The sequence below is a fragment of the Malaya genurostris genome, chromosome 3 (assembly GCF_030247185.1).
Source record: "Malaya genurostris strain Urasoe2022 chromosome 3, Malgen_1.1, whole genome shotgun sequence".
Taxonomy (NCBI): domain Eukaryota; kingdom Metazoa; phylum Arthropoda; class Insecta; order Diptera; family Culicidae; genus Malaya; species Malaya genurostris.
In genome coordinates, this window is record NC_080572.1 from 162,301,738 (window position 1) to 162,563,062 (window position 261,325).

Sequence of the window (261,325 nt, forward strand, 5' to 3'; positions counted from 1 at the left end):
TATGTGCTATAGTACTCACAGCATAAAATTCGTACCATTATAAAAACCTGCTTGGGAAAAGAACGGAGATTGAAATAGAAAGGCTTCACGACAGAACAATACAAATTAATTTTTTATTGAGAGATTTTCAAAAATCATTATATACTTTATTTATTTATTTATTTATTTGTTGAATCTTCGGAAAGTACCGTACAGATATTTCTTAACGTAATGTATAAATAACTAAACGGATTAAAAGTGTCTTATCGCTAACTTATAACTAGATTTAGTTAAATTAAAATCAAAAAGATGGAAAGTCTCATTAAATTTTCTACAGCATCTATCCACCGGGTTGTTTTGTCCATATACTGTACGATGTCTAGGTATCATCAAAAAATTGCGGGTTCTCATAACACGAGCAGGAACATATACATTGATGCTGGCTAAGATATCAGTGCAGTCAATGTTATTCGATAGCATGTCATAGATAAACATTCTTTGTAAAAAAAGTACGACGGGATTCCAATGTTGGTAGGTCTAGTAGTTTGCATCCATCGATGTACGGTGGCAGATTGAATTGGTCGTTCCATTGTAGTTTCCTTAGTGCGAAACGAACAAAGCATAGATTTTTAGCTTTAATTATGCAATTATTAGAAACATTTATTGCTATATTGATGTCAGCAAAAATTTCTTGATTCACATTATTTTCAATGTGAGATCTGTATGCTAACCAATTAGCTTTAAAGACTGTCCCAGAAAGTATGGACGCACTTTGATTTCGCTGTAAATAATTCACAATTGTTAGATATTCAAATTTTATTCGATATACTGATAATATTAGACTACAACAAAAGAATATTATTCTCAACATTTGCTACTTAGCCATTGTAGACTAGCTGGCGCATCTTCTTGCGAACGTTCCTCATTAAATTCCGTACAGACTTCTTGGCGACAAGTTTTGACACTTTTTCCCAATCTTTTTCGAACTATTGAATGGTTTCGGCTGCTGAGACATGTTTCCTAAGATGTGCCTTCGTTAATGCCCAAAATTCCTCAATTGGTCGAAGTTGTGGGCAATTTGGTGGATTCATGTCTTTTGGGACGAAAGTGACATTTTTGGTAGTATATCATTCTGTATATTCTTCATGAAGGGTTTCGAAATCTTACCGCAGCTACAAATTGCTTGCCAGACCATAGCTTTCTTATCAAATTTTTCGACTTCAATCGATGTCTCGGACTGGTTTAACACTTGCCCTTCTAGCACCGTATAATATTGTGATCCCGGCAAGGATTTGTAATCGAGTTTCACGTAGGTTTTGTCGTCCATGATTATGCAGTTCAATTTTCCAGCAAGAATCGTATTGTACAGCTTTCGAACCCTCGGCCTGATCGATGCTTCATGTTTCGGACTACGTTTTAGTTGTTTCTGCTTCTTCTAGGTTCGAAGATTCAAACGTTCTTTAGTTCGAAGAACATTTGTCTTCGAAGTGCCCACTTTTTTGGCCACATCCCGAACTGAAACCTCCTTCTTTTGCTCGAACGCCTTCAGTATACGTTTATCCAACTGAGGGTTAGAAGGACCTTTTATTCGACCCGTTTTCGGGTTATCCTCAAAGGTGTTTTCCTCATCGAACTTCCTGATTGCATTTCGCACGGCTTTTTCACTTACTCTTTCCATTTTTGCTATCTTTCTCAGTGACAGTCCGCGTTCTGTGCACCATTTGTACACAATTTTTCGACGTTGTTCTGCTGAAAGTCCACGCATTTCGAAACTAACTAATGAAAACGAATGAATAACTGCACAAGTGCTTAGATAAGAGTGTAAACAACAGGACGCAGCCAAAAAAATTGACAGATTCTCAACCATTGCGAAATAGCAGCGGTTTTTGGTTGCGTCCATACTTTCTGGGACAGTCTTTATGTACTCTATTTACCTACTTTTTGTAATTTTGCATTGGAAAAACCGCTTCTTAATCCTTCTAGTGACGTGATAATGATATTCTCTTATCATTCAAACAGTCTTATTATAACATTCTTTTTCATTAAAAAAATTTAGGGTAAATAATTTCTAAAAAAAATCATTTAAATGGATTCGGTTAGTTTACAAAAGATAATGTTGGTGCTTACGTCGCATATCCGACAACATTTTCGAGACCAAAAGTATCCGCAAAAAAAAAACATTTGAACTTGCTCGTTGGTAACTTTTTGATGAAACGATCGAATAGAAAAATACGTGATTAGTCGGTTACGTCACTAATACGATTATGTCACCAGAAGCGGCAGCAGATTCATCTTCGGGCTTAATTCACAACCCAGAAGTACCTTTCAAACAAGTAAAGGGTGATTTTTCAAGAGGTATAGGATTTGGTTCTCAAAAATAACACAAAAAATTTGAAAAAGTTGATGAAATGATTATTTGAATCGTTAGAATTATCAATATAACTTAATGTTTGAAGATGATTTCATACAAATGTTGGCCTCGGTTCCGCTCTAGATGGCCCGTGTTCAAGATCCAAATTTGGCACACTCTCTCCAACATATCGACCGGTATTTTACGAATAATGCCACCGGCCCATAATCCACAACAACGAGTGACTTTTTTAGAATGATTTGGTAGATCTTGCAAAGCTTTTAGCTGGTCTTCACTTCAGATGCGCAATTTTGCTTGTTGACGTATCCATTCAATCAGAAATAAGCTTCGTCGCTAAACACAAGACACAAGACACGATTTACGCGTGATATGTCAAAAACAGTGTTGCCAAAAAGATACCAGCAAAAAATTCATCCTTTATAAGCTTTTAGAAAACGGATTCTCCCTCTTCGAAACAATTGAACGAAAAGAGAAAAATTGTGTTTTGTAAGGTGCATCTCTTATACCATTATTTCTTCGGGACCGGAAGTAATAGTGAGTGCAGCTTTGAACTAGACCAATAGTCCAGTAATAGCTCTCAAACTTGCGAACAATTGGATTTAGGATTTCAATTATAATTAGAGCATGATAATAAATCAATAGTTTCATTTATTGATCAGGAGTCCTTTGGATGCAAATTACCACATTTGAAACAGCGTATGTCATATTATTTTATTTTATGGCCGATGTCTTGCCAACGTCGATTAGCTCGATATATATTTCTTTGGTTACATGATCTCGAAACAGCTGATTAGTTAGTTAGTTAAAAATTGTTAATGTTTAAAGTAGTTATGAGAAATAATGTTAGAAGTTCTAACGTAGAACCGAAGATTATCTAGAAGCCAAAAGTTATTCGAATGACTGATCAACGCCGACTAAGATAATCGAGTTATCATACCTACAAGCAATTCTTGTGAGAACACGTGAGTGATAGAGTGACTTCAATCAGTGGATGCCTGTGAAATATTTAGTAACTCTTATTCAAACCATCGTGAAACGTTTAAAATCCTTTAAGTTGATGTTCTTCGCAAAAATCAATTGTTCATCGACGGTGCTTGACTCACATTATCGCCTTCTTAGCGTGGAAATGCTTTATTTACTAAACCACACTGATATATAAGAAAAAACGTTCCAGAAAGTAGCTCTATTAAGTAGCACTGAATACTTACATGATACTTTGTACAGATTGTAGGCTCGAGTCCCAGAACTGGGAAATATTTTTTCGTCTTGATTCATATTTTCATTAGTTTAGTTGGAAGTGCATCTCCACGGTAAGCAGAAGGTTGTAGGGTCGAGTCCTACATACTTTGTTGTACATTTTTGTTTTTTACTTTTTCAATCATTTATCTTTTCCCTTGGTCTGTTTCTATCAGATACTACGAATTTTTAACGAACTGAGATCAAAGAAAACATCAATTTATGCTGATCACTGACTTGCAACGATACTTTTTTATGACAGCCTTATCGTTTACAACACTACTTTGCATGCACACATGTAACACAAACTACTGTCACTCGAATCCGATGTAATTAGAATGTTTGTTCCTATCCTTCCTGGTTAAAACGAAAAAAAAGAACGAGAATACATTTGGAAAGAATTTATTATTATTGTCAGTTGGAAATTTTGAAGGTAATTGTGTTTGTCAATAAAGCGACTATCAGATAACATTATTTAACATCACGAACGGACTAAGTACGATAACATCTTTTATTTGACAAACTCTAACATAGTTTTTTTTAATAATCACAACTGAACGAATTTTTGTATGTTGTTAGAATAACATTTCGATAACTATCAAAAAATTAAAAATATATTCGATTATGAATTTAGAACACCATCTTAAAAAGGCATAAAAATTTCATATCTGTTGAGTAAATATCAAGTTTAGTTGCAACAAACTGTTTAGAGTTATTTTGCTGTTCAAAGACATGGCATTTAAAGCGTTAGTAAAAGTGCAGAATGTTGAAATCATACCTGTAAAATGTTTTCATAATACTATTTCATTTCATATTTAAAAGGCCTAATGAAGTATCTTTGAATGCAAAAACCGAAAACAGAAAAACTGTAAAAATCGTTCAAAGCATACTTTATATAATAACTGGATAAAAACTTCGATTGTTAAAACCGAATAACCGGTTCTTCCTAACAAATGGTTTATTTGGTTTTTGTCATTCATTTGCAATTTTTAATTTTTAAACGTGACTCCTAAATGTATACTACAAGGAAGCCCCTAAAGTTATATCCACAATTGTTATCTGCGTTAAACTTCGATTCTGGCAAAAATAATTAAATAGTTCATGATCCGAGAACTGTCGATCATGGTGTATAATCATAAGATGAAAATACACTCTTTTTCTGAAATCGTGACTCATTTTTCTGATTTGTTGAATCGGAAATCTGCCCGTGTGGTTTCATATTTCATTCTTACCTATCAGCCAAACGAGAGAATGAATTTGGCTTCTATTGTTTTCCAATAATACTCAATTTCTCTAGATTGCTCAATTTTGCGAAGAATTACAGCCTGCGGCAGATACTAACATCGTTAACAAGCTAAAGGGACATGAATATAGGAGACATGTTGGTACTTCACATCTAGATCCGCATGCATCCAGTTCAATCACGTCGTTAAACGTGGTGTACTTTTTTCCACTATGAATATTGAGACCTGCTTCCCGTCCGCCTCCGTAAAATCGTTCCCTTCTGTATGATGCCTGTCGTTCCAAAAGAACCGAACGGATGTTGATATGATGCGAATGCGATGTTCAAAAATGTTGCACCCGTGTTTCGAGCTCCCAATCCCAACATCCATAGTCTGGGTCGGGGTGCAGCTTGTTGTGCTTGTATGTTACTATGTATGTATGTATGTACGTATGTATGTATGTATGTGTATGCAGAAAAGATGACGAGGATCAACCTTCGACGGATGAAGGCGAAATGTATCTAGCTTTTTGATGGTAACACATTTCTAGCCGCGGGGCCACTCTCATTTCCGCGCAACAGTCTCTGATATTCAGAATCCGACGGGTGGCTTTGGGGAGGAAAATTTTGTTCAACTCAAGTACATAGATAGACAACAAGCATAACATACGCCAGCTGCTACCAACGTAGCTGCTACATCAACCGATCGGTAGAATTGTGGAGGTGGATGTGAAAAAGTCGTTTCACAAGAGCACGGAAAAACGCAACAGAAATATATCCGCCTGGAAGCAAAGTTGAAAGGGGGCTGCAGTACAAGACGGAATCTACCCGGCGATATCGATTTTTTCCTTCCCGTAATTTTTCTTTATTCGCTCGTTGATTCTTTTCTTTTTTTTGCATTTTCAACATCATCTGCGTCGCTATACTGTTTTCCGTTTTATTTGATTAAAGGGGATGACAGCAGAGTGGCGACAGTGCGAGACAACCAACAAACGCAGAGATGTACTAAAAGACGACCACTTCGCATGCTAAATGAAAAATGATACTTTGTATGACAAACAGTGCAATGATTGTTTTCATGCTGTTCGTGTTATTCGTATTGGAAGCTTGTCAATAGAGCCGATTTTTGCCAACAGGAAAAACTATCAGACGGTGACTATTGGTGAACTCAAAAAGGGAATAATTTATCGGAATGGATTTTAAATTTTACTCATATTTTCAGTTAGTTTAAGTAACTTCTCTAAGTTAATAGATAGTTATTTTTACTCCGCAGTATTTCAAATTAAAAATATTTCTACCCTAGAAAAAAAGTACTTCTTTTTGTCAAAACAGTGTCTTGCCCACAGCAAGTTCAAAGTGGTTTTTATCGATAATTTTTCAAGAAAACGCATTATTTGGTGGAGCATAGGTAATTGCGGAGCAAAAGCCAAAATTTCGTGACCCTTCAGAACAATTTATTCCAAAATGTGCAAGCGGGAGCACCTGAAAAAAAGTATTCAAGGTCAAGACATTTCTGAATTGGGTGGAAATAGAGAAGAGCCAATATTCGAACCAAACAACCTTCGAACATTGGCTCTCAATTCCACCAAATTCAGAAATATTCGGCAATCGTCAAACAGAAGTTGAAGAGGAGTGCAAATTTTAAACAAATAATAAATTTTATTTCATGGTCGCATCGTTTGCTTAGAGTTAATACCAGACCTTATACCCAACTACTAACTCCGTGAAACCTATGGAAGAGAGTGATGAATAATCGTCCTCTCGATTTATGTCCATCTTTTACTTTTTGGTAATTCACCGGATATTGAAAGCTCTTAAGATTCCATACAAACTGTATGATTCCTATTTAGATTGAGCTTTGGACTTCGAAAACACAAAGTGATCAGCGTAAAAGTTTAAATCTCAATAGTGTTTCGGTCTTTTTCAAAATTTTACTAATCAAATTGAACTATCAGTACTGTTAATGCGACAAACATGAAAAAACTATTAACTTCAGAGACCATACACATCAATAAACAACTCGAGAGTATTGGCACGAACCCGGATTTTCCATTATCTGCTCATTAGATATCTAATGAATTAGCCTTCTCATAAGGTATGTAATGAACGAAACGCTGTGATGAAATCAAACATTGCTCGAATCTTCCACAATAATGTATCCAAGCCGTATTACAAGTCCAATCCATCAAACCGAACACCGAAAAGAAAAGAGGTCACCCAAAAGAACAAAATTTATCGCACCAAAATTTGTCATGTTGCGTTATGTCATTGCTCTAGGAGGGGATAAGGGAAACGAAAGGGTGTCTACTGTGTGACTAGTGTAACAAGCCACCAGTCCTTTGGAAGGAGTACCGACCATCAGTAGTATAGCGTGTATTTAAATTGCCATGTACACGAGAATGTACTGTAACCGAAATGATTTCCCTTCTGTCAAAGGACAGGCGGTCTCTACCAGGACCAGTTTCCGCTCTAAATTTCACACCAAAACAGGAGATAGCTGTTTTCGTCCCGCAAGATTCGGTTGTCCTGGCCATAAATCCTTGTGATGGTTATGTTCCTTCCGGAGTTGGGTCCAGGATCTCCAACAGCTGCCACGCGGGTGAAGACAAGAAGCAGCTCGAGCCAACCTGGAAGCTGTAGTTTTCGATGCGGGTATTTAAGTGGAACTACAGTACAAGAAATTTTAAAATTTGACACTCCACATTTCAACACTGGGCGCCATGGGTGTGGTAAGGACACACTAAGTAAATAGCGTTACAACGTGTCTCACTTCGATTATAAAAGTGAAATAAGAACGAAAATGTAACAATTTAAATTGACAAAATTTGTCTATGTTTTTAATATAATAAGGCAATAAATAAAAGAATGAATAAAAGAATAAAAGAATGAAAGCTGTTTCTATAAACTCCGAATAGACTAGAGATTTACATAATCAAAGAACCATCTTTTCGAAGAAGTGTTTCTGAAATTGTATTTGTAATAAATATTACGAATCACAAGCTAAAACTCTCAGTAGGATAAAATTGTCGTTAAATGTATGTTTTTCATAAAGCAACTGATTCCTAGTGAACAAAAAAAGGTTTTATGAAACATCACGCATAATATGTTGACGGCATTCTACTTCTGACATAAACGGACCATCAGAGAATGAAGGCACGGTCCTCGCGTCGCCACAAGTCATCTAACATTGTCATTCTAAAATTCGGTAGAGTCTTCCTTGCTATTTCCGTGTAAAGGTGACTCCTATAGAGACACAGTTTAAGGATCGTCTTTTCGACACCAAATGCTGCAATTTCTGCCATCGAGCATGAAATAGTTTACTTCGGGTGTTTGGTGTTTTGCTACGTCCCATGTAGCACGCAGATTCGAACAAAGGAGCTAATGTAGCCGAGACTGGTGAACAGAGAACTTTTGTGTACCGACATCGTTTTGAATCTGTACGCTTTTGCCACCTTGGTTTCGGACGAAGTGGGTTTGCTAATATCACACCCCCAGCACCAAAAAAGGTCCCGCTTTGCTACAGAGAAGACAAGCATCCTCCTGCTAGGAACGGTGAGAGCCATAGATTCGAACGCATACGATGTGGGGAATTGCTTTATAATGAAGTCTTTGAGATTATTTTATGTTTCACACAATTATTTCCTAGAGATGCTACTCCACACATTTTACCATCTGATGACAATAGCGGCGTGTGAGCGGAGGTTGGATCTTTGCAAAAAGGCTCTTGTCGCTTGTTAGAAGGCGAAAGCATAGCATGTTTTCAACGACTTTGACTTTGCCTTTTAGAAGGTACCCTGCCGTGTGTCTGTTTCAGATAGTCGAGCTTTCAGTTTTTGGGCGAGCGACGATATGTTACGATAAGACCGTAAATGTCGCCAACCCTCGCCGTTGAATAGAGTAGAGTGCTCATACGAACGTGTCACGGAGTGGGTGTGAAATTAACAATTTGTTAAATTAGTGTGGCACAAGTGGAGCTTTATTGGATAACGTCACTTAACGCGAACATTAGTTGCAAGTTGTTTAGCAAAACTCTTCACTTTGATTGTTTACCGAAGAGCTGCTGGAGAATATTTTTTTTATAAATTGAAAATTACACACGTTGTTAATTAATTTATTTGTTTATTTATTTGTCGTCAATCAGAGTAGACCATAGGATTAATTACAATAATCGTCTTAAATTAGTAAACTATTCTAAATAGATCACTAAATAATGTATAATTTAGTATTGGTTAGATGATAACAATTAGCTTAAAGAAATATTGTTTCAGTTTGTTTTTTGCCATTGTATATCAAAACATGCCGTCTTTTCTGCTCAAATTCAGTTAAATTTTATGACATTACATAAATTCACATTTTCTGTTTTGTAAATTTTGATCGATTGCGACACTCCTTTTATGCCAATTTATCGTGAGTTAATTTTAGCATTCTTCTACAAGCAAGCAGGATCTGGTTCATGTACACAATGAAACATGAAAGATTACGAAAAAATAATAAAAAAGATTGAAAAATGCATTTATAATATGCTTCTTCGTAATTGGTTAAAAAACAACTATGAGCTTTATCATAGCTTAATTATCACAGTCTAATAATGACCATGATGTGTTAAAACTGGCAAAAAGGTTATTTTTCAGAATTTGTCAAATAACATCGCCATGAGCTTTAAATTTATAAATTTGTATAGCCACTTTTAGCAGAAAACACAGTTGATTTTCGATAAGGCATATTGTCAATGCAATTCTCAATCTCTAATAATAATCACAGGGACTGTACTTAACTAAAAGACCCATAGTTCTTAGTATGAATCAGTTCGATCGAAAAAACAGGAGCAAACAAATTAGTAGCGATCGATAGACTGGTATTGAATTGCCGTTTTCTAAATACATTATTTTTCTCCCGGTAGCCTAGTAGTTATTCAAAATATGAAATAGCTTTTCTTGCCATCGCGGGTTAATGTTCAATTCGTTTCAAATCTTGTTTGACTATCGTGTTAAAAATTTGAATGCGCATTGCACCGAAATAGATATATCACATAGTATGGTTGTTGTCTTCATTTAAGTATGTCGTAAGCGGGTTGAGTCAGAAGGTTATACCTATCAAGACATATTCTCGCCAAAGAACCAATCACTAAACGTTAGATGCACATCTCCTTCGAATTGGACTGTCCGAGACTAATAATTGTGATTGTGGCGAAGATTATCGCGACATTGATCATTTCGTTTGGACATGCGAGGAGTATCGTGATGTCAGATCTTAACTAATAAATTCCTTACGTACCCAAGGTAGACTATCCAATGTTCCAATTCGCGACATTCCATCCATTGTCCGTTGGAGTTCCAATTTAAATTCTATTTTATGTTAGACCCATTTCTCTTCCATGAGTTCAACCAATAGTGAGCTATATTATATATTGCCTATGAAATAAACTTATTTATGAAAAAAAGACATATGTTAACCTGATTTTTCTCACCTGTGTTGATGTATAGATTTCCTACATCACTAGTAGTAACAAGTGTTGAATTAATATTGCATAGCTTTCTACAATGACCTGAATTATTATGTACCTTATCGATCGAATCATGATCTTAATTAGCTTAAGTTGCTCGTTGAGAATGATCTACAACTCCCAAGTATCATGTTGTTCATACAATACACAATTTCATCTGATTCTTAATCTATCACGAGAATCTTTCGGGCGCTCAACAATTCATTCATCGAATCTAAACCGCTTTACCATCAAGATGGCAAAAAGTAGTAGATAACGATGGATAGTACTTTGATTAAGGAGTGTATCGAAAAGTAGTTAACAACATTGATTATTGAATAAAAAAGCGAAAAAAAAACATATTTTGACATCAGTTTTCGATATATTGTAGAAAAATTACATTTTTATGCATTTCACTGATTATATTGAAGATAATCCTAGTTTTTGTGAAACGCTCGCACTTTGGACTTGACATTCTTCATTAAATTCTGCACAGTTACTTTTGTGACTTTTCTGGTGGCAGCTGTCCCGTTTTTTTTAACTCCTGCATGTTTTGGGACACTGTACCTTCCTTCAGAAAGTGCCGCTTGACAATTGTCCAATACCTTTCAATTGGCCGAAGATCCGGGCAATTCGGTGGGTTGATGTCCTTTTCCACGAATTGTACATTATTTTTGACAACCACTGTAGATCGGAGTTGGCGTAGTGGGCTGAAGCCAAATCCGGCCAGAAGAGAGGAGGAGCCTTATGCTTTCTGTACAGTGGCAGCATTCTCTTCTTCAAACATTCTTCCTCGTACACCTTGGCGTTAATTGTGCCCTTCGTGAAGAAAATCAACGACCGCAAACCACAGGTACAAATTGCTTGCCAGACCAACACCTTATGCCCAAACTTTTCCATCGCCACCGTGGTGTCAGCGTCGTCCATGTTCTGGTACACCGATATCGTATTATATTGCGGTCCGGGCAGCGCTAGAAAGTAGGTTCCTTGGCGTAGGTTTCGTCGTCGATCAGGATGCATCTGTCTTTATGCTGTAGAATCCGCTTATACAGTTTTCACGCTCTTGTTTTGGCCTGAACTTGCTGTACCAGGGACTTTTTCGGACCTTTTGTTTCTTATACGTTTTCAGGGAGTTCCGAACTTTGATCCGTTGAATCATCTAGATGCTAGTGTTGAACTGCTTGGCCAAATCCCGCGTCGACGCCGATGGGTTTTTCCTGATGTACTCAACCACTTTTAAGTCCCGGCCGGGCTGTCTGGGACCCGTTTCCCTACCGGATCAGAGCAAATCCTTCATGGAAAGGGTCTTACCGAACTTCTCGATAATATTTTTGACACTGGTGTGGTGCACTTTCGTTGCAATTTCGTTGTATGTGACACCACTTTCTGAGCACCAAGTGCGCAGAATTTTCTTTCGCGTTTCCGGATCAATTCGTCTCATCATTGAAACGATAAACCGTACCGAAACCAATCGATTGCGCAGCTGTTATTGACATGTAAACAAACATGTCACCGCAAAATACGCAGCAAAAAATTAAGCCATTTCAGAGTAATAACTGTTTGAATGTTGCTAACTACTTATCGATACACTCCTTAACGCTACTGAAATGATACTCTAATAATAAATCACGAAGCTTTGCACAAAAAACACTGTAAATTAATTCTAATATCTGATGGGAAGCAAATTTTTATTGATTGATTGATCAATGGTTCATTCTTTGATATAAAATTAATTACTGAACGACAACACTTCCGACAGCCGGCTGTTCGGAGGTTAAGGATTTTCTGCAATCTACCTTCTCGTGTTATCACCAAGGATTACATATTAATATACTACTTGATAAAACTATTATTATATATATTATTTGATAAAACTATTCTCGATAATCGGCTACCCAAAGCAAAAAAAAACGTAATACTACCATTAGAATATTTACCAACAAATTATGGCTTCCTTTCAATGCACGTGAGGGTACAGAGGACTTCTGAATTTCTCATAACTGCATGCATCGAACTAACATTTCGTTCTTTCTCTAATCTGAATTCCGGTGTTATTTCCAGAATATTTTCCAATCTCAACTAATCTTTATCAATAACGGAATAATAACACACGAGCGGTTTTCAATGCCAATCCTTTCATAGAAGATAAAATATGTTTTGATAAGTGCACGGAAAAATACGAAACCGTCAGCAGAATTAAAACAATCTCGAAGAATATCATTTCGTATACTTATCAAATCATGTGTATTATTCATGATTTTATGTACAAAATTATATGAAAGAAATAAAAGAAGCATTTTTATTCCTAAGAAAATTTCTTGGAATGATTCTAAATTACATGGCGGCAGTATTTTATACAAAACTCTTAACTCTCATTTTCTTCACAGATTACACTCTGAACATTACTATTATTATTATAAATATTTTTTATATTAATATTATGATTATTATTATTATTATTATTATTATTATTATTATTATTATTATTATTATTATTATTATTATTATTATTATTATTATTATTATTATTATCATTATTATTATTATTATTATTATTATTATTATTATTATTATTATTAAAGTCCCTAGACATTAGCACAACCTGTAGACAGATTGAATGATGCTGTAACGGTTCCAGGACTTGTCTGTATCCTTACTCAATGGAGAAGGATGCACACAAATAGTGGCATGGGTGATGCCTGACCAAAAAGGCAACAGTTCACAGAAGGAGAACATTAAAATGAATATGTTCGTTATTCTGAATAAGCCGAACTTGTCAGACATTGTCAATGCTAGAACAAATACTACGATTGGATCTATGCATGAAAGGCGATCTACTAATCAATTTTTTATCTCTTCTGCGGTCCTAATCATACCCTCTTTGTTGCCTTTGGGAGCGGCAAACGTCATGGACAACATCGTCCGAAATATGCACACCTAGTAGTTTAGTTGCATGTGAAATGTAGCTCTCTCTATTGCTATTGTAGATTGCTTTTTAGAATGCTTGGTACTTTCTCAGACATTCGTTACTTTCATTCAGTTCTATGCTAATGTTCCACTCACTCACCAATCATCATTCATACTCTACTATGCAAATTCAAAAAAAAAATACTTTTATTTCCACTTTCAAGATTGTATGTTTATGCATTTTCTGATATATTCTCAAGCGCAACATAGACAAAATTGGAACCAACTAGAGCAGATCAGAAAAGTTATTGTTAGTAGACCAACCACAGACTGGTGACCGGGTGAAGCACATTTCCTGCCCAAGTGTAAAATTCTCTGGTGAACTTGCACTAGAAGATACTCGTATCTTTTGTTGCTAATTGGATACCGTAAAGGAATCTGTGGCTTGGGTTACAAGCTATCCTATCAATTTTATAAAAGGGAACCTATCATTTCGATGATTCCTATAGTTTGAGTAAATCAATCTACCCATCCTGACCAGGAAGAATTTTTAGTATCCGTAAGATTGTAGCACTAGTTATGTTATTATCTTATGCAATTGTGGATCAGCTACGAAATACAACACTCGCTAAAATTCCAAAGCTTAGAATCAAATTTCCATTTTACCTTTATATAACAAAACAAGATTGACCTGAAAATATTTATATGGTGGTCAGAGCATTCTGATTGATAAATTATTGGAATAAATGCGAAAAATAACTATAACTCGAAACATCACAAATTAGCGTACAGAGAAACAAAAACAAGAACGAAGTTTGCTAAACGAGGTTGAGCTTTGACGGGTTGATATCCAGCGAACGCTTTGTGTTTACGTTGTTGTCCGTCTTCCGCGCCTCAGCCAACTCTTAGACAATAGTTTTCAACAAATTTGTCCTCTCCTCATCGTTATTCCAGTTGTCCGCACTCCACTTTCCTCCCAACATCTGAGTGTTGATTGATGCGATGAAAAACAGTTTGCTACTGGGCTTGTGCTACATTCGCTCAGGGACAGAAACGGTACCACAAAAGATCAGAAAACGGAAAATGCAAAAGAAGTGTACTTTTTTTTTTCTCAAACGTCATGTTCGAAATGATTTTCATTTATTAATTAATTAAAATTGATGCTGCAGTGGATGGTTTCCTTCTCTGTACACCGTTTGTTGAACGTTTTTGCTTCTCATTCCACTTCAGCTCGTCTCGGCCATTCCCAGCTGCTACTGCGCTTCACATCAGTTACTAGGTATTATAAACTCGGAGATATTTACTGATACTTGAGGAGGACCAGTGATACTTCTCATTCATCGGAAGCCGTTGGTTGTTCAAAGAAGGCCAGAGGAAGAAGGGTGGATGTAAACTCTGTTGATGTTCCTCCCCCGCAACTTGAAGGTCTGTTGACGGCTGAATGCAAGAGCACACATTTCTACATGTTAATTTAGTCCAATTGTTTCATAAACAATTTTTATTCAAAATGAATGTTCGTATCTACATTGTTTTATAGTCTCTTAGAGATTGAAAAAGTTTATTTTTAGTAGAGCTGCTTTTCGTGCTATTGTTAAGTGCCACCGCATTTATTTTTATTCATGCTTCTGTGGGTTGAGAGTTTCTATATTTTGTATAATTTTTTTTCCTAAATGAAATCATATGCTGTCAGGCGGAAGCCTGCCTCACGAGTGAGGATGAGAGAGTTTTTAATTAATTTTATTGTGATGACGATGTTTTTATGAATGTTGAAATGCTGATATGATGGAATAAGCTGATTATATGTCATCTCGCTTGTCTGCGAGTGGTTTGCTGCTCTTTTCCAGACGTGTGCTAGTCTCAGGGCCAGAAATGGAACGGTTTTACATGCCTTTTAGGCTTGCGAAAGTTTGTAGTCGAAATTAGACAACCCACGCGATCCGGAGATGAACGGGGTGCGATAAATTCATTTCATACGAGGTGAACGCAGTGTATCTTTAGTCTCAGGTGGATTGTCAAACAGTTTCAGTTATTTTATTGTCAATGCTGACGCTTGAACTGTGATTTCTGAGAACCGAAGGGGGAAAAACGGTTACTACTTCTTGATCATTGAAGGGCAAATTAATTCACAGGAAAAATAGCTCGTAAGTGATTCTTATGAGCGGGCTTAATGTCTAAGTGTTATACGTCAAAGACAATAAGAGAACAAAACCAATGTGAAAAGAAAAATGTGCGATAAAATATTTGTCTCGAATGACATTAAAACCCATATAGTTCAATATATTCCCGGGTGCCGGTTCATTGCTCCGTTCCAGACAATGAAAGAACCGATATTTTAGCCAAATGTGGTGCTATTGAGGGTGAAATTTATGAGCGACCGATTGCGTTCTAGCGCGTCTCGTCAAAGAACACTTGCCAGCTGGCAAGCTTCTTGGGATTTGAGATGATCTGGGTAGGTGGTTAATTATTTCTAAAATATCGACAAAAGCATAGTTCAGGGGACTAGATGTGAGTAGGGATTTCATTCGTGTGATGTCCAGACTCGTGTCCAATCACTATACGTTAGACGCACATCTACTTTGAATTGATCTTTCCGAGACTAATTCATGTGCTTGTGGCGATTGTTATCGGGAAATTGACCATGTCGTTTGTACATGCGTGGAGTATCGTGATGTCAGGTCTCAACTAATAAATTCCTTGCATGTCCAAGGTGGACTATCAAATGTCCCAGTTCGAAACATTATTGTTTGTCGTGACCTTCCATACATTAAACTTCTTTATCGTTTCATAAAGACAGTTGGAGTTTCAATTTAATAAATAATTGAACCTTTTGAGACTTAGTTCTGACTCCAACTGCGTCCATTAGTTCAACTAATAACTAAATTTGAATAGAAATGATGTACTGATACAAAGCAAAGTCTTGGCATTATATTCCTTTTGTGGAATTTGGCCTTTCTGTTTCAAAAGACTTCGCAGCTGATTCTTAGTGTACAGAATCATTGCATTGCTAGTACTATGGATCCTACTGACACTAAGAATCTTTCCAGGTCGGGGCTTGAGAACATACGACAACTGGCTTGTAAGACCAGCGTCCTATGCATTGAACTACCAACCCGGGTCAATGTACTGATGTACTGATACAAACAAACTCGAAATAGTTTATAAAATTATCAACAAAATGTATAAAAGTGACAGCCTATTTTATAATTTATAGCGGGTCATCGTTTGATTCAAATAATATTCTTGAGTAGATTTAATAATTAATAACAAAATACCCAATAGGATATATAAAAAAACAAATTACATTCGTTGTGACTATATTTGAATCATATTAGAAAAAGAATTCTATGTAAAAGTGATGCTACGGCGAAGATAAACTTATGTAAACTGCCTTAAGAAATAAACGTATTTATGGAAAAATATCGAAAGCTACGACATAAAAATCGAAGATTTTACAGTTCAATGTTGGAGGAATTTTTGCCTTTCTATATAGAAACTCCGCTCACTTTTCTTGCGGATGATGATATTTTGCAATTTACTCGACTTTCAATCAACGAATTGTGATAACATCGCATACAATATCTTCACTTCGAACCTAAGAAGCAATACCTTGGAAAATAATTGTGCAATACTATCTCCACATACACAATGATTCCGCGATGGAAAAGTACATCTAACCTGTGATAATTGGGCATAAGTTTGGACATCACACGAATGACATCCCTACTCGCATCCAAATCTCTGAGCTATGCTTTTGTCGATATTTTAGAAATAATTGAATTATTGAATTGCTCGTTCATAAAATTCACCCTCAGGCGCAACACACTTGGCTAAATTGTCAGTTCTTAAATTTTCTGGAATAGTGGACAAGAGTCTCAGCACATGGCTCAAATTATTGTGATTTGATAATTATTTCCCAATAAGTCGTTCTATCCTAGTAAAAATTGTTAACTCTTATCAATTCTGTTTGATTTGTCGATGATATATCAATGACACTCCAGTTATAATAAACTGGTGCTAACTATGCTAACTATTTTTTATTTAAATAACTTTTTTATTACCCTCAAATTTACATCTAAGGAATTCGAATTGAATATTTTTGTGCCTTGGCTAGTTTTCATAGCATTTGATGGAGCATCCGGTTTAAGTACGAAATAGAAAGATCATTCGCAAAAAATTTTTGAGAGCCAAACAGCCAAAAAAACCATAGTGAAGTTGAATAATTATTTTGCGGCTGGTGCTTCTACATATCACAACGCAGCGGCGAGCTCTCTGATTCTGTTACACTGGACAACCTAAAAAATACACGAAATGGTGTTGGCAGACCAGAATTTGAAGGCGCGAGCGTACAGACCTACGAATAAATTACTTTTTGCGTGACCAAAACGATAGAAAATTGCTAAAACGAATATGAATAAAATAAGAGCCATTTCAATCATCCTTAAAAAGGTTACTTTCAACCCAACTCGGTATCATAAATATTCGAATTGATTCAATCGATTAGCAATTGGGATGATATTTTTCTTCCAAATACAAATATTTTCTATGCTACTAATTCTGCACACAGTCTCTGTTTTACATAAATCTCAAATCATGCAAAACAAAAAGTGTTCTGTAAGTAGCAGAAACTTTACGTTTGCTTAGCGGCTCAAATTGAACTGCCGAGTTTAGCACTAAGCAGCTCAATTTGAACTGCTCTGCACTGATGAGTCAGAGACGAAACATAAAAATAATCAAATCATTAGCTTTATAGCACCCAAGAATTCAACCACCTAGTTGCAAAAGAAAGCTAATGCTAATGCTAATCTCTAAACAACACACTGATCACATTGCTGACATTGATCAAATATTCAGATCTTGACACTAGCTATCATAAGAGTTTTAAAATATGTATTCAAATTAGAAAAACGCTTCGCACTATAGATTAATTTATCGTTTTTATTCTATCTTGTACGCTGACTACAAGAGCTCGTTCATACTCAATGAATTCAATTCAAATGATGTCAACGGAATGTTGCATCTACTTCCTTCCTCTTGCGACGAACCACACATAAATGAATAGTTCAATCTTCGATCACTAGAAATTGGGGTCGCTTTCAGCGTTAGAAAGACATCCGACATCCGTCGTTATTTTTTTTTGTATTTTTACCAAGTATTTAATTAATATACTTACTATTTCCACCACCACCACTGCAAACGGACTTCAACCGGAAGAGCGAATGAGATAGCAACTTCCGACAGCAAAAAATAATAAAAAGAAACTTCCGTTGAAGGGGAAATACGCGAGGATTCCCCATCCTAATACGAATTGCGCGATGGGACCCAATGTTGCTGAATGAACAATGAGCGAAAACTTTCGCTCCAGATTTTCTTTTATCGATGTGTGAGTGGAAAGCAGAAAGCTCCGACAAAAGCGAAGTTGATGCATCGAAACAACACGCGACTTGGCTTTGAACTGCTTTGGTTCAAATGAAATGGGAAAGAGGTGCGAACCCGATCGGATAAAAACCTCCCGTTGCGATAGTAACGCACCCACCGAGCGGTTTTGTGAATGAATAGCTTTTGGCTCGCATTGAACGAAAAAGGCGTGCAACCGAAAAATGCCTTGGCGTCGGCAGGAGGCAGGGCAGATTCATGGACCCGATGACGGTTACTTCCCGGTGGCAGTGATACTATGGCAACGTGTTTGCTGCTGGCTCGCCATGAATTGAAAAGCATTTGATGTGGTCGACTACGATTCACAATGTTTTGGCATGCTTTTGTCGGTGCGGTTTGACATACACACACACACATAAAAACACACAATGGGATTAAATTTATTGATTTTCATATTCATTGATTTTTGCAAGTCAGAAAAAACGCGTGATGTTTAAAGTTCATTTGGATTTCGGACATCCTAGTGTTTAAGCTCTAAACCTATCACGAAGTATTATTAAAATAATAAATTAAATCAAATAATAATGAGTCCAGTTCTGAGAAATATATGCAAGTTCTATTTTGACCTTTAATTACGATGCATACGGAACCGGAAATTGAGAACCGGCATAATCGAAGTGAATTTTATTGGAAGTAATTGAAATAATTTTGAGATCTATTTTAGAATTTCTACTCTTTTACCTCATCATTTCTACTGCGGCTTAAAATATTCAACTCTCTTCACATATAATTCCGGAACTGAAAGTCTGTTTAAAATAAAATTCAGTAGCATTCAATGAGAAAAGGAAAAAGCTTATAGATTGCATCGAAAACATTGGAAAACTTGGTTTAGTATTTGCAGTCGTCCGATGCACGACGCGTTTGTGCAGATTTTCCCATGTGAATGTCAATTTGATTAACGGTAATTTAAGCTATGCATAGAATAAATTTGACAATTTTAAGAGAAAGATTATCCATCTTGAATTGAGATTTTCAATACTGATTATTCATAATAACATATTGAAAAACACAAATTCATTATATTCATCTATTGATATTAAAAGCATATCTCGTGCTATTCAAAAATTCTCACCACACACAGCATCAAGTATCGGACATTTGATTTTCGAGCCTAATCAATAACCCAACAATAGCTTTAAAACGAACCTTGCTGGAATCAATTCATCCATCTCCGGAAATATGAAACGAATAGAAATAAGCGGTTTGTCTTTTACGTTGCCTATACCAGTATGTCTTTGGAACTGGAAGTGTCAACCATTTGATTTTCGAACTGGATCAATGTCTTAATAGTAACATTAAAACGAAACAAAGGTGAGTTTTACCGTTTCGTTAGGGGCCCTCTGATAAAAAAATAATGTTACTGGAGATTTATTATGCACATAATTTCCGGTGCGCCTTTTACCGGTGTTTTTAAACTTTGTACTTTTCCACTGAAACTATCATTATTGAGTATTTAAATAATATTTGGGATTGTGACCGAGAGAAGATTATTGTATTACATTTCTTAACGTTTACTGTCATGCCATTTCATTCGCACATGTCCAAGACCTTCAAAATGTCCATTTCTAGAGCACAAAAATCCACAGGATTTGTGATAGATCCGAGATAGCCCCCTTACTTCAATTCGTGGAGAACGGAAACATCTTCTAAATTTGTAGGTCATAATAGTTGATGTTTCACAAACTTACACGGATAGGAATCTATTGCCGGTACCATGATTTTTTAATCATGAATGAAATTTCATGAGCAAAATGTTTGATGTAATGAAAATTTTCATGGAAAATGTGTTATTGTTCATGATATCAATCATTTTTCTCATGAAATTATGACTTATTATTCATGATAGACATTATTCATTATTTTATGATTTTTAATCATGGTACTGGCAATGGATTTTTATCCGTGTACTTTGACTGTATAGGTTTCGGTATCAGCTTCCGGAAGTAGCGGTCTAAAACTCCAAAACGAAACGTACATCGATTTCTCAGTTATTGGAACCCTAAACCGTTGATTTTAACTATGTGATATAGTATACTCTCTTCCAGGCACTCTTGCCGCTTCGAAGAACGATTTCAGTCCATTGTCGGGTAATCAATTTTTACCTCTGATCCAGATAAACACGAAGTGCACTTGCGTTCGTCTTTTTAGAACTAAATAAGTATGTGCGGGATCCAGCAGCAGGATATCTTTCTCATTTACAAGTTTTTGCCCAACTATGGTAAACTAGAGCACTTTCTCATTTCGGTCATCCTGTGAAATTTAGTATATTATGTGACTATAATCGTTTATTTTGGCCCGGATTTAACCTTCATTTAATTTAGTTTTGACACTGTTCGCTTCGTGTCAAACTTTTTTTTCTGTTACTGATTTCGGAAGGGGCCAGATACCCTCGGGTCCCATCTCTGGATACGTGCCTACTTAGGGGTACGTACCTCATCTATCCCTATTGTTTTTATATTATATTGTATATAAAATTATTTCACCTCGGTTTTAACCATTAAGTCTTTCGCAGAGGGCGTCTCAAATTTTGCTCATTTCACTTTCAATAAAGTCATCTATTCAAAAATAAAAATACAAAACATTATAGATGGAATTGGGAGTTTTTCACACGCTTATATATTATTGCTGAATCCTGGCAAAAAAGTGCCGAGATTAGCGCAGTCGTCTGCTCGATTATTATTTCGGCAAAATATGTAATTACTGAGAATCTCGGCAGTTCTGAATTTAGTAACAGTCCGATTTTGCCGAACTTGACAGCAGTAATTTTGCTGTAAACTAGGCTAAAGGCAATTGATTGAACCATGAATTGCGATTAATTAGTAATGGAACGTAGAAGGGTTTTTTTTTATTGTATGAAATATTTATAACAAAAGGTAAGGTTGGAGATAGAGGGTGTTTTATTAATGCTCATTCTGATTCAAAATAAAAAAAAATAAAACCAAAGCCCAAGAGAAAACATCACGGCTAAAAACATTTGCTTCAAGTGCTCATCAACTCCTTTACCTGGAAGATGGCAAATATTTTTAAGTGTGTATGAAAAGTAGACAGTTCTCGATTACACGTATCTTTTCACGAAATACCGAAATCTTTTTCATTTACCCAATTTACATATTTTCCAGTACCATGAGAATTAGCAACTCTGTGTTTCGACAAATCGCCGAGTGACATTACATGACAAGTACCTTGCATGCATGTGCATCTTTCGAACAATTTGTTTGCCGCTCAATTTCCTCAAAGATGCCTGAACCGATTTTAACAAGCTAAAGTTCATTTGAAAGCGACTATTGAGACATTGATCAAGCTTGAAGAATAGATAGCTAAAACTTATGGCTCGGGATATACAATGATATAAGTGACGTAACCGACAAACCCCACTTTATTTCATACCGCTCAGACAGTCTATTTTCGAAAAAAGAAAAGGTATTAAGTTTGATGCAAATTACAAAGAAATTGACATCACATTTTTCAAAAGTTGAAGAAATCTTTAAATTCGAGTTGGTGTTAACGACTTGAAACAGGCAAACGATATTGTAACCTGTAAATTATTTGCTGTTGAATATAAAGTTTACATTCCATCGAAGGAGGTGGAAATTGACGGTGTTGTGACTCAAGCAAGTCTGACAGCCGATGATTTACTTAAAAATAGAGTTGGTCGTTTTATAAACTCCATGCTTGAGGGAGTTAAGATACTCGAGTGCAAGCAATTGTACTCAGCATCCATTGTCGATGGAATTAAGTCTTATCATCCCTCAGATTCGTTTCGAGTAACATTTGCCGGATCTACGTTGCCTAGCCATGTCTATATCGATAAAATTTGTCTTCCTGTTCGGCTTTTCGTACCGCATGTTATGAATTGCACGAAATGTAAGAAATTCGGACATACAGCGACTTATTGTAGTAATAAATCTAAATGTATATGTATGTCAAGGCCCTCATAAGGATAATCTTTGCGATAAAGATATTGAAAAATGTGTTTATCGTGGGGAGAGTCCTCATGATCTTTCAGTATGCGCTGCATTTAAGTTGCGTAAAGACAAAATGAAGCTTTCTTTAAAATCGTGGTCTAAGCGCACATATACAGAAATGCTTAGAACGATCATTGATGTCCCACCTTTGAAAACCGAAAACGGTTTGGAACCAGAGGAATCTGACTCTGACGGAACTAGTGAAGATACCTCGTTTGTCACTCCTCGAGGTTCTGTTAAGAGGACGAAGTCCTCCTCCAAATTACCAAAAAAGACACCTAAAATTACACCTTAAAAAAGATTCCCGTGTTAAATCTAAAAAGACAAATTTAAAAGCAAAAGCTGTGCCTCTTGGTAAGTCAAATTCACAAACCAATCCAGGAGCTAGAACAAGAAAAGACAATAATCCAACAGGATTACTGGTTTTCGGAAATTGTAGAATGGATTTTAGCAGCATTCAATATTTCTGTACCTTTAAAGACCATCATAACGGCATTCCTTCCAATAGCCACAACTTTTTTGAAACAGTTATCAGCTCAATGGCCAGTTCTTTCAGGTTTTGTATCATTTGATGGATAATGTATCAACCGCCGCAAATGATTCAATCACTGTCCTGCAGTGGAATTGTCGAAGCATCATGCCAAAACTTGATTCATTTAAAGTTTTATTGCATAGTCAAAAATGTGATGTATTTGCTTTGTGCGAAACTTGGCTTACATCAAACATAACCTTGAATTTTAATGACTTCAACATTATACATCTCGATAGAGACTCCCGTATGGTGGAGTGCTTTTAGGAATTAAGAAATGTTATGCCTTTTATAGATTAAACATTCCTTCGGCTTCTAGTATAGAAGTTGTTGCTTGTCAAATAAACATTAAAGGAAAGGACATTTTCATTGATTCGATATATATTCCTCCAAGAGCTCAAGTTGGACAACGACAGCTTAATAAAATGGTCGAACCCCTCCCTGCTCCACGATTGATTCTGGGAGATTTCAATTCGCACGGAATGATGTGGGGCTCTGTTCACAATGATAGCAGATCATCTTTAATATATAATATTTGCGACAATTTTAGCATGACGGTATTAAATATGGGTAGCATGACACGGGTTCCAAGACCTCCTGCACGTCCAAGTGCATTAGATTTATCTCTTTGCTCGACTTATATTCGACTAGATTGCACCTGGAAAGTATTTCCTGATTTACACGGTAGCGATCATTTACCAATCATCAGCTCAATTAGCAGTAACAAAGGCATTGCTAATTCAGTTAATATTCCACAGGATTTGACAAAAAATATTGACTGGATTAAATTCCAAAGTCATCATAAATTCAATGGAAGAGAAGTAGAATATGAATATGACATTCTCGTTTGTTCGATTCTGGAGGCCGCACCAGTCCAAACCAAACGATCAGACAGAAGGCTCTAAACCCTGGGTGGGACAAAGAGTGCTCAGATGCTAAACACGCGAAACAAAATGCTTTCAAGACGTTTTTAAAACGAGGAGGAGGAACTTTAGGAACCATGTATAAGAGCATACTTCGGGCCAAGAAATGTAGCTATTGGAGACATTTTGACGAAGGTTTCTCAAGAGAAACCTCAATGAGCACTCTTTGGAATACGGCCAGACGAATGAGAGTGATGAATACTCGAATCGATGGATATTTGATTTTGCGAGGAAATTTTGTCCAGATTCTGTTCCTACGCATAGCATTATTAGGGAGTCTTCTCCAAATGATGATTCCATTGATAGCCCCTTTTCAATGATGAATTTTCCATAGCACTCATGTCTTGTAACAATAACGCTCCTGGGTTGGACAGAATTATATTCAACTTGGTGAAGAATCTGCCCGACCTCGCAAAAAGACGTTTGTTGGAATTATTCAACTAGTTTCTTGTGCAAAATATTGTCCCAACTGACTGGAGGCAAGTGAAAGTTATCGCCATTCAAAAACCGGGGAAACCAGCTTCCAATTACAACTTATATAGACCCATGGCCTGCATCAGAAAATTATTCGAAAAAATTGTTCTTCGACGTCTCGACACTCGGGTCGAGACGAACGGTTTGTTGTCAGATACTCAGTTTGGCTTGCGTAGACATAAAGGGTCGAATGATTGCCTTGCATTACTTTCGTCTGACATCCAAATTGCCTTCGCTCGAAAACAACAAATGGCATCTGTACTTTTAGACATTGAAGCTTTTGATTCAGTTTCCATTGATTTCAGACAAGCTCCACCAACATTTTGCATTTCATTTTGTATTTTTCACATGGCGATTTGGCAACAATCAGAATTAGCTACATGAATCTCCCGCAAGGCTCATGCCTCAGTCCGCTTCTGTATAATTTCTATGTAAACGACATTGACAGCTGTCTAGTAACCCCATGTACACTAAGGCAATTGGCAAATGATGGCGTGGTTTCAGTTACTGGAGCCAAAGATATTGATCTGCAAAAACCATTGCAAGATACCTTAGATAACTTGTCCGTTTGGGCTGCTCATCTGGGTATCGAATTCTCTGCGGAGAAAACAGAACTGGTCGTCTTTTCAAGAAAGCATGACTCCGCGCAGCTTCAGCTTCATATGATAGGAAGACTGATCCAACAGGTTTTGACTTTCAAATACCTCGGGATGTGGTTTGATTAAAAATGCACGTGCGGAGGACACATTAGGTATCTGATAACAGATTGCTTTCAACGAATTCTATAGCGCGTCCCGTCAAAGAACACTTGCCAGCTGGCAAGCTCCTTGGGATAAAGATGATCTGGGTCGGCGGAGGCACTCAATTATTCCTAAAATATCGACAAAGGCATGGTTCCTGTGACTGGATGTGAGTAGGGACTTCATTCGTGTGATGTCTAGACTCATGTCCAATCACTACACGTTAGATGCATATCTCCTTCGAATTGGACTTTCCGAGACTAATCATTGTGCTTGTGGCGAAGGTTATCACGATATTGATCATGTCGTTTGGACATGCGTGGAGTATCGTGATGTCAGATCTCAACTAATAAATTCCTTGCGTACCCAAAGTAGACTATTCAATGTTCCAGTTCGCGATATTCCATCCATTGTCCATTGGTGTTCCAATTTAAATTTTATTTTATGTTATACTCCTTTCTCTTCCATGAGTTCAACCAATAGCCAGCTAAATTATATTGAATAGAAGTGATGAACTGATACAAACAAACTTGAAATAGTTGTACAATGTACAAAATGAATGTATTTTATTTGATGTAATTTATAATAGCAAATCGCGTGATAAAAACAGTGTTTAGATGATTGTGGATGCCACGGCGAAGAAAAACTTATGTATATTGCCTATGAAATAAACATATTTATGGAAAAAAATTATTTCAGAAAGTGATCTATGATCAAGATGTAAGCGAATATGTGATGTAAGCTCTGAAGCATGTTTGTTGTGAACTACCTTAATCAATCTGAACAAATTTGTTTCAAAAATGATCTCAAATAGGTGTCAGCAATTAGTTTAACTAAAAGGCAAGAAATGTTTCAATTCTTTTTAATGTATGTTAAAATAAAGGAAAATATTTCAATGATCTACGCAAATAAAGTAAAATATGAAATGTTTTTAATTTCTTAATTTATATTTTGGGTGTAAATTAGCAGTACATCATACGCGAAATGACCAATCATTCTGAAATCAACCCTTTTGATTTTACAATAACGACCTTCAAGTAAACCCAAAAATTTGGGTCTTACATGTCTTTTTAATTTTGTGTTTTATGTGTATCAAATCTCTCACGATTAAAGTTGTTTGAGTCTTTCTATATTTTTCAGTCCTTCAAATTATTAAAAGTGAAGAAAAACTTTCTAATCTTTTTAATCTTATTAATCTTATCGTCATGTCAGAAATCTTCAACAGTTTTATTAGTTTGAAAAATTCAACACTGTGGATATATTAAGTTATTTGCTTTTCAAATTCCTAAAGTTGATGTTTTATATTCCTTTAGAATCATTTCAAAATGTTCACCTACTTTCTACTTTTGCTGTTCTCATCAAGTTGACTCATTCGTGACCAAATTTTTGTTGTGATTCTATAGTCTTGAATTAATGAGAAAGATAAACCGAAAACTGATGCTGTCGAATTCCAGTATTCAACATGAGCATCGCACTTAATAAAACGGACACGCTTCATGTCCTTTGGTTTCGATCGGCTGAATGATTGAAGAAGCATTTTATTAGCTCGTTCAATCAGAACTACGAGATGCAGGTACACCGAAATCACATCACAGCATCGGAGAGTTCAATTTATCTTGTCCGGCTCTAATCTCCGGTCGTTCTACTTTGGTGGAACCCTTTTTCCTCTCCGATACTTCCTCCACCTCTCCGCAGACCAGTCGGTGAGGGATGAAATTCTTTTTCGGTTCTGCTCGTCTTTGTGGCGTCGATAAATGAAGTCCTGTGTTAATGATTTATTTGCTTGAACAGAGTCGGAAAAAATCGTTAATACCTTTTATCGTCGTACATCTCGGTTCGGAAAGGAATGATGGGAATAATCGCTGTCAAACGAGAATGTTGAAAACAGGTAGCAGGGAGACGACACTTCAATCATGCGAGCCCGAGTTAAGTCTCACCGCATTCGTTCAACGTTCCTAGATTTCCTGAGTTGGATTGGGAAGTAATTTCATCAAACGTAAACTGATTCACACCGAATAACGTTAACTATTTGCATGCAAGTTAGTTTGTTTCGCATGCAGCAATTTATCTCGTTTGCGCAAACTGTTCAATATGCGCCAAATCCGAAGACTATACATTAATCATAGCCGCTGTTTTGTTATTGTTTGGATCATACGAACAGTTCAACTTCGAATTTCGGACGATCGCAACATTTTATTAGAAAAATTATCATGTCATTACGAATGAGCCATTTCCCAAATCTGGTTCTACAAAATTTTGTAAACAAATGACAATATTGCTCTTCTTAATCGCATGAAACTCGATCTGGCCGGATATTGATGCAACACGGTACTATCGCGAAACATCAGCCGCGTTTCGTAACGAAAGGAATCGCATTGAAGAACGTGTTGCCTTTCTAGAGCTTAACCAAATGTGCCACATTCGAACACTTTGCCCTGTAAATCTTCTTTGCGCAAACAAACAAAAAATAAAGCGAACTGCGTGTACAACGGAAACCACTTTATGTGTCGAAAAGGAGAGAGAAGAAGGCATCAACTCTTCACAGTTAGTGCTATTCTGAGAAATTGGTTCCGCGTTCGTATCTTTCCGGCAACCTGGTTACAGTCAGTTCCACCAACTCGAGCTGAATGGACTTTACGAGGCTCGTTTCACCCCGGTATCTTTCAATTGTAGGACGGAACGAACGAAACGACTCTACAGGTGTTTCCCCGGTGAGCAGAATATAAGTCATACGAACGATTGTGATCAGTTGCGTGTTATACAGTCTTTGAACCAACTCAGCCTGCTTCCCATCTCTTGACTCTTTTGACTAATGGATGCACAGGAAATTTATAGTTGTAAGATAAGTTTGTAATGAATAAAGCAGACATGGGAATGGAATGAAGCTAATTTTTATCGATTTTTTGTGACCGTTCCAAGTACACGAGTTTTATTATTCCACGAGCTAAGTCTTACAAAGTAGAGATAGGTTTATTATTCGAAGGGTAAATTCGAAAATCGATTATGAAACTGTGCTCTGATATAATTCAGCTAAAATGATTTATCGAATTATTGAATATTACAAAACATCCAACAACAGCCTGGAACGATAGTTCATACTGTTTAGAGCAAAAGATCCCTTTTTCAAAAATTACTTTAGAACCTCGTTGCCAAGTTACCTTCAACATTCTATCTTTATTTATTTCATTTGATTTGAGATACTTATTATTTCACGCTTTTGCAATTGGTAGAATTAGCCAATTGAACATTATTTGTCATAAAAAATCAACAAAATAAAAACGCAAAGAATCCAATAACAATTCATACAAGTAAAATCTTTAACTAACAACACTTGAACACTATATTGAAAGTTTCTACAATCTCCAACAATCTCTGTGATAACTGTTTCAAATACAAGGGGTCAGATTCGCAAAAAGTTTGTACTGATCACCAAAAATTTGTTTTGGGTCAGATATTTTTGAAATTCTCAGAGAATGAACAAACACATATTAGCTATCTTTTTGCAAAGTTGGTTTATTCAACCTCTTTTTCTTTCTTCCTAGATTCGCACACCTCGAAATCAACGCTATCCGTCAAATCTTGCGCAACACCTGCGCCATCTTTCTTACACGCCCTTTATCCACATCCTTGGAACCGGAGGAAGAAAAACAGGCACTTTTTGAGGCATTCTTATTTATATATTTGGCCGTTATTGATACCGGTGGTTTCTAATAGCTTGCTGAATTTTACCGCACCCACAGATCGCCTGCTGATCCAAGCACTTCTTGGCAAACTTGTTGACCATTTTCCTCCAAAACTTCTCGTGAAAATTCAGGAGGAACTTTCTGACGAAAAACTAAGGATAGCATTCGCTTCATTGTACGGTTCGTCGTCCATTACGATGTATTTCGACTGCATTAACCACTCGTAGTACATTTCCCTGGCGGCGAAATTTGACCACCAAATTCAGTTTATCGGTTCGGTTAGGCACCTTCCTTACCTTGACGAACGACTTTTTATTGTCTGCTGAGTAGACCAGATTTAAGAATTTACCTTGCGTCCACGGGACCGCGTTTCTTCGCTTTTGGTTCGCTGGCTCGACTGGAACTCCTTGAATGATTTTATCACATTTCCAATTGTTTTGCAATCTACTTGTCGAATGGGTCTGGGTTCTCCACGGCCGCCCATAATTTTAAGTCGAAGCACTACTTGCATGCAAGTTATTTCGATAACAACTTGACAGATTCTGACGATATTTTGCAAATGTAAACATTAGGGGAGACAATGGCTAGTAGGCCGATTGTCTCTTATGAAAAGGCTATTATGCGCAATGACGACATCTATAGTAGTTTTATTTTTGTAAGTCGTAATTGTTCTCGAAACCATTGATTGGGGAGATTATACTTTTTTGAACGAAACGAAATTGAATGTCATCAAAACTTCCAGCATTTAGAGTTTCTGACAAGATTTGTCACAGACTGACCCAATCCATCCCGAAGAAAACTCGGTCATCCGTATAGAATCTGCTGCAGAGGTAGGCCTCTCCAAGGCCAGTGTACTGAACTGATTCGAAGAAGCGTCAAGGTCGTAAACGCCAATTGGACCGAATTTTTATCGAGCATTGGAGGAGGAAAAAATGAAAACAAAAATAAACGTACACTGGCGGAAGAAAAGAAAGCAGCGAGAGCTGTAAAAATGTCCACTAAAACTTTCAAAACAATGTATAACAATATATAAAAGACTAAAAAATAAAGAGTGGAGCCCAGGTTGGCCAATTCTTTACTCCGAGTTTGAATGTCAATATTTTTTTCTGATTTTGCTTCAGAAATGAAAAAAATGGGTGGCTGGATAATGTCCGAAAAATAACTGGATGACGTGAATACGAATAACACTCACACGTTTCTTCAGACTTATGAATATTCAAAATCATTCTCATTGGTTGAAATATTGTGTGAATAAGCCAAGGTCTCATTTCCTTACTTCCAGAGTTGTAACGGTGCACGTATACTAAAGTACGACGAATTCACAACACATTAATTTTAACAAACAAATTAATAGGGACAGGGCAAAAGAGAGTAAAAATTGTTCGCTTGCAGAAGTACACACGGTACGAATTAAATTAATTTCAATGGAATAAAATATTAAAAAACTTCTAAACTAACCACAACGAGTCATTTGTCAGTATGTGCCGAGTGTTCAATCACTGTTCAAGTCAGTTCGACTTTCATCTAACTCGTGATACTATCAGGAAATTGTTTTATCGAACACTATCTCTTTTGAAGTTTATCGTTAGTTCTAAGTACTTAGCTAGGTAGGGGAGAGTTGGCATCACTGGAAATGCGATGCGGTGTCCTGGTGCCGCTCTCAAAAAAGTATAATTTCAATGTGTTTTTTGATACGTATAGTTAAACATTTGGTTTAAATAGTTGTTTTGAGTGACAGTGCTGGTGTGACAAGTGTGTGTTTAGTAGTGAGAGTGCTATTTATTGAATAATATTGATCCGCGAAACTAAAGATGCTCAAGCGGTAGAAACTGAGAATTTACCGCCCCAAAATTCTACGATGTTAACCTGTTAACCGATCGAAGCGCCGTCTGCATGTCATTGTTGTCGGATTTATATGAAATATGTGAAAGTTCACAAGTCGATCGTGTCATTCAGACTAAAGGTCTAGGGTTGGACTTCAGCGGACCCATGCGCGAGTGTTTTTATTTTATTCTTTCAGTGTTCGTGTTTCTGGAGAAAAGGGATACTGGCGAGACGTTCCTTGGAGATGTTTTATATTTTTCTTACTTATATTTCTCCTGACTATCGAAAATCAGGTTTTGTTGAGATCATATTGTTTACCAAAACATATCCGGATCTCTTTCCCTCCCTACTAACAAATCTCCCGTGATGCTAGTGGAGATACAGTGGTACCCGCGGTCTCTAGAAACAGCGAGTATCGGACTAACATTCCTTCCTTTCCCTCAGTAGCACAGCCTTTGGTCGTAGCCAGCGTCGTTATTGATCATTTAATAAAAAGTTAGGAGTGAGTGGGTATGTACAGTGAAAATGATTTGCTTCTCCCAAGCTTCATTTTCTTGGTTCATTGTACATTTCCACTCATTCGGTCAATCACGAAGTGCAACTACGGGCGATCTACTTCAGCTCAGCTCAGCTCAGCTCAGCTCAGTTCTAAGTACTTAGCTAGGTAGTTATATTAGTAATGATATGCAATATGTTATAATAGTTAATAATATGAAATGTATCATTTGGATATTCTGTAATCTGTTGGTACAAAAGATGAGGAGGTTTTATGCCTACTGGAGACATAGTGATAGATTGATAATAACTTATCTCCTGTGGGCTTTTCCCTGCTCCAGAAATAAAATAAAAATTAAAATTAAATAAAATTCACTGATATTAAAGGTCATCAGCGCAGATTAGAATCAATGAAACGTGTTTCATCCCTAGCCAGTTGGTGACGCGAGAATGCAATGTCGCTCTCTGCATCAAAACCGTCGTCCGGACATGAGAAAGACAAACAAGGGTCGTGAGTTTTTCTCTTTAGTACTCGTGGATACCAAAAGTTTTAGAAAACTATAATTTTGAGTTATTTGTAGTTGTATCAACATGATAAATTTTGAAAAGTAAAGTAAGTCGTATTCATGACAAAAAATCTAAAACTAACTAATCAGAATGAGCACAAAATTCCGAAAGCAAAACTCGGCCAACTAGCCCTGGTCTTCCTTACATTTCAAACTGATTTTACCCAGATATTTACGTATTATGATCGCCTTTGTACGAGGAAGAACTGTTCGCCTCGCGATGCATTATGGACTCGGAGCTATTTTTTTTTTGTTTCGATTATAAAGGTGTTAACCTGAAGGTCATACTCCTTTTTTATATCATTTATTTTACCCCGGCTCATACTTCTTATCCTAGATTACCAAGGATTTACAAGGATATATTTCTGACAACACCACGGAAGAAAGAATACCCTTCTCAGGGGAGCGGCCCGTTTGGCATAAAGTCATTTGGCATAATACCGTTTGGCATAACGCCGTTTGGTATAATGGTTATTTGAAATCGAACTGTCTTGATATGTCTTGTAACTTAGTTTACGAAAACTTGAAGTAAAGCTCAAAATTACGAACTTACAATGCATCGTGTGAGGTTGAATGTGGGGTAAAAACTATCAAAAACGCGACTTAGCTCAATATTTTTTTAACAAATCTAAGCAAATATTTTCAAAGTTAGTATTACTTATGCAAAATTTACCGTAGAATCGATGATGATAGATAGAAGATCCACAAAATTCACTATCATGCCCGTTTTGCTCCAATTTCTCTTTTATCTGACTTCACTTCGAAGACTAACTATGAAACTCTGAAAAAAAAATAATTCGACTAATCGGAAAGTACTCCTGACAAGAGCTTAAAATTGTCACGCATTCTCAATGAATGAAGTCTCATTTTCAATGTTTTACTGTCTCATTTGTAAATGACCGACACCAGAACAAACGAAGCGAGACGAAGCATTTTCGTTTCTCATAGAAAAAATGAGACAGTATAATTGCCAACGTCACTCTTTCCTCAATGGCAAGACGAAACCAAACTAACGTCTTCAGGGAGCATCAGCAGAATTTCAATTCTCATTCTTTCATCGACGTATTGAAAATCTGTGAAGCTTGGTTATAAAAAGTGACTAAAATATGGCAAATTGAAGTAATTACATCCCAGAATTTCTTTAGAAACCAAAACTACTACAAATTCGAACACCAACAGGTAAACGTTATTGTGAAAACTTTTTCGGTCATTTTCAATTCTCACAGCTTCGGTTGAATATCGACACTGCATACTATGGGATTTTCACTGAAAACTGCAAATGACTGAAAGGGCAAATGAAAGAAAAAACACTATTTTGAAACTACTGTCCCGCTTAGGTCATTGACTGGACATGGATTTCGTTCTCATAGTTTGCAAGCGAAGATGAGAGTGACAGTAGATTCTTGTCATTTTCGTCTATTTTTCAGACAATGAAAATGACTTTTATTATTATTTTTACGTTTCGTCTTTGACTCATCAGTGCAGAGCAGTTCAAATTGAACTGCTTAGTGCTAAACTCGGCAGTTCAATTTTAACCGCTAAGCAGACGTAAAGTTTCTGCTACTTACAGAACACTTTTTGTTTTGCAACGGAGTGCAATGTCTTTTCTGACGTGCCGAACGAAAACGTGTTTTCGACTATTTCTGGCCGATGCAGGTATGGTCATTTAGGGGTTAGCCAAATTTTGTGCTAGGGCACATAACCGTTTTTATTATTTTTACGTTTCGTCTTTGACTCATCAGTGCAGAGCAGTTCAAATTGAACTGCTTAGTGCTAAACTCGGCAGTTCAATTTGAACCGCTAAGCAGACGTAAAGTTTCTGCTACTTACAGAACACTTTTTGTTTTGCAACGGAGTGCAATGTCTTTTCTGACGTGCCGAACGAAAACGTGTTTTCGACTATTTCTGGCCGATGCAGGTATGGTCATTCAGGGGTTAGCCAAATTTTGTGCTAGGGCACATAACCGTTTTTATTATTTTTACGTTTCGTCTTTGACTCATCAGTGCAGAGCAGTTCAAATTGAACTGCTTAGTGCTAAACTCGGCGAAACGTAAAAATAATAAAAACGGTTATGTGCCCTAGCACAAAATTTGGCTAACCCCTAAATGACTTTTATTAGCTCTGCTCCTGACATGTTCATAAGTTCGATAAATGGATTGTTTTAATAAGATCGACCTCAAATAACTAGAATCTGTTTTACCCCAAATCATCTTCTTCCCTGAATTTCCAGAATAAAAATTCTACTGATCATTGTTTGGATCAATTATGGTTAAACAAAACAGTTATATACTTCGCATATAACCTCAAAAAATAGTTAACAGATAGATTCCATGATCGCATTAATCGTGCTACATCGTATTACCCCAGATTTCCCACGAACATAATTTTATGTTGAATTCAGATTTACAATTCCGAAGCAGATCCAATATAACCTATCAATATTGGTTTATACTACGTAGAAAACTTCAGTGATCCAAGCACACATAATGGGAATGACAGTACTAACGCGTTTAACCCTGTTTACCCCAATTTATTTTATAGTTGTATTGTAGTTGTAGGTGTACTTTCTTTCACATACCGAAAGGAGGCTGAATACGGTTCATTATAATCGATTGATATTACGAAAAAAGCTCTAAAAAGTAGAGTACAAATAGGTTCAAAGACCGCACGAATCATGTTAACGGTATAACCAATTTATTTCATAATTTATTTTTTTTTAAGATTCAAAGTTTTTCTTCAAACCTGTAGTGATTGGGTACACTACAGCAGAAAGTAAAAAGTAGAAATGTTTAGGGATTAATGATATTCTGATGGTAATTTAAAAAATTAATCAACTTATTAAATTATACATATTTTACGGCGATATATCCAAGCTCCAATCTGCTTCGAACTAAGATATTCGATACTTGAAAACTAGAATCATTTCATTCGTTAATTTATATTGAATGATAGCAATTAGCTTCCTTTCTCCCATATATCCTATTCTAATATGGAGAATTTATGAAATATTTCCTGGCGCACAAAGCCACATTCAAAACACGAGCACCCAAATTGAGACGATTAACGCACAAAAGTAACACGTAGCATGTTCAATAAATTTATAACGATTGCGACGATAAAATAATAATCATAAATCTATACGTGGGCGCCAACCTGGCCCGGTGACGGTGGTGTCCAGATTTCTCTATCCCTTTCACTCCCACTCTCTCAGTCAGTTTCGACGGTGCAAGCTGACCGCGGCTCAAGTGCGAATGAAAGAAGGGCATGTTTTCGAAAGTGCTAGCCAATAACAAAAAGCCGAATTATTATTGCCATTCAACCGATTCAGTCGTCTGTTCCACTGTTTCCTTCTCATGTCGAATTGATTCTGGCACAGAGGAGACCCAATACGAACAATCCTCCGCTAGTATCGACTGCCGACTCGATACATAAATCATGAATGACGGCGTGGCTTGAAAGAGATTTTCCAACATGTGCCCTTTCCGTTCTTTTTTTTTGTTTGTTTGCTTGATATGTATTTCCACAAACCATCATCGCCGCAATTGAATTATTATTCAACGAGATTGAGGCACGATTTGATGCAAAGAAAAAAGCTTCTATGTACGAAGACGTTCCGAGTTTTTACTGCTTTGGTGGTCTGCTGCGTATATCTAAATGCATGTTGCAACAATTGTTTCAGCTGAAAATACCCATAAGAAGCACTATTCAAAGAACTTATCACGACATCGACAGTTTGTATGTAATCTAACAGTGCATCCGGTTGGTAGCTCAATTACCCTATGGCGTTAGCACTTCCTCGAGATCGGTTATTAAATATTCTACTAGTGTTAGCTGAATGCACCGGCGAGCAAACGACCGAACGTATGGCACGAGTTTCGTGTTTATTTTTTTGTATTTTCAAATAAAATTTGTCTTTTAATACCTTTTGAAATGAAAACACAAAAGACGGAAACGTCACGAGTCAAGCAACACGGCAGGTGGGCTCGAACGTTGATACGATTCCATCGCTTAAATTTTCAGAAACACTGTTCAAAGATAATTGGTAGAGAAACATCGACCCGGGCGAAAACATTTCAACGGCAAACGCCAAAATGTATACTACATGTAATACTTTCGCCAGTTTAGTAAAGAAATCATGCGCGCGGGCGATTTCTTCTTCATATATGATTGCATGAAGCATTAGAGCTGTTCGATGTTTACAGCGCTCATTCATGTGTTCATTACAGTAGAGTTGCTTTAGTTAAGAAGCGAAAAGAATAAAACTTTTAAATAAAACTCTCATATAGTATAAAAACAGTCGCTGTAATATGATTTTTTCGATCGAAACTAAAATAAGAAGAACAGTAAGAATTTGGCTTCTCATCATGTAAATTTATATTAAATTTTCATGACGACTAACAGAACAATCACAATTTTGTACAGGTTTGCGTGTCTGAGAAATACGATGCAAACGAAGTAGAAATGACCAAATTTGTACTGTTTTCTAGTATGTGCTGTTTTACGATTACATAATAAAGTTCGATTACATTTTCAAGTACCTACGTTGATTTTCTTCTTTCGTCATTTCCAAGCTTAAAACCCTCTTCTTAATCCACATAGTGGTGTGAGAATGCCTTTCTTTTGACATTAATTTTTCTTTAGTTCAAAAACGCCTGACGCATATTCGACAGTATTCTGGAAATCAAAAGTATGAACATTATATATATATATATATATATATATATATATATATATATATATATATATATATATATATATATATATATATATATATATATATATATATATATATATATATATATATATATATATATATATATATATATATATATATATATATATATGAACTCCAATTCCTCATATTGAAAATGGTTTTTCCAGCAGTTTTATTACATTTTCCTAGAGAACGATAAAAAGTTATCCTTTTCACTGATAAGTCATATACTTTGAAACTTAACAGATCGAAATCAAGCGATGAACAAGCTTTTTATTTCGTTTTATTCTTTTGTCTCAAACTTTACAAAATGTCCTTCGAAATTCTTCATATATAGGAGAAAAAAACAAAACATATTGCACGGAAATTACATTTACTTTTATTTTTATTCCAATTGGTTGAAATCTGGTACACAAATTAATTCTTGATTTATGTTTTCCAACCAAACAGCTGAACTCTCCGTGTACGACAATTCAATCAACAATCAACTGGGTTGAAACAACTGAAGTAGACGTCGATTATAAGTTTCAGTTGTTTCAACCAAACTATTCCATTGAGTAAATTCAAATCCTTAAATAAATTAAGGAAATTCAAATTAACCTTTCATTTACCACGCTTTTGCGATGAGCGAGATAATTTAAAAGTAATAACTGACGAATATTAACATTAAAACATCAATGGACTTGGTCAAGAACATTAAAACATTGTAGCTCTTTAATTGTTACTTATTTCTTTATTGAATCGTTGTTAATATTCTGAAATGAATTGAAAAATATTTATGGTTTTAAAAAATGCTTCAGTGCGTTGATAAAATGGTATTATTAAAATATTATAGTAATATTACACATTATGGAAAATTTAAGAAATCAGCACAAAAATACATCAACTGACAAATTGTATCGTCTTCTTTGCTTATTTATTTAGTTACTTATTAATTTATTTAATTTTTTTTATTTATTTATTGATTTATTTATTTATTTATTTATTTACTTATTCGTTTATTTTTTTATTTATTTATTCATCTATTTATTTATTGATTTATTTATTAGTAATTCATTTATTTATTTATTTATTCATTTATTTATTAGCTTGGCTTAGCTTAGTATAATGCTTTTGGCAGCACGGGTCAGTAAAATTCTTTACAATTTCCGTTATGAAAACCAATGACAATTAGCTAGCGATCAAGATCACTGATCAGGTCAGCTCTTCGGAGGATCGTTCCATTATTGTTGTACTCAAACATAATTGGCTTCTTGACACGATGAAACGACACAACTATACATTTCAAAACACTGACAGTTAGCTTATTTCGATAACAGCAATCGACAAAGAGGTCCAAAGTAGACTGAAGACGAAAGCAACCTTCGGTGGTACGAACGACAAAATACAGTTACGAATCATCGGTGTATGCGATCCTACAACCAGGCTCCAGTAGTAGCATCACATCGTTGAAATACAAGACAAATAACAATGGGCTTAGGTTGCCACCTTGAGGCATACCAGATGAGTTCGTAAAATCCAAGACGTTATTGAGTCGAGATTAACACGGAGGGTCCTATCCGTTAAGTGAGATTGCAGTCAATTGGTAAATCGTTCAAATATCCCAAGCTTGAATAGCTTGACTAGGAAAATTTTGTGGTTGATCGAATCAAAAGCTGTTTTTAGATTAGTATATATTGTGTCGATCTGGGATCCTAGTACCAAATGTTCAAAACAAGTAGAAGTGAAACTTAATAGATTGGTGACCAATCAGTCTCATTGATCATATGGTTTTTTGATCGATTCCAAAAGTCCCAAAAGTAACACCACTAACTGAAGTAGTAGTCAAAACTTTCAGAAATCGAACTAATCGAAAATAGACTTTTTATTTAACTTAGATTGAAATAACCTTGTCTTATTATCTTATTGTTCAACTTCATCCGAATCTGGCTACCGGTTCCGAAGCTACGACAAGATATGCTTGGATTAACGAAAATGTTTTTAACCATCTTGCCCTGTCACGGTGCCTCTCTTTGAGGCGTATATATTATAGTGGAATTCTTCAAAATGCATATCCGTTTCTCTTGAATAAAAATCAAAAATGTTTGTTTGACATACAAGCTGAACTAAAATAGAGACCACTTTTGAAGAATTCGTGCGCTCTTCTGAGTCATCACTTTGAATGACAGTTTGGACTTTTATACACTTATCCCGTTGTATTTCGGACAGTCAGATATGACAATGAGAGCTTTCATTTGAATATATGTTTCCAAAACGGAACTCACATCGATTTATTAAAGGTGTTTTAATCCTTCCGATATCATAATGTGAGTTTGGAAAATTACAAGTCGTCGCTTAAAGTCAATAAACAAACAAAAACGAAACACTTCGAAAATTCAGTTGTTGGTATATCAAGAAGTATAATCTACGCAATGAAACAGTTTTGTGATCGGTTGAACCATCTCGGAGAAAAGGAAGTGAATTCCAAGATTGCAGGTACTTTCGGAACCGGAATCCGAAAACCAGTATAATGGAGATCGGTTCGTATGGTCATCAACTAACAAAACCTACAAATTCTATAACTTTTTATTCAAATTTTGAAGATTTTATATGATTTTGGTATCGTATATTGAAGACGCTTAGAAATTTTGTACACTTATCATCGTGTAATCTCGGAACCGGAAGTCGTTGTACGGAACTACAAGACCTTTATTTGAAGATTAATTTGTAAAAATCGGTTCAGCCATCTATGCGAAACATGAGGCACTGTAAATCAGCAGAACCTTTCCATATGAGAAAGGCCAAACATAACAGTATCATTACACCATCAATGGAATTCAAATAGGTTTTTAACGTTTCTCTATAGAATGGTAATAGAATTGCTGAAAACCAACTTTCGAACGAAGTCTTGGAGTAGTTGATATGATGGTTTAAGTTTAAGTGACGTAACCAACAAAACGTATTGTTTTCTTCGCACTCAATTTTCTCAAAAATGGCTGAACCGACTTCATCAAACTTCGGCTCGTTTGAGAGCTACTATTGATCGAGTTCGAAGATCAAATCGCTAAATAACTTAATAAAAGATAAAAAACTATTTTAATGAGATTGTTTCGATGAAAGAGCAAGGCATTATCACTCCACTAAGTGGATTAGGAATGGGTTTCGCCTTTATCATATGGCTATGTAATCGCTGTGAAAACTTCGTCGAGATCACAAAATGTCTCTGTGTGTATTTATGTATGCTGCCTGTATTCGACAAGTAATGTCACTCAATTTTCTCAGAGATGACTGGGCCGATTTTCACAAACTCTGATTCAAATGAAAGTTCTTATGGTCCTATAGACTGTCATTAAATTTTATCCCGATCCCACTCCCGGTCCCGGAATTACAGGGCGCTATGCACCAAAATAAGGGGAAGAAATAGTCACACACGTTTCTCAGAGATGATTTTCACTGAACTGAAACTTAGATTCAAATAAAATGTCTTATGGTCCAATACAAAGTTCCTGAATTTCATTTAGTAGCGACTTCCGGTTCAGGAATTACTAGGAAATATGTGCAAATCTATGAAAAAATGCACACTCAGTTTTCTCGGAAATTTTTTAACCGATTTTTACAAACTAAGATGCAAGTAGAAGGTTTTGAAATTCTTTGAAAAGTTTCCGAAAAGTTGATCCAGTTATGACTTTCGATTCCAGTATTACAGTGCGATTAGTGAAAACTTTCAATTTCATGAGTATTTTTTCACAGGCGATGGCGAAACGAGGTGCATATTTTTAATAAAACTTAATGCTAAATTCATCTAGGTAGAAGATCTTTTCAGTAAGTGAAAGTATAAAAAATTTACTAGTGAAAATTGGCCCAGAGGGCTAAGTGTTCTATACCATACCGACACAGTTCATCGAGCTGAGCAATGGATGTGTCAAATAATGTCACTCATTAATTAAAAAATACTATAGTTCCATAGGTTGCTATTGAATTTCATCATGCTTTCATAAGGAAAGGATTAAAATTGCAGACCGTCATTTAAAGCGAAGATGCAAAAAAGGCTAAAATTCTTATAGATTTGACTCAAAACTGATTTAATTTGAAGACTATATTAGTTACTTACTAAACGAATCGACTTCGGCTATACTGGTTCCCAGTTCTCGGTTCCAGAAGTACCGGAAATAATGGTCAAAAACTCTAAAACGAGACTCACTCGATTTTCTCAGAGATGATTTGATCGATTTCCACAAACTCGAATGAAAGTTCCTATAGTCTCATAGGTTGTTGTTTAATTTCAGACTGGTCCGACTTCCGATTCCAGAACTATTTTAAAAAGTTTTTAATATTTTTCATCTTTGTTACAATCTTCTGGTGATATTTTTAAAAATATGAGTAATATGAAAAAGGCATCATTACACCACTAGCTGGGTTAAAAAAGGTTTTAATTAATATATTTTTTGCTCCGACTGCTGTGCTATTGAAGGTATGGCTCTGAAATCAAAACTCATAATGATTTATTATCAACATAGATATATACAGTTATGAAGCAAAGTATTAATCTTATGGTTCTGGTACTATCAATTGCCTAGTGAAGCCAAACCCTTTAATTCAAAGAATGAAAAATATTACCCAAGAACCAACGTTTCCAACTTTGAAAGTTTTGTAAATCATCTCCAGTACAAGAAATTGTTCGGAAGTGTACCAAAGCTCAAAAGCATTTCGGAAAAAAATTCTTATATTCAAGATACAATATATTTATCCCCTTCATACCACAATGCATCGAAGCAACGACAAAATAAGCTCCAGGAAACCTAATGAAAACATATCGATGGGCATGTTCACGCTAATGTATTACAGTAATTCGCTGGGATGAGAAAAGGTCATCCTTCTTATCGCTTCGCTACAAAAAAGTGATTCCCTGGGCATTTTCCCATGCCTTGATTCTGATTTTGGTTGCCAAATGTTGGATCAGTCGAGGACTCCAGACAAAAAGCAAGAAAGGATAAATCTCCGGTGATTTCCATGTTGTTGATACTGCTCTCTTTACCCATTCTGAAAATGATATCCATTCCAGGTAGGAATAAACAAGAACCATACACGACTAGGCGCCACGGGATATTTCCGTTCGAGCATGAGCCGGCTGGACATGGGCTAGTCTGATGGCAGGATGTACACGAAACATAAATGTTCATGTGAAGGAAAAGGTTTTTGTACCGAAGGGTTTTTTGCACTTTTTAATCTCTTTTGGGACACGGTAATTGATATATTAATGAGACTCACTGTTTGCTTTTACTACCAAATACACTTAAAGTTTGACAAAATACTTTGAGACAGAAGAGGTACAACGTTTCCATGTTCATTATATTATAGGCCATTTTCGGTCAATTTCAAATTCATTGATGTAACTATGATCCATAATTTAACACATACTCCAATCGGAGAGCTTTGCACGAGTTCCTCAACCAAAGATTCATGCGAAAGAAAACGCTCCTTTAGTGCAACATAGTAGCAAACAAACGTTCATTTTGTTCACAAATTGTGGTTTGGTTTGATTGTACTTGGTTCGTAGAAAACTAAAAAGGATCTCAGGCTTTATGAGGGCATAAAAATGTAGATTTGCGTTTGGATTAGCGTCGATGTGACTTGGCTTCCAGTAGTGACCAATAAATCACAGCAATCTTTCAACACGTATCATCGATATGGTATGGTTTGAATAGATATTCAACTACATACGAACAAACTAAAACTATTTTACAACAACCCAACACTCCTCCTCTTGCAAATAAGAATGACTCCTTTAACCACCAATTCCGATGCTTCCAGAATATTGAAGCGAATCATTTCGGAAAATGGAATTCAGGTCTGTTTCCAATAGTCAAACCTTGAAAATCAAATCGACTTAGAGAATAATTATTAACAACACACTGACTAATATTATTTCTAGAACGTCCAAAATCGAGATCGAATACTAGTACAACGGGTGGCAACTAAAATTTTGGAATTTCTTTCTCAAGCTGTAAAAATAGACAAACATATTTGAAGAAGATCTGATTTATTGACATTGAAGATACATTGTCTATTTTGAAAAAAAATAGTGAACATTTAAACGGTCCGTAATCGGATGTTCGGCGAAGCTTCCGTTCGATGTCGGAACAGGAGCGTTGTACGGCCTTCATGTCAACTTTGCGACTGCATCTCTTGATTCTACCAATCAACTGTTAGCAATTCGTGGCTCTCCAGTTATTTTTTTACATCAAGGAGCTCAAAACCCCGAAGAAATTTTCGATTGGGCGACATTGAGGCAGATTTGTCGTGTTGTGGTTGTTGGGTACAAATGGGATCGAATGGGTATTCAGGAACGATTGTGTTTTTTTGGCGTAATGCGATGACGTTTTATCCGGCCAAAACACGTATTGTCCATCAGCATGATGTTTTTGAAGAAACGGGATCAAAATTTTCTTCAAACATTCGTTCTGGTACACATCTTGATTGATTGCAAACCATAGGGTTTGAACCATGGCTTAGAAATACCTTTCTCGGAAATGGCAATATACAACATCACCATCTGTTCGAATTTCTGTTTAAACTTATATTTTAAGTTCGGAGGTGCAATAGAACTATAAATTGAATAGTATCGATCAGTTCCAGGATTCTACGTCTTCGAAAGAGAGAAATAACTTTCGTCGTCCAAAACAAAACCTTTTCCGGAATAATTTTTGATCAACCAGCGGCACTGGGACTGCAGCGTTGAAATCTGTGCGTCAGTATATTCCGGGGCTCGTGTCTTCTTTCGGCACTTTATTTCGACTCTTTTCAATGTTTTGCAGATGTACTGATGAGAACAGTTGAACTTTCTTGAGGCATTCCGTTGCCTCAGTGAATCCCTGTTGTTGAAGGCACGAGAAAGAGAACGAAGTCCTTTTGCGTCCATAATTTTGGCTGGTCTTCCACTAACTTTCTTGCGAGCAGTTGTTGGGCAGAGAATATTAAAACTTACATTTAAATGTTAGTTTGTGTGAATCGGCCAAACCAGTTATCATCTTTTGCACATTTTTAATCTGTAATTCCGAAACCAGAGGTCGTATCCGGATAAAATTTAATGACGGGGTGTTGGAACTGTTGGATTTTTCATTCGAATCTAATTGTGAACATTTGTTAAGCCATCTACTAAAAATTCGAAGGCATGTTTTGTTATTTAACAAACATAGAGACAGATTGTTGTGATCTAGGTAAACTGAGTTGAATGATATATTACATCATACACGTTTCGGTTCAAAAGTCGGGTTTCACAGGGATTACATAGGTTTTTTTTATGAAAAACAAAGAAATATTAAACCTCCATACCATACGCTTCTGAAAATATAAATATAAATAATACAATAAAAATAGTTGACCTTAATATACTCCAGTGTCCCGACACAAGATTATAATGCTTGTCGACAGCTGTGCTTTTCTTTAGACGCAAAAGCATATAATTTTTATTGTTATTGTGAATATTATAGCTATGCTTACCTTTTCCATAAAAGTCTATGCGAAGAAAGTGAAAATGTACATTCAAACCTTCCATCTGAATCTATTCGTCGACATCGCAAATCGTTGCTTCGTATGTGTGTGACAAATAATGCCACTCAATTTCCCTATAAATTGTTGAATCGGTTTTTACAAACTTGGATTCATATGATCTGATCTCATACATGTTATGTATGAATGTGTTAAAAAAATGAAATTAATATAGCTTACTTTTCTCAAAGATGCCATAGAAAATTCATGTATTTCATTCATTTTCAGCTTCCGTATCGACTTCAATCTATTGCTGGAATATCAATCTGTTCTCTATCGACCCTATAAGAAAACAACGTCTAAAGAAGTCCTCCGTTGGTCAAATACAGTCCGATGAATGTCCAATAATGCGTTCAACGGGAGACAAATTCAGGAATTTCGTTTATTGATTTTGAAACAGACCATTGAAAGAAAAAAAGGTCCCAAGGATTGGTTTGCCATCCCCTGAAGCGTTGCGCCCGGGGCGAATGCCCCCTTCGCCCACCCCCTCCTTGATACGCCATTGGTTGTGCCATTTCCAATATGAGCAGTTTTTGAAGTTTCTAACTACCTATTTTTTTTAAATAAACACAACATACATGTAGAATACTTCTACTGCGCGTAGAATGAAGAAAACACTAAATTTTCACACTATTTTCGTAGTAAAAACCCTGTTCTATTCCACCTAGTGGTGTAATGATGCCTTTCTCATATATAATACTGTGGTATTCTATTCAAAATGCTCGATTTTTGTAAGAAACCAAGGGATTGTTTTTGTATTAACTAGTATAACATAGAGAATGAAACATTTCTCTGATCGGTTGGGCCATCCATTAGAGAGCGAAGTGGGTTCACTATTATATGAACTTTCAACACCGGAACCCGAGAACCGGTATAATGGAAGTCGGTTCGTACAGCCACCAACTAACATGACGTACAAACTCTACTAGTTTTTATTCAAATTTTGAAGATTTTATACTATTTGGCCATCGTACTCTAAACGGCGATTTAAAATTTTGTTGTATCCGAAAATATGCCGTAATTTTTGGCAGGAACATAAGACCTTTCATTTGACCCTAAGATTGGGAATAACGGTTTTGAGTCCAGTTTAGAACTGCTTAGTTTGATATATTTAACTTTAATGTTTCGGCTTCATTTAGGCTTCAAGAACCTGCGTCTAGTTTATATGGTTTATATAAACCATTATTTTCTCTTCACAGATAGTCTGAGTGCAATTGAAGCCATTCGCTCAAACGTTGCTGGCAAAAATGAACCGTTTTTCTTGGGTAAAATATAACAACACCTGAACGACATTTTGAATAATAATTATCTAGTCACTATAGTCTGGGTCCCGGCTCATTGCTTTGTTCCAGGCAATGAGAGATATTTTAGCCAAACGTGGTGCTATTGAGGGTGAAATTTATGAGAGACCGATTGCATTAAACGAATTTTATAGCGCGTCTCGCCAAATAACACTTACCAGCTGGTAAGCTTATAGGGATAGAGATTATCTGGGTAGGTGGATGCACTCAATTATTCCTAAAATATCGACAAAGGCATTGTTTCAGGGGACTGGATGTGAGTAGGGACTTCATTCGTGTGATCACTAAACGTTAAATGCACATCTTCTTCGAGTTGGACTATCCGAGACAAATAATTGTGATTGTGGCGAAGGTTTTCGCGATATTGATCATGTCGTTTGGACATGCGTGGAGTATCGTGATGTCAGATCTCAACTAATAAATTCCTTGCGCACCCAAGGTAGACTATCCAATGTTCCAGTTCGCGACATTCCATCCATTGTTCAATGGAGTTCCAAGTTAAATTTTATTTTATGTTATACTCCTTTTTCTTCCATGAGTTCAACCAATAGCCAGCTATCTTATATTGAATAAAAGTGGTGAACTGATACAAACAAACTTGAAATAGTTATAAGATCATGTACAAAATGAATGTATTTTATTTAATGTAATTTATAATAGCAAATCGCTTGATAAAAACAGTGTTTAGATTAACTAATGAATACCAACATAATGTATAAGGTTTAAAGTACTATGTATTGTGGATGTCACTACGAAGTATATTGCCTATGAAATAAACGTATTTATGAAAAAATAGCCTATCATCATTGTGTTCGACTATTTAGATGTAACAAAACAATCAATGAAAGTGTCTGATTTTGGGAGGGACCAGGGAAAGCCTGTTCCTTTTAGGGATTTGCCCTGCGGAAGCGGGTTATTTCATCGAATGCCGTTTTCCTATACTGTGTACGAATTTGGGTTGACAAAACCGGTTTAAACATTAATTCTTTAAGTTTTCTATATTTGTATTCAATTTCAACACAACTATAAGACAATTGAGTAATTCATCGAAGCAGTTTTCAAGGAAATGGTGTTCAGTGAAACGGCTTTCGGCCTTATTATTCCAGTGTATGTAATTAGATTACCATAGCATGTGATCTAAAAATTTGTCTTTAAACTTTACAAAAAACAGACTTCAGTGTATTTCAAAAATTAATAATCATTTTATTTTTATTTCGATTCCATGGATTCCTTATGTAATTACTGATTTTCGTCTCCACCTGATTAAAATTGTATGAAATGCGTACCCAGTGATTTCTTATGTATTTAGGATGCCTCGTTAATCGTCTCTAGTATTAAAGTTTCAAACACATGCAATCATTTTAGAGGCGATTTGATATCCACAACATGTTTGCGAACACTTCCGAGCTATTCAACTATACATAAATCACGGTTCATAATTTCTTATGACTGTACTTTCAATCGTTATAAATTTCGTTACTTATTTTACATGGTAGATCTTGAATACATTAAAATTAAATTTTGCGCCTTAATTACACCTCGGTGTTTTAGTTATATTGTGAATGTAATGTAATATAAATATAGCATTGTGTTGTTGTATGAAACATAGGAATACCTAACAGATTCATGCCATTGTAAAAACATCAGCCAAACGTTCCCATCATTACATCTTCAGAAATGATACATCAGTGGCAATACATAATTAATCAATTCTCTGCCAAGCCATCTCGAGACGAAGCCAACAGAAATCACTTTTAATGGGCAAAGCTTGTCGAAATTAACCAAACGTTAAAGCGGTCCATCATTTGGAGAACGAGTTGTCACACCATACGACACGGATTCGGATTTACTCCCTTCGTTTTCTTCAACCGTCGAAAATCCATGCAGAAGCAGCATCTTTCGTGCATTCAGTTCTCTCAGGTTTCGAAGCTCGACCAAGTGGTAAACGATGCTGTAAAAGGAAGCGGATTTGTCCACATCACCATCATCATACTATAACACTTTGATAGGTTTCATTCAGTGGAACAAAAAAAAAAGCACCATACGCCCACTCAATAAGAGGTCGTTTACTTTTTTGGTACTTGATGAATTACATACATAGTTTTAAGTGCAACTGCCAGGATAATGAATAATTCCGACCGTTTCTGTCTAATTTCTTCAGCGGAAAAGTTGCAAACGAAACCACTATTTGGAACATACGTACAGAGTACTGGATCAACGCACCGCAACCACTTTATTTATATATATATATATATATATATATATATATATATATATATATATATATATATATATATATATATATATATATATATATATATATATATATATATATATATATATATATATATATATATATATATATATATATATATATATATATATATATATATATATATATATATATTGTTTAAGGACAACGACTAGACGGAACAGAACATTGTCGCTTCCAATTTCTAGGCATATGCTTGATAGAAAAAACTGTTGTCTCGCATTTCTCCGAAAACCTTTCCATCGTAACTAATCAAAACGAGCGTGCATAACCGGAGGAGGAATGGACCTTGTCCGACACACTCACTGAATCTGAAACCGGGTTGTAAATCAGTTTATTGTTATTGCATAACAAGGATCAGAGCAGGACCAGGCGATGTGAAACATGAAAAAAAATGTGAAAGCGATAAATTTAATCAAATCTAGTCTAGACGCGTTTATCTCCAGTTGACGACAGAATTCTGCGTCTGTTCGTTCCTACCAGTGCGTTAGCAACATTGTTTTGGGGTTAACCTTTAAAAAAACAATCATGTGTTTGCTTTCTCTATTCTTCTCATAATCACATTTCAGTTGTTTTCATCCTTCAAAGCTGATTGAGTTTGTTTTGCTTGTAAAACGATTTGTATGCTTGCGTTGTTGTGAAACTGACAAAACTGTTGTAGTTTATAAGACATCCACTTGTTCGTTATTCTGTGATCATGAAGCCATGTCAGGTTATATATTCTCTTATACCAGCTGTGATTATTACTTTTCTATGCATTTGCAGAGCCACCACATTGTTATTAATATCTATTACAATTTGCAGTGTTTTGTTTAATAGGTATATTGAAACATACATGTGTACTATATATACTTGAACACTAGTGTTTCGCCGGTATGTGAAACAGTTTAAAGTAATGATGAATTGCCTTTGATTCTTGTATGGAAACACAAAGAAATTATTAATATGAAATCGTGATACTGAGCCCCATATTAATTTATTCTTAGCTGGAGACTGTTGAGCTGCAGCATACATTGGAAAATAAGTTTATTCAAATAGTTTATTTTTTCCTTGCATACTCAAGGTAGACTATCCAATGTCCCAGTTCGCGACATTCTTGCTTGTAGTGATCTTACATATATGAAACTTCTTTATCATTTCATTAAGTCCATTGGAGCTCCAATTTAAATTTTATTTTATGTTAGACCCCTTTCTCTTCCATGAGTTCAACCAATAGCCAGCTATATTATATGAATAGAAGTGATGAACTGATACAAACAAACCTGAAGTAGTGATAAGATCATGTACAAAATAAATGTATTTTATTTACTGTAATTTATAATAGCCAATCGCTTGATAAAAACAGTGTTTAGATTAACTAATATATACCAACATACTAATATGATATTCGAAATGTATAAGGTTCAAAGTACTATGTATTGTGGATGCCACGGCGAAGAAAAACTTATGTATATTGCTTATGAAATAAACGTATTTATGGAAAAAATTTTTTGTTGAAATAGTTCATTTCTGTCGTTTGTTTATTTGTTAAAATCTTCAACTGCACGAACTGAAAGGTACAGCTACCGGCGTGATGTGTTAAGGTTTATTCACACATATCCGGTCCGGTTCAGTGCCGCCACGACACCGTGCACGGATACTGATATTATTTCATTCGTTTTCTATGCGCGCATTTACACCTATCCGGCACCGTGCCGTTTCAGTGCAGCTCGCCGTCAGTGTAGCGTCCGTCCGGCAAACTCAAATTCGTCGTCACCCATATTTTTTATTTTCACTGAAGTCGGTATGTTATTGCATTGGCTGTGCCGGAACGGAAACAGTACGGAAACGGAACGGAAGGGTTCCGATAAAAAAAGAACACTGACGGCGCAATGAAGGCACTTTCACTGAACCGTCACGGAACTGAAATGTGTGAATAGTCCTTTAGTCGATGCCTTTCACGCAGTCTACCTGGGTTCGATCCCCAACCCCGCACGTAGGGTCAAAAAGCTTTTCTGGCCCGAAGAGGCGAATGACCTTAAGGTTGAAGCCTCTATAATTGAAAAAAGCCACAGGTACCGTGTATAGCAATCTGTATCCAACGCCAAGTAGTAAAGTAGAACAGTCGAAGAACAGCACAAACGGAAATGGGCCAACATTACTACCCTGAAGAACACCTGATTTATTCGTGAACGGAGAAGGAGTACAAGAGCCAAACTGAACACGTAGTACTCTGTCGCATAGATAAGATCGTTTGAGATGATACGGCAGTGCTAACTACTAACTCGAATAGTTTCGACGCTGCTGGCAAAGTAGTTATACCACGGTAGCTTCGTACATTCAGGCGATCGCCTCTTTTAAAAACTGAAAACAGGTCATGTGATCAAAATTTACGAACGCTCTGTAATCAATTCAATTACCGAACGCTCAGCTGTTGCAAATTCGATGAAAAACTGCCGAATTCGGCGAAATTTTCTCAGTGTGTGGTAAACACTTTTGAAGATGTTTCGTTTTTTGTTCATAAGTGAATTTTCAAGCTTATCATATTAATCATTACATAACTTCGGAAACGGGAATCGGATAAAAATCAATATCAGACAGTTCTAATGTGAGAATCATTTTAAAATGTTTTGAACACTACTTCCGGGGCTTTTAGACCTAGCAAAAGTGGACTGATTTATCCAAAACATTGATCTGTGTAATTCACTTACCTCCTGATCGTGTGAATGACATCTCGTTAATTATGCAGCATTTGAACTCGCTCGTATGAATATCCGCTCTGATGACTCTCAGCGATAAAATTGTAATTCTCGGAGATTTTAATCTCAGTGGTATTACTTGGATTCACAACAACACGCCATACCGACTCATTTCATTCCACAATGAGTATGTGTTGTTAAACTGGATTGGACGCTTGGATCTTTGCTTTGGAAGCCAAGAGCTTTCGGACAAACTCGGTGTTTTTTTTCGAACACCAGCTCCTTTGGTTAAATCATGCGGACACCATCCCGCTCTGCATGTTGTTCTTAAAAAATATAAACCATGCAATCAATATCGACATTCGTCTCAGAAACCTTCGCTCATATAACTTTTTTCGCTTTCCTACATCTTGTACAAATTATGGTAAAAATGAACCCTTATGTAGAATGTGCAGAGTTTTCAATAAATGCCATAACTGCTTCGATTTCAACTTATCTCGATTGGTTCTAATAAAATTTTTCTCGAGCGCCCTCTCCCGTCTAGAAAAAGCCAAATTTAAACACTTGATAATCTTGTTTCATACTACATGTTTATAAGCGTCTCGAGTAAGTTATGTTAGTTATTAAGTGTGAATTGTATCATTTGTTTTTGTGAACTGTTGGTACTTCTAAAAAAGGGGTTCTATGTCTAAGGAAGACAGCGTTAATGTAAATTCACTCCCGCGGGTTTTTCTTTCAGATAAATAAATAAATTAATTAATAAATAAATTAATACATAACTAAATAAATCAATAAATATATAAATAAATAAATGATTAAATGTTCTTGGATCAAGATCTATTTGGATCGATTTCGCTGAATTATAACTCAAGGCTTACTTTTGTTTATTTGCAGAATAAGGCAAATGTTGTATCAAAATATGAAAAGTTTTCTAATGAGCATGTAAAGTAATAGTATGACCAGTGTATTTTTGTACGAGTAATCCCACTATTTATGGATTTTTTAACTTCAACAAAAGCTATTTCTTTTAATGGCCAAATAGTGAATAGCAAATAGCAATTTTTTTCTATAGATCAATTTGAATCCAATTCATCTAATTCCTTATTTATAATCTTGAAAAGGCGTTTTTGTAGAACGACACCCAAAATAACGTGTTCTTCAAACAGTTTTGTGCTCATCACCGTTGAAACAAATTTAATATTCATATCACAAATTTTTTTTGTTATTAACCACGTCATTATTTTCATCTATTTTGTGGTTTGTGTTGGGACATAAAGCAGTTTTGTACTCAATTTCTACACATCACTACAAATGAGTAAGACTGTCACTGTCTGTTGTTGATTATAAGTTAAAACCAACACAGTTTGTTATATTTGTAATCATTGCTTGGGAAAGCAATCTATCACCGTCTGCTTCTAATGCAGACCAGAGGCGGCTCATTATATACATGAACAAAACTGATGTGTAACAGCAAGACACATAACAAAAAATGTAAAAAAAATCAAAGCAATTTTTATGACTTTCATTAGATTATTATTATTTATTAAATGAACTTCACTCAGAATCAAGTAAATAATTTGAGTATTGCTCTTATTCCAATGTTTGCTTTCCGCCTTTGCATTAATCTATTAAACAATCCATAGCATTATCACTTGATTCAAATATTTAAAAGTGATATCCGAAAAAAAATTGGAGTTACGTGTTTTGAATGAAATACATTCTTCAAGTAATGCATTTTCCGACCATGATAAATTTTCTTGAGATAAGAGTTGTTGCTCATGATTTGGATCGTTTTGATAATAAAATCATGAATAATTTCTATGACATTTCATGAAAATACAAAAAGAATTGCTCAATGATGAACAATGAAACATGACAACGGTAACGGATTACTTTCCATGTAGTACCAGCCAAACATTGGTTCTTCTGTACGCTAAGAATCGGCTGCGAAGTCTGTAAGTCTGTAGGAATGTAATACCAAGGGTTTGTTTTCTTTATACGAGAGTTTCATCGAATTTTATTTTCTAATTTTTTTAAATATTTATTTTTTGAATCTGTATCCAAACTTTACTGAAAAGATGATAAAAAGTGGTGGATAACGATGGCCAATACCTTGAATAACGCTACGGTAATGATTTTCTCATAACAATTCATGAAACTTTGCAAAAAAACTACGAATTAATTATAATACCTAATATTTGAAGGCGGCTTTGTCAGTTACACTACATTATATAGAAGCATTACTCTCCGAATTCTCTCGCCATCAATTCTCTCGAGATGTATTTAGAGATACTCTTTCTTTTCTGCATCTGAGGAGTGAACTTATTAAAAATGAAAATGCTGTAAGTTTCCTAAATAGATCTAATGTGAATAAACAAATAGAACAAAAATGGAAAGATAACTCAGCAGTTATTATTGCACAAACATGAAACCATAAATGTACACAGTTGAAATTAATGACCAGAGCATGAAACATTCAAAAGGAACTGTCCAAAGTCGTTAGACTAGAATATCACTACAAGTCACAAAACATTTGAGTCATATCGTGGGAACCTTCGAGAACAGATGTATCTCTGTCTACAATATAAAATACGCTTAGATATGGGAATGAAAAATACACAGTAAAATATACCAGAGAAAATGTTTCATATTTTCTTCAAAACCCAAAAAATTAAAAATCTGAGTATCATTCTACGCGATGAACTACTAGTTCAAATTGAGCTAAAACGAGTTTAACCATAAACAATATTTTCAAAATGAATTTTCGAGTGTACCTGACCACCAGATCAAACGGACACCCACAGGTGTTAAAAATGAACTGAGATAAGGTAAACCTATAGAGGCCCCCAAATGCCATTCCCGTGGTCGAATCGAACGACTGTCGGGTGAAAAAAGTTACTACCAAGATATGACACAAAATTGCTCATTCGCTGTTTGCTTCTTCGGAGCTTTTTTCTGTTGATACGGTCGAAAGTGGCTCCATTTGCTAGATTTGGATGCCGTGACGGTCAGCCGAAGCACCGGTTCTGAATGTGTGCATTATTTTGTTCAACAAGGTGTCCGGACTCTCTGCGGAGATTTGCTAAGGGATTGCCGTCCCGGGCACCATGGATGATAAAATAAAATATTTAATTAATTGGATTTGCGATAACATTATTTGTCGAATTCACATTTTACGATCGTTTTGTTCCAACTCGGGATAAAAATTTGACCAACAAGAAACGAAAAATTATGTAAAACTCAGTGATGTGCGCTATTATTCAAATGATAAAGTTGGACACCTCATTGAAAACTTGGAACTTATTATAAGCTCAACCTATTAAGTGACAACTTTTGAGATACATTTCTGTAAGCTGGATGACGACAGTCACTCAGTAGCAACGTGAATTTGCTTCCGATCAATATTACTGATAGTTGGGTGAAACATAGCTATGACTAACTAAAATAAGATAAATTTATATTCCATATTATATCGTGAACGCCTTCCTGTCAACTGCATCTTTATTTTCACTCCCTGGAACCGAAATCATTATTCTTCTATGGTGTCTATTTTACATAAATAGATCCTGCAGCAGCAAACAGAGATACCGGAAGGCTTCCTCCAATTCGTCTCATCACTTCAGCTGCACATGTCGCGCTCAGTACAACGGCTGAGGAAAATGATTTTTATAAATTTCCTCGTAATTACCGGTTTCATAAACATCCATACCCTATACATATCACAACCGAGTCACAAGAGTTGGGCTGAACTTAATGCCTTAATGTCAAACTGGAATGACAAAGGGATGAGACACGCTAAAGTTTATGCTCGTTAACCCACTCGGCGTACAACGGCTGCAGGGTTTTTTTTTACATATTTTCGATGTAATTAGAATGTAATTTATCATTTTACATGCAAAAATTTGCTGACACTTTGCATACGATTCCTGTTGGCTGCATATGAGGGTTATAAAATAGCAACCGTCGATTGATGATCGATTCTTCTTCTGTTGCATTAACTATTTATTAAAGGGTATTTCACAGCTAGTCTACCGATGGGCAGAATATAAAAAAAGAATTGAGTAAAATACGTTCTGCATCTATGGGGGTTGTTTAGAAGAAGGTGTTACCAAAGTCCCGATTTGATGAATTCGAATTTCTGGTGCAAATCCCACAAAGGAATTCTTATACGTGTAAACCTCTCTTTCAACTTAAACTTTCCATGGAGTTGTGCGTAGTCTATCCGATGATAGCGTAGTAGATGTTTTGGAATTAAGGCGGATAAGGACCCAACTTTATTTCTAATGAAAAGCAATTGATTTTGTTAGTGGATTCAAACTCTTCTTGAATCACAAACTCGTCGTGAATGCAACAATCAGTGAAGCGGGTCGACCAAGTATACCCACTATACGGGTATGAAGTGAGCGTTAAGTTACAAATGTTTCGATAAAGAACATTTGATGTGAACGAGCCTTACTATTTTTTGATTGTTTGTTATGGCATCTGTCAAACATATTAAATATACATCAAGTCATATAACAAACAACATCATATTTTATCATCGTTAAAAAAGGGTAGAATTTTTTACCAAAAGGCGATGATTTGAGAAAAGTATTATTTTTTGGTTTTCATTTGAAGAAAATGCTGCTTAGTAGCATAGAACGGTGTTCATGCTCTATCAGAAGCAACATGCAAAAGATCGTTTAAACGGTTCAGAGATAGTTATTTTGATATGAGAAATGGAGAATGTAGAAGACCATCAAAGCAGTTTGAAGATGACGAAATGCAATTTTGGATGAAGATGATATTTCTACTCTAAATCGAATGGTAGAAATGTTAAATGTTGCACAAACAAACAATTTCTTACCGTTTAAAACCTTTGAGAAAAGTCCAAAAGTGTGGAAAATGGGTGCCACATTAATTGAATGAAAAACAGAGGGAAAATCGAAAAAACATTTGTGAAATTTTGTACAAAAGAAAATCGGGTTTGCATCGACTTGTCACTGACGATGAAAACTTTTTTTTTGTTCCGATTATAGAGATTTTAACCTTAAGGTCTTCGACACTTCGGGCCAGAAAAACTTTCTTCCCTATGCGCGGACTTGGGAATCGAACCCTGGCGGGCTTCAATCGACTTACTCATCACGCAATACCCGTCCCCTAAAAAAACTTAACTCATTTTTACCTTACGGAAAAAACATGGCTTAATCCGGGACAACCATCAACATCGATTGCAGAACGACTTCAACAAGAAGACAATGCGATGTGTTGGGTGGGATCAGAAAGGTGTGGTGTATCACGAGCTTCTTAAACCTTGTAAAACTCAACTCTTTATGTTTCGTCTTCGACTCGTCTGTTCTGAGCAGTTCAAATTGAACTGCTTAGTGCGAACTTCCATTCCATTTGAACCGCTAAGCAATGTAAAGTTTACGCTATTTGCGAAACACTTTCATTTATGTGCACATAGCACAAAAACAGGTTTTAGCCAAACCCAAAAATAACCTTATAAAACTGTTAATACTAATCGCCACAGACAACAAATTATTAATTGATCCGTGATCGTCGGTGTTGAACAGTCGTTCGCACCGCACGCGTATAGCTCTTGGCTCCTGAAAAATTGTTCTGGCTACCTAGAGTTTCATTGATTCAAGGCTTCAGTCTTTTTCAAGGCTACCTGAATCACTAACAGTCTTTTTAAAGACTAACAATTAGTTAGCCTTTCTCAAGGCTATACAAAGAGTGATATTAGAGTGACTAAGTGATAAAAAGAGAGATATTAGAGTGACTAAGTGATACAAAGAGTGATATTAGAGTGACTAAGAAATTATTCAGCCTTTTTTAAGGCTAGCTATTCAAAGAACTATTCTTCGAACTAATCAGTCTTTATCAAGACTTTTTCAAACTAGGAGTCTAATCGAAGACTAATTTAGCCTAGTTAATTTAATTTAAAACTTCATTCATTTCAAAAATGCCTGCGTCCAACCGGAAAGGCAACAAGCCTAAGGCTAAAAATAATTCAATACGGAATAAATCACAATCCGTTATTCAACATTTTTCTAATAACATTCACGATCTTATAGAATCTGAATGTAAAAATAAAAGACAACGGAGGGAAATCCCTTCCGTCGTTCTGGGAAGAAACATCAATCTATGCCACCAGTGACGGTGATGATTTCCGAGCTTTCTACTTTTCTCCCGGAAGTAAAAGTCTCATTTCAAATCGGACGAAGAGGAGAATGTCGAGTCTTGGTTGATGGATTGGAAGATTACGAACGTCTTATTCGATATTTGTCCGAGAAACTTCATAAATTTTATTCATATGATATAAAATCAGACAGACCCTTCAAGGCTGTCTTGAAAGGCTTATCAAATGATCAAAGTACTGATGAAATTAAAAATGAACTAAAAGAATTGCTTGGTTTTGCCCCTTCCCAAGTAATACTTATAAAAAGAGCGAATGGTACTTCTAAACCACGCTCTGGAATTTCCCATGAACTTTACCTAATACACTTCAATCGAAGTGATGTAAACAATTTGAAAACTTTAGAAAAAGTACGTTTCATTTCCCACATATAAATTCATTGGGAATATTATAAACAGCATAATCGTCTTGCAAACTTAACGCAATGTCGTCGTTGCCAAGGAACCAAAAATTGTCATATGGATATACGGTGTTTGAATTGTGGTAAATCGCATTCGAAAGACGTTTGTCCAATGAATGAAACCACTGATAAATTTTCATGTTCAAATTGCGATGGAAATCATAAATCCAATTATTTGAAATGTCCTGTCAGGGAAAACATTTTAAACGCTCGTTCGCTTAGACAAGTCAAATCAACGGTCTTAAATTTACAGAACATACCTGAAAATCAAAAAACCGTTACAAATGCCACGCCTAATTCTTCTAAGGCACTTATTTCTTCGAATTTAAAACAAAAGCAGGTACGCCTGCCAATTCATCTTCTAACGAAAACAATTTATTGACAGGTAAATCGACCTCGTCATCATCTTCTTCTAATGTCAGTTATGCCAGTATAACAGGTAGAAATCTACCACTTAATTCTTCTAATGTAAATAATTAAAACACAGGACCGTCTTGCAGTTCATCTTCTAACGAAAACAATTTATTAATAGGTAGATCGGCCATATCATCTTCTTCTAATGGCAGTCTACCTACAAATATTCCTTCAATGCCATTCGCTTCTTTAAATGAAGTTGATTTAGGCGATATAACTGAAAATAAAATGATCTATCTACAAGATCAACTTTTTCAAATGATCATCCGAATGAATTCGACTTCATCACTTTTTGAAGCATTTCAAATCGGATGGCAATTCGCAAATAATATTATAATGAATTTAAAATTTAACAGTCATGTTAAATAATTATTTGAATAATTTAAATTAGAATGCTCGATCTTTGAAATCGAGTGAAGATGAATTTTCTCAAAGTTCACAAAATTCATATTACCATTGTGAAAGAAACTTTTCTTAAACCAAATGTCAAATTGAAAAGTAATCCACATTATGTGGTTCATCAATATGACAGGCATACTGGAATGGGTGGTGGAGTTGCCATTCTTGTCCAATGGCAAATTAAACATCGAATTTTACCTTCTTTCAATACTAAAGTTATTGAAAGCTTGGGAATCGAAGTTGAAACCATTCATGGAATTTATTTCATCGCTGGAGCATATTTGCCATTCCAATGCACCGGCGAACAATTAAATTTCTTTAAAGGCGATTTGCAAAAACTCACAAGATATCGATCGAAATTTTTCGTAATAGGGGACTAAAATGCTAAGCATGTCCAGTAGGTAAAATAACAGTAATGGTAAAATACTTCATAATCAACTCTCAGCTGGTTACTTCACAGTTCTTCATCCCAGTAATCCGACTTGTTTCTCTTCCGTGAAAAACCCGTCTACAATTGATCTGGTTCTTACAGATCAAAGTCACATTTGTAGTGAACCGATTACACATGCTGACTTTGACTCAGATCATCTTCCTGTAACATTCAGACTTTCCAACGAAGCTATAATTAATCCTATTAGTTCTATATTCAACTATCATAGAGCTAACTGGTTGGATTACAGATCTCACATTGAAAATCATGTGGATCATGAAACTATTTTAGAAAATTTTGCGGACATGGACACAGCAATTGATAATTTGAATCATTATATGATCGAAGCTAGAAATCTTTCAGTTCCCAAAGCTCAAACTAAATTAAATTCTCCTATCATCGATGACAATCTTCAACTGCTCATTCGGTTGAAGAATGTTCGTCGACGACAATATCAACGTTCTCGTGATCCTGCTATGAAAAACATAGTTAAGGATTTACGAAAAGAAATTAAACATAGATTTACTCTTTTGCGAAATGAAAATTTCACCAAAGAAGTTGAACAAATTAAACCATATTCTAAACCTTTCTGGAAACTTTCTAAGGTTCTTAAGAAACCTCAGAAACCAATTCCTGCTCTCAAGGAAGGAAATAAAATACTTCTTACAAATGGCGAAAAAGCTCAAAAACTTGCTCAGCAGTCTTTCTATGCAAAAACTTACTCAGCAGTATCTTTCCTCATAAGCCAAGAGCTTCTTTTCTTAAATCAAACAATAATTACATTCTCAAATTGAATGGCTTTGAATTGACATTGTCTGATCAAGCTGAACACTTAGGTTTAACGTATGACAAAAAACTCACTTTCAAGGATCACATTGAAGGAATCCAAGCAAAGTGTAATAAATATATTAAATGTTTATATCCTCTTATAAACAGAAATTCTAATCTCTGTCTCAAAAACAAATTGTTAATTTATAAACAAATTTTCAGACCAGCCATGCTTTATGCAGTACCAATTTGGTCAAGTTGTTGTTCCCCAAGGAAGAAAACGCTTCAAAGGATTCAGAATAAAATTCTGAAAATGATTTTGAAGCGTGCTCCCTGGTTTTGTACAAATGAGTTACACAGACTCACAAATATAGAACCATTAGATGTAATGTCACATAATATTATAAGCAAATTCCGACAAAAATCGATGCAATCTACAATTGAATCGATTCGCTCTCTGTATTAGTTAGTAAGTTAGTATATAAGTTCCTTTTCCCCATTACACAATACCAGTAGGTTTAGAATTTTCCCTACACAAAGATCTTAGAATTGCGGAAGCAAATGATGTCCTCATGGTATCAACCAAATCATATATATATATATATATATATATATATATATATATATATATATATATATATATATATATATATATATATATATATATATATATATATATATATATATATATATATATATATATATATATATATATATATATATATATATATATATATATATATATATATATATATATATATATATATATATATATATATATATATATATATATATATATATATAATAGGGCTGAAAAGTCACCACTTGTGGCTGAACACCCAATTTAAATCTTAATAATTTAACTTTAACTCATATTCCAATAAATAATTATTTAAAAAAAACAGCGGCGCACACGAACGATGCACACAGTATGCGGGGTTTGATTTCGTACACACAATAAAAAAAAGCGAAACCCATCACCGAAGGTCGGGTTTGAAAGTACAACTGAGTCCATGAGTACGAGTTTTCAACCATGTTGAAGAAACCAGAACCACTATGGCGGTACGAACGTCTGTTACCGGTGCTCGATTTTGGTTGAACACGGTGCCATGATTAAAAAAATGCATAAACACTTTACAGGTAGTGTGAGCGCAAGAATAATAAAATTTCAATGGATTGGAGTCTATTCCAAAAGATATACATAGGAATTTTATGCTTCGCGATGTGTATGAATTTTCGCAGCCGGTTGTCGACAATGAGAACAGTAAACAATATTATGCAGGCTGTGATTAATAATAATTATTATGATAATATTAAATATCTAATGATAGCAACAACGCTGCGACTACTAAATCAAATTCATCACTAATAGCATTTTTGCTGTTAATCTAGATAGGGTTATTGTTCCAACAAATATCTCATCAGTAGAGTCCCCAAGTTTTTTTTGCGGACTATTTTTACTTTCAATCAATGAATTGTTATGAAATCTAGTACAATTTCTTTATTTCGGCTCTAAGAATTCTACTCCTCCTAGTGGTGTAATAATGCCCATCTAAAATTTCTCATACTCTCGAACTGAACTGAAATATTTTGCCTATAAACTTAAAGTGACTACAAAAAAGATGGCTAGTTCACAGGATTTCGTTTGTTTTTACATCGTATTGTATAGAAAAAACTACAAGGATTAGCCCCATGTGGTTGTTCGAGCCATTGATGTGGAACAAGGCAATCAAAATTTCTAATGATCTGCAATCAATCAGTTCAATCAATCGTCACACTTTTGAATCACTTTTGAGAATATCCCAATATCCCAAATATATGCAATTATATCTTTGTACATACTTGCGATACGGATTTTAAAGCTTCTCTTCGTCAAGATTGTGTTCAAGTTTTGTATGCAAGCAATGATTTTTAAAGCGTTAAGTTTCTCTACCATTCTGCGATTTCGGTTGAAGCAATAAACTTCTTCTCATTATCAATCGAGTTCATCTTATATAATTTAGAAATTAATCTTAATAACTCAACATTTACCCTGGGGTAGTGGTCAATTTCTCAGGCGAAACATAACTTGAAATTTCATCCGACCTTGCATGACACAAGATCAGAGCATACCAATTAAAGCTTCAAATTGTTTTATGACACTTTTTGTCTTGCTGTCTAGCAACAACCTACCTCTAGCATGCTACGCGTAGGACTGAAACGTTAGCTATAATTTTGCTTCTATTTATAGATTCGCGTGCTTCCAAAAGCTTCGCTTTTGCATCGATTGACTAATCAGAGCGATGCTTTCCCTTTGATATATCGCTTACCGCTTCAAAACCGTCGTCTATGGCAGAGAAATCCGATATGCCGGAGATTTTTAGCAGACAAAACAGGACACTGCTCGCTACTAATCAAAATTTCAATCATTTATAATTGAAAAAACGTGACTTGATACATTCAAATCGAATTTAAGAAATATTTCCAATCAAATGATGAAATAATATTAATAATTGATACAAAATATACTGAGCTGTCATTGTTTAAAACCTGACCACATTTCTACGTGTATTTTTCCTTGAGTTTCTAATTTGCACCCCTATATAGAAAATAAAGATGTGTTCCACATCAAAATACTCTTTAAATTGAAATTTCTACGCTTACCCGCGGTAATCTCGAAATTAAAAGTCATTTTGTAAAAACCGTCATTTAGAGCGACGATGCAAAAAAAATCTAAATTTTGCTCAAACCTGTTTCAATTCGTGGACTATGTTAGTTGATTGCTAAATTTACCAACTTCAGCTATATCGGTTCCCAGTTCCCGATTCCGGATGACTTAGACTTAAATGACAGACCTTATAGCGCAATAGATTGCTATTGATTGAAGTGTGTTTAAAATGTATAAAATTCCAATTCGTCGCTTAGCGAACCTGCATAAAACGGGAAAATTGTTCTTAATTTGACATAACAGTTTACAAATTCAAAATGTTATGTTAGTTTAGACCCAAATAAACTTTCTGATTTTTTATTCAAGTTTGCAGTAAAATTTTTTGACAGAATCCTCTAGTGATATTTATGAAAACATAAGTGATATGAGAAAGACATCATTACACCACCCACCATAAACTTGAAGCGGAGAACAACAGTAATGCTATTAATACCTATAATAATATAATAATAATAACAATAATAATATTAATAATATTTTTGTAATCGTTCAAAAATTTCAATTCGTATTTGAATAACATTTCCATTAGAATTGAGGAATACTTCAAAATAATGGGTCACTCCCCGATACACAAAATAACCCATCTGGAATTAGCACGTTTCACCGGCTCTGCCACTGACGCCACATAGTTGCATAAGAATTTCTTTGTTGATCGACACACTGAAGAATTTACTGCATCAAACGTAAAGCATTTAAACACAGTTCCCTATCTAAAATAGCCAATCAAAACTTTATTCCCTGAAAAATGAGGGATTCAACATTACGAGACAAAGACTTTGAATGTAAAAAAATGCAGTCTGTTTACGTGACCTGTTTGGCATTCTCCAATAATCAACCCGCAGTTTTTTGACTAATATCTCTAAGTGCATTATTTTGTGCCAGAATCATCAGCGAGTGATATTTTATTTTTAAAACTATTGAAAAGAAAATGTGAATAATTTCAAGCCATATAAAAAAGGTAAAAAAATTATAAATAAGATAAACTAGAGAACAAATCATTTTACTATAATTCGTGTCCAATGTTGAACCAGTTTGAGAGGTAATTGTAAAGTAATTAGCAAAATTACTTTTAGCCCGTGCGAGAAAATTTTACACGAGAACGGATATTGCGGAACCGGAAAAACGATCGCCATTCTTACAGCCTACTTTTGCTCAAATTCCAATCCCTTCAAAAAGTTTTCTAATCGAATCTTACACTCTCGCTTTAGATGTACTCAAGCCATCCTTTTCTATTGGTGTAGAAGCAGTATGAACAATCAAAACGCTCTAGAACGAATATAAAAAATGACAAGTACCACTAGTCTGGTCGTGCCAAAAATTTACAATTTCCCCAATTATTGTCAAAACAGTACTTCAATAATTTATTATGTGAAACCAGATTCCAAACCTTACAAAAGTAAATGTGACTACCACCACGATCTATAAAAAGGAATTTACTTGTTTTATTATTACTTCTATTTGCCTAGTGATTTTCGTTTAAATATATATAATTTATAATGTTTTCTGGTTTTCTGTATGTATTACTTCACTATATAAGTTTTGTTTGTTTTGTTCAGTGATAATAATAATAATAATAATTATAATAATAATAATATTAACTATCATTATAGATGTACGTTCCTCTTATTTCATTTAGTATTTTCCTTTTATGATAGCAGATAGAAGTGTACATTCAAGTGGCTTGATTCTTTTACCATTATGATTTAAATAGTGATTTGTTTACTAATTGATGAATTTTCTGCTGTGTTATTTGCGCTTCTGTTAGTGTATGTATGAAAACTATGGGAAACCGAGCAGACTTGACAAGCCTCAGCATGAACGAATTTCTGTTTACATTTGCGTGAAATTGTTGAGGGGTGTAGGTGATTTAACGACTATTTACCGGTTCATTTGCTATATAATGTTTGATGCTTGAAATAACAGAAAATGCTATTAAAAGTTTGGTTCTAGACCGCAAACCAGGATTAGCAAATGGTCACATCACTTTTCAGTTCAACACTTGTTGGATTTTTATGAAATTGGCTTGTATAGGTCACTATTTACAAAAGTTTTTTCGTTACCCTTTCAAAAACTTGCGTTCAATGTTTACTAAATGTTTCCGTTGGATTTCGCTTCTAGCAAAAAATAATATTTGAAACGATGTATTTACATATCTGCGAGATTTTTTCAACGAAAAGACTACAAACGATATCAAGAATGTTACAAAGTAGGGTATGTGTCGATCACTATTTAGTAATCCATTTCGCACTTGCTCAGCTTGGTTTACCATATTCCAAACAACCCACACTTCAACCTCTCATCGTCTTAGACCCATTACATTTATACAAAACATCAACGAATTTAATTGTTAAAATTGATTGCAACTGTTTTTAGTGGTTTCATTTTCTGATATGAGACTGCCATTCCCATTGTAAGAGCAATTGTAAACGAAGTGAAACGCGGAGAAGATTTGCTTTTACTAAAATAAAAAGGATTTCAGCGTGCCTTAAGTTAGTGTTAAATATGTTCAATATTTTTATATACTTTTTCGTTATCACAGATTACAAATGCGTTTCTCGACATTTTTTCGATTTTGCTTTATTGTGAAATATTTTACAAGGCCGAAATATTAAAACAATCGATTGGTTTTTGTTTTTCTTAGAGAAGAAGTTTACGATTACAGTGCAATACACTGGAATTAGGTAATAAAGATAGGAAAAAGAATTGCACGTATCTTTACAGTAGGAAAGGATCCATTGGCAATAAAATCATTCTTGTGATCAACGCTTTTCGATAAAATTAGGCTACAGACAAAATAGTTTGACGCTGTCAAAACAAATATTCTCCATTCTATACATATTTTTGTTTGCACATAGCCCTGTTTCTACTTGGAAAATGTAAAATATCTACTCGATCTGCTTTAGGCTTTTTTGTTTCGAATCCTCGTAGTTCAACCTTCAATCTCGTATACAACAAAATTTGGTTTCTCCTATCATTCGGGTCAGTATTTCGTTTGTTCGTATTGGTAGTGGTAATAGTAATAGTGCTAGTTTTTGCGCTAATCAGTGTAGTGTTGCAGGCATCAAGCCAGGGAAGATTTTGCGCGTATGGTGAGAATCAGAGACAAAAACAGTCGCGCGATAAGAAAATTGTTGCATCCAGTTTGTGTTGACCGGGAGACCGGCTGCACTCTCTAGCCGTCATTAGTTACCGCGGGTTGCTGCTACTAGGCGGATAGCGATTTTTTCATCGGCTTGTCCAATCAAATACGTCTGTTGATGGATATCTTGCGCTCATGTTTTCAATTCGATACATTGTAAAAGCCTAAAAATATAAAATCGGTTAATGTACGGAAATTGATTTGAATATAGGTTTAAAAGAAAACAGTCAAGCGTTGGGTTGGGTCCTTGGTGTTTTTTTTTCGATTCATTTCGAAATACGAAAGTTTAGTGGTCTATTCAGAAAAATAATCTAAAATTACATATCACTCTCATTTTTAACAACTGTATTGAACTATATTTCAACTTCGGGACGTCAGGAAAGAAAAGTGCTTCTAAAATAGTCAACTTTACGCGTTCTCAACGGTTCTAATTGAACTGTTTAAGTTTGCACTAAATAGTTCAAACGTAAAAAATAGCGCATTGAACTATTTTGAATCTAGATACGATTTCAAAACTTTGTTTTTATAGTTAGTTTCTCGATTGGCAAATAGATTAAATCAAATCAAAATAGCGTTCACAAACAAAACTCAAATTGTCGTGCCTGATTTTGGCCTACTAAAAAGCCAGGGATAATTCGTTTATTCGTACACACTTTGAGTTGTCTGTTTGATATAAAGCATCCATAAATATTTAACCCCTAAATTCGCCAAACCTCGGCTGGTATAATTTAGTCGTCGTCGGTAACATTCCTTACATAAATCACCCACAGCTTTCTGCGTTCATGTGTTTTAGGGTAGGTTTAGAGTTGATGGTGTTGCTTGGTGAATCACCCCTGGCTGTCTTTTGAATTAGGCGCAAAGTGTGAAATTTCCTTTAGACACACATAATCTTTCCTTTGGTGGGAATATTAAAGGGAGTAATCTTCACTAGTCGCTTCATTATTTTTAGAGATTTGCTGCCAGTTATGGAATAAATAAATTATCTAGTGATTTCCAGATACATTTGTCTGTTTCGTTTTCAGTATTCCGCCTCACAACATAATGTGGAATCCAACGTCCAGTGAGTGCAGGTTTAATATACCTCATATTACTTTCCCATAGAATCCCAGTTCCTGCGGGCTGTCAACTTTGATCTTCATCTCACTGGCAAGAAAAATCCGGTGATATATTTCCTAATTTATAGACGGTTGAAAAAAAAATTCTTGATCGCTTGCATATTAAAAGCCGCTCCCAAAATAAAAACAAAGGTAACAAACAAAACCAAGAACCAGCCGAACTGTCTCGCCCGTTTCGAATTCTCTACCCGCGAAGATCGTTTGAAAGGCAAATTCGACCGTACGGAGCTCTCAAACCGCGTGGGTTTTATTTATTCATCCGAGAGTTGGAACCGAAGAGAAATGTCCCCGAACCGATATGAGCTTTTGTTTTAGCGTTTCGCGATCGAGCCTAGCCTGCGTGGCTTTATCATCATTTAATGAGACGGTATCGTTTGGGTAGATCCGTCCATCTTCGATTCTGGAGTCAAAATATTTCCTGATCAGCGAAGAGAAATTGATAATTCATTCATAATGATTCAAACTAATTCCAAACGAATACGCATTGAGGGCGGTTCGGTGTGCCAGTAAACGATTCTCGCTATCTGAATCTAAACACAAGAACGGATGCGAGGACGAGTGAAGAGAAAGAACGGATGAAAAGTTACCTTTCAGAAACCGTGGGCCTTTTGACGGAGACCTTCTCAGCCGCCAAGATTAATGTATGACGATCGAACAATACCATAAATCTCTGGAAAAACTTGATTTTTTCAGCGTCTTCTTTTGAACTGTTTCGCTTCAGAGATCGAATAAGGGAAACAGATACAATGTATGGAAAACTCTATGCTAATTGGAAGGCATAATAATGTGTGAAATTCATAGACAACCTGTCTGACGTGGGCACACAATATTCAACGGAAGACGTAGTCTAATCATCCCAAGGTCTGTATTATCGTGAGTGCAATGAATAATAACCTCAAAAAACATAGGGGGCCAAGTGTATTTGACCATCGGCACGCTTCAAAAAGTAAACAAATGCAAAATGCCATAGATGGCTTTGACTTTTCCACCCCAAGGCAATTCCCAACAGATCACGAAAGTCGTGTGTGTGCCACACAAAGTCCTGACTTTTGCCACACACACACACACACACACACAAACACGCACCGAGAGTGTTGCTGCAAAATGACTTTCATAAAACCATGTACATAAACCAACTGCGCTAATCCCAGGCGAAAAGTTTGAAACATTAATTTTGTCGCGTGGATGAGCGATGGCCTTATCTAAACATTTATATAAAAGAAACGTCGTCGTCGGCCGTCGTCACCGTCAAAAACCGAACGAACCGTAGCGTGGGATGAGAGATGACGGGACTTAGTTTTTGCTCGAGAATACCATTTATCAAATTCGCATCGTACCGTCTATAATGTCAAGTGCGTTGCTGCTTGTCCTGCTCACGTGGTAAGGATGGGAAAAGGGCTATTCATACTTCATACGATGTTTTGCTGAATAATTCACGAGAATTCAAAATTACCTAAAAATTCTCTCACTTGTAGCGATTGGCCGAGATGAAAATAGGAAAAGAATGGTCAAACTGGGGTCCAAATTCAGCTCGCATCATCAGCTTCAACAGTAATCATTTAGATTGTGTACGCGCAACTAAGCCGAGCTTTAGACCGGTGATACGAAACCGTTGCCGACCTGCGGTGTGCTAAAACGAATGAAAATTGATTGTTAATAAATTATTCATCTATTGAATGGATAACCACTTACTTTTTGTAGAATGGCTTGAAGCCATCTTGTTGATGAAGCATGTGCTGCGAGTAGTCTTGCTGGGATTTCTGCGGGGAATTTGATTGCATTCGATAGTAACTATTTTGCGACTGCCCTTGCTGATTGCCGGATTGTCCCATTGATTCCGGTGACGACGCATAGCCATTCGTCTGGTTTAGGTTGTTATTGTTTGAGGTGAGGTTATTATTATTATTTGTATTGCCGTTACTGCCGTTATTGGTACCATTATAACAGGTAGCGGTCGTAGGGGTTGTTGAGGCTGTAAGAAGGTTCCCCGCTACGCTGGGTAACTTCATATTCGGAGGGGTTTGAGGTGGGGTGTCGGTCTGAACCTCTGGAAACCCCATCGGCTGGGAATTGTTGCTGGTGTTCATAGGTTGCTGGGATTGTTGCAGTGGCTGCTGTTGTTGGTGCATTCCTTGCTGAAGATGCAGCGGCTGCTGCTGCTGCTGCTGCTGTAAAGTGGGAGTTGTAGCACCCGTCACTTGACCCGTAGTCGTATTGCTGTTGATATTGTTGTTGGTGTTGCTGCTGCTGCTGTTGTTGTTGTTGTTGTTGTTGTTGTTGTGGGTAGTATTGTAATGTTGAGTTCCGGTTAGAAACCCCCCATAACGGGAATAAGGGGTACTCGCGAAATTGTTCATCATACCACTGCCCATAGTCCCCATACCTGGGTTGTGGGGGGTATTTACCATATTCATATTCATAGGGGAATTTCCGTCTCCCATCATCATCCCACTGCCCGGGTGCTGCTGTTGGTGCAGATGTTGCTGCTGTTGTTGGAGGTGCTGTTGCTGTAGATGGTGTTGCTGTTGCTGCTGCTGTTGATGCTGTTGCTGATGATGCTGTCCTGGGTGATAGCCGCCGGTCATCCAAGAACTGTGTAGTGCCTGTGGTGGTGGGGTTTTGCAAGCGGCTGTGTCTGCTAGACTCCAGATTTTCGGCTTTGAGGCTGGAATCGGCACTCCACAGTCGCTGCCCGTTTGGTTTTTTGGATGATCCAATTCTGATTTGAGTCCTGAATGGTGGTGGTGTCCCCCGAGCATCGTATGGTGGTAGTACGGATGGTGCTGCCCCAAATGTCCCGGATGCCCCATTAAGTTTTCCGGCTTCCGTTCGTCATCGGTGAGATCATCGTCATCCTCATCCTTCTCGTGTTCGGCTTTCACATGATGATGCATATCTACAAGTAAAAAGCTATTGTTAATTGTAACATTATATCAAGAGCTATTGGTCACGAAACAAGCAGTGGTGACTGGAATATTTCGTAATATTTCGGATAAAAATCACAATCATTCGCCAAAACCTAGTTCGCATCTAGCTTACAGAAATGCATTGTCGAAAGTCGTTCACGAGAAACTTGCACATTCAAAGTGCTTTCACTAACCCCCTCTAACAAAAAAGAAGATCGATCGATATGGAAAACCGATTTGTCAGTCAGTTTGTGGTGGAAGGTACGGGCACCGTTTGTTAGCCTGAATTTAATGGATTCCTTTTGCTTCTCTCCGCTGATGCAAACGCCACCGTTGCTGCGACAAGAAGAGACCGCTTCCATACCTTGAGTCAATTCATTCATCCATCCATCCATCCATCCATCCATCCATCCATCGATCCATCTATCCATCCATCCGTCTCCATTAGCGCCACTCTGAGGTACGCCAGCCGCACGGTGGTCATGTGGTGGTGTGGTCGCACATTAACCCTTTCCCTGTCGCCAAACCACCAGGTTATGCGCAGACGGAACGCGGGAAATATTTCAATCCAAAAGTGGCTTTCATCGAAGGTCGTTTTTACCATCCAGGCCGATTTGGCGAAAAAGGGCCTGCGGCAGAACAGAAAAAATACAACGTTGCTTCGCGTTGATTGACTGAACACTGCAGCACTGAGGACTGGTAGCTGATTGCACTTTCGATTCTCGTGTGATTCCATTTTCTCAATTGATTTGATGGATTGATTTCTGTCTGGTCCGATTTGCCGAACCATGCATAGTTTATCAGCGTTCCATGCGCGTGCATTCGAATGCGACACCGTCTTTGGCATGTACTACCGCTTTTCACACAATTGAGGAAGATTGATTCTGGTCTCCCAACATGTGTTGGGTACTGCACAAAGTTCAATCAAATTGAGCTTGTAAGCGCACACACACAATCTTCATAACAGCGACTGATGAGAAAACGTCATGATGGTAGGAAAGTATTTATGGGTGTACCAAGTATAAATTTGTATCATTTTCCTTCTTTCTTTGACACGGTATGAAGAATGTCCTTGTAGTACAGACACTGTCATAAACAAGTGTCTCTATAATGGGTTATAGCTGTGTGGTTTTCGTCAGACAGCCATTGTAGCGAGAAAGGATTAAATATTATATCACTTGTAAATATATTGTGGGGCATCAAGGAACCAACCTTCTTCGATGCTAGCCTTCGTATATTTGTTTGTGTTGGTTGCTCTGTGTCTTTGTAGGCGTAGAAGTAAACATACAAATCATTATGGGTGGTGCAGACCTCATATTGTTTTCTTGTGATACTTGAGGCTCGGTCGGTATTGTCACAGTGTCATTGCAAATTGTTCGACTTTTTACTGTTACAGTGTTTTGATAATATTAATACCAAATCAACCACAACAAGCAAAAGATACAAATATTTGAGGTTTGCTCAAGTGTTCCCAGACCCGAATCACGATTCCATAGCTCTATTTTCCGGCAGATACTCGTGTAATCAAATTTAGACACCCGACCAAAAATATGCTTCCATTAAATCTAATAAAAATCATCGACCCTGAATAAACTTATTTCAACAATTTGATATGGTGAATTAAATCTAATAACAGTAAACACACGCAGCCTCCCAAACAACGCCGTGCTGGGGTCGGTGTTCGTTTGGCTTTGAAATCGAGAACCACCACTTAGGGCTCACCCTCGTAACTGTTTCGTACTGTTGTTGACGCCACGGTTGAAGCGCACCACCCTCGTTTTCGCCTTGAGTTCAATGAGAACGACAGACGTACGGAACAGAATAGCACGTGAAACTGGCTCGTTATGCTCCGACGCTGTCCGCATCGAAAACATCAGCCACAGCCAGCAGGACGACTGCCACAGCCAAAGTGGTTTCATCATCCCTTTGCCTTTGCGTCCTGTTCGTCTGCTATGCTATCAACCTCCCGGACTAGCCTTTTTCCGGCCAATACATTTCCACAACTAAAGGGGAGGGTGAGAAAATGAATTGAGTCTTAATAAGTGATATTATGTGATTTTCATTCAATTGAAAACATAGCACTTTCTACCCTCCAAACGCTACGTTTTTGCGTGCAGTCCTCAGTGGTAATCGACCCGTGCCCAAACTCAGCGGGAGTTGCTCTTTTTCGGTGATTTCGTTGCGTGGTTTCTGAGGGAAACTGTACTGCTACGGCACGGTTGTGATGGAAAAGAGGGTGGACAAGAAACATTTTTTAAGGTTTCTGGCAGTGAAAAATGTTTTAAATTGAGGGTAAAAAATACGAATTTGGTAAAGTGCCCGATTTTTACCGAGAGATATAGTATTCGTCATTGATTAGGGAGTCGAGACTCATCACCTCAAAATACAAAACGGTGCCGACATCGCGAACAGTGTAAGAATAAGATTTCAATGAACCAGTAATACTAACTTTTATAATAGTTGAACCAAGTAGTAATATTTTTGACACGATTCAGTTACATAGATTTGAAATAGTTGTTGAAACCAATAGGATATGCTCCATGAACACTTCTGTGCTCGCTTCATCCCGTTTGCTATTGAAAGCAAGCACACAGCTGGATTCACCATTGGAAATAAGAAAGATTTTCTTCTGATCCACACACTTTTCCCCTAGCTTTATCACATAGTTTCGAAACTTGATGACTGTGCGTGATAATAAATCCATTATCCGATTACGTTAAGTGAAAATGCCACTTGTTATTTAGACATTCATGGCTTCGGTACTAGACGGAGGGGTTGCGATTCTCGCGCCAAAGCTGTAAACCTGATAAAGAGGCTTTCATAAGCCCGTAGGGAATCTGTGCATTTACTGTCACGTCTATTTGGTTCTCCTCTAGTCCCAAAACACAGCATGCCAAGCCGAAGAGTCAGTCAAGTTTTCGACTGCAAAGCAGTCTGCTGGCGTTATTTTTCACAAGTTCTCACCCCTCGTTAGGCACAGTGAGGAAAAACGGTTCTGCCACTTTGGACAATGTCACCATCAAACCAACTACGCACAGGCAATCGGGAAAGGAAAAACGAACAGATGATACAGATATCCTAATTCCCTCCTCTTAGCTCTCAAGCTGTAGCTCTATTATCGCATTTATATATTTATACGTTGCCTAATGATTTAATTTCAACGGACGCCTCAAAATGGTCCATTTCCCAAGTTGGTAAAAACCGAGTTGTCAGGAAATTTTAATTTTGCCGCTTCCCCTATCAACACGGTACGAACCAAACAAAATGTCAGGATGAGTGAAACGTTTTGACACCTCAGGGGAGGTATAGTTTTCGCTTTCAATTTGCTAGATTTCCATCAGTACCGCATGAACTCGGGATTGACATTTTTGACAGACAGGTCCCTCCGTTCCTCTTCAACCATGCCATCGGAGGATTAGTCTCGCTATTAGCAGCTGTTTCCTTTAAAATTCAATCTCAACGAAGTTATTCCACTCAGCTACCCTCGGAGGGTCGAAGTGAACATCAAACCTCTTCATCGCGTGTCTTTATGAGTAGCGAAGCATTCATCTCAATTTGAAACTCATCACTAATTAAAATCAGACCGATTTCATCAATTAATTAAATATTCCTGATGGTCGGTTTCTCTGTCACCGACCAAACATCAACGGTTCTCTCAAAAATGTGCGGCCTATGGATAAACGGGTTCAAGCGATTCCTTTATCATTCAAATTAAATTAAGGACACATGGAGAAGCATTATAACGTGAGAGGAACAATTGAATGGAAAATCAAACTTTATTATAACTTCAACCGAATGAATCTGAATTCCGTATTCCTTTCTTACCTACCCAGTTGATAGAGGAATATAAAAAAGGACATTCTAAAATGCAATCAACCCAGTGAAGCGACGAACCGTTAAAGGGGCGGATGCTGACTAAACATCTTTGATAAATTGCCTATAGATTCAATCGGGAAACGGTTGCCAAAACAGCCTAGACCTGCTCTTCCGGAAAAGGGGAAATCGATAGCAAATCAATCTTACCGTAAACGAGAAGAAGATTACACAAAACCGCTTTATCTTCTTCAAAGTTGGTCGTTTCCTCCGTTGTCCGGAAGGAAACGTGTGAAGACGCAGCTTACTAGGATGTGTCTTGCTCTCACATAGCAACCCTCCTACTGAGAAAAGGAATGCGAACGAGAGTGTTTACACGTGGAAACTCACCATAGTAGACCGGAAAAAGGCCAAAATGGGTCTCGACCGCGAGGAAGAAAAATGACCCTTCAATTTTGGTAGGTATTCTCCCCCATTTCCATCCACCATATGCCCTGAAAACTCCATGCGCTACCTACGTCGAGAGCGAAAGTGATAAAGTCGATATATTAAGTGAGACGTCGTCGGTTGTCTTTTTTATCCACTTCAGTATGCAATTCTGAATCTGGCGGTGGGAGGAGAATCGGTACGGGACGTGACTGCGTCAGCTGATATAGCGTCGCGAGAGCAACACCACGTGACGTCACGAGCGGCAGGTTCAGATGAAGGCGAAATAAAGAGCCAGAAGAAGCAACAGTCTTCCATAAAGTTATTATATTTACAGTATTACATTGAAATCACTTACGTTCGATCACTGAAATTATGCAAAATTTGTATATGCTCCGATTGCAAACAGCTCTCATACTTTTTTTGCTTTCAGTGGAGACGCAGGGTATGCTATTCCTGGACAAATTGTCAAACACCGTGTTTGCAATGTGTCAAAACAGATCACCTCCAATGATTGTAATAAATGACTCTAGGATTAGAAACGTATGCTTGGGAAGCCCGTAAATTACAACCCCCGAAAAGAAGTATTAACCTCCGACTTATGGGAAACAGAATCCATAACTTGTGCATGAGTGTGCAGTTTCATTCTCAGAGTAAACAAGCCGGAACGATGAAACGACAACGATGCGACACAGGGGATGATTGTATGATGCTTGATCTCGCCACATCAAGGGAAAGGAGCAAAAGAAAAGTCAGAAGGGATCATTCGACCCAACATCATGCCGATGCTGATGATAAGGATGCTCATGATTATTGCAATCATTTCACGGCTCTGTGCCATTGATACAATTTAACAGGGGATAACAGAGTGCCTTGACTTACCGAAGACCATCTGGGAAGGAAGGAAATGTCGTCTATAAGAAGAAATGTAAACATAGCAAGCAATGCCACGCGAGTGGTTAGAGTGGTGAGGGTGGTTCGGAGTTTTCCCATGAGAAAAAAATAATTTTTGTTATTGATCAAGTGACTAGGACACGTTAGATGGCGGATTGCAGTTTTTGCATTCGTGGATGGTCGGCGCAGTTGGATACCGGCACAAGTTTAGAATGGATTTTTATGAAAGTTGATCGTCTTACCTTTATGATCACGACTCTTGTCCGGATCCATGTCGTCCTTATCCTTTTCGTCGTCTGACACCATTGCATCGTCATCGTCGTCTGTTTTGTTCTTGGGCTCCCACGTCATCTTGTTCTCTTTTTTCAGCCGCCGGCGTGCGTTCGCGAACCAGGTGGACACCTGTGTCAGTGTCATCTTGGTAATGATCGCCAGCATAATTTTCTCGCCCTTAGTTGGATACGGGTTCTTTTTGTGCTCGTTGAGCCACGCCTTCAGCGTTGCGGTGGACTCGCGGGTTGCATTCTTTCTGCGGGCCGCTAAATCATAACCAGCGCCATACCTGGAAGAAGACACGAGAAGTGTAAATATCATTAAAATGACAAATTGTCCCTGTTTACTAAGAGGCTGCCTTTCTCTATGGCGAAAGGAATAAGTGCTTTATATTCTTCTTACTGAGCTTTTTTTAATATTCGTTGTAATAAATCATAAGAGTAATATGTCTCTTCTCCGCTTGTAGCCTAAGCGCGAGCCTCCGGAGATCGTCTCAGTCGAACATGGGGTAAAACTTTCGGGAGTTGGGGCGACACAGGAGGACTCCATAAATAACAACAACAATAATTATTTATTTGTTTGCTCTCCTCGCGACGGGCACTGTTTTGCCTCTTGATACACACGAATGCCTTTATAGTTGCCTTTTTTTTGCTGCCTCGAATGAATTATAACCAGAACTGAATAATTTATTCTATTTGAAATATTTCTTTTAGGTCAACTCGTGACTAATAAATTCATCATCATTTAACAAATGATTACAATATTTCTCTCTCCTTCATTTCTCTCCTGGCGGCATGCTCTTCTACTACTTTGCAGCAGTACGCTCGAGACTGCTGCTACCAACGATCGTAGTGACCTATGAATCCGAGGTTCTAACTGGACCAGTTCTTCATCCAAAATACCGCAATATTCATGAATCTAGACACAAGAGATCCTCCAGATTACTCGATCGTAATTTGTTTTAGCGAAATCCCTTTTGTAATCGTTCAGTAGCTATTTCACCAGCAGGTATTCTGTTTCGGGTAAAGTGGAAGACAAATGAAGCAATCCTCTTTTTTCTGTACCAGAACGGACACAAAGTCCAGTAGCTGGCCATAACGGCCTGAGATTTGAAAGTGAAAATTCGCTCCTTCAGTAACGGTGGCGTTCAGTTGGACCACCATGGGAGACTTACCTCTCTCTGGCTTTTGGGCTTACCTCACGCTGCGCTTTCAGTTGGATCTGTGGTATTATGTTCATATGATTAACTAAATGAGTATCAATTCATGACTAAATACAGATGTTATCTCAATTGTATTCATGAGATCTCGTTGCTTTTCTTTGTTGTGGATGGCTTCACAGACTCCACGGTAGCTTCATCTGAGATAAGGACAACTTTACAGAAAAGTGGTGCCCAGGACAACTGCCTCATGAACCACTTTGAAACCAAAGAGCTGGGGAACAGACAACAGAGGCATGTCGACATCGACGAAGACGACGCCAATTTTACCCACCGCGGAGCAGACTCATGGCAGTAGCCGCTCAATTCGTGTGTCGATTATACAAAAACGAGATTAATAACAATAATGAAGTGTAATTAATTAAACCCATATCTGAAGTAGCTACTTGGCTTTTCGTTGGCTCGCTCATTCTTGTTTTGTAACCAAAAAAAAAACCTGACTACCGTCCGGTAAAAGTAATCCAATTTTTCGGTATGTTACGGATTATGATAGCTTGCCTTGTAGTTACGATCGGAATGAGCTGTCTCGCATTCGACTGGACACGGTAGAGGAATGAAAATCCACTTTAGGTGTATTTCAGTCATAGTTACACCAGATACTAGATTATCCTGAGTAGCAATTTTTGTGCAATTAAGTTGATTAAAAATTAATTTACCACTAATGCACTTTCCGCTAGTTGCTGCTAAAAGTGATTTGATCATCAACCAATTTTATGAATATTGACTGTGGTTGAATGAAAGAGATAGGAACAGCAAAGTACATTGCATTTGTCATACCCAGCTGTTGTAAAGTGGGAACAATTATCAGGCAGCTATGTGTGACGATAAACAGAGAAAAAACACATGTAATCATAATAATGTATAATCAAACGCACGGCAAAATGTGTTGTTTACTTTCATGTGAGTGTGTACATGTACCCTTACAATAATTCTTTAACACTTACATCCTCTGAGACCGACATATATTTGTGTCATATATGACATTATGATATTTTTTCATTTTGTTAAAAACTCAAATGTCGGGTAGGATTCAGACATTATTGTAAAATGCAGTCTTTTAACGAGTTGATTGCGTCAGATACAGACAATTCCAGAAGTTAACAGATAAAATGCTTGCTCCGATTTGTACGAAAATTTGTGAACCTCTTCAGTATGGCAAACCATTAGTCAGGAAGTACACACTTAGAAAAAACTCTGAGACTGACATGTGGTAGCGTGAAAAGTGACACATTTTTACAGTTGATTTAACATTTATTTCATACATTCTAATTAAAAAAACCCTGTGATTTAACATCTTATTAGATGCACATAAATGGAGCGTCGCAGCTCACGCAAATGTACGTGGAAGAACATTTGATATTGTGTCTAAAACTCCATACATGAAATTCAATGAAATAAAAAATACCTATTTTAATCCACCTAGTGGTGTAATGATGCCTTTCTCATGTCAATCATACTATAATATATAATACTGTGGTATTCTTCAAACTAATTTTTTTCGATTCTTAAAAGAATAACTGAAATCTGTTTGTTTGACCGTTGATAAAAACTATCAATTGGAGACGTTTTGAGGTCGATTTAGAATTTTTTTACGGTTTTTCGCCCTTTTCAGCGATGGTATAAAATTTTAACATCACAGGACCTTTCATTTGATTCTAAGTTTGTGGAAATCGGTCAAACCATCGCTGAGAAAAGTGAGTGAGATCCATTTTGGCATATATGACCACTATTTCTGGTATTTCCGTAACCGGATATCGGGAACCAGGATAGCCGGAATCGGTTTATTTAGTTGCCTACTGATAATGACTATCAATTTGTTTAGTTTTGAGACCAGTTTAGAAGTTTTTTTTACGTTTTTTTGAAATTCAGGAATTCCGTATGATACCGGAAGATTGCATTTGAATCTAAGTTTGTCAAAATCGGTTCAGCTATTTCCGAGAAAACCTAGTGAGATTATTTGACACATACACACATACACATGCATACACACACAGACATTGCTCAGCTCGATGAGAAAGCAAAAACAAGAATACTGAGAGCAACCGTCGCGACTTGAACCGAGAATCGACCGAGCCACAGAAGCATGCATCTGCTTGACTGGTAAAAGGTGCATTTAAATTCATACAGTCGCACCTGCTAGCAGAACGCAAGTTACAGTCGAAACCAGTAAAATCCAAGCTCATTTAACATTAAGTCATTACAAATGAAATTTTCCGTCATTTGACAACTTAGGTCTTTATGAATTACATGAGGGATTAAGTCACCTGTAAAATTCAAATTATTTTGGTGTGCAGTTTTCATCTAACACTTGCAGTGCTGTAAATGTCTTTAAGTTTATTTAATTATAATAAATATAAAGAATTAAAGTAGCGATATTTTTTAGTTTTATTTTCGGTTAATTATCTAGTTTTAGAAAAAAAAATTAGTGTATTCAGCTTTTAGAGTGTTCAATGGATTTCCTAAAACTTCTTTCGGAAAATCCTTTTTTTCTTTTTTTTTGCATTTCAGCTACAGAAATTCGGAAAAATAACTTTAAAAAAAATCAATCTAGAGTCGAATTGGTCGTTACATTCGTGCCCAATAAATGGGTTATCATTCTGGAAACGTGTAAAAATCTTCATCCAGAACAAACCATGTGAGATCTAATAATTTGCAACCCATTTCTGGTATTGGTCAGATGTGTATGTCACCAGTAAAACTCACAATTGTTTGCTGTATGTGTAGAAACTATACACTGTAAAAAACTTACTGATTTCAAAATTTAGTTGACTTCTTTTTTTGTGAATTGAGAGTTTCTTAATCTTAATTTATTTACATATACAAAACAATCCAGCATGCTTCAGGGAATTTAATATTGAGAAATATACATTCATGAATTGTTTAGTTTCAAAGAATCTAAATTAGATCGTGGGCATTCAAGAATTATTTGGAAAGCAGATAATGTACATAATCACTTTTATATGACTTTTGAGTGCGGTAGAGATGGCGCTCGTAGTAAACCAGTAACCACGTCTTTCTAGAGTACTAACCTTTGCTTGAAACGGGTCAAAATTTTAAGTCGATCCGACCAGAAACAGCTGAGTTATCGAGGTTGGAGTAAAGTCGTTTTGTAGTTTGTTTAAAAAATGGAAAAACCCGAGTTTCGTGTTTTGATAAAACATTGTTTTTTAATAGGTAAAAACACCGTGCAAGCGAAACAATGGATTGAAAAATGTTATCCGGACTCTTGTCCATCAAAAGCAACGATTTGTCGGTGGTTCGCCGAGTTTAAACGTGGTCGTACCGACACAAATGACGCGGAACGCTCGGGTAGACCTGTGGAAGCCGTTACACCGGAAAATGTGAGTGAAGTGACAAAAATTATAATGAAATATCGTAAAGTGAAGCTCCATGAGATTGCTGAGATGACACAGATATCATATGAAAGTGTTTTTACTATCCTTCGTGAAAAATTGAGCATGAAAAAGGTTTTTTACAAGTGGGTGCCGCGATTGCTTTCGATGGAACCAAATGCACCTTGCCACAAGTCGATGAAAACAATGGCGAAATTGAACGAATTGGGCTTTGATCTGCCCCCACCCCCCATACTCGCCAGATTTAGCCCCCAGTGACTACTGGCTCTTTGCTAATCTTAAAAAAATGCTCCAGGGAAAAAGATTTGGCTCAAATGAGAAGATTATCGCTGAAACTGAATTGTATAAACATGGTATTGAAAAATTGGAAAAACTTTCGAACCATTGTATCACCCTAAAAGGTGATTATGTTGATGAATAAAAAAAAATTTGCAAAAAAAATGTTGTTTCCATTGTTAGTCTCGGGACTTATTGATCCATGTGTTACTCGTAGTACTATTCACAGAAAATTGACATACTGTGATAAGATCTGTAGTAAAACTTGCACATCCAAAACCTCCTCGAAAAGGCCTTGAGGTCTACCAACGTAACCGATGATCCATCCAAAAACTACCTGAAGTTCAGGCCTCAAGATCTACCAGTGTAACAAAATGCATTAACGAACTTATCGTTCTCGTGATGCCACATGCGATCAATAAGACAATTGTGATTACTCTAGGCCATCAGAAAACTACCTGGAATTGTAGTTCTACGACTATGAACAGCATTGAAAAATTATGCATAAGCTACTGAATGTTCGTGTAGATCTTTTCACTGAAGCTCTTGGACGACTGGGAATGTTTCGAGAAAAGATCAAAATACACAAGTAAGCAGTATGTAGCTCTACGACTATGAGCAACTTTGAAGAACTACACATAGACTGCTGAATGCTCGAGTAGATCTTAAGACCTGTTGTCACCGAAGTCTCAGAACATACTCAGAGGGTCCTCAGACGCTAAAGTATCGTACGTAGAAGGATTGTTCATGTTATTTACACTAAAACCAAATGAAATTTGAAAAACCTTTTTCTGCGCGATAAAACTTGAAAAAAACGCCTCTAGATGACAATAATAACCGGCCCCTTATTTACTTCCCTAATACCGTGAATAATTAAATATTTCACTTTTGATAGATTTAAATGCTAAGCTTTACTGAAAATTACTATAATTTTCGCAGTCAACTTTTGACTGCATTAGTTTACAAACAGCGTTGCACTGCAGGCAATACACCTAGGTTACATGTCTAAACAATTGATACCAAAAATTGATACAATTAAATTGATCATCCTAATAACTAAAATACACTGTAAGGTAAGCTATGTCACGTCCAAGGTGTGTCGAATTAATGCTCACAATTAAAATAACTTGTTTATATCATTAATCATGTCAATAAATATGATGCATGGCTTGTAGTGCAACTAGTTACAGTTTTACAGTCATGATAGTTGCACGTATCTATTCGAGAATTCGACAAACAAGTCATAGATTGAATTAGCAGTCACTTAGGTGCTGACTCCAGCAAACATTTGTTATCTAAAATTATACAATTATCATAATTACCAATTAACGACGCTAGTAATAACAATACTACTTGATAGTGATTGTCACCATGCTACGAATGGCATTGGCGCCTGCTTGGTGAAAAAAAAAACAACATGAAGAGGAAATGTCTAGCGCAGCAGGTAATTTGTGTTATTAGAGAGATAATGCACTTTTTGCATTCATGCGCTCAAGACTGGAATTGACACCGGTAGATACAGGTTCATGAAGCCTTCTGAAACACATTACGCGCACACAACGCTAACATGCACGCAAATAACTGAAAGCATAAATGAATATCATTTGTGTCTGTTGAGAGGATTAGTAGCGCTCATGGTTCACTTTATCTGATTTGAAACATTTTTCAGGAATCACATAAACCTTACTGTAGCTCTTAATATTTTCCTCTATATCGATAACCATCCACATATTTTGGCAACTGCATCAACAGTAGAAAATATTCTCCAGAGACTACCTACCATCGGGCTAAGGCAGCACATAGATTTCATCAAGGTTGTGATTCAGTTTCACCAACATCGTCCATCTCACCATCACTGGCCCATGCACACATGCCCAACGAAGGACATCAGCTGCTGTAGACTGACAGCCATAAATCATTGTAATTAATGCGATATGAATAGTTTTATGGCATAAAAATTACCTATTGAGGTGAATTATTTTCGTGCAAAGCGATAAATATTTAAGAATTTAATTGGTCGAAACAGGCATACTGAAAACCAATATATTCTAGTGTCAGATCTAGTCATCTCCGCATAAATTACCCACAAAGTTTTTGAGCAATTCACGCCAACCGTATCACGAAATAGATGCAAATCACACCAAACTACTTTCAGAAAATATGTACAGCAAATCAGAAACAAGTACGCCCTGGAAAACTTTCCCCAACAGTTGTCAAAGTTCGACTTTAATACAAACACTACGCTACGCTCGTTCCACTGCTTAATGCTATTGATTATTATTCCAGTTATTCAAGCAAACAGACAGCAGCTGTAAGAAAGAGACAACAAGCTAACAAAGAAAACAAGAATTTCATCTAAAAGTTTCGTACTGAACCGATTTTCCCTACAGACAGAACTAAAATTCCTCCCAGTGCAGCCTCCCTGCGCACAGAGCAGTACCATCAAACCACCAAATGGGTGTTCTCGCATACAACATCAGTTCCTCGTGCGAGAGGTGGCAAAAGAAGGGAAGAAACATTTTAAAACAAGAACGAAGCGAACGTGAAACTAAATTCATTTTCCGGTGGAGTGAAAGTTTTCCTTTCGCACAGGAAAAGTCACTGCTTGTCTTCACCTCTTCATGCTACCCCAGCAGCATCAACTTTCCTTAATAAATTCCGTCTTCGCTTCACTTCCGATGTTCAAAACCTGAAGCGAGCCGGGACATACTCACGGGCCATAAAAATGAATGTGAAACAATAGATTTAATAGTGGTTCTACAGCTACTACTACAAGAAAAACTTTCTCCATCGTCCTTGGCGAGCTACGCGACGACGCCGACTAGAACGACAACGACGGAAAGCTTTTGACATTTTCTATAAATTTCAATTAAGCTCAACACATGTATCATCCCTGCATGATTGTATAGCATCTCCATCCCGTTCTTCCCGACGGAACACGGCACAGAGTCTGCCTGGAGTTCGCACGCGCGCACTTCAAATTCCAACATGGCTCGTATCACACATCGGTTCCCGTGTTAAACAACTCCACCAGGACCAGTAAAAAATCAGCATGCCATCACAGCAAACTGTTCAACGATCATCATTGGCACGGCATACCGCGACGGACAACGGATGGGATTTTATTTTCGAGCAATCGGGAAAAGCAATTCACTTGCTGCGTCCCCATCCGCCGCAATTCTGCTCGGTTTAATTTTAGATAAAACTATGTCATGCATTTTTTCACCCGACTGTTCTATTCAGACGACAAATTGTGGAAAATCAGGGGACAATTGAACGAAAATCTGCCACTGACAGCTTGGTGGCACCGATAAAATCTCATCGAATTACAATCGAATGATGCGTCGTTTTGGTTACTATTCTAAACATGCTAAAATGTTTACCTCTACAGGCATCATAGCGGTTAACAACAGGGAAAAGTCAACGGTTGCTTGTTTGGCAAAGCTGATAATCACATTATTGGCAGCTGTTCGGGCAGGGTTGAAAAGTGACCAAATTCCACGATCTTCTTGTGAAGGACCGACAAGTTGCAATTCCACTCTAAAATTAATCGGAACCTTGATTAAATAAGATAACTTATGCAATAAAATAGACTATTTATCTCCTTAATTTTTTTCTCAACAACAAATTGTGTCATCTCGTTAGTAGTGTGGCAATATTTTTTTGCTGATTACTCGATTTTCAATCAACAAATTATAATAAAAATTGATATAATGTCTTTGCTTCGGATCTAAGAGGCAATGCCACAGACAAAAATAGTTTGAAAATTGTTCAATACTGTATTTTAAGCATATACTATATGCTTAGACTTTAAGCATATACTATGTACTTAGACAAAGTTCATGAAAATCCTTATCGCAAAATAAACATACCTTGTGAATTTTGAGGTCAAGTACTTTACTGGGATAAGATTATCTTTGACTGTTTTTGATGATGGCCCCACCGAATTATCTAGCAAAGGTGAGACTAGAATATTGAAGCACAAATCTAAACCAATAACCAAGAAATAAACGAAACATACGATCTAGTTAATCCAATACGTAATGATTTTTTTCAAATAAAATCAAGTGAAAACAAGTAAACATTCAAATATTTCTGATTCACCGTACAGGGTTAGTCAAGAGAATTTTCTACCCGGGAAGATCCTCTATAGCACCATTTAATATACACTTCCGTGGTGCTCGATTATTTATATGATTTATAACGCATTATTTATACGAATATCAAGAGATATTTTTTCTGTCAATAACTAAACGAAAAAAATGCTTCCCGGAATGACCCGCACTTCCGACGGGAAATTGTAAGCTAACGACCGCATTCAACCAACGATATGTTTTCTTTTATCTAATATTTGTTTCCATATTTTGGAATTCGATAGGTTAGAGATGAAAAATATAATCATTTAATGATACCATCATACTAGAATGATTTCAATATGATAGTATTGCCTTTTACCAATTAAAAAAATAAGAATAAACTATGAAACTATGAACACATTAATTATTAGAATGAATCAATTCGGTAACACTTAATTCAAACTAAATGTTTGCATTGACATTTTTGATTGCCAGCTGATCACCGCTACAAAATGTGATAACGTTAAAAAAATTATGTAATGTCGATTGAAAATAGACAATTCCAACCATTTCAAGATTACTGCAAAATCAAATCATTTTAATATTGTACAGACAGAAAAACAATAATTGGTGTGTTCAAAATGATTGCAATAAGTATCATATAAAAAAAACATACACAATTATACTTCATAGAGTTGATAAACATTATAATTATAATATATTATAAAATGGAGACTAACAATGGAATTTATAGATAAAAAATATAAACATGAACAATCAGTTTCAGAACGATTCAATCGCACGATCACTATTCTACATGTTTCACCATAACAGGAAAAGCCCTAAGAACAACCGACTAATCCGAGATAACCAATTCTAGAATTCAAACTGAAAAAAAAATCGGCCTGTTCAACAGTGGGGGCAAATGATATCAGTGTTTTCGAGCAATATAGTTTTATCTGTCCCATTTTCCGTTGCTAACAATGATGTTTATCTCGTTTACACTCCTTGCTTATTCTTTTCCAGCGTCGCTTTTTTTGTCGTATGTCGTCTTTTGCCCCCCCCTCGATTCACCATGTCTGTATAAATATGTGTTTTCAACGCACTGCCGTGCAGACACTGTCGTTGTCGTTCGAAACTGTTTACCGGCCAACATGCCTCGAAAGCTCCTAGCATATTGTCGTGTTCCGGCCATACGAAGGACAATCTGCCGACCGGATGAAGGAGTGAGTGACAAGGTACTTTCTCTGTCCAATTGGCCGCCGGGGACTAAACGAAATTGTGGAAACGTGTGAGTAAACGAGATAGTGATATCGTAGAATTTGTTGTAGAATAGTCATGCGCATTTATGGAGGTATTGTGATTCAGAATTGCGAGCAGACCATCGTGTCAAGCGACAAGTTAGGGCTCTCGCTCTCTGTCGATCGGAACAAACAGTTTGGAGATGATACGAAAGTGCACGAGGTTTCAGGAGAGTTAGTAAAGTGTACTACAAAACCGAAAAGCATATCGTAAGACGTGATAAAACATGGAAAATTTAAATTTTTCCTTTGCTAAATTTCCACCCGCTTCCAGACTGTCGTGAGTTACCCATTCCCATTCTCGGTCTCTATGCATGACGATGGAATTTCTACCGCTGCTTTCAGTGTGCTTGGGCCGCTTGGTTAACACGTGAGTGTGTGTGTGTGTGTGTGTGGATTTTGCATGTCCCTTACTCACATTGATATTGCTTCAATATGGGGGGAATGATACATCTACAGTACACAACACATTAAAGCACTGCACATGAAACATTTTCATCGAAGCAATTTTATCTCATGGCCTATGCTGTTCTCTCGTCTGATCCATGGCCTGCTGTGCAATGCAACTGCCTATGGTCGTCCATTCTGTCGCTTCGATCCGTCTGGTATCACTTTAAATTTATTCAATTTATGCATGTGAAACAAAATGGCGGCGCCTAATCGATTAAATTTAATGATAATACTGAATTACATTATGCTCACTTACGCGCTGAAAGGAAAATGATAAATGCGTGGTTGACTCGGAAATAAGCAAGAAAAGTGGAAAGGGAAAATCCGGTAACATACTCGTGAAGACGGTCCTAGTTTTGGCCGGTGTCGCCATCGATGTCGTTATCGGTATCGACGGCGCGTCGAACTGGTCGTTCCTTCGTATGATCATCAGGAATAAATTATTGGCGATGGGAATGGAAGACTAATATTCGGGCAAAGCTCGTTGGAGAAAAGAACGGGAATGCTGATGGAACGAAAACTTATCGAATAATCGCAAATACGACGGGCTCATGCAATGCCACAGTTGATTTTCCGGTACTTCTTCATTGAACAAGCAAAAACCGACGAGCGAACTTGTTCTGCTGTGTGGGGTGAAAACGTAATCACACCAGATTAATCTATGAACACGACCCCAGACCTGACAGAAGTAAAAACGAAAAGTTTTTTTTACATAAATTTGTTTTACCTGGCAGAGTTAAGCACAAATCAAAAATCAATTAATCTTGTTTAAGAGCTGCGTTTTGGCGCGTTTCGAGAAAGTTAAAGATTGGCGCGACAGTGGCAACCGCTGATTTGTTGCGTTTCATTGAGCGCGAAAATAAACTCAAGCATCAAGTTGACGACCCGTAGCAATGTAATATATTTCGATGTATGGAGGCGCCAACCAACTTTGAAGTGAACAGTATTTTTCATTATTCCAGGGGTTTTGTATGCTTACTTTCTTGCGTTTCGTCTTCAATTTAGCGGTGCATTAACATTTTGAGTCTAAGTGCTAAGTAGCACTAGCAGCTCAAATATAAACTACTCTCATACTGATGGGTTGTAATTAAACGTAAAAAGTGAAGCGAATGTTCATAATTGTTCAACTATTTGGTGAACATGTAGAAAATTCTCACAAGTCATTTAACACCACGAAATCTAAAAACAATATTTCTTTTGGGATTAATAGCCCTTCTGAAACACTCCCCATAATCACGCACCTCAGATGGCATTTGCATTGATTGGCTTTTCTTTTCCTGTGTTTGACCCTCGCTCGATATATATTCCCCAATCTTACGCCGGTTCAGGTAGATCCATACTTTTCACATAGAAAATCATATGGAAAATCGGATTCATGCTCAATGATTTATTGAATTGTTAGTGCTAAAATATTCATATCATGTATCTAACAATAAACCACTGTTTTTCCGCCAATAAAACTTTACTGCTGCATGATTTGTGGTAGCGATTTCCGCCGCCATCGCGTTGTTCCGAAAACAGAAGCGTCGCTGTAATTGATAGTAATGCATCACGGGCGTTTGCATGTCAACTAGATAGAACGAGCGCGTGGAAAAGATTGTGTTGACACAACTACAGCACCTGGCATTGCGCTAGCGCCAAACGTAGAGAATGTCACACATTTAGGATTATTTTCGTTAGACTGGTTCAACCAGATTGCCATTAAATTGAGTAAATGACACTCGAAACTTTACTTTTCCATTTACACATCACACTTGGAATGGTGATAACAATACCGGCATTGTTCACGAGCGATTAGATATATCGCAGTTAAGAAAGCTGCTCGAATCCAGCGCGTTAAAAAATTGGAATTTCATGCAGCGTTGAAAACATAAAGCAAACTAACAATTAAATAAGGTTGAGTAGAAGTGAATTTCAGGGTTGTAATTTAATTCGGAATTCGTTCAAAAATGCAACGATACAGTAAAAATTAAATGAAAATTCATCATCCATAAATATATTATGGAAAATGTTTTACATTTCACTACAACCCTGCTGTTTGATTGTTTTGTGTCGTAGTCGAACCGAAAGACTCACATTTGCTCACACTTGAAAGTAACCGAGAGCAAGCACTGCCTTCGCGTATTGTTGATAGAGAGCAAAACGCAGATCATCATCATATAATTAAACACTAAAACTACATACATACAATTAGCTCTATTGCCATTCTGCTCTGTCGTCACTTGGTTCGATGATCACTCGGTAAGCTGCATTTTATATACATAATTCTGCTGATTATGGCTCCCTGTCTTTGCTTCCGAATGCTGGTTGCCAATATTGCTATTCATGAGGATGAGAATGACGATAGCGACGACGCATCGACCCGAGGCACAGTAAACGGAATGTTTGTATTTATATGCTAATAATCGAAACATGAGATATTCATGTTCACGCAGTGCAGTTTATAATAATGTTTAATTATATGTCTGTTTTAATCTTTTTTTACCTTTTTTTATATATATAAAAAATAGGTATAGAATTCGCTCAAACTTTCGAAAATTTTTCCGAGGCCCGGAGGGCCGAATGACATATACCAATCGATTCAGCTCGACGAACTGAGCAAATGTCTGTGTGTGTGTGTGTATGTGTGTGTGTCTGTATGTGTGTTGTCAACTAAGAGGTCGAGGTCTCAGAGATGGCTGGACCGATTTTGATCAAACTAGTCGCAAATGAAAGGTCTCCCCGTCACCCAAAACGCTATTGAATGGTTTTGAGATCGGATGTTTACTTTTTGAGTTATTCGAAGTTTTATGTCAAAATTTTCAGTTTTTTGACAGTATCTGTCACAATTGACCTTGAAAACAGAATATGTTTTCAAACTTAGATTCCGCTCGATAATACCTATTCAACAAGCCATAGATTGTTAAAATCCGTCCATTTTTAACGGAGATATCGAAATTTTTGTGTAAGCGACTTTTCCCCCTATTCCAGCAGTAGGAGTTTTGAGCGCTGTATGACAAAGCAATGCTTGGGAGCAATGGAAAACACGATTTTTTATTCTGTTACATACAATTCTTTCTAAGTACCAAAAAGACTGTGTACAGCATCCTTTTTCATGATAATTTGCCTCGGACCGATTTTAGCACGGCTCGTTTTTGGCAACATAATCGTTCGAATATGACATATATGAACCACATGATGGCAGATTTTTTTAATTATATTGTTTTAAACTACTTACAGCAATAAATGCTGGAAGAACATAACATCCATATACCATTCGAATCAGTTCGTCGAGATCAGCAAATGCGTGTGTGACAAATAATTTCACTCAATTTTCTCTGAAAATTTCTTTTCTACAAATTCAGATTCATACGAAAATTCGTATGCTCCTAAACAAAGTTCCTGAATTATGTTTGGTTCCGACCTCTTCCTGAATTATGTTTGGTTCCGACCTTCCGAACTACAGGATGATATATGAAACGAAATCAAAATTGTGTAACTCATTCTTCTCGTAGATGGCTGAACCGATCTAAGATTCAAATGAAATCTAAGAATCATCTAAGATGCAAATGAAAAGTTTCAAGATTCTATAAAACATCTTGCTCTTCAGTCAGATCCAACTTCCGGTTTCGGGGATACAGGGTGATTGGTATAAATATGTCTATTCCACATAAATTAATCAGGTTTATCGGTTTAGCAGATTTGGATAGTCGATAAAAAAATAACTTTTTTCAGTTTTAGTGGTATTCAGTTGTCGATTCAGAAGGCACCTAAAAATTTAATTCGTGCTATGATTTCTCAAAGATGTCTTCATTGATTTTCAAATATTTTGAAACAAATGTAAACTATACAGCTATTCAGGTGAATTTATCTGACTTCGGCCATACCGATTTTAGAATTCCGGTTCCAGTATAAAATCGTTTCTCAAAGCTCAATCGTTTTCTCAAAAAAGCCTAATCAAATTTCAGAAACAAAAATTCAAATTGAATTAAACTTATATACAAAATTAATTAGTTTTATACATACACACAAAAATTAATGAATTTTATCCAATTAAGCTTCAAAGTTGTACTCAAAACTCTAATTTATTCGTCATATGGCCTTACGAATCGGTTTGGGTTATGCTGGTTCCTGAATATCGGCTCTGGAAGTACCTTAAATTACCGTAAACTCTAAAGTGGAACTTACATATCATGGCATGTTTAATCGATTATCACACTTCAAATTCGATCCTATTTGCAGTTTCGACATTAAAGAGTAATCAGTGATTACAATCTCAAATTGTCGCTTAAAACGACGGTCATTAAAATAATGTAATGAAAACTTAAACACCGAAGAATATTCATGCAAAAAACACATGCGGATTGATAAAAAAAGGTATCATCTCACTGCTAGGTGGATTAATCACGTTTTTTACTTCCACCTCACACATCCTCAATTGTTGTTTGATTTTTTTTCTGTTGTATTCAAGTGTAGTGCCTAATGCACAACATGCCGAGGAAATCCGCCAAACTGATTCAGTAAGAACATTTTTACTTGCATTTTCTGAGGAGAGTTTATTCCAATAGCAGATTATGTTTCATTTTTTAAGTATAAAGCGCCCTATTCTTATTTACAGAAGGGGGTAAATTTTCGTTGCCAAACTTAAATAAGCGTTTTTCTTTCGAAGTCATTTATTATTATTTTTATAATTTTTAATCATCTAGCATTCAAAAGATTCCAATAAGTTCGAGTTAATTTGAAAATTTGTTGGATAAAATCCTAAAATTGGTGTAAAATCTCCATCATCATCTGTTTATAATCAATAATACAGGAGACTCAAACTCCGAACTCAAAACAAAGTGGATAAGTCGAAGCGCATGGCAATTAATCGAACTAACCATGCTACTGTATGCTGATGGAGGCGTGGTGCAGGAGTGGTTTGATCTTTTTCACTCCGTTGAGCATAATATGTTTCACACATTGATTCAATTCAGCCCGGTTAGCTAATTATTGTGCGATAATTTATATCTCATAGAATTAATAGCTGGTAAATGTTTTAACGATTCATTAAACTTGGAGTTTCGTGCTCGATGGTCCAAACTGTTTGATCCGCATAGGCTAAATAGTCTTCTTCGATGTTGCTTTTGTTGCAAATATTTATATTGTTTTTTTTTTCACGGTATGCAACCGACAAACATTGAGGTATTGTTTTGTAGGATACTTCAGACGTAGACTTTCACAATACAATAACTTACTTCGCAAGTACAATAACATTGCCACTTTACAATGAAACTGCAACTTGTTGAAAGCACCAGGGTTACACACAAGGTTCACTCCAAAGCGGCGAAAAATGTGTAGGAAAACATGCGATTTGCGTGCGTGATCGACCAAATTTGACAGCATTGCTAGTGGTAGAGACGCAGAAAACGATATTCTCATCAAACTGCCCATTCCCAGACAAGCGTGAAATTGTGATACCTGCGAACTAAACCAGCCATGAAACTGGCTCTGTGAACGATTGATCGGATGTTTTGACGGGGATGGTCTGAAGGTAACGGTTGAATGCGCTAATGGAAAACCGATTGAAGTTCGTTTGTTTCTATTATGATCAATATGAATAAACACCAAACTATATGGGATCGTTTTCCAAAATTGGAAAATTTTTGTAAAGGAATTCGATTATCCCTCCGCGCCGTACACAGAAGACAATTTTACCGAATGAACAGATTCGTTCATGTCATCGAAATAAATAATTTCCCTAAAATTTTAATTTAGATATGTATGATCCATATTAACAGCAGTCCTTTCGAGCAATTTTCAGTAATGAATACTGAATGACTTTTGTCATTAAGAAATCTTAAAACGGCTAGACTAGATTTTGATGTATATATTCTTGGCATTAAAAATTCTTACTTTCTACTATACGGGGCCGAGCGTCAACTAAAAATATCAAAAAAAATTCTGTCATAATTTCGAACAAATAAAACTTCTTAATATGTTGATGGATTTATTTGTTTCAACCTCCCATCCATTCAAAAGCTCTTAACTTAAATTTGCATAATAAAAGTGGAAATGTTTTCCAATAGTACACTATTGTAAAATCAGATTGAATAGACCCATGTTTTCACGAGCCAATCAGAACACGTTATCAGGACAACCAAAAAGCTGCGCGCAATTCGAAACTATAAGTTGAAATTTTTCCGTCATTCTTTATAGAGAAGTTCTCGTAGCACTTCCACTTCATTCTTTCTGGATCTATTATTACAGTAGGTCAGGTACCTGGAAAATATCACGGCACTAAAAGACACGCAACGATCAGTAGAAATCGCTCTGCATGACAGCAGCGGTTTTTTTTCCCTGAGTTCATTTACGGATTTCGTTTAACAAGATGGTTTGGAGTACCGATATGAACGCTTTTATTTACAATTGTGATAAAAGGCGAACTATCTCAGCTCTTTTAAGGGCTACCGTAACGAATTAAATAAAGAATTAATTCGATAGTCTCATAATTGAATCATTTGGTTATGTAAAACCGAATTTTATTTAGAGCAGGCAGCGTCATAATTCAAAGTTCAAAATTCAAGTTCATATGGGTGCCATAATAATAATAGAAATAATAATAATAATAATAATAATAATAATAATAATAATGATAATAATAATAATAATAATAATAATAATAATAATAATAATAATAACAATAATAATAATAATAATAATAATAATAATAATAATAATAATAATAATAATAATAATAATAATAACAGTTATGAGTTGTTTTTTCACATTTCATACAATTATGAAGCTGGAAGCATTGCAATATTTTATTATCAGAAAGTCAAGCTTTGCCATTTTGATTCTAGTTTTACTTTTAAGAAGGGCCTATGCAAACATTTTTCGAACTAAACATATAGCGAAAACGGCTCTTTCGATTTATTTTGAGTATTTGCGAATGTTTGGAAATTATTTAAGCTACATGAAAAAATTTACGCTGAATCCCCTGTTTTTTTATTCCGTAAAAGGAATGTGAAAAAAGTTTTCGCAAAAAAATAATTGTGATTTTTTTATATGTTGTAGCTGATATCTGATAAAGTTTGTGGCACTTTAATTCGAACTGGAAATAATGAACAGAGCAGCTACACTCTTTCAAATTAGGATAGATTTTTTTAAATGTTGGAACTACTTCTTCTAGAATTTAAATAAAGTTCACTGAAAATTTCGGCAAGGATTACCTTTCACACGTAATACCAAATTACAATTCCCAGTGTGGGACAAAGTGTTGGAAAGTTTTTCTGAACCGAAATACGCAAAACGTCAGACAAATTTTTTTATTCAAAGCTGAAAAAATAGAACCGACTAACAAAACCAAAAACTGTGAAATCCAACCATTTGAAACCTTGGAAAGTTATAACTGTACGCCGTTTACTAAAGTCGAAAAATATAAAACTGATTTATCGCCCTAAAGACGTACTTTTACCAACCCCACAAATCGATTTCTATTCTTATTAACTTAACCCACTACGATTTGATTGACTCCCCGCAAATAACAACGAAGCGAGAAGGCAAGTTTCCCTCTTTGCGGAATGACGAAAAAAGAACCAAGCAAAATAAACAAGCGTACATTTGCCAGCATATTTCACGTACTAAATCACGGAACGATGACTACGCTTAGCCAGGAATATATGTGGGAATCAAAGTCAGCCAAACATTGGGGGGAGCATCATCAATTTCGTTTCCAATCACCGTCGTAGGAGACTGTGAATGTGGAAAACGATGCTATCGTTCCTTTTTTTTCACAACAGGTCCCACGTGACTTGGCCACGGAGGAAATGTGAAATTTATCAACTTTTATGTGGGTATTTTGCGTGCCATCAACACAACAATTCACATAAATTTTTCGCTTTTGCAGTAGCTTCCTGCCATCTGTCGGATTCTCAATTCATCATCCTTTGGAGTATTCATAATTTGTCAGAAGTTTCATTCTTCAGAATAAGATTTTGCAAATTCCGTATCCACCTGATTGCTACCTGAATATTTCTCTTCTTTGGCATAAAAATCAGCTACCATATTGTGAGACAGTTTTAGGGGAAGCAGAAAAAATCCACCTAGTTGCACTTGACTGAAAATCCATTTTCCTGGATACCGAAAAACCCCGTTCCGTTTTATTTTTCGGTAAGGTTTTATTTTCTACGTTAGTTGAAGCGTACGCGCTGCGCTATCTACACGACCTCACATTTCTCGGCACTAGGCTCCACTTTCAACGAGCGGAAGGTGTTTCAGCAAAGCAATATTGATACGATCGGTTCCCTTTTTATCGAATCGGATGCCGTTCCACTTCCTATATGAAACATTTCCCGGAATACCCAAGAGAATGGCACTGGTTGCTGTGATTGTCGTTCCCTTTACCACAAGCGATTTTCACCGTAGAAGAAAGGTTGACAAAACGATAGATTCTTAACGGCGAGAAGCGTCGGTACATCAACCGTACCAAGGTGGATGTGGAAGTTTTCTGAAATTTTCAAGTTTCCCGAATCGTTTTCGTATGACAACACGTGTATAGGCCAAAACGAATTTGGTTTCTATTGCGGAGTTTGACTGCATTGCCGACGATGTTGAGTAATAAGCGAAGTTTTTGAAAGCATTCAATTTAGATATTTAGACTTCATTGGAGTCGCCGTCACTACATCGGAGGCAGACGTCGAGGTCAGACTCTATTTGAATCTTTTCATGTTCTCTTTGTTCGGTTTTATCAATCACCGAAAACAATGTCCAACAATTCATATTTGTAACCCACAATTTGGCATGATTATTGGTCACAGAGAGGCACCAATAGTGCAATAATTACGATACCTCATGCAACAGCTATTTATTTGCCTTCACTCCCATACAAAATCTTCTGAACGTCGCTCTTCTCGTCGCTGCCGTGGCTGCATGGGAATAAACCCGCATAGAATGTGAACGGAAACGGTTCAACCACCACCACAAAAACTTACTTTTTTATGAATTATGGGCCAAAGATTTTTTCCTCCCTTGTGTGGCCCCAGAATAACGACATCAATGTCCGACGAAGGATAGGCACTTTTTGGCCACTCGCAATAAAACGCGATAAAAATATAAAAGGGAAGAGCAACGATAATAGTAATAAAGAATAGGAAGGAAGTAACTACTTCGCAGTATGTTTCGAGGCCAATTTTCGAGGGTTATTCAATTGAAGAGATGGGCTCGGATGTGGGAGTATTTCGGCAAATCCGGAACGGCGTGACTTTCCGCACTTTTGAGGTCGAGCCATATCCGGCGGTGTATAGAAGGGTGTGAATGTTGCTTACCCATAGGCGGCCAGCGTCGGATCGTACGGGTAGTATCCGGTCGTTGGTTGTAGACCTGCCGATGTCCATGCGCTCATATCACTAGTTGGTCCACTTTCTTTTAAAGCATACGGGTTGCTCTGCAAATATTGAATGAAAGGAAAAGAAAAAAATCTATTTAATTGAAATCGAAACCGGAGAATGAAACATTCTCATCTTGATAGCATTAGTGTGTAGCATTGTGTTTACGAATTACTTTGAACAAAACAAAACAATTAACACTTTTTATTTTTTTATTGTTTCCCCTGTCATGATAGTGTCTGTTTTGCCAGTTGCCATTACCTGAGTTCAGTTCGTAGCATTGTGTCTGTCTTTCGCTCCCACTCAAGACATCTGTCTGACCTGAGTGATTTTCTCGAGCCTGTGTCCAACTATTGCATTTCAATTCACCATGAGCTGTTGTTTTAACCACTCTTTTACTTATTTTCCCGCTCAATGCACTTGAGCAATATACACTTTTTATGATTAACAAATACTTCTGGTGTTTATTTTTCCGCCTGACGTCGCTCATCCCAGAGGTACATCACGCGCCGGAGCGCCATTGTCATTCGTCGGCTAGCAGAATAATTTTTCTGTGATAGTGCATGGGACGAGACGAGACGAGACATTTTTCTTAGCATTGATATGTATATGCAATTTCAACGAGAACAACGACTTCAAACGTCCGCTTCATCTGAATTTTCAGAATAGAAAGAAGTTTCGAATTGGGTACAATAAAATAAGCGACTTTTTAATCATTTCCTATACTATTTTTTTTACTCTATGAAAAGTAAATAAAGTAGTCTCGTAGGAAATAGTATTCAACGAGAAGTTTAATTGAAACAATTTCCTATAAAGTAATAGCGAATTCATACCACTATCCAGGCTAAAATTTTTTTTTTGATTTTTTCCCTCCTCTCCAAACCAATGACCTCTTTCGCGGCCATTTTAATAGCTGAAATTATGTATCGCAATGGAAAATAACTGCTTGAGAACGATACACAATAATACGCCCAACAAACGGTGTTGATGATGACGGGGAAACGCCAAACAAGAAAAAAGAGATACCTTCTACAAAATGTATTTTAATGTGCACATAAAGATAAAAATACAACACTTAATTATAACATTTTATTTAACAAAATATGTTTCTCGCATAAAATTATATTACTGAACGGGCAACAAGGTTCGTTGGTCAGCATAGACGACTTCTTTCCTGGAGGGGGGAAAGGGTAAAACACTTGTTTCTTTTGTAAATTTAAATTTTGTGGAAATTTTTACATTATTGCTTCCCGATATACCTCCTGCATGAGCAAATGAAACCAAAGCATGCTACACGCTCATTGCTAAGCTATGACTTAGTAATTTTAACCCAGTGTACGTTTGAACAACATGCCGGGAAAGCCGAATGGTCCGGTTCGTCCCATTGATCGAAAGGGTACCCAACAAAACAACACAAACGATAATACTATCTCGTCAGCCATTATCATGCTAATGCTGCTGGTGCTGTGAACTGTGACACTTGTCGTCATTTGACAGCCCAGTACCTTTTGGAATGTAAAAACGTACGCTTACAAATTTCTAATCAGCATTCAATTAGACGCTCTGCGTGTGAAATGGTACTGGCGTTTACTCTGCGGCTACCGGTCGGTTGCTGTTTTACGTTTCAATTAAGGCACACCAGGTAACGAGCTGATAGAGGTATCCTGTAACAAGCTATAAAAGCGATTTGTAATAAAATGGCACTAAAAAGAAAGGCGTCACAGAGCGCAGAACTCGTCACCTGTGGACGGTATCAAAGCCTGAAACGGGATCTCGTGCTAAGGAAACTGGCTTCACATTTATTTCCTTTTTTTATTATTTATCACACATTATTATGATTACTAACAATACATTTATATCTCCGCCCGAACGGTCGGTAGCAAAAGGCAATCCATTTATCTCTGGTGAGTAGCAAAACGTGAGAGATATAAATTACCATTCTTAAGCTGATGAGAACAGCGCACATCTGCGCCACCAGTCGTGGCCACCAGGCTGCGTTCGTGGGCACTCTTGTTCCGTTTCGCATCATGTTTCGTTATTATTGTACTTTAGCTCTGGGGCGACCCACGAGAATGCAACAGTCAGTGACACAAAGTTAATATATTCACGATATGGGGAAACCGTGGCTCTCACACTGTGTCCGGATGTACCTTGAAATAGGAGAAAAAACGCGCCACAAGCGAGAAACCCGTTCTACCAAGCGAGCCTGAGAAGAATGACCATGCGCCCCATCAGCTGCTCCAAATGTGTGATAGTCACTTCGGTTGCTGGGCAGCAGTCCTTATCAAGCAGGCGTTGAGAAACGAATAAAGAAATGTATCTCACAACATGGCAAAACAAGAATAGTACCGGTTTACTGTCGGCTAAAGACATTTCCACCTTAATAAATTTATCGTTTATGAAATTTAATAAATGAAAAGAAAAATCGTTAATAAGCAAAAGGTAATGTTGCGTAAGGAATTTCATCGATAAGAATTAAGTTATTATTTCTCGCGTCCGCCATCAGCCGGCCACTTAAAGAGGAAACCAAAAGCAGCAGAAATGTTAAAATTCGTATAAAAAGAAAAAAAAATGTGCACATACGGCATGTAAGTCAGCCTGGCGTTGAACTATTTTTTCAACTTTGTTTATGCTTGCAAGTGCGCGAGAGCGCGCAGGTGTTAATAGTCAGAGTGAACTGAGGCGTTTCAAACGCCATGGGAAAGACAGAACGGCAGAGGGTTGTGAATCGGGCACTCGAATTCTGTCAGCCTGCACGTCCTCCCTTTACCTCTTACCGTTAATGAGTTGGAGGATTTTATCCATTCTAAATCTATTGTTATACCCGCATCAATTACACTTTTGTATCCACATCGAACAGATATAGCTTGACCATGGGTCGTCTATTTAACCAGCAGAAAAAAAAACAAACCGCTCTTGGTTACCATTTGTTTCGAACAAATTGATACATCGGCGAGAAGATACAACTGTTCAGACACAGTGTCGAACACGGATGAAAAATTGTAATGAAGTAAGGAACACAAATGACTCGTGTTGTCGTATATCCGGCTGGTGTGTATCAAAAGACAAGTGTATGAAAAGAAAAAGGGTTGTAGAACGACAACCGAACACACTCATACACACATATTCAAGCCGTGTCCTACAAAAGCCGGTTATCCTTATCAACTAATTGCATTCCCGATATATTTATGCTTCTGGTCATGTTCGGTAGCAGCTGACGAGATCTGGTGGTTCGACTGGTGCATGAAAAATAGCTTAGCAGCAGACCGGTGGAACAGAACTGGCTCAAATAAATTCCCGTAGTACTGGCTTGTTGCCCATGTCCGGTTCGACGGAGTACCATGCCTTTGTTTTCAGTTCGGTAGGGTACTAGTTAAATAGAACACATAGTTGCTGGAGTCCACTGATGCAGGTTGGACAGAGCTACTTTGTAGGACGTTAGCTGATCGACAATAGTTTAGTGAAGCTGATTTGAACTTGCTCTAAGAAACAACTATACATGCTAAATACGAAATGTCAAATATACCTTATTGATCTAAAAATATATATCTTTTTCTTCCCATTAGTTGTATATGGTTTAAAATCACCATTAAATATTGCAATTGATAAACCTTCACCGTCTCGATATAAAAATAAATATCATATGAAAGTTAAAAAAAAATCTTCATCACTTGACATTCAATAACATTATTGTGTTCTAAAATTAAATGTTAGGAAACTATCAAAAACTTGGACAATTTTTTTAATCGATTCAACGAGCAGAGTAACGGTAAAACCGTTCTGGGAGTCTCTTGCGGCATGAATTGTAACATGTGCTGTTTAAAAATTGGTTTTGTTTATGACATTGGAAGATGCACTCTTATCTCGTTTTATCAGGTTCACGAAAAGCAAAGATAATGCAAAAAATAATAGTTTCACGGTATGCCAAACGACAAATACAAAACAAAAAATATTCCTGATAATTATGGGTTAATTAGAAAAATTTTCACGACTTCTAATCAGCTTTTCTTCTGTACAATATTATCCATTAAGAACAACCGATAATTCAAGGAAACTAGTTGTAATACGTGTTATTAAATACTAACCATTGTCACTATATTCGAAATATGTTAGGTTTAAATTACTATATATGGTGAATGCTACGACAAAAAATACTAATGTATATTACCTTTAGAAATAAACGTATTTATGAAAAAAAAAAACAACCGATACCGAAATATTTAGGGATATGTTTGAAACACACTGTTTCAAAATTCCAGTTTCAGGTGACAAACTTCCACGGGTACGGAAAATAATGTGTCCAACATTTTCTGTATTTCCCTTATTTATTTGGTTCAAATTAAGCAAATTCATATACGTCTTTTTGATTCATGTTTTTGATAACTCTTCATTGGAAGACCACTCGATTGTTTTTATGTTGATATGTATTTTAACATGTTTTGAAGCAAACGATGCAACCGACCTGAAGCATTTATATACGTTGTCGCATTTTGTTTTCAGTCTAAAAGAAAAATGTACTAATTCAAAAATTGCTTACTTATGATGCACCACGTTATCGCTAGAAAGTATAGGGTATCAACAACAAGACAGAAGTTTGGAAAAATTCTTCCAAAACTTAAAACCTTTGGATCAATAGAAGATGAACATTAAAATAGGTCCTAAGGACTGTCTCAGAAAGTATGGACGCAACCGAAAACCGCTGCCATTTCGCAATGGTTCAGAATCTGTCAATTTTTATGGCTGCGTCCTGTTGTTTATACTCTTCTCTAACCACTTGTGCAGTTGTTTATTCGTTTTCATTAGTTTGTTTCGAAATGCGTGGACTTTCAGCAGAACTACGTCGAAAAATTGTGTACAAATGGTGCACAGAACGCGGACTGTCACTGAGAAAGATAGCAAAAATGGAAGGAGTGAGTGAAAAAGCCTTGCGAAATGCAATCAGGAAGTTCGGTGAGGATAACACCTTTGCGGTTAAACCGAAAACGGGTCGTTTTTATGTTGATAAGTAAAAGGTCCTGCTAACCCTCAGTTGGATAAACATATACTAAAGGCGTTCGAGCAAAAGTAGGAGGTTTCAGTTCGGGATGTGGCCAAAAAAGTGGGCACTTCGAAGTCAAATGTTTTTCGTGCTAAAGAACGTTTGAATCTTCGAACCTATAAGAAGCAAAAACAACCAAAACGTAGTCCGAAACAAAAAGCATCGATCAGGCCGAGGGTTCGAAAGCTGTACAATACGATTCTTGCTGGAAATTTGAACTGCATAATCATGGACGACGAATCCTTCGTGAAACTGGATTACAAATCCTTGCCGGGATCACAATATTATACGGTGCGAGAAGGGCAAGTGTTAAACCAGTCCGAGACATCGATTGAAGTCGAAAAAATTGGTAAGAAAGCTATGGTCAGGCAAGCAATTTGTAGCTGCGGTAAGATTTCGAAACCCTTCATCACCACTGCTTCAATGAACAGCGAAATATACATCAAGGAATGTTTACAAAAACGACTTCTACCCATGATTCGAAGCCACAAGTTGTCTTCTGGCAAGATCTTGCTTCTTGCCACTACTCGAAATCATTGGTAGAATGGTATACTAGAAAAAATGTCACTTTCGTCCCAAAAGACATGAATCCACCAAATTGCACACAACTTCGACCAATTGAGGAATTTTGGGCATTAACGAAGGCACATCTTAGGAAACATGTCTCGGCAGTCGAAACCATTCAACAGTTCGAAAAATATTGGAAAAAAAGTGTCAAAACTTGTCATCAAGAAGTCTGTACGAAACTTAATGAAGAACGTTCGCAAGAAGGTGCGCCAGCTAGTCTACAATGACTAAATAGCAAATGATGAGAATAATATTCTATTGTTGTAGTCTAATATTATCAGTATATCGAATAAAATTTGAATATCTAACACTTGTGAATTATTTACAGCGAAATCAAAGTGCATCCATCTTTCTGGGACAGTCTTTAGGTGCAAATGACAGTTTGATTTCTCTTTCGATTATTACGGCACAATCGGTAATCCTTACTTTTATCTATTCGCATAGACTAATGACTATAACCATCAACTTTCAATCCATATTGAAGAAATCTTTGACAAAAACAGTAATATGCTAAATTAGTTAGAAAAAAAGAGCCTACTGATGTGATGGTGCCTTGCTCGTTACCATTTCATCACGAGAAATCGATGCAAGTTACTGAACATTTTGAGTAACTGTTTCCGGAACCGGAATCGGAGACGGTCACAGTTGCAGTACATTTTTAGGACCCTACAACAAACAGTTCAAATAGTTTTACAATCAGCTTCGAAAATTTCGTATGAAAGTTAGATGTTATTTTTTGATCCTTCAATCTTACTCAAATGGATAATAAGACATTTATTCGAAACAAAGTGCGACCGGTTCAGTCAGCGTCAGTTTGTTTGGTTATGCCAGAAGAATTTACTAACTAGTTTCATTTTCAATACCTACTAACAATAAATTCAACGAAAAAATGATTTCATTCGGATTATAGAGACAAAGTATTTGTTTTAATTTCAGTTTTTTCTTCCGAACCAGCGCATGTACGTGAAATTTAGGAGTTATGTATGGAATTATAAGACCTTTCATTTCAACCTAAATTTGTACCCTTCTTCATACAACATAACAGTTTCGATCCATTTTGGTTGCTTTTGGCATCTTGCTATGCCGCAAACAACATCTAGGTGGTACCCAAGAACATAAACCTTTACAATTCGCCATAGCTTCACCATAGCTACTTTAAAATGTAACCTTTGAAACTTAATTCGTAATAGTTGATGGTACGGCATGATTCCGTTTTGCTCCTCAGTTCTTACCAAACCAAATGTATGTATTAGGTATACTTTATTTACGAGCTCCTTCAAGTAGTACACGTTATTACACTTCAATGACTGTAACCTATATGATACAAATTCATAAAATAAGTTGAAGACATCGATAACATGATAACTGCTGTAACCTGAAAAGCGTAAGAGGCACAACTAGTTACAATTTGTTGATGTTTTTTCATTATGACCAAATATTGGCATCCGATGATCAACATATAAATTAATAGAATTCAGGATTGTGTAAACTCATTATATCTACTCAAAATGTATGTGCTATTCGATATTTATGAAGAAGTTGATCATTGTTTTCATCTTGTTTCATCGATCAAAGGTAAAACAGGTTACCAAATTTAATCATGTCGTAAGATTATAAAAAAGTTATGTCAGAACTTTTAGTATGATGAGTTGTGAATTCGTAAAATTATTTTGACTCCATTGTCACCATCATAATCCGACTTCTTCATTGTGTCTATCATGCAACCATTATGCAGCATAGGAATCATTTCCGTTTTTTTATGAATAAGTTACCGGTGATACTTGGGTCTAGCTCTGCTTGTTGGGACTTTTTTAAAATATTTCTCGCATCTCTTCACTCTTGAGCTTAAATTTGCTAAGATAAACTACATGAGAAAAAAATGTTTCGAGAAAAGACAAAAATTGAGCATCATTTGATAGAATAACAAGACGATTGCTGTGAACAAACTACCAAGACAACAACTTTTCAATACAATACGGTACTTCGTAGTTGTTTGACTGATTGTTTTCTAAAGCTTTTCAGGAATATTTGAAATGTGTTCAGACCAATATTTAACACCTACACCAGACGAATTGAAGAAATCACCTTAATTTTTTCTTTTATATGATACTATCAAAGTTTTTACGGGCTCTTGATTTTTAGTTCGAATACTGAATAATTTGAGATGTTATCGTGGAAACCTGGAAATTAAGGGTTTTTTTTAAACAGTGATATGGTAGTAGAGCACAAAAGAATACTATTTTTTATTCTTTTTTCTTCGAAACTCATTAGTTTTTTTCTATCACACCTCAATATGTCTTTCTGATTTGCTTCTCCTAGGATAATAGGTTAATAATAAATAAATGAACACTAAATATAAAAATGGCAGGCTTAACCTCGTTGAGTTTTCAGAAACTCAATACAAACCCGTTGCCAACAAGCTAAAAATCGTAAAAAATACGATAATCGCTCCCAAAAAAACTTCTAGGCAGTTCGGCTAGTTAATTTTTCCCGTGGTACACAACTTTATTCATAAATCAGTTATGAAGCGCAACTGTACATATCGTGTTAAATCCTTTTAATATTACCTTTATAATCCTACTCTACATTCATTGAATTGCATATTTTATAGCATAACACCTCGGTACTCTGGGGTTGAATCGCTTGTTGTGCACAGTGAAGCGAGTTCATAGTCGTCGAGTTTCGGACATAAGATAAACTGGCGCCGCACCGCAAGATACGGTGGAAAGCTGAATGCACAATTGGAAAAATGAAAAACAGTGAGCCCAAACCTTGGGCAACAGAAAACTCAGCGTGCACCCTGAAAACGGTCAGTATCCACTGCTAGGAAAAGGTAGAAGAGGAGATAAATCGCACAGCATTGAAAAATTCTAGTTAGGTGAGGCGATAAAAAAATACTCCGCGGACAGTTGTTTTTACGAGGCGAGAAAAAGTAGGCAATACGAGTTATTATAACAATAACGGAATTTATGTACTGGTAATGACAATATTAAAGTGTATTGAAGGAGGGAGAATTATTTACTTTTTTATTTATTTTCTTCTGCCAAAAGTTTACAGCACAGTTCGTGGCGAGCCGAAAAAAACGAGAAAAACGCAATATAAAAATTAATGAGCTTCGATACTTATATCTAAAAACAACAGGGATAATTGTTGTTGAATATGTTGTTGGGTGGTCAGCCATCGAACTTATTTGAAAAGTGAGCAATTTTCAAAAGGGTGACGATCTGACGGGAAATTTTACAAGTTATCATCTGCGACTTTAACAATTATGTAACTTTCCATAATTACACCTTTTGAGGTCTCAATAGCTTTCTAAGACTATAGCGAACACCGCAGGCTGTGCCGTGTCTCAAGTATCAGAGATCTGCCTTGAAAAAGAAAATAAAGAATGTAAACACCAGTAGCCCAAAATAAAAGCCCCATAATGAATACTTTGTGCTAATTAAATTCACCCTCTTTTGGCATATTCTGCGTGGTGCAAATTCTTGTATACTCCAGAACTGAAAACGCTACGCGCATAACTAAAAGCGCGCAAAAATGACGCAAGCGATGAGAGGATTGACATTAGGCTACACTGGTCTGCTCTGCAGATACACACATGCTCAGACAGACCGGACTTGAGTTGATAACCATGTCGAGACACAGGTGACTAGGATGGGAAACGAGTAGGAAAAAATGAATATACCCTTTAGAGTTTCTAGCCGGTCTCGAACGTTTGACATAACATTACATAATATTTCAGCGTTACTATTGAATGAACATGATATTATACGTATTTAGCTACTATTGATTAAGGCTGATTTAGCGAATCCGATTTAATAAATTTCAAAATTTGACGGTTCAGTTCTCTGTTTGCAAGTGTTTCCAGAATGCACATTGGTTTTTGATCATCATGGGCAACATCGTCCGAAAATATTACGGTCAGAGCACACTACTCACGTCGCTGAAACAATTTTACTAAATTAAAAAACAAATTTTCCATTACGTTTTATTCTTTGCGAGAGAGTTAATTGTTTGTTCGTCTCTCTTGTTTTCCCGCAGTACCTGCAGCACAATGTATATTACAAATTATCGAAAGTTTCAATCAACATCTTTTTGTTTTGTTTCTGAACGGTTGCTTTTGTTATCCTTGGCTAGCTACTGCTGTCTGCGATCTTATCGCAAGGGATCGAAGCAAATGACCCGCTGCGCTGACTATTCGAGTAGCGTTGGGTTTAACATACTCTAATAATGATTATTAAGTACCATGTAAAGGTTGACTGACCTACAGCAGACAGAATATGACACCATGTTAAGAGCCACCCTAGAAGCAGGCTCCTTCACACTGCATTTATCTCATCGCCAAGACTGATAGCGTTGATCATTGACATTTTATTATCGTTTAATTTTTATTGCGCAATTTACGAGCCAGGAGAGACGTCTCATTCATTGTTTCGAAGCCCTAAGGAAAAGCACAATTTGCACTGATTGCTGCGATCTAATCTCATCAGCCGAGTGCCAGAGAGTTTCTTTTGGTATCGTTCCCCTCATCCACCCGCACACCTGTTGAAGGGTTTCGTGAACGTCGACGGACATCTTCGCCTGCTATGCACTCGATCCCGACGTTGCGTTCCTTTCAGCCACAGCCACTCGTGAGTTTATGTGAGTTGTAAAGTGCGAATAAAAAGAAGCCAAAAACACATTCTCTTAATTATCCTTGGACCACCAAACCGTGTTCGTTTGAGAGTAGAAGAGTTATAAGGATCAGCGGGTCGGGAAAAAGGTCATCAAAGGATCTTTTAACGCTTCGCTGCAGCAACTGAAAACGAGCGCAGAAAAAAACGGATGTGGACTCCAAAGCAAAATTTATTTGCTGAGAATAAAATTAATTGACAGTTTCATTTTATCTAATTTCGAGTTTACTTACGACCTGCGGAGGCACCGAATGTTGCCTTAGACTTCGAGTTACCTTTCGGAAAGGAATATGCCTCATTTAAATTCTGCCGCACATTCGCTCGTTGTGGTGTTTGTTTTTCTTGTTCGTTACTGGCTGTCAGCACCTTCTTTTTAGTTGGACCGTTTTTGGGCCGTAACACTGCCAGAAGTATTTCCGGATATTTATAGAATCTGAACAGTTGGAGGTTTGACTGCAAAAGATGGTTCATCTAAAGTGCTGTTTCTTTGAAGAAATCGCCCACAACCGCACGAGACACCCAGCGAAGTGAACGAGAGGAGTCAATGGAAAAGAAATCATTAAAGAATTTTATAGAATGTCAACCAAAAGAAACAGTCGAGAAACAAAGCTTGGCGTCCCAATCGGAGGGGGGATGAAACATGTATGCTCTTCAGCAAACGGAAGAGAAAGATAATAAAAAGGTGTAATAATGATTTAAAAATTTAATTTCCAAATTTAAATGTGCCACCCAACGCTTCCGAAGTTCGCTTTACCTACCGCGTCTTCCTGCACATGGACGCGCACGCGTGCATGGATTCCCAATTAAACGTCAAATAACAGCAACGTTTCGAGAGCCATTTTATCACCAAGAATGTAGACTCAAGGCCTAAAGTGAAGGACTACCGCCGTCGATTTTGGCCACCCACACTGCCATTTGTTGGTTAGTTGGTACATTCCGTTAAATAAAAAAGCAAACTTTGTTTCGAAAGAAACAAGATAATTAATTGATTTCGGCGTCGCGTGAATTGTAAAAGACAAGTCAGTTACTCCTGGAAACAGTGGATACACTGTGGACATAACATACTGCTCTGATCATTGGACCAATGAACTGCTACTATTCGCAGTTTCTCGCAAGGTAAACTGTTTCCACTTACTACATACAGACTAATACTACCATAACTGAAATATCCCATAATGCTTCGGTACTTTCGTGAACTTTTCATTAGTTTCACCCTTTCGCGCTTCGCTCCATTTCCGTCTCTGAAATTTCTAAAATTGAACCCAAATGGTTCATAAATTAGACTGTATTTTTCGAACACTTCTAATTTACAAATTGGCTTACTTCATTTCGTATTCATCCCGCGCAGACAATCATCTCAACCAAACAAAACAATCTAACAAGAGAACCAAACAACCAACTCTTTTGCGGGAGTGACCACGAAAAAAGGAAATTATTCCACTCGATTTCATTTCCCAGAATTCAACCGAAATTTCCTAGATATTGGCCATTGTTTCGTGCTCACGACTGTTCCGACATTCCGGGGTCTGCATACTTTTCAACAGAGAGGCTCTCCCACCTCTCTGTCGACACCAAGCGATTAAATTGCCAATCGACCGCACCGCAGTCCAGATAGTTCACACCGATTGTGTGAATCCGGCAATAATGTGTATAAATCGCATCGGTAATCTCGTGTCTCGACAGCGGAACTGACGACTTTTCCCTCAATAGGATTGTTCTGAGTAAACGATCTAACCCCGCCCCCTCTCATTGGTAACCAAAGGCACGTTACCTTAAACACACACACGGTAACGGCGTAATCCAATCCTTCAGGATCTTCTATAAAGATACAAGAGAAAAAAAAGCAATCCAAGGCAAACACCAGCAAAAAAGTTGAAAGAAAAAGTGAGAAGAAATTAAATTTGAATATTTTATGAAAAACAATCGTACCACCTAAATCGGGTCCCCCAGAAGAGTTGTAGAGAACAAAGGAATGAAATTTATCAGAGCAGATACCATAGGCAAACGCGCAACGTAAGACGGAAAAACGACGTGGGGCGAAGTTTCTTCGTTTTGCACTTTTCGTTTTACAGTCTCCGGTGAGTTCCTCGGAAGGTGATCCGGCGGATTACTATGGAGATCAAGAATAAGACGTCGGTTTTCGACGTTTTTCACAGTTGTTCTTTTGTGCTGGACCCCTAAATATAACCTAGGGTGGCTCTGTTTGACTTGAATACCACATTCAGCATTTTGCTCGATCCACGACCAGTAATATTATCATTGAAGAGTGAAAAACATAAGCGCTCCATTCCCGTTCGTACACGTTTGGGTACAATTGAAATCAGTGTCGAATCTTATTTATGAATGGAGTGGTCATTGATTCTTCTCGTGTCTGGTTGAAGCTACTCACGTTGCCAGGTTTTCGGTGGAGTGCTTGTTAGCAGAAAATTGAAACAGAAATGGGCAACGATTTTCCCGTAGTGATAAAGCCAAGGCTTTTTTTTGTTTCGTTCGGACCAACCGCGGAATGATGATGATGGAAGTGAATCGACCATCATCCGTCGGTAACGGCGTCGTCGTTCGTTGAAAATCAGAAAGGGGGAAAACGAAATGGATCGTGCCCAGGTGCTTTAGAGGCTTCCTCTTGCAAGTATTTATCTACTGAAGATGCGTGAAATCAGACGACAATAAATTACCATTCCATGACTCCGTCGAGGAAACCGGTCATGTTTGGAGCACTATATGGCAATCGGATTGAGGATTTTCACAGAGCAGATCTGTGGCTGCCATCAGATGATTAAAAATGAATAAATTAACTTTGGAAGAGGATTGTGGGTCGTCAGAATGGTGCAGTTTGCAATTGTAGCCAGTTTACGCGAGGATGTCCTAAAAAGCTATAAATCCATAAATTCTGCTTCTCGTGAATCTAACCTTCTCTATGAACTGCCAGAATCTTTATGCAATCAGTAATTTACCGTTTTCCGATTGGTCGATGTTAATACTCGCGTATCGATGCTATGGAAAGTCTAAATGTTTGAAAGTGTCACTTATTAACCTTGGTATAAATGCATACCAAACAGAAAGTATACTTTGATTCTTTTCTCATTAATTGTGCTTGTCACCTGTCGAAAATTTAGCTCACTATCGTTAGTTTCCCCTACTGACACTATTCGTCTATATTCAATATAGATAAGGAACGTTGACTCCCAAAAAAATAGAAACGTGAAATGAAGCAAATCAAAGCAAGCGACACGGCAAATTGATTGCTTTCCTCTGTTCTGAACTGAAGCATGTTTGAAAAAAAAACGACCGACCTACCAATGCCGCCAAACGGCCCTAATAGAGTTTGGTGTCACAGCAAGGTAAGGTCTCGCGACGATTGTAAACAATTGATAAGAAGTCACAACGACACACCGATACTATCTCTGTGGAGCATGTCCTAATATTATTATAATAAGCGGTAATTGGATTCTAACGGAACCACAGGCCAGAACTCGTAGTAATCTAATTGCGTGGGTCGTATTGGGCTAAGATTGACGTCTACCCGGAACTGGTGACAGTCAGATATAATTAGCTAATGGCTTATCTGCTCTCTTCAGTATACAAAGCATGTTCACGTTGATCAATCATGGCATTTTCCTACTGCACCAATTTAGAGCATCTGTCGATCATATTTCCACGAATATAATCACTGCACAGATGATACTTTGTGATAATATTCTAAATTGTTTGCGCTTAGCGTTACGAAAATGCTTAGCGGAATACTTGAATAGTGTAAGCGCAATTGGAAGAAACTTGAATAGCTCTAAGAATACTGAAAAGCTTAGCGATCTCTGGTGTCCTGGACGATCATGATTTTTCAACAGCCGAATGGAATAATGTGCTCAGTGGTGGTTTCACTAATTGTTTTTACAATGAATACGAACGAAACAAATACATCGATTATTTGTATTATTGGTTAGGAGATTAACCCTTTCAGTTTTGTTCCCTATACAACACTGTTCGTTGAAATTTGTGTTAAAAGTTGAGCCGGCTCTGGCTAGTACATAAGTTGCCTGTAACTCAACACTTATAATGAGCTTACTGTGACTTTTTTTTCGTCTGCAGTATGGCCAACTAAAATCGATGCGACCGAAACAAGCCAAAACATAACTACAAGAAAATTATAAGATAGATTACATCGATCTAGATTCGGTGTCCTCAAACCGCTTACACATGACTGGCAGTCTGCCGAGCACCAGCTCGAGGAAGCCAAAGCAGCAGTCCGAATAATGGGTAATTTCGTATTTATAGAAAGGGTTTAATTTACATCTTGTTATACACTTATTTTAACTACACGATCCAGCCGTTGGTTGGCTCGTTGGTGGCATGGTGTATGACGACGTTGAGCTCACTACATGCTAAGGACTCGGGGACTTTGACAATGACAACGCGCACCGAGGAGCAATTCTACGCCGTTGACCGGCTCGTCTAGGGCAGGGTAAAAGATCGGAATCGCGACTAAACGTAGACGACATTGGAACAAAAAAAGTAAACTACTGAAGCATGTGGAAAAGCGCCGTTGATATTGCTATCACACATTTTACAAATGCATTTTTTTGCATTTCTACTTACACGAGTAATCCTTTAGTGCTTACTCCCTTTTTTTCGAATCCGAGAACCCCCACAACCGCCTCAAACAGGATCGAATAACGTTCTGTTTTGTTTTCACTTGTTCTCTGGTTTGACATTGATGGCCGCCCCAGTCAGTTCCGGAACGATATGCAGCATGAAAAACGCAATGTATTGTCGCGTTTACATCTGATATTACTGACACTGATCGGGCATACAAATCGGTTCAACAGTGTCAGTCGATTCAGTCGGTGTTGAACAGTCGTTCGCACCGCACGCGTATAGCTCTTGGCTCCTGGAATTTTTTTCTGGCTACCTAGAGTTTCATTGATTCAAGGCTTCAGTCTTTTTCAAGGCTACCGAATCACTAACTAAGTGATACAAAGAGTGATATTAGAGTGACTAAGTGATACAAAGAGTGATATTAGAGTGACTAAGAAATTAATCAGCCTTTTTTAAGGCTAGCTAGGAGTCTAATCGAAGACTAATTTAGCCTAGTTAATTTAATTTAAAATTTCATTAATTTCAAAAATGCCTGCGTCCAACCGGAAAGGCAACAAGCCTAAGGCTAAAAATAATTCAATACGGAATAAATCACAATCCGTTATTCAACATTTTTCTAATAACATTCACGATCTTATAGAATCTGAATGTAAAAATAAAAGACAACGGACGGATTTCCCTTCCGTTGATCCTATGCCGTCTAACAATATTTACGAGATTCTTCCTGAATCCGATTGTAGCGACATAGAAGAAAATTCTTCAAAAATTCCCAAAATGGACGCTTGTCGTTCTGGGAAGAAACATCAATCTATGCCACCAGTGACGGTGATTATTTCCGACTTCAAAGCATTCCGTACTGAGCTTTCTACTTTTCTCCCGGAAGTAAAAGTCTCATTTCAAATCGGACGAAGAGGAGAATGTCGAGTCTTGGTGGATGGATTGGAAGATTACGAACGTCTTATTCGATATTTGTCCGAAAAACTTCATAAATTTTATTCATATGATATAAAATCAGACAGACCCTTCAAGGCTGTCTTGAAAGGATTATCAAATGATCAAAGTATTGATGAAATTAAAAATGAACTAAAAGAATTGCTTGGTTTTGCCCCTTCCCAAGTAATACTTATGAAAAAAAGAGCGAATAGTACTTCTAAACCACGCTCTGGAATTTCCCATGAACTTTACCTAATACACTTCAATCGAAGTGATGTAAACAATTTGAAAACTTTAGAAAAAGTGCGTTTCATTTCCCACATTAAAATTCATTGGGAACATTATAAACGGCATAATCGTATTGCAAACTTAACGCAATGTCGTCGTTGCCAAGGCTTCGGTCATGGAACCAAAAATTGTCATATGGATATACGGTGTTTGAATTGTGGTAAATCGCATTCGAAAGACGTTTGTCCAATGAATGAAACCACTGATAAATTTTCATGTTCAAATTGCAATGGAAATCATAAATCCAATTATTTGAAATGTCCTGTCAGGGAAAAAAATTTAAACGCTCGTTCGCTTAGACAACAAGTCAAATCAACGACCTTAAATTTACAGAACATACCTGAAAATTCTTCTAAGGCACCTGCCAATTCGTCTTCTAACGAAAACAATTTATTGACAGGTAGATCGACCTCGTCATCATCTTCTTCTAATGTCAGTTATGCTGGTATATTAGGTAGAAATCTATCTCCTATTTCTTCTAATGTAAATAATCAAAACACAGGACCGACTTGCAGTTCTTCTTCTAACGAAAACAATTTATTAATAGGTAGACCGGCCAAATCATCTTCTTCTAATGGCAGTCTACCTACAAATATTCCTTCAATGCCATTCGCTTCTTTAAATGAAGTCGATTTAGGCGATATAACTAAAAATAAAATGATCTACCTACAAGATCAACTTTTTCAAATGATCATCCAAATGAATTCGACTTCATCACTTTTTGAAGCATTTCAAATCGGATGGAAATTTGCAAATAATATTATAATGAATTTAAAATTTAACAGTCATGTTAAATAATTATTTGAATATTTTAAATTGGAATGCTCGATCTTTGAAATCGAGTGAAGATGAATTTTATAATTTTCTCAAAGTTCACAAAATTCATATTGCCATTGTGACAGAAACTTTTCTTAAACCAAATGTAAAATTGAAAAGTAATCCACATTATGTGGTTCATCGATTTGACAGGTTTACTGGAATTGGTGGAGGAGTTGCCATTTTTGTCCAACGGCAAATTAAACATCGAATTTTACCTTCTTTCAATACTAAAGTTATTGAAAGCTTGGGAATCGAAGTTGAAACCATTCATGGAATTTATTTCATCGCTGGAGCATATTTGCCATTCCAATGCACCGGCGAACAATTAAATTTCTTTAAAGGCGATTTGCAAAAACTTACAAGATATCGATCGAAATTTTTCGTAATAGGGGACTTAAATGCTAAGCATGTCCAGTGGAATTGTAGGCAAAATAACAGTAATGGTAAAATACTTCATAATCAACTCTCAGCTGGTTACTTTACAGTTCTTCATCCCAGTAATCCTACTTGTTTCTCTTCCGTGAAAAACCCGTCTACAATTGATCTGGTTCTAACAGATCAAAGTCACATTTGTAGTGAACCGATTACTCATGCTGATTTTGACTCAGATCATCTTCCTGTAACATTCAGACTTTCCAACGAAGCTATAATTAATCCAATTAGTTCTATTTTCAACTATCATAGAGCTAATTGGTTGGATTACAGATCTCACATTGAAAATCATGTGGATCATGAAACTATTTTAGAAAATTCTGCGGATATCGACACAGCAATTGATAATTTGAATCATTATATTATCGAAGCTAGAAATCTTTCAGTTCCCAAAGCTCAAACTAAATTAAATTCTCCTATCATCGATGACAATCTTCAACTGCTCATTCGGTTGAAAAATGTTCGTCGACGACAATATCAACGTTCTCGTGATCCTGCTATGAAAAACATAGTTAAGGATTTACAAAAAGAAATTAAACATAGATTTACTCTTTTGCGAAATGAAAATTTCGCTAAAGAAGTTGAACAAATTAAACCATATTCTAAACCTTTCTGGAAACTTTCTAAGGTTCTTAAGAAACCTCAGAAACCAATTCCTGCTCTCAAGGAAGGAAATCAAATACTTCTTACAAATGGTGAAAAAGCTCAAAAGCTAGCTCAGCAGTTCGAGAGTGTCCACAATTTTAATTTAAACGTTGTGAGTCCTATTGAAAATGAAGTCTCACTGAAGTATGATCATATTTCAACCCAAGTGTTATCACACGATGACATTATTGAGACGAATTTTGATGAAATTAAATCAATTATTAGGAAACTCAAAAACATGAAGGCTCCTGGTAATGATGGAATTTTTAATATTCTTATTAAAAATCTTCCCGATGTTGCCTTGAGACTCCTGGTTAAAATTTTCAACAAGTGTTTTTCATTAGCTTACTTCCCAAAAAGATGGAAAAACGCTAAAGTAATTCCTATCCTAAAACCTGATAAAAACCCAGCAGAAACATCAAGTTATCGCCCAATTAGCTTACTTTCTTCTATCAGTAAACTTTTTGAAAAAATTATCTTGTTGAGAATGATGACTCATATAAATGAGAATTCAATTTTTTTACCAGAGCAGTTTGGATTTCGTCATGAACATTCAACTACTCATCAACTTGTCAGAGTAACGAACATGATAAAATCAAATAAATCTTCTGGGTTATCCACTGGAGTTGCTCTTCTAGACATAGAAAAAGCATTCGACAGTGTTTGGCACAAATGTCTGATTTCCAGTTTCCTATTTATTTGATCAAAATGATTCAAAATTATTTAACTGATCGTACTCTTCAGGTTAGCTATCAGAATTGTAAATCTGAATTGCTACCCGTACGAGCCGGTGTTCCGCAGGGTTCGAGTGTAGCTCCAATCTTGTATAATATTTTCACTTCTGATCTTCCAAATCTACCCGTTGGTTGTCAGAAATCGCTATTCTGTGACGACACAAGTCTGTTAGCCACAGGTAGAAATCTAAGAGTGATCTGCAGTCGCCTACAAAGAAGTTTAAATATTTTCAGTGATTATCTGTCAAAATGGAAAATTAAACCAAATGCAGCAAAAACGCAATTAATTATCTTTCCTCACAAGCCAAGAGCTTCTTTTCTTAAACCAAACAATAATCACATTCTCAAATTGAATGGCTTGGAATTGACATGGTCTGATCAAGCTAAATACTTAGGTTTAACGTATGACAAAAAACTCACTTTCAAGGATCACATTGAAGGAATCCAGGCAAAGTGTAATAAATATATTAAATGTTTATATCCTCTTATAAACAGAAATTCTAAGCTCTGTCTAAAAAACAAATTGTTAATTTATAAACAAATTTTCAGACCAGCCATGCTTTATGCGGTACCAATTTGGTCAAGCTGTTGTTCCACCAGGAAGAAAACGCTTCAAAGGATTCAGAATAAAATTCTGAAAATGATTCTGAAGCGTCCTCCCTGGTTTAGTACAAATGAGTTACACAGACTCACAAATATAGAACCATTAGATGTAATGTCACATAATATTATAAGCAAATTCCGACAAAAATCGATGCAATCTTCAATTGAATCGATTCGCTCTCTGTATTAGTTAGTAAGTTAGTAAGTTAGTATATAAGTTCCTTTTCCCCATTACACAATACAAGTAGGTTTAGAATTTTCCCTACTCAAAAATCTCAGAATTGCGGAAGCAAATGATGTCTTCATGGTAATAACCAAATCATATATATATAACAGGGCTGAAAAGTCACCACTTGTGGCTGAACACCCAATTTAAATCTTAATAATTTAATTTTAACTCATATTCCAATAAATAGTTATTTAAAAAAAAAAAAAAAAAAAAGTGTCAGTCGATTGAAGAAAAAAATGCGCTTGGTACTAATGTGTGCCTGCACAAGTTCCGGAAAATGTCAACTATTAGTGCAGTAGTTTGCCGAAAACCATGTACGAATCTTTTCCATTTAGCTGCTCATTTTCAATTGATTAGAAATAGTCAAGCTAATCACAGTGCTTTAGAACAAACCTAGATCACGTTTCCAATTGAAAATTGTTTTGCTACTAACGTTTGGTAAATTACTTTTGCAAATCGCATCAAATTCTAATAGAAAATCGTTATATTATCTTAATTCAGCTATTTTAGATCATGTCAGATTTATTATCTATAGTATTGTTCCGTAATGTTTGTGAATCCTACCGTTAGTTGTCACAAATAGTAGTAATACTACTACTTCTACTCACAATTTGTTGAATGAACGAGCAGCGGTGGGAATGTGAGAAAGGTAAGCAAACGTGATAACACATGGATCAATAAGTCCCGAGACTAACAATGGAAAAAACATTTTTTTTTGCAACATTTTTTTTATTCATCAACATAATCACCTTTTAGGGTGATAGAATGGTTCCTCCTCATTTGAGCCAAATCTTTTTCCCTGGAGCATTTTTTTAGGATCAGCAAAGAGCCAGTAGTCACTGGGGGCTAAATCTGGCGAGTATGGGGGGTGGGAAGCAGATCAAAGCCCAATTCGTTTAATTTCGCCATTGTTTTCATCGACTTGTGGCAGGGTGCATTGTCTTGATGAAAAAGGATTTTTTTCTCTGCATGTGCGGTCGTTTTTTTTTGCGATTTCCTCCTTCAAACGCACCAGTAAGTCAATATAATAATCACTGTTGATCGATTTACCTTTTTCGAGGTAGTCAATGAAAATCACGCCATGCGTATCCCAAAAAACTGACGCCATGGCTTTGCCAGCTGACTGCTCCGTTTTCGGACGCTTCAGACGGCTTTCGCCAGCTGTTCGCCACTCAGATGACTGCCGCTTCGACTCTGGAGTGTAGTGATGTATCCATGTTTCGTCCATGGTCACTAAACGACGCAAGAAATCTTTTTTGTTGCGAGTAAATAGCGATAAACTGCTTTCTGAATCATCGACTCGTTGCTGTTTTTGTTCCATCGAAAGCAATCGCGGCACCCACTTGGAAAAAACCTTTTTCATGCTTAATTTTTCATGAAGGATAGTAAATACACTTCCATATGATATCTGTGTCATCTCAGCAATCTCACGGAGCTTCACTTTACGATCTTTCATTATAATTTTGTCACTTCACTCACATTTTCCGGTGTAACGGCTTCCACAGGTCTACCCCCGAGCGTTCCGCGTCATTTGTGTTGGTACGACCACGTTTAAACTCGGCGAACCACCGACAAATTGTTTCGCTTGCACGGTGTTTTTACCCATTAAAAAACAATATTTTATCAAAACACGAAACTCGGTTTTTTCCATTTTTTAAACAAACTACAAAACGACTTTACTCTAACCTCGATAACTCAGCTGTTTCTGGTCGGATCGACTTAAAATTTTGACCCGTTTCAAGCAAAGGTTAGTACTCTAGAAAGACGTGATAATGAAAGATAAAAATAGTTGAAGACACAAAGAAGTATGAAATTTTCAAAGCAGATTGTAAAACTGTTCGAACTTGTAGGCCTGGCCTTTTAATAATCCTAAAAACTTACTGCAACTGTGAAAGTCTCCCGATTCCGGTTCCGGAAACAGTTATTTAAAATTACCAGTATGAAACTTGCATCGATTTCTCGTGAAATGGTAATAGAAATGTCACTATCACACCACTAGGTGCATTAAAACAGGTTTTTATATCACGCTTGGTTCTCCAAAAACCAAGTGCGTACCCCGAATGATTCACGATGATGCTATGATAAATTAATGTTGAAGTGGAACGAGCGGTTTAATACACTTTCTTTTATGTTTCATCACGTTTATCGTGTGGCTAATGAAAGTGGCAAGAGGCACTCAGAATGGCAAACAGCTTTCCGCTTGCTCGGTAGCGGAAACGGTATGACGAAGGAATTAACTGGCCCAGTCACTTCTATTTCCATCATCAGTACCTATTGCTAAACCTGCGATAAAAGGAGAGTGGATCTGGGCAATCTCTCCCGCCTATTCCGTATTACAAATCCGTGCACTGAATACTAAATGTAAGTCTCGTGAACACTCAGTTAACCGACCGGAATGAGAAATCCGAAAAGTTGTGGTTCAACAAGAAAATAATGGTGGTCCCGTCAGTTTTGCTGCCTCTACCGAACCACTGGAATAGTCAACCTGCACATTTTGGCGCGAAGGATAAACCAACCTAAATAAAATCCATGCATGTTAGGAGCCATACTTTGAGCTTTTCTTACACAATAGCAACAGCGAGACATGATTGCAGATAGAAGGTGGAGACATGTTTTAGTCCAAACTGACAGCACGAAGGATCCGTGGTTATAAATTTCACTCTGTGTTATGTAGTAAATGTACCACTTCACAAATACATTACCTTCACCATGGTATAAATTTCACAGTAAAAAGTTTGTTACGGCGAAATATAAAAAAAATAATGATCTCCACGAGGAACGGAGGAAAATTAAAAATCATGATGACATTTCGAATTTTAAAACGTGTCTGTTCGACAAATTCATTAAATCAACTAACAGTCCAGTAGTAGTGCAATCAATCGAGTGTCGAAAATTAACGACTAAAGGCTTTTTTCTGCTCCCACTCGTTGCGTTAGATAAACACCGGCATCTTGTGCAGTTAGTACGATTGACTTCCTTAGAAGTGATAATGGTTTATTTTTAGAAATTATATTTATTCAGACCAAATATATAGTCGCTTCTAAGATTGAGATTTTAAAACTTGAAGCTATTTTCCGTAGAGTGAACATGAAAATTCGGTGTGAAAACGCACACTGGCGTGCCTAGGATAATTAGCGCCCGGGGCGAAATATGATTTGCCGTACCCCGTAGATGGGAATCGGTTTAACGAGCAAAAAAAAAAGATCCTTTGTTACGTTGAAGATTGTTTTACCATAATTTAAATTATAGTGTCACAAAAACTGCTAAATTTGCACTGGTATTTTCAAGTGATCAGGGCCGTTTTCTTATAGATGGCGTAACTTGATTTTTGATCCAGTGATTTACCTTTTCTAATATACGTTGGAAAGCTTATTTCAATATGAAACAACAGTCGCCGAAAGTCATCGTATTTCAGTGGAAACGTATGGTAAGCATGCTCTAGCTGAGCGATTGTGCCATATCATAAAGTTTTTCATTTAACTGATAATATCGTTCAGACCATAAATATCGGTTGATAAAATCGCTTGATTTAACAGATTGAAGTTCCACATAAATGATACAGAGCAAAAAAAATTGCAGCCTGCAGGGGCACAAGTGACGCAAGTGCCTTCGGAAGTAGCGATGTCTTTTACACAAATATAAAACCGTCTGATTTGCTTGTTCCACTCGAAGTAGAGTTTCTATCCCTTGATTATATCTGAAAGAGTGACAGCGAGGTGGGACAGCAAACAAATCAAAATTTGCTTGCACTCGGTTAACGGGAAAGTTCCATTGATAGTTGCGCAGTTGATTCATCATTATAGTTTCCTAGCCGATCGATAATTCACCTGTTAAATCAAACAGACACACGGAAAGACCGAAATCAGCATTTTGGCGAAAAAATTAGTTGATTTTCTGATTTTAGTTAGTTATTTTTTGAGACAACTAAAAAAATCTTACTCTTCCTAATTTAGATTTTTTAATTCTAATTCTCTTAATAATAATAAAATATTTGTTGAAATGGCTATTTTTTTAGTTGAATTCACCAATTAAACGTGCTGTCATTTCTTAGCTAAGGCACACTTCATTACCATTCAACTAATTTTTTAGTTAAATTAGAGAAATAAAACGTTGTTTTCAACCAACATAAATAGTTGAATTGGTTTCTGCAATTTGCAGCTATATGGCGCTCTGTCACCGAAAAAACGTTAACACCGTAATGACTACTAGCCACTAGATGGCACACTACTTTCGAAAAAAATTCCAGTCGCGGTTGTCTTTTCTTTATTGGCAGGTATAAATACGATGTTGTATTGAAGAAAAAGACATAAACAAAACATCAACTTCTTTTCGAAAATTTTTCTTCTAAGTCGCTGTTTTCTTCATTCGACTTCGCGAAATCGACTCTCTCACTGAAAACTTTAAGCACTCGGAAAACATAAACCGAATACATACACAATTAGAGTGTAACATTCGAAACTCACTTCACTGTTCCGCGTAAAAACCTTATTACTCACAACCGCTTCAAATGCGCACAAATTCTTTATAAATACACTTTCCACTAAGAGTTTATGTCATTTTTACATATTGGTTTAGAAATTTATATATGGATATATCGTAACACATTCGAAAAACATCTAAACAATTTGCAAGCAGTTTCAACAAGACTGTCCTTTTAAGCCTTTTAATGAGTTTTTGGCTAATAAACTTGTTAATAAGACCAATTTCATTTTGTTTTCTTTGTGCTGTCCTTCAGTAATGATGGTGATAGATAAATAGAAACAAATTTTCTGAATTTAATAACGAAATTAGTTGTCAATGAGAATTTCGTGTTGGATTGAAATATTGCTGGTTTATGTCCAGGATGTTCGCCAACTGAACACATTCTCTAAAAATAAGAGTTTTTTCAGCAAAGTAAATTCTCAATTTTAACTAATTTTTTAGTTATTTTGGCAATTCTGTTGTTAAAATTAACTAATTAAAAAACAGTAATATGAATTAGGCACAGAACTAATTTCGGTCGTTCCGTGCAAAATTTCAGATCCAATATTTTGGATTAAAAACGTATTTGAATGACAAGGTCCTTGACTGGGTGCTATCGAATACTACGTTAGTAATAGAATGAGAGGGCGAGTATTGGTTTATGTACTAGAGCCCGTTAGAAATTGAGGTAAAAGTTCTTAAAACAGGCCAATTGAAAGTAAAAGAAGCACAAATTTTAAATAGTATGTTCTTATTTAATTTTCAACGAATTCATCATCTGAAAAAACTACAAATTACATCCTAAGAGTAAGAGTGTCTGTTTGGGTAAAAATGTTATTATTATTATTATTTTATTAGATGATCTAGAGGAAAGATATTCAGAAGTGTATATCGACTATGTATTGCTTGCCAACCGCAAGAGATTCAAAGTATCTTTTTAATGTTTGAATCCATTTGATTGCATTACTGCATTAAGGCGAAGAAGGTTGATGGAGCAATGACCTCGGAACGCGATTTGCTCTGTATACGAAATAGGTAATCGGAATTTAATGGGGCTAATATCTAACTGTGTATGTTTAGAGTTATTGCAGTTATTTGTGTGTATGAACGAAACTCATGAAAACATTTCTTTTATAACCCGCTACCAGACGGTAAAACACAGACAACACAACGAAAATATCTTATATCTCTCGTTTTTAACACTATTTTGAGAAAGTTATACAGTTCGGCGAGTTTCAAAATAATAACTGAATTGCATGTCGGACATTGCGATTGTATACATATGATTGGTGATTCTATCGTTAAGATACTTACAAGAGGTGAATAAAATGCTGAACTATCTACTCCGATGCTAGGATACGGATTTTGCTCAGTTGACGGGTAAGGTGTGCCATAAACTCCAACACTTCCGGTCGGTATTCGGGAGTAGCTGGACAAGGCTAACCGGGCTGAGTCATACTGGCAGGAGCATACGGTTTGTCCTGATACAGGATCGGTCATAATGGGCCTGCCATTCTCACAGCAGGAGGTTGCCGGTGGCGCATTGTTTGAGGTTTGTGAGACAGCCCCGGGGCTTAAGGCACCTGATGGCGCGCCTGTTGCCGATCCACCCGGGCTCAATGATGGAGCATTCGTGGCCGAGATTGGTGACTGTGAACTGGCTGTTGTCGTCTGTCCACCACCAACCAACAACTGTAACAAACGAGAGAGAGAGAAAATGCAATGAATAAACCATTCCAAAACCTACCCAAAATCACGAACTTAGGCTAATTGCTCCACCGCAAAACCACAACATTTTGAATAAAAATCATGTATTGTCCATCCTTGCGTTATTCTATTCTATTCTGTTCGCACGCTTTCGCGATCCCGCCCGCCAAATACACTCCGACTCATTGAGCCGTAATAATCGCTTCAAGTGTTAATTTATCCTCAAATATTGTCTTTTCATCTTTCAACACCACCACCGTAATAGTCTTCATCATCATCGCCAGCACCAAAATCTTGTCTCCACTCATCCAAATTATCCATCGATCCACTCTATTTCCCAAATCATTGACCGAGAGGAAGAGTGAGGGAGAGCAAAACAAAGAAACAACAACAACAAAAAAAGAAACTGACAACCGACGCAACAAGCTAAATAAATAATGAATCTAATGGCCGGTTTTTTTTTTGAAGAGTCAAACGGAATTGCTGGGTTTGACCTTCCCAAAGCGTCTCCCAGCAAACCAGCACACATCCCTCGTACCGGTAAGGAAGGAAGATATACGGTGTTGATTATTTACGTTTGTTGTACTATCCCTGGAAAATGAAGGAAAGGAAAAAGCGGTTGGATTCAATCGGGAGACACGAGGGGACAGAACCCTGAAATTTGGGACCATCAGCTAGTGCGTGAGCGGAACAGCACGACTTTTTGGAAGGCTATGACAGTCTACCGACAGCCATGAGACAGCCAAAGCGGCTCGATCCCTCTTCTCGGCAAAGTTGACAGCGTACAAACATATCAAGTTACGCGATGATAGAATGTATAGTCAATTTGATTTTAATATTTGTCATATAATATGTTAATTTACAGTAAAATGAGATTAAAGGATTTTCGTTTCGAGGCGATTAATGGGGTAAATTCGAGATGAGTTGACCTGAGCTGTATGGCATGCTTCGTTTGAAAAACCGCACGTTTAACGTCAAAACAACAGCACTCCCAACTGCACGTAAGAGGAACTGTCGAGAATGTGTGCTATTTTACCCCACATCTTTCTCGCAAATGATAAAGCAATGTTTCGCGTATATTGAAAACATAAACAACAAGCTTCTTATTACGCTTTGTCATTCTTTCACTCTGCAGATCCAGTTAGCCAGGGAAAGGGAAGCAACGAACGATAGGATTAGTATTTAATTCTATTCTTGTTCGTGTCACATGAGATGCTTTATAGCTTTTAATTATGTTTGAAAATGTCGCCTTTAATAAGCACACATACACACACACATTAGCTTTAGTCAGGGAAAGAGGTATTTATAATAACTTGACTAGTCATCCTTAAAGAACATTGAGTGGAGGATTATTAAATTCAGTGGCACCAACAAGGTGATTGGACGAAGGTTAGCATCAAGTTGCCTATTCAGTAAAAGAAGGAAATAAAAGGATTAAAGTAGGATAAGACCCCGAAAACGAGGCCTACTACATCGCACGATGGTTACTGAGATTCACCGTGTCTAGACAAATTAAGCCACACAACAGGTAGGCGTGATGGACTTGAGCACTTTGTCTTTATCTTCAACGAATGCACGGAATTCTGAAATACATTTTATACCTTGTAAGCAAATCATCAAGTGCCGTACCGCTACACAAAAACCCACTTAGAAAATGTAAAAATGCACACCGATCTGTTCATACCAATGCATCGAACGGGTAAAAAGGGTACGTAATTATGCTTCACCTTTGGCCATATTTGTATTACTTTGTGAGGTATTCTGAGGAGAGTCAATTTGCAGAGCTGGGCTACTAATGAAATGTCGACCTAAAGAACTGAACCTGAATCCGCACCTGACAAAGCTATACGACGAGATAAAGCGGTTCGCCTGTGCCTTATTATGCAATAAATTAACGCCATTAGAACAGCAAATAATTGTTACTTATTTTAGTGCTAATTAAGCCCGATTCCATTCCCACTTAAGTCTCGCTCTAAACCGTAAAACTATTGCGGAAAACCGGTCGAAAGTGAGAGGAGCATGATCCCTGTGCGCGATTATTGAAAATGGAATAGTTATGTTTACCTACATTTGCAACCTATCGCATTGCCTCTTAGCTCCTTCATTTAGTGGCATTAAAGCATATGCAGTCAGCACGATTTAGCGCGCTACTGTTGCGATACTAGCCGGCGAAGTACTATTTCAGAGATCTTTAAGGTATTTGTTCCGAATGGCAACTAATTTGGAAAACAAAAAATAAATAACTAAATACACTGACTCTTATTATTGTTGTTACTTCAACTGGAAAACGCGATGCTTCTGTACTTTGGGACCGTTCTTCCCGTGGGCGATAGCGGCAAATCACGCAGAACAAACCAACAAAGCAGGCCACCGTCGCGAAATCGTCACGCTTCATAAAACAGGCGAAAAAAGTGCTAATTAAAATGCAAATCAATTTGACATGGCGGAACACACCGAGCGCAACCGCGGCTGTGGTGCGACACAATTAGCAGATATTTGTAATTAGAATTTAGCCAAACAAACAAAATTAAAACGGCCGGAACGAAACAACCCTCCCAGGAGGTAGCGCTGTTTTGTTTTTCGACATTTTATGGTGTGACATTGGACCACACTCTATCGAAAGAACAACCCTGGGGTTCCATTTTATGTCCACCTTTATCCTTCAGATCTGTTTTTGCCGACTTTCACCACGATTTTTTTTATTACTGGACGCAACTAATCTCAGTTGATTAACACTGGCAATAACAACACTATCAATAAACAAGAAAAACTGAGATTACAAACAATTGCGAAGGAATGGACGTGATTGACATGGTAAAAAATACCTAATTAGTTCATCGATTTGGTTTGAAAAGTCCAAGAACACATAGAGTTTACGTAGAGGTGTGAACAACACGCTTCGATATTTATTCTATTAATATCTAGAACAGAATTAATTTCTTGATTTATCTTACTACTGTTCTCATGTTTTTCTCAGCCTCTATAATCACTTTCGTAATCCACTTTAGAAAAAGTGTAGGTCCTATTAGAATTTCATTGACTGTGTTCGCTGAGATGTACAGCATCAACCAGCGTAAGTAATCCGGGCAACAGAGAATCCTTTTTCTCAATAATTATACCAGTTGGAAGCATGAAATGACTTTTTTCAAAGAAGGGGACCCAGACATATTTACAGACCGAAGAAAACACCATAACTAACGCCAGTCTCGTAAAAAGATTATTTTTTGGCCCTTTCAAGTTACGATCTCCGGTAAGCCATAAATTATCACCCGAAAATTATCCCATTGTTTACTTTCTACAGGCTTTCGGCTGTTATTTGCATTTAATATCTCTATTTGGGTAAATTAAATAAACCGAACACAAATATTTGCTCTTCCCTCATCACCGGTGATGATTACGACCATTGTTATGGTTGTGTTTAATGAACCTCAGCTTTAGTGCGTTTATATGACTGCGTTTTATGATTTATTGCGGACAAGGCTGAAACAAACAAAAGGATCCAAATGCTAGTTTCAGTTACACATTGCAACTATTTAGTTCGTTTATTGCCTTATCATCTAGGACGTACAAATACCGGTAGCATTCAAGATTCCCCTTATTACCATTGCCAAATGATACCATTGCCAAATGATAATTGTCGAATTCGGAATAATGATTATTGCTGTCATCTAATAATTCATTCAGAAAACATTGCTCTGGTTGTTACGCTTATTGACATATTCTTTAATTGACTCTTTCTTCTATGTTTACTCCGGTCTACGACAGAATTACCACCGCAGTATATTGCACCTATTCAGCTTTTAGAAGGTTAACAGTTGACTTCCAACACTGAACTGAAGAGCTTAACAAATACGGTAAATCAAAGCAAGAACTGTTCCGGTATAGATCATTCCACCCAACACTCGAAACGCCTTCCGTCATAAATAATTAAGACAGTCGCACCCAACTTCCGTACTCGCCAGCCGTCATCGTAATCCCAGCAGGCGGACTTCTATTTCACACCCCACAGTTTTGGGGGTAATTAGTTTTGAGAGCGATCGAAGAAAGTTGGAAACAAGCGCTAAATACCGCACGTCTTGGTGACAACGTGTCAAAAACACCCCCTTGGTAACTTTTTTTTCCACGAAAAACCCCTGTCTTTCTGCGGAAACCTACTCTCAGGCCCCTTAAGAGCAATACACAATCAATCATAGACGTTAGCATGCCAGACCTGGTTTATTATTGTTATTATTTTTTTGACATCAGCATTCGAGCGATTGAAAGTAAAAAAATACGTTGAAGAAAACGATAGTTAACCTAAAAATTTCAACCTGTTTAAATCTATAATTTGTTTTTTTTTTTTCAGTAACATGCAAATATGAAAATCACATCTTGTCCGAAAATCATAATCCTCAGCATAAAATTGCCGGTAATTTGCATCGCAAATTTTCACCTCGCTCTGTCCCACCAAACAGTGCATTAAAATCGCAAAAATAACAGTAATCGTCTGCAGCTAAAGAGTTTTATAATATCATCATAAACATAACGATAATGGTAATACTCAAAGCATACATCTTCCGCCCTAGGGCTTCTTCTGGGCACCACCCCGTAACACTGGCTGGAAACATGAGATCGTTCATCCGAGAAAACAAAAACTTTTATTACCCACCGAAAAAAAATGAGATGCATCTTAATTCAAGTAGCCACAAAATTTCCACTGCAAACCAGTTGCATTCGCATGATCCGAGCGACTTGAACTATAGGCTTATTAAATTAGGGTGAAGAAAACTTTCGGGCTGAGGTGGTAAAGAATGTTGCTCCCTTACCGAAGGCGGTTAACGTTTCATTGTGTTTTTTTTTCGCTTGATACGCCACATCATGCTAAAAACTCTTCGATTTTATCGGACATTGTCGAAGTTGTCCTCAAGAGTAGTTGAGTTGGACCAAGTTGGAAAAAAATGTTTCAATACTTGCTCGAGGCCTTTTCCCTTCCGACCCTATTGAGCCCAGTAAGAAACCAGTAGTAGTCAGCAAGAAATCACTTTTATGAATAAAAATGCACTTTCATACACGCTGAAATGTTATCAGCTCATATCTTCATAAGACGTGGAAAAACGGCAGTTATACGTTCTCACAAAGATGACTAGAACACACATCATTTTCTGGTTCAGTTTTCCGATACTTTATTTTTTTTGTTTCAACATGCTACTGGGTCTGCGTTGAATTGCGATCGATGCGAGAGCGTATCACTTCGGTTCATCAGGTGGCCATTGATGGCGCACAGTGCAAACTGAGTACCGTGGACAACTTCACGGTTCGCACTGCCCTCGGGTGGTGAGAGAAAAAAAAACGCAACCAGAGGAACTGCGAAGAAACAAACCAGAACGACTTCGTCTCTGTCATACATTATAAATGTAAGATAAATTTGTTGAGATAAATCGTTTTATTGACAATTTATTGAAATATTTTGATAACATTCAATGATAATGATATCATTTTTTGATGTGATGAAAGTTTTATAAGTATTTCTCATCTTCAACTCCTCATTGGAACGATACTGAAGTTTACCTTCCACCTAAGATTTATGTTTATAAACGCACTGCGACGTTATGCTCCGCTTTTGCAGACAGGTTTTCGAGGACATGGGAATGATTTATCGTTCGCTTTATATCCTCTGTTGTTTCTCCTTCTTTCTCTTTATCCCAGACTCCTCTCTTTTTCTATGTCGGTGTCATGCTATTCTTGACTTTATGAAAATTATTCTTCCGATACCAAACTCTTTCCTTTCGCTTTATAAAAAAAAAGTGTTCAGAATTTTAGTGAGGAACCCAACGAATTTTCGGACCGATAACGACCACGAAAAGAATTTCTTCGGGGTATTAAGATCGCATCTCAATATTATTTACATCGCCAAAGGCGCTTGTCTTTAGCATTTGCAATTTCAGCTGTCCTCTTCCATCAAATCCCATTTGTCAGAGCTAAAATATTCCTTCATTAATCGATTCCAACTAAATGTGTCTCATTTAGGTCATATTTAGAGCACGACTGAAACTCCAAAACATATATCATCCTGGTCTTCCGATCTAATCGATCAGCGCATCGAAAACGGTTCACAGTTTAAAAAAAAACGTCGCTTCACCGTAACATGTGCTACGGCCACTACAAAATTTAAATATTATTTCCATAAATATTTACATAATTTCTCATTGCCGTCGCTGTTTATAATAATGCTTTTTTGGACTGAAACCATATATAATAGCAACAATAAATTTCGGCGAATATTGTTATTACTACCATCGCACCCGACGGCGATTTTCGCTCGCCGTCGACGCTTTTCAAAACCCTTTCGCGGAGGCCAGCCAACTAACTGCGTCTGAATTTATGAGCTTCGATCAGAGCCTCAGCCCCGAGGCTAGTTTCGATCAATCTGCTCGTTTCCGACTAGAAGTAAAGTTACCCACTAACCAGGCCAGTATCCTTATCCGAACAGGCCCCGTCAGATGTTTTCTCACTTTACGGCATGCTCGTCTTTCTCGACGCCTTCTACAGTACTCTCTTGGATTCCGCACACGGAGCGGATAAATCATAATAAATAATAAATTACATTAATTGAGATATAAATATTACTATCGACAAATGGATAATTCATCATTTCGCATACGCTGTCTCATTCATCCTTTCGCGTGAATGGATTTCTTCGAGCGTGTGTGGTTCATATCAAAATGTTTTCAATTAAAGGCGCTTCGTTTTCAGTAAGGATGAAAAGCACGTTTACCGCCCAACACTTTGATCAGTACTACGCACATCCGGTGTATATAGGTAATCCTGAATCAGCTTCGGAACAATTTGAATTACCTAAACAAAAATCTTAAGTGTGGTAACCAAATGGATTATGTAACGGGAAGTAATGCCAATGCTTTTTAAGCACTTCCACAACACATCAATAAATTACCCACAATATGTTCGTTCCTTTTTCCCATTGACAAAAACCAAAAACCTGACCGCAGTTCCGGAGTACACAACAAACTTAATAGAAATGCCATTACTTTCCACAAACTCAATTTCATTCTGTCAATTTACGTCTTTATGCCACTCCAAACGCCTATAACGGTTGGCACATTTCCCCATTTCCGAACTGGGAACAGTCATAACGTTCTTAGCCCGTGACTACCCACTTCACCGCACGTATGACCCTTCTCTTTTACCTAGGAAAACATAAACAATCGCACACATCATTGGTCACCAGGGGAGGAAAATCCGTAGGCGAAATCAATTTCCAAACTAAAAAGAAAAATTCGCGTGAAGACCTTGCGCACGGCGATACGGTCAGCGTTAAATTAATAAAAAATTTGCATAAATTACTCAGAAAATAAAAAAATATCATGTACCAGAAAGCATAAAATGTGAATTAGATCAACTGTAAAAATAAATCGTTTTTGACGCTCGAAAATGTGTCGGTGTCAGAAGTGTCAGAATTTGAGTGCACATAACGTCACAATAATTACCATTTTGGTTATGTTAAATTTTTACACATTCTTTTATGACAACTAAGACATATTTTGCAAGTCTGTTGCTAGATGGATACATAAAATTATTAAGTTATCCGACGTTTCAAAGTTCCTTCGCATCGAAATCAACATCTCAGGAACGAGAAAAATCTTACGTTATGAATTATTGACATCCACATCAAATTTTTATAACATTAAAAATTACTAATTCATGAGACGGGTTCATATTTGTTTTATTCATATTTTCCAGTTCGTCTCATTCTCGCAATTTGTTATCATCTTCGGCAATCGTCTCTGTTCTGTTGTTCCTTTGGACACTTATGCTCAATAACCTTCGATTTTGCAAAGATTCATAAAGATCCTCTCGTCCAGTCCCGTTCTACTGATTCCACATTCCATTCCTTTCCCACTCACTGGCTTCTATCGAGTTGAGCACTTTTAATAGGGTTGTAAAAATGTTCAACGACGCTTCGTGATTTGGAATTATGAATTTTTAATATCTTTCCAAATCCAGACAACCCTTAATAAGAGGTTTCACCAATTTCAGCTACTTTTTATAGCGTTCCTGGAAGGCGTGATGTTTAGCCCTATTCGACAGTGCAGTGCCAACAACGCGATTGCATAGACTGGTTGCCTGAGTCACAGTGCCATCTATCTTGTCCCAAGCACAGAAGAAGAAAACAAACAAAAACTTGGCATAGCTTGCATTCTGAAACCGGACTGCCCGCCTGGTTTCGAAATTTATGTACTTCTTGAAAACCGTTTGAGACAACTTGCTGCCACTTATTCAATAATGCATTCGAGGGGAATCCCGAAATGCCTGGAGGGGGAAGCTTGCGGTGTATTTCCAATGAAAACAGTCAGTGCGCCCTGGGAGCGGGCCTCACGGTGATAATATTGATGATGAGTCCCGAAAAATATGAATTTGTGATAACAAGAAGACAGGCGGCAGTTGGGAAAAGCGTCGTTTTTGCACTCTGCTCCTGCTGAAAGGCTCCAACTTGATCTAACGAATATTCTCGAGAAGGGCGAAGTGGCGGCGGTGTAAACAGAAACATAATAAATCATTTCGGAAATTTCAACTTCTTACTCGCGGGAATTATGATTTCAAACAGGGAAAGATTCATTTGAGTGAAAAGCGAAGTTTAAGAGTCTTCATTTTGTTTCTTTTTCCTGTCGAAGCATTAGAAGCGGACAGTATTTATTGTTCACCCGAAGAACTTTTCCAGCAGTCGATCGGATAATTTAAGACTTTTTTTATCAGTTTTTCGCCATTCGTTCGAATACCAATTAGCGAATATGCTTTCTGCTTGCTACACATATAAACCATTTGGGTTTTCATTGAGTCTTTAGTCTTTAGTCTTTAGTCTTTAGTCTTTAGTCTTTAGTCTTTAGTCTTTAGTCTTTAGTCTTTAGTCTTTAGTCTTTAGTCTTTAGTCTTTAGTCTTTAGTCTTTAGTCTTTAGTCTTTAGTCTTTAGTCTTTAGTCTTTAGTCTTTAGTCTTTAGTCTTTAGTCTTTAGTCTTTAGTCTTTAGTCTTTAGTCTTTAGTCTTTAGTCTTTAGTCTTTAGTCTTTAGTCTTTAGTCTTTAGTCTTTAGTCTTTAGTCTTTAGTCTTTAGTCTTTAGTCTTTAGTCTTTAGTCTTTAGTCTTTAGTCTTTAGTCTTTAGTCTTTAGTCTTTAGTCTTCAGTCTTTAGTCTTTAGTCTTTAGTCTTTAGACTTTAGTCTTTAGTCTTTAGTCTTTAGTCTTTAGTCTTTAGTCTTTAGTCTTTAGTCTTTAGTCTTTAGTCTTTAGTCTTTAGTCTTTAGTCTTTAGTCTTTAGTCTTTAGTCTTTAGTCTTTAGTCTTTAGTCTTTAGTCTTTAGTCTTTAGTCTTTAGTCTTTAGTCTTTAGTCTTTAGTCTTTAGTCTTTAGTCTTTAGTCTTTAGTCTTTAGTCTTTAGTCTTTAGTCTTTAGTCTTTAGTCTTTAGTCTTTAGTCTTTAGTCTTTAGTCTTTAGTCTTTAGTCTTTAGTCTTTAGTCTTTAGTCTTTAGTCTTTAGTCTTTAGTCTTTAGTCTTTAGTCTTTAGTCTTTAGTCTTTAGTCTTTAGTCTTTAGTCTTTAGTCTTTAGTCTTTAGTCTTTAGTCTTTAGTCTTTAGTCTTTAGTCTTTAGTCTTTAGTCTTTAGTCTTTAGTCTTTAGTCTTTAGTCTTTAGTCTTTAGTCTTTAGTCTTTAGTCTTTAGTCTTTAGTCTTTAGTCTTTAGTCTTTAGTCTTTAGTCTTTAGTCTTTAGTCTTTAGTCTTTAGTCTTTAGTCTTTAGTCTTTAGTCTTTAGTCTTTAGTCTTTAGTCTTTAGTCTTTAGTCTTTAGTCTTTAGTCTTTAGTCTTTAGTCTTTAGTCTTTAGTCTTTAGTCTTTAGTCTTTAGTCTTTAGTCTTTAGTCTTTAGTCTTTAGTCTTTAGTCTTTAGTCTTTAGTCTTTAGTCTTTAGTCTTTAGTCTTTAGTCTTTAGTCTTTAGTCTTTAGTCTTTAGTCTTTAGTCTTTAGTCTTTAGTCTTTAGTCTTTAGTCTTTAGTCTTTAGTCTTTAGTCTTTAGTCTTTAGTCTTTAGTCTTTAGTCTTTAGTCTTTAGTCTTTAGTCTTTAGTCTTTAGTCTTTAGTCTTTAGTCTTTAGTCTTTAGTCTTTAGTCTTTAGTCTTTAGTCTTTAGTCTTTAGTCTTTAGTCTTTAGTCTTTAGTCTTTAGTCTTTAGTCTTTAGTCTTTAGTCTTTAGTCTTTAGTCTTTAGTCTTTAGTCTTTAGTCTTTAGTCTTTAGTCTTTAGTCTTTAGTCTTTAGTCTTTAGTCTTTAGTCTTTAGTCTTTAGTCTTTAGTCTTTAGTCTTTAGTCTTTAGTCTTTAGTCTTTAGTCTTTAGTCTTTAGTCTTTAGTCTTTAGTCTTTAGTCTTTAGTCTTTAGTCTTTATTCTTTATCGCACAGATTCATAGTAAATATATCCCAAAATCTTACCGTTTCTCGATTCTCACTCAGTGCTGTTATTTTCAAACAACCAATGCGCAATGCTCGTACCAGTAACCCACTGCGTCAAAGACCGTTTCCCGGGGGAACGTTCGCTCACCTTGCCAGTTCCGTTATACCCATTCCAAATCCTTCATCGAAACTCCGGTTCAATTTCGGCAGCTTGTTTGTCTAATTCCCACATCACCTTCGTTTACCTTCTGTCATGGGGCTTCTCACCAGAAATTGTCCGCATCCTACTCGAGGGTATCCGTAGATGGTAGCATCTACCGACAAACAGTAACTGGCTTGGACGAAACGAAAAAAAAAGACCAGGCTGTCTTGAAACTGTGAAATTATTCGCGTCACACATCTTTGCACCCAATTTCTGACTTACTTAGGCGATGATGACAACCATGAACGACTCGTCAAGCCGGGAATCTTGGCGCGTAACATCATCATCATCAGGCCCATTGCAAGTGGCAAGACCAACATCATTGTATCATATGTGGCCATTCTTCCCTTACAGTACAACACGGCATAGCACAAACAGACACGGTAATGCGTACCATTTTCGAATGTGTTGTCGCCCATTCTATCTGGGTGCGGTGGTGGTGGAACCAACAGGCGAGAAACAAAAAATCTCATTAATTAATTATAATTTAAGATGAAATGAGCCATGCGAACTGAGTGGAAGGCGCAAACTCGAGATCCGTCAGCATCCACAGACCAGGCCCGGGGAATAAAGATGCTCTCTCAGTGCACCGCGGAGAATTAAAAATGTGACATATCAGAAATATGTTCTAATTGAATTTACTTCGAGCTTTTTACTGCTGTACATCAACTCGGTGGAGCCGAAATCCCATCTGACGTCGAGGTTTGATGTGGTGTAGAAGGATATAGCAGATGCTTACAGCACAAGGGACTGTCTGATGAATTCCAAGACAACTCGCCCGCCCGGAAATCTGTTAGCTGTACCTGACGAACGATACCGGTATTTCAATTTGCAAAGAAAAAAAACTGTGAAATGAGTTTGGCGAAGATACTCTTCAAAACCCATACCGTGTGTGGTAAGTCCATTGATCCAGTTACAAATAATAGTACACCCAAAACAATAAGCTCGAACAATTTAAGTTCGAAATTCACTGGAACTTTTGCTCTTGACATATTTTTTGAATTGTCTTTTACGATTTGACACAACCCTATATTTAATTGATAATGTTTTACAACGCCATAACACAGAATTTTCTTACGTTTTCGGTGCTGTTATTTTTTTTAGAATTACATGTGTTTTTGCAATGTACTTGGACAAAACCAAATCACGGATGAAAATATTCTACTGGTCTTTATCGCTTTTACCAGTCCAGAATTTAAGCATTCGGTCAGGATTTTGATTGAATAATACAAAAGGGGATACCGGGGCGAAAATGGTCATGGGATAAAAAATGTTTCTAAACGTATCTAAACAAATTTGGGCTCAGCAGCACAAAGATGTGCAAAGATTCCGAACCATCGAATGATTTGGACGAGTTCTACGTTTATTGGTACAAAATACTCAATAATCAGCGCTACAAAGTTTGCATTGAATGCTCCAACAGAGCTAACGTAGATTGTGCGCTAAAACGACAGCATTTTCACATGCGTGAATTGCTTCCCTGAGCTAGACAGTGGATCAGATTGTGGGTAAAATGTTTTTTGTTCATTTAAATTTTGGTCTTACTCAAAAAACAATTGACATTTATTTAACATATAATTTTGTCGTGAATACGACTTACTTTACTATGGGGTGCCTTTTCAAAATTTACCCTCTGAGAGAGTGATAAGTTTTCGATCGTGAATGTCTCTTGTTGTATCTAACGAATCAACATAATTTTTGCTACATGCCATCGGAAATATGATCACAATTTTATGATAAAATTTTCAGTTGTGTGACATAATCTCAAATAGTTCAATATTAAACTTTTCTGAAATGTTTCCTATAAACGAGTATCAAAGAGGATAATTCATAAGGCGCGTTTGCTTTTCTCGTATTTTTAAAGCTCATAGCTCAGTGATCTGTGAAAGGATTAATATAATCTAACTACCAATAGAATCAAAATTTTTCAACTTAAACGTGTATAGCAAAAGCATTGAAGTATTTGAATAGTACACTATTGAAAAACCTGTCTCATTTGAACCATGTCAACACCAGCCAATCAGAACGCGTTCTGAGGAAGAGAACAAAATATCTGCTGCTGTACAGCAAATCGTTCGCCAAAAAATGTTCCTAACAGTGTTTAATATCGTAGTGAGTTCCACAATTTGGTCCTTCTGAAAGGCAGGAATGAATCCTTCTTTCAATGAAATGCTAATCCGAAATGAAATAATCGTCATTAAAATACTGTATGCGGCTATTTTTATAGCCGTTAGGACCGCCCAATAGTAAAAAACCTTCAAACGAAATCACATAAAAAGAAACCTCTTAACAAAAATTGGATCCGTTTGGATTCTATCGCCACTGCTAGCAGATTTATTGTGTGTCGTTTGCAAAGCTAACAGTTGCTTGCATTGATGAAAAAACAACGAAAAGAGGACAACGATGGAGAGCATCACACAAAATCAGCCGTTCTAATGGCTCTAAAAGTTTTCTAAAGAACTATTAGGATTTCTTGCTCGCAAATCGAAGGTAAATATCCTCAGTTTAGTGCAAATCTAGAACAGTTTGATTAGATTTGTGCAGTTTTCGCTGTGTGAAATTCACAGTAATCGAGATCAAGTGAAGACTTCTTTGTTTTTGCGAAAAATGTGAAAAAGGCTTGCATAATTCATACAATTGATCAACTAATTGATATTCGGAAGTGTTAAGGAACATGTCAGTTGTTTTCGTATTCACTACATCCAGTTATGTCTCTGACACTACCCACCTGCCTTTTTTCTCATCATTTTCAATATTTATTTACTGAAATCAGTAATTTCAAGATAAATTTATATTGCACACAATATTTTGTCATTTCTGATTGCTTCCTGCGTCAAAATGTGAAGATATGTACCGCAAACCAAATGCGTTTTGTAACTGAAGGTTGTATCATACGAACAGTATATAACATTCCGAGTGAAAATATTATTTTTCGCACTATATTTTGCGCAAAACTAAAAGTAAAGAAAAGTGATTTTCGCCCCAGTCTCCCCTACATGTTAGAATATGTGAACAATTTTAAATAATTTGAGCGTTTCTGCACTATTGTTACATTCTCAGGAAATCAAATCGATGCTCAATCGAAGCTACTAACCTCCTACTAAATGTACCGCAATTATTTTTTTCCTCACGGGAAAATTGTATTCAATATTATCCCGATCAACAAGGGATAACACAATTGTATCTGGGGTTGTTTCGTTTTTTCTATCTAAATTAGTCACAATCTTGGCCTCGTTAATAGTTAAAATAACAAAAATTATAACTCAGTTTAACCTAGGTGATACCAAATTGTTACAAACCTTGATATGTAAATATCAATATTATATCTAAATTTGTTAAAAATTTAGCACGACTTTTCAGCTGTTATTACCCATTTTTTGAGGGGAAAGGCTTTTTCGTGCAAATCTAAAAATAGATTTCACGAAGTAAGATGAAATTGCATACCTTTAGGCGATTTGATTTGCGATAAAAAAAACATGAACAGTTAAGCGACTGGTTTCGAACCGGGAAGGTTTGAGTTGCCAACATACGCTACGATTGCATCGGGGCATGAGAACCAACTGAGGTTGGGAGGATACATTGGCATCATATAATAACTAGTGTAAGGCCATATTGCTACAAAAATAATCTATCGCTCTCCACCTCTTTCGTCGTTTCCTTCAAACCGGCATAGAAATGACAAAGGGGCTATTTTAGAACTATGAGCAAGCTTTTTTCTGGTACTGAAGAATAGTAGTAAATGAACGGAAATGATTAAATTCAGTGAAACAGAACTATCTTATAGAATCTGAGTAAATTAACTAATGAATGATAGTTTTTCAGTTTTTTCTTCTTTGTACCAAGAGGGCCGACATTCAATTCGAATCAGTTCGCTCGTTCAATTGAAGTAGTGAATTGTCTGTACGTGTATGTATGTCGATTGGCGGGTATATTTGTTCAAAATGTGCACTTAATTTTCCCGGAGATGGCTGAATCGATTTTCGTAAATTTGGATTAGAATAAAAATTCGTTTGAAAGTCAGTGAAAAATCAGAAGTGTATATTACATCGATTCGAATAGCAAGTTTTTATGATTGATGATCAACCCACTGCCTATTAGTCATATTAGTTTGCGATATCTGCAGCCAGAAGACTCGACAGTAATGTCAAAATTGAACTTTTATTCCAGTTTGATTGTTTGATATCTACCTAGATTGACTCACAGAAAAATGATTCTAATGGAAAGTCTCATAATGCGGGTCGGTCGCTTTAAACTCTACATTCAAATTTCGAATTCCAGCTGATGGTTCCGGATTGGAAGTAATCAATATACTACGAAATACGACTATCATAAATTTATCAGATATGGATAGATTGAACTTTTCAAATCGAAGTTATTATGGTGCATTAAATCATTTTTGTCTGATTCATGAATGAAAAATGTTCATGCAATGATATAGATGACAACGGGCAAAATTCGATATCTGCAAATCGTAGATCATATTAATTGATGACCTAACCAAGTCGTTTCGATTTTACTGATTTTTAATCCAAAGTGAAAAAAGTTATTCGATATTACTTTAGTTTGCTTTAGGCCATGATGGTATCATCAGCACCACTAAAGAACATTTTTCAATGTAGTATTAACAAAGTTTTTTATTTAGAACTACGTAAAAAATCATCAGATCAACATAACAGATCGGCTGAAAAGTTCGTATCGTTTCTATGAGAGGGCGCCACTAGAATTAAATCCATACCATTTTCAGTTAGTACCAACCTTCAAAAGATACGTGTATAAATTTGACAGCTGTCTGATTATTAGTTTGTGAGATATTGCATTTTGAGTGAAGCTACTTTTGTTATTGTGAAAAAAATGGAAAAAAAGGAATTTCGTGTGTTGATGAAACACTACTTTTTGATGAAAAAAAGTGCCGCCGATACCAAAAAATGGGTTGATGAGTGTTATCCAGACTCTGCACCGGGCGAAGTAACAATTCGTAAGTGGTTTTCAAAATTTCGTAATGGTCATATGAGCACCGAAGACGATGAACGCAGTGGACGTCCAAAAGAGGAAAAAAACGAATTTTGGCAAAAAAATGTGTGTTTCTATTTAACGATACGAACTTTTCAGCCGAACTGTTAGTATAAAGTACAGCAAGAACTAAACATAAATGTATACGAACTTTTCGAGATTTTTTTCTCTATTTTCAGTACATTCGGAATCCGTTAAACTTAAGTCGCTATTTTCAATCTGCAACTAAAAGACCTATAAATCGAGAAAGTTTTGAGCTGAGTTTAGATTTTGTTTCTGAGCCCAGTTTAGATTTTGTTTTCCGTTTATTGTAGCATCACTTTTCGGAAACAAAAATCCGCAACCGATAAAATTGAAGAATTTAAGCATTTATTTTACTCCAAGTTTGTGAAAATCATCTCTTAGGAAACATAGCATATTCAATTAACTGAGTCGTACGCTATATCCCTATTTTAAATATGTTTTAGTCGAGTTTAAAAGCGCAAAATCATCTTGAAAAATATTTATTTAATAGTTTAAAATTAATATTTGAATAAAAACTTTACACGATTTAAGCAGGAATTATTTAGGAACGTTCTCAAATTTAAAATTTAGGCTGTCATTTCAAAATCAAATATCAAATTATTGTTTTCAAAAGCATCTTCAGGTATGTGAAACTGGAAAAAATGTTTGTTACTGCTCTTTATTTAAGCATATCATTTTTCCGGTTGAAAGTCAAAAACATGATCGACAAAAGTGTTTGAACTCTTTTTTTTTTAATTCTCTAGTATAGTTTTACCAGAAATATAACGGCCCTTAATATAATATCTGGACTTGCTATAATCTTAATAAAATCTGAATGTTTGCTTCTGATGTGGAATAAAATTTATAACATAATGAGATATAAATATTAGGATCACCAATAATTTTGATAGAATCCTGTTATGCTTTGTTGATCGGGATGCCTTAACGATAAACATGCCCATATTTAGTATCTTATACACCATTTATCATCCAATCACTACCATCGCATCTTCTGGTTGACGACATCGGGACAGATTTCTCAGTGGCATTTGATAGAATACACCATCAAATCACAATTACTTAATTTTATAAACTTGACCGTAGTATTCTCAGTGAAATGTTGCTAACTATGATTTACTGATGACTTCAATAGAATATTTCATCAGATAAGGAAACAAGAAGATGCATATTTTTTATCAGTACTGTTGGACTTATTTGTCAAATGGTGTCACACCAACAGCATGGAACGAATCGACTCTTAATATTCCGTTTTATCTTTCTCTCGCAGACATCTCATAATCAGATATGACTTTATCTATCGCAAAATGATTCTGAACGAGAATACTCTTTGACGGACTTAGGAGTTATTCTTGAGTAAAAACTTGATTTCAAGAATTCAAACTTTTAGGCTTCACTTTTCGGATCACTAAATATTTCAAAAAAGCAAAGTCTTGGCATTACATTCCTTTCGTGGAATTTGGCCTTTCTGTTTCAACAGACTTCGCAGCCGATTCTTAGTGTACAGAATCATTGCATAGCTAGTACTATGGATCCTACTGACACTAAAAATCCTTCCAGGACGGGACTCGAACATATGACATGTAAGACCAGCGTCCTATGCATTGAACCGCCAATCCGGGACACTAAATATTTCAACAACATACATTTCTGGTAGATTCGAATACGCCGCTTTCGTTCGGTCAGCTTACAAGGATCAATGGCAACTCATTGATCGGGAATCGCTGTCTGTTTTGCGGGAAATTAGCGTGACGTTTCACAAAAACGTTAGAACAAAAAAAGTGATTTTTCAGGAGCCATCCAATTATTACTCGAGAAAATTGATGTAACTCGATCAAATGAAAAGCAGCAAAGCTGCTCAAAATAAAGTTTCTCACAACTTTATTGTACAACAAAATCATTTTTCAGTTCAATTAAGAAAGTTAGATTTCAAATTTCAATCTAAATGAGGACCACCCTAGCAACATTTTTCATCAAAAGGAGCGCCATTTGATTACAAACAACTTTTGTGAAGACACCAACTACAAAAAACTATTATTTAATAGTGAAAATATTTTTGTCACGCTAATTTCCTGTTTCGGACCACTGTGCATTGCTAGAGCCAACTAAGGATACAAAGAACCTCTTTCCTTCTCCTTTCCGAGATTCCTTATCATTTGAGTTATAGGAATATTTTTTTTTTTTTTTTTGTTAAACAGGTACAGCCAGGCCTGTACCCAAGACTTCATTTCTGGAGGGACCAGTTGACTTCACCAGTTCCGGAATCACCAGAAAAAGTAGTCAAAAACAACGGAATGGAACTCACACGAATTTCTCATATATTTCTTGGCTTAATATCCGTGTTATAATACCGTATAACACTTAATTCAATCGAGATTCAATCCAGAGTCCAGAAATACAGGGACAAAAATTCTAATCTACATTAGAAGTAACGATGCAATAAAAACAGAAAATTCTTCTTCACTTGGTTTACAACTGTTTCAATTTCAAGGTCTTGTTAGTTGGTTTTATACCAACTTGACATTATCGGTTTCCGGCTTTCCGGTTCCGGAAGTAACGACCAAAAAATCCAAAACAGAACGCACATAAATTTACCTAAGATGGTTTGGCCAACTTTCACAAATGATGAAAAGGATTCAAATAAAAGGTTTCATCAGAATCCGGCTTCTGGTTCCAGAAATACAGAATTTTGACTGCTAAAAATCTCAAACAAATATACAAGTTTATGATTCTTCGTTGACTTCTAATAGAGTTGAAGGAGTACTCGCCTTTTTGCAGGTTTCGATTGGTTGATGAGAGCACAGTGATACTCGTAACGTGGCAATTGAAGACGATTCAGCCAAGGCCGATGTGAACATGAGCTCAAACTGTAACTTTGTATTCAAGAATACTGCTTACTAGTGCAGGCAAAGCTAGCCATCGAGATTGATGCTCACGTTTTTAATAGTGAGAATTTTTCAGCCGGAAGTGTCATTATTGAGTATTTAAATAAAATTAGTATTACATTTCTTAACGTCCGTTTGTAGAGTACAATAACGCACAAGACTTGATGATTTTGCGATAGTTTTCAAGAGGTGGTCCAAGAAAGTTCCCTTACTCCGATTCGTGGAGCACGAAAAACATCTTATAAATATGTAGGTCATATTAGTTGATGGCCATACGAACTTCCTTTGGTTATTTTGGTTTCGGTTTCAGGTTTCGGAAATAGTGGTCTAAAATTCCACAATGAAATTCACATCAATTTCTCAGAGATGATTTGAGGTTTGGTATCAGGTGAGCAAGGATCTTTTCTACCCACTGAGCCAGGGGTGGAAATAAGCAAATTTTTTGATTCACAGTAAATAAAAATAGTCAGTATTATCTTTTCATATCACATATTATTTGAAGATATTATAATGAGTTTTGAAATGAATGAGTTTTGATAAGATATATTTTGGTTATTTTCAGAATTTTAAAAGGTCTTCAATTTCATTTCCCACAATTTAAAACATAATCTCAATTTTAGTTCTGTTACCCATTTTTTAATTCACGGTGTTCGAATTTTTGATTCACAATCGGAAATTTTGATTAACATTTTCATGCGCAAAATGGGCTAATTCCCACCTCTACATTGAGCCTTCGACTTCACTCCATTGTCAGGTAATCATTCTTTCCTCCGATGTATAATAATGGATTTAGCCAAACATGTATTCGAAGAGCGCTTGCGTTCGTCTTTTTTATTCCTAAATGGGTATGTGCGAGATCCACTGGCAGAATATCTTTCTCATCTGTAGAATCTTTCCGATCATCCAGTATAATTTAATGTATCATAATAATTGTCATTTATTTTACCCGCTGTTAACCTCTATTTTATGTAGTTTTGACACTATCAGCGGCAGTGGAAACGAAAACGAAACTCTTAAAACCACTATCTCACAGTGTAATCTTCAGGATCAACAGCCCTATAATATTTCATCAAACTTGTTTTTGTTTCCGTTATCAATTTCAGTAGGTGCCTGTGTACAGAAATATCTCAGGTTTTCATACCAAATTGTGTAAATTTACATCTTTTTAGAGCGACATAATGGAACATCAAAAATACTCATTGTTACATTTGATTTAACACATACATTACCTATCACAAGTTTGGGTCCGCTAATCAGTGGATTTTGTCAAGCAAGAGCGTCTTGCTACTAGCCAGTGATAAGGAGAGTGTAAAGTCGAGAGGTCACCCTTGCAAGACGCGTGGATCATAAGCATAAATATGTACTGAATTGTTGCATTCTATCGATGCGTTTAGTATCTATTACGTGTTACTCCCTTGTGTTTCAAAAACTCACTTCAAGATGACAAAATCAATTTCGAAAAACTTACAGTCCTTTAAAAGCTTTGAGAAGCTCAAAATACTAATGGCCGAGAATAAAATCCTATAAATGTTTTATTGAGACTATTTGAAGGATAAAAGGAAGGCTTTATCAAAACACTAGGTGGATTGAGAAGTACAAAAAGAGTATAATTAGTAAAATTTAATTAATAAAGATTCATTATCATACAGCACCACTTTTACGTATTCATGGGCCTGGGCAAGATTTATTTGTGTGCGATGACCCCTAACTAACTGAGTGACGTTTTGTTCTTTTGCTCGCTGGGTCTCATGAAGTGCTTTCAAGACCGAGGGCATATGGTTATTGTTATCGAGTAAAAATAGTGTCAATGCGTGTATTTCCTTCATACCCAAACCTACTCAACTTATTATTTTCTTCAAATCAAGTGTAAAAAAACTGGGAGCAACTAAGGACTATTGAGGTGGTGACTTAGGACTACTATTTTCAAGGATACAAAAACTCTACTGTTTTTATATATGCAGCTAAGCGACCGGAAATCCACTCCGAATGATCTAGAGTCATAGTCAAAAGTTTTTCCATGGTGATTTAACTCCAAAAATTAAAAAATAAACTGTTTATTATTATTTCGAATGTATTATCCTTACTATGGCGGTTTAAGACCACTCTTCTTTATAAGTATTTCAGACATCATTTGGATATTATGAATCGGTTGGTATGAAAGACGGTGAGATTTTATATCTTTTTGAGAAAGATATTAGAAAAGATCGACTCCAGAAGGCTTTTCCTGCTTTAAATAAAGATATAAAGAACACCTCAAGACTAAGTAAGATAAAGTAACATATTTCGAAGCCGAGGAAAAATAAACGTTCTAGAAAAACACATTTTAATTTAATCCAATTAACCGCTATAATACAAATGTACCTGTAAAATATCAATTCGCATAGTAAATTTTATATATCACAACAATAATTGAGACAATCGCATAAGTTGATTTGGAAAAATCATGTAGCTGCAGATTTAGGTTATTTTTAAAATATTCATTGTCCATTAACTTGTTTCTCACAATTTTCGTATGGAGCTCAAGATGCAATTGAACTTAAATTAAATGTTAGGAATATTGACCATCTCACCACAAGCCTGTCAACTGAGTTGCACATTTACATTGTAAAATGTTGGTCCTTGAAAAAGTCGATGTTTCATCATCTCCGAGTTACAGATGAATTTTAGTTCAACATTTGTGGCTCATAAAAAAAGAAAATGATTTCCATCAGTCCTAAACATATAAAATTTCATTCCGATGTATTGAGGTGACGGTCTCTCTTTCATCTCAGCTCCAGTAGTCATCTGCTGTATAGGTTCGATACATTGACTTTAAGAGTAAGATGAAAATAAGTGCATTCACTTCGTGTTTTCGCGTAGCTAAAATAGCAGTATAGCACAATTGTCGAAATATTTTTTCTGAGGCATGACTTCTTGGAGCCGAAGCGAAGTCGTATTCAATTTTATCACAATTTGTTGGCTGAAAGTGGAGTAATCCGCAAGCTCTATATACTAATTTAATTTCATTTATGAAGTTAGGTAAAAATTTACAAAAAAATATGTGTTGCTCTTTAGGAACAGTAATATTTTGCAAAAAAAGTTAAAAGTTAAAAGGCTCCCGACCCTGCTCTAATAAATATTTCTCAAAATCATCAAACTATAGGGTAACGGAATAATCATCTCATATACGAAAACCATTAGTTGTAGTGAAATCTGCTGTCTCTGTTCGATAGATTGGCCTAAAAGGTGAGATGAATATGGCGATTCTGATTCCTGAAGAGCAATATTGAACAATTTTCGAACTATTTTTTCAGCGGTATTGCTTCTTAGAGCCCAAGCAAAGATTTTGTATCAGATTTTATCACTATTCCTTGAATGAAAGTCGAGTGATCGGCAAAATAATATGGCGACTCTACTAATGAGATGCCTAATGGTACAATAGCCCTAATATGAATGCAAAATCGGGGTATTGCATTCCATTAGCGAAATTTTGACATTATGTTTCAACAGACTTCATAGCCAAATCTTAGCGTGCAGGACGATTGCACGGCAAGTGCTACGACCCTACTGTCGTTAAGAAAATACTACAAATATCTTGTAAAACCAGCGCCCTACGCATTGAATTATCAAGCCATTTTTATTAATCAAATTGCAATCTGACTTTTTTATATATTAATTTCTGAACTACACTTGCTCCCAAAAACTTTTCCGCAGATCTCTTGAATCGTAATGAGAAGTACACGCTTCATTGTACTAATTCTAAAATGAAAACACTACAGGATTAATCAAAGACTCATTCAAATCACGTATATATCAATACAATTAATTTACAATTAATTTATCAATACTGAAATTGATAAATATTTATATTAAACGAAACGCAACGGCACCTAAAGTCGCAAAGCACTGCGGGAGTTGGCAGACGCGACAGCTTGAACCGGAATGTTCGTAACGTGACTGCGAACACGATGGAAAGACACGAAGGAGTTTTTCAGTGAGCTTCATCGTACCGATTCGCACCCAACAATTTCGAAAAGCGACTACATAGTGCCTAATCAAATCATAATAAATAATCCCAATAATGACGAAAAACGGGAGCAGACTCAGAACGCATTCATGAGTGTCTCATACTTGAAAAATTTCTGGACTCGAAAAATTGTTGCATGTGTGAGAAGCCTGCAACGAGAGCGAAGGCGACGGGATGAGTAACATGATGCGAAAAATATGTGCGACCAACAGACGACGACCGTGTGCAGAGTGTAGAAATAGTCTGGCGACGGAGTTTGGGTGTCCTCAAGCGACGGGGTGCCTTGGACCACTCGCGTATGGTAGATGTAAGAAAAAGAGAGATAGATTGAGATGGCGTGAGATATATTGGAACTTGAAGCAACAGACCGTCGAAACACGAAAAATGATCTACAAAAAAGGAACAACCGAAAATCTCTAGCTGTGAATTGCTTTTTTTTATCGGGTATCTGTCCTCTTCCTATTTCCCTTACACTTGGGCAAACCTAATAGCCATAGCAAATACCGCACGATGACATAAGATAGGATCCTTTTTTTTTCTGCCAGTTCAAGTCTGTTGTTCATTGAGTATAAATTGGTTCATCCGTTACCTGATGCCAGCCGTCCACTCAGTCCGGGGCCCATGATGTCATCGCAGAACACGGATTCCATAAATGGCGCACGTTGCCCAACTTCCAGAGCCCTTAAATAAATATGTTAAATGTGTTTTGCTACTTCTGTTGATCTCGCCTGCCGGGGAGGCGAGCGAAAAAGTGTGACTTTCCATCTTCAAATTATTTACTTGCTTGCCTCCTTTTCGCCATGCTTCAGACAATAAAGGTATTTTTTTTGGGAATCGCATCAACCCGGCCAAGCCGCGGTTGCAATTGCAATTCAATATTGACAGTTCGGTGGTTAGCCAGCTGTATTTTTTTCTCTGTTCCGTCGTTGTCCCGTGGTATGTTGAAAGGTTTCGCAGAATGGCTATTCACTTAATGACAATTTCGATTCTTGGCAAATTCAATGGTTGAAATAGGGTAAATGAATGTATATTGAACTTCTATATTCAATTCATAATGGGAGATCAATGGGTAGAGTATGGTTTACTCTTACATCAACTGTATGGAATCAAGTGATAGTATCAAAAATGATTAATTGCATACGATATTGTTCTATAAAGTTCACATTAATTTAGCACAGTGTAATTATAGGCTGAACAACCAATTATACATCGTAATATCTCGACTCACGAATATAAATAAAATAAGGCTTACTTTTTATACAGGGATAACATGCATTTCGTTGTAATTTCGTGAAACTAGAAACCAAAAGTAAGCTCAAAAAACCCTATTTTCGAAAAGCTTCATTGCGTACTATTCGTGTAAATAAACCGAGAAAAATAGTTTAAAAAAAAATCACAAACATTAGAAAAATGTCACGGTTTGTGAGCTTCAACTGGACACATTTTCGGATTTTATATCACAAGCTTTGAAAGGTAAAACAAGCTACTGTGTCTGTTTTGATGTTTAATTTAGAATACTTACTGTGAAATCAACAACAATAAATAATTTAACATTCTCTTGCAGGATAATTTGAGTGAATAATAAGATGCTCATAAATGAAACGTCGTATTTTATGCAAATCTATATTCGAGAGCATGTAAAATTGTGTGATTCGAAAATTAGATGATTTGAAATCGAATCAAACAAAAGGCAGAAGATCGATAGCAGCAGCGCGATTTGTACCGAGAACCATCAGATCACGAAGCATGTCAGTTAATCGACTGAACCACAGAAGCCCATACCTACTTGATGAATAATTGATACAAATAAATCCTTGCAGCGGCACATGGTAGCCGAATGTAAATTACACTCGCAGCCTGTAAAATTCTGTACGAGTGGAATATTGCGTTCATTGAAAAGTCAAGTAGTTATAAATTGTATCATTTGTAGAACTATGTCACCTACAAAATTCATATTTTTGTCGTTTTTGCTTGATGCCAAACCTAACCCAATTTCCACCATAACTGCGTTCAATAAACTGAGATTCGAATTAGTTTAAAACCTAGTTCTTCAATCGGTTTTTCTCACACTCCCGTTGCTGAGTACGAACACAACACAACTTCATGAAAAGTGTTTGTTAGATGAAACTACCTTGGTTCAAGCGAAAACGACATTGAATTATAAAAACACTCATATAGGTGCTGACATATTGAAATCGTTTTTCTATCATTCATTATCGACCAGCGGATAAAACTAGTGATGAGCCATATGTCGTACCTATTTGGTTTCATTAATCCTTTTTGTAATTTATATGATGTTAGAATTCTTATGTATAAAGTAAATTATATTAGATATACCATAAAGTTTTGTGTTTAATTACATTTTTGATATGAATTTAAAGCAGTCGTATTCAATACGACTGCTTTAAATTCATATTAAAAATGCACTTCTTATTTTTGATATTGAAGTTAGTTAATTAATATTTACTTGAAAATTAAGCCTACATATTTATTAAGGAATAGAGTTGGAGGAAAAAATTTAAGACAGAATTAAATGGTAATTTTCGTGAAAGTTAAAATGTTATGATGTTAACAATATTCTAGAAAAACTCCAGCCTGAAACTCGTCGTAGCGGAGTTACATTTTCATCCATTCAATTTAATTTAGTTTCAAACGGATGGAATTTTCCAATCATATGTTCGACTTGAATAATCCATATTTCCACCATCAATAATGTACGTGTCGTTTGAAAAATGCTCCGCTTCATTTGAAACTTTACCAGTGTAATCACTGTAATCACTCAGAAAACAACATTTTGAACCAAAAACCGAAAGGACGAGTTTCATATATCATTCGACTGAATTTGTCGAGATCAGAAAATATCTGGCTGTATGTGTGTGTATGTGTCAAAATGTGTACTTAGCTTTCTTAGAAATGGCTTAATTGACTTTCACGAACTTAGATTCAAATGAAAGGTCGCATGATCCCATAATTCATTGTTGAATTTTATCCAAATTCGACTTCCGGGTTCCGAATGACAAGGGTAAAAAATTACAACAATGTGGACGATTTTTGCCAGATACACTAAGGCTTAAAAAAAACCCTGTTATTTTACATCTTATTAGATGCACAGATGCACATAAATAGAGCGTCGCAGTTCACGCAAATTTACGTCGAAGAACATTTAATATTGTGTCTAAAACTCCATGCATGAAATTCGTTGAAATAAAAAAGAATACTGATAGCAACCGCCGCGACTTGAACCAAGAATCATTGGATCGCAAAGTACGTCTGTTAATCGACTGAGCCACAGAAGAATGCATCTGCTTGACTGGTAAAAGGAGCATTTAAATTCATACAGTCGCACCTGCTAGCAGAATACAAGTTACAGTCGAAACCAGTAAAATTCAAGCTATTCTAACATTAAGTCATTACAAATAAAATTTTCCGTCATTTGACAACTTAGGTCTTTATGAATTACATCGTATGAGGAATTAAGTCACCTGTAAAATTCAAATTTTTTTAGAGTGCAGTTTTCACAAGCTTGGATTTAAAGTATTGAGTGGATTGAGTATCCAGACTCATGAAACAAAGAACCTAAATCGAGACGGTTTCTTACTAAATTACATCTTTACTTGAATTGAATTTCGGAGTCTTCCGAACACTGTTTCCGGTGTTTCCGGAATTAAAAATCGGCGATTGATGTAGTCAAAGAGAAATTCACCACCAACTAACAAGTTTTTAAAAATGCGTACAATTTTCAGACCAGTTTTGAAGATTTCGTTATTATCTTGCTACGTCAAAGTGTTCGAAAAAAGAAATATTAAACAGATCTGCTGAATTAACCGATCTACTGAATGATTTTAGGGAATTCACTGTTTTCGGGTTGGGTTGCGGGTTCAAATATCTGAATTTCGAAACCGCAAGTTGCATACGGATGAAATTCGATGGTCTATGGAATCGTGAGTCACGATTATTTTTAATTATTTACTGAAATTTCATCTATAACACAACACAGACCAAAAATATCTCAATATTTGAATTACGAAGTATTGCTTTGAAGTGCAATTAGTTTTCTGATTTGTCGAACAAAAGTTATGATTGGTTAGTTCTCATTTTGATTTTTTTTTCATTCGAACAAAACGAAATCATAATAAGCTGCATTTTTTTGCAAGCTGCTCAAGCCCAGGTGGACTGTGTGAAAGGCATCGACTTACCCATCACGCTATACTCGTCCCCTTACTAATTTACTTACTAACAGCAGTCTTTGCTAAACTACTTGAAAAATGCATGTTTTCCTTTAAATATTTGCTTTAAAAAAGTCTGCAAATTCTATATTATGTACAAGAATCCGTGTTTTGACGAGCTAATTTTAATTAATCTTCTGTTTCAACTAACTCAAAAAACAAACAGTTATGTGCCCTAAGCACAAACGGGATAACCCCTAAATGATCAGAAAACAATATTTCATTCCAACTAACAGCTATAATTCGAGCATTCGAATATGATTCCAGGGAATCAAGACGAAGTCCATTTCAAACAAACAACATACCATAAATAGTATAAAATATGTTGCTGGAGTGATGGTAGTTAAATTTATTCCTGGCGTGATTTGGCTCACTGTGTATGTTGTTGCTGCGTTATGAATCGCAGTGTGAATTTTTTAATAGATTTTTCAATGGAGATTGTAGTAAATGAGCGTTATTTATTCTTGTTGTAATCTCTAGCGAGAAAACAGGTTGCGCATTTGACAAGCTAGAACTAGCTGATAAACGAAATAGTAAACTAGGATAGAAAAACTGACACCTTATAACTATACATTAAGTTAGTACATAAAGCAATAAGATGCATTACAAATAATTCAGGAGACATAAAAACGATTTTTTATTTATTTATTTAAATTATAATGTTAATTTTCTGATTCTTGGCTTTTTGTATTGTAAGTTATGCTGAATCACGAAAAAACCTAATCTTAGTTAAATAAGATATTTAACGGTTTGCTAATATTAAACTAATACATTGCGATAATAAAATAAAAAGTGCTCACGCAGGAAATTTTTATCCCAACATCATAAGCTGAAAACGATGGCCAATTTTTTTGTCAATCTTTTTAAGTCTAGGAAAAACTTCGTTGGTAAAAAATGCGCCATACTAAATCTTTAGAATTTTTAAATATAACAACATCGATCAAATAGTTTTATGTTCACCGTATAGCCAATAAAAAATGAAAAAGAAGAACATTCGAAATTGAAACTTATTGTTAGAAACATATTATAAACATACACAGATAAAAATCTATTTACATGTACATATTTGGAACAAGAAATATAAAGTTACTTCCCAGATCTTCATTTTTCAATATACTCCTAAAGTAAAACTAAACGTAAATTAATATATACTGGAGAGCCATAGATGTACAAGTTTATTAGTTGCATTGTGCTGCCATCGATACCAGTTTTATTCTTTTTTCAGTCATGAATGTTGCCAATTCTATGTCTAACCAATTCACCATGAAAATGTGTTCCAAATACTGTGATTCGCAACAAGCTAGGATAGCAAAATCATCAACAAATAAATATCCGAGACTATGGATTGAAAACCTTGAAAAATAATTATTTCTATAAATTATAATAATACTTATAAATAAGAGTAAAAATCATCGATATTTCGGTTTAGTAAACACATTTCCATACAACATACCGATCGGTAGATTGTACATGAAAAAAGCAACAAATCAGTTTAATTTTTAATTGAAAATAATGTTTAGACCATAAATTCAATATCAAGGATAACAATCGAATCATTAACCATGCCCCAAACTACACGTGTTGCCAATATTGATTCTGGGCCAAAAGGAATCAAAGCACAAACTAGAATAATGCATACTAAAATAATTTTTTTATTCAATTATATAAGTCTAGAAGCACACAGCTTAAACTCTAAGATGCCAAGGACAACTAAAAATAAAAGTTTACTTTCGATGAAATAATAAGTTCATATATGGCCGTTGGTAATTACAGGTACCCCTACACGATGAAAACCGAGTGAGGAGAATGTAGGTTTTTATCACGAAATTCGGTTCAGAGAAAAATGTAATTACTTAGATGAGCTTGATGTTATTATGAACATCAAATCACCAAAATTTTGTTGTTAAAAAATGATTTTTTTCATTACAGTGATTACTGAGCGTGGTACTGGTAATAGGTAAAATCAAGTAAAATGATATGTGAGTGAAGTGAGAACAATAGTAAGTGCCTATATCTAAAAATTATCAGTGGCATGATTGTGTCAACATCCTTACTTCAAACACAAGTAATCTAAACATAATCTTGTTCTATCCACTCAAAATGGCATGTAGAAACAACATTTTCTAAATCCAGACAAATCACATCCGATCATGCATAAACAAATGTCACGCAAATACGGACTAACTAACCAAAACCAGTGTTCAAACAAAAATCCAAACATCAGATTCGATCATGAAACCATTTGACAGAACTTCCCTGCTCCGTACATGCTTTAACCTACCTGACTTGCCGACGGATATGTGTAACCAAATTGAGCATACGCGGCCATATTATCTGAAATCGTCCTGTGAGAGTGAGAGGGAGAGAGCGATTGTGTACACTCCCGGTTTCACCTTCTGTAGCGCTGAAGATCCTGTAGTCGGAATGTTTCACTAGACACTTCGGTTACGTACTCGTGGCCATTAAAAGAACCAATTTAGGAACGATTTTTGCCGTGATTTTCACTACACTGTCACGGATGCGATCGGGTTTCTTTATTATTGCGCTGTACAGCCGATAAATGATTATTATTCACTTATTATTCTTTTTTAATAAAAGAACAAAACAACACAAGGAAATAGAAGTTGAAATGATCCTCAAACGTTCACATAGGATGCACTAAATGCTTTGACGATTGCATAGCACTGCAACCTAAAATGACCCTTCTGTTATGCTCCGTTATAACAACTGCTAGAGCACCACGTTAGGCAGGAGCTGAAAGGTGTTCTTGCAAGAGCCAACATGTTGTTCATGAGATGTGTTCCGTCGTTCTTTTGTTATGCTACGAAAAACTAACTAAACACTGTGATCTCGGTGTTTACTTCAGAAGATATCAGCATAACACCATCACCACAGCATGTGATTCCACTTGCGGGACACACTTATTTTGCACCAACCATGAAAACTTCAGTTTTCCATCTCAGACACAAAAAACAATGTCGGTCCAGAATTGAAAATGTTTTATTACAACATCAATAATAATTGTCTTTTATGTCCTTACAACATTGTGTTACTTGTTCATTTTTGCATTCATCCTGAGAAAAACAAAAAGCAGACAATTCTAGCGTCCTATGTACACTACACTGCACGTGAAACACAACGAACGGAAAAAGTAAATTCCGAGAAAACTAACAAAAACTGTAAATAACTGAAAATATCGTCCCGGTAAGCTACAACTTTTCACTGGGTTCGGTTTCCAAAGCCGCGAGTGTCTGAGAGTTTCCAGTTTGCACAAGCCCGATCCTAGTAATCCACTGAGCGGCACACACGGAAAAAAGAACAAGAGCAATACCATTCGTGTGCATTCGCCTTACTCACTTACTCATGGCTCACTGCGATTTTTTTTCACCCACTCTTTCACTCTCCGCGGCCGACTCTCACACACCTCATCGATACGGTTTTCCACCGCCGTCGATGACACACGCGCGACGCTTTTCCTGCCTGTCAACCTCGAGAGCGGAAAAATCAAAACAATCCCGTTCTGTGTGAGCGCACGACGAAATTCGAGCAGGTGAAAAATCTCGCTTCCTCTGCGTAGCAACGATGCGCACTTGTTCACGTTTTAGCAGTAACTGAATTACAATATCGAAAAACTTGTCCCCGCTCTGGTTGTATGCGATCAGGGGATAGTGCTGCCGAAACCGGTTCGCACGCTAAAGATAATGGCTAAGGGGCGTCAGAAACGAACCAATAGACAACATGTATATAGCATCAGGACACGCCTTTTTATGATAAATTGAACAAAATAGTGGCACATTGCCGGCAAAATTCAAGCGTAGTGGAGAGCAAAGAGGAAAAAATACTATATAAGCTCCGCCTTTTTTCGAGCATATGGTGGGGAAAGCGCATGTTACTCTCTTTTTCTCTCTCGTACTTACTCGATCTCCACGGCGCACACTGTGCTCATAATGATGGAACCAAAAATATACGATTACAACTTCAAAAAATTTTCTTCGATTTCCTTGTCCTTATTACAACCCTGGCCGTATGAAACGAAAACAAAGAGCATGCTCCAAATTTCGCCCCATCCCTACAGAGTTCCCTCCTTTCTGTGGGTGGGAAAAATCGTCCTTCCGGCTCATTCGAAATTTGTCCTTTTCTTCCACACAAACAAGCTCTGGCATGGGGGCATATCATCGGAGCGGTTGCTGCTTGATGGTTACCTGAGGTATGGATTCGCTCCAGTCCGTTGACTCCGTTGCATTCCGGTCGACAAAAGGACGAGAGTGATTGCTGATTATACGATAGCCGGAAGGATGAATGTTTCCCTTCGGGGTGCAGAATCCTTCCTGGACTACTCTCTGAGATTGGCATAAGCTGATCCTGCCTATAAGTTAGACGAAAGAACGCATGGAACGATACACAATATCCCTTCTCGCATTGCCCTCGAAATCATCAAGTCCTTGCTTGTAAGGATTTGTCACAAACGAAGACCATTGTTGGATTTATCCTGCCCTACTTGCTTTCCCCCCTCACGGTGCAAGTGCCAATCTTTTGTGGAGGCTTTGGTCGACTGCTCAGGTCCTTATGTTTGCACCATTGTTGACAATGACAAGCGCTCTCGTTATCAAACAACAAGGACTGAACCAGAGACAGAGATAGCTAGTACTGAAAAGTAAGCATGCGAATGAGAGAGAGAGAGAGAGAGAGAGAGTACGGGAGGAGAAGCATTTATGCTGGAAGACCCGGAAAAGGAGAAAATCTAGCGGAACGACAATTTTTAAATTGAACATGTGTACATTTATCCTATTTGTATCCTCTTTTCCTATCCCCTGCTTGCGCGAAGTGTATCTTGTGGACTTCACTTTTTTATTTATTTTCGAATTGTTATTTTTTCCTCCTTAGGGAACTATCGGAGATGTGGTTTACGATGTGTATCACTGCTAGGTAGCAGTTTTGTTATTTAGCCACGGTTGATGAATTTATCGTTTTGCGAAGATAGTTAATCAACCAGTCCCCAGTATTTTATTAAAACGTTAAACAAAATACATTTCAATCAGCTAGGTGATAGTGATCTGATAAAATTTATTGCATTTTTGAAATTGATTGGTTGGTAAAGCGGTAAACATTTGAGAAATCGATGTGATTTAAGAATACTTTTCTGACATATATAACTTGTAGTTTGTAGGAAATCGAACAATGGTAATAAATCATTCCAAATTGATTTTTTGGTTTTGTTACATAAAGAAAAATCTTGTAAGCCTGAAACGAAGAGCATAAAATACCTACTTAGTGTTACAAAAGAACAACTAACGCGACTACGATTAATGCTCTTGATTCAAAAATTTTGTTGAGAATTCTCAATATTTGAATAAATTTCAAGATTTCGGTATTATAAAATACAAAGAACAGAAACACAATTAAAACAATTACAAAAAAAAACAGTACATTAAATTTTCTTTGAAAAATTTTCTGGTTCCAGATAGGGATTGTAAGTGATAGTTTTGACAGATTTCGACTTCTTGTTTGTTGTGGGCAATTCATTGATTAAATTTCAGATGCAACTGAAACAATATTCAAAATTATATGAAAATGCTTTTATGGTGCATTAGGTGACCTGATTTTCTTTCTCTTGTTAGTTTAAAAAGAGGTATTCAATGTCTCTAATAGGCCCGATTCAGAAGGTACCACTTGTATTATTCCACTGTTCAAATTCATTGTAAATTCCCCTTAAACCAACCTTAACTTAAAATAAGTGCCTTGAGATAGGATGTTTTCAATTAACGACACATATTCCAAATACCCAAACGGATAGGGTAATATATGGTTGGAAGCACCCCCAAGTAGCAAACATTGTGCTTGTATCGTATTCCTAAATTTTTCGCGAAGCAATTGTGCAATTGGAAAAGAGTAACATGTGTAACAAGTTTCTTGTTTGAAATATTCAATATTAGTAATATTTGTTAGCCCGCACCGGGCCCTGTCAGCTTAAAGAGGCTCCAGCCTTCAGTTCAACTACGCCATCTCATGCCATCACATTGAACATGTATGTCAATTGTATGGGTGCACAGTGCTGCTATTTTGTCGAGCACGAATCTGTATTTGCCCACATATAAAAGTACCATTTGATCAGCGTTATAAACTATTCCATGTATAATCCACATTATATTCTTGAACGTTTGACGATACCTGGTATAGTTAGTTTTTAGTATTTGTTTATGCGGGAAGTGAAAACCGGGTATGAAACTGTGCAAATAAACATATTATAAAATCAGTTAAGGGGGAATAGGTTGTAATGGATGAAAAAATTACCATTTTGCGATTTTTTTAGATCTAGGTAAATTCATATAATCATTACAAAAAGAAAATTAAAATGCTTTGCATAATACAAAGCATCATTCGAACAGCTTGTTTTTCGTGGAAAAATATTGAGAAATGAGTCGGTAAAAGTAATCATGATTTGTGGTTTCTACTGTATCTCAGCGCAAAATTATCACATGTCAAAAAATGCAAGCAGCATAGTTGTAGTGGATGTTTTTCTAGACCTCTACGGTTTTATTTAATATTTCTTAGAACTTTTTGTGGGTATTTAAAGTCAAAGCTGCGATTTTTTCATTTTTTTGCTGTAAAACCTCCCTAAAGTAAGAATAAACGAAACGAAAATCGTTGGGACTGGGTGAACCTTATATGAACTGTGAAAGTCGACTTTGGAATTGAAGCCCAAAAGGCTGAATACCATTCGACTAAGTCCGTCGAGTACGAAAAATTTCTGTCCGTGAATGTATATGTGCGTAAGTAGCATAACTCTTTCCACAGATAGCGGATCTAATTTTCACAAACTTAGATTCTAATGAAAGGTTTTGTGGTTTCATGCAAGATAAGTGAATTTTGTTTGAATCCGACTTCCGGTTCCGGAATTATAGGGTTAAGTGCGAATAAAAATAAAATTAGGCTCACTACCTTTTCTCGGAGACGGCAGAACCGATTTTTACAAATTTGAATTTAAATGTCTTCTGGTCCTATACAAAATTCCTAAAGTTTTGTTTGAGCCCCATTTCCGTGCACTACCTTTTCTCGGAGATCGCTGAACACAAACTTAGATTCAAATGAAAGGTTTTAAGATCCCATAGAAAATTTCTAGGCTGATTAGTGTAAAAATTTCGATAGCGTGACCGATAATTAGGTTCAAATGAATGGTGATCCTAGACATAACTTCTGAATTTCATGCGACTTCCGGCTCCGGAATTATATGATAAAGAGTGTTGAATATTTCAAACAGTTATACAGGGGCAGTGAAGCAAATCCATTCCGGCTATACAAATTTCTGGTTCCGGAAGCACCGAAAATAATGGTCACAAATTTTAAAACGGAACTAACTCACTTTTCTCAGCGATGGTTTGACCAATTTAAAAAACTTAGGTCTTATACAGTCATTCGAAACTCGTGAATTTCGGATCTGAATTCCAGTTTCAGAATTACAAGTTGGTGAGTGTGAAAACTTTCAAACCATCTTATTAAGCGCACCGATACGTACATGCGGTGGTACGGAATAAGAAAACACAACACAGCACGAAGCACGCTGTGTGCGATGTTCGATTTAGTTCCCTCGGTTAAAGAAAACGAAAAACAACACCGAATTTCAGTTTTGAAAAAACACAAGCGAGTCCATCTGCACCGAGCACACATTAGCACGAGTTTTCAACCGATTTGAAGAAATAAGAATCACGGTTAAGAAACGAATGTCTGAATTCGGTGTTTGATTATGGTTGAACACGGTGCTGAGGTTGAGAAAAATCATAGCCACCTTGCGAGATGTGTAACCGGAAGAATTAAAAAAAAGTCAATAGATTGAAGTTTTTTTTTGAAAAAACGCATGCATCGTTATCGCAAATTGAACTATTTGAACTTGTATTCCTATTTGATGGCAGTAAAAACTTACTGCAACTTCGGTAGTCTCCTGATTCCGGTTCTGGAAACAACTATTTGAAATGTCCACTATTAAACTTGCATCGATTACTCGTGGGTTTTGTCTTTCTCATATAGAAAGGCTATGCAATCGCTGCGAAACCCGACTTTATAACCGAGGCTGAGAGGGCCGAGTGTCATATACCATTCGACTCAGTTCGTCGAGATCACAAAATGTCTGTGTGTGTATGTATGTATGTGCGTATGTGACAAATAATGTCACTCAATTTTCTCAGAGATGGCTGAACCGATTTTCACAAACTTAGATTCAAATGAATGGTCTTAAATTTGCATACAAAGTTCCTGAGTGTCATTTGGATCCTAAATTACAGGGTGATATTCACAGAAAAAGGAAAAAAAATAGTCACACACGTTTCTCAGAGATAGCTGAACCGATTTTTACAAACTTAGATTGCAAAGAAAAGTCCTATAGGATCATACAATATTCTTGAATTTCATTAGGATCCGACTCCCGGTTCCAGCATTACAAAGAAATATGTGCAAATTTATTTAAAAAATGCGCACTCTATTTTCTCCGAAATTACTTAACAGATTTCGACAAGCTAAGAAGCAAATAAACGGTTTTCAAATTGTTTAAAAAGTCCTAGAAAAGTTGATCCAGGTCCGACTTCCGGTTTCATTATTTCAGTGTGATTAGTGAAAATTTTCAATTTCATGATTATTTTTTCACAAGCAATGGCGAAACGAGGTGCACATTTTTATAAAACTTGCTGCTAAATTCTTCTAGTTGACAGATCTTGATAGTTAGTGAATATATAAAACTACTTTAGTTCTACTAGTCCCCAGTTTCCGCTTCCGAAAGCACCGATAATAGTGAAGAAAATCTCCAAAAACGGAACTCACTTCGATTTCTCAGCAACGTTTAAGCCGATTTTCACCAATCATGATTAAAATTAAAGTTCTCATTGTCTTGTGCAGTTTCATCCAGATCCGACTTCCGGTTCCGAAATTATAGGGCGATGAGTGTCAAAACATTCAAATCATCATTCAAAATGACGATGCAAAACTAATACGCGACTGTAAGTGTGACTTACATCCGTTCGCAGTGTGCTTTGCTCAATATCTATATTAAGTGTTCTATATCATTCGACACAGTTCATCGAGCAGAGCAATGTATGTGTCTGTGCGTGTATGTGCGTGAGTATGTGTCAAATAATGTCACTCGAAAAATAAAATATCTTCCAGTCCCAAAAGTTGCTATTGACTTTCACACCGTCACTTAGAGCGACGATGCAAAAATGGGGAAAATTCTTCTAGATGGCTTAAAACTCATTCAATTTGTAAGCTATATTAGTTACTTACTAAACGAACCGACTTCGGCTATACTGGTTCCAAGTTCCCGGCTCCAGAAGTACCGGAAATAGAGGTCAAAAAGTTTAAAACGAGACTCGCTCAATTTTCTCAGTGATGATTTGATCGATTTCCACAAACAGGTTCAAATAAAAGTTCCTATAGTCTCATAGGTTGCTGTTTTATTTTGATCCGGGTCCGACTTCCGGTTCCATAACCATAGGGTAAAGTGTTTTTAATCATTTAGTGCGACGATCCAAAATAAAGAAAAATTCTTATTTACTTGACATAACCCAAGAAGAAATTAAAACATGTGAAAATTGGCATGTGTCACGATTGCTACAGAATGGTTATTTTTGTTGGATATGTTAGACAAGAGATTTCACGGGTTTTTGTAACAAATGTGAAAATCATTCGTACTACTACTTGTGAAATCAACTCAAGAACCTGTTAGGATTATGTTCTATCTCGGTTTTATTAACTGACTGTACACTATGATCATTTGAACAATTTCATTTCTGGTTTTCTCTTAACAAATATTACTGCAGTGAAACATATCAAATAAGAAACTTGTTGCACATCATACAAACAAAGTGCGCTTTTCCAATTTCACAATCGTTGCGAGAAGAGTTAAGAAATACAATACAAGAACAATGTTTGCTACTTGGGAACTGTTTACAAATTCAACAGATTAATGTTAGTTCATACCCAAAGAGAGTTTCTTGTTTTATACAAAATTGAAAATAAAAATCTTCACAGAATCTTCTAGTGATATTTTTGAAAATATAAGTAATATAATGAAGGCATCATTACACCACTAGGTGGATTGAAAAAGGGTTTTGAGTTGGTTTCGCTTGCAATAATAAGAAAGATTTTCACACGGGAAATCACTTGTCTAACATTTCCAACAAAATTAACCGTTCTGTAACAATTCTGAAACATGCAACTTCAACAAGTTTTGATTACTACTTGGGTCGCGTTTTGGACATTATTTGAATAAATACAAAGGTGGTTTGCAATATATGTCGTCGACTTTTTAAATATTTTATGTTCTAATGATCTTTCACGGTTTTCTCAGTAACTTTTACCTAGACAGAAGATTTATTCTAAAATTACTCGGCAGCAAAAACATTTTTCCCCTGAGGCATGAAGCAAAATCAATTTCACTAACATAAAAAAATAAAGATTCGGCTTAATTTCCTGCTTATAAAACATCTAATCTGCTTATAAAAGAATAATCTATCTATCCAAATTTCATTAAACCTTTGCATTCCTTTTGATTATCAATTCAATACCGGCTCTCTGGTTTCTATTTATTTCACTATTTACGCGTGACATGCTCAGCCTCAGCCATTTCTTTTGACGAACACATTTGGAAAGCAACAACCATTTAAACAAATCAAGTTTTGAGCGTGTTTGCATGTGACGGATGTGTTGCTGACCATAATTACTTTTACGTTACCATTATTTTAGATAATGAAAATTATTGAGCTGGATGAAATTTAATTTTATATTTTCCATTCTTTTTTAAATTCATATTTTCAACTTTCAAAGTCTATTTCAAAGAAAATATCACCTAGGGTTCGGTTTTGGCTGCTTATAAATTCCAGTATCGGATTCGGTGTGAACAATGAAAATTTGCACTGAACCTGCTGGATATGAAAAACTTTTGATCTCTATCTCCAACAAGCATAAAATCTCCTCATCTTTTGTACCAACAGATTATTCACATCCAAATGATACATATATCATAAACTTATATAATACATCGATTTGTCCATTTTCACTTACAAGCTAATACAAATTCTAAGGCTAATCTGACAAGTGAATTAGAAACGATGGGTTAATTGCATTACGAGATAGATTCAAATCGAAGGCAGATATTAAAAGTTCGGCACATGCTAGGAAAGGGTTTATTATAATCGTAATTTGTAATTTGAATATCGAGATTAATCATCTTGAGAAGCTCGGGACAGTCGATGTGTGATCCTGATGAAATCAATGCGTTATTTTCCAGGAATCGGGCATGGGTTTTGTCTTCCCAAATAGGTATCACGTGGCTTCATAGTCCGGTCTTTCATTTAATCCATTTTGTTCATCAGGTGGACAAACAAATTTAGCAAATACAGTGAGTTAGAAATAGAAGTGCGCATCTATAAGTTTGTGACAGTTCCAATCCAGTCATCATACTGGGCAAATTTGGGTGACAAAGCATCCACTTGAAACAATGCAATAAGAGGGCACTCTAGCTATAAGTGTTGTTCCATGTCACCTGAAAATGAGATCTCGGTTTTCCACCATTCACTAGTCGCTGCGAAGCTAGATGGAATTGCACAGCTGGAGTGTAAACGAAGTAATCGCTTAGGAGCAGGGTTAGCGATGTAGTGGAAAAAAGTAGGGCAATTGCTCGCGGGGTGGGAGGTGGTGAGGGTGAAAATTAACCCTCCCGTCGTGGTTCCCTGTATCCTGTATGCCAATATGTGTACAATGTTCCCGAAAAACAGGAGGGCTGCTGAGAGTTGACGGCAAATTTTTTTCCTGCAATCTAGAGAAAGCACGAATCTGAGTGAGCGGGGAAAGAGTGTAGAGAAGTAAGAACAAAACTGGCAGGGATAAAAATTTGTTTGCTTTTAAGATTACGCTATTGAGTATTAAGATGTTGTTAATCACAGTTTGATGAGATTATTTCGCGCAATAAATATATAAAGTAGAATCCAATGTGCTTTTATCGTCGATTATCGTAGATTCATCATGTCTTCAATATTTGATTCCATTGATTTCCACGTATCATATGAACTACGTGTGAAAGGAGACGATGGTATACTTAATAGAATTACCACGCAGAAAGAATGTTTGACAGGGATTGTTTTTCATCATAGCCTGAGTCGAAGATCCTATAGATATTAATACTGTACCTACCGATGATATTAGTTAAATATGTTTAGCATTTTTACTATTACCGATACCATGTTAATATTTCACTGAAATTCTGTAACCAGAATTGTTGATTATAATAATATAGTCCGTTTGTTGTATCAGCTACCATCTTGGAATAAAACTTTTCAAATCATCTCTATATGACAAATTTTCTTCGGCTGCTTTGTTCTCATTTTTCTTCGACAACAGTATAACGACCGAACAGCAGGTAGATCCCACTTCGTATACATTCCGATCTAACATGGAAGAAACTCGAACCATAATCCTTGTCCGCGCCACTATCGCTATTTGCTTTTGCTGCAGACTTTTCACACAACCCTTTTGTGCATTTAATCGGTTTTACCGGCTAAGCGATTCTGAAAAACCAACAAATCCTTCCTATTGCTGTGGCTCAGACCGGTCTGACTCCTGTATCTAATGACAAAATCGTCGTCAAATGGATTAGCTTCCTCTTCATCCGAGTACCAGACGTCGGTCCTATAAGCCCTGGAAGGAAGATTTGAATTCCTTACCACACATTAACGCCGAAGGTTGATATCACTTTTGATTTCTGCTTGTTGCAAGAAGAGTTTTTATTGTAATAAGAAGAAAAACTTCTATCTAATCAAATTGCTGTCGTTAGACTAGATAACGAGTCAACGTATGCCGCAATCAAACATATTCATTTTTCCACAAAAGATATCGAAATATTATATAAAAACGGAAGACACTTGACATGACACTAGTGATAATCATTAAAAGAGTAAAAGCCGCGTGATATAATAAATTGGGCCGCTCAATCATTGCGTCGTCAAGGTGTGTTGGAAAGACTAATGAAAGGAAAAAATGACGGATCTTAAAAGAGACCCGCGAGTTCCTATCAATGTCGTGGGAAATGGATCACAGTCGTGCGGCTGTCAACAGTGATTTGAAACTCCCGTCGTTATCGGCCACAAGCAATCTAACAGGTGAGGTTTTCTTGGTAATTCCAAGCACACTAACTCATCTAAGATTTTGATTGATTTGACTCTCAGGGCGGTGACGTAAATAACGACGACGCAGTTGTGACAATCAAATTCAAAATTATAGCACTACAATAATAATACCAATAAAATTTCTGACCTTTATGTTTCAATTGGTTCTGTGAATAATGCTATTCCAATAACCAAATGATGTCTAACAAATACAATAGAGTTACTATTGTCGTAAGTCGTTTATTTACCCCATTGCAACAATGACAATAAGAGTAGGCTTGATGCAGTCCAAAAATGCTTACAGTCGAGACGATAGAAACAAAGAAGACAATACAGTGTAGTGAACATTAGAGTGTACAAAATGGGCAAATGCGATTCAACAAAGCCTGAAACTTGGCCTACAAAATCAAATTCAATTTGCATTGATTTCAAGCGCTGCAAAGTTAGACCAGCAGCAAACGAAATTGGAATCTTACTTAAAGAACAAATGCATCTAGACGCTAATAATGTAACTGAGATTCAATTCAGCAAGGCGTCTAACTGTGTGTATATTATGTTTAAACGTGAAAGAGATGCAATTGCTTTCGCTTCGGTTAACAATGAGATGCACTGCGTTGAGTGTGACAACATTAAATACAAAATCCCTGTGTACATGGTGGACAATGCTATAGAAGTACGCGTGCATGACCTTCCTCCGCAGGCCAGCGATAAGGTCGTTCGGGAGAATATGTCGCAGTACGGTGAAATCCTTTCCATCGAAAGGGAAGTATGGTGGAGTTTTTTCCCCGGCATCCGGAATGGCGTGCGAGTGGTACGTATGCAACTACGTAAGGCAATTCCATCTTACATCATTTGTGGTCAAGGTGGGACACATCCGTGTAAAACGCTGATTACCTATGAAAATTAGCTGGTTACATGTCAGTTTTGTGAACAATCTGCACTGCCCATACTCACATATCAGTCCCATATCGATTTTCACCAATATTGAGTTAGCTTTAGGAAAGCAAACTATCCTCAATATACTCTCAGAAATTGCAATAAAAGTTGAGGGTTTGTTCAGTAAAATGTGAAAAAAATATCAACTCATGTCTGTCCCATATGTGAAGTACCCGCATATCAGTCCCATCCAGTGTAAATTTCAATAATTTCATTTGTTGCAATATAGGAATAGCAAAGGTGTATTGCCGATATTTCATGAAATAATACCATAATTAGCATTTTTTTTTAATTTTTAATCGTCTTTTTCTCGACATGCCGATTTTCCATATGGGACTGATATGAAAGTATGGGCAGTGCACACTACGGTAAACGTTGCACTGGAACAGCGAAAAGGACACTTTCAACCAAAGGACAACTGTTCAGCAACGGGAGCTAGTGAATCCAGCACTTCTGCTTCAAAAACGCATCCAGCAATCAACTGCAATCAATATACAAGGCGCATCTACAACAATTAGCAGCGAGCATAAGACTACAAACAACAGCGAGAAAAAACGGAAACCATCCATAATAATACATTTGATAACACCAACACCGAGAATGCGACTATAAACGAAAAGACGAGCTACGAACAAAGTGTTCCTCAATCCTCGTTGGATGCAAATGGAAACTCCTCTCGCCCGAGAAAAAGGGTGACTACGAGATCCAGTATTAAAAATAACATTTCTATTAAAAAATCGGCTCAATCGGCCACTTGAAGCTTGTAATCAAATTGACCTGAATAAATTTCTGTATATAAAAAAAAAGTAGGCTAGATCATCACAGTATTGAAAACAGGGCAAACGTAAATTTGATCATCTCACCTCAAAACCATTTGTTAATGTGAGATCTACTCTCTCTCTCTCTCTCTCTCTCTCTCTCTCTTTCTCTCTCTCTCAAAGTGAGTCGAAGACGATAAAAAAAATCAAATCAGTCAGAGTCTTTATCAAAACCTGTTTTAATCCACCTTGTGGTGTGTAATGATGCCTTTCTCATGTATAATATTGTTACATTCATTAACTAGTATAACATACAAAACGAACCAGTGCTTTGCTCGCGTAGGTCATCCTTAAGAAACGAAGTAATTATTATATGCACTTCCGACACCGGAACCCGAAAACCGGTATAATCGATGTCGGTTAAATGTTTGTTGTATCCGAAAATATGCAGTAATTTCTGGTAGGACCATAAGACCTTTCGTTTGACCCTAAGATTGGGAATAACGGTTTGGAGTCCAGTTAACGACATTTTTTTCGGTTTTTGTTCCGCCAGTTTAAGTGACAGTGTACAATATTCAAAACACTTTACTCTATAACTCAGGTGCTTCCGGAACCGGAGACCGGGAACCAGGATACCCGGAATCGGTTTGTTTAGTTGCCTACTGATAATAACTATCGTTTTGTGTAGTTTTGGAACCAGTTTAGAATTTTTTTTACGTGTTTGGTTTCGCCGGTTTAAGTGACGGTGTACAATATTGAACACACTTTACCCTATAACTCCGGAACCGGAAGTCGGATCCGGATGAAATTCAGGAATTCCGGACCATAAGACCTTTAATTTGAATTTAAGTTTGTGGAAATCGGTAAAACTATCACTGAGAAAAGTGAGTGATATCCATGTTGGTATATATGACCACTATTGTCGGTAATTCCGGAACCGGATACCGGGAACCAGGATAGCCGAAATCGGTTTGTTTAATTACCTACTGGTAACGACTATCGATTTGTGTAGTTTTGAGACCAGTTTAGGATTTTTATACGCTTTTTGCTTCGCCGGTTTAAGTGACGGTGTACAATATTAAACACACTTTACCCTATAACTCCGGAACCGGAAGTCGGATCCGGATGAAATTCAGGAATTCCGTATGGGACCAGAAGATCTTTCATTTGAATCTAAGTTTATCAAAATCGGTTCAGCTATCTTCAAGAAAACCTAGTGAGATTATTTGACACATACACACACAGACATCCCAAGTAGCAATCCGCAACTAGTTCTGATACGACAAAGTCCAAACTATGTTGCAACAAGAGCACAAATATGTGTTTTATGTTATACTGGTTAAAACATGGTGACAGCAATGTTTCATCATAACATAACTAGTTACGAAATAGTTATTTAGGTTTCCAATCATAACATCTTTGTGTCATATTGAATTAAATATAATTTATAAGCTATCGTTACTTAAACCAAACATATTTTTAATCACAACAATGCTTCTAGCCACTAGTTGAAAATAAGTTTATTTGACTTCAATAGTAGCAACCCATAACTAGTTTTGATACCACTTAACCCAACTGTGTTGCAACAAGAGCACGAACATGTTTTTTTTATGTTATACTGGTTAAAACAAGGCGACAGCAGTGTTTCTTTATAACGTAAATATTAAACTAACTATCATTTGTAAGTTATCGTTACCTGATTCTAACATATCTTTAATCACAGCTATGTTTTTAGCTACTAGTTGAAAAAAGGTTTATTTTACGTTGCGAAACCATTATAAATACGTTAACGTATATGTGATTCGTTACTGTGAATTGATATAGCAATAACTTAGATATTATAAGATTATAACATATAATTTCTTCATTAATTCAGATAGTTATCGTTAAGTTTTCCCAACGTTATGATAACTGAAATGCGAACAAAACAACCTTTGTTGGCTTGAATATGGCGAACACAATATGGAGTCTCAAGAAGTGTATGAAACGTAAATAAAACCAGAATATTACATTTTTCAAAACTACTTTTTGCCGAAAATAGTGAAAGGCAGAATAGTCATTTTTGTTCTATGCACTGTGATAAACACGAAGAAAATAATATAGGGATTGAACATCGATTGTGATAATATTATAGTTCTCATGATATATGAATTTAAAATGATGAGAAATCACTCTACTTGGAATAATTTTGAGCATTCTGAACATAGGGTTATTTTGTTGTTTATTTTTTATATCTTTATAAACAGATTTTGATTGAAGGCGCATAAAAAACAGTTAAGTAAAATTGAATTCCGCTCGACAATTTTTGGATCGTTGTGAAATTTGTACCTTGTATCAAGTTTGTGACTTAAAGTACTCTTCTGCTTTTTATTGATGATAGAAAAGTATTCTGGATTCATTCAATGTTTATAATGTCGATGGTGACTAAGTTTCAACTAGTTCACTTGGAAAAAAGTTATTTTCAAGTTATGAAAAGATAAGTTATTTCAGTATGGCATTACAAAGTAACGACAACATATTTTTAGCCGACTTGACAACAAGTAGAAACTGCGCTTTTTGAGTCATGCAAGTGGTTAGATGTTAGTAACAATCACTCAAATATCTGGTTGCAAACTAGTCACAAACAAGCTAGCGTAACAAAAATTGTTACTTGGGATTGCTCCGCTCGATGAACTGAGTCGAATGGTATATAACACTTGGCCCTTCGGGAAAATTTTTACTAGTCAGTTTTTCAAGTGATTGCATAACCTTTCTATAAGAGAAAGGCAAAACTGTAAAGTAATCCAACACTATCAAAATCACAAGCTTTAAGAGCTTTCATTTGAATATAAGCTTGATGAAACAAGTTAGCTGATTTTTTTATTTAATTTTTTGTTAAGGAGCGGGTAGGGTCTAACAGTTTTGAAAAATCATTTAATTATTTCTTTGTATTTTCTTATAATAACAAATTTCAAAAATATTCTGTAAAATTATCAAGCCTATCGGAACAAAGCTCATCAAGTTATGGGCCTTTATCTTTGCTTATCTCATACTGCGAAGAAGTAAGAGCTCGGCGCACAGGCCAAAGATTTCTGCTTCGATTGACTTAAAACTTGACAAATTATTCTTGAAATGTTTCATTATAACAGAATACAAAAAAATATAATTTCTTGAAAGTGTTAGACCCTACCCGCCCCTTAGAGTAATAAATTGTTTCCTTAGATTTTACAGACAAAAAACTTTAAGCGCGTTTTTCTTGAAGGCAGATTTTGAAAGTCATCGTCATTCAAAAACCACTGTCCAAATTTTTTTCAAATTTACATGTAAAATACCAGACCAGTTACTTTGAGGAGGTTACAAAATGGCAGATTTTTCCGTGAAAAATCGTAGTTTTGACTTTAAGCAACCACAAAAAAAAAGAAATCAAGCAGAAACTCTACTCTATCTATGCTGCTTTGATTTGTTGATTTCTTATTAGTCTGCGCTGAGATACAATGGACACCGCAAATCATGATTTTTAAAAAGCGTTCTCAAAAATACCTTTTCACCGATTCATTTCTCAATATTTTTCCATGAAAAAAAAATACAAAATGTTGCTCAAGTGATGCTTTGTATTATGCAAAACGTTTAAGTTTATTTTGAGGAACAAAAAAAATCGAATAAATGATGTTTTTTTTTCATCGTTCGAAATACCGAGTTTCACATTTCTATTTTTGAAACATCGATTCGATTCATCAAGATCAGCAAAAGTGTGTGTGTGTATGAGGCTTATTAGATAAAAATGTGCACTCGGTGATGGCTTAACCGATTTCCACAAACTTAAATTCAAACGAAAGGCGTTATACTCCCATAGATTGCCATTATATTTTATTTAGATATTACTTTCAATTCCGAAATTTTCAGGTTAAGAGTATTGAAATTTGCAAACTAACATTTAAAAAAAATGATAGAAAAAAAAATATTTAAAACTATCCCAATATCTCTGCCTAGTTAGTTATTGGGTCAATAGAGCGGCTTCGACTGGGTGCTATCGCCTTCTGCGTTAGTAGCAGAATGAGAGGGTGCGAAATGGTTTGTAGTTTGAAGCTCAACCTAAAGTGCAATATTTATGGTAGTATATTGCCACATGTGGTTCTGTTGTTTGTTGCATTATTTGTTATATGTTGAGTTGAATTATATTACATTGTATTATATATTGTTATTATTATTATTATTAATATTATTATTATTATTATCATTATTATTATTATTATCATATTATTATAATTATTATTATGATTAACAAAGAAATATTATATTTCCAGCAGAACCGCGACGAAAGAAGAGCATAACTTACACTGCGACATCAACTGTTATACATTGTATCATAACATATTATTTCATATAGTATCTTCTGTTATGTTATATTATGTTGTATGGTATTATACTGCATTGCATTATATCATATTATATTGTATTATATTATATTATAAGTATATGTATTGTGTTATATTGTATTATGTTATAGTATATTGTTAGTATATATTGTGTAATGTTATATTATAATGTGCTTTATTATATTATATTATACTGTGTTATGTTATGTTATATTTTATTACATTACATTATATTATATTATGTTATATCACAGAGAACAGATATCCTACAGACATTCATACGTTCAAAGTCGTGTGCAACGATGATTTCTAACGGATTTTCACTTGTATGCTTTACACAGCTTTTTAAAAAAGTTTGTACTAGCTTGGTAGTATACTGTATTGCATTAAATTATGTTATATTATATTATATTATGATATATTGTGTTATGTTTAATGAATTATATCATATTATATTGCACTGTATTATGTTATATTTTATTATATAAATTTATATTATAATATATTATATTGTATTATGCTCAAGTATATCGACAACGGGGAGGGGCAGGGAGTGCATCAGGCTATCTTACAAGTGAATGACTGGATGATGGAGTGGATTGCCAACCTGAGTCACATGGGGGAAGCTTTGTGTTTTTCCCTGAAGGTCTGAAATGAGTAAGACGCACCCTTCTAACAAACAAACCATCAGGTGGGTTTAAGCTGATACAGCGAAATTCTTTATTATATGGCCGGATGTTCTCACGCCGGGTCTTAAAAACCCATTTTGGCCTTCTTAACAGCAATTATATGAAAGCTATCTGATAATCAAATTCGGATCTACTGTAAGTCTACCCGCATACACTGATAATGCCTTGAACTGATGGTGGCTTCAAACATACATACATACATACATACATACATACATACATACATACATATAAATATGCTTCGTTTCGAGCACACAGCTTCGAAAATACCAGAAGTAGCGTTCAAAAATGTTTCAAAGATATTAGAATAATTGATTCACATAGGAATGGTATCATTACTCCAATAATTGAATCAAAACAGGTTTTAATTTATTCGGACATATGAAGACTACGCGTAATAGTTCGCAATTATTACTTATGTAGTAAGCATTATTTCTGATGTTTGAAAAAAAGATTCTTTTTCGTAAAATTTGGCCAAAACGTGTGAAAGCTCTAGGCATATTATTGGCCTAAATGGTTATTGTACACTGCCGTCTTTTTGAATGCGGTGAATAAATACTGTATATAAAATGCTTAAGGAAAACCGCGTAGCTTTCAACTTTGGATATCCTCATTTGTAATACAAGACACGCAACTCAACTCCGGCAAGTTGCCTAAAAACAATCACATAACTACGGCAACGCGCATAAAAGAACTACGGTTTATTGCAGTACTAAATAAATGGGAAATGGAATAAAAACTTCTGCACACATAATCAGAATATATTTGAGATCCAAGAACTAAATGGTAATAACTATTACATTCCTCTGTCGAAAGTGGGCATGATAAAGATCATAATTGTTTGAAGTACTAATGTTTGAATTTACATATATAACTTGTTGGACAACCTAACAGAAAATTTGCATTAAAAGCAATCTATCCCAAATCCGCAAATAGCTTCAATCTCCGTTAAAACTGATAATGATTTTCTCTAGTTTGTAGATTTTGTTAACAAATAATTCCACTTCTGATACACTAGTCCCTCGCAGTGCGGTAAAACTTCATTTCAATCGAATATTTTTTGATGAAAATTAAATTTATGGCCGTATAATGTCAGCATATTCCTTCTCATTCCTATTATTTTTGTTGTCGAAGTTCCCAAAATTCATTGTCAATTAAATAACCGTACCTAGTCACTTGAAGTTTTGCTTGCTCAATTTGTAGTGCCAAGTAGTCTACCTGTTTCATTGTCTTCCTTGTCTTCACTGTGGGTAGTGAGCAAGTGCGAATGAATAGGCATAAACATCAACTCGATAACACAAAGCTCTCTCCGACCATATTGATCAATAGAGGGTGGCGGTTCTCATTTGAGTTTTCAACTATCACCAGCAAGCTGAAATCGATAATTTCCACTGTTTGAAATGTATTGAGCTGTGTTCCGAAACGTTAAAAAACGTTAGAAAACTGAAAGAGGGAACAATCAATTTGTGTTTATTTTTAAATTGATATTTAAGTTATCATGACTGGTTTTCCTTTCATCCATCATCTTGAACCAATTCGAATGTTTACAAGGCCGCTCTCACATTCAATTGTAAGAGATATTTTGTTACTTCAAGAGATGAAATAACGATGGTTAAACTGAGTTTTGGTATAGAGAGAAACGAATGAAGTACGGAATCATGATAACTAGCTATTGAATTTTCATGAAGAGCGATGTCACTAAAAACGGATTTTTTTTCTTCATTTGGCTCCTCAAGACTCCATTTAACATATTTCGCAATATTCGATTAGGCCTTAGTTTTCATTTTTTGTCATTCCAAGGATTGTTCCATAATAGCCTTATCCTCCTACCTCAGTGGTATAAATCCTCCAAACAGTTAAACAGCGAGCTGGATATACCAAAGCGAAGTCCTGACATTACATTTCTTTTGTGGAATTTAGCCTTTCTTTCATTGCATTGCAGAATCATTGCTTGGCTAGTATTACGATCGTACTAACACCAAGAATTCTTCCAGGTCTGGACTCGAACATAGAACAACTGGCTTGTAAGACCAGCACCCTATAAATTGAACCAGCTTGAGAGCTGGATATGGATTGTACATTACTCTGATCGATAATGGTTAGAGACGCACATAGGGATTGATCTTCAGCATAAACGTACAGTAACTATCTATTCAGAATTCTGCAAGAAGGCGAAGCTGCTATATGTTTGATTAAAAAACCATAATTTCAAAAAGAAAACGGAAAGTTATTGAACCCAGTCTTCGTTGCTTTCAACAACACTGGTATGACTAATCCACGTGAACGGCTGTTGCAAATAGTGCTAGCGATCTCTTATATTTCGAAACACGAAGAAATTTGAAGTTATGACTTCAAACAGTTTGTATCATACTGCTACAAAAGTGATGCTATACTAATAATAGGCGGTGATGTAAAAGCTTTTGTAAAATCTTCAATTCGTTTCGGAGGAGTTGGAGGTTTTATTGAATGTGCATTCCGGTACCTGCAAATCAAGCATCGTCTCAGGGATGCAGATCGATTTATTTCTTTTGCTTTGTACTTTGTGATCTAATTATACACAGTTCAAATGACAGCCACTACAATAGGTTTTGGTATTGTATTTCATTGAATTTCAAGTAATGCAGATTTCAAATCGTACATATTATTGTTTATAAATGAGTTTGATGGATGCTTTCCGTTGCAGCTGATTGAGTGGAAATTCACAGGTTCCTTTCGAGCAATGTTTACCAACTTTTTCCGAAACAAAATGATGTTTTATATGAAGAGAATTTTATTTTTTACGGTAACGATCCGTATAGCTCATACTACTGTCGTTATTGTATTCCGCTGAGAACAGGATGCAGAAAATCACAACCCAGGAAACAATTCGAACGCCACGCTTGACCCGATGTCCGCGCGCGACAATAATGGTACGCAATTTAATTGCCGTTTCTGCAGCATTTAGGTAAACCCTACCGTGCCAATTAATGTTTCCGTTTGTAGTAACATCACACATGAAGGCAATAAGAAAACAAAAGCGCCATTATTTTCTCTCCACGGACAGTTATGATTGTAGGCCAATAAAAATGTGTACCTACGAAGCGGAGAATTTCAATGCAGTTGCAGCAGAATTCCGCACTGCGTCGTGTTCCGAACCAAAACTGGATTGTCAGAGCTAGAGAGCTATTCTTTGACATATTTATGGGTGTTGGTGCGAATTATGAGTGTACATGTTGGTAAAAAGTGCCATAGTAAGTGCTATTATTTCGCGCTATTGCCTCCGAAAATGACAATTATGAAAGCGTTGTTTTCATTCCATTCAGATATAGAGAAAACGTAGCGGTCAATTCCATGCAAAAAATATGTAAACGTATTTCCTAGATCTGAAAGAGAGTAGTAATTGATGTTGTAATTGTACTTTAATGGTTTCATTCTTCAACAGGAGAGAAACTTTTGGGAGACGTCGAACACTCGTTAAACATGGAACGTTTCTTTGTACCGGAAAATTTCACTGGATGCTTAATAATAATCGATATGCAAAATGAGGTTCAATAGTAATTGACACATTTGTGTAAACGATTATAGTTCCATCTTTGTTTTGTTGATCCGTACACTACAGAAGCCTAAAATTCATTGATGGGAAGCTGAGATCCGGTCCACTAATTAAATTTTTCTACGAGTACGTTTTCGGTGGCTAAGTGGAGATTTATAGACCATAAATCATAAGCATAAAATTAATGATCTCATAAAATTGAAAACAAAACATGAAAAAAAGCTTCTGTGAGGAAACCCTTTCCATCTTTTGCAAGTGTATTGCGTGAGCTGAGATCAGTTGAAGGTTGAATGGAAAAGCACATCTACTGCAGACCAAAAATGAATGCAATCAAATTTATTACACAAATTTCCTCCCTTTTCTTCGATACCGCGCATAGAAGTCCATGGCGAATCAAAGCCTCTTGATTTGATCCGAGTTGTACGTTTGCATGAGTTTTGACGGTGGTGAATAGGAAATTGATTGCATGTTTACTAGGCTTTTTTTCTTGTCTGTAGAGTATTGTTCATGCCCAGAGAAAAAGTGAAGCGGAAAACCGGATGTATTTAAGATAATGAAACAACCAAAATACTGGAACGATGGGAAATCCTTTAATCCAGAGTAAATGGGATTTTAGTTTTACCTCTGCAGAAAGGGCAACGGAGGCCACAAAAACTTTATCTGAACAAATATTTGCATTACACAATCTTCTTGCTCCGAGCACAACCCAATCTTGACACGTTTTGTGTTCTTCGGGATGGTCCATCATAAAAATGATCCTTTTTTTTGGTTTCTGGGTGAGGTCCTTGCACAGATATACAAACGGAGGCGACAAGGAAGATAAAATGTCTTTAACTTTTGTCTGGTTTTCTATTTACTCTAGCCACGTAACACAAGTCGTTAGTGTTTTGCTTACCTTCCTGTGGCGAACCTTTCCTGTTATTCTTTTTATGCTCGTTCGGTTTCACCTGTCCCTGGATTGTTCTCAATGAACGGGAACGCTTATCTTAATCCCATAAAATATTTAAGTTATGGCCGATCCGGAGTTGGGTTTCATTGAGCATTCGGTCACTTCTATCTTTGTCTGAGATCGAACATCAAGCATTCAAAATCTGCATCGACAATCTGGTCAGTGTACTGGCGCCTTTTGTTTCTCAAACTAGCTATAAGTAATTGTTCATTTACTTTCTGATGTACGAGACTTTATTGAACTAGCGTCTGATGACCAATCGAGCAAAAATTTCAGTACTTAGACTTTCTTTTTTTGAAAATAAACACAAGTGTAAAAAATCAAAGAAATCGATTGTCGGTTTATAATATACATTTAGAGATGTATTTAATAATCAGAAAATGTATCTAGGTAGAAAATTCATTATTATTCGTAAGATGGCTAAAATTTTAGAACAAATAGTTCTACTTCCTGAGAAACTCAAAAGTCATTCAGCAATTAATTAAATCAATTTAATCCTAAATCAGTACAAATTGGCTCAAGTGGCACGTTCCCCTGTACATTAGGAGACTATTCCTTACCGTGTCTACTCATTATTTTCCGGAAAGATGGGAAGGATAAGAGGAACATGGAAAGGAATTGATGTATAAAGTGACGTAGGAAGACAGTACAAATCAAAAGAAACAAATCGATCTGCATCCCTGAAAGAATGCATGATTTGCAGGTCCCGAAACCTCCAACCTTCAACCTCAAAAACGAATTAGAGATTTTACAAAAACTTTTACATTACCGTCGTAAACTACTTTTGCAGCAGAATGATACAACTTTTTTGAAGTAATCACTTCAAATATCTCGAGTTTTGAAATATAGTAGATCGTTATCACTATTCGCAAGTATGCATGCTTGAAGCATTTCTCGTGTATTAGTAATACCGAAAATAGACATCCAAGTAAAGATCTCAATGTGTGTAAGAAATTTAACGATTGTGATCACCAAGTAGCAATACACATACAGTGGCGTTTTGAGCAGCTCAGCAATCGCTCATGGGCTTTTGCGTTCGAGCTTGCATACAATGGTAATTCAGGCTTACAAAATCATATCCAATGGTGATTTTTAAGGAATTTTCACTTGCCTCCCTTACGCAGATGTTTTTAAAAAGCTCGTATGAGCTTGTTCTCTGTGTGATAGACAAGAGAACATGTAAAACAGACTTATGTAAAACTCAATCAGTCATATTTCCATGTTCCTGTAATTTATAGAGGTTTTATTTTTTTTTATTGCCTTAAGCCCTACGTTATGCGCAGAGGGTATTTTATGTCGGCACAATCTTGCAATGAGAGACTTATTCCAGAAAACGTCTTTTGCACAAGCGCACCCTGTAGTTCATGTTATGGTTTTTTTTTCTGACGAAAAAATTTTTTAATAAGGCAAAAAAGCTAATCCAACAGGTAGTTAGTGTGGTTTTCCGACACGAAAAAAAACTGTTTCAATCCACACATTGGTGTAATTAATTCAATGTTATTCTTTGGACCATAAAACATTTCTATGAGTTTAAGTTTGTCGATATCTGTTAAGCCGTCTCTATTTTATTTATTTATTTATTTATTTATTTGGGAGCAGGGAAAAGCCCGCTGGAGCTGAAATTTACAATCTCTCTCTCCAGCAGGCATAAAACCTCCTCATCTTTTTATATCAACAGATTACAAAGATCCAACAGATATACTGCTTAATACTAAGGGCTTCTGAGTAAATGAAGTGTGTTTGACATTTAAGTTATTGGTATATCCGAAATCAGGGCCAATGCGAGGGGAGAGGAAGCGGGGAGTGCACTCGGGCCCGGACTTTTTCGAAGGCCCGGAGATCCGAAGTTTAAAAATTGTTTTTTATTCTTCATAACAAACACAAATATGAAAAAGGGGACCGGTATAGCATGATGGATTAGTCGATACTTTTTATGCAGCCCATCTGGGTTCGGTTCCCAACCCCGCACATAGGATCAGAAAGTTTTTCTGGTCCAAAGAGGCGAATGATTCGATGATATTTCACATTTTTTTTAATCTCTTGTATAGAGGCCCGTAATATTATGGTCACCAAGGCCCGAATTTTCTCTCCACGGCTCTGTTCGAAATCAGCTCGTAAGCAGCTGTCGTAAACTACAAATTGAAACTGTTTCGAGTCAAATTTACCGTTTGCCGTTTTGCATTGTCGGTTTAAACGACGAGATGCAATTCCAAATACAATTGCACCTATAATTCCGAAACCGGGCATTGCGAAGCGCGCATTTGTCAACGCTCATGGAATTTTCCAATGAAACGCTTCCGCGAGTTAAACATTTCGACATTAGCCTTAAGATAATAGCTGGCCCACAAGTTTGCCGACGAATTTAGATTCTACGATGTTTCGTTGTATTATATCTTATTCCGATTTTTCGAAGGTCCAGAGCATCGAAAAAATAGCTGTTTATCACCTGGTAGTGTTGGTGTAATGATACCTTTCTCATACCAATCATACTATCATATATTATACTGTGATATTCTTCAAAATAAGTTTCTTTGATTCTCGAAAGAATAACCGGAATCGGTTTGTTTAGCCATGTATTGATAATGACTACCCTATAACTCCGAAGACGGAAGTCGGATCCGGATGAAACTCAGGAATTTCGTATTAGGCGTACCTTTAAATCGAAACTAAGTTTGTGAAAATCGGGCAAACCATCGCTGAGAAAAGTGAGTGAGATTCATTTGAGAAAATATGACCACTATTTCCGGTGCCTCCGGAATCGGAAACTAGGATCCAGGATAGCCGAAATCAGCTTGTTTGGCCATCTACTGATAATGACTATCGAGTGGAGTAGTTTTGAGGTGAGTTTAATTTTTTTACGTATTTTGTTTCGCCCCTCTAAGTGATGGTATAAAATTTTTAACACACTTTACCCTATGAAAAGCTGTATAAAATTATTATGAGAAAAAAAAATGTTTTCATTATTGTTATACAATAAGTTCAAGGTATTATCCGTGATATTTGAAAATTTCATTCAAATATGTTTATTTGTTAAAGAATGGTATGATTTTATTGAAAAAGTAACTAAAAATTTCAATTTTCAAAAATTTTTCGAAAAATAGTGAAAGTTCATTTGACTTCAAAAGATTTATTAACCAAAATATTTAACCAGATTATATTATAGTCGTTCCAAATGACAGATCCAGTAATATCGGATGTAGTGGAAATTTTTTTTTAAATTAGATTATTTTACCTATAAGTCCCAACCTTCATAATAGAGCAACTCAAAGCTTTCCTACCTTATTAAAAACATTCCTACAATAAATTATTTGACCAGTTTTTAAAATATTTAGAAGTGCAACTGATTAGCAGGATTGTTCTATTCACTGAAAATCGGTTGTGTTTGAGAAACTCGCAATAGAATGTAAATTAGTACATTAAATATTAAAATTAAAAATAGGTGAATTCGTGAGTTTTAGCGATGCCATAACATCAGTATTACACAATTGTCGAACTATTTTTCTGCGTTATTCCTTCTCAGAGCCGAATCAATTCGTTGATTAAAAGTCGAGTATTCCACAAAGTAACATGGTGACTCTACTAATGAGATGACAAGTGGTACAATAGTCTTACATAAAGAACGAGTTCCACAAATAACGTAATAAAATGTTCATTAATAGTAAAATCGCTTTTTCCATATAGCTTGTAAAGTGATTTAGTGAGATGGTAAAGCTTGCTTCATTCCGAATTGGAACACACTTTTGCTCATATTGTGGCGCTCCTAGTTCTACGGATTTGGAAGTTTTTGGCGCCCACGTGTCGGGAATTTTGTCAGCTTCACGTATGGTTTTTGACATTTCGCAGTTATTTGGAAAATCCATTGTGTTTTGCATCTAGGCTAGCTAAACAGCTGAAATTGCCCAGAAATACCGTATGGCGCGTTATCAAACGGTATTAGGAAACTTTGACGACGATTCGGAAGCCTCAAGCCAATCGTCGGAGTGGAACTGTCGACCGGAAACTGCGTGGTAAAATTTTGAAGACGATTAAGAGGAATCCTAATCTGTCGGACCATGATTTGGCCAGAAAATTCGGTGTTGCCCATAGTACCGTGAGGAGAACTCGACTCCGGGAAGGAATCAAGTCGTATCGAGCTAGCAAACAGCCAAATCAATTAATCAATCAATCAATCAGATGACGACCTAGAGGAATAAGATAGCTAAAACGATGGACGAAGAAGATGTGCGCCGCCTAACGAGCCGTGTTACAGGAAAAATTCGAGAATTACTTCGAATTCCGTATTTTTTCTTAAAAGTATGAAGAAAATGCTACATTTGTATAAAAAAATCTTGAATTCAATAATAAATAACTGAAATACAGGCAATTGTCTTTGTTCCAATTCTATCTGAAGCAAGCTTTATATTATTAATTTGAAAGTTAACGTGAAATCTGAGTTATCGTTCTAAATTCAACAACATTTGGTAACAGTAAAAACAAGATTGTAACAACCTTGATATGACTCTCAATCGGCATGAAAGAAATTTAAACGTACTAAATATCAAACGTAGTGTTATCATGTTTTCAAGAAATATTGCAAATAAATCGCAAACATTGAGTATAATTATTATTATTGAGAAAATAAGTGCACCAACTTTTTTCGGAAATAACTGAGCCGATATTCACAAACTTAAACAATGAAAGGTCTTGTGGTCTCATACAAAATTCCTGAATATTATTTGGATTCGACTTCCGGTTCCGGAGTTATGGGGTAAAATGTGCAAAAAATGAAAATATGTGTTTTAACTTTTCTCATAGATTGCGCAACCGATTTTCACAAACTTAGATTCAAATGAAAGGTACTGCGGTCTCATACGTAGTTCCTGAATTTCATCCGGATCCAACTTCTGGATCTGGAAATATAGGGTAAAGTATGTAAAAAATTTTATACTATCACTAAAAAGGGCGAAAAACCGTTAAAAAAATTCTAAATCGACCTTAAATCTTTATCAGTTTTGATAGTTTTTATCAGTAGACGGTCAAACAAACCGATTTCGGTTATTGTTTTAAGAATCGAAGAAAATTATTTTGGAGAATACCACAGTATTATATATGATAACATGATTGATATGAGAAAGACATCATCACACCACTAGGTGGATTAAAACAGGTTTTTTGAATTTACTCTCACTCGATATGTCCGTCATGTTGAATAATTTCGAATCGTAAAAATCTACACACGCTTAAAAAGGAATGATCTTGCCTTTTACTGTTTCTGAGCAGTAAAATAAAGAAAATGGATATTTTTTTTCGTTTCATGAAGCGTCCGCCTTAATTTCCTATCACATTCGTATACAATGTTCAACCAAACTAACATACTCATTACGTTGTTTCAATGCAATAGCATGTGATTTATCAACAAAACAAAATTATTAAGTTTGACGTTCAGTAGGTTCAAATTTACTTTCACATCGATTGAGAATCACATCGAAGTTGCTACAATTCTTTTTTTTTTCTCAATGCGTGTATTTCGCCTTTCTCCATTGGTTGCAGGACAACCAACTTATTAACAGAGCCCCGGAGACATCTAATGTTTGTTATATACCATCCGACTCAGCTCGACGAGATCGAAAAATGTCTGTGTGTGTTTCTCGGAGATGACAAAACCGTTTTCAACAAACTTAAACATGTTTGAAAGCGACTATTGGTTTTAAGACCAAATGTTCAAAACGTACTTTTATGCCTTTTTCTATATAAAGGCAATAAAAGGAAAGGCAAGAACTATAGATAAGGTAATAAAGACACATGACTTTTTAAGAGGTATAGGATTTGATTTAAAGAAAACACAAAAATTTGTGAAAATTGTTGAAATCTTTATTGGAATCGATAGAACGATCAATATAATTTGATGCTAAAAGATGAAGGTCCAAGGCACACTCTCTCCAACAGTATTTCACGAATAATGCCACCGGCCTATAATCCACACTAAACAGTGACTTTTTTGGGATGCATTGTTTTAGCACTTGCAATGCTTCTGGTTGGTCTTCACTCCAGATGCGGCAGTTTTGCTTGTTGACGTATCCATTCATCCAGAAATGAACTTCGTCGAACACACAATTTTTCGATAAGAAAGTGGATGTTCCTCCAACTTTTACAGCGCTCTGTCATGATTAAATTATAGACTAAACGACGATTCATAATTAAATTATAAACCAATCTAAACAAGTTTGACAATGACACAAGACACGATTCACGCGTGATCTGACAAAAACAGTGTTACCAAAAAGATAAACCTGCAAAAAAATCATCCTTTATATTTTTATTAATTTATTTAGTCGTCAAACTATAGAAATATGTGTGATAATTTCTAGTAAAGCCTAAAGTATTGCATTTCTTTGTGGAATTTGACTTTCTGTTTTCATAGACTTTGCAGCCGATTTTTAGCGTACAGAACAATTGCTGGTGCTACGATCCTACTGATACTAAAAATTATTTCAAGCTCCCCGACAACTGGCTTGTGATACCAGTACCCTATGTCGCAAAAGCGCGAACTTGTACAGTTCCTAATTATCAGTAAAGCATATTTCAATGTGTACTGAGATATATTGATGTTCTGTGATAGTGATTCCTAAATTTCCAACTCCATCAACAAAACAAATTATTCCCTATCACAACAATTTGGTGGGTTTTCTAATTGTGTAACCGAAAATGCCAATTTCATGGTACAATGCCATAATATAAACAATGTAAGGGTTTTGAACACTACACCACTCGTCCTTGGACGTAAAGTAAGCCACCGGAAAGGTCAAAACATCAGCCAAACGTGACACAACAGGCTAACTTGCAGCCTAAACTCTAACCCAACAGAACATCAATTGCGACCCAGGGAGTACTATAAACTAGTCGAGTAAAGTCCACCAGAACGAAATACGAGCGTAAATTAATACCGAAGGATCGGACACAACATAGAAATAGTCTGATAGAGAAAATAAAAGTCCCAGACGAAGGACAATGCCATCATAGTGGACAAGAGTTTCGTGTGAGGTCCCACTGACTGCTTTCTGAACTGTAAAAATATATTTGTGAAAAGTTTGCTCGTTTCATTCCTTTTTGCTGAATGATTTATAGTCGAACTCTATTCGTCTTTGATTTTGCACTGAAATTCTGGAATAGCTGAACAAACAAGCAATGTGCATTTTGCTTTGATTCATTTCTACTTTCCGCTGGTCCGTGAAAGAGAAGGCAACGTTTGAGGTCTAAATTACAACAATAGCCCATTTGGGACGATCTGATAGTTCTATTTACCCTCTCACTCGTATCCGTGATACTATTACGAGTCTGTGGTCCCTTCTGTGTAATTACCTCCGACTAGAGGATAACAAATCGATTTTCAAAATATTTTGGTAACAAAATCAGTTTCATTTTACCGAGAATTAGGTCACCAAGAACGAAACAAAACCATGGAAACAACAATGAGGTGCTGATCTATTATTTGTTGCTGTTCTGAAATATCATGTTTGTAGGTGGGCTTGTGATCATTGGAATTCTTTTTTTGATTCATCGGACGGAATACTGAACAAGAACTTCGGCAGGCGTCACTATAGTCGCTTGTCACACTTAATGGAACCTGATCATTTATCAAACGCACTCATTAGGATGGTAAATATTTTCCGAAACTTTAACGATACCAATTAACTTTCTGTTATCAGGCATCCTTTTTGGAAGTGCACAAACTGGTAGTTACGTAAAAGCGATCAGCATATGCGAGCTGTATCCATCACAAGTTGCTCGCGCACGTTGTTATCCGGTTTTTCAATGTCACTCGGCCCTCCGGGACGGAACAGCGTCGGGTGTGCGGAGTGTGCATGTTAATTTACATATCATGGAATGGTGATATCGATCTGGGATGCGTGAGAGAGTCGATGCACAACTGGTACTACTAGACACAAAACAGGCAGCATGTGCATTTACTAAGTATCTTCTGCTGTTGAAGGCAATGTTTTCGTTGTTTTCGCTTATCTAATACTTTATCTCTCGTTCCCTAAAATTTGTTTACCGCTTATAAAAATTACTTATTTTTGAGCATTTTAGATACAGGTAAGTAAACAGTTTGGTGTTAGTCAAGTTACCGAAATGAAAAAACCGCTTGAAATACCGGTTTTTTTTTTCAAACGAGTGCACTAAATTACAGTAAGGGCTACATTGAATACAATACATATTCATCATACTAAATTAACGCACAATAGGGTAATGGTACCCCCATTCATCTCATGATGCGACATTATGCATCGGAAACTGGGTATCTCGAAACGATTTTTTTCAAAGCCGATTTAACTAAATAGTGAAATTGCGTATCGCATCCGACAAACTGATTGAGATCCTAACTATATTTTGAAAATTCAATTTTCAATCATTATCACGCCAAGCATTAAATGAAACGTAAATGAGGCTAGCTGGAACCGATAAACTTATTTTCTAAATTTTCTCGCATTAGTATTTTTTGTTTTTAGTCTCCCATTTTCCTTCGAATTTTCCCACTATTTTATATCTATAGTTGAAAATTTATTACCAATTGTAGTTTAGGTATACTCTTGTGGTGTTAGATTAATAACATGCCGCCCGAATAGTATGATTTTACAAACACCTCGACTGTCGCATAATAGAATATCAATACTAAAATGCTTATGATAATCCATAATACTACATATAACTATATACTCTTGAATAAAAATAAACATACTTGGTAAGATAAAAATTAGCACACTCGCTTCAAATTTTTGAGTCGCTACAACAATAGTATTCTTCATTAGTCGAATTAATTTTTCGATAAAGAACTCGTATCCGTTTTTATCCCAATTAGTTAACTGAAAGTCGAGTAATCCATAAACTAACGTGGTGGCTTTTTTAATGAGATAACTATTCGTACAATGATCTTCTATTGCACTGCAGTTGTTCGAAATGAATTGCAAGAGATCTACTAAATAGGTTCTTCTTTCATCTCGATGATACTTTTAAGTGAGCACAAACTCTTTTTACATTTAAACGTCATTGATAACATTGATGTCTTGTTAGCCGGGAAATATTTTTCATGAAAGCATTGGTCTGATTTTAACCTGATTGTCGTAAAACTCCAACCTAGACTTGAGCCAGCACTTGGAAGCCAAATATAACAATTTAAAGAAATTGTCAAAATTTCAAATATGTTTTCTATGAAAGGAATGTATTCAACAATACGTTCAGTAGTTTTATTGAGAAAAGTACATGACAGAACTTTCACTTAACTTTCCTCAGGATTCATCACACAGTAACTGTATGCCACTTCCGGTTTCTTTCTTGCTCCGTGCTAGCGATCTTAAGACAATATGTCCCTGAATCTTTTCAGTTCATTTAACAGGCTGAAAAGTCCCGGGTCTAACACATAGATGGCGCTAGTTTTATTGCATTATTGGATCAATAACAATTTCGTGTTTCAAATTCTTCTTTATGGGAAAAAAATTCGATCAAACGAAGTAATGGCTTGAAAAGTGTTATGGAGACTCCGCTCCTTCAGAAACAACAATAAAACGGTGGTTTGCTGACTTCAAACGTAGTCGTAGAGACACCGATGATGCAGAACGCAGTGGATGTCCAAATGAGGCGGTAACACACGGATAAAAATATTTTATGAATTTACATTTATTTTCATGCACATATTTGGAACAAGCATTTTAATGGAAAGTTACATTACAAAACTAAGCAGTTTGTAAACATACAGCCTTGTTCAATGAAAAACTAAATGCATCTAAATGTAATTTTACATCAATCATGGTTTTAATTCAGATTTTCGTTTCAACTGTTGTCTGTTTCATAGTACTATTGGTTCACATGTCGAGTAGGTTTCATCTTTTCATTCTGTGCACCAGAAAACATAAAAAAAATCCACAAAATTGCTTTGAATGATCGAAAAGTCAAGTTATGTAAGTTAGCTGACATCGAAAAGATATCAAAAGAACGTGTTGGCTTTATATTGCATGAGCAATTGACTATGAGAAAGCTTTGTTCAAAGTGGGTGCTGCGTTTGCTCACTGTTGACCAAAACCGTGTTGATGATTCTGAGCAGTGTTTGGCCATGTTTAAACGTAACAAGCCGGAATTTTTGTGTCGATATGTGACAATGGATGAAACATGGATTCAGCGAATACTGGCTGTTCGCAGACCTGTAAAAAATGCTCGCCGTTAAGAAATTTCGCACGAATGATGATGTTATCGTTGAAACTGAGGCATATTTTGAGGCAAAAGATAAATCGTTCTACAAAAGTGTTGTTGTAATGTTAGAGCGACGCAGAAATGATTGCGTTGCTCTTGATGGAGATTACGTTGATGAATGAATTTAATTTTAATTTTAGTTAAGATGGTTGAATTGCAGATTAGTAGCATTTATTCCAAAGCACGATGGGACAGTTCTAGATTCATGTTGGCCCCAACACACCACACAACTACACAATTCCTAAAATGTGAATAACACACTTCAAACACGGGCAAAATTTTCTTATTTTCTAAACAGTGGTTTTTGTCTTCGCCCTTTATGAAAACTGAAAACAAGGGCTGTAGAAATGAATTAAAAGTTAGAGAATGCAGGTACTTGTTATACTTTTGTGGTTGTACCTAGTTTTCAGGAATATTTTGAGAATAAACTCAATATCTTGACTTGAGGTAGTGCACATATTGACCGTTGCATCAGGTTTGAATTCATAAATTTATACTTTGATGAAGGCTTCTTCGCGTCAAAATCTGGACTCCCCAAAATACGTATATCTCGGAAAATACTTCATCAATGCGTGACATATTTCGCAGACCGATTAACGCAACTCTGTCCATTGTGTAAAACCAACTTTTGGTGATACAAGAACCTTTTAGTCCGGAAATGGCGTAGAAAGAATAGCAGGTGAAAAAAGCAATGCACTGTCCATCAAATTCTTAAATCCTTCGATACACGTTTGATAACTGCCAGGAAAACTGGAATCGGATCTCAGGAATCAGCAGAAGGACGCAAAGGTGAAGCAAATATTGTCGAAGAGACCAGATCTTTCGGTGCGTACTGTGAAAAACATAAATGTCAGCAAGCTTCGTGCATACTTCCAAGCACGGTGAGGTATGAAGTCGTTCAAGGTAAAAACTGTACCGAATCGTAATGATAAACACAATGTGACGGCTAAAACCCGGGCTCGCAAATTGTATCGCGAATATTGAACGAAGATTGCCTGTGTGATACTGGACGATGAAATTTATGTACCGGAAGACTACAAGCGACTTCCAGCAAAGTCTTTTTATACTGCCATGCAATGGAACGGCATAGAGGAGCATTTCAGTACTAAGTAAAAAGCCAAGTTTCCCAAAAAAATATTTAGCTTGGCAGGCAATATGCAGCTGTGTTTGAGCAAGCCAAAGCTTCATCAATACCGGAACGATACGCAGCCATGACGCTCCCTAGCTATACTGACTTGATGCATTTTGGCACCACGCAAAAGATGTTTTGGAATGCTATAAAGCGAATTGAGTCTATGTTGTACCGAAAGAGACAAATCCAATTAACTGACCGGAGCTACGACCTAACATTCAAACATAAACAACTAGCTAAAACTATAGAAAAAATCGAAAATCGTGGACGAAAGCACAGATCTTAATGGCTGGAGTAAACTCAAAAATTCGTATTTTCTTAATGCAGCCTAACTAAGTAACTGTAAATAGTTTTAAAATGACAAATAATGCACAACTAAATGTGTCAAAAATGCATCTTAGATTGAACTAAAAGCAACTTTATTTTATTCCAAATTTAATCTGTGCAGATTTTGTAATGATCAAGCCTTTTAAACGAAACCAATTAGAGACCTAAACTGTACATAGGTTTCAACAGACTTCACATCCGACTCGTAAATGTACTGGACAGCTGCATAACCAGCAGCGTTACGATCCTACGAACACTGAGAATCCTTCCAAGGCAGGACTCGAACATACGGTATCTGGCTTGTTAGACTAACGCTTTCTACTCTAAACCGCTGACCCAAGCTAATAATAATATTCACCTAACTCTAATAATATTCAGCCGTCTTTGAATTCAAACCATTCGTAAACGATTAAACTTAAATGTTTATGTTTATGACTACCAATCATTTTGTCTTCCTTCATTGCAGAGCAGTGGAATTCGCCAGCTTCACATCGGCTGAAATCGGGCTGGATTTTTACTTAGAAGAATAACTCAATCCCCGGGGTCAATAGACACAAACCTCTACCTGGCGACGTCGTTTGTGGGCACCTTCTGCAGTCCAATAAAAACCGGTACACACTCCAAATTGAATCTTCGTGGGCATTATTCTTTTTAATTTTACCAAACAACCCCCTGAAGTGAAACAAATGACTTTAAAATGTTTTATTATTTTTACTAAACTACCATTAACTGCACTCGTTCTGGTGGTGGATGATTGTGTTGTTGGTGGTGCTTTGCCATTTGTAAATCAGTTAGCTCATCGTTTGTCCTGCTGGGTAGCGTTCACCATTCGTTCGACTTGTTTACCTTTCTCCCAGCCGTAGTACCTTCACTCAGATCAGACAAAATCCCCTCAATCCAAACCATCGGACAGCCAGCTTGTCTGAAGTTGCATATTTGTTTTTGCTCGGTTTGAGCTTCTGGCAGATAAAAGTTCACAGTTTTCTGTGTAATAAACGATCCCTACTAAAAGTTCGTTTGCATCATTATGTTAAATTACTTTTCTTAAAGGAAGTCAACAATAACGAATTCAACTGTTGTTTTAAATGGCTTCACCTTTTTCAAAACAGTGCATCTCTAGAGCCCAAAGTGTTGAAAGCTTGCTGGAAAAATATGCCTCAAGAAAGCATTGATTATGAACTTACTAATTTTTCTTCGCATGCTTCTTATTTTAACTGCAAGGTTCAACCATTCTTGAGCTAGGTTTATGACTTAGTTTAAACATGATTGTTATTTGTTTTCAGCTTAGTACAAAATATAATCATTTAATAACTTATTCCTAATTACTAAGAATGACCGAATTATAAAAATTAAATTGTCCGTGCATCCGGTGCACTGCATTTCACTTTTCGTGAACTATTGCACTAATAGTCATCTCATTAGTAGACTTTCAATCATCGAATTGTGATAAAATCGGATACAATATCCTTACTTCGGCACTGAAAAGCAATACCGTAAAAAAAATAATTTGAAAATGGTTAAAAATTGCTATTATAGTGACGCGACTACTCGAGGTGAATGCACCTACTTTCATCTCACCCTTAAAATCAATCTATCGAACAGAGATATCAGATCTCACTTAACCTAATGGTTTTAGTATATGAGATACTACTCTCCTGAATCGACCGTTTCTTATCGCACAAAGGTTGTTTTTGGTAGTGGTTCGGTCTCCGATAAACATGCGCCTAATCCAGCTGTGACGCAAATATTGTCATTTGCATTAACTTTCTTGTTCGTAATTTGCTCGGGCAAAGAAGATGTTCCAGTTTGACAACCTTTACCAGCCGGTCACCTGCCTTGCTTGTGTGCATAAAATTACCGCCTGCTGATAGGCAGCGAGTGGGTGTTAATAAAACATGCATATCATGCCCAGTGGCTTGAAAACCAGAATATAATATAATTTGACCCCAGCGAGACACGAAGCTTATTCCATACGAATCTTGAATTACATCAGACATTGAATAGGTACTTTGGTTTCGATATAGCTAAGCTAATCTAACTACATAATATAAGTACCTGAAACTATAAATGTCTTATCCTAATTTAAAACGTCACAGAGAGTTGGTTTAAAAAATATGTTACAGTGTTTTTAGCGAATTCAATTTCTATACACTTCCTGTAGAATTGCATATGGTCGTCAAATGGTGAGATAACTAAGTCCTCACAAGTTCCTATCTCCTCCCCGAGCGTCTATGATGACATTTGGTCAATAGAACGGCGTCGACTGGGTGCTATCGCCTTCTGCGTTAATAGCAGAATGAGAGGTTGCGAAAAGGCTTGTTTGAAGCACATCCTAAAGTGCAATATTTATCATAGTATACTGCAATATGTCGTTCTGTTGTTTGTTCCATTATTTGTTATATATTGAATTGAATTGTATTACATTGTATTATATATTGTTATTATTATTATTATTATTATTATTATTATTATTATTATTATTATTGTTATTATTATTATTATTATTATTATTATTATTATTATTATTATTATTATTATTACTTTTGTTATTACTATTATTATTTAAAATGAAATATTATATTTCCTACAGTACTGCGACGAAACAAGAGCATAACTTACACTGCGATATCAACTGTTATACATTGTATCATAGCATATTATTTCATATATTATCTTCTGTTATGTTATATTATGTTGTATGGTATTATACTGCATTGCATTATATCATATTATATTATACTACCCAAGTAGCAATCCGCAACTAGTTCTAATGCGACTAAGTCCAAACTATGTTGCAACAAGAGCACGAATATGTTTTTTATGTTATACTGGTTAAAACAAGGTGACAGCAATGTTTCTTCATACCATAACCAGTTACGAAATAGTTATTTAGGTTTCAAATCACCACATCTTTTTGTCATATTGAATAAATTATAAATTATAAGCTATCGTAACTTAATCCAAACATATCTTCAATCACAACTTTATTTCTAGCTACTAGTTGAAAATAAGTTTATTTGACTCCAATATTGGCAACCCGTAACTAGTTCTGATACCACTTAGCCCAACTATGTTGCAACAAGAACACGAACATGTTTTTTATGTTATGCTGGTTAAAACAAGGTGACGGCAGTGTTTCTTTATAGCATAAACATTGAACTAGCTATCATTTGTAAGTTATCGTTACTTGATTCTAACATATCTTTAATCACAGTTTTGGTTTTAGCTACTAGTTGAAAAAAGGTTGCGAAACCATTATAAATACGTAAGCGTATATGTAAATCGTTACTATGTGAATTGATGTAGTAATAACTTAGATATTACGAGATTAAAACATATAATTTCTTCATTGATTCAGATAGTTATCGGTAGGTTTTCCCAACGTTATGATAACGAAAATGCAAACAAAACAACCTTTGTTGGCTTGAATATGGCGAACACAATATGGAGTCTCAAGAAGTGTATGAAACATAAATAAAACCAGGATATTACTTTTTTCAAAACTACTTTTTGCCAAAAATAGTAAAAGGCAGAAAAGTCATTTTTGTTCTATGCACTGTCATAAACACGAAGAAAATAATATAGGGATTGAACATCGATTGTGATAATATTATAGTTCTCATGATATATGAAATTAAAATGATGAGAAATCACTCTACTTGGAATAATTTTGAGCATTCTGAACATAGGGTTATTTTGTTGTTTATTTTTTATATCATTACAAACAGATTTCGATTGAAGGCGCATAAAAAACAGTTAAGTACAATTGAATTCCGCTCGACAGTTTTAAAATCGTTGTGAAATTTGTACCTTGTATTAAGTTTGTGATTTAAAGTACTGTTCTGCTTTTTTATTGTTGATAGAAAAGTATTCTGGATTCATTCAATGTTTATAATGTCGATGGTGACTAAGTTTCAACTAGTTTACTTGGAAACAAGTTATTTTCATGTTATGAAAAGATAAGTTATTTCAGTATGGCATTACAACGTAACGACAACTTATTTTTAGCTGACTTAACAACTAGTAGAAACTGCGCTTTTTGAGTCATGCAAGTGGTTAGATGTTAGTAACAATCACTCAAATATCTGGTTGCAAACTAGTCATAAACAAGCTAGCGTAACAAAAATTGTTACTTGGGTAGCTGACCCGTCGAACTTCGTCTCGCAAACATATTATTTGTTCGAATTTATGTTTTCGAACAGCAGAATTGTCAGACGACTAAACGGTTAATGTTGCTCTTCATTATTTTTCTGATTACTTAACCTACAATCAACGGAATTCGACACACATTCGCTTTAGCTCAAAACGAAATATCACCAAAAATTTATGCTTATTTCATACTGCGAAGAAGTGAGAGTTCGGCGCACAGGTCCATTATTTCTGCTTCGATTGACTTAAAAACTTTACAAAACATTCTTGATGTGTTTCATTATAACAAATTATAAAAGAAAAATCATGATTTTTGGAAAATGTTAGACCCTACGGGATCCCTAGAGTAATAAATTGTTTCCTTCGATTTTATAGACATAAAACTTTAAACGCGTTTATCTCGAAAGCAGGTTTTGAAAATTCGTGTCCATTGTCATTCAAAAACTACTGCACCAATTTTTTCCAAATTTTGCACACATTTTCTACATATGAAAAACCAGACCCCAACGTTTTCCTTTTCGATTTTTGTTATTTTTGGGAGGTTTTACAGCTGCAAAATGGTGGATTTTTTCGTTAAAAATCGTACTTTTCGCTTATTTCTCAATAGTTTTCCACGAAAAAATTACAAAATGTTGTTCGAATGATATTTTTTATCAAGCAAAACATTTGAATTTATTTTGATGCACGATAATTCTGAAAAAAAATTCTCAAATATAATTATTTTTTGCATCATTCAAATCCTACCCCCCCTTAAGCAGCATACAAAGCATTCTGAAAAGTCCGTTTTTAAGGAATACTTGAATGTTCACCCGACGCAACAGAAAAAACTTTAAAGCAGTTCTTTGTACAGATTTTATGCAGCGAGGAAGTTTTCTCAGAACTTGTTCTGTATGTTCAAGTTGCCATAGAGTGCTACGCGTACTTTAGAGCTCTAATAAAGTGGATACTTTTCAGGTACTTCGGAATTTTTGGTTGCTTAGAGAGACTACGCTAAAATTTTAATTTGATATTATACCAATTTGAACATTCTTCACAGAATTTTGCGCTTAGTCTAATCTAAATTATTAGAAAGAAAAACGCAAGGAAAATTTCTTAGTGTGACCTTAGCGCTTCTACAGCACAATCTTTTTATTGATTCATTCAAAAAATTTCTGATTTATTAAACTCGCGCCCGCGATGACCAATGAACTGGTAAATGACATCAGACCATTTTCTCCTGCCAACAGCGGTCTTCTAGACCAGTCATATGCATTCCGTCATTGAGTCATTTGGCATGCAATAATTTAGATACCTAATTAAGCACGTGGCTCGAAATGAAGAACCACATGAGTCAAGTTTTCACACGCACACAACTCGTTGCGCGCCAAAAGATTCTTCCAACGATCTAGTATTCCTTTCTTTCGACGGCCAAACACTTATGCAACTCGTTGCGCGCCAAACACCAATTGTAGATCTAGCAATCATTGGCGACTTTTTCAGTGGAAAATTCCATTGTCCATACAAAATAACTTTATTGGTTTTTCCCACTTTTCCGGTAAGTTTTCAAATTTTTTTGATGTGCGAGCTCGGTGGGGGTAAAAACTGATGAAACAAAAAAAAAGCATCTCAATCCGTCCATCCGTTCTTACGTGATGCGATTACAAATAATGATCTCTGCATTTTTATATATATAGATTATATTATATTATATTATATTATATTATATTATATTATATTATATTATATTATATTATATTATATTATATTATATTATATTATATTATATTATATTATATTATATTATATTATATTATATTATATTATATTGTATTATGCTCAAGTATATCGACAACGAGGAGGGGCAGGGAGTGCATCAGGGTATCTTACAAGTGAATGACTGGATGATAAAGTGGATTGCCAACCTGAGTCACGCGGGGGAAGCTTTGTGTTTCTACCTAAAGGTCTGAAATGAGTAAGACGCACCCTTCTAACAAACAAACCATCAGGCGGGTTTAAGCTGGTACAGCGAAATTCTTTACTACATGGCCGAATGTTCTTGCTGGAAGGCGCCGGGTCCTCAAAACCCATTTTGGCCTTCTTAACAGCAATTATATGAAAGCTATCTGATAATCAAATTCGGATCTACTGTAAGTCTACCCGCTAAAACTGGTAATGCCTTGAACTGATGGTGGCTTCACACATACATACATACATACATACATACTTCCTGAAGAATTGCATAAATACCTCAACATTTATTTTATTCAGTTGAAGCAAATGCACTCGCTTTAAATCGAGACTTTTTGGTCATTTGTTACTTTAAACATATTTATCCCACGTTAATATACCTTCTTGAAGGGTATGCAATTATAAAAAAATAAAAAATAAATGCATTTGTAAGACATGAATTGGTGTTCCGTCATAAATAGTGAATGATCAGTTCTATGGTTCAATCAATTTGGTTACTGCTATTTGAAGCGTAAATAAAAATAACTATGGGTTGCCTTATCTTCAATTTCTATATAGTTATCATTTTTCATCAGAGACTGCTACAGTTTATGTAAAAATATTGAGGTGTTCCTAAGACGTAGTTGCTCAAAGTGGGATATGTTTTTTCACTGAGGTAAACGGTGTGCATTGTAGAGCCTCAGGAGTTGATTCTGGTACAAGCAATAATATGTTTTTTTTTGTTTGTTTTTGAGTTCTCTAACATACTTCCAAATACCAGTTAGTTGATCGATTGTGCAAATTGTGCGAGCTTTCCACTTCTTCACTGCTAAAATTTTAAACGACGTACCTACACTAAAATACGGATTAGTAAATGATGTAAATCAAACACACCAATAAATAATACGATATAATTTGTATAGTTCTTTATAATAAAATAATGTTGATTCTTTTATTACAGTCCCGGGTTGGCGTTTCAATACATAGGACGCTGGTCTTACAAACCAGTTGTCGTATGTTCGAGCCCCGACCTGGAAGGATTCTTAGTGTCAGTAGGATCCACAGTACTAACCATGCAATGATTCTGTAACACACTAAGAATCGGCAGCGAAGTCTGTTGACACAGAAAGGCCAAATTCCATATAAGGAATGTAATGACTTTGCTTTGCTTGGTTTTTTTATGAAGACGTTCGTGTTTAAAAGCGACGAGTTGAATTTGAATTTTGATGGAGGCTGCTGACCTGATTTCCAGGCTGACCTGTTGTCCATGGATGCGATACTGATATGATTATGGTAGGTATAGCGTTCACAATCGATAATAATCGTGTGTAGTGAAGAAAACATTAGTTCGCTGGATTGATCTATGATATGATATGAAAAGTATGAAATATATCTAAAGCTTCCTACATTGACGTTTTTAGCAAAGCGGCTCAAGCAAGTTGCAAACAAAGCCAATATTTTTAATCGATGCTGACTACCATCATTTCAAAATGTTTGAATAGAAAACAGGAAGACATACACGTCATACAACTTCTTTATTCAATATAACGCAATCGATCTTATTTGAAGCGAAACTGGTTCTGCGAACGTCCCGCAGCAGAACTAATCACAGTGCGAATTGATTCAATACCAAAGCAATTTTTGTGGAGGGTTTTCTTTCGTTTGTAGCTTTTCACAAATAGACGGTCCTAGCAGCCATAAAAATAACAATATACAGAGTTTTCATGTTGATTATCATTTCGGAGTTGCATATATCAACGACAGAAACTATCAAAGTGCTGTACAGGATCCATTTCTGGCTTTTTTAGGGACCAAATAGTGGAATTTTCTACGATATTAAACACTGTTAGTGGCATTTTTCTCGAGTGCGAAGTAATGAAATGCTGGTTTTACTTGCACTCGTTTGGTGCGAAGTTCCCACTGCGAAAAGTACACAAAGCTAATCAAATTATTCTAGATTTACACTATTTTTTATTTTTCATTAGATAACATTTAAGCAATTAGAAGCGCTGATTTTATATAATGTTGGTCATTTTTTGTTACATTTTTTTCCAATGCCAACGACCAGTAGCTGGATGACGCAATCACTTTGCTTCCTGTGCGGATTGATTCAACACTGAACTGAATTAACGATTCTGAAGCTGGAACCGAGCTCTGGGCCTGAACCAACCGGATTAATGCACTTGCTTTACTTCCTCCTCAGTCAACTGCGCATGTTAGATTGAACTAATTTTCTTCTTTGATACTCGACGATAGCAAACATTTCAGAAAACCTAAATTTTGAATTATGTGTGATTATGTCATACAACTGAAAAAGTTTTTAATAAATTGATAATCATATTTCCGATGGCATGTAGCTCAAATTATGTCGATACGTTAGATACAACAAGAGATATTCACGATAAAACGTTTATCACTCTTTCAGAGGGTACATTTCGAAAAGGAGCCCCATCGTAATGTAAATCGTATTCACGACAAAAAAAATCTAAATTTAGTTCCAAACTGTTTCAATTTATAGGTTATGCTTAACGCTCGTATAGTTTTTTTGCGAAATACCGTGCATTTTGAATAAAAATCAAGAAACACAGTACATCCACCTTGAAGAAAATAGTATATTTTACAGTACGCTTTTCATCTAGCATTAGTGAGTAAAAAACAACAGCAAATAATAATCAGATGATTTATTTTAATAATTTTTCATATATTTTTTCGTTTTTTATTTCCCTTTTCAGACAATTTCTAGTTCATGGATCAATCAATAAACATTTTTTTCACAAAAAAAGTTGTATAGTATTTTTTTGTTTTCGATTATAGAGCTTTTAACCTTAAGGTCATTGCAAAGTGTGTTGGAGAATCCGTTCTAACAATAAACATCGAATGGGAAGTCTCAGCATAGACAAAAATCAAAAAAGCGATCCTTAATCCCTTTCTCTTTCATCCACACAGTCTCATTAATTTATGTTTGCGGTTTTTATTGACACTAATTTGATCTCATTATTAACACCAATTTATTCAGTTTGATTCGAGTAGTTCACAAAAGTATGCTTCAGCGTTTATGTCACATATTCGGAAACATTACTCAAACCAAGCGTATCAGCAATAATACATTTGAACGTGATCACTATTTGAAATAATTAATCATTTGTAGGATTATATTTCCGAAACTCAACGTGTCTGCCATATAATCCACGAAATCGCCCGCAGTCCAATTTTAGTCTCGACGAGCCTAAAATTATCGATATCAGTTAATCCATATTCGAGAAAATTGAACGGTAATGAGTTTTGACGTTAACGTCAGTTATACCATTATATCAGAGGAACGGAAGTGATAGTCATATGAACTTCAAATCTTTTTAATGACACATGGTAGCCTAAGTTTGTTGAAATCGGTTTAGCCATCTTTGAGAAAATTGGACGGTTAAAACTAAAGTGCGCTTTGTCGGTTACGTCACTTTGAAACCAGAAGAAACACACAAAAAATTAACTTTACTGGTGATCTGATGCCCCATATGTTCAATTCATTTAGACTTAACTTGTCATATGACGGAAAATTCCATTTGTAATGTTGGATGAGACTGAATTTTACTAGTTCCGACCATATTGCCTTTCCGGCAAGCAAGTGCGACTGCATGAATTTATATGCACCACTTACCAGCCAAGCTGATGTGTGCTTCTGTGGCCCAGTCGATTATCGGACGTACTTTTTGATCCAATGATTCCCTGTTCAAGTCGCTGTTCTTGCTATCAGTGTTTTTTTTCTATTTCAATGAAAATCCTTCACATATTCTTGAACGTAAATTTACGTGAAATGCGATGCTCCATTTATGTGTTGATATAAATTCAAATTTTTTTTTCGAAGTGTGTAGCTTTTAAACGAATCTAAGTTTGTTGGAATCGCTGCACCCATCTCTAATAATGTTGGGCGGTAAATAAACAACGCGTTTTGTCACAAAAATACTCGAACTCAAAGGTATTAATAGACACGAAATTAAAACATGAACTGTTCCTTAAACTATGAAGATACGCATGCATGAAAATGACATCTTTAGTATCACAATAAAGATGGCATTTTCATGCATTCCTAGCAAAACTATTTGCTTTAGAACGCTGTTTCCGTCAGGACCACCTGATTTCATTCCGTAGCACGATTTCGAAGTCTGAAGATAAGATCAAGATTTTGAGTGTCTTTCCGGGGGCATCCGAAAACTGTCACAAAGTTTACAGCACCAATTAATCAAAGCATAAAAAAGTGATTTTTATAATAGCAATCCGAGGCCTTGCATCTGTCAACGACCGATCTGTCCTGGTCGAGACGCCATCTACCTTTCCGGCTGCCCATGTCGAGGACAGCCGAACGAACGAAGGACCAAAATGACCACCAATAAAAGCTAATATAATTTTATTTGTATGGTCAACATCAACGCTCCGGTGACAGTAAAATCTTACACATAAGAAGGGAAGACAAAAAAGACAGAATGCTAGCCAAACCTTCAATCATGGCAAAACCGACAATCCATGGATTGACATTGGAAAAAAAAACTTCTGCTTTAATCCTGCTACGCGGCTTTGACGACAGTTATTCTTGGGCGCACCTCTCATAAGAACTGTACGTATATAAGTTTGATGCTCATCTTCAATGGTAACCTCGTTAAATCGCTCTTACTTCGGAATGTGTCCAAATCCGCGTTCTTGATGACGAGTTTCTTTGTCTACTAAGTTAGTGCCACAGATTAAAACAGATTACGTTCTGCACAGCTTGGTTTCAACGTTTCCAACAAATCTACAAATAAAAACATATTTTATTCAATTCTTCATACGCCACATTGTTTTTCATCCCACTGATTCTGAAGGTATTACAAATTGACTATCAAATAACCCGAAAAATTGCATTTTGGTGTCCAATACCAAAGTAGCTGGCACTCTAAGACCGATCTGTGGTCTTTCCGGGAGCATGCAACGTTAGTCCTCTACGTGGAAGAAGGAAATAAAAGCTTCACCTTCGCAAGCCAGCAGGGGAAAATCGAAAGGAATGAGAAACGGAAAGGTTGTTGTGGTGCACTCAAAAGTGGATGGCGCCAAACAATTAGTGGATTATAAATGCCTTCAAAACTCGGTCTGCAGTCGACGCAGACTGAATCTGACAGAAAAGGGACGAAACCGCGAAGAAGAATGAAGTAGAACGGTAAGGAAAGAACGGCATGGGAGGTAGAACAAGGAGTATCATGAGGTGTGCCGCGGATGGTCATTTCCAGTAGGAGGGTAGGAAAGGCGACACAAGAAAGGTAAGAAAAAAATCTTTTCTCTCGCCAGTAATTTTTCCCCTTACCCATCATCTCTGGTAGCATGTTAGGAAGTATGTTTTTTTCATTGATGACAAAGTTTTGATGGCGTAGTCGAGCGAGCAACGGGGGATTAATTTATGGTCTAGTTTTACGCACGGTACGCCTGCTTCGGTTTATCGTCTTCTTAGTGTCTATCGTCTGCAACTGATAGGATCGTAATTAGCGTCAAACCGAGCCCAGTGCTAAAGTTTCGGCCTTGTCCATCCCAAAAAAGTAGATTGTCTCGATGAGAATCCAGCAGGTTCAAAGAAAAGTGATTGATCAACAGTCCAGGTACTTGAAATAGATACTTTCTGTTGCTACTGTAGAATCCCAAAATGGCACTTTCTAGCGCTCAGGTAATCCATGCAATTCAGGAAAAAACAGGATATCCTTACCATCATGACGATTGTAAATATGATAGCATCGATCTTGACCTTTGATTGTTATAGGTTAATGTTTGTTCGGTTTTTGCTGACTACAACTATAAAAATGCATTTATTTGATTGATCACTCATATCAGAAAACTTATGAAGCGAAAAAGTTGGAAAGTAACTCACGGTTCTTTATATTTGTTTGAGTAAATGTTAAACTGTTGAACTGGTGCATGAAAAAATATGAAATTTTACGACATGTTCTTATCTGTGCGGTTCTATATGTAGCTTTTGAATTATATTCTGATCGAACTTCCGGTTCCGGAACTACTATTGAATCTAACGAGTGCATTTTGAAATGTGACGATGTCAATCTTATTCAATCCACTTAACTATTCCTCATACAGGAAGAATATGCAACCACCGTAAAAAACCGAACCCTGAGAGCCGAGTATATACTATTCGAATCAATTCGTCGAAATCGAAAAATATCTGTGCATGTATGAGTGTGCGTGTATGTGACAAAAATATGCACTTGCTCTTTTCGGAGATTGCTATATCGTAACTAAAAAAACCTGTTTTAATCTCCAACATTTGGGGGTTTGGTACCTCGTGGGTAGCCAGTTTGTGCAAAGTGTACATGACTTATTTCTAGTTTTTACGTTTCGTCTACCTAGTGGTGTAATGATGCCTTTCTTATATTTTCATAAATACCACTAGAGGATTCTGTAAAGATACTTTGTTTTCAAACTGGAATAAAATAATAAACTTTCTTTAGGTATATGCTAACATTACATAAGAATTTTTCTGAATATCGTATTGTCGTACTGAAAGACAGATTGAAATTTTAAACACTTTACCCTATAGTTTCGAAGCCGGATGTCGGACCCGAATGAAATTCAACAACGTACATACATACATACATTCATACACACCCAGACACAGATCAATCACATTACAATAAATGCTACCCTTAAACAAAAGTAGCTGTCATTTTCAGATTCGATTTAATGACATTTTCATTTACTGCGCTTTAATTTATCATTTGCATATATAGAGTTTCAATACAGTATTTAATTTTTTCCTGGAAAATATAGATTTAAATGTGACAAACATGCACGCTATACGAAATTGAACAACGCACGTTGTAAGTTTTGTTCGAAAGGTTGTGAAGTTTTTTTTTCTTCTGTACCAGCACGTAGAGGATTTGCATCGTCATTATGTATGACGGTTTAAAAGTTTTGACATTTATTGTCATATAGTTACGAAACTGGAAATCGGATCTGGAAGAAATTGCACAGTATCTTTTAAGTCGATGATAGCTTTGATTTGAATCATGATTTGTGAAAATCATTCAATCATCATCGTTGCTGAGTAAACGAAGTGAGTTCCGTTTTTGAAGTCTTTCTTCACTATTATCGGTGCTTTCGGAAGCGGAAACCGGGTACTAGTAGTTCCAAAGTAGAATCATATATCCACCAACTAATAAGATTAATTTACCAGTATGTTTTATACAAATTTGCACCTCGTTTCGCTACCACTTGTGGAAAAATACTTATGAAATTGACAATATTTCACTAATCGCGCTATAATACCGGAACCGGAAGTCGGATCAACTTTTTCTGTGTTTTTTTTTTAAATTTCAAGTCGTTTTATATACATCTTACTTTGTGAAAATCGGTTAAGAATTTTCCGAGAAAATTAAGTTCGCATTTTCACATAGATTTGCATATATTACCTCGTAATTCCGAAACCGGAGGTCGAATAGACATCAAATTCAATATATATTTATGAAACCATAAGACCTTTCATTTGAATCTAAGTTTGTGAAAATCGGTGCAGTTTCCTTGAGAAAAGTGAGTGGACATTATTTGTTACATACACACATTCACACACATAGACATTTTGTGATTCCAACAAACTGAGTTGAATGGTATATGATATTCGGTTCTCAGGGCAAAAGTCGGTTTTCACAGCACGGAACGACCGAAATTAGCTCTGCGCCTAATTCGTATTACTGTTTTTGAATTAGTTGATTTTAACAACAAAATTTCCAAAATAACTATGAAATTAGTTAAAATTGAGAATTTACTCTGCTGCAAAACTCTTATTATTAGAGAATGTGTTTAGTTGGCGAAACACAAACAGACACAAACCAGCAGTAATTCAATCCAACACGAAATTCTCATTGACAACTAATTTTGTTATTAAAATCAGAAAATTTGTTTCTATTTATCTATCACCATCATTACTGAAGGACAGTGCAAAGAAAAAAAAATGAAATTGGTTTTATTAACAAGTTTATTAGCCAAAAACTCATGAGAAGTGTCAAAGTAAAACAATCCATTGAAAAGCTAAAAAGGGCAGTCTTGTTGAAACTGCTTGAAAATTGTTTTGATGTTTTTCGCATGTGTTCGATATATCTTTATTTAAATTTCTAAACCGATATGTAAAAATGCAGTAAACTGTTAGTGGAAAGTGTATTTATTCAGAATTTGTGCGCACTTGAAGCGATTGTGCGTAATAATGTTTTTACGCGGAACGGTGAAGTGAATTTCGAATGTTTCACTCTAATTGTATATGTCAAATGAAGTTTTTTTGTATCTTCAAACCTTCCGAGCTGCGCCGTCCGGTGTACTACTTGTATTCGGTTTTTGTTTTCCGAGTGCTCAAAGTTTTCAGTGAGATAGTCGAATTCGCGAAGAATGAAGAAAACAGTGATTTAGAAGAAAAAATTTCAAAAAGAAGTTTATGTTTTGTTTATGTCTTTTTCTCCAATACAACATCGTATTTATACCTGCCAATATAGAAAAGACAACCGCGTCTGAAATTTTTTCGGAAGTAGTGTGCCATCTAGTGGCTAGTAGTCATTACGGTGTTACCATTTTTTCGGTGACAGTGCGCCATATAGCTGCAGATTGCAGAAACTAATTCAACCATTTATGTTGGTGGAAAACAACATTTTATTTCTCTAATTCAACTATAAAATTAGTTGAATGGAAATGAAATGTGCCTTAGCTAAGAAATGACAGCACGTTTAATTTGTGAATTCAACTAAAAAAATAGCCATTTCAACAAATATTTTATTATTATTAAGGGAATAAAAAATCCAAATTAGCAAAAGTAAGATTTTTTTAGTTGTCTCAAAAAATAACTAACTAAAATCAGAAAATCAACTAAATTTTTCGCCAAAATGCTGATTTCGGTCGTTCCGTGTATGCAAGTTTGGCAGTTGTGGTTTGCTGGAAAATATGAAAAAATACTGAAAAGCATTAGATAGCTTTTCGATGTAAGGTTTTGCTTCGACTAAACAAGTATTTTAATCGTGTAAAACGGCTAATGGTCGGTTGAAACTTAGTAATTAATTTTCAGCAATGCTAATGTCTCTATTTACAGTATAACATAATTATCTAGAGAAACAAAGCCATTTCTTTGATATACGAATTTTTCCATAACAATCACTCTATGGACATTATGCCCCACCTTCGATTCAACAGTATGCTTCGAGTTAAAATATTGTTTTAAACATTTATAACGGTTATTAAAACAGAAAGTAGCGTTAGGAGGATGGAAAATGTTGGTTTCCAGTTTTAATTAATTGATTATGCAATTGATTCCTGATGCAAAGAATATTTTCTTTATCTGCTTTTCTTCTATACCGACATTTCAAGGGGCATATTGCATCATTGTTGTGGGGCATACCACTGATTTGTTGTGAGGCATATTATACGGTTGCTGAGGCATTATGGCAACGGCAAGCGATAAAACTGAGAATGTGGTCGTTTTGAAAAAATGTGTTTGTATCAATCAATTCTCATCACTTCTTCCCAAATCATTGAAAATTATGTTACTCAGACGTATTGCAAAGAAATACATACATTCTCGAAGAAAATATATCAGTACATTTAGAAATATCTCAATGTTTTCCTAAGGGGGACATACCTTATGATCAAAAAAGAACCGGAATTTTCATTTTAAAATTCCCGCGCTTGTCCAATCGGTAAACTTTTATTCTCTCAACGTTGGCAACACTTTTATACACATTCTGTCAAATTTTGACGCATATCGTACGATTAGTTTTTGTTTGGCGTCTATACAAAGAAGTTGAAAAATTTTCGTGTGGCGATTTTTATAATGGATGAAAATTTAGAACAACGTGCGTGCATCAAATTTTGTGTTGCAAATGGATTTAAGTGTTCCGAAACGTTGAAAATGTAAGAAAAGGCCTTTGATGAACCGTGTCTAGGAAAAACACAGGCATACGAGTGGTATAAACGCTTCAAAGGTGGTCCAAGTGATGGTACAAGCGTGGATCCCTGGCCGCCCAACAACATCTGTTATGGAAGAAAACATTGAATCGGCGAAGCAAATCGTGTTGCAAAATCGTTCTGTACCGATTAGAGTGATTGCTGTGTTGTTGGGCATATCTTATGGATCAGCCGAACACATTTTAACTGATGTTTTGGGTTTGAAACGCGTCGCTTCTCGGCTGGTGCCGAGTTTAATTTCATTTCATTGCGCCGGCTCACACAGCGTTGGTTGTGTCGCAGTTTTTGGCCAAAAACTCAACCAATATCATCAACCAAGCACCGTACTCTCCAAATATGGCCCCGAGTGACTTTTTCCTCTTCCCCAGACTCAAATTGCCATTGCGGGGAACGCGTTTTAGGACCATAGAGACCATAAAGAGAATTCGCTGCGTGAACTAAAGGCCATACCTTCGGCGGCCTATAAAACTTGTATGGAAAATTGGATCAAGCGTTGGCATGCATGTTTTGCCGCAGGAGGAGAGTACTTTGAAGGCGATAATAAAGAAATTTATTAAAAATTGAAATCTTGCGTTTTTTAATAAAATTCCGGTTCATTTTTTATCATAAGGTATTATAACACTTTACCCTATATGAAGAACGAAGCAAAATCCGGCGAACGACCAAAATTAGTTTAAAGCCGGGTATAAATAAACGATATAAAAAAACGAAGCAAAACACATGACAACAACGGGACAACATACGCGTTTCCTAAAATTTAAAAAAGTTTTTGTCTTTCCGTGATAGAAATACTTTCGGGATAGAAAAATGCTCACGATTATTCATTATTTTATGTTTGTTAGCGAATACCTTTTTAGCATTTCGCTCCGTATCATGAACATCATCTGTATTGAACATAATCTTTGAAAAAATCTGTATTTATCAACCTAGTGGTGTAATGATGACTTTTCATGTGACTTGTATTGTCAGAAAAAAACTGTGGTATTCTTGAAAAATCTGTTCATTGAATGGAAAACATAAACTAGCATGTGTATCACACACCATTCTCATTTTGGAACGATTTCCATGTATTGAGGTAGGGTGGTCCTTAAAAATCGTGAAATACTCAGAGTATGAGGTAGAGTGAAGAAATGTAGAAAAATTCTAGCACGGTTCATGCATTGAGAGACAGCGAGTTCTTGAAGCATCATCTACCAGATTCAAAATGCTGTATACAATGTAGAGAAATATTGAGCCGCTTTCAGCCAAATTTTCGACAATCACCAACACTGTTTGGCAGCAAAAAGGAAGGGTATCAGAATTTTTAATTTATGGTGCAATGTAAAATATGATTGTTTTTTTTTTAATGATTGAAAAGTTGCTCATTCAACTCTTTAATTTTGTAGTACATTGTGTTCTGTTATTTTAAGAAACACCCTAACTTGATATATGGAAATCGGTTTAAAATGAGAACGGATCATGATACATTGTTTTTTCAATTTTTTTTTTCCAGAGAAGTATTCTTCTATCTGGTTCAAATTTCATTTTTTTTTTTCAAAATTGTGATTTTTTTTGGGCCACCCCAAAATTAATATAAACGAAAATAAAAGTAGTATTTCTGGCACAACTAATGTTTCGAAGATCTCTGAACGCGAAAAAAATTTTGTTCCTGCTCAGTTTGCTACTAGCATTTCATATTTCATATTTCATCTCTTGTCATGAACTACATTGATAATAAATAATAATTTCTGAGAAAGCACTTCCACTTCCGGGATTATGGGGTGATAAGTGTTGAAAAAACTACAAAATTGATCTTACATCGCATCATCTGAATGAAAAGGCACCAAAAGAAGAATTTTAGTGTTTGTCTTTTTATAAAAGACTTATAAATCAAATGTTTCATCATCGAAAGTTACGAGAAATGATTTCTTAAAATTTCAATTCGGTTATAAATTCACGAATATTTATAAATATTTCTCATTTATTTACCACGCGAAGAGTTGAAAGACCTTATAATTAAAACCTCTATAAATGAAACAAAAAATACTATGCTACAAGCACTTCATACGATTTGGTTGTGTTATATATTCTCAAGTTGATTTAGTTGAAGTGTTTTGGTATTTAGTGTGATGCCAGATATGAGGTAGAAAATCAAAACAAGACTAGCTCAAAATTTGTCTTGGAACTGTTGGGATTAGCACTGTGTGAAAACCCATAGATTACTAAACTAGAACGAACAACTTCGTAATAATCGGTTCATTCGAAAAAAGTAAAATATAATTTCAAATAAGGTAACTATCGTTTTCTTTTATTATTATTATAGTACCTCAGTTTAGAATTATTCGGCAGTCAATTAAAATAACTACATACTTATCTCTTGGTAACGGGCCGCTTAGAGACTGAGGTTAACAACTATAATTTTAAAAGCTTCGGTGCCAATTAAAGTGTTTTACAAATAGCATTAACTTTACATCTGCTTAGCGGTTCAAGTTGAACTGCATTAAGCGGTTCAAGTTGAACAAGCATAAAGCAGTTCAATTTGAACTGCTCTGCACTGACGAGTCTGAAACGAAACGTAAATGCATTATTTATAAGAGGTGTCTGATTTTGAATTGCTAAAAATTAAAAATCAGACACCTCTTATAAATAAGGAGTCATTTCCATTTTTGTAGATTGTTCTTATAACTTTTGCCTTTCTCATATAGAAAGGCTATTCAATCTCTGTGAAAACCAACTTTTTAACCAAGGCCCGGAGGGTAGAATGTCATACCATTCGATTCAGCTCGACGAACCGAGCAAATGTCTGTGTGGGTATGTGTACGTGTGTATGTGTATGTGTGTATGTGTGTATGTATGTAAAAAAATTATGCACTCACTTTTCTAGGAGATGGCTCGACCGATTTTCACAAACTTATATTCAAATGAAAGGTCTTATGGTCCCATAGCCTGCTATTGAATTTCATTTGGATCTGACTTCCAGTTCCGGAGAGGAGGTATTATAAGAAAATTAGAGAAAAAATGTGCACTCAATTTTCTCAGAAACGGCTCTACCGATTTTCAAAAACTTAGATTTAAATGAAAGGTCTTATAGTTTCCTAAATATTTCTCGGACATTTGATTTGGATCCGACTTCCGGTTACTGAGCTAAATCGTGATAAGTGAAAAAATCCAATTTCATGAGTATTTTGTTACGAGCGATGATTAAAACAGGTACAAATCCCATATATAAATTCTTCTAGTTTGCAGAACTTGTTAGTTAGTGGGCATAAAAACGTAATTAGGAACTTCTTGTTCCCCTTTTTCCTATTCCGAAAGCACCGAAACTAGTGTGAAGAAAATTCCAATAATTAAACTCACTTCAATTTCTCAGCGATGCTTGAAACTATTTTCACAAATCTTGACTCGAATTAGAGCTCATATTGTCTTTAGAGCTACTGTGAAATTTCATCCGGATCCGACTTCCGGTTCCGCAGTTACAGGGCGATGAGCGTCAAAGTTTTCAAATCGCCATATAGAAAGACAATATGTACAACGCTGAAAGAAAAAGAAAACACAAAACTACACGCTATGAAGAAATCGAGACGGTTACGGGTGTCTGCTACTGGCGTGTGATATTGGTAAAAGACAGTGCTGCGGTTGATAAAAATTTTAGTTATTTTATAAGTGCAACCGAAAGAAAAAAAACGTCAATGAATTGAAATTTATTTTAAAAAAATAAGTAATTTTCACAGCCGGTAGCACACTAATACCGGCACACACTATAATAATAATAATGATAATAATAATAATAATAATAATAATAATAATAATAATAATAATAATAATAATAATAATAATAATAATAATAATAATAATAATAATAATAATAATAATAATAATAATAATAATAATAATAATAATAATAATAATAATAATAATAATCCTACTACATGTTTTATGTAGCGGATTCATGCTGTTTAGCTTGACTTACATACGCAAAAGTAACAGAAACGCTAATTCGCTTGTTAGATTTCGTTCAATAGAGCATGAGATAGTCAGTCTACGTTTAACTAGATTCAAAACTGTTCCAACTGTGTTTGTTCATATTTGTTGCTAGCAAACGAACCAACTACGGCTATTCCGGACATCTAAATCCGGTTTCGAACGAATTAGAAATAGTGATCAGGTTCTCTCTTTTCTCAAGGTGGCCAAATCGATTTTCACAAACTTATAGGTTCAAAGAAAAAGTCTCACAGTTTCACGCTGAATTCCTAAAATTGTTGTGTATACTACTTCTGGTTCCGGAATTACAGGGTAAACAGAGTTTGTATAGTTTGTTAGGCTAAGTTTGAACAAACTTTTCTATTCAATGAACAGTTGTCTTTGCGAATTCTACAGTAACATTTATGATGTTATGAGTAATATGTGAAAGGCATCATTACACCACTAGGGATTAAAACATTTTTTTTCTTGCTGGTCATTTCTAAATGAGAATGTTACATCATTAAATAGGAAATATCTCATAGTATGAATTGAGCGTCGTTGCAAATAATTTTTAATTTATATATTATTAGTTTTGAGGTCGATTACATATGAGCGTTTAGCTTACGAAAATCGCTTATGGGTTTTCTAACAATTAGACTGTATTAACTCCCAAGACAAATCCTGATTTCCCCTCACCACTAACACCATTCCTTTCATGCGCCACTTGTAGTGAACTAACTTCCTTCCTTTCCTACAGTGACTTGCATGGACGTGGCCATCTACGTTATTGATCGTTTCATGCTCTAAGCCAGTTTAGGTTGCACGTTGAGCATGATCTACTACTTGCAAGTATCATGCATTTGCTTCAATATTCAATTTCAACCGGTTTCTGAAAAATCACGGGATACTCATAAGCGGTCAACTAAGCAAAGCTAATCTAAACAACATAAAAATATTCCCGGGAATAGTTGACTGATTCTTACAGTATATGGTTTATTTGATTGATATTACGATAAATTTGGAACTATATATAGTTTTCAAGGTGAAAATAATAAGTATTGTTGAAAAACCGCATATTTTGACATAAAAGTCTGTATAAATTAGAAATCATCAGATCCAAAAACAAGAAAAATGGCGTACATACTTCCACAAAGACCTTTTATTTAAAACTAGTTTGGTCAAAATTGGTCCAGCCACCTGAGAGATGAACGCCTCTTTATTTTGCACACATACAGACACACCTAAATACACACACAGACATTTACTCAGTTTGTTAAGAGTTGAGCGAATAGATATATGATATGCCTATTTTTTATACCTATATAAAAATGTAAAAAGAGTCTCAAAAAAGTCCAATTTGGTAGCTGATAGTAGGAAAAGAGAACCTCATTCAATTGATGCTGGCCAAAAAAACTTGTTATTTTTTAAAATACAATGAGCAATGTTATGAAGGAATTCACTGTTTTATTTTTGAGAATTATACGATATGGGAAAGGCATCATTACACCGCAAGGGGTATTAAACAGAGTTTTTATTTTCATTCATCTTTTATCCACTACGCTTGGCTGTCATTTTATTTTTTCCCCAATTTATCTCTGAAACATACTGAGTTACTTTTGCTGTTTTATTAGTTTTTAGAGAGGCTCAGAGTTTGTCGAATCGCGCTAGAGCATTTATGAAGTTGTAAGGGCATTTATGAACTTGTCGAGGCTCAAGTTCATTTGTCACGTAAACTTCAAATATTTGTTCCTAGCTATGAATCGTTTACCAAATCGGAAGTGCATGATGCAACCAACCCAATCTGATAATTGGGCAAGTTCCTCTATGTTATTGAAACTTATTATATATAAATTATTCTATTACTTGAAAATTTTAAAATAATCTGTGTATGAGACTACTATAACTTTTTGATATCTATCATAATACATTTTTTTAATAAATTCATTATATGTAAGGCTTGTTCCTCGGATTGTTCTCATCTTATTAGCGAATCACAAACTCTTCTATTCGAATAATTATTTAAGGAAAATTCATCCTAAATTAAGGGATTTATATTTGGTACTTATTTTCAATTCTTTATAATAAGCAGAAAGCCTAACATAAAAATGTATTACAAGAACAAATCACTAAAAATGAGTAGCTCATCGCCAGCTCTCAAATGGGCCACAACACAAACGTCCATTCCTAATGTACAAATAACACTGCTCTTACCATCTAAGAAACATACAACGACCGACATTAGATTCATTCCAATAACTTTATTCGGCCGTTTTCTGTTAATGTTCAAGTTTTATGTTCGAACATTAATCTTGCTTGCTCTACGGACCTCTTCGGTACGTAGCGCCGACAAAGTAGCAACAGGATGACTTTTGGTCGAAGTGCAAGCATTATTCCCCAGGATCGTAAATTTTCACGTGTTTTTTGTCAGAACTCGGAGTCGGTGTGCAACAAGTGTGTCAGTTTAATTACGATCCACTTGCTGACGAGCCGTTATGGTAACCTTTAACCACTCTATCAAATCGAAAGATTTTAATTATCATAATTTACACTTTCAAATGTTAAGTACAAATGGAATAATGTTTTCCTGGAAAAGAGCTTCTAGTACTCGTGAAGCCAAATAAAAATAAACAATACGCGCAAGTCGTGTAATTTACACAAATTCAGGAGTATGTGATTTATGACAGAAACTCCATTAAACCAAATTACTCATATTCATCTGGTTGCGTCTACTTTCTTATGTCGTAAAAAATTCATAAAAAGCGTCCTCGGTTTAGTTGACTTTCCTCGTCACCGAATTGGTTGGTACATACCTTTACCGAGTGCCTACATACGACCAGGCCATGCACACATTCTATCTAGAAAAGGGCACTCGGCAGTAACAGCCAAATCGTATACAAAAAAATGGGAAAAGAACCCCACTTACACGGTTGAACTTCTGCCACATCATCGTTTTCCCAGGACGCATTACCAGGACAAAAAATCTCAACGATACTGGCAGCAAGCAGTGAGGACATGATAGGCAAGTATTTTTTTTGCAATGTGTACCAGAAGGCGCATATTCTCGCATCCTTAAGCAATTTTCTCGTAGGCAAAATGAGGCAATGCACGGTAGATGTATAAAAGCTTATGGAGGGAAATCCATCTGCCGTCCATCATTCGAAATGGAAAGTGCATACAACTTTTAACCACAAACCATATCGAATTGGGGAAGCATGGAACCTTCATGAAAGGTGTTTTCAGCTTTCACCATTCGTCGGTAATAATACCCTTAGCACTCACGACTGTTGTTGGCAAATGACCTGAAATCCTTTCTAGTTTAGATCTATACATTCTACTACCCTTATATATTCAACCAGAATGAGCGCGAAATTCGATAGCGTTCATTAATTTGAATATGAGCCGTTTGTTGACTGAACTGCTCATGTCCATTTCTATGTTCGATTATTCAAAGCTCTTTATCAACACAAGAAATTATTTTCAAAATGGAAAAAGTGGTTTCACATAAAGGGCTATCACTTTTTTCGGACTAATCGAAAGTCATGAAATTTCACACATAATCTTATTATCAAAGATACCAAAGGGCCAAATCATTCAAAATTAAAAACAAAAATTGTATAAAACACTCAACTCAATAATAATTTATACACACATAATCTTTCTGCAGTTGGTACTTCATAAACATCATATGGATTTGACAATGACTGCGCCATCTGTGCATCAGACCCATGACTAATTGAGTGATGTGTTATCAGCTCACGGTAATCAATGAAATCCCATTTTGGAGTTTTTTATAGCTACTTCCGCAATATTGATTTGATATATTCGGAAATAAATCTAGCGATAATTAACCCCTAGATACATAGGTTACCTTTTGGCAACAAAACAGTTTTCGTGAAACGCAATATATCATAATTGATATTATTTCATGCGTGATCGCATAATGTTGCAATCGACAACAAAATGATTTTATAAGAATTGTAGTATTTCAATCATCGTTTCTCTTTTTCAGAAGCTCGATATTTATTCACAGCAAAATAGGAAATCGTGCATTTAAGGGAGGGGTAGGGGTAGAGGGGTAATACCGTTTTCGTTTATTGATCAGAGCAGCCCGAAAGCTGATCCAGAGTCGCCCAAACAACTTTTAATATCAGTTTTGCAATGACTGAGCGGAAACATATATTGGAAAAGCCAAATGAATGAAAAACTAACAGAAAAGATGATTTTTTGGAAAAAGATACGCTCAGAGACAGGAGTCGAACCTGCGTTCTTATGCATTCCCCGTGCATACGCGCTACCATTTCGCCACTCTGAATCTTGTTTTGGTCACTCTAAAACGCCAGACAGACATAGTAGAACGTACATCGAACATGGTCTACATCCTGGCCGTCACCCGACCGATACCTTATATCCAAACATCTTCTCTGTCCATCAAACACTAGTCTTCTCGCTTTATACCTATTTCTCCGATCAAGCATTGAGTAGGAGAGTGTATTTATAATCGCTTGTCACCACTTTTGATATGTTTGTTTCAGCAACCTGAGTAGCTGTATAGTTTACTTTGTTTCAAAATGTTTGAAAGTCAGTGTAACACATGGATCAATAAGTCCCGAGACTAACAATGGAAACAACATTTTTTTTGCAAATTTTTTTTTATTCATCAACATAATCACCTTTTAGGGTGATACAAAGGCTCCAACACTTTTCCAATTTTTCAATACCATGTTTATAAAAAAAATTTATCTTTCGCTTCAAAATAAGCTTCAGTTTCAGCGATGACCTCCTCATTTGAGCCAAATCTTTTTCCCTGGAGCATTTTTCAAGATCAGCAAAGAGCCAGTAGTCACTGGGGGCTAAATCTGGCGAGTATGGGGGTTGGGGAAGCAGATCAAAGCCCAATTCGTTCAATTTCGCCATTGTTTTCATCGACTTGTGGCAGGGTGCATTGTCTTGATGAAAAAGGATTTTTTTCTCTCTGCATGTGTGGTCGTTTTTTATGCGATTTCCTCCTTCAAACGCACCAGTAAGTCAATATAATAATCACTGTTGATCGATTTACCTTTTTCGAGGTAGTCAATTAATATCACGCCATGCGTATCCCAAAAAACTGACGCCATGACTTTGCCAGCTGACTGCTACGTTTTCGGACGCTTCGGACGGCTTTCGCCAGCTGTGCGCCACTCAGATGACTGCCGCTTCGACTCTGGATTGTAGTGATGTATCCATGTTTCAACCATAGTCACGTAACGACGCAAGAAATCTTTTTTGTTGCGAGTAAATAGCGACAAACTGCTTTCTGAAGCATCGACTCGTTGCTGATTTTGTGCCATCGAAAGCAATCGCGGTACCCACTTGGAAAAAACCTTTTTCATGCTCAATTTTTCATGAAGGATAGTAAATACACTTCCATATGATATCTGTGTCATCTCAGCAATCTCACGGAGCTTCACTTTACGATCTTTCATTATAATTTTTGTCACTTCACTCACATTTTCCGGTGTAACGGCTTCCACAGGTCTACCCGAGCGTTCCGCGTCATTGGTGTCGGTACGACCACGTTTAAACTCGGCAAACCACCGACAAATCGTTGCTTTTGATGGACAAGAGTCCGGATAACATTTTTCAATCCATTGTTTCGCTTGCACGGCGTTTTTACCCATTAAAAAAACAATGTTTTATCAAAACACGAAACTCGGTTTTTTCCATTTTTTAAACAAACTACAAAACGACTTTACTCCAACCTCGATAACTCAGGTGTTTCTGGTCGGATCGACTTAAAATTTTGACCCGTTTCAAGCAAAGGTTAGTACTTTAGAAAGACGTGGTTACTGGTTTACTACGAGCGCCATCTCTGCTTTAGTCTCGGGACTTATTGATCCATGTGTTAGACATCTTTGAGAAATCGTAGTGCGAATTTAATTTTTGGGTGCCTTTTGAATCGAAAACTGAAATAAGTTTATTTGGTTATCGACTATCTAAATCTGCTAACCCGATAAACCTGATTAATTTATGTGAAATAGACATTTTTATACTAATCACCCTACATCCTCGAAACCGGAAGTTGGAGCTGACTAAAAAGCAAGATGTTTTATAGAATCTTAAAACTTTTCATTTGAATCTTAGATGATTCTTAGATTTCATTTGAATCTTAGCTCGGTTCAGCCATCTACGAGAAAAATGAGTTACACAATTTTAATTTCGTTTCACATATCATCCTGTAGTTCCGAAACCAGAGGTCGGAACCAAACATAATTCAGGAACCTTGTTTGGGAGCATACGACTTTTCATATGAATCTGATTTTGTAGAAAACGGTTGAGTCATCTTCGAAAAAAAGATAAAAAATTGAGTGAAATTATTTGTCACACACTCATTTGCTGATCTCGACGAACTGATTTGAATGGTATATGGGTATTATGTTCTTCCAGCATTTATTGCTGTAAGTAGTTTAAAACAATATAATTATGGAATTGCTTTCAACTCGAATATTCTGCCACCATCTGGTTTACATATGTCATATTCGAACGATTATGTTGCCTAAAACGAACCGTGCTAAAATCGGTCCGAGGCAAAATGTCATGAAAAAAGATGCTGTACACAGTCTTTTTGGTACTTAGAAACAATTGTATGTAACAGTAAAAAAAATCGTGTTTTACGTTGCTCCCAAGAATTTCTTTGCCATACAGCGCTCAAAACTTCTACTGCTGGAATAGGGGAAACAGTCGCTTACACAAAAATGTCGATATCTCCGTTAAAAATGGACGGATTTTAACAATCTATGGGTTGTTGTATAGGTATTACCGTGCGAAACTTAAATCTGGAAACATGTTCTGTTGTCAAGGTCAAATGGGACAGACACTGTCAAAAAACTAAAAATTTTGACATAAAACTTCGTATAACACAAAAAGTTTCATTTGCGACTAGTTTGATCAAAATCGGTCCAGCCATCTCTGAGATCTCGACCTCTTAGTTGACAACATACATACAGACACTCACACGGACATTTGCTCAGTTCGTCGATCTGAATCGATTGGTATATGACACTCGGCCCTCCGTGCCTCGGAAAATTTTTCTAAAGTTTGAGCGAATTCTATACCTATTATTTATATAGGTATATAAAAAAAGGTAAAAAATCATCATTTTTGCGATACTTTTTCAGAATTATCGTTCAACAAAATAAATTCAAATGATTTGAATGTTAAAAAGCATCATTCGAACAACATTTTGTGATTTTTTCGAGGAAAAATATTAAGAAAAAGTCGGTGAAGAGGTATTTTTAAGAACACTTCCTAAAAATCACGATTAGCGGTGTCCACTGTATCTCAGCGCAGAAGTGAACAAATCAAAGCAGCATAGTTAGAGTAGAAGTTTTTCTAGACCCCAACGTTTCTGTTTGATTTTTTTTTATTTTTGGTGGTTGTTCAAAGTAAAAACTGCGATTTTTCACGAAAAAATCCGCCATTTTGTAGACGTAAAATCTCTCCTAAGTAACAAACAACGAAAAGGATAACGTTGGGGTCTGGTTTTTTATATGTAGAAAGTATTTTGTCTATAAAATCAAAGGAAACAATTTCCTACTCAAGGGAACCCGTAGGGTCTAATATTTTCATAAAAGCATATTTTTCTTTTATAATTTGTTATAATGAAACATTTCAAGAATATTTGTCAAGTTTTTAAGTCAATCAAAGCAGAAGTTTTGGGTCTGTGCGCCGAGTTCTTATCTATTCGCAGTATGAGATAAACGAAGATAAAGGCAAATAATTTGCTGAGTTTTGTTCCGATAGGCATGAAAATTTCATTGATTATTCTTGAAAAGTTTTACTATAAGAAAATATAAAAAAAATATATGATTTTTCAAAAGTGTTAGACCCTACCCGCCCCTTAAGGTTCAATAGAAACAACAACTTAAAATTACTGTACCGATGGAATTGATTATTTTCGTCAGATATTAACACAGAGAAGCGAATTATTTAAAATTAAAAGACGGTTAGGTATTCTAGATTGAATCAGTTATAAATTTAAAACGGAAGAGCTTACGTAAACAGCCTAATATAAGTATGGTTAGAAGAAGGAATTTAACCCCAACATTTAACAAGAGATAGATTTTGATGATTTCCACACTTATTAGAAAAGCATCGTCAATTAAAACACCTGTTTAGTAATAGTACGAAATCAGTCCCGGAATGATTGAACAGGGCGCTGGAATCTGGAATGATTCTTAGACCGTGGACCATCTTGCGAATTGTGTTATTTTTGGTCGAGTAGTTAAATTTAACAAATATTTCAGCTTTTCCAAGTTTGACGGATGGAAAGTTATTTGAATTTATTTTGCACCTCGAGCACAGAACTTCGAGATAAACTTACTTCGTTTGACAATGTATTGGAATTTTTCATTGGGGTACTTTCTTAGGTTGCTATCAGAGTGAAGGCGTCACGCGATGCGTCGAGGCGCTCGTACGAGCTAGTTGCATTTGATCAAAGCAAACCTGTCAGAGTGAATCCGATGCGAAAACAGTACATCGCATTGAATCGCTTCGCTTCGGTCCGCATTCCGCGCTCACTTTGACATCAACCTTATGCCGTTTTTCATTGAAAAACACTGGTGGCGTGGATTGCTCTGATTTTGCACTTTCGAGCAGAAATGCAATATTTTGACGGTGTTTCATTGCCATTTCTGCTCGAAAGTGCAAAACCAGAGCTATCCACGCCACCAGTGTTTCTCAATGAAAAACGCCATTAGACTGAAAGTATAAAAAAAATCACACAAAAGAAACTTTAACTAAAGGCTAAAAATTAGAATTTTTTCACAAGATTGTTTTCAGTGTCAGAAAATAATTATAGAGTGGTCAAAAATTAAATAACTGGTCGACTGTAGATTGTAGAAGTAGCCTAGCGATGGTTCTATAGGCCAAGAATCAGTTTCAAAGACAATTATGTGCTTAGCGTTACCTAAATAAATACCTTGTTAAACGTTAAACCTAAAGCTCCAATTCATATAGAAGTGTTTGTAATTTCATGGTTATTATTTTATTACCATTGTAATTAGAATTCAATCGAAGGCGCGTAACAATTTCAAACTATATTTGACAGTTTGTAATTCACAACCGGAGTACAACTAGACGTATTAGCTGAGTGTAAAAAGTGTGTCGAAAATAAATTTTAGGAAATTGATTGAACAAAAATATGTACTGATAAAATAATACCTCATCTCATTGTGATTTTCAATTTCCAAATCGATACTCAGATAAAACCAGCGAAACTGTTTGAACGAATTATTTGTGCACTGTTATAGCAAAAAATTAAGACGAATTTGCGTGCAGGTTTAAGCTATTAAAATCACTTTATATTCAACTCTGTCAACACAAATAGTAACAATATCCATTAGTCATTTGTAGTTAATTAGTTTGTTTGTTTTTTTAAACATGGTATTTTCACAGATAACAGATATACAGGCTCACATATGAACTGTGTGTAAAATTTGCTCAATCAGCGTGGCGAACACTTGCAGATGTCACCACGATCGACACGGGGTGCCACCACTATTTGGGTGCCGCTTTCACATGAGCCACAATTTTGGGTGTAACATTCACTTTACGCTAGATTTTTGTTTTTTTTTTCATAAATACGTTTATTTCATAGGCAATATACATAAGTTTTTCTTCGCCGTGGCATCCACAATACATAGTAGTTTAAACCTAATACATTTCGAATATCATATTAGTATGTTGGTACTCATTAGTTAATCTAAACACTGTTTTTATCAAGCGAGTTGCTATTTTAATTACATTAAATAAAATACATTTATTTTGTACATGATCTTATAACTATTTCAGGATTGTTTGTATCAGTTCACCACTTATATTCAATATCCTATAGTTGGCTATTGGTTGAACTCATGGAAGAGAAAACAGTTTAACATAAAATAAAATTTAAATTGGAACTCCAATGGATTTAATGAAATGATAAATAAGTTTCATGTATGGAAGGTCACGACAAGCAAGAATGTCGCGAACTGGGACATTGGATAGTCTACCTTGGGTACGCAAGGAATTTATTAGTTGAGATCTGACATCACGAAACTCCACGCATGTCCAAACAACATGGTCAATATCGCGGTAACCTTCGCCGCAAGCACAATGATTAGTCTCGGAAAGTCCAATTCGAAGGAGATGTGCATCTAACGTGTAGTGATTGGACATGAGTCTGGACATCACACGAATGAAATCTCTACTCACATCCAGTCCCCTGAACCATGCCTTTGTCGATATTTTAGGAATAATTGAGTGCATCCACCGACCCAGATCATCTTTATCCCAAGAAGCTTGCCAGCTGGCAAGTGTTCTTTGGCGAGACGCGCTATAGAATTCGTTGAAAGCAATCGGTCTCTCATAAATTTCACCCTCAATAGCACCACGTTTGGCTAAAATATCGGCTCTTTCATTGCCTGGAATGGAGCAATGAGCCGGAACCCAAACTATTGTGATTAGATAATTATTATTCAATATGTCGTTCAGACACTGTTTTATTTTACCCAAGAAAAACGGTTCATTTTTGCCAGCAGCGTTTGAGCGAATGGCTTCAATTGCACTCAGACTATCTGTGAAGAGGAAATAATGGTTTGGAGATAATGTGACGATTACATTCAAGCTATAATGAACTGCTGCTAACTCTGCTATATAAACAGATGCAGGTTCTTGAAGCTTGAATGAGGCCGAAACATTATTGTTGAACATACCAAACCCTGTCGCTTCTTCCATTCGCGATCCGTCCGTGTAAAACATTTTCTCAGAGTTAATATGCCTGAACTTACTTGAAAATATTTTTGGGATTTCCATAGAGCGTAGGTGGTCCGGGATTCCACGCACTTCGCGCTGCATGGATGTGTCGAAAAATAAAGTTGAGTCAGGTACATTTAGGAGGCTGACACGGATAGGAATATATCTTGAAGGGTTGATTTCCTGTGACATATGGTTAAAATATACTGTCATGAATTTTGTTTGAGATCGAAGCTCGACTAGTCGTTCGAAATTATTAATTACCATGGGATTCAGCACATCACATCTTATTAGCAGGCGTGATGAAAGCTCCCAAAATCGATCTTTTAATGGAAGAACTCCCGCCAGAACTTCAAGACTCATTGTATGTGTCGAATGCATGCAGCCTAAAGCAATTCGCAAACAACGGTACTGAATTCGCTCAAGTTTGATAATATGAGAATTTGCAGCGGAACGAAAACAAACGCATCCATATTCCATCACTGAAAGTATCGTTGTCTGATACAATTTTATTAGATCTTGCGGATGAGCACCCCACCAAGACCCTGTTATTGTTCGAAGAAAATTTACTCTTTGTTGGCATTTCGTTATCAGATACCTAATGTGTCCTCCCCACGTGCATTTGGAATCAAACCACACCCCGAGGTATTTGAAAGTCAAAACCTGTTCGATTATTCTTCCCATCATATGAAGCTGAAGTTGCATAGATTTTTGTTTTGCTGTTGGTTAAAATGACAAGTTTATTTTTGTTTTATTCCGATCGAATTCTCGTGTGATTTATGCGACATGGAAATAAAATTGTCTTCAACACTTAGGGAAATCGTGTGATAAGTGTTAAAATTGTTATAGTTGGAATTTTTCTACAACATGCAGGAGGATTTTGTTATCGTTCCGGAACGCAGTGGAACGTTTTGAAAGATCGCGGCGAACAGTCGAGTAGGTGGCAGTAGTGTTTCCAACGTACAGCAAATTTGAAATTTACACAGGATTTTGAAAAATTTTGTTCGAGCCTGTATATCTGTTATCTGTGGTATTTTCAAGTACTATTTATTGCTTATAAGAAAGCATTTGATGGCTCTTTAAAAAGTTTGAAATTTTGTAAATAACGATCTAGACTTTTTCGACTCAAAAGGTTACCGACCCCTGGCCTAAAGCAGTGTTTAATGATAAAGCTGTATATATAGAAGGTCTCCTTCATCGCACACATCTGGCAACGATTCTTTTCAACCAGTGAGTTAATAACAAAGCTACTATTTTAGGATTATAAAAGCGCGTTTTTGGGTGGCTTGAATTTTTGAATGGTTATAGTTATACGCCATAGATTGGAAACTAGTTTGTCTTCATTAAACTATGTATTCATATAAATAATGTCATACGTGTTGAAGCAGGATTGGAAATTTACTGTAATAACTACATTGACTCAATTGAGTGATAAATGTTTCTTACGGGCTCTTACTGTAACCAATTGATAGAGTTGGTATTAATCTTTTATTTATTTATTTTTTAATTTATTTATTTCTTTATTTTTTTGTTTTCCTTTGCACTCATAGCAAGGAAAGTAGTTCTATCGTAACTAAGTTTCTCAAGATAATAGTCAGATTTACTCTACTAAATATAAAAGTGAAATGACTTTTCCTCCAAATCGTTGTAATTTGGAAACTGTAATTAGTAGAAACATAGTGCCAAAAAATAGAGTTGTAAAAAGTCACCTGGAAACTCTAAAAATCTGTACATTAAAAAAAAAAGCAAAATACTTTTTCAAGAATTCAAACATTGGTCGAAAACTTGTAATTAACGCATAATAATGCATTGACGTTAATACGGTTCGAGTTAGAAAATGGTTTTACAGGTAAAAATTAATCAATTTACTTACTCCCTCATACAAGTAGCCGTTTTCAAGATAGTTAAACATGAAATGTGAATAACTCAATTTTTTAATGAATTACACCGATAAAACAAGTTACAGGTAGTTGTATGCTTCATTAAAAGTACGGTTTTTGTATATGTAACCTAAAAACTTTTTCAGCTGTTATATCTTCTCTTTTAATTGACACTAATCAAAGAAAATCCAATTAGAATTTTAAGTTCATGTTTGAAATTACATTGTTTAAGAATAAATAGAGAGGCCTTTTTTCTAATTACGATTTTTTTAATAAATGTTGAAAGGTGAATTTTTATTCTTCAGTGATGTTGTTTTTGGAATGATCAGTCGATTTTTGTACAATTAACAATTCCCGAGAGACAGTAATATGAAAGAAATGCATACAAAACATCACTCGCACGTTTCATAATTCAGTTTTGAGTCCGATTGGTTATTCCATACTTGAAAAATAAATGGTTTGTCATACTGAAAACGTGACGATGAACACGTTCATTTAAATCGGAGCATGTGACCTGCCATACTTTTTTGAAACTGCTCAGTAGTCATGTTTGAGCGTAATAAACCTGAGTTTTCGCGTTGATTCGTTACAATGCACAGTCGGAAAAATCTATGAAAACCCGCAAAGAATTCTGTAACTCATTAACTAATTGAGATAGATCAACAAACTAAAGCGTTTCTTATGTAAAAATGTCCAAGGAATTCATTGGAATGGTTTACAATGGCCGCACAAATCGCAATCCTGCTCGTTTTACCCCAAATGTGCAGCAGTTTTGGGGTTTCCTATAACATTCGCTCTGTAACTTGAAAAGAAGTTCAGGAATAGCCTGCCTATTTTCATGTAAAAAAGTCTGGAGAACCGAATGAAAAACCCACACTGGCCGCACGAAACGTTCTGGTGACTATTTTACCCCATTTCCTCCATTTTATGGTATTTTATTGTAGATCGGTCTTAAATCATGGTAAAACTTATTGCAAGTTCACTAAATCCAGCTTATCTTATGTAAAAAAGTCTGTAAAATCGAATTCCAGAACTTATACTGGCCGCACGAAACGTTTCGGTGGCTATTTTACCCCAATTCCTCCAATATGTGAAATTTTCATCTAAATCATACTTAAGTTTTAAGCGAACCACTGGTTCTGGTGACTATTTTACCCCAATTCCTCTATTAAATCTCGGTAAAACTTATTGGAAGTCTACTAAATCCAGCTTATCTTATGTGAAAAAGTCTGTAGAACCGAATGGAAGAACCTACATTGGCCGCACGAAACGTTTTGATGACTATTTTACCGAGATTTAAGGACGATTTACAATAAGATATAATGAAATTGAGAAATTGGGTAAAATAGTCACCAGAGCGCTTCGTGCGGCCAGTGTAGGTTCTTCCATTCGGTTCTACAGACTTTTTTCTATAAGATAAGCTAGATTTAGTAAACTTTCAATAAGTATTCCCATGATTTAAGACAGATTTACAATAGAATACCATAAAATGGAGGAAATGGGGTAAAATAGTCATCAAAATGTTTCGTTCGGCCAGTGTAGGTTCTTTCATTTGATTATTCAGACTTTTTTACATAATATAAGATAGTTTTCGTATGCTTTCAACGTGGTTCGCTTAAGACTTAAGGGTGATTTAGATGAAAATTTCACATATTGGAGGAATTGGGGTAAAATAGCCACCAAAACGTTTCGTGCGGCCAGAATAAGTTCGGGCATTTGATTCTATAGCCTTTTTTTCATAAGATAAGCTAGATTTAGTAAACTTCTAATAAGTTTAATTCAAGACCGATTCACAATAAAATACCATAAAATGGAGGAAATGGGGTAAAATAGTCATCAAAACGTTCTGTGCGGCCAATGTACACTCTCCCATTCGATTTTCCAGATAGTTTTACTAAAAATCAAGCTGCTTCAGTAGACCGCACTCGATTTCTTTTCAAGTTACAGAACAAATACTACAGAAAATCCTAAAACTGCTGGGCATTTGGGGTAAAACGAAAAAGAGATTTAGGTCGAATTCTAAGATCATCGCTGAAGCGTTTTTGAGACTAAATATAATTTGTGTTATTAAAAGGGGCTGGGGTCCACTAGGAGATTGATAGTACCTATTACCTCTCTCCGGACAGTACCAGCCTAGATGCGTGTGGAATCCGGCGGAAAAAATGATCCAAGAATAGATGCACTGGGTTCCTGCTTCCATGTCGTAAAAGGAGACAATTGCTACAGTTTCTTTTTCCTTTCAGTTATCAGATGTTTTCAATGTTTCACTTCTGATTACTCTATTTTACTAAATTATCTCTTCATTCAACCTATCAATTTCCGTCTAGCTCCGGAGAAAAGTTTTATTTGGAATGTTTTCTTCTTCCATGTTATTGATTGTCTTCCAGGATTATAAATTGAATGATAAAGGCAACTATTGCGCAAATCCGTTGATATTTCAAAGTTAATAACAGTGATAACAAATATCGATATATTGAATACATAGTAAAAAAAAACACTTGCAGCCCAAATCAACCAATAAAACCAATTAATAATTTTAATAAATAATTAAAATAATAAAGCGGAAATAATAAAGAATCAAGACGGGCGTGAAATCTGTTGACCTTTAATTGGTAATTTAAAATGATTTTATAACAACTGTTTAGAATATATCAATGCAATGAATCAACTATTTTGTCTTAATTCTATTCACTCGTTTATTTTGTGTCCCGTAATTCCATTTATAAAAACGTGTTTAATCCACCTAGCAGTGAGATGATACCTATTTTTATCAATCCGCATGTGTTTTTTGCATGAATATTCTTCGGTGTTTAAGTTTTCATGACATTATTTTAATGACCCTCGTTTTAAGCGACAATTTGAGATTTTAATCACTCATTACTCTGTAATGTCGAAACTGCAAATCGGATCGAATTTGAATCTAGAAGTGTGATAATCGATTAAACATGCCATGATATGTAAGTTCCACTCTAGAGTTTACGGTAATTTAAGGTACTTCCAGAGCCGGTATTCAGGAACCAGCATAACCCAAACCGATTCGTATGGCCATATGACGAATAAATTACAACAGTTTTGAGTTCAACTTTGAAGCTTTTCGGGATTGTCATCTTCTATATCGGTTTGAATTTTAAAAATTCATCATCATGTAATTCGAGAACCGGAAGTCATAATTGGATAAAATAATTAATTTTTGTATATAAGTTTGCTTTAATTAAAATTTTTGTTTCTGAAATTTGATTAGGCTTTTTTTGAGAAAACGATTGAGCTTTGAGAAACGATTTTATACTGGAACCGGAATTCTAAAAGCGGTATGGCCGAAGTCAGATAAATTCACCTGAGTAGCTGTACACTTTACATTTGTTTCAAAACATTTGAAAATCAGTTAAGACATCTTTGAGAGATCATAGCACGAATTAAATTTTTAGGTGCCTTCTGATCGACAACTGAATACCACTAAAACTGAAAAAAGTTAATTTTTTGATCGACTATCCAAATCTGCTAACCCGATAAACCTGATTAAATTATTTGGAATAGACATTTTTATACAATCCCCGAAACCGGAAGTTGGATCTGACTGAAAAGCAAGATGTTTTATAGAACTTTGAAACTTTTCATTTGAATCTTAGATGATTCTTAGATTTCATTTGCATCTTAGATCGGTTCAGCCATCTTCAAGAAAAATGAGTTACACAATTTTGATTTCGTTTCACATATCATCCTGTAGTTCCGAAACCAGAGGTCAGAACCAAACATAATGCAGGAACTTTGTTTGGGAGCATACGACTTTTCGTATGAATCTGAATTTGTAGAAAAGAAATTTTCCGAGAAAATTAATTGAAGTTATTTGTCACACACGCATTTGCTGATCTCGACGAACTGATTCGAATGGTATATGGATGTTATGTTGTTCCAGCATTTATTGCTGTAAGTAGTTTAAAACAAAATAATCAAAAAAAATTCTGCCATCATCTGGTTTATATATGTCATATTCGAACGATTATGTTGCCAAAAACGAGCCGTGCCAAAATCGGTCCGAGGCTAAATGTCATGAAAAAGAATGCTGTACACAATCCTTTTGGTTCTTAGAAACAATTGTATGTAACAGTATAAAAAATCGTGTTTTCCGTTGCTCCCAAGCATTGCTTTGTCATACAGCGCTCAAAACTCCTACTGCTGGAATAGGGGGAAAAGTCGCTTACAGAAAAATTTCGATATCTCCGTTAAAAATGGACGGATTTTAACAATCTATGGCTTGTTGGATAGGTATTACCGTGCGGAATCTAAGTCTGAAAACATATTCTGTTTTCAAGGTCAATTGTGACAGATACTGTCAAAAAACTGAAAATTTTGACATAAAACTTTGTATAACTCAAAAAGTAAACATCCGATCTCAAAACCATTCAATAGCGTTTTGGGTGACGGGGAGACCTTTCATTTGCGACTAGTTTGATGAAAATCGGTCCAGCCATCTCTGAGATCTCGACCTCTTAGTTGACAACACACATACGGACACACACACATACACACACACACACAGACATTTGCTCAGTTCGTCGAGCTGAATCGATTGGTATATGTCATTCGGCCCTCCGGGCCTCGGAAAAATTTTCGAAAGTTTGAACGAATTCGAATTTAGTTTCCTAAAAATAGGTAAAAATAGGGAAGTTTTATTCTTTACGCGGTAGTATTGCAAATTTTTCTTTAGTTTCCTCTAATAAGAGCTGTGAATCAATACTTTCCTGGACTTCAATATAGGATATTGTTGAAACGTTCACTCGGGAAGTCAGTGAGTTTAGTGATGCATCCGAGCATCTTGAAACCGGAACATACTGAATCGCGCGCGAATAATACCAATACAGAAATTTTTACTAACAAATATCCTTCTCCCGTAACACTTGTGGAGTGCACAGTAGTATATACGACCTCTAGTAACAACAAGTGTTGGACTAACATCCCTTCCCGTTCCTTAGACGATCTACGTTCGGGCCTGGCCGGCGACGGTACTGATCAATGAATTCTGGGATTACCCAAAGATGTACATTGAAGGATGATTTACCAGTCCCAGGTCGGATCATCTAGAAACTCCCTGTACAATTTCAGCTAATCCCAGTAACGGAGTAGAAACCAGGGGTGGTCGCTCAAGCTCAAACTAGTGATGTTTAACATTTGTAACGCCCCTGGAATAATTGTTCTTCGAGGAGAATACATTGATGAGTAAAATTGAAATTCGTGGACTTTTCGATCGATCTGTTAATCGGAGACAGTATCTACGGTATCAAGAAACAATACCATAGAATAATCACCTTAAAAAGTGCAATAATTTCTATCCATTCGCTTAGCTAGCATTGCATTGCATTGGCTAGCATTCAATAGAGATAGCAGATCTCACTATAACTAATGATTTTGATATATGGGATGAGTGTCCCTTAATCATACTTCCCTCTTAAATCAATAAGTAGTGAACAAATCGAACATAATAACCTGATTCTTTAAAGTTTTGCTGTATTTTATTAAAAGAGACATTTTTGACTGAAATCGTCACTCAAGGAACTTATGCGAATCCTTTCGGTGTACATTCAATACAAAATGAACAACCAACATAACCATTCTAAATCCTGTAAAGGTTGTAGCTTTTCACTGATTTCATTTATTTTTAATTACAATATTATTACAGTTTGATCACATAATTATTTAAATTCCACCGATTTCATGCCAATCACCGTAACGGAAAGAAATAAATTCTCCTTTTTTATTCTACACATGAACACACTCGCTTCCATCCTACGGAACACAACAGCGGAGAATGCAATAACGTTTGTATTGTTATTGTGGAATTGAAATATAATTATTACTGAAGTGGATGCACAAAAATGTATTTTAATTCATATATTTTATATATGCATTATACTTGAGCGAGTACCCGTCTGGTCGATGCAACGAGGTGTGTACGCATATGTGCAGGAAAATTTCCGGTGTAATTTGCATGTGCTTGTTCTTTTTCCATTTTTCCCCGAGAAACACACACACGCACAGACCGTAAATGAATTAAAGCCAAATTAGCCATTTTGCGACGATTGATGTAATTGAATGACATTTTTCCAGTGAGCAAACACAAATTTTTAAATAATGATAGGACAAAAGTGTTTTTACCAATTGGCCTACTGCCGAAGTCACGCATTTTATTGAACAAACAAATTTCGAAAGCGGTATCGGTTATGCACTGGCCAAAAAGTATTAGAACAAGCGAGATTGTTAAATTTTACCTTAAGCATACAACTTTTTTCATATAAGTATATGTAGATATAATAATGGAATCGATTATTAAACCTTTCACATAAAAATGCTGAATTTCAAAATAAATAAAAGCCCGTCACAGAAGCACTCACGTAATCAACCAAACATAATTAATTTAATTAAGTTCGAAACGGCAATAGGAACTTGTTCGACAGGATTTAAAAATTAAAGCTGAAAAATCCGTTTAAATTCTTTCACTGCGTTGGTAAAAAATATTATGTTTTTGGAAACATCCGCAAAAAATTATTCCCGTCGAAAAAAACAGTACTTCAGGAAGATAACCACTGTTTTGCATATGCTCGATCTAGGGACAATGGTGGAGGAAGCTGCTGTAGTTGTATAGTAGCAAAAGCGGAACAATTGAGTGCCATCTGGGCCGTTCGAAAATCATTCTATACAGGAGAACGGGACTCGGTCTGACCCATTCTTCGGTTCCGGAGCACAGGCCGGACAGCAACGATGATGCCACTCTGATGGTGTATGGTTGGTATTGGCTACCGGGACAAGTGTACGTACACGGACAATAATTTATACTCCCGTTCCTGCCGAATTTTGACGGTCAGTGGGGTTTGCAGTGGTAACTACGATTCGCATCTCCGGCAGGATCATACTTTTACCAGAACGATCGTGGTAAACCGCGTTCCTTGTACGGTCGTTGTTCCAACTTTGTCACCAATTTTGCGATAGTAGGTATACTTTATAAAAGCGACGTATCCCACGGTGTTAGTGCAGTGAAAATATCTGTGTAGCGAAATAGCAACAGTACGGGTTGCTGGAAATGGGTGCAGTTTTTTGTGCTCATCAAAATAGTTATTTTTGCGGAAAGCACGAGTAGATAAATTAGTGAAAACTGTTGTGAACTAACCACGATACAAGGTTGCAGATGCACTCAGTAGCTTTTTTGTCAGCATGGATAAAATATTTTGTGGTTAAAACCAGAGAGATGCTCGTTCCTTTCAGCTCTAACTTTGCTCTATTTGTGAAAAGGACTTCTTCAGCGAATCAAATCAGTTTGGCTACTCGTGATCAAAAATTTTCGGCAAATTCGAGAGACAGAAACGTTTTTTATATTTTAAAGTCTTTGCACCACATCGTGTAACGATACATTTTGTTTCAAAGGAATGATTCATCGAATAAAACGAATATCACAATAACAAAAAAAAATGAATTTCTACATCAATCATTCGAAAATTATACAAACCAGACAGAAAAATATACAAATTCGGAGATATAGGGTGATTGGTATAAAAATGTCGATTTCAAGAGTTTTTTACCTTTTGGAAGGAAAACTTTTTTGTAGCAATCGATTCAGTTCGACGAACTCAACACATATTTGTATGAGTGTGCAATATAAAGAGGCGAAGATCTCAGAATTTATTTATTTACTTTGGGAGCATTGAAAAACTCGATGGAGATGAAATTTGGCAGTCTCTCTCTTCAGCAGGCATACAACTTCCTCATCGTTTGTATCAACAGATTATAATGACCCAACAGATACATTTAGACTTAACGTTAACAATTAAAACTAACAATTTAAACTAAATCTATAAAAACTAAATCTATAAAGTCTATAAAGTCATACAATCCAGGCAAAGTTTAACAAATATTTTAAATGTTTATATCCTCTTATAAACGGAAATTCTAAGCTCTGTCCAAAGAACAAATTTTTAATTTATAAACAAATTTTCCAACTAGATATGCTGTATGCAGTACCGATTTGGTCAAGTTGTTGTTTCACCAGGATTCTGAATAAAATTCTCAATATGGTTCACTACAAATGAGTTAAAAAGACTCACAAATATAGAACCGTTAGATGTAATGTCACATAATATTATAAGCAAATTCCGACAAAAATCGATACAATCTTCAATTGAATCGATTCGCTCTATGTATTAGTTAGTATGTTAGTATATAAGTTCCTTTTCCCCATTACACAATACAAGTAGGTTTACCTACACAAAAATCACAGAACTTCGGAAGCAAATGATGTCTTCATGGTAATAACAAAATCATGTATATAATAGGGCTGAGTAGTCACCACTTGTGGCTGAACATCTAATTTAAAATTTAATAATTTAATTTTAACTCATATTCCAATAAATACTTATATGAGAAAAAGTAAAATAATACAGAAAGTTTGCAAGGTATCGTTTTCATGAAACAGTATTTAGATAAATTTATAAACTACAAAATTCGTGGAAAACTCTTCTGTGGATTCAAGCATTCGGGAAAAACTATATACGAAAAGCACAAACAAGTTTAGGTTTGGGAAAATGTGTAAAAGTCATGAATGGAAAAGATTTAACAGCATTGATGAAGTGTGGAACTTACTTAACAAACAAATACGATATTAAAAACTGTTGTTTCACATATTTTCATCCACAATTCCACTAAAATATGGAAGTAGAAATTAGATACTTTAAAATCACCATCAGAGAATTTCATCAATCAGACGGTAAAGCTAATTATTCCGGTTTACTGAAAACTATTCAATTACTTTCACCATTAACTGATAATTTCTTCGTAATGCTACCTACTCTATTTTAGTTCTTCAATCTGCTGGAAAGAGAACAATTTTCCTGAAGTAGCGAACCCCTTTTGTAGTAAAGCGGTAAAATTCAAATCATCACCACTATCAGTGCGGTATCTGACGCCTTTGCTAATTTAGTAATATTTCCGACCCTTTCGAAAGTCCAATCCACCCGTTGGTAAGTTGGAAACAATTTTTCGACTCACGTTATAACTTTACCCACTCCATTTGCCACAACCCACCCGTATTGTAGAATCGTCTTCAAAAACCAAGGATCCCATCAAAGTGCTGCCGATGGTCGGTATCCTTGATGTGGCAAACCTTTAGCTTTGGTCTATGTGTAGCGCAGCTTTTTTCCGGATCCCTTCCAACATTGAGTTATAATTTCTAACCATATTTAAATTTCACTCCACCCTGGAACAGTTCCTGCTGACACTACCTAACGGGATGGGCTTAATAGAGACGAGAATATTAATGATTCGAATGGGCTAATAAAAATAAAGTTGTAGGAACACGCTGTTGAAGCCTTGTCTGCATTATACAATTTCATGTTTCAGGAATTCGGAACAGTAGCAAAATTGTTCAACACCTTTCCGTATGGTATATGACAATGATGACGATGAGATCCGGCTGTGGAACAGGGGTTCAATGAGGTGAGCGAAATGGTTAGCTTTTCGATAAAAAGGGATTCGTTCAGAAAGTAAAAAGTTATGTATGAATAATTTTTGCAAAGAAGTGTTTCCTTCCAATTTGGAAAAAGTACAATGTGTTACATCACATGGCGTTGCAGGAAACTTTCATTACTGTGGAAATTGCATGTTGAATGTCACATCCAGTTCCGCAGAATAATACTTTTTTTATCTTTCTCATTTAGGAAGTTTATGCAATCACTGTCAGAACTGACTTTTGAACTGATGCCCAGTGGGTCACATAGCATCCCGACCAGGGAAAAATTTCCAAAAGTCAAAGTCTTGGCATTACATTCCTTTCGTGGAATTTGGCCTTTCTGTTTCAACAGACTTCGCAGCCGATTATTAGTGTACAGAATCATTGCATGGATAGTATTATGGATCCTACTGACACTAAGAATCCTTCCAGGTCGGGACTCGAACATACGACAACTGGCTTGTAAGACCAGCGTCCTATGGATTGAACCGCCAACCGGGGAAATTTCCAATGCATACCTTATTATGCCCTAGTCTCCGAATAGCAAAATGAACAAAGTAATATTTAAATAAGGTATTTCCAATATCAACACAATAGTACAACAACATTGAAATGCAGAATACATCAACTAAACTTAAAATGTACTTGAGTTATTTTCAAGGGAACACAGGTTTCGAAAAATATATAACTTTTGTTGATGCATACCTAACGCTCCTATATTTTTTTGCCAAAACAGTACATTTGGCGTAAAAATCAAGAAAACACAGTACATCGACTTTGAAAAAACAGAACATTTTACAGTACGCATTTTTCTAAAAATAGTGAATAAAAATCTAAAGCAAATAAATTTGATCAGCATCTTATGAGGAAAACAGATTGAAAAAATGGCATGTGAATACAACTATGTAATAAAAACCACGAAAAAGCCACCGCAGAGACGGGACTCGAACACGTAGTTAGCTCCTGTCCGGGTAAATCGTTTTGTCAATTAAACTATCCTGCATGTGAAACACACGAAGAAACAGTCTAATTGAACAAAGGAACCGAGCATTTTCAGTTGTGCTCGGGCACCACGGCGTTCACTTGTAGTCATTTTACTATGGCAACACCTCCGCCAGTTGTTTCAGCCCTAATTTAGTCATTTTTTTCATGCAGGGTAGGTTCATTGACAAAATGATTTCCCCAGATAGGAGCTAGCTACGGGTTCGAGTTGTGTTTCTGCGGTAGCTTTTTGCGGTTTTCATCATATTCGCATATCATTATTCGATTATTTCGTAATCTAATTTTTTTTATTTCCTTTTCATGGCATTTTTAAGTTCGACAAAAAATAAATAAATGCTCGAATCATTCATCAAACATTTTTTGAGAAGCGTATGATTCTGCTTGGTTGAGACATTGTTTTATCATCAAAATTTCGCTAAATTGTTGTGACGCGCTCTGAACAAGAATGATTAATGAAAGAATTGTTATTTGCTTATATTCACATTCATATTCGCTACGTGTTGTCACTGTCATTTCTGTTGCTTTGTTCTACCACAAATCGAAATTCGAGACGTTGAAGATTTAAAATTTTGTATTAATTTTCAGTGTGAAAAATACAGTAAAAATTAATAATATCGCTTTTTATTCGTGATTCGAATCAGTTTGTTCAAATCACAAAACGTTTGTGTGTGTTGATATTTTTGGGTGAATGTGCCAAAAATATGGAACTCGATTTTCTCTAAAACCGTTTTCGTTTATTGATCAGAGCAGCCCGAGAGCTGATCCAGAGTCGCCCAAACAACTGATATGTTTGTTTCAGCAACCTGGGTTCGCTCTTGATCGGACTCCTATCGCGTAGTTTCGCTCTGAAAATTTTCTCGGGTTGCACCACACATCCATGCGAGTTGGTTTATTTTTTCTTTTTATATGAGTTGTTGTTTAGGCACGTGTTCGTTTTACTCGGAGTCGCCCGAATGTAGGTTCAAAAACGAAAACGGTATAAGATTGTTGAACCGATGTTCACAAACTTAGATTCATATTTAAATTGTTGAAGTCTCATTAAATAAATCTCATCTCTCACGTTATTAAACATCATCTAGATACGATATTTGGTTCCGAAATTACAGACTGACACGTGAGAAAAATTTCAAGAGCTTGTTTCTGAACATGACTATGAAACACAAACAAACATGACTATGAAACCAGTGTTGGTGATTGCCGAAAATTTGACAGAAGCTGCTATATTGCTATCTATATTGTATACAACATTTTCAATCCGGTAGAAGATGCTATAAGAACTCGAGTCTCTCAATACATGAACCGCGAGAGAATTTTTCTACATTTCTTCGCTCCACTTCATACTCTGAGTATTTCACGGCCCATGAATAAATATACAGTCTGATAATGATCGTTGCTGTGTGGAATTTGCCAAGAGAGAATCGCAAGTTGACAATTATCGCAGAAAATCGAATCGATGGTTCATCTTGATGTTTCTCATACTAGGTTGCAATATTTCAAAACCCTTGTGTGGAGCATTCACATACATTTTCATAGACACAACTAATACAAAGGTTATATGCACATAGTTAGAATAAGCGGCAATAGTGAAATGATTCTATCGCAATTATCAACTGCCTGTATAGAATCGAATCGCGAAACGAGAATAAGCGACCGTTTGTTGCTTCAGAGAGGATCTCCACAGCGGCGTGCTAACCTTTGATTCTCAGAAATGTCATCGAGAGAAATTCACTCTCGCACTGGTGTCTATTCTATGTTAAATGAGCCATGCCGGGTGTTTGTTGTTGCGATGTTTTCCATTTCTCTTTGATGGCACAGATTGAATCGTGTGAAGAGTGAAGATTGAACGTTCTTTGATACGATAAAAGCCATCCTTGTATGAAACACAAACAAACATGACTATGAAACACAAACATGAACATGACTATGAAACACAAACAAAGTTAAGGTTAGAAAATTGTAAACAGTTGTTACATATTCTGAATCTAAAATACCATACTCTTTATAACACCTGCATGAAAGTTCCGAGTTCTAGAATTAAAATGACAGCCGTTCGACACGCTTCTATCCATATGCCATTGATGAGCAAAAACTCAAACGTGGATATTTCGGAAAACAGTTTTCAGAAATATACTGTTGAGGTGAATGTGGTTTCCCAAAAAACTGTTCAACTAGTTTGAATAAGTTTTGTTTTGAATTGATCGTATATAAACGCTCGTGTTCTTAAACGGTTACCTTTTCATCAAAAAATTTTCAATGGCATGAATTTTTTTTTAATTTAAACACATCGAAAATCATTTCTTGTTTTGATACACATGGACTTTTAATAGCAAAAAATGTGTTTTCAGGGGACGGTTACAGCGTGATGGGTTAGTCGATGCCTTTCACGCAGCCTACCTGGGTTCGATTCCGAACCCCGCACATAGGGTCAGAAAACTTTGCTGGTTCGAAGAAGCGAACGACCTTAGTGTTAAAATTTACATAATTCGAATAATATAAATGGGTTTTAGTAAACCGAATTGTTGAATTATATCACAATACAAATTTTTGATTTTTTGAATTTTTTGACTTTTTTATTTCAGTTAGGCGGTTTGCCTGGAAGAGCCTCAGCAAAAATATGTTCCGATGAAGGTGGTGAAGTTATATTTTGTATAATTTAGCTATTTTTTTTCTTCGATAGTACAACAAACAAATGGTTTTCTTATTATTTAAATAAAATCTGTATAAAACTCTTACAAAATCACTACATTGGCTCACTTTTTCCTCTCAACTTCGTATGTACTCTTAAAAAATGATGATGAAAAAACATTAAAAACTTCTAAATTGAACTAAAAACTGATCCAATTCATATAACATGTGAGCTCGTACCCAATAAGACTTGTTTCAAATAAAAGATTTTTTAAGAATTCCGATGAGAGAATGAGTAATACGAAAAAGGCATCATTACACTACTTGTTGGATTAAACCCGGTTATATTTTTAATACAATGGAAATTTTATAGTATTTCAAAGGAAGATAGTTTAAAATTAGTTATCATTTTCATTTAGACGATTCTTGATGTTTTGATATGGAACACATCTTCATGTTATATATAGGGGAGCATATTAGAAACTCAAGGAAAAGTACACGTAGAAATTTGGTCAGGTTTTAAACACTTACAGCTCAGTATATTATGTATCAATTTTTAATATTATTTCATTATTTGATTGGAAATATTTCTAAGATTCGATTTGAATGTATCAAACCACGTATTTTCAATTATAAATGATTGAAATTTTGATTAGTGGCGAGCAGTGTTGTATTTTGTCTGCTAAATATCTCCGGCATATAGGATTTCCCTTCCATAGACGACGGTTTTGAAGGGGTAAGCGATATATCAAAGGAAAAGCATCGCTCTGATTGGTCAATCGATGCAAAAGCGAAGCTGTTGGAAGCAGCGATCCCAACCCTACGGATTTATCCGTAGATCTACGGATTCCTGTCTTTTCTACGGATCTACGGATGAATTATATGAAATCTACGGATTTAGCATCATTTTACCAGAAATCTCCAGATCCAACATTATATCTCTAGATATCAATGGAAAATAATTAATTATTGTTTTATCATCTCTATTTTTTTTGCTTGTCCGATTAGAATAGTAATGATGCCTCTATAAGCCATCGATCAGTCGTTGTTGGAAGCCTGCCTTTGTGGATTGGTGCCTCAAGCTGTTCATTATGCTCGTACATTTACGAGCATAAGTACTTGAAACCCAATCTACGGATTTGACCTCAAGGAAAAGTGGCATCACTGGTAGGAAGCACTCGAATCTATAAATAGAGCAAAATGCTAACGTTTCAGTCCTACGCATAGCCTGCTAGAAGTAGGTTGTTGCTAAACAGCAAGACAATAAGTGCCATAAAACGATTTGAAGCTTTAATTGGTATGATCTGATCTTGTTCATGCAAGCTCGGATGAAATTCCATGTTATGTCGTTTCGCCTGAGAAATTGACAACTACCCCAGGGTAAATGTTGAGTGCGTAAGATTAATTTCTAATTTATATAAGATGAACTCGATTGATAATGAGAAATAGTTTATCGCTTCAACCGAAATCGCAGAATGGTAGAGAAATTTAACGCTATAAAATCACAGCTTGAATACAAAACTTGAACACAAGCTTGACGAAGAGAAGCTTTAATATAAAAATCCGTATCGCAAGTATGTACAAAGATATAATTACATACATTTGGGATATTGGTGTAATTTCGTCGGCTATAAAATAAACAATGTTCGGTGTTGGTTCCTAATCAAGATAAATCTAGGCAGACTGTCGTGCAAAAGCGAATTCAAAAGTGTGACGATTGATTGAACTGTTTGATTGTAGATCATTAGAAATTTTGCTTGCCTTGTTCCACATCAATGGCTCGAACAACCACATGGGGCTGATCCTGATGGCTGATGTAGTTTTTTTTTCAAAAGAATAGCAATTTTGAGAAGGCGAAGTGAATTGAAGTCCAAATCCCCAAATCATTAACTGCATAAATACTGTGATAAATATTGGAGTTTTCATCATAGAATATTCAAATACGATTGAGGACTGTAATCATAAGAATGTGACGGTTACTTACTTTACCTATCAGGCAAGTCCTCCGATGTTCTTTGCTGTATCTAGTCTCAATGTAGCTTGAACCATGGCAGCTCTTCGCCAGCCACTCAAGATCTGAATACTTCGTGAATCCCCCTCCACATTCAAATACCATTTTTACTGGGCTGCCGTCGGCCATTGCAATGACATTTCTAGGCCATCATAGCCGTCCAATTTTAGCTACCCATACAATAGGTGGTTCTCCATTATCCATTCTCCACTTTCCATCTTTCATCTGCACTCCGCCATAGATGGTCCGCAACACCTTTTTTTTCGAAAACACTAAAAGCGCGTTGGTTCTTATTCAATCGAAGGGTTTCTCTGAGTCCAAAGTGAGCACGATTTCCAACCAAAATACGCCTCTGAATTTCTTTGCTGGTATCCTTATCGGCGGTCACCAGTGAGCCCAAATACACGAACCCGTCAACCACCTCGAGATCGTCACCGGCTATCAATATTCGAGGTGAGAGGCGTAGTGTTCCTTCATTAGAGTCTCTTCCTCTCATATATTTTGTTTTCGATGTATTTATAGTCAGGCTTTCAGTTCGATGTATATTTAAATCATATTCCCAAGGTTACGTATCACAATATCAACGTCGTCAACGAAACCAAAAAGCTGTCGATCCTCGCTCTTCGAATCAAATCGTAACATAACAATCTTTAAAAAAAAACATCATTTTGCTGTAGCCCTCTCCAAAATTCGGAGGAACCCGAGAGTGTCACAGATACGCGGACGTAGTACATCACTCTTTGTTTTTGCTTTGACCAATCGCATCAGTTTATACGGAAAACCGTGCATAATCTGCCAAAACTGTTCTCGATCGTATATATCATATGTCGTTTTGAAGTCAATGAATGGGTGATGCGTGTGTACACGACAATTCTGGAGTACTTGTCTTATCGCTAATATGTGATCTTCGCATTCGTTCCTTCGACCAACTGCTGGCATTCGCCATCAAACCAGTCACTCTCATGACTCAATAACCTCGTACCTAGTAGGGTTGCAGCAGTGCTTCTCATAGCAGGCCTCCAGCCATCTTCAAGAGTCATCGCGTAAATCTGACCTAGCTCCAGTTGATGTGCGTATTCCTCGACAGTACGAAGGCTACGTAGCTGCTCGAGATTGAGTCCCGGCGTTCCTTGTGACGAATATTGTCCACCGTTAATAGTTTTGAGCGCATACAAACCGCAACAAGATAGTGGTCAGAATCAATGTTGGCACTGTGGTAGGTGCGGGCATTGATGACGTTGGAGAACAATCGCCGGTCGATGAGAACGTGGTCGATTTTATTTACCATATGTTGATCAGATGACTTTGTGGATATCTTTGCGGGGGAAGAAGGTATTTCAGACTACCATTCCGCGGGAGGCAGCAAGGTTCACGCATCGTTTGCCGTTGCAGGCTCTCCAGTCCGATCACAGGCCTTTACATTGCCTGCCGGCCTACCTAGAATGTGATGGTTCTTCATTTTTAATGTTTACACTCTTGCCACTTCTACCTGCTTGCTGATCAATACCTACGCCGGTCACGTCCGAAGGCAGATCTACTTGGGGAGGAAGGATTGTTTATGGCGTTTGAATTAATATGTGCTTCCTACTTTCAAGCCGAAATCTCTTCCGAAACTCGTAAAACTCGGGACAGCTGTTGGGAGGTTTGATATCAATTCATACATTTAACTCAATGTTCTTTTTGTTTCAATCGACAGCCGTAATACTGGCAAGATATCACTCACGTCTTACGCGATACGAATTAATGTCAATGCGTACTCCCTAACCAAAATAATAAAATATCAAATGGATCCTCCTCTCAGTCTAAACTATTGTCGTTTTCGCTTGATGCAAAACCTAACCCAGTTTCCGCTCTAACTGCTGTCAAACCGTTTATTTGAAGCTAGTTTCGAACCTAGTTTCAACATAGTTGAATTGAGTAAGTTTCGAACCTGGTTTTTATATCATGTTTGCTCAAACCCCCGTTGCTAAGTGCGAAATCAACACAGTTTCGTGAAAAGTGTATGTTTGATGAAACTACCTTCGGTCAGTTTCAGTTTTCCCAAGCGAAAACGACATATAATTAAATACGTCCTAGTTAAGCACGGTCGCAAGAAATATTAGCACGATTATAAACTACACGCGCGTGTCTTAAACTTAGCCTTTAACCCGAAGGAAAATAGATCCATTGCTCAAACGTTCCCCGAATAATCGATGGAGTTTAGTCTAGTCCGATTTTTAGCAAGGAGAAATATAATAAGACTGTTAACAAGAAAAATATGAAATATCTCCAAGGAACAATCTCATCAATATCCTGCTTCTTCTATTCGCATTGCTGTAAACAACTCGAGATGACACACAACTACTGAAAATATAAAAAAAATGAACACTCGCAGATAGGTTTGCTGCAAACAAATTTTAGATTTTTCAGTTTGAATCACACGATTGATTCGTAAATTTTTACACATTCCATTTAAATCTGATAACATAAATTTGGTAACATCGACAATAATATGCAGACGATCAGTTGACATAGTTCAATTAATGAATAACACTTTTCACTAATCAACAAACACTTGCCACAGCTGCAAAGCAAAGTCTTGGCATTACATTCCTTTCGTGGAATTTGGCCTTTCTGTTCCAACAGACTTCGCAGCCGATTCTTAGTGTACAGAATCATTGCATGGCTAGTGCTACACAGAAAGAAATTATGAATTTCAACGATACAATTCATAACTACTGAACTTCTCAAATGACACATTATCACAGACTAACAGACAGGACACTCAAATTAGATTCTTCAATCATTTTAACGGTCATTTTGAATATTCCTTTATTTGGGACAGTACTCACATATGTCATGATGACGCCACGTTACCCTATCAAAAACATCCTGTCTGTCATCTAGACTGTGTTTATTTTTTTCATTTACCAACAGAGTTGCCATTCATACAGAATTACCTGTAATGTATTGAGTTGTATACCTTCATGCGAATTTCATGCAGGATACAGATTTAATTCATATTGCCAAAACTATATATATAATTGTGCCTACTTCTCATCCTCCAACGCAATACAAAATCGAACCAATATTTACTTGCTTCTGGTCTGCCGCCACTCAATTTCGGGTGAAAACTTCCAACACAATAAAAAATAGTCTAGATGAACAACGTTGAGTCAAATAAATGGTTACCTTCCAACATCGCGAAAAAGTTAAATATATTATTAACGTAATCCAATAATTTATTGTGACGATTCATTTTCAAATATTTTGATGAAATCAGGCGTCCCTGCAAGCAGCTGATCGGTGTTGACAAACGAGGGGAAACCAACTAGTAAAAAAACTTGTACATATCACAAGGGGTGTACAGATACTAAATAGTTCGCGCAGTACAATATAGGTGGAACTAGTGCATCACGAAAAAATATTTTTATAAGAATTTACTCATACTGTCATGTCTGTTAGTCTGTGACATTATTCCATTCGTGCAGAAATTTACTGGCACCGAGTGTAATTTGCACTCGGCTAGCAAGTGAGACTGTATGAATTTATATGCACGATTTACCAGCCAAGCAAATATGTGCTTCTGTGGCTTAGTCGACTAACTGGTGTGCTTTGTGATCTAATGTTTTTCGCTTCAAGTCGCGTTGTTGATGTCGATCGTTTGATTTTTATTCCTTTCGTTTAAAGCCATGTGTAATTTTCAAATCACCCAATTTTACATGTTCTTCAATATAATTTTGTGTGAAATATGACGCTCCATTTATGTGCATCTGACATGATGTAAAATCACACGAATTTTTTTAATTGTGTATGTATCCTACTGACACTAAGAATCCTTCCAGGTCGAGGCTCGAACATACGACAACTGGCTTGTAAGTAAGACCAGCGTCATATGGATTGAACCGCCAACCCGGGACGCCACAGCTGAACTATCACTCAAAACTACTGTTTCGACCAACTACATTACTATTAGTTGTTTGATACACATTTTTAAATTAGCCTTTAGCGTACTTCAAGTGATTCCAACTCTTCAATCTTGTTTGACCAGCAACTAATACAACCTACAAACTTAAATAATTTTGAGCCGAATTTAGAATTTTGCATTTTTATTTTTGCATTATCGCACTTCAAGACGGGTTGAAACTTCTTCATACACACTTCACCCTGTATTTTTGGATCCGAAAGTCATAGTATTTTAATGGAAGTGTATGGTGAAAATGCTCTAGCTGAGTGATTGACATGGTTTTAAAGTGGTGATTTTGATTTGGAAGACGAAGAACGAACCGGAGCGCCAACAAAATTTTAAATGACGTCTTGGACGAATTGCTCGATCAAGATCCATTGCAAACGCGAGAAGCGCTTCGGAATTACTCAGCCAGCCATTTGTCAACGTTTAAAAGCAATGGGAATAATACGGTCGGGATGTCAAACTCCGATTCTTCACGTGCGAACAACTGCTCCAAGATCATACATCCAATTGTTACTGGAGATAAAAAGTGAGTCCATTACGATTACCCAAAATGCCAGACAACGTATAACCATAGCCCAGACATTAGTCCTTTCGATTATTATTTGTTTCGGTCGATGCAGCATATCTGGAGTTTGTGTATGTAGTAGTGCAGTTGTCAATTCTAAAATATAAAACGGTACTGTTGGTTGAATGAAATGCGTACTACCATACTGTGTATCCCTCGGAAAAGTTACGTAATATCATTTTGACTCTTCACGTCGCTCAAAACCAAATCCAAAAACTTCCACCTTTTCTTCATTATTCTGATCTCGCATCTATACATCGCAACCGGTGCCAGGGATGCCACTCTTCTCAGCGGTCAAATCCGCAAATTCGGTTTCAAGTCTACTCGTATTCATCTATGTTTATAAAATTAGCTGATTAACACCAAAGAATAACTGATCGGTGATAAACAGACGTATTATTTCTTTTATAACTGGACTTACAAAAATAAATCTATGAAAATGTTAAAATAAATAATTATTTTCCTTAGATATTTGGAGAAACTATAAAAAATCTGAAGAAAAAATTCATAATCCGTAAATTTGTAGATGGCTATCCATAGATCCGTAAAAAAGACATCCTTAGAGCTAAGAATAAAACCACACGGGTGGCATCGCTGATCGGTGCAGAGTTGCCAATCCGTCAAGTGAATCAACGCAAATTGTCGTTCGTTTGCTGGATATACGACCTGTTTGATTTACAGGCAGGCACTGACTGAACTAAAATACTACATGTGACAGCCCTTTGGGGTTGCTCATACAGTTGACGTAGGACTACATAAATAGTGTTAAAAAACACATCATATTTGTTTTGAATATTAAGGCTGCAGTATTTTTGTGTTCCATATAAACTTATTTGTTTCTAAACCAATCTTCGAATATAATTCTTTAGGAATTTTGTTTATCCTGAAAAATTAAGTAATAATTTAGTTTGTTGGGGTTGATGATGAATCTTTGCTACAGCATTAACGAAACGCACAGAGTGCAAGTCTGTTCGATACTGATACTTGTTTTGTGTGAGCAATATTCTTAAATACGAACGCACACATTAAAAAACGGAAATCTTAGGAAAACCTTGAACTTGTGTATACGAAACTGTTCTCTGTTAGATTTTCAAGTAGTAGGTGTGATGATATCAAAGTTTTTGAAAATTGATTGAGCTGTAGATGTTCAAAACTTGACGACAGTTTGTACGGTTTTATTTTCCGTATTTTTAATGCGCACCCCTATTTAAAAAACAAAGACGTAGTCCAACGTCAAAAACGGACTGAACATCTATTTACATAGTTTAGTTCAAATAGATTTATTAATAGCGTACTATTGAAACACTTTAATGCTGTTACAATAAGTATTTGTGATAAGAGATTTTGAATCGATTAGTTCTTACATTGGATACTTTCATCTTCGAAAAACTGAGTTATAAGTGCTCATAATTATGACCTGAAAAATTCTAACGATGGTTTTGATACAAAAATATATCAACTAAAATACAAAAATATATCAACAAGTCGCGGGTCTTGGCTCAACGCTATTGACGTAAAGTGACAGTGATATCGGGAACAACGCTCTAGAAAATGATGAAAAATCATCATCATATCATCATCATTTTATCATCATAGACAAAGGTGAGTATCATTATCCTTATGAATGAAAATAAAGGCAAAGTTGCAATATTTCAATTTAACATGTTACCGAATATTCCTTTTGATTTGATGTGCTGCTTTTATCAAATTGAAAAGACTGTCAAGCAAAAATTTGCAAACTCCAGAACTGTCGCCTGAGTCGTTGTTCTTAATGCTTTTAAACATACATATTTTCCTGTAACTCTAGAAATATTTGACAGTATTTGGGGGCCCACAAATAAGAAATAACGCGTCTAAGTGATGATTCTTGTGCATTTAGTATTTTTTGTTTTATTTTTTATTGAACAGTGAGTGCAAGTATGTTGCATTTTAAGTGAATATGTACTCACATATTTCGGATTGGACAATGAGAGATTTAAGCGAAAATTTCTATGTATCAAAGGGAAGGGATCGATTTTTACATTTCTTCTAGTCCTAGTCCCATAGTTCGAATTCGACTTCTAGTTCTGGAAAAGCTGAGTGATGAGTATTAAAACCTTCAATTTCAATGGTGTGTTCTTATAAGCCACGATGTAAGAAGGAACAAATATTTCGAAACTATTCAGTAAGCTCTTCTAGTTTTGCAAAATTTGTTGGTTACTTGTCGAACATATGGTCAAGCTGATTTCAACAAATTTATATTCAAATGAAGTGCCTTATAATCCCACGAGATCCTATTTAATTTCATCGAGTCAACTTCCGTGTCTGGATCAGAGATGCCTGCAGATTTGTTTGTAAATCAGCAGATTTATAAAATAAGCTGTAGACATGTTTCAGTTGCAGACTTTTTTGTAGACTTTTGATAATCACGTTTTTAGTAGATTTTTAGTTTTAAATCGCCGCGATCTTTTTTTTTGTTCGCTATACCAATTCCGTGCTTCATTCTTTAAACAAAATTTGGAGTTCGCGTACTTTTTTTCGAGTTTAAATTTTTCAATATATTTGAGATTTTCAGGGGAATATATGCATGAATATATTTGAAATTTTACAGGGTGATGAGTATAAAATTTAAATTCCTAATTGGGAGTGATGATGTAACAAAAGAAAAATTTTCTTAGTAGCATTCAAAAATTTCGAAACGGAACTCACATAAATTTCTCAGAGCTCACACCGATTTTCAATCGCTCCAATAATTCACACTTATACTTATATTACCGAAATCGGTAATGTCCTGTTCTCTGGCGTATAATAATGGAGTAAGTCAACAGTAACCAACCGACACCATCATTATCAGCATAGGCGAACATGCTTCTGAAGCGTGCTCGCGTTCATCTTTTTTATCCTGAGTATGCAAGTGCAACATCCAGCGGCAGGACATCTTTTTCATTCGCAGAATCTTGCTAAAACTATGATATGTTTGCTCAGTACTAATCATAATGGCACTTTCTGATCATCCAGTACCATTTCCTTTAAGTTTGACATTGATTGTAATCACTGTGAAACCCGACTTTCGATCCTCGAAAATAAATTCGATTGCATAAAGAAGCGAGCTATTTAAAACTGGTTGATGAAATCTTCTAATTGGCATATCTTGTTAGTTGATAACCAAAAAATTCATTTCTGTTCCTGATTCCGGAAATAAAAGTTAAAAAACCCAAAATGGAAATTACTTTACTTCGATTTCGGGAGGGGCCCGGGCCCCTTCGGCCCCCCCTCTGGGTACGTGCCTGCTAAGAGCAATTCCGAAAATGGGTAGCAGGTCGTCAGACTTTGCATACTTAGAATAAGATGAAACTTTGTAAACGTCTTCAATAAGACAAACAAGTTATTTTTCATGGATCGAAAGAAATTAACTTTAAAAACGGACGAATGAGTTTTGTATGCGCTTGTCTTATATCACAGAAGCTCGGAAACTGTGAATTATACAAAAATAGAGTCGAAAAAGAAACTTAACGAAATCCTTTCCACAAGCGATATACACTGAAAGAAATCGAATACTTTTACAAAAATAAGAAACATTTTCGAAAAACTTAAATTTAAAAAAAATCATAGATCTTTCTTTAAAACTCAAACTTTGGTCATTCAAAATACAGAAAATAATTTTACTGATAAAGAGTAATAAACTAATTCATTCTACTTAGAAGTCGCCGTTTCCTAAATATTTACTAATGAAAAGCAAAGAACTCATATTTTTAATGAATAAGTAACAGAAACAGTAAATTTTAATGAAGTTTTAGTGTCGATTAAAAAGTGAAAAAGTAACAACTGAAATCATTTAAAAGAAATTTTTCCAGTTTCATGTTTCTGATGGAACGATAGAATATGATTCTGTACATAAAATGCAATAAATATACTCATTGTGACATTCTAGGAAGAGTAGCGCTTTGCGAAATATTTAAGTGAAAAATCTCAGAGTTTTAATGAATTACACCGATTCAACAAGTTACAACAAGTCTACAACTATTTCTTTGCATTTCATGATTAAATATGTCACAATGAGTATATTTATTGCATTTTATGTTAAAAATAGTTAAAAATCTTTTTTTATTGTTTTTAAATAAAACAACCCTGAAACCCTGAAAATTATTTCAGTAGTTACTTCTTAACTTTTTAATCGAAACTAATTTTTTTAAGTGAAAATTAACCTTTAAACGGAAAATTTTTGGTTTGGTTTTTCCTGTTAGTGTTTTAATTGTTGAAAATGTATTCTTTTTTAGTGTATGCTTTTCTAAGAGTGCCAAATCGATCGAACAACTTTTTCTTCATCATTTTTGCACAATCAACAGTTTCCGATGATATGAAAAAACAGCGTAGTTTAACACTAATCTAAGATTTGCCTTTCTCTATAGAATGAGATGCTGGAAAACCCGACTTTCGATCGGAGCTCCGGAGACCCCTAGTGTTATATACTATTCGACTCAGCTCGACAAAATCGAACAATGTCTGTGTGTGCATGTACGTGTGGATAAGTGTGTACCTCTTTTAAAGATTTTTCTAACCGCTCGATTTTTTCGTAGATGACTCTACCGATTTCGTCATTAGAAAGCTACTATTGGGTCATTGATCAAGTTCGAAGATACCAGTGCTATCACTTCTGTATATAATGGTATAAGTGACGTAACCGACAAAACGCACTTTCATACTTACCGCTCAATTTTTTCGGAGATAGATGAACCGATTTTAGCAATCTTAGGCTGCCTGAAAACTACTATTGGGTCATTGATCAAGTGCAAAGAATGTTTGAAAGCTAACAATGTTGATCAAATTTGGAAGGGTTAAAAGGAACATGAGATGTAATAATTAAATGGACGTAACCGATAAATCCCAGTATATTTTAATGCACCAAAATTTTTCGTAGATGAAAGAATCGATTTTGAAATACTTAGACTCGATTGAAAGCTACTATTAGGATATTTGATAAGCTAACAATACTAAAGTCCGAGGATAACGTATTATAAATGTTTTGAATGACAATAGAAAGGCATTATTACGCCACTGGGTGGATTGTGAAGGTTTTTATTTTATAATTTTATTTTATATTTTGAGAACGGCTACTCCTAGGAGAAAAGTTACTGAGAAAAACTAATTGCTTTTCACCTGTAAAACATTTTTTTAAGTGTTGAAATGGCTATTTTTCGTCAATAATTTGAATTCTTGAAAGTATACAATAATTGTTTCAGTTATAACTACTTAATTTTTCAAAAGACACAAATCGCATTAACGTCAATGTGTGGCTGATCGATTTCCTATCTCTTCTTCGACACCATTTTTCTACCAGTTTCCGTGTTACAACGATGTGGAAAAAAATTCATGCAAAAACAGCACCCTGCTTTTTTTAACTCAAGATTGATTTTCAAGAACGGGACTTTTGAACATGTATCTTGAGTTTAAAAAAAGCAAAACAATTCGTTTGTTATACTGAAAACATGTGCAAAGCTTCAACCGAATCGTAGCAATTCCTGATTGTATCACCCTTTCCGCTGCTAATGTATGGAATAGCTTCTAAGTAAAAACGTCTTTTCCCAATTTTTTTTGTTAAGTGTAATTGTAATTGATTGTTGTGCCTACAATTTTTGGACAATAAATGAAGTTTTTGTTCTAGTACCCAGTGTGGGTTTACTATTATGAAAAACAACCAACCTAAAAGTGTCCTAGTTCAAAATTTAAAAACACTCACCTCTTTTTAAAGAGAAAACAATCAGTTAAATTATTTTTACGTTTCGTCTTTGACTCATCAGTGCAGAGCAGTTCAAATTGAACTGCTTAGTGCTAAACTCGGCAGTTCAATTTGAACCGCTAAGCAGACGTAAAGTTTCTGCTACTTACAGAACACTTTTTGTTTTGCAACGGAGTGCAATGTCTTTTCTGACGTGCCGAACGAAAACGTGTTTTCGACTATTTCAAAGTCAAAGACGAAACGTAAAAATAATAAAAACGGTTATGTGCCCTAGCACAAAATTTGGCTAACCCCTAAATGACCATACCTGCATCGGTTAGAAATAGTCGAAAACACGTTTTCGTTCGGCACGTCAGAAAAGACATTGCACTCCGTTGCAAAACCAAAAGTGTTCTGTAAGTAGCAGAAACTTTACGTCTGCTTAGCGGTTCAAATTGAACTGCCGAGTTTAGCACTAAGCAGTTCAATTTGAACTGCTCTGCACTGATGAGTCAAAGACGAAACGTAAAAATAATAAAAACGGTTATGTGCCCTAGCACAAAATTTGGCTAACCCCTAAATGAATCAGTTAAATGTTTGTTAGCTATGCCGGTCATTATGATAAATTTTTTTATCAAATTTACGTACCTCCTGTGGATTGAAGTACTCATCATCTCGATGATGAGCCATTTCCTGAATTAACGGATTGACCTCCAGTTCCCAGCCATCGTTAACACCCGGTATGTCCATTATTAAGTGACGCACTCTGCCCACGTACACCAGTTATCACTTTCTACCAACGGGCTCAGATTTTTACCACCGTGTCATCTAAAGGTTATTTACTTACGATATTTACTTGCATCATTCGTAACCGGTGTCAATCAAAGCTCACTTGCACAACAGGACCACTTCAGCTATTCTGCCAGCCGATCAGCCGATCCTTCAAACAGTGTATAGCCAAAATAGTTTGTTTACTCTAGTTTCAAAAACATCGACACACACTCTCTCTCCTACAACATAAACTGACGCGAAATGCAGTGAATTCGGTCAATGATAGCAATTCAAAAAATTTCCCATTTTATTTTGGTATTCCAACTCAACACGTGCTAGCGGTTCGTCATTCAAATCATTCTTCGTCTATAGTCTGAACACTGTAAAGGTGAACTTGTCAACTGTCATCTCTCATCATTACCGAAGCTGCTAAATCAAGCCGCTTGTTTGCCTAGCTCGGTTATCAAAGTTCAGACGATGACGCTACGATGTAGATAAAACATACCATACCCCATAATGTCACGCACTGTGCCGTCAAACTAACCAACAAGCAGAACAAGGCGGGAAAAGATGAAAAACGGAGCGCAAAACTTGTTTTTGATTCGAGTTTTCCACCACTCGTCTTTAACGATTGATTTCGTCCCGGCTTTTGTCGGCTTCCCTCTACTACTCAACTGTCTGACTTATCATCTTTTATCATTTTTTAAAACTTTTTTTGCCATCGATTTCCTCTTTATCAATTCAATTAATTATTTCCCATGACTTTCTGACTCTATCGGTTTGCTGTTTCTGTATTTCGTCTATTTTGCTGCGATAAGGTTTTAATCACTATTGAAAGGCTTCAAGCGAAAAAAAAATTCAAAACAACATGCACGAGATAAAGATCAATTGTCCGTTAAACTTGCAAGTGATCTCGATCACTTTATGTAGCACAAGTACAGCTATATCACAAACACTTATATGCGAAGAAAAATCCGTTGCACCTCAAGATGTTTGTGTCGATGTGTGTAAAAATGTACACCTTCAATATATAATGGAACCAAGCACAGGAAAAAAACTTGTTTTTCCTATTCCTTTTTACTTATTAATAGATCCTGTCGATCTAAAACACTGACTGAGCATATAATTATCGTATAAGCTATTTATGTTTGACTTGGTGGATATGCAATCAAGCACTGAAAGTTAGAACCGTGTGTGACTCATAGCCCCAACTGTTCCACTCGGATGTTTCGGCCGTGTTTGCTTGAAGCCGGATGCCTTGCTCCAGAGGATCCATGTGCGCGGCTGCGGCGATGCGACTCTGGATCTCGTAATACAACGCCGGCTATGTTCCTCTCTTCCCATGCAACAAACGGCTGGCTCCAAAACAGACAAACACTGAGTCGGGACTCGGGATACATAACCATGCGCTCGCTTGGTACATAGAATCCGAAGGCACTCTCGCGTGCTCTCACACAAAGCACATGGCTTGCTGTGGTCGTCCGAACGGATGATAGCTGAATTGTGGAAAACGTCCGTAGGTGAGCGACGTGCACAATTTATGTACGTACATGGTGAAAAACAGCAACTCCAATTCACTCATATGTAAAGGCTCCACGTATGATGTAGTCCACCGGCCGTGCAAGTCGGGTTGACTGGCAAACGGATATGACGGTCAAAGAATCGTCTGTGTAGGAATTTGAAATAAACAGCATAACACTATACTTTGTAACAGTGCACAACCTAGTTAACGAACAAGGAGCTCAGAAAAAAATCCTAGTGCATTGTGCTGCATGGCGTTATTATATTTTAACTTAACGATTTCCCTTTGATGATAGTCAAGCGGATTCACCAACAAAATCAATCAGCTATGTCTACTCAGCACGAAAACTTGCGTTCAATACATCATAATAAAGCTATTTTACGTCATTTTCGTCGTTTTCGGAATGCATTATTTCTCGCAAAACACTAGAAACTGTGACGAAAACCGCCACCATCAGCTTTCAAGTATTATGTTGCGTTATTTTAGTTGATCTCTGAAGGTCCATATATGGCCATGACGATTAGGAGAATTGTAACAGTTTTTCCTTCCGAGTAGATATCAACATAGAAAACAGAAATGCAGAATATAGATTCTTTCCAAGATGATAGCCTACCGTTCCCGGAAGGTTGCATCTAATTAGTTAAAACGAGAGTTAATTATTGCGATGTTGCTGAATGTTTGTTTTCGAAACTGTTCCGGAAGGAAAACCGAGCTACAATTCATTACAATGTGGCGTATGTTAGGTTTCGGCTTTCAAAGATTCAAGAAACGTAATATTTTCAATAGCGATCACTGGTGTCACACGACAGCTGTTTATGGTTCGGAAAGGCAATGCAAGAAAATCGGTTGAATATAGACAGACCAGCTGCAGCTCCCAGATTCTAAACGCAACAGGGCAGTCAGTTGTACGAACATTCATCGCATTAGTCATAACACCATACTACAATTAGTGGATGCACAATTTGTAAATCTGGTAGGTCAAAAAAAAATTAAAATCTGTGTTTTTTTCAGATTATGATTTGGATTAGGTGTCCTGCAATAATTTATAACTACATATTGTATATTTTCAAAATTTATCTAGGCTGTCTTTTGAACAGGGCTAAATTTATTTTACCGATTTCATTCAAATGATTATAATAAAAAAAGTGACAAATCCCATACATCGGAGATTGCACAGAATTAGTCAAACTGTTGATTGAAAATAAACAAAAAATACAAGTTGAGTTCTACACTAAGGACTATTTTAAAAGCTTAAAGTCGATTTACGAAGTTTAATTTGTACCCTCAGAAAATACGATCCTTTGAAATGTTTTAATAACATTGAATAACGCATTGAATAAATGCAGCGTCGTTGAGGGTGGTTTCTTACGAAAAACTTTTCTCTGGGTTTTTTGGCCATGTTTCTTCAAGATGTGCTAGAAAATTGTGTAATCTATAAGATTTTATTACTTTAATTCCTAACCAGTGTGATGAGCAATGCAGTGACAGGATCGCCAACTACATTAACTACATAAATTTTCAATTTTTCGATAGAGATTACAATTTTTATTACATCGAGCATATGTTTGTTAACTTTTTACTGTTGCCTACTCCAGTGCTATAACATAATCTTCGCTGATTGCGCAGTTCAGGCCGACCGATTACATTTTCGAAAAAGTTTTATTTAAAAATTTAATAGGTATAAAAACGAGTAAACGTGTCTATAGCGCAAGTAAAAATTTTTTTTTTTGCATAGACCTTAGAATTATCAAAAATAACCGTTTCTGAAATACATATTTTTGGGGAACTTTTGAGGAGTTTTAGGCCCATCTCACCATTGATGTTAGAATCTGGAAAGGATGAAAGATATGAAGTTACAGAAAATGTTTTGCCAACTTTACGGAAGGACGATAATTCATCACATTCTTCCATAGGTACCGTAAAGTTGGAGATTTTGACAGAATTCATCCTAAGATAACGACATAAATATCTAAGTCGATTGTTAAAACTAACAGTCTAGCATTGAAAACATTTCATCCAACGCAAACAAATTGAACGAACCGAGCGACAAATAGTAAATGTTTTATTTGTTTCAATTGAAAAATAGAACAAAACTAGCGCGATAAATTTTGTTCCACTGTGAACAGGATGTGAATGCAATTGCGTTATAATCAGGGTTGCTGAAATTCGCCTCACGCAACTCATTAACGTTCATCGCCTGCGAACAATTCAAGAACGGAGACAGCAAAGCATGTAATGCCGGACGAGGCAAAAGCTATGCTCAATATGTGACTGCCTGAGCGACTCGCAAGAGAGAAGAGATCTTGCTTTTCATGCTTGTTGCTATTCCGCCGTGAGCCATTCTCTACCATTTCAAGAGCAGGTATCATCAGGCACGAGTAGCGCTTACATTGAGTCAATTTTTGACTCACTGCGAGTCAAAATGCCAGCAATCATGAATGCAAGTGTACGAAAAAAATTGAAGACAAAAATTAGCGATGCGATGGAAGCAATTTTTTATTTTGCTTAGTTTAATTGTCTCGTAGATATTGCCCTGATAAAAAGTGTGCGTTGAACATCACAAATTAGCTTGGAAAACTTTAAACGTAATATCATTACTTATTATTGGAAGATGGCGAAACGATTGGGTTGGATAAAAATTAAACTGATAAATAAAACTGATAGTCTACTTCAAAACGTCGTTTGAAATCGTATACTAATGTACATATAATGTACTTCCTACTGCAATAAAACTAATGAAACAGTTTATTCAGATTTCACCGAATACTATTCTCACGTTCGTACTCCGTGCTGTTGAAATTTTGCGGCAAGTAATGGCAGATAGATTTTAAAAAAGCTGGAGTTGAATCACCTGAGGGCAATCACTTTTGTAAAGTGAAAATTTTGCAGTTTATATGGCTTATATAAGAAATAAAATAAAAGGAATTATTTTCCACATATAACTGTAGCAACACTTTTGATTCTCTTTCGGGTTGGTTTGATATTTATTTTATTTATGATTTTGAAAATGGACTGAAATATCTACAGTGATATTTTTTAAAATCACATATGGTTATGAATGATCAAGTCCAATACGCAATATCAATATGCAATGCAAATAGAGTGACAAAAATATATTCTGAATATTGATTATAGAGGCAAGTCTAATCTTTTAATTCCAGGGATGATTTATTTTCTCATGTTTTTATTATATTAAACACAATTTAACGCTTCTTCGCATAGATTTGATTTATAGAAATAATAGGAGTGCAGGGTTTTCCACAACGTTTGAACCTACTGAGACGCCATGTAACTGCTTGCTCTGCAAAAATCAAAGCAATTAAGAAGAATGGCTAACAAAGAAATAGTCATTACTAACTAAATACTCATTCAGCATCTTTTACCATATATCTACGCAAATTATCGATTAGAATAACTGTACTACGATCAGGAAATTAAGACTTTTAAATTGAGAATCACGGTTGTGGTTCCGTCCAACTGCCACAGGATGTCGAAGCATTTTGTAAAACGCAACATAAAATTGGAGGAATAGATGTTCCATTGAAATTTACTTTTGCATTTTTGTATCGCCTTATTAACTTAGTCCTATTTTAATGCATTCATTAAATTTTTGCATTTAATATTATCATTTTTGGAGTTTCACAAAACTATTGCCTCGTAAGTTTTGCTTCCAAAAGCAAACAGCAAAATAATAACGTAATGTGATATCAGTTGAGAAATTGATGAGCTGAAATCAAATTAAGATTACAATCTGATATTGCCGTCAAAAATGTATTGAAAATAAAATGTTCTACGATTGACTCCCGAAGTGATCGGTTTAGCTTTTTTTTAAAAAAGAACATCCGCTAGAAGAAATTGTAAATTCAATTTCATAACATTTTACAATATTCATATTACAGAGGAAACGATTTCAATTTGAAAAATAACACAATCCGCGTGGTTTATCGATTTGTCAGATAGTGCGATTTAGAATTTTTGTTACTCATATCACACATTCAGTTTTGAAACTACTCATTGTATTATTTACCTTAAAACTGTGTTGAGCAAAAAAATTTTTACGTGAATACTTCAAGGATCACATACAAAGAGTCCAAATGAAATATAATTCTGTTATCACATAATCAGGAGATAGTAGGAGAATATAGGATCAAGAAAAAAAATATGCATTTAATTCCACTTTATTTAACGTCACTAATGTCACGAGACAGATAATTTTGTTGTGTTTGATTGTATGATACTTGATTTTTAGATATTTATTTCGTTATTGGAAACTGCGGAAGGTCTTCATTGCACGATTATCAATGGCACAGTTTCCAACAAGTAACTGTAGAGAGTTTGTTTGTTTTTGATAATAATAGAAATATCATTCTTCAGTAAAATCTTATGTTGGCCTCCAAATTAGTGCCTTATACAAAATTATAGAAGTTCTATTTCGGTTTTAGTTTCTATTATATTGTAGCTCTAACGCCCTGTATATTGAATGTGACGGAATTATTTGGTGTTTATGGTTCTTCTAGTATTTGTACGAACTGATAGTGTTTATCATCAAAGTTGGTCTCAACTTTTTTGGTAGTTGACTTGGTTCGACACAACTTGTCTCGAAGTCAATACAAATACTATTAGTTTATTATGAATGATTAACATGAAATTAAAAGCAATCATCACATATGTTTATAATTATTAAGGAAACGATCGTCGAATGGCTTTGTAATCGGTATATAAATAGTTTCACGATCATGAGAAACAATAATAATTGACAAAAACTTGGGACTATTACTTCTCAGGCATAATAAACAACCCTACATTCGACCGAATGAAAAATACCAATTTGGCATTTCGAATGAGGTATAATTTGTTTGGAAAAGTCGAACTCGATCGAAACACAAAATGAATTTATTATAGAACTACGGAATAGGAGTGAAAGTTACATATTTACGACACACAAAAACGCTCCATTAATAACCCTTTACAGTTTGATGTTTAATCAATAACATATTCTGGTAGGTATCAAAGTTGTCCCTAACGCTACAAATCACGATTAAAGTATAGCAAACACCGAAGAAATGTGCAGTGAAGACAATTCAAAAAGATTCGACATCTTTCTTATAAGCTCTATACAGGAATAAAATTTTATCCTGGGCGGTCATTCAGTTGTACTGCCATACGTCGCAGAGAACGAATCACCGTGAGTAGAAAATTCGACTCAACGCGAGTCATCATCACCACCGAATAGCTTTCTACCTAAATGCTTCGAAACGAACTCACTGTGAGCCAACAGAGTGCATATAAGATGCTTGCTTGCTTTGCCAAGCGGTTCAATTCTCTGAGTGGAAGGAAAGAATGAATAAAGCAGACACGGAATATATACAAACTGCTCGCCGCACGGGTAGAGCATCGCCGGTGAAGAGAATAGTTCACGAGTAATGTTTCATTGATAGGATCAGCAACCTTGGTTATAATTACATAACTGTTATTTTAGTTACAAGAAATAATTTAGAAATAATTCTCATGATTCGTTTTTATTTAATTTTCTTAACTGAAAGCTATGTACAAATCATAACAGTAACTTAAAAAACATTACATTCAATATTATTATTAAAATATCAATATCAGTTCGCTTTCAAATCTCATCCGAATTAGTCGATAAAACAAAATCGCTTACGTTCGGGACGGTAGAAACCAAGTACAGTATTGTGTAGTGAACAATAAAACGATCTCGAAATGAGTGAACCAAACGAACAAAAGCTACCGCCGGTAAGAAAGAATACAATTATTGTTGACTTCAGGCAGTGCAAAATTCAACCTTCGATAAGAGAACTTGAATGTTTACTTAAAGAGCAAATGCATCTTGATATTAAACGTGTGCATTTACTTCAATGCAATAAGACAAATAATGTTGTTTACATTCCGTTTTATAAAGAGTTGGATGCAATTCAATTCGCAACACCAGCTGCAGTTAACAACTTACCCTCCAGCCAACTAGCAACTGCAACCTATGTACAACAAGGCGCATCTACAGCAACTAGCAACGAACTCAAGACGGAAATCAACAACAATACCAGCGATGCGGCAAAGGATGACGAGACGAGCCACGAACAAAGTGCCCCTCAATCCTCGCACGAGGGAAATGGAAGCTCCTCTCCCCCTAGAAAAAGGGTGCCAACGAGATCGAACACAAAGAAAAATTTTTTATTGAAAAATTCGGCTCAATCGGCTACGTAAAGCTTGTACGCAAATAGGCCTGAATAAAAATATCTTTTAAATAAAAAAAATAATTTAAGAAAGATGGCACCACCAGTAGCTTTGAGGCTGGAATGTGAGATCATATGTGTCATATTGAAGGCTTTGACATTACCCAATAACATTGCTGCATTATATTCTTGCATTCTTTTCGAAAAAAAACTAATTCATAGGTTGTTACACTAAAAGCCTGAAAACATTATTTTTTTATTCATACATTTTCGTATATTTTTGCTATATGATCATTTTTTATTTATATGATTATTTTCTTTCTTTCTCTTACAAAAAAGACTATGTAATCACGGCGTAAACCATATTAATCGAACCAGTTCGTCGAGGTTGCAAAATGTGTGTGAGTATTTGTGTACAAAAAAGACAGTTGATTTTCTCTAAGAAAGCTGAACCAATTTGTACAAACTTTGATTTCAATAATAATGTCTTATTTTATTCAGGTACGACTTTCGGTCCGGAATTACAGAGTGATGAGCACTTTCGAACTGTCATTTAAGGAGTTATGCTATGAACCACTGGTAAACAATTTTCCTTACAGGGATATTGTGCCAATAGTCATCTCATTAGTAGAATCGCAATATTATTTTGCCGATTAATTGACTTTCGATCAACAAATTGTGATAAAATAGGGTAAAATATCTTGGCTTCGATTTTAAGTAGCGATACTACAACAATTAGTTCGAAAATTGTTCAATACTGTTGTTTTAGCAACGCGAAAACTCGAAGCAAATGCTCCTATTTTCATCTCATCGTGATGATCAATCTAACGAACGGAGACAGCCGATTTCACTCTAACTAATGGCTCTTGTATATGAGATGACTACTGGAGCTGAGATAACTACTGGAGCATACAGAAACAAAAATAGGAAGGAAAAATATTTTTGGAGTATCTGTAGATGTAAGTTTGTGAGCAGGAAAACAAATTTTTTTGATTAAAAAATCATTTTAATCTACCTAGTGATGTTATGATGCCTTCCCCATATAATAATATTCTTATTAATATTATTAAAGGATTCTTCAAAAAACTTACCATAATAGTTTCTTCTAACAGTTGACCCTTTTATTTGAGTCTGAGTTTGTGAAATACATCTCAGTTGTCTCTGAGAAAATTAAGAGAGATCCGTTTTTCAGTTTTCGAATTCCATTTCCGGAAGCGGGAGCTGGGAACCAAATTTAGAAGAATTGTTACGTTTTCTGTATCGCTCTATATGTCAGTTTGCAATGTCATATAAACTACCCTGTATTCCCGAAACCGGAAGAAAAATTTGGATTAAATTCTACATCAACTAATGGAAACATAATACCTTTCATTTAAATCTGAGTTTGTGAAAAACAGTCTGGCCGTTTGGAAATTGGAGTGATTTCCGGTATTTCAGTATTTCCAGAACCAAGAGTACCAAAAATCAACGTATATGGCTATCAACTAATCATACCTGCCTAGCTGATGAATTATATTTTTTGCTACATACACATCCGCAAAGACACATACACACAAAATTGTTAATGTACTTGTTCCTGTATTGTATGTATTTTCTGTACCTGTTCTTGCACTCTCTGAACCAGGGCTGGCAATAATCAACTCCGTACTTCATAATCACTGAGGTCAGCCAAATACATCATATTAACAAGATATCCAGCTCTCACATTTCCCGAACAAATCATTGGCAACATCCTTTTTTGCGTAGGGGAGAGAAATGTCAAATTCGTGCGCGCCAAAATAGCAGCACTGTGCGCTCATACAATTGACATGATATGTTGAATGTGATACCGTGCGATGGCGTTGCTGAACTGAAGATTGATTTCGCTCCAAGCTGACAGGGTCTGGTTCACCTCACCTGCAAATCGGTCTCTTTCAGCAGGCCGTCCTATTTTCTTAGTCGTTGAGCGCTTGTTGAACGACATACTGCACGAAATATTCGTTCAGATTTCTGGAACGGTTTGTTGTTGTTTTTTCTCTTACAAAAATAGTGTGAAAATTAGATCTTACCTTTATATAGAAAGAGAATATGTTGTTATTCTACGTGAAGTAGAAGTATTCCGGCCCCCCGTAGTCGGGGGTGTTTTCCGCGGACCCACACGAACGAAAAGATGCGACCAACAGTGATGCGTACCAACGTCGTTCTAGTTTACTCCAGCGTACAAGATCCATCCAGCCACTGCCGACCACCCGTTGAAGACTAGATCTCCCAAAGCTGATCTCCTCCATCAAAATCATATGGTGTGAAAATAAAAAAAAAATCTAGTTTAAGTAGTTTAAACATATGCCCTCGGCATCTTATAGCTTAACGCAATGTGCCTTAAAATATGTTATTAAATAAAAAAAAAATAGAAGTATTGTACAGGTATGTAGTGTTAGTTTAAAGAAAGTGGAAAAAACTTCGGAAATTCTCCAGTAAAACTAGTTTAACGGGGCTCCAACTCCTCATATTAAAAATGGCTCAACGATGAACCGCTGTCTGCCGGGTTTGTTGAACGAAAAAAATTGCAATCGGTTCAACGGTATGTTTCGAAATCGGCAAACGTAGGTCCCGTGTTGGCCTCCCGTTGAACGATTTATTATACTTTCATTGGACCAATGATCCAACGTATTAGACCAAAGAAGGACCACCGTTGAACGTTTTTTTCTAAGAGAGGTTTCAGAAGCATCGCTGAGCGAGTTGAGTAACTGGATAACTATTTGTGTAGATAAAACATCGTCTCAACATCGTAGTGTCAAACTATCAGCAGATGAGCGCTGAGTGCACATCAAATATTAGAACCCACTGAGAGCCGATTGGTAAGTTGTGATTTGATGTGTTTGTACATCAACGCATTGAAACAGATTCTTATAACACTGCCTCGCTTGTATTCCCCATTCACCAGAGTTGCCTTGGGCGCCAACGTTCGAATCGATGCATTTCAATCCAATTCTCAACACATGTTCTCGTATGCTGGAAAACGCATTTCGTTCATTAGCCAGTTAAGTTTAGCTCGAGACATGAAATTCAATCGTTTATTGTATACATCAGGCTACGGTTAGTTTTTGTTTTCGTACATTAATGATCGTGCTCGTTTTGAGTACCAGCGAAAACAAAAGCTGACAATCTGGGTTGTATTGTCAGCTCTGTGGTTTAAGCATACACTCACCGATGTAGCTCGGGACGGTGATGCCAAACTCAGTACTCACTTTTTAAAACTAGGAATGAGGGCTAGATGCTATTAAATCAAAACTGAGAACCATCAATACCAACATAATTAAATGTCAGCGGTGAGCTGTATAGGTGAGTATGTTTGTTTGGATCAGCGATGAATTTCATGTTTATCATTATTTTACGGATTGTATCGTAAATCATGACATGTCTGGGCCAATTGAAAATGTTTGGGTTCAAAAAAATAGCCGAACTTGCAATTTTAGGCATTTAAAAAAAATGTAACAGTAATTTGTAGCCGTTATTGATGCTGAATGTGGATGGGTTTGTTATTGATGTATTTGCCTAAAAGTAATCAATGGAATGAAACAACATTTGAAAGAAGTTTCGTATTTTTGCAGCGACTATGATCTAATGTACCGGATTGTATTCACATTTATCTCAAATTTTACATTTATCAATCGAATGTACTTTTGCAACACAGCTGGGTTTGGGTCAGGCCCGTACCCAGGATTTCGTTTCGGGAGGGGCCCAAAGATAAAAAAATAATGTTACTGAAGATGGCTTATATTCCTAATTCTCGGTGTGCCTTTTACGGGTGTTTTTAACAGACACTTTAAACTTTTCCACTGGAACTGTTATTGTATTACATTTCTTTACGTTTACTGTCTTGTTATTTCTGCAAACCATGTCTTAGACCTTCTAAATAATTATATGTCTGTTTTTGATTTCGGGAGGGGCCCGGGCTCCTCGGGCCCCCCCCCTCTGGGTACGTGACTGGTTTGGGTCAATCTTATGAAGTTCAAGAAGTTCATTTTTGCCTTTCTCAAACAGAAAGGTTATGTAATACTTGAAAAACCGTCTTGTAAAAATTGGCCCGGAGTGTCATATACCATTCGACTCAGTTCATCGAGCTGAGCAATGTGTGAGTATGTTGGTGTGCGTGGTCCCATATGGAATTCTTGAATTTCATCCGAATCCGACTTCAGGTTCCGAAGTTATAGGGTAAAGTGTGTTCAATATTGTACACCGTCACTTAAACCGGCGAAACAAAATAAGTAGAAAAAATTCTAAACTGGTCTTAAAACTACACAAATCGATAGCCATTATCAATAGGCAACTAAACAAAATCGATTCCGGCTATCCAGGTTCCCGGTCTCTGGTTCCGGAAGCACCGAAAATAGCGGTCATATATTCCAAATGAATCTCGATGGTTTGACCGATTTCCACAAACTTAGATTCAAATAAAAGGTCTCACAGTCCCATACGGAATTCCTGAATTACATCCAAATCCGACTTCCGGTTCCGGAGTTATAGAGTGTTCAATATTGTACACCGTCACTTAAACTGGCGAAACAAAAATCATAAAAAATGTTGTAAACTGGACTCAAAACCTTTATTCCAAATCTTAACGAACCGACTTCGATCATACCTGTTCTCGGGTTCCGGTGCCGGAAGTGCATATAAAAGTGAACCCACATTGTTTTCTTAAACATGACCTTTGGGAGCAAAGCACTGTTTCATTCTGTATGTTATACTAATTAATGCACAAACAATCTCTTGGTTTCTTTCAAAAATCGAAGAGAAAAATTTTTAATAGAATATCACAATATTATATATGAGAAAAGGATCATTACACCACAAGGTGGATTAAAATAGGTTTTTATTTACAGTTTATGTCTACAAATGATAATGCACTTACTTTTGGGCATGAGTAATGCTTATGCAAATTGAGACCTGGACAGTTTTGGTGTTTGAGTTAACGGTGATCATTTGACTTTGCTACTTGCACGTGAAGATTCACATTCATGAAATTTCAAGAATACCAAAAATCATAAAATAACCTGCCTTGTTCATTTGGCGCCCATACTTGATTGAGTATGTGGTTCGTGAAAGTGAAGCACATGGATCAAGTTGGATCAGTAAAAGTTCCACACAAAACAGCTCGTTGCGCTTCAAACGATTTTATAAATAATCTAGATTGGACCCTACGCACCCCCAGAAAAATATAATGTTTTGTTTTTTTTATGAAGATTAAACTTTAGAAACGTTTTTCTCGAAAGAACGTTTTAAAAGTCCGTGTCCATTGTCATTTAAAAAATACTTCACAGATTATTTTCAAATTTTACACACACTATCTACAAATAAAATACCCAACCCCAAAGTTTTCCTTTCCGGTTTTCTTTACTTCGAGGAGGTTTGATAGCTATAATACAAAATAACGATTTTTTGTGGAAAATCGCACTTTTGTCTTTAAACAACCACCAAATATTAAAATAAGATAAAAGATATCAAGTAAACACGTAGGGGTCTAGAAAAACGAGCGCGGTCATTTCGGATGAGAAATTCTGTTAGAATAAAGATAGTTAAAAACTAAACCTCTACTACACTACATTCCGAAGCGGTACTACTAATAGTACTATGATCATAGTGACACTAAGAATTCTTCCTGGTTAGAATTATCCGGAATTTATTTATTTTAACTATATATTTTTTCTGCATGAGCGATACAAAAAGAATACACACTTGGATGTCGAATGTGTCACTAGAAGGAGTAATTTAACACTAATTTTATATTACCTTTTTTGTGAGGAAGACGTTAACGTTTAAGTATGAAGAATATTTTTATTATGTGCGTCCCATCACCCAATGGATTAACACGAAAAGTCAACGAAAACATTTACTTTGAAGACAGCAAAGTTAAAGATTTGTTATTATTTGCGTATTCAAAGAGTTAACCAACTGGAACTGCTCATAAGTACTGTCTTTTTGCTCAGTTGTCATACTCTTTATGATACTCCTATGCGATCATTATGCACAAAATATTTGGAAGTAAGATAAGCTTAGAATTCGTGAAGTTTCACTAAAGTACCAAATTATTTCATGTATTTGAAAACTCTGAAATCCAAACGTCAGGCCGTGTTGCTTAAGATTACCACAAGAAGTTTAATTATACTGAGCATTTTCGGAAATTGGTGAAGCATTGAAAGCTATTGTTCATATATGACTACTTATTCTTAACGGTAGTAAAAATTTCCACATTAATCTCAAAAGGCCGAAAACCATGAAGGCTCTTTGCCAAATTTATAATAACGAAACAAGTTTTGGAAGTTCCTAGATTATAATTTAAACATCTGATTATCGTGCAGAATGGATTATCACTACAACAAATTGTCTATAAATTAGTCACGAGTCCCATCTACGGCACCATAAGAAAACTTCTGAATCAATTCTAAACATTTTATTGCTATTTTCAACAAAGGTTCTCAACCCGGTCATTAACACTAGTTTTAAGCTTTTTTTTGTGAGAATTGAGAGAAAATAAAAAGGAATTAACTGCATATAGTTTATTTTTATTGATACTTTATTCTTCATTATCATAAGAGCTGCACACAGCGCTTGTTTATGAATCCAAAATTTGACGTCGCTTCGGAAACTTCATAAGAAAGCATCATTCCATTAATGGGTTTATATTTTAAGTAATAGAATCCAAAAAAATGGTTCCGCCGGATAGCAAACAACGAAAGAGTCCTCAGCCGGTTTTGTTCAATTAGGGTGGTTAGCAAAGTCGACCGCATAAGTGATACGTATGTATGTGTGTTCAAATATGTGTATCAAACCGGCCGCTGTTGTATCTTTTGCCGGCTGATGACTGCAGCCAGACAAACAAAACTATCCGGTGCGTAGGCTCGCTGGAGTGTTGTAGTTTTTTCACGGTACATCTCTGCGCGGTTTGAATGCTTTTGTTTTGTACTGAACCATGCTACGACCTTTTGTCAGTTGCTTACATCTATGTTCAATTAGTGTGAATTTATCGCAATGAAAATATATACTTTGCGTTCAACTGGTTTTATTGTCTATTTCCAAGAATGTGTGTTTAGTGAGTCTGCTTATTTCTAACCTGCTTTGCTTGTGTATCAATGGTTAATATAAACTGGCTAATCCCAATAATTGTGCATAATGGTTTCGTTATGTCATACAACTTTACTTCTGATAGAAGGAAACAAAAAATACTAGCATATCATTTCATTTCTTCTACTGGCAACACTGCCTTAGTGGCCAAGTGTTTCGGTTTGAACATGCCAAAGGTGATCTCATCCGTAATATCTACGCGCAAGAATGTAACAAGTTGAGGCCTTTCCATAGGAAATTTTGTATTTTCAAATGAGTTTCATTTATTGGAGTGCTTTTTTCGATTTTCCATTTGTGTAGGCTGTGAGGTGCATAAAAATATATTTCCGTTTCGATGTCTTCTTTCCAACTAATCGTCTTCGTTTCGCTCGTTGGCAATACATGTTCAACAAGTTTCCAGCATACTTTTCTTTAGTAGCGTACACAGAAACACGCATATGATCTAAATACAATTAATGCATTACTGTACTACGATTATGCGCGAATGGGTTTGAATGAAATCTGATACGTGATTAAATGTAACATTTTTTTATAGAGCTTTTTGTCCTACATACTGAAAAGGCAACTACACAAGAGTAATGTTATGATTGTTTGTATATATTTTATTCCTTATATCTATCAAAAGTCGATACAACCATACCTACCTACCATCCTAACTAGTTGTAGTAGACCGCCGTAAAAAATTGAATATTTTTATGATGAAAAAATCAACCAAGACTTTGTTGTTTTGTTGATATGATAACAAATGTGCTAGTTCTTCGTCATCCACATACAAACAAATTCTGAATTTTACAGGTGACTGTTTCCGACTGTAATTTGCATTAGGCTAGCAAGGACGACTGTATGGATTTTTTAATGCACCATTTACCCGTAAAGCAGATGTGTGCTTCTGTGGCTCAGCCGATTAACGGACGTACTTTGTAGACCAATAATTCTCGGTTCAAGTCGTCGCAGTCGCTATAAGTTTTTTTTCCATTTCATCGAATTTCATGAGGCGGAATTTTTTAAATCACACAATATTACATTTACTTGCACGTTGGTTCGCGAGAACGTGACGTATTTTAGCATGTCAGAATGCAATAAATATACGCTCGATTATGTCGGTCTCAGAAGATGTGAATTTTCATGACTTTTTTCTAGATGTGTATGCAATTCTTCATAACCTCTCGATCGTACCCAAATTTGCGCTTTCGTTTATGGCGAGGTACTAACAATTTTTTCGAAAAAATCGATATTTGTTTTATTGAAAAAATTAAAGTCACATATTCATATAATACGCGGGATTTATTCAATAATATCGAACAAAGAAATTAGCGAAAAATATCTTTGTAGGCAGAACTCGCAATTATTTTTCAAACTTGGTTAATCGTTCTTCCAATTGAACTACTCAAGATGTGATGAAACACAACTTTAAAGATAATCCGATTGAATTGAACTTCAGTATCGCCCATGTTATCTCATTTCGCACGCAAACTCTAAAATCCCGTACGTTTAACTAATCAGATCACTTGTTTTAGTAAACTATTTTGTCATGAAAGGCTTCGAAGGCGAAAAAAACTTTCAATACTAATGATAGTCACATTTATCAAAACAAAGTTCTACAATTCCTCACCCAAAATCCTGGTAACTTTCAGTTGACGTAGTCATGAGACTTGACCACGGTGTATTTTTAACCTGATTTAAACATTGAAGTTCGATTAAACTTGTCTCTTGGAGGAGATCATGCTGGAGACTGCATGATTCCCTCCAAGAGATCACTGATTGGGTGTGATGCTTGACGACAAGCTCAGTTTCGGCTAGCACGTTGAATATGCCTGTAAACGTGCTTTAATGGCAATTGCGGCGCTCTCGTGAATGATGGCCAATAGCTCGCCGGTGCGTTCTAGCAAACGCAGGTTACTGGCAGGAGTGGCAGTTTCGATCCTCAGGTACGGACGCCCGGTACGGGAGTCGGCAGCCCGGAATGGGAGTCGGCACTCCGGGTGGAACGCAACGCAAAATTCACAAAATGGAGAGCACGCACAGACTGATGTGTCTTCGCGTGATCACGGTGGTACGGTATCTGGAGACGTAGCCTGCGTGGTGGCGTGCATGATGCCACAAGCGTCGGCTCGGGAGTTTTTCCATTGTCGGGAAACTTTCCGTCGGTGTAGTCTAAATCTTTCGCCGGGAATTAGACGAGTAGATTGCGAAGTAGCTACGGTATGGATCGTCGGGGCGCCAGTGAACAGGAAGCCATCCTCCAACCGGAATCATTGGAGCGACCCAGGCATCTTGCCGATCGATTCGCTCATGGGTCGGAAGCGACGGTTACGGGAGAACTTCCGAAGTCGACTCGTCGGGGCGCCAGTGAACCGGAAGCTATGCTCCAGCCGGAATCACCGGATCGACCTCGGCATTCCTTAAATGCATTCCACCTTGCAAAAAAAAAAAAAAAAATATATATATATATATATATATATATATATATATATATATATATATATATATATATATATATATATATATATATAAATATATATATATATATATATATATATATATATATATATATATATATATATATATATATATATATATATATATATATATATATATATATATATATATATATATATATATATATATATATATATATATATATATAAAGCCTAAGTTTGTTAAAATCGGTTTGGCCACCTCTGAGAAAATTGAGCGTGTAAAAAACAACGCGTTTTGTCGGTTACGTCACTTATACAATCATATCTCCAGAACCAAAAGTCACAGCCATTTGATCTTTGAACTTGATAAATGGCCCAACAGTAGCTTTCGAGCGAGCATAAGTTTGTTAAAATCGGTTCAGCCATCTATGAGAAAATCGAGCGCGTATAAATATCTTCGAAAAGTACACACACATACACATTAGAGATGGGCAATTCGTTCGCGAATGGTTCAAAAGAACTAGTTCTTTTGAAAGAATGAACGAGCTATAGTTCTTTTATCGGGAACGGTAGTTCTTCAGTTCAAAGTCGTGGGATCTTTTTTTTTGTTTTTTGAGTCCGCTTTTTTCAAGAACGATACTGATAAGAAAGTTCCATCACGAAACCTCAGTTCTACTTCGAGGGACCTTTTTTTTGCTCACTTAAGCTTACAAAAGTAAGTTCTCGTTTAGTCTTCGAACGAACTAACCAACTATGAATAGAACGAACGAACGGCTCTGGAGAACTAGTTCTTTCAACAGAACTCTGCATCACTGAACGGTTCTTTGAAATGAACTGTTTTGCCCATCTCTAATACACATACACACATACACATATACACACAGACATTTTCCGATCTCGTCGAACTGAGTCGAATATATAACACTATGGGTCTCCGAGGCTTTGTTCAAAAGTCGGTTTTTCCAGTGATTCTAATACCTTTCTATAGAGAAAGGCAAAAAACTATTTATTTTAATACTCGGTTATTTGTAATTAGTAAATGAACAAAATGTTGTAACATATTTAATGTTTAAAGAAAATAACCAATAAAGGACTTCCATAATCTTTTTTATCGCCGTGTATTGAGCGGAGCATTTTCCTCTCCCAGACGCCGAGTACTCGAATATCGAACAATCCCGCTCGAGAGCATGGTTATTTTTGACAGCTCGATAATTATTTTCCGACATTTAAAAAAATCTTTGTAGAAAGCTTTGATTTAAAAATTATAATTATAAATATCAAACTAGTCACAATACGTGAATCGTATGCCTCGTGTGCAAATACCAACAAAAAGTTTTATCGACTCATTTTGAGCTGATTGATCGAGCTCAAATTAAATAGTTTGTCAATTATATGTATCCGATTTCATACGTTTTCAGGTAAATGTTACATAATAAATATTATAATTTTATTGCTGAGGCGAATAACTGAGCTCTTCATTAGAAGTACAAATTAGTTTGTTTCGTCGAGTTTCTGCATGTTACTTTTAAAATCACAAAAATGTTCATAAAAATAACAGTAACAACAGTAAATAATTCTAAATTGACAAACTATTTAATTTGAGCTCGATCAATCAGCTCAAAATGAGTTGATAAAACTTTTTGTTGGTATTTGCACACGAGGCATACGATTCACGTATCGTGACTAGTTTGATATTTATAATTATAATTTTCAAATCAAAGCTTCAGAAGCGATAGCTGCTCTGTGTTCGTGTTGGATAAGGACTATACTAGAAAAAATGCCACAAATATTATTTAAACGTTTAGGAATTTTGGTACCTCAAGGGTACCGGTTTGTGCAAAAGTACACATGACTGATTTTATTTTTATACGTTTCGTTTTCGGCTCATCAGTGTAATTAACAGATTATGTTGATCTGCTAATGCTACGTCACGAATCAACATAATCCGCTAAGCAGACGTAAAGTACTTGCTATTCATAAGATCTTTTTAGTGAGGTATTTTCTTTCACTGAAAAAATAAAAAGAAATTACACAGAAGTAATTTTTCTAAAGCTCAGAAATAGGAACTTTTCTACAAAGATTTTTTTAAATGTCGGAAAATAATTATCGAGCTGTCAAAAATAACCATGCTCTCGAGCGGGGTTGTTCGATATTCGAGTACTCGGCGTCTGTGAGAGGAAAATGCTCCGCTCAATACACGGCGATAAAAAAGATTATGGAAGTCCTGTATTGGTTATTTTCTTTAAACATTAAATATGTTACAACATTTTGTTCATTTACTAATTACAAATAACCGAGTATTAAAATAAATAGTTTTTTGCCTTTCTCTATAGAAAGGTATTAGAATCACTGGAAAAACCGACTTTTGAACAAAGCCTCGGAGACCCATAGTGTTATATATTCGACTCAGTTCGACGAGATCGGAAAATGTCTGTGTGTATATGTGTATGGGCAAAACAGTTCATTTCAAAGAACCGTTCAGTGATGCAGAGTTCTGTTGAAAGAACTAGTTCTCCAGAGCCGTTCGTTCGTTCTATTCATAGTTGGTTAGTTCGTTCAAAGACTAAACGAGAACTTACTTTTGTAAGCTTAAGCGAG

The 261,325-nt window shown here is 36.1% G+C and overlaps 1 protein-coding gene across 4 annotated transcripts; it reads right to left on the minus strand.

Annotated features, from left to right (window-relative positions):
* Positions 1-63,087: 63,087 nt before the first annotated feature.
* Positions 63,088-242,713, minus strand: LOC131434772 (homeobox protein araucan-like). 4 transcript variants are annotated; one of them, XM_058601866.1, is made up of 8 exons: positions 150,070-150,302; positions 148,990-149,782; positions 119,539-119,916; positions 94,150-94,268; positions 74,157-74,476; positions 67,568-68,771; positions 67,329-67,505; positions 63,088-64,924 (listed from the first exon to the last, which is right to left on the minus strand). In XM_058601866.1, the coding sequence occupies exons 2-7, from the start codon at positions 149,035-149,037 to the stop codon at positions 67,466-67,468; spliced, it is 2,109 nt and encodes a 702-aa protein (XP_058457849.1). In that variant the 5' UTR covers positions 149,038-149,782; positions 150,070-150,302; the 3' UTR covers positions 63,088-64,924; positions 67,329-67,465. The 4 variants fall into 4 exon arrangements, with proteins under 4 accessions (XP_058457849.1, XP_058457848.1, XP_058457846.1 ...); XM_058601865.1 differs by having other exon boundaries at positions 150,066-150,302; XM_058601863.1 differs by lacking the exons at positions 148,990-149,782; positions 150,070-150,302 and adding an exon at positions 241,371-242,713.
* Between the last annotated feature and the right edge of the window lie 18,612 nt (positions 242,714-261,325).

Excerpts from the sequence above, each read along its gene's own strand:
- LOC131434772 (XM_058601863.1), bottom strand. The coding sequence starts at position 241,472 with ATGGACATACCGGGTGTTAACGATGGCTGGGAACTGGAGGTCAATCCG. Across the intron at positions 119,917-241,370 it reads AGTACTTCAATCCACAGGAG|TTGTTGGTTGGTGGTGGACA; the intron begins GTACGTAAATTT and ends CGTTTGTTACAG. Across the intron at positions 74,477-94,149 it reads CCGACGCTGGCCGCCTATGG|GTATGGCGCTGGTTATGATT; the intron begins GTAAGCAACATT and ends GTCTTCTTCCAG.